Genomic DNA, 275,341 nt, shown 5'->3' with positions numbered 1-275,341 from the left:
TGGTGGCGCTCAATATCTACTTCCACAAGCCGGTGCCCTTCCGAGCCCGGTTGAGCAACGACCCGGCCATACTCATCTTGATGTGCAACCAGAACTACCGCACCGCCATGGTCTTCAACAATGTCTTCGACATGATTTTGTGTTTCCTTTGCTTCTGCTTCGCCTACATGGGGAAGGCCTTGCCAAAGAACTACAACGAAGCCAAATACATCACCTTGTGCATGACGGGCTATTTCGGCTCCTGGGTGGCCCTCTTCCTTGTCATGTCCATCTTCGAAGGGATCGCGGTGGTGGTCTTTGAATCGGCCACCGTCCTGTCCAACTTGTTCAGCATCTGCGTGGGCTACTTTGGCCCCAAATGTTACATCCTTTACTTTCACCCGGAGCGCAATACGGCCGCCTTCTTCCAGGACGCCATTCAAAGCTACACCATGAGGCAGGAGTAATTCCAGAGCCTCGTGGAATGAAATGGACACCTGTTTATTGCTGCTCGGAGAGAAGGTTCCTTCACTCTTCCTTCCTCGTCACTGCGGTTCTTTGATGAAGCTGATTCCGGATGAGCAAATGGAAAGGACTTCTTCACACAGAGCAGGGTTAAACCCACGGAACTCACTGCTGTAAGATGTAGCCATCAACTCAGGGTTATAGAATAATAGAACCATGGAATTGTAGGGACCCCAAGGGTTGTCTACTCCAATCCCCTGCAATGCAGGAAACTCAGCTGAAGCATCCATGACAGATGGAGTGGACTTTGATGCAGGAGATGCGGATGTTTGTTGTGTAGGTTTGCAAATGTATAAACTGCTTCACCGCCTGAGGCCATCAAACCAGTGAACCAACCAGATACAAAATATAACCAATATGACACCAATTCTAAAAACAATCAAATCTGTTTCTGCAAACTGTAAAAACAATAACCACATTCCCATGTGCTCCAACCGCTCCACCTCCCAAATAAAGCTATTCCTACAGATACTGCAACTAATCCAGAATGCGGCAGCTAGACTGGTGACTGGGAGCGGCTGCCGAGACCTTATAACACCAGTCCTGAAAGACCTACATTGGCTCTCAGTACGTTTCTGAGCACAATTCAAAGTGTTGGTGCTGACCTTTAAAGCCCTAAACGGCCTCGGTCCAGTATATGTGAAGGAGCGTCTCCACCCCCATCGTTCAGCCCGGACACTGAGGTCCAGCTCCGAGGGCCTTCTGGTGGTTCCTTCCCTGTGAGAAGTGAGGTTACAGGGAACCAGGCAGGGGGCTTCTCGGTAGTGGCGCCCACCCTGTGAAACACCCTCCCGTCAGATGTCAAGGAAATAAACAACTATCATACTTTTAGAAGACATCTGAAGGCATCCCTGTTTAGTGAAGTTTTTAATGACTGATGCTTTAATCTATTTTTAATAGATGGGCAGGGTATAAATAATAAATTGTTGTTGTTGTTATTATTATATACAGTTAATATTTGCTAAATGACTGGGTCGTGCCTCAGGGAAAGCCATCTGAGAGGGGGGAAAATGTCCTCAGTAGGGACCTAAACATCATGATCTTGGGTGGCTAATCTTGGCTGGTACTGTAAATTCATTTCAAAGGGAAAATCATGGAGGACTATAGCACTATCAGTGGCTACTAGCCATGATGGCTAGATCATAGCTGCCAAGTTTTCCCTTTTCTCACGAGGAAGCCTATTCAGCATAAGGGAATTTCCCTTAAAAAAAGAGAGAACTTGGCAGCTATGGGCTAGATTCGTTGTTGGAGGCAGATCGCCTCTGAATACCACTTCACCTGGGATCACAAGTGCTTTTTACCTCCCTTTGAACTTCCTTCTGGGGCACAGCAGACCCTCCACATATCCTGATTTTCCAGGGACAGTCCTGGATTTACAGAAGACGTCCCAGTTTCTGATTTGATCCCTGAATGTCCCGCTTTTCCTTAGGACTTCCCTATTTCATAGAATAAATGTTGGATGATATGGACTTATGCGACGCCGGAGACAAGGAGATAAGTGACTATACCATCTCTAGAAGACGTCTGAAGGCAGCTCTGTAGATGGAATCCTCTAAATGTTTCACTATGTTTTCATAAACGTTGGAAGACGTCCAGGGTGACTGGGACAACACACTCAGATGGGCAGGATATAGATAATAAAATTCTTATTATTAATATTAATATGGAATGTTGTTGTTTAGTCGTTTAGTCGTGTCCGACTCTTCGTGACTCCATGGACCATAGCACGCCAGGCACTCCTGTCTTGCACTGCCTCCCGCAGTTTGGTCAAACTCATGTTCGTAGCTTCGAGAACACTGTCCAACCATCTGGTCCTCTGCCGTCTCCTTCTCCTTCTCTTTCCCAACATCCAGGGAGTCTTCTCTTCTCATGAGGTGGCCAAAGTATTGGCGCCTCAACTTCAGGATCTGTCCTTCCAGTGAGCACTCAGGGCTGATTTCCTTCAGAACGGATAGGTTTGATCTTCTTGCAGTCCATGGGACTCTTGGAATAGGATGTCCCTATTTTCATCAGAGAAATGTTGGAGGGTATGTTTGGCCCCTGTGAGAGCAGGATGCTGGACCGAATGGGCCATTGGCCTGATCCAGTATCCAGTTTCTTCTCCTCTCCCTAACCACAGCACCACATCCTGCCAGGCTTTAGAATCGTGAAAACGCCACCATATACTGCTTTATTGCCAAAGCTCACGGCGAATAAAGTCCAATCGCTATGTGGAATTAGTGTCTTTTATAAAGCCGGCCTACTTACTGTTTGATTCCCATGAAAAGCTCTGATTTCTCTCTCCCCCCCCGCCAACTCCCCCCTCTCTAGGTCTCCCCTATCTTCGGACCAGTCTAAGCCAACCAGCTCAGAGACAGAGAGGCCCATAGCAAACGTTCTCAGATGCTCTTTCCATAAGTTGGGGCAGAGCATCAAGAGGTTCCCCCCCCTCCTTCTCTCTCAGCCCAAACTCTGAATTTTCATGGCTTCAGTACCTTCAAACCAGCTCTTTAATGCTATTGAAACACCTCGGGTTTTTTCTTTTTTTGAAGAAGATAAATGCAACTCTGAGTGTGCGAAAGTTGGAGGGGGAAGTTAGCGGGAGAGAAGAGGAGAGTGAAGGGATTTTGAGTGTTCCCTGCTAGCACATTGGCAAGCTTTCAACTCTCTTGCCCACCTGTTTCATTTTGTCTTGTTCAGGACAGTAGGACCACCGGAGCTGGACTTTCAGGCAAAAAGACCAGGACCCCACTCAGTAAAATGACTAAAATAAAAATGAATAAATTGGGATCCTTCTGGGGTCCTTTCTGCGCCAAGCTTTTGTAGTAGTATAGTTGCTGTTTAGCCCGGATTATTATTTTTGCGTGCTTCCACACATGCTCGTCATCATTCAACTGCTTTTCTGGAATAATGTAATGGGGCTGGGGGACAGGATATTATTTCTCCTATTGCAACCTCACCCCACCCCCCACTATTTGTGGCAGATCCAGGTTGGTTCCTAAATATTTTCATTTGTATGGGATGAGTTAGAGCGGGTGAGGGGAACCTTTGGCTCTCCAGAGGGTGCGGAACTACCTCTCCCATGAACCCCAGCAAGAAATGGCTCGGGGTGATGGGAGTTGTAGTTCAGCCACATCTAGCAGGCCACTGGTTTCCCACATCTGTGTTTAAGCATCCTTGAGGGGTTGGTTTGGAAGACAACTGCTTTGCACCGCTTCCCTGTGACCGGTGCAAACTGCCCGTTTGGACTGGGTGGTGTTCAAAGGAAAATAAAAGTGGCAGGTAAAAGTGGGATGTACGGCAGCTGTATTATTCCCCCACTCTACTTCCACCTCGGCCATGGTGAAGAGGAAGTTTGGGCCATGTGCAGAAGCTCACCTGCTTCAATCTTATTTGAGGGGGGACCTTGATTGGGTTTGACCCTTGCTCCAGATGGCAGCCTTACCTGGAAGCACCATCTCATTGCTTCTGGGTCCCACCAGAACACCCCAGCTGTAGGTGGAGGGGGGTGCCTGTCACATCTCTGGATGAGTTGCCGAGAACAGCGACTCACACAGAGACAGACGAGGGAGGACCCTTTGCCCTTTGCCCAGCTCTAGCAGTTCCCCCTTTATTTTTTGGGTGTTAAGAACAGAGTGTGCCTCCTGTTTCAGCCCAGGCAAAAGCCTCTCTCCCTCTTGTCGGGGAAACACTGAGATAACATATCAGTCCATCTGCTTTTGGTTAGCAGCTCAGTGTGAGGCTAATTGGCAAATCAAACTGTCTGACGTCCCCCCTTGTTTGATAAGTAGTTATTATTACAGGCCGGATGATGATGTGTGACACTTCTTGGACAGAACCCAAAGTTGGGGTTTCTACTTCTCCTCGCCCCCAACTCCCACAAAACTTCCGCTCTCCTGTCTGTGTTGCTCAAGGTGGTAACTCAAACCACATGGGATGCCTGCCGGAGAAAGTGGATGGATCAGCGGGTGGGTGTCCTTGATGCCAGTGTGCGTCAAAGTACCTTGAAGCTCTCAGGGTTCACAGCCGGCACTCCTGTCATGCGTTTGACACCACAGCAAGCTTTTTACAGGTGGTCCGAAGCTGAAATCGACAAATTTGCCCATTCCACTTTCCTGTCTCTCCTTCCCAAATCCTACTCAGGGGAACCTCATTGAAATCAAAGGCCCACAGCCGGGATAATTCTATGATTCTATAATTAACTTTGGTGGGTCTGCTCTTGAGTAGCATTGCATATAATCCTTAAGTTTTATTTTTTGCCTTGATACCCATTTCTCCACGAAGCTCGAGGTAGCATACACAATTCTCCCCCTCCTCATTTAATCACCACAACAACCCTGTGAGGTAGGTTAGGGAGGGAGTAACTGGACCAAGGTCATCAAGTGAGCTTTGTGGCAAAGTGGGGGATAGAAGTATGGCTATCATTGGCTACAACCTAGGGTGCTTAAACCTCTTTATTGACAATTTCGTTGCTTTTCTTGGTATACTGTTCAGAAGTTCTGTTTACAATCAAGTGGAATATAAATATAGTTAATTAAAACGAGTAAAACCAGTAGTGATGTACTGGAAGTGAGAGCTGGACCATAAAGAAGGCTGATCGCCAAAGAATTGATGCTTTTGAATTACGGTGCTGGAGGAGACTCTTGAGAGTCCCATGGACTGCAAGAAGATCAAACCTATCCATTCTGAAGGAAATCAGCCCTGAGTGCTCACTGGAAGGACAGATCCTGAAGCTGAGGCTCCAATACTTTGGCCACCTCATGAGAAGAGAAGACTCCCTGGAAAAGACCCTGATGTTGGGAAAGATGGAGGGCACAAGGAGAAGGGGACGACAGAGGATGAGATGGTTGGACAGTGTTCTCGAAGCTACGAACATGAGTTTGACCAAGCTGCGGGAGGCAGTGGAAGACAGGAGTGCCTGGCGTGCTCTGGTCCATGGGGTCACGAAGAGTTGGACACGACTAAACGACTAAACAACAACAACAACAAAATGAGTATATTATTTATGAATTATGAATACATCTCAAGGTGATCTGCAGACTTGCCGCAAACTTTTTAAAAAATAGTTTTGAAGAACAATACCCTCCCCCAGTGCAGACAGTGTGTGCCTGTCATATCTCAACTGGGAGTCTGTTTCTGGGGCAACCACACTGAAGGCCCTGATCCAAGTTTCTGGGGAGCAGGGGCTTCAGATATTTTGGGGGCATCAAGGAGAAATCCATAATACGAGAACCGGTGGCTATCCAAACAATGAATCTTCCCCTTCAATCCCTATGCTAGATGCAACATTGTCTTACATTGAACGTCACTAAGAGACTTTATGATCTAAAAGAGAGAGAGATTGCACGTTATTTTGTAATTCAAGGAAATCTTTAATAATAATAATAATAATAATAATAATAATAATAATAATAATAATAAAAGAACAGAAAAAAGAAAGGACTTATTCACAGAGCACATAGTTAAGCGATGGAACTCACTTCTGCAGAGAGGCAGAGATGGGCCACCAACTTGGATGGCTTCAGAAAGGATTCGAGAAATTCATGGAGGGCAAGGCTATCTAAACCACTGAACCTGTTGAGCTTGCTGATCAGAAGCTTGGCTGTTCGAATTCCCGCGACGGAGTGAGCTCCTGTTGCTGTCCCAGCTCCTGCCAACCTAGCAGTTCGAAAGCACACCGGTGCAAGTAGATCAATAGGTACCACTGCCATGGGAAGGTAAATGGCATTTCTGTGTGCACTGGTTTCCGTCACGGTGTCTCCTTGCCCCAGAAGCGGTTTAGTCCAGCTGGCCTCATGACCTGGCCTGAAATGAGATGAGCGCCTCTACCTCATAGTTGCCTGGGTGGCCACTGTGAGAACGGGGTGCTGGACTGGATGTCTGGGGCCAATGACCTGATCCTGCAAGCTGTTCTTAGGTTCTTATTCTCCTGCAGAACCCAGAGACCTATTGGGTATATAAAGTTTAAAGTGCTCTCTCAAATAACCTGCCCCCCCAATTGAGGCAATGCACCACCCTCACATGGCAGGAGCCCCCCTCAATCACCAAATAAATAGTCCACTGCAATTATTCATACAGTACATAGTTCAATGGGCTTTTAGATTTGTCTTACTGTGTGTTTAACTTCTGGTTGTTGTTGTTTTAATTGATTGCCTCCACTGAAGACTTTAATATTCTGTGAAATATCAGGCATGCCCCGCCCCCTCAACGAGACCCTGGAATGTGCTTGCTTTGAACACACACGCCCCAGCCTCAATCTTTCCCCTTTGCTCCAGGTGGGGGGAAAATACCCTGGCATGGAAGATTATTTTGGATGCAATGTGTAATTGCGGCCATCTGACAGTAGATGGTGCTCTTTCCACTCCTCCTCCTCCTCCAGGTTGGTTTCTAAATCTTCATTTGCTTTAGACTGAGGCTCCATTGAGGTGACTACAGGGACAAAGGATGTTTTGGGGGGTCCTCTGCAAAGAAAACCCTCTGGCTACAGAGCAACACTCAGTGCTATTTTTCTAGAACAAGAGGTGCCAGAGCTCACCGTGAATTTCTCCCTTGTTCTCTTAGAATGGCAACGGCTGAAAAGCAACACCCTAGTGACACTTAGGTATTATTAGATTATTCATAAGAGGCATCCTTCTGGCAACCATTACAACAGCCCTGCAATGTAGGACACTGCCATTATTCTTGTTTTGCAGGCGAGAGAGATAGAATCGCGTGGTTAGACCCCGCAAATGAGTTCACGTGCTGAATTCAGTGTAAAAAAGCCAAACAAAACTCCCCTCCATTTGCAGGCTGACTAATTGGGCAATTCCACGCAATATTCTCCAGAAAAAGACTAAATTCTCCAACTGTTTTGGAAAGGGCAGGGGAAAAGAGTCTCAATTCTTATTTTTATGGAATTGGTTTGACAGCTATGACCATTCTTGGATCAGGAAAGCCTGGCCACTGTAGTATTTTATTTTATTTTATTTATTATTCATTTGATTTATATACTGCCCTTCATCAAGCATAAAAGGGGGAAAGGATTGCCAGAAATAAGGTCGAGAAATAAAGAAGTAAAGATCTAGGGGAATACCAGTGAGAAAAAAAACAGTGGAAAATGGCGACGTGATTTTGCTAAGTCACTCCACACCGGAGAGTGAGATCATAGGATCTCAGGCCGATGTGCAGAATACAATGACAGTAAGAGCTGTTCGACAGTGGAACTTGCTGCCAAGGAGTGTGGTGGAGTCACCTTCTTTGGAGGTCTTTAAGCGGAGGCTTGACAGCCATCTGCCAGGAATGCTTTGATGGTGTTTCCTGCTTGGCAGGGGGTTGGACCGGATGGCCCTTGTGGTCTCTTCCAACTCTATGATTCTATTCTATGAAATAAGTTAAAGCAAAAACAATAAGTGAAACAAAACGGGCAAAACAATACCCGTCCCCCGTCCCCCAGTTCATGCACTAGATTGCTGCAGTGTGTTCTGAGTGGGGCTTCCCTTGCTGTTGACCCAGGAGATGCAGCACCCTCTCTCCCCCCCCCCCACCAATCACCCAATCTAGGAATAGTTCCCCCAGATTTCCGAAAACAAACAGGTCCGCCCTCGTACGGAATGAAGTTTGTGGGCCGGGCATGCCTGTTCACAGGGGAAAACAGTGCACATTTAAATTCGTTTGCCTACACGAAACAGGCCCCTGGGTGGGCATTTGTGGCCTTTTGGGATTTGCGGCTCCGAAACGGCCCGCCGGGTGGTCAAAGGAGACTGGCGATGATGCCAGCCATGTGTCTCCCACCCGAAGGACGATCTGAAGCTTCTCTTATCTGCTAGCATGGAGGTTGGTTTTTCTTGGGGGGGTGGGGTGGGGGAGAGAAATCTCAGTTGGTGGCTGTGAGGAGTGTGTGTTTTGTGGTGATGGTGGGGAGGGGGGGTGGGAGAAGAGGGAATGTACCTACCCCCACATTTCTCAGGGTACTCCAGGGAGGACTTGTCTGAAAGCTCGTGATTTGGAGCCAGGAAAATTTGAGAACCGCAACAGGTGAAGGGGACTGGCGCCATTCGCCCCTGGATTCCATCGCTGAGATCGCGCCTCTTATTGGTCTCTGGGGACAGCCCCCAAGAGATAAATTATTTGCGAGTGTCTGAAGCCAGCAAGGTTGGTTCACATGGCAGAAATATATATATACTTTTTTTTTCTTTTTAAAAAGGAGGAGAGGAGGCGTTTTGATAGCCAAACCGACTGTAGGAAAGTTGGCTCGGGTTTGCTTGGGATTTAAGAAGGAAATGCCATGTTGGGCAAAGCTTTGTGGTTCTCTTCCTGGACGTTTTCTGGCATGCCAGCTGCATGGTCTCCCCCCCCCTACATCGACAAAAAAGTCAGTGGGGAACTGGATTTGGAAGCCCCTTGTGTGGTTCGGGTGATACATCATCCTCGAACTCTGCCAATGCTACAAAAAGGAGGAAGCTATGCCCCTGGGCCTTTACCTCCGAGCAAGGACACTGCATTCTCGGGATGACCAAGGGATGACCCCCTTCCATGGAAAGAGGGCGACCTCAACTCAGGGACACATCTCTCCAAATGATGACCTAGAATCACAGGAGCCAACTCCTAGGGGCTGAGCACCCCCCCCCAGGAAAACATTTGAAAGGGTGAGCTCCCCCAAAAAAGTTCAAGGGCATTGCCATTCAAATGGTGTGCATGCAGGATGTCATGTGATCGATTTTGTGGGGCAGGACTTGCCTGGGCCCCTCCGATAGTTGGCACCCCTGCCCAGAATACAGAATGGAGAGCCTTTTGAGGATCATTTATTATTATTAAGGTAAAGGTAAAGGGACCCCTGACCATTAGGTCCAGTCATGACCGACTCTGGGGTTGTGCGCTCAACTCACATTATTGGCCGAGGGAGCCAGCGTATAGCTTCCAGGTCATGTGGCCAGCATGACAAAGCCGCTTCTGGCAAACCAGAGCAGCACACGGAAATGCCGTTTACCTTCCCGCTGTAGCGGTTCCTATTTATCTACTTGCACTTTGACGTGCTTTCGAACTGCTAGGTTGGCAGGAGCTGGGACCGAGCAACGGGAGCTCACCCCGTCACAGGGATTCGAACCGCTGACCTTCTGATCAGCAAGCCCTAGGCTCAGTGGTTTAACCCACAACGCCACCTGGGTCCCTATTATTATTATTATTATTATTATTATTATTATTATTATTATTACACCACGTATTATTCAGAGGAGCTAACGCTGATGTACATGAAGCTCCCTCTCCCCTCCATGCTATCTTTACAACAACCCTGTGAGGTAGGTTTGGCTGAGAGTTGGGGACTGGCCCAAAGTTGCCCGGTGAGCTTTGGGGCTGAGCGGCAGATTTGAAAGCCGCTCTCTCCTAGGTCCTATAGTCTGGCACTCTAACCCATGGGTAGGCAAACTAAGGCCCGGGGGCCGGATCCGGCCCAATCGCCTTCTAAATCCAGCCCGCGGACGGTCCAGGAATCAGCGTGTTTTTACATGAGTAGAATGTGTGCTTTTATTTAAAATGCATCTCTGGGCTATTTGTGGGGCATAGGAATTCGTTCATTTCCACCCCTTCAAAATATAGTCTTCCCCCCCCCCCCAAGGTCTGAGGGACAGTGGACCGGCCCCCTGCTGAAAAGGTTTGCTGACCCCTGTGGTCTAACCGCTACAAAAACTGCTGCTCTAACCACACAATTTGTGTTTAGGTATGGTTCACTCAATGTCCCCTTCCCCATCCCAAGAAAACTCATTGTGTGAAAAATCCCAGAACACTGGATTCTGAGGATTCAGTCCTGGCCAATTTGGGCATTATTCGTCTTGATGTCTGTCTGTCTGTCTGTCTGTCTGTCTGTCTGTCTGTCTGTCTGTCTGTCTATCTATCTATCTATCTATCTATCTATCTATCTATCTATCTATCTATCTATCATCTTATCTATCTATCTATCTATCTATCTATCTATCTATCTATCTATCTATCTATCTATCTATCTATCATCTATGGCAGGCATCCCCAAACTTCGGCCCTCCAGATGTTTTGGACTACAATTCCCATCTTCCCTGACCACTGGTCCTGTTAGCTAGGAATCATGGGAGTTGTAGGCTAAAACATCTGGAGGGCTGCAGTTTGGGGATGCCTGATCTATGGCTTTTTTTTTCAAGCCGGAACTCATTTTCTGGAAAAAATATCTCATATTTTTTTTCCTCTCTCTCTCTCTCTCTCTCTCTCTCTCTCTCTCTCTCTCTCTCTCTCTCTCTCTCTCTCTCTCTCTCTCTCTCTCCCCTCAGCAGTTTAATACTTAATACTTAATGCCATTATATGCATCAGGTCTGCGGGCCAGATGTGGCCCTCAAGACATTTTGATCTGGCCCTTGGGCCATGCCCCTTATTCCCAGTCTACACTCCAGGCTGCAATCTGTCCTTGAACTGCGAAAACACACCTTGTATACCAAGGCGGCAGATAGAGAAATGAGTATGCGGGGAATACAAAACTGTGGCTTTTATGTGGCCAGGAGGTTCATCCTGCACAAAAAGCACGAGGGATGTATCTTACCCCACACCCACTTTGGCCTGTGGCCATGCCCACCCCTGTCCCATAGCCTGCAGAATCTTGCCCAGGTAGGGATGCAGCTCACAGCCTTACATGGAGGAGGAAAGAAAGGAAGAGAGCAGCCTTTACCCAGGATTGCTTCAATTCCCCTCCCCTCCTCACTCTGTTCGTATGTGAGTATTTAAAATGTATCTGAAGTTTCATCTCTGTTACTTCCATTACCCGGAGAGATAAGACATCTCTCTGTATGTGTGTGGAAAGCGTCTGGAAAGTTATTTTGCAAAACATCCGCATTCTGTCCCCCTTCTTTTTGATATCCGATATTAATATAATCAGAGTTTTGAACCAGCTGCTTCCACGCATCTGCAGCATGCCCACATCTTCTCTCTCTCTCCTCCCTCCCCCCGCCCTTAGTTATTTTTTCACAGCATTGTGGTTTAAGATCACAAAGATGACATTTGGGTGCCTGCCTTCTGGGGCCAACTTGGTGACATCAACCCCACAATCCACTTGCTTTCTGTTTTCCCTCGGGCCCACCCAAAGCCACTTGATTGACGTGAGATCAGCTCTCCTTTTGCTTGGCGCATATGCCCACCTTGTCTTCCCCATTCCTGTTTCAAAATCCAGGCCAACAAAACTCTAAGATGGTTTCCCCCCCACCTGAATCATTTCTGTTCTACAAGTTTGTGTGTGTGTGTGTGTGTGTGTGTGTGTGTGTGTGTGTGTTGATTTTCATTTTTCTCAACTTCCAGAGGGCTGAGAGGATGGGGTCACTAGCCAGAGATCCCTATAGGAATGTACATACACGTCGATTTGGTTCCTTGTTTTATCCAATCTTAAATTTAGTCTTCCCACAACAAATTGTGTTTAAAAAGAGAGAGAAAACGCCACAAAAATCTGCCACCGTTTTAGTGTGAATTTCTCCCAATCAACATTCAAGTTGCAGGAAAGCAGATTCCGACTGAACATCAGAAAGAAATATCTGGCACTAAGAGCAGTTTGACAGCGGAATTGACTCCCTCAGAAGGTGGTGGACTCTCCTTCCTTGGAGGTTTGTAAGCAGAGGTTGGATGCCCATCTGTCAGGGATTCGTCAGCTGTGATTCCTGCTTTTCAGGGGGTTGGACTAGATGACCCTTGGGACCCTTCCAACTCTGCAGTTCCATGATTCTGTGATTCTCTATTCTTTTGTATGTGGTTTTCTCTAAACCTTTTTTTTTGCAAAGCAGCTGCTCCAACATAATGCATTCTGTATGCATTGAATGCCATTTTTGCATGATTGCATTTTCCCTACTATATGCAAATTTATGCACACTTCACCTCAGTATATGCATTTTTTCCCCCACTGGAGAACTTCATTGTGATATTTGGTGAAATGTGAATTCTGTAGGGTGGCTCTTTCGGTTCGCTTATTTTGATTTCATTTAATATCTGCATTCGGCCTTCTCACCGACAACGCCGAGCTCATGATAATTATAGTCTTAGAAATTAGAACACATTGCGAACATTACTGTAATCATATCAAAACCAATCTATCAAACAATTAATACAATTCCATGAGAACCCTTAGTGATGCAAAAAATATCAGAAAGGTCTGCTGAAGATGTCCACCAGTCATTTCCTCTTCATGGGAGAGGGTTTCCTTACATTTTCAGATTCTCAGACAGCGTTTTGAGTCTTGACTTATTTTTCATCTTCAAAGGAATCCACTGCTTCATTGTTGATTTTGGAGGACTGTCTTTGGGAAGTATGTATGTATAACTTTATACAGTACACTACTTGTTTTAAAAAACCCCATCAAAGTGCCTTGGACCCCTTGGCCTGAGGTCCCTCACTGTTAAATAGGCCATTCTCAGCAATTCTAAGGAGTCTTTCCTGAGTTTGGCTCAGTTGGTTATCACCTAATGGTCTTAAGTTATTTCCGCGAGCCATAAATGCTTCCCAGCCAATCAGCAATCCGAGCGGGTTAGCTGGTGACCACGGACCAATCACCTGCCTAGGAGACAAGCGCCATGCAAATTAGCGACAGCTTCTGCAGTGCCACCTACTGGCCCGAGCCTGCAATTAGATGGGAGCAGCCTGCCAAGGGATTTTTTTCCCTAACCCTCCCTGCATTCCTGACCTCTGAGCATATACAGAGTAGCATTCCTCTCACTCACAGCCCAAATTCATCTTGTTCATTTTATGGTATTGTGGTGGTGGTGAAGACGGCTTTCTTTTGAAAGCTGTCTTAATGGTGGCGTTTCACAAGTGCCACCCGTGAGAGTTTTCTGAGCTCTGTGGGGAGACAGAGAGGAAGGAGAGAATTTAACAGGTCCACTTCAGCCGCGATAAAATCTTAATTGGTTTTGTTCATTCATTATTGCCCATTAAAGGAGGCTGTGTAAACGCAAACGGGGGAAACATGATAAACACAGCGGTGTGAGTTTTTTTTCAAAAGCATGAATGATCTGGCACAAAATGAGAAGAACAACCAGCGAGATGAGGAAGGAAGAGTGGGTGGTGGGAGCAAGAGTTGAGAAATCACACACACACACACACACACACACACACACACACACACACACACACACACACAATATCAGGGAAGTTTTGCTAATATTCTGAGAGTGTTTTCCCTTGCATTAAAGATTTAGGAACAAAGAAAGCTGCTTTATCCTGAGTTCAAACCATTAGGTCCATCTAAACCAGGTGCCTTTTAAAAATCAAGCTCTGGTCTTTCCCCTCTGCAGCTAAAGCGCCTAGTCCTCATGATTCTGAAAGAAGGCCTGATTTCAACAGAAGCACAGGGAATATTTTGAGACCATGCTGGACAATAGGTCCCTCCAGCTTGGGGACTGAGTCTGGGACCTTCTGAACCTTTATCACAGCGCTGCAGCCATTCGCTTACGACGCATAGGAACATACAAAATGCTGTTCTACTAAATCAGGCCATTTGGTCCATCCGACAAACATTGTCTATGTCAGGCTTCCTCAACCTCGGCCCTCCAGATGTTTTTGGCCTACAACTCCCATGATCATTAGCCAGCAGGTCAGGGATGGTGGGAATTATAGTCTCAAAACATTTGGAGGGCCGAGGTTGAGGAAGCCTGGTCTATGCTGACTGGTAGCAACTTCCCAGGATTCAGGCAAGGGAGTCTTTTCCCTACCTGGAAATGCCACTGGGAACTTTACCTGGGGCATTCTGCATGCAGAGCAGGTTCTCTGCCATTGGACAGACTGTTGCCAGTGTTGATGGAACTGGACTAGGTCGTTGAGAAATCATAGAATTATGGAGTTGGAAGGGTCCGTGAGAACCATCTAGTCCAACCCCCTGCAGTGCAGGAATTTTTATCAGCTCCTGCACTTTCTCAGCTCCAGCTCTAACTGCGCTATCTTATCCAGGTGAGCCATTGGAATCTGCAGGTGTGGCTTTTGATGAGCCAGGCAGGTTCCTCATCCCAAACTGAGCACTGGATATTCAGAGTTATTATTATTTGCATGCATATCTCAGCAAAGAGCTCATGGTTTCCCTAATTTAATCCCCACAACCGCCTGGGAGGTAGATTAGGCTGGGCGACGACAGTGACTGCCCCCCCCCCCTGGTCACCCAGTGAACTCCTTGCCCAAGTGGGGATTCACACCCTGGTCTCCCTGATATTAGACCGACACTCTAACCACTACACCACACTGCCTCACAGAAGACCCAGCCTACCGCCTTCAGCCACGAAACGCGTGCATTTGGTGTTAATAGCCATTGCTCAATTAATAAACAATTTCTTCTTGCCAGCTGTTTCTTGGGGAGGCGTCGACCCCTTTGTCCCGATGGCATTTTTCTTGAGAATCTCCATTGAATGACATTATTTCCCACCCCCTGACATATTTTTTTTGGTGTGTGTGTGTCTTATTGCATCCGACAGAATGCCACGGACGGAGTTGAACCCTAGCTCGCTTCCAAGTTTCAAAGACTCGTTTCCCACTTCACAAGCGACGGGGCAAGGATTGTAAGGCTGGAATAGCTCTGTTTTAGGGAGAGGGAAAATAATAATGGAGTAAAAGTGGTGGAGCATGTCCTCAGAGGGAAGGCGATGGTGCTGAACTGACGTACGTTGCCAAAGAATGTATTCAACCCTCCCCCTTGCGGGCCATAATCCCATGGCGGTAATGAACCGTCTGGAGACAGCTGTTTGACTTCCGATCACCCCCTGACTTCACAGGCCAGCTATGAATTCCAGGAACAAGCTGTGGCAAGCACCATCCATCGATACCTACCTATCTATTATGCCCCCCTTCCTATCTATTAATACCTATCTCTCTTATCTTTTTTAGTTTTTGAAACCAAAGGTGGGGGATTATTATTATTATTATTATTTATTTATTTATTTAGTGATGTATGGAAGTGAGAGCTGGACCATAAAGAAGGCTGATCGCTGAAGAATGGATGCTTTTGAATTATGGTGCTGGAGGAGACTCTTGAGAGTCCCATGGACTGCAAGAAGATCAAACCTATCCATTCTGAAGTGCTCACTGGACTGAGTGCTCACTGGAAGGACAGATCCTGAAGCTGAGGCTCCAATACTTTGACCACCTCATGAGAAGACTTCCTGGAAAAGACCCTGATGCTGGAAAAGATGGAAGACACAAGGAGCAGGGGACGACAGAGGATGAGATGGTTGGACAGTGTTCTAGAAGCTACCAACATGAGTTTGACCAAAGTGCGGGAGGAAGTGGAAGACAGGAGTGCCTGGCTTGCTCTGGTCCATGGGGTCACGAAGAGTTGGACACGACTAAACGACTAAACAACAACAACAACAATGCCTTTTATTAGCCGGACACTTTCCAGAACTCCATTCTGGTGGCGTCCATTCTCAGAGAACAACAGAGGCATTCACGATGAATTCTGGCACTTTTTAAAAAAATATATAGAAAAATAGCACTGGAGATGGGGGCAATAGTAATGGAAATGGAAGATGCCCTTGTTAGCCCCAGAACCTATCCCAGTTTGGATGGAGGGGTAGGTACAGATAAAATGAAGCTAGCATAAAGAAAGGGACCTCCTTCACACAACACAGAGTCAAATAGGGCTGCCATACGGGTTCCCCTGGACATTACCAGGATTTCAAAGGCAGGATTGGGAATCTCCAAAAGGTTATTACTTTCTGAAATATGGCAACCCTAGTAAACTACGGAACTCACTGCCACAGGAGGGTGAATGGCTTTCTAAAAAGTTTGGAGGCAGCAGTGCTTCCTAAGGCCAGTTTCTGGAAACTGCAGGAGGGGAGAATGCTGCTTTCGCACTCAGGTCCTGCTTGCGGGTTTCCCAAAAGAGGCATCATTTGGTCAGCCACTGTGAGAATAAGATACTGGACTAGATGGTCCCCTGGCCTGATCCAGCAGACAGGCTCTCCTTATGTTCTTATGTGATGCAGGAGAAATTAGATCCAGTTGACGAACCGTGGCACTGCTGTCCTTTGAAATTCGCACTCCTCTGAATTTTGCAATGGAGGTCTCTCTTCAAGCACATACAGTCATACCTCGGTTTAAGTATGCTTCGGTTTGAGTACTTTCAGTTTAAGTACTCTGTGGACCCATCTGGAACAGATTAATCCACTTTCCATTACTTTCAATGGGAAAGTTCACTTCAGGTTAAATACGCTTCAGGTTAAGTACAGACTTCTGGAACCAATTGTGTACTTAAACCGAGGTACCACTGTATGCTGAAGTAAAGCATGCATAGAGATGCGTATATCGGCAAAAATAATATACAGTGGAACCTCGGGTTATGGACTGTCCTCCTTACGAACACTTCGGGTAATGAGCTCCACTAACCCAGAAGTAGATGCTCCTGGTTGCGAACTTTGCCCCGGGATGCGAGCGGAAGGCATGCGCTGGTGGCAAAAGCGCACCTCATGTTAAGAACGGTTTCGGGTTAAGAACGGACCTCCAGAATGAATTAAGTTGGTAACCGGAGGTACCACTGTACAACAATGCATTGCATTAGGGAAGAACATTGAAAAGATGCGTTGTATTAGGAGAAATTCACGCTAAAATCACAACTTTTCTGTCTTGTAACCTATGTGGAAATGTGGAGAACTGAACTCGATATGGCAGGGGTGCCCAAACACTTTTCAAAGAGGGCCAGATTTTATGACCAAAGTTGTTGAGTTTAGACTACCATGGCCCCCCAAGACTTCTGGGGGAAGGGGCTGTGATCTTGGGCGATCACCCAAAATGTGTGTTTTTGGGCATAGCACTTTTTTGGGGGGGGGGAGGGAATCACAGTGTGAAATCGTGGGAGATTGTGGCTCTCAAATTGGCCACCATCCTATCATGAGAAAAAAACAGGAAGGTGGTGTCCTGGAAAATGGCATCTTGGTTTGCGCCTTTGATGCGTTGGAGGGCATGCCATGCTGGTCGGGGCTGATGGGCATTGGAAGCCAACTCTGGTTAAGAACATAAGAAGATTCCTGCTGGATCAGGCCAATGGCCCAACTGCTCTAGCATCCTGTCCTCCTAGTGGCCAACCTCCTAGTGGTGCAGCTGCAAAACATCTGGCACATTTGCAAAGCTAAGCAGGCTCCAGTACAGTTTCAAATGGGATGGGAGACCGCGTGTTGAAATCCCTGCATTGCAGGGGGTCGGACTAGATGACCCCCCCGGAACCCTTCCATTTCCACAATTCTGTGATCTGTGCCCCAATGGGAATCTCTCAAGCAGTAACCAGGTCCAACAGTGCTTTCATGTCTGTTTCTATAAACACATCCTCCTGAACCCTGTTTCCGCACACCCCTTGCCTTCTTTCCCCTCCCCGTGTGCTCTCACTGCTACCAGCTTACGTGTCTCCCAACTTAGACCTCGGCGTGACTTATTTCGCTGGTATGCAGTGGGCAGGGGGCGAAACTAGGCTTCATTTGCACTTCAAGGATGCCCGGTTTGCTTTCGGCCAACTCTTTCAGCTCAGGAGGTGAGCAAGCGGGTCAGAAATCCCTCTCATCCCTTCTTGGCTCAGGCCCTCCTTTCCCATTGCAACATCTCCTCTTGTGGTCAAAAGGCTTGTTTTCTCTTTACTCCACTTAGACATCCGTTGTTGTTTTTTTTAAAAAAAGGTGTTGTTTCCTGGGAGCTAGAGGCCCCCAGGGGACGAGTGGAGGTCTTCTGATTCCCGGCGGTTCATCAGCAAACACAATCTTGCGAATTGCTGGATTTCAATTGGCTACACAGCTCAGATCCACTCATGGGCTGATGGGGACCTTGCTATACACCTCAGCTCACAAGAGTTCATGCTCCTATCGTAGGGATGACGAACCCTATGATGTGCCCCCCTCCGATGTCAGACTGCAGCTCCCATACTCCCCATAAGCCCTGGCCACTGGAGACCAACAACATTTGCAGGACTACAAGTCTGAAACCCTTACCTTGGCATGTTTATTGACATTTCTGGGTATGGGTGCATGTGTCATTGTCCGCCCCCCCCAGTCAAATAGCTTCATAGATTTTTGAAATCATATAACCCTTGCTTGGATATGCCCAAGGTGTCAGATTAGGGCCTGGGAGACCCGGGTTCAAATCCCTGCTCGGCCATGAAGCTTACTGCGTGAGCTTGGGTCGGTCCCTGCCTCTCAGCCTATCCAACCTCACAAAGTTGTTGTGAGGATTAAATCAGGAGGGGGAGATACGTGTGTGTAGGGTGTAAAGACCCAGGTGGCGCTGTGGGTTAAGCCACAGTGTCTAGGGCAGGCATCCCCAAACTTCGGCCCTCCAGATGTTTTGGACTACAATTCCCATCATCCCTGACCACTGGTCCTCTTAGCTAGAGATCATGGGAGTTGTAGGCCAAAACATCTGGAGGGCCGCAGTTTGGGGATGCCTGGTCTAGGGCTTGCTGATCAGAAGGTCGGCGGTTCGAATCCCTGCAACGGGGTGAGCTCCCGTTGCTCGGTCCCAGCTCCTGCCCACCTAGCAGTTTGAAAGCACATCAAAGTGCAAGTAGATAAATAGGGACCGCTCCGGCGGGAAGGTAAACGGCGTTTCCGTGCACTGCTCTGGTTCGCCAGAAGCAGCTTTGTCATGCTGGCCACATGACCCGGAAGCTGTCTGCGGACAAACGCCGGCTCCCTTGGCCTACAGAGCGAGATGAGCGCCGCAACCCCAGAGTCAGACACGACTGGACGTGATGGTCAGGGGCCCCTTTACCTTTACCGTTAGGGTGTAAACAACAACAACAACAACAACAACAACAACAGCAACAACGATAGCCATTATTCCAAAAGCCAGCCAGCTTGAGAGATGTATGTGTTTTGGACATGCTATCAATAACTATTACAACTACTACTACTACTACTACTACTACTACTACTACTATCGATTGCACTTCCAAAACATATCCAACTCTCAAGCTGGCTGGCTTTTGGAATAATGGCAATCCTGTTTGCCTTTAGATTTAGCAATAAAGAGAACATAAGAATATTATAAGAACGCTGCTGGATCAGGCCAAGGGGGGCTGTCTAATCGACCATCCTGTCCTCCCACAAGCAGGATTTGAGCTCAAGAGCCCTCTCCCCTCCTGGGGCTCCCGGCAGCTGTCATTCAGAAGTGTTGCTGCCTCTGACTGTGGAGGCAGAGCCTTGGCCACCACGGCTAGAAGCCATTGATAGCCCTCTCTTGCATGGACTTGTCTTATATAAGGACACTATAAGAGGAATCGCTGGTCGTCCCTCCCCTCCCCTTCCTGAGATCTACTTGTGTGCTGGATAACATTGACTTTAGATACATAAATATTTTCTCCATCAATTCGCTTGCTTCCGTGGGCCCCTCGATCGGTGGCATTTGCAAGCCAACGGTGGATTAGAGATGGAATAATAAATCCCGCGGGGGGAATAAATTGAATGCGCAGCACGGAAATGAGTTGGGAACGTCGCTGGGGCTATCGGAAGATAGGAGCTGGCTGATGAAATCAGTATACGGGAAAGGAAGAGCTCCCTTCTCATGACCTCTGTACGGTCTCCCCTGGGCCATCTACACCCCCTACCTGTCTATTTCAAGGTCATGGGCATTGAAAATCAGTCAGATTAGTTGCTCCTTCTGCTGCAGATTGTCCAGGGGCAAAATCCAGGTGGGGACCTTGATGGAACTCTGGGTCTACGGGTGGGATGTGGCCCCCACGCCTCTTATTTTGGCCCTTGGGACTTTCACCAGGCGCTCCTCTTGCCGACCCAGCTTTGCATTGTCCTCAAATGTTTTTTTGCCTGGCTGGGAGGCGTCCATGAACTCTGATAATGTCTCTTGCTTGCAATGGATGAAGGACAGAGGAGGAATCCTTGTCACAATTTGCCTCTGGCCATTGCCCATCATAGCCACGTGGCCCCTCGAACGTCGCTCAGAAGGGAAAGGCGGCCCTCGGTCTACAAAAACATTTCCCATCTCTGATCTGAGTCCATATAGTCCGATCCGTTTCCCCAAACCATTAGCATGCATGCATGCATGCATGGTGAGGGGAATAAAAAATAAACCGCTCAGATACGAAGGGAAAACTATGAACATAAGAGCTAAAGACAATCCTTTCTTTCTCCTTTAATCTGTTTTAGAATTTTAACTTTCCAGGTGTTTTAAAATATTGCATTTTTCCCTTGGTTTTATCGTTGTGTCTTTTTTGTAAACCGCTTTGAGGGCTTTTTTGTAGAATCAACTGGTGTATAAATTTTATGAAATAAAAAAAGTTTTGTTTATAAACTTTTTTAAATAAAAAATGATGCACCTGTTTTAACTTGTTTTTATATATGCCTGTGTGTGTGTGTGTGTGTGTGTGTGTGTGTGTCCGTGTCCTTGAAAATATCTCCGAGATTCCTGATAGGAAGCGATTCGTAAATGGAAATAAGCAAATAAATGTCTTACGGAGACAGATGGTTTTCTTGATGTGTTAGCCCTGATGTGAAATACTGCCTTTACTTTGTAAAGACCGTACTCCAGTTCTGCTCTCATTGTTGTTTCTATAGGTGTATGGAAAAGCAATCATATGTATATATCTACGGTATGTTTTGCCTGATGCTGCTCAGCACAAGGCACAACTTCTGCAAAGGCCTGTGTGTGTTTGCATGTGCGCGAAGCTGAGCCCAGCCACTTGACTTGTTGTGACTTTTGCCCTAGGGCAAACACCTTCTCTTCCTTCTAGAACATTCCTTCCTGGCCCGTGGGGAATTCCTGCCTCCTTTGATTCATGCCTGGGGGCTGGCGATAATTCCTTTGCGACACCTGTGCAGAGAAATCACCCAGGAGCCATTTCTCTTTCTCTGCTGCTGCTCTAAATTCCCAGCGCTCTGGATTTTTTTAATTTTCATGTGTGTGTGTGTAACTTTGGCCGCTGGACTGCTGTGTGTGTGTGTTTTGGGAGGGGGCTATGATCCTCCCCCTCTTCTGCTTTCCTGCCTCCAGTTGCCAGCATGGCTCAGCAGCTGTGCAGGACGCGGGGGGGGGGAGTTTAGGAGAGAGGTCTCCAACTTTCTCACCCAGGCTGGGCGAATCCTTTGCTAACCTCTCAACTCCCCCCCCCCCCAAAAAAACCCTTCTGTAACCTCCACCTCCTCACTTTCTGTGCAAAACATGGGGAGGGAGCTTTGGCAAGACTTCAGGCTTCTACGCCTTCACCCCGGTGGGGGCGGCAGGCAGCTGGAAAGCCTTTGCCCGGCCTGGGAAAATACTCGGCAGCTTGCATTTTTTCCCTGAGATCCTGAAATCTGAGTGGCCAGCAATCTTCTCTCTCTTTCTCCCACAAGCGCACATTTCTCTCTCTCTCTCTCTCTCTCTCTCTCTCTCTCTCTCTCTCTCTCTCTCTCTCTCTCTCTCTCTCTCACACACACACACACATATACACTCTCTTGCATGTCTCTCTCTCACACAAATGTACACGATTCTTTCTCACACAGACACAGGTTCTTTCTTCCACACACTCTCTCTCATACAAACGCACATTTATTTATTTGTGCTTTCAAACTGCTAGGTTGGCAGGAGCTGGGGCAGAGCAATGGGAGCTCACTCCGTCGTGGGGATTTGAACCGCTGACCTTCTGATCAGCAAGCCCAAGAAGCTCAGTGGTCCCACCTACATGTGGGTCACACACAGAAGTGGGTTTCCTTCTCCTTCCAAGGGTGCTATGACCTCTTTCCCCAGGGACACTCTAAACTGTAAGCTCCGTGGGACCGGGGACCTACACCAGGCAATCCTGTCAGGCACCTGTCTGACGCATATCGAAGGGGATTCTTCTCTGGCATTTTATCATTATTTATTATTTGTTATCTGTTATTATTTGCTATCTGAAGAAGAGTGCATGCACACGAAAGCTCATACCTATGACAAACTTAGTTGGTCTCTAAGGTGCTACTGGAAGGATTATTTTTTTATTATTTTCATTACTATCTATATTTCTATGCCGTCTTTCCCCCCAGACAGGAGCTCAAGGAGGGCTACACAAATTTAAACAACACAGATAAAATCCAAACAGCTATAAACATATGAAGGATAACTGTTAAAAGTAACCAAAGTCAAATAGAATTCAGACAATATATTAAGAAAAAACCAAATCGATTAAACTACAGATAATAAAAGCAGCACAACACTCTTTCCTTAAAAACACATTCAGCTCCCTGTTGGAATGAGAGAGTTTTCGCCTGCCAGTAGAAGGAAAACAAGGAGGGAGCCAGTCTAGCCTCCCTAGGAAGGGAGTTCCAAAATTGCCTTGGAGCAGCCACCACCGAGAAGGCCCTGTCCTCTGTCCCCACCAAGCATGCCTGCTGGGTGGCAGGACCAGGAAAAAGGCCTTCCCCAAAGATTCTGGAGCCTGGGGAGATAAGTTAGTCAAGATGCTTACTGTTGGTGGTGTGTGTTAGATTCTGCACAAATTCACTTTGAAGTTGGAAGGGTGTTTTGGAAGAAACACAAGAGGTCCTGATTTTCACCCTTATTTGATACAGTTTCCTTACTTTCATCTGAATCTCCTTCAACCGGGGCATGATGGAAAGGAACAGATCCCATGTGTGTGGGATCCTTGACGATGCCACCCTGGCCCCCCAAAATCCCTCCCCCCCCGCTTTCCCTCTGTCCTCTCCGAACGCCCCCACCCATTGCACATTTTCCCTGGCAAGCAAAAGTTTGCTCTGATCTAAGACTCCTCTTCTGGGAACAAAACATCTGTCTGCATGGCAGCGAAAGGCCAGGCACAGACCCTTCTCCCACACAGTCCAGCTGGCAGAACAGGCTGGGCTGGGGGGAGCAGAGTGGGGCCGCTTGGCATGTACCCACTGCGGGTGGGATTAACGAAATGCCTCCTTCCACTCCACTTCGAGCTGCAGCTGGAAATGTGCCAAGGGGGACCATCTTTGGAGAAAGTTTGTGCAATGTGCCGGACTGTTTGGCCTTTAGGAATCGACTGGGGTTGTGTGTGTGTGTGAATGAAAAGGCTTTTAACAGTGGTGTTCTGTTTTTATATTCCACATTTTAACAGATCGGGGGTTATTTACATTTTTAAAAATCCTCTTACTTTTCCAAACGATGATTTCCTATGATTTTTAGGTTTTGTTGTATTTTATCTGTGTTGTTTCAATTCGTTTTAAGCCATTGGGTTCTGGCCTAGGAAAAGGAGGGGGGGTCATAAATAAATCCATATATACATATATAAAATCATTCAATCATTTGACAATTGTTAACTATATTAGTGCTTTTTTCTGGGGGTACTCAGGAGTATGCAGCACAAGAACACCCCCCCCATGTTAAAAGTGTGGCACTTACTGTAACAACTTCATGCTGAGTACCAACACCTTTTCTTAGAATCATAGAATCATAGAGTTGGAAGAGACCATAAGGGCCATCCATGCCAAGCAGGATACACCATCAAAGCATTCCTGATAGAAGCCTCTGCTTAAAGACCTCCAAAGAAGGAGACTCCACCACACTCCTTGGCAGCAAATTCCACTGTCGAACAGCTCTTACTGTCAGGAAGATCTTCCTTATGTTTAGGTGGAATCTTCTTTCTTGTAGCTTGAATCTATTGCTCCGTGTCCGCTTCTCTGGAGCAGCAGAAAACAACCTTTCACCCTCTTCCATATGACACCCTTTTATATATTTGAACATGGCTATCATATCACCCCTTAATCTTCTCTTCTCCAGGCTAAACATACCCAGCTCCCTAAGCCGTTCCTCATAAGGCATTGTTTCCAGGCCTTTGACCATTTTGGTTGCCCTCCTCTGGACACGTTCCAGCTTGTCAGTATCCTTCTTGAACTGTGGTGCCCAGAACTGAACACAGTATTCCAGGTGAGGTCTGACCAGAGCGGAATACAGTAGTACTATTACTTCCCTTGATCTAGATGCTATACTCCTATTGATGCAGCCCAGAATTGCATTGGCTTTTTTAGCTGCTGCATCACACTGTTGACTCATGTCAAGTTTGTGCTCTACCAAGACTCCTAGATCCTTTTCGCATGTACTGCTCTCAAGCCAGGTGTCACCCATCCTGTATTTGTGCCTAAAAATCACTGACAATATTTCACAAAACCGTCTCAACATTATCATTATTTTCAGTTCAGGTAAGATTATTCTGCAAGGAAATATGACTTAACGTAAGATTATAATATTTCTTTGGAAAAATCCCTCCAAACCTACTTGGGTTTGCTTTCGCGGGAGGTAATTATTTTCCTGACGATCCTGTATAAGGTGCAGCCAGTTCGCCCACAAAAGAGCCAGTGTGGTATAGTGGTTAGAGAGCCAGACTAGGACCTTGGAGAGCAGGGTTCAAATCCCCACTCAGCCATGAAAATCACTAGGTGACTTTGGGTGCCAGTGACTGCCTCTCAGCCTCACCTACCTCACAGGGTTGTTGTGAGGATAAAATGGGGAGGTAGAGAACCGTGTATTTGAGCTCACTGGAAGAAATGTGGGGTAGAAAAGGGGCAAATAAATAAACAGATTCAAGATTCACGTGCAAATCTCGCTCTAGAATAAGGTGTTAGTTTTGACATTATATCTGAATGCCAAACTGAATGAAGCCAGTCTTTCCAAGAAGGGAGTCATGTAACTTTCCAGTTTTCAAAGCACAGCCTTCCCTCGAAAGGATAGTGGGAACTGTAGTTTCTAGAAGAACATAAAGAGGAAGATGCTGGATCCGGCCAATGGACTGTCTAGTCCAGCACCCTGTTCTCACAAGGCCAAAAAGATGCCTGTGGGAAAACTCTATCCACGACTCCACCCAAAGAATCCTGGGAACTGTAGTTTCCTCCTCACAGAGCTACAATTCCAAGCACCCTTAACAAACTACAGCTCCCAGGATTCTTTGGAAAGGGGTTGGGAGCGCTGTGCTTTAAATGTATGGTGTGTGTTCGGACTGCATCTCCCTGCTGTTTCCTCCTCAGTTAAGGAGGTGATAATTTTGTTCTGGGCTGTGGAAACCTTAGGTCTGTGACGTCAACATTACTTTCGAAAAGATTAATCATGGAGAAATGGATCCCTGTTTGTCTTCACACCTTCCCGATAATTGAATTTATACCCCACAGAACGATAAACAGTAGCAAGCGGCCTTCCTCCTGAACCCAGCGAAAGTTTCAATAAGTCGCATGGATTTTTTTTAAAAAAGTATTATGTTTCCTAGGGAGCAGGTGGTGATTGGGATGAGAGAAAAGAGGGTGAGGGAGGTGGTGTGGCGATAAAAGGTCACCAAACCTACCTTCCTGGGTTTCTTTTCTGAGCAGGGAAAGTTTTTGTTGGGCTGAGTTGCAAAGCAAAGCAAAGCAAAGCAAAGCAAAGCAAAGCAAAGCAAAGCAAAGCAAAGCAAAGCAAAGCAAAGCAAAGCAAAGCAAAGCAAAGCAAAGCAAAGCAAAGCAAAGCAAAGCAAAGCAAAGCAAAGCAAAGCAAAACAACCACCCTTAAAACAGTTTACAAAGAGACTAATTAACAGTGAAAAACAGCAAAAAAACCCACAACTCTTGGATATAATCGAAAGATAAAAATCAGCAACAAACCAAAAACAGATTAAAACATGCATCAACATTAGTTATATATATCTAAGGATGCAGGTGGTGCTATGGTCTATACCACCAAGCCTCTTGGGCTTGCCGATCAGAAGGTTGACGGTTCGAATCCCCACGATGGGGTGAGCTCCCATTGCTCTGTCCCAGCTCCTGCCAACCTAGCAGTTTGAAAGCAAGGCAGAGCAAGTAGATAAATAGGTACCGCTGCGGCAGGAAGGTAAATGGCATTTTCATGCACCCTGGTTACCGTCACGGTGTCCTGTTACACCAGATGTGGTCTAGTCCTGCTGGCCACATGACCCGGAAAGCTGTCTGTGGACAAACGCTGGCTCCCTCAGCCTGAAAGCGAGATGAGCGTCACAACCCCATAGTCACCTTTGACTGGACTTAACCGTCCAGGGGTCCTGTACCTTTACCTTATGATATATCTAATGGGTGCAAAAGCCTTTGACTGCACCTGCTAAATATTGCAATTGGATGGAGAAATGCAGAGAGTGAAACTTAAGGAGGAGAAAAAGAGAGAAGTCAAAATTGAAATATTCGCCCATCCCTAGCCAGAGATACTAAGGAAAAGGTGTAGAGAGGTGATGAGGAAATCCTTCAGACCACTTCCAACTCTGCTAAAAATTATTGTCCCATCTTCCCATCCTTCCACCCATCTTTCTTCCTTTCTTACAAGACAAATGACAATCCCCCCACCACTTTGGCAGCATCCTGTTGACTCTGGCCTGGTGGTAAATATTACCTTGCTTTTCTTTTCTTTAGCATAGGCAACCGGGAGATGGGGGGGGGGGGAGGAGGAAAGCAGAGAGTCCTCCCGTCCATGCCCCTCCCTTTCTCTGCCACGCCATCGAATTTCCAATTTTCAGCTAATATCAAGGTCGTGACAGCGAGCGCAGAGGCCCTGGTAGGACATAATGGCAGAAGAATTGTAAATGTTGCTTTTAGCGAATGCAGAATGAGGTTGGGTTAAGGAAAGGGAAATTTCCCATTCACCGCCGGCCCCCTGAATAAGCGAATACATTTTCTACCCCGAGTGTGTCGCATTAAATTTCCAGAGGTGCTGGGCGCCAGGTAGATATCATTAGTAACAGTTTTGCGTCGTAATGAATGCTTTTATTTCTCTTCCGAGCGATTCATGAATACATAAAGAAGCTGCTTTGAGTTGCATCTGGGCTTGTGGCGGCAGGAGTCTAATTTGGCGTCCTCTCTGCTGACACCCCTGGTTAGCCCAGCTGGGGTCAACTTTGAAGGAATCTGTTGCAACCAGAGGTTTGCCATTTGTCTGTCTGTCTGTCTGTCTGTCCAACCACTTCCTACTCAGAGCAGACCCATTGAAACTCATGGACCTAAGTCTGTCCTGTCCATTAATTTTAATGAGTTCCATCTAATTTCTTGGGAGAAAAGCAATGACAAACCTAGACAGCATCTTAAAAAGCAGAGACATCACCTTGCCGACAAAGGTCCCTATAGTTAAAGCTATGGTTTCCCCAGTAGTGATGTATGGAAGTGAGAGCTGGACCATAAAGAAGGCTGATCGCCGAAGAATTGATGCTTTTGAATTATGGTGCTGGAGGAGACTCTTGAGAGTCCCATGGACTGCAAGAAGATCAAACCTATCCATTCTGAAGGAAATCAGCCCTGAGTGCTCGCTGGAAGGACAGATCCTGAAGCTGAGGCTCCAATACTTTGGCCACCACATGAGAAGAGAAGACTCCCTGGAAAAGACCCTGATGTTGGGAAAGATGGAGGGCACAAGGAGAAGGGGATGACAGAGGATGAGATGGTTGGACCGTGTTCTCGAAGATACCAACATGAGTCTGACCAAACTTCGGGAGGCAGTGGAAGACAGAAGTGCCTGGCGTGCTCTGGTCCATGGGGTCATGAAGAGTCGGACACGACTAAACAATAACAACAATCTAATTTCTGCCTTTAACTCGATGGACCTAACTTAACCATGCCTATGAATTTCAAATGGTTGCTTCCGACTAACCTCTACTCAGAGTAGGCCCTTTGAAATTGATGTCCCTACTTTAGTCCTGTCCATCAATTTCAATAGGTTGCATCTAATAAAACCCACTGAAGTTGATGGAACTATATTAGTCAGTGTGTCTATTCTGAGTAGGACTAACAACGGCTACATCCCTGTTTGTCTCTTCACCCACAATATTAAAATGATTCACTGCTTCTGATTGTGGAAACGACAAAGGTAAATTGGTCATAATGTCCGATTCTGCTTTAAAAAGCTCCCCTTTTGATTTTCGCATTTTCATGTGGGCAAGACCAGCTTGGTAGCATGGGAGTGCTGCTCTTAGGGATGGGGGAAAGAAATTGGTTTGGTTGGCATTTGGGTTTAAGTGGCACATGCTAGTGAACCAAAATCATAGAACTGGAAAGGACCACGAGGGTCATCTAGTCCCAACATGGGGCTCGAACCAACAACCCTGAGATTTAGAGTCTCATGCTCTACCGACTGAGCTATCCCAGCAGCCATCCTCTGAAATGCACTTGTCATTTGAAATTTGCACCCCTCGAAATTTGGCAATGCAATTTATCCAAAGAAAAGAATTCAGCACTGGATATGTGATTAGCAGATATAGAAATGCCATTATATCAGGGAAAACTGCTTGCAGGTAGGCAAATGTTTAGTGGAAATTCATGCAAAAAAAAATATGCAGGTTTTCTTGTGAACCTTTCGAAAATGAAAAATTTGCAAATAGATGTGGAAATTGACAAGGCGAGCTAAACTTAAAAGTTGGAAAAATGAGAAATAGAGAAGACAAAGACTGATAGATTTATTCATCCCTAATCTGATCCTAATAATGATAATAATAATAATAATAATAATAATAATAAATTGTTCTCTGTTTTCTTTATGTTTGTTTTAATGCATGGGCTACTTTTATAAAAATAGTCATAAGTTTAATAAATGAATAAGAATAAATAATGATAATTAACAATGATAATTTATTTCATTTATGAATGGCTTCCAATGATGCATCCCGAAGTGATTTAAAATGTAATAACAGACACACGCAACAGTTTCATATATAACAACAGTTAAAACAATGGCTTCACACACACAAAATGTAAAGCAGCAACTGCACATACATGTTTAGGAAGGCTTTTAATGTTTAATAGATTATTTTATTTTACTTTTCTGTTGGAAGCCGCCCAGAGTGGCTGGCGAAACCCAGCCAGATGGGCGGGGTATAAATAATAAATTATTATTATTATTATTATTATTATTATTATTATTATTATTGTTATTATTAAAATCTGTTTAACAGATGCTTAGCAGCATCAACAATTCCTGGACCGGCTCTGCATCCCCAGAAGGAGACCAGAGAGGGAAATCTTACAATTCCTTTTGCTGGGGAAGGACCAGGTCCTCACCAAGATGGTGGCTCAATATCTTAATTTACTATTTTCTCGTCGTTATACTCTGCAGTCGTCTGAATTATTAGAAGCCCCATTGTCGTGAAAGCGGATAGCGGATTATTCCCTTCTCTCTCTTAACACAGCGTTTGCCACAGTGACAGTTTTAATCTGTTATTATTTTGTCTGCGAGTTGGTTTGATGCCAATAAAGGTTTTACTTACTACTTATTTACATTATTAAAATCAATTCAAATCCAAAACAGCTGCCAACCGGGATAAAGATCTTAGAAGGCTTGTTGAAAGGGTCGCGTGTGGAAATGTTTCTACCCCAAAGCAGGTCCTATTGAGTTCAACTAGGCTGCCTCCCTGCTAAGAGTGCTTAGGGTTGAAGTCATAGGGCTCTCTAGATATTACTTGACTACAACTCCCACCTGCCTCAGCCATCATGGCCAAGGGTGATGGGACTTGTAATTGATAGGAACAGCTTCCTGCCTTAGCACTTCGTGAACCTACCATAGCAGCGTAGGAATTGGTCATCTGCCAGTTAGTTGCCCAACTAAGCCAGAATTATCTACTGTGGCTGGCAGAAGCTCTCCAGGTGGCTCAGACAGAAAACAGTCCTTCCCATTACTTGCTGCCCAATCCCTTTTTAGCTGAATATGCCAGGGCTGCAATGCCAGATTTATGTTTAAGCTAAACAAGCTGTAGCTTAGGGCCCCACTCTCTTGGGGAAATTAAGGTGGTGGGGTGGGAAACTGGATGTACATTTCCAAAATATAAGATAAAAACAAATAAAATAAAACCTACATACAGCAAGAGTGTTTTGTGTTGATGTAAGTAATGGGCCCCGCTTGCTAGCCTGCTCCCTAAAATATCACTGGTTTGCTCATTTCTGTATATAGAGTTCTGCTTTTTATGATTATCAGTAGTTTGCATCATATATTTATACCTATTATTATTTCAGGTTATAGCAAGTTTCTAAAGACTAGATTATGAGTCTTTGTAAATTGTGTTTCTAAAGAAACTTTTGTTATTGCCAAATACCAATGCGTTTGCATTATTAAGTTTGTTATGAATAAAAATGATTGTAAGTTAGAGCTTAATAATTATTTCACTATTAATATAAGGTAAAGGTAAAGGGACCCCTGACCATTAGGTCCAGTCGTGACCGACTCTGGGGTTGCGCGCTCATCTCGCATTATTGGAAGAGGGAGCCAGCGTATAGCTTCCAGGTCATGTGGCCAGCATGACAAAGCCGCTTCTGGCAAACCAGAGCAGTACATGGAAACGCCGTTTACTTTCCCGCTGTAGCGGTTCCTATTTATCTACTTGCATTTTGATGTGCTTTCGAACTGCTAGGTTGGCAGGAGCTGGGACCAAGCAGCGGGAGCTCACCCCATCACAGGGATTCGAACCGCCGACCTTCTGATCAGCAAGCCCTAGACTTTGTGGTTTAACCCATAGAGCTTAATAATTATTTCACTATTAATATACTTCTTCTTAATTGTATTTCAGTTCAGCAATTACTTTGATAAAATACATATTTTGTTATGTGCAAATGGCTTTAGATACCTATTATGTCCATAAATTACTATAGAGCATATGGCAGGAAGATCTCCCACTACACCCTATAGATTTTCTCCCAAAGAAGTGTTGCATCACATGAACAGAGGAAGCTGCCTTAGAATAAGATTTAGACCCACCGAGCTCAGTATTGTCTACACTTACTGGCAGCAGCCCTCCCTGGAGTTTATGCTGGGGAGTGAAGCTGGGACCTTCTGCATGCCAAACCATGTGCTCCACCAGCTGAGCTTTGGTGGCCTCGCTTTATGAGCCACGCAAACAAAACGGAAATGTGTATTTGGCTCGAGATGACTGACTGCCCCCATTTTGCCCTGGATTTTTTTGAATGTGACGTTTGAGCTTACCTTCCAAGTCCCGGACTGCAGAATCCTGGACCGGTAGCCGTGTGACACCGGAAGTTGCGTCGACGTAACTTCCGGTGTCACTTTGCCCTTCTATGGGCACCAAAAATGGCCACCGCCGGCTTTGAAAGTCATTTGTACGCATGTCAGGAAGTGTGTCGACGCAACTTCCGGTGTCGCTCCGCTCATCTGTGGGCACCCAAAATGGCCGCCGCTGACACCGGAAGTCGCGCCTATGCACTTCCGGACATGCGTAGATGCGACTTTTGAAACCGGCGGCGGCCATTTTAGGTGCCCATAGAAGGGCAAATCGGAAAGAAAAAAAATGGCCGCCGGCAAGAGAAAATAACGGAGAAAAACGGGAGACGAAGTGATACGGGGAACCACGGGAAAAGGTAAGTAAAAACGGGGGTTTCCCGGGGGAAACAGGGTACTTGGCAGCTATGCGTTTGAGAGGCATAGAGATCTCTCGCCCGAGCTACAGTCTCAAGGCTGGTGAGGCCACACCCCGGCTGAAACCAAGGGAGACAGGATCTGGTCAGTGCTTGAATGGGCGACCGCAAGTCATTATATTGTTACATCACCTTGGGTTTATTGAAAGGAAAAAAACAACACACCACTTCCTAGAGGGTATGGCATCAACTGTGTGGCATTAAAAAGCATGACAATTAGCGCTGATGGAAAAATTAACCACTAAACTAAAAATAGCATGGGTAGGAAGAGCCTGCATCAGAAGAGTGTGCTGGATCAGGCCAATGGCACATCTAGTCCAGCATCTTCTTCTCACAGTCCCCAACCAGATGCTTTTGGGGGGACATGAACACACTGCGGGAATGTTCAGGGTGGCAGGAGAGGATATATTGTTTATTAATATCCTTCCTAACGTGCGCTAGCAAGTTTCTTTATGTAGCAGAGTTACATTCCCCTTTCTTACATGCACAGCAGATAGCTGGTTGCAGGCTTGTGTAAGCCTCTCCCTATTATACAATTCAGTCTGTGTAAGATTTAAATGTGCATTCCTGGTAAAGTCCCTTTAATCCCTCTTAAAAGAATAAAGACACGACAATCTTATTCAAAGTCAGTAAAAGAAGTTTACTCACATCAGTTCACAGTTGGATTCCTGGAGGCAGACTTAGTTACAAATATGTACATGTGGATCTACCCCATGTGGGGGAATAATCCCAGTGCTTATGCTAGCTGAGAGAGCTAGCAGGGCATTCCTAGCTAAATAGCTGGTCCAACGTAGTGAAAAGGGGGGGAGAGAGAGTGCTGCGTGACTCGCCCTTTTGTTACCTGGACAGGTAAAGTCACGCCCACCTCTAGTCACAGGCAAGGAAGGATGCTCCAGGAACAGGAAGTTTTGACTGGGTGGACCAACATCCCCCTTGCATGTCCACTCTAGGAAAACAAGGAATGTTGTATTTGACTACTCCCAGTGGATGACATCACCCCCACACAAGGCCCTGCATTGCAGGGTATTGAACTCGATGACCCTTGGGTCCCTTTCAATGCTACAATTCTATCATTCTAAGAACATTCTCCCCTCCTGTGGTTTCCAGCAACTGGGATTCAGAAGCATTGCTGCCTCCAACACAGAGACAGAGCGTAGCCATCGTGGTTGGTTGTCATTAATAGCCCCTTTCTCATTCCACCTAAGTTGGTGGCCATCACTGCTTCCTGTGGGAGTGAGTTCCACAATCTAACCATGTGCTGCGTAAATAAGCACTTCCTTTTGTTTGTCCGGAATTTCACCTGGAACCTTTTGAGCGTTCACCTCTTGCCTCCCTCAGACCTTCCAAAGTGTCCCTATTTTCCAGGGACAGTCCTGGATTTGCAGAATTTCTGATTTGATCCTGGAATGTCCCGTTTTTCCTTAGGGCGTTCCTATTTTCATAAGAGAAGTGTTGGGAGGGTATGGAGTTAGGCAGACCTTGAGCCAAAGAGATAAGTAATTACCACCTTTAGAAGACACCCAGAGGCAGCCCTGTATAGGGAAGTTTTTTTTAATAAAAAAAAAGTTCAATGTTTTATTATGTTTTTCTTATACGTCGGAAGTTGCCCAGAGTGGCTGGGGCAACCCAGTCAGATGGGCAGGGTACTAGTACTACTAGTAGTACTACTAGTAGTAAAGGAATAGGACACCCCTATTTTCATCAGATAAATGTTGGACGGTATGCTCCCTTCCACTTGGGCCGTCTTCCTCCCACCCTGTCCCCGCATTCAAGAATCGTGCCCAGGCTGCTCTTTGACCCAAGCCCTGTGGGTCAAAAGGGCTCGAGCTCCTCTCACGAGGCTGGCTCACCATTCCAAAGAGATGCTTTGCTCTCCATGCCGACTTGCTCCTTTTGCAGGCCTGTGCCCTAGAACGAATCTTGTAATTCCCTGCTCTCCGATAAGAACAGGAAGAGACTGTTAGGCTGATCTTAATCCTAAATTCCTGCTTATTTTCTCTCTCCCTGCCCCCAGGTTCCTTTAATATTATTCCCCTGGTTTTTTCCTTTTCTTTTTGGGTGTGGAGAGCCAGGAATGAAACCATAGGTGTCCCTTGAACTCATTTACCTCCTTTTGCTTGTGCTAGTAATTTATTCCATATGCTTATTTACCTCCCCCCCCCACTTTGGTGTGCAGTACCTTTTTTACCCCTCCCCATCGAATTAGTTACGGCCGAAATCGACGGGTCAGCGAGAACGGGTGAGGGTTATGCCCGAATTGCATTTGTGATGTTTGGCCCCCAGGCCCTGAGCTGGGGTAAGCATGGAATTGGGCTCGCCGGTGAACGCCGGGGTGAGGTCACGAGTCACATTCTGCGCTCGGTGACTTCCACGTCGAGAGAAAAGCCGTGTGCATGGGAACAGAAACTGCGGATCAAGTGCCGTGGTCAGAGAACGTCTATGGGAGCAAGCTGTACTCAGAGTAGACCCTAGGCCATAAATAACCAGTCACAAACAAGCCAGCCAGAAGAGGAAAGGATTGCATCCTACGACGTCAGTCCGTTTGCGTGAAGGATGTTGTGTTAATAAGGACCTTTTTCTTTTTTTAAAAAAACATATCGAGAAAAGAGGGGGGGAGCCCCAAAGAGGAGACTTAGAGGAGATATGACAGCCGTCTTCAAATATCTCAAGGGCTCTCACATGGAAGGGGGAACAAGCTTGTTTCCTCCTGCTTTGATGGGTAGGACTACCACCCGCTTGGACTACTGCAACGCGCTCTACGTGGGGCTACCTTTGAAGGTGACCCGGAAACTACAACTAATCCAGAATGCGGCAGCTAGACTGGTGACTGGGAGTGGCTGCCGAGACCACATAACACCGGTCTTGAAAGATCTACATTGGCTCCCAGTACGTTTCCGAGCACAGTTCAAAGTGTTGGTGCTGACCTTTAAAACCCTAAATGGCCTCGGTCCAGTATACCTGAAGGAGCGTCTCCACCCCCATCGTTCTGCCCAGACACTGAGGTCCAGTACCGAGGGCCTTCTGACAGTTCCCTCATTGCGAGAAGTGAGGTTACAGGGAACCAGGCAGAGGGCCTTCTCGGTGGTGGCGCCTGCCCTGTGGGATACCCTCCCATCAGATGTCAAAGAGAACAACAGCTACCAGATTTTTAGAAGACATCTGAAGGCAGCCCTGTTTAGGGAGGCTTTTAATGTTTAATAGATTATTTTATTTCATTTTTTCTGTTGGAAGCCGCCCAGAGTGGCTGGGGAAACCCAGCCAGATGGGCGGGGTATAAATAAAAAATTATATTATTATTATTATTATTATTATTATTATTAGGAAAGAATTCTAAATGTAATACAGAGACTTTGATTCTTGGTACTCCTTGAACCTCTTACGGTTTCAATCATAAGTTTATGTTTCTATATACTCTTGCAATTCATGTGCCACACACCTCTCATTCTCTCGTTTCTTATTATGGTCTTCGCCACTGACCTGTTCATATCTCATCGCAAATATCTGGATAAACAGCTTTATCATTTCTTCCTGTGAATGCAACATCCCATGCCAATTGCCAGTTCAGTTTTTACCTGTTTCTCTCATGAAGTTCTAGTTTGTTATAGGGATAAAATTCAGTAAAAATAAATTTTGGAAAATAAAAACTGGAGGCCTTTTACTGTTATCCCACCTCCTCCTTGGAGTCCCCTCCCCCCTTAAATGTTAGGAAGGCTTTATCTCTGTTGTCTTTCCAGTGCCTGTGGAAAGCCTTCGTTTTCCAATGAGACTTTTAAGTGGATATCTTTATCCCAATCTGCACCTGTATTGGCACTTTTGAACCTGTACAGGGAAGCAGAATGGGATCTGAAAAGTCAAGAACTTGCTTCTCGTCTCTTAACAGAAGCCCAGGGCCGGGTCTGCAGGAGACTTTTGCCTGCAGAAGTTGTTTGTCCAAATGCGTGCAAAATTGGAGGAAGCCCCTGCATCAGAAGGTCTCATCGTACGAGACTCGCTAGCAAAAGAGGATCAACTCTTTTCAGTTTAGTGCTTGGTCCGGATGCTACAGTATGTTCCTCGGACAATGTGGGGAACTTTTTGGGTGTGTTTGAGAGAGAAATGTCCCCGTTTTCACCTGAGGAATGTTGGAAGGTATGACTCCAGTGAGCTTCATGACCTAGTGAGGATTTGAACCCTAGCCTCCCAGATCCTAGGCTAACACTTTAACCCCTATTCCACACTGGCTCTCATCTAGTTCTTTGCCCTACTGCCATTTCCAGTTCCCCATTTTAGCCTCGCTCCATTTTAACCATTTTCAGGTTTTTACATCTGAGCTCTGCATGGTTTCCAGCTTTCACTTGTGAGCTACGCAGAGGAGATTTGGTTAAATGGGGAATGTTGCAATGCTGTAAATCCAAGAAACATAAATAACCGAGCGGCTGTTAGTGTTCTTCTATGTTGCTTGGGCTCGGCATTCTGGCTGTGGGTGCAAGGGAATCGTGCCACAACGCAATCCTATGCTTTTCATGGCAGTGCAGCTTCTCAAAACTAGCCAGGCTGGAGTGCCTCACAGCACTGAGGTGAACATCATGCCCAATCAACAGATCAAGTTGCCACTAAAGGAACAGCAGTAGGAGCCTGGGATAAAGTTGGCAACCCTCTAGGCATTGCGTGTTCTGGTCCAGGATCCTGGGAGCTGCTTCAAGAAGCTCAAAGAGACTTTCCCCCCCTACACAAGCAAACCACCCCATTGCTATTCTTTTGCCATCAAGATGGCCACTCAAGATGGCTGCCCAATCTCTCTCTCTCTCTCTCTCTCTCTCTCCCCTGTTTTCCTCCTGCCCCACTCATCAGATAATGCATATTTTTTTTCTTTCTTTAAACCGGGTGGTGGTGGGAGTTTCTTTGCCTTTCTGATTCTCGCCTAATAATCTCCCCGATTAGCCCTTGTAAACTCCAGCTTTATATGAAAAAAGAGGACATAATGGAAAAATAATTAAAAATAAAAGACTGAGGAATAAGGGGAAAAAAATAATCATTTGAAGGCGAAGGGGAGGGAGGGGATGAAGAGGCAGATCTGCGGAGCTGGTAGATAACCAACAGATGTGATTTTTGCAGATAAGCGTGGCAATTTAGATTAGATAAATCTGGAGGCATTACCAGCCTCCATTGCAAGACTCTTTTTATCGGTCTGATACATTTTTTTTCTTTCAATTTTATCTTGCAAGTTGGAGGGAGGGGAGCGAGGGGATGGCAAGAGGAATAATAATAAAAAAGCTCAATCTTCGGGTAGTTTTCTTTTTAATGTGTCCCCCTCCACCCCACCCCAGAAAGTGGAGCAATGAGGGTCTCTATTTCTCTCTCTCTCTCTCTCTCTCTCTCTCTCTCTCTCTCTCTCTCTCTCTCTCTCTCTCTCTCTCTCTCTCACACACACACACACACACACACACACACACACACACTCATACACATACACACACATCAGGACCGTGTTTTCTTTTTTCTTTATTTCTGTTTTTTCTCCCTAAAAAAGGAAGAAGAAAAAACACCATGCACAGCAGACGCGCGCGCACACACACACTGCCGTGTGCACACAGAGAAAACCAAAATATTTGAAAATGTATTTCATGGCAATTATGTCATATTTCATGGACTGATGCCACTACTGAAAGAAAGAGTGAATGCCTTAATTTGTATAGAAATTGTAATCATTTGTTCATTTCAAGGTGAAAATTGCATTTTTTAATTTAAATTGTATCCTGCGTGATAGTCTATTATCTAGTAAAATTGTCTCCTTGTCTGAGTGCCTCTTTCCACGAGGCTGGAATGCTTGTTGCAAATCCAGTTATATTCATAAAAGCTTTGTGGGCGTCTTGGGGAAATGAGAAGAGTTTTCTTGTGGCTGTCGTTCTGAGCCTCCTCCTTCCCCCCTTTCTCTCTCTCCCCCCTTCTCCTCTCCCCAGTCACCCCCCCCCCCACAAAACACCACCACCTCCTCCTCTCAGTTATTTCCTGGTTGAAATAAACCCGTATCTCCTAATGCAAGTAATTAGTTGGGATACATTTTCAAGACAATCGGAAACTGAATTAGGGGGAGGGCCGTACAATAAGTCCTTCTCTTCCATCACCCCCTCGCTTGTAAAATCTTGTTACAGGGAAAATAAAGCCAATTAGATTCGTTGTGCTATAGAGGTAGAACCGACTAGCAGAGGGAAGGATACCCAAATGGACGGGCTAAATCTCAGCTCCCTTTTGCATAAGGGTTGCCAACTGACTTGCGGGGGGGGGGGGGGGAGAGAACCCTCTTCTGCTCCTGTGCCCTTTTAACCCAGGGATGGGCGAGTTGGCTCATAGTGAGGCAGGCCATTGGTCCGTCTAGATTCGTATTGTCTACACACTGCATTGCAGGGGGTTGGACTAGATGACCCTTCCAGCTCTAGAATTCTACAATTCTGTGACGCACTGACTGGCAGCGAATCTCCAGGCAGGGGACGATCCCAGCTCTACCTGGAGAGATGGGGGTCTTCTGCCTCCAAAGCCTGCGATGGCACAATGGCCATTTCCTCTAAAGAGAAAGCAGGACTAGTTTCAGTAGGAAGCTGCCTTTGTCAGATTGTTTGTCGATCGGGCTCAGAATTTTCTACTCTGGCCAGCAGTGGCTTTCCAGGAGTTCAGGTAGCCCTCAACCTCGAACCCGAGACCCTCCTGCATGTAAAGCCAGCCTCACCTGCACATGAGCCCAAGAAGGTCTTTGAAAGTGAGGGCCACCTCTTGTCCTTACCTTCAGATCAAGCGACTGAGCAGCCTTTGCTTTTAAAAAGTCGGCAAGCTTCGGTGTGGGATGATGAGACATCTCTCTGCTGCCGTCCCGTGCTATGGTATCATTTGCAGATCCATCGCCTTGCACTCCTAGAAAGAGCCCCGAAGTAATTTACAGGGAGAATAACTTACAAAAGGTGATATACCAAAACCCATCCTGTTAAACGAAACAAATATGCGAGAAGGAATCTCAGGGTTGTGGGTTCGAGCCCCGCGTTGGCCGAAAGATTCCTGCATTGCAGGGGTTGGACTGAATGGCCCCTTCCAACTCTACAATTCTATGATAAGCAACCAAAACCGTTTGAGGTTTCCCAATACCTGGGATAATTTATTTAGCACCATGTTTAATTGCAGTTTTTATAATGAAACCACGTGGCCAAAGGCACATGGATTTAGATGAGCTGATGATCAGATGATTGACGGGACCTCAACATCTTGCCTTTTCATGTCCCACAACCCTGATGTCCTATATGACATTCACTGTTTACTGTTCCAGTAGCCTCACTTCGAAAAGCATATTGTAGAGTTGGGAACAGTTCAGAATAGGGCAGCCCAAAGTGACCAAGGCGATAGAGCACCTCCTTGTATGAAGAAAACTTGCAGTGTTTGGGACCTTTAAAATATAAATTTTATTTTTCAATTTTAGATTTTATTTTTACAAACATACAAATCTAATAACTTCACAGTAAAAATATGTATTTTGACTTCCCTCCTCCCCTTTTGCGGTTTCTTGCAATTTTGTTTTTTAATACTGCATCTCCTACAATATTCCAATTTTTAGTTACTCCCTAATTTTTCCTTAGGGACGTGGGTGGTTCTGTGGGTTAAACCGCAGAGCCTAGGGCTTGCTGGTCAGTGGTTCAGATCCCCGCGACGGGGTGAGCTCCCATTGCTTGGTCCCAGCTCCTGCTAACCTAGCAGTTCGAAAGCACGTCAAAGTGCAAGTAGATAAATAGGTACCACTACAGCGGGAAGGTAAACGGCGTTTCTGTGTGCTGCTCTGGTTCGCCGGAAGCAGCTTTGTCATGCTGGCCACATGACCTGGAAGCTGTACGTCGGCTCCCTCGGCCAATAACGCGAGATGAGTGCCAGTCACGACTGGACCTAATGGTCAGGGGTCCCTTTACCTTTATTTTCCCCTTAACATTGTGTTTAACTGCTTGTTTTATGTTAGTCCTGCTAATCAGCTTAATTGTGTACAAAAACATTTCAAATACTCCATAATTTCCCCCCATTCTTTGATAACATTTCTTTCTTCTTGGTTACTTATTGTTCCAGTAAGTTTTGCCATTTTGGCATAGTCCGTTAATTTAGTCCGCCACTCCTCCTTGGTTGGGGCAGAATCTTCTTTCGTGTTTGGGATTTTTGCGTTTAGAGAAAAAGCAAGCATGAGGCAACATGGCGGAAGTTTCTAAAATTATGTGTGGCATGGATAAAGTAGGCAGGGAATATTCTTTTTCTTCCTCTCTCATAATGCTGGAACTCTCACACATCCAACGAAGCTGGATGTTGGATGATTCAGGACAGATAAAACAAACTCTTCCTTCAAGCAGCGCAGTTAAACTGTGGAACTCTCTCCCACAGGAGGTAATGATGGCCCCCAACTTGGATAACTTCAAAAGTGGATTGGACAAATTAATGGAGCAGATGAAGGCTACCAGACCCTGCAAATGTCACTGTTTCCCAGGGAGGGACAGTCCCGGATTTACAGAAGGTGGCCCGGTTTCTGATTTGATCCCTATTTTTATTGTAGAGGGCAGGGAGCCATGCGACCCCTCGAGCCAAGGAGATAAGTAAAAGACAACCTTTAGAAGACATCAGAAGGCAGCCTGCCCTGTACGGGGAAGTTGTGTGGTTTTTTTTAAAAAAATTATTTGAAGTTTTATTATGTTTTTATACATGTCGGAAGCCACCCAGAGTGGCTGCGGCAACCCAGTCAGATGGGTGGGGCACAAATAATAAAGTGATGATGATGCAATAGGCCGTTCCTATTTTCCTTGGAGCAATGCTGGAGAGCATGACCTACTAGCCACAATGGCTATGCTCTACATCCATAAATGCTTCCGAATAAGGTAAAAGGTAAAGGACCCCTGGACAGTTAAGTCCAGTCAAAGGCGACTATGGGATGCAGCACTCATTTCGCATTCAGGCCAAGGGAGATGGCATTTGTCCACAGACAGCTTTCCGGGTCATGTGGCCAGCATGTCTAAACTGCTTCTGGCGCAACAGGACACCATGACGGAAACCAGAGTGCACGGAAATGCCGTTTACCTTCTCGCTGCAGCGGTACCTAGTTATCTACTTGCGCTGCCGTGCTTTCGAACTGCTAGGTTGCCAGGAGCTGGGACAGAGCAACGGGAGCTCATCCCGTCATGGGGATTCGAACCGCCTACCTTCTGATCGGCAAGCCCAAGAGGCTCAGTGGTTTAGACCACAGCGCCACTTCTGAATAGCAGTTGCTGGAAACCACAGGAAATGAGAGTGCTTTTGTGGTTGGATCCTGCTTTGGGGTTTCCATTGGGGCATCTGGGTTGCCCACTGTGAGAACAGGATTAAATGGGCGACAGGCCTGCTTCAGCAGAGGTCTTCTTATGTCTTGGGCAGGCTTGCCTTGAGTTCCAAACCAGTGTCTCTCCTGCGATTATTTAGTGTGAACCTGGGTGGTTGTGCTCAGTCCTACAGGCCTCTCTTCCTACGTTCTTCTGCTGTTCTTTTTTTTTTTTAAAGGAACGGGCAGCCTGATATTATTTGATGGCATAGCAAAACAACCCGAATGGTGTCTCTTTCCAGAGGTAAAAATATTATAATTAACTAAAGAACTGACCCTTTGATAACAGTATTCCAGATTTTGCTGTCTCACCTAGCCTAAATGAGGCAACGTGTCCCGTCCCCCCTCTTTCTCCCGAGCATAGGATTTTTCTAATCATACCCACAGCTAATTTTCTCCCTCCACCCCACACACCTCTGCAATGCCCTGCCTTATATTCCTTCTTATTATGCCCAAAATGTCCTTATTTTATGCAGACCCACAGCCTACGGTAATAGACTGCTTTATGCCGATACGGATAGAAAATTGATCACGGAATGCTTTAATGCTAAAGTATTCCAAGCTGGAATTGGCAGCCCAGGAGCTTCCTCTGAAAATAGTTAAAAATGAAGCTGTCCTATCCTGTGCTAACTAGACACAGGAACTGAGGGAGCTGCCTCAGTGGGAGTTGGGCCATTGGCCCATCTAAGCTCAGTATTGTCTGCACAGGCTGGCAGAAGCTCTCCAGGGTTCCAGTCTTTTCCTAGCCGTACATGGAGACACTGGCGATCGAACCTGGGGCTGTCTGCATGCAAAGCAGATGCTCCACCACTGAGCTAGGGGCCTCCCCCAAGACAGAATCTTAGATTCATAGAATTGTAGATTTGGAAAGGGGTCCCAATGGTCATCTAGACCAACCCCCTGCAATGCAGGAATCACAGGGTGATTTCTGTGCCAAGGTAGAGAACTTGTGGCCGTCTGATGCTGCTGTGCTCTGCTTCTCACCAGCCACAGCCTTTGGTCTGGGAAGCTGAGTCCAGCAACATCTAGAGGGGGATATCTTCGTTTTAATAGGTTTGTTTTTAATATTATTTTAATTCTATTATAGTTTAATTACATTTTGACGGTGACTTGTTATGTATTTTCAGCTTTCTGCATTTTATCCATACCTGAAGTACCATGTCCAGTTCCAGGCACAACAATTTAAGGAAGGATACTGTCAAGCTGGAACATGCGCAGAGGAAGGCAACCAAGATGATCAAGGATCTGGAAACCAAGCCTTATGAGGAATGGTTGAGGGAGTTGGGTATGTTTAGCCTGGGAAAGAGGAGATGACTATCATATCTCCTCTCAAATATCTCAAGGAGGAGGATGGAGCAAGCTTGTTTTCTCCTGCTCTGGAGGACAGGATCCAATGGCTTCAAGTTACAAGAAAGGAGATTCCAACTAAACATCAGGATGAACTTTCTGAAAGAGCTGTTTTGACAGCGGACTCTCCTTCCTTGGAGGTTTCTAAGCAGAGGCTGGATGGCCATCTGTCATGGATGATCTTGAGATTCCTTCATTGCAGGCGCTGGGGTCCTTGGGTCACTTCATACCTGCCAAGTCTCCCGCTGAAAAATGCGGTATCAGCAGGGGCACGGCACCAGAATTTGCGTAGAAGCAACTTCCGGGGCCGCTCTGACCATGTGTGGGCACTGGAAATAGGGCAGAGCAGCATTGGAAGTCGCTTCTAGCATGCCCGGTGGCATCTTGGTGGTGGCCGCATGGCCACCAAGATGGCCGCTGGGTATGTGTAGAAGCGACTTCGGGTGACGCTCTGCCAATTTCCGGTGCCCACACATGGGTAGAGCAGCACCCAAAATGGAGGCTCCCTGGCAGGTAGGAAATCCGGGGGGGGGGGGGTTTCCGGGATGTTTCTCCATTCGGGAGAACAGTGGGAAACAGATTAAAATCCAGGGGTTTCCCACGAAAAATGGGATACTTGGCAGCTAAGGGTCACTTCCAACTCTACAGTTCTATATTATTCAGTCCATGTTGCTTTAATTTGTGTAAGCTGCCTTGAGTCCCAGTCTGGGGAAAATGTGGATATAAATAAATATGATGGTGATGATGATGATGATAATTAAGAGATTCTCCATCCCTGGTCTAAGAGAGTCTCAGAATACATCACCCCATCCTTCCCTACCCACAAAGAGGAAAAAGAACACAGGAACTTCCTTGGATCAGCTCAGCAGTGGACCTATGGTCCTGCTCCATAGCTGTTAACTGGGATGGAGGCAGATTTGGCCCATGGGAGTCCAGTTACTGACCCCTTTGCTGCTTTGATCTACAGAGGGGCAAACCCATCAATTACCATGCTAACCATTTGTCATTCTTCCAGTCTTAAGTTCCCCCATACTTCCACATCATTTTTTTTTTAAAAAAGTCTGCATTTCAGTGTGACTTTCTCTTGATATACACTTTCATGCTACACAATTTTGTCTTGTATGCCCATTTTTGCAGAGCAACTCCTTTTAACATTATGATTTTTTTGCCTGTTTCCCCCCCACTAATATATGGATGCATATAGTACTCAGCCCAGCATTCAGTTTCCTGAAGTGTGTCCTTTTTAAAAAAGGAAAGATCACGCTTCTGTTCTTTAAGAATGGTGGACGTTGGTTCTTGAAAGTGTGTAGCAAACTCTCAATTTCAGGTTTGGTGCCAATACGCCACAACTGCCCCTGTGTCCTTTGTACGATCACCAGAAACAGCGGATGGGTGACTGGGGTGAAATTATGCACCATGAATTGTTGCCAGTTCATTAGAATGTATTAGGGATGAGCGGATCTATCACATTTGGTTTCCCATTTTTTCAATCTGTTCAGTTCTCCGCATCAGTTTACCATTTTTTAAAAAGTCGTTCCAGTCTGAATTTCTCCTTATAAACACATTTTTGAATGCAGATTCGCCTGACTCAGATTTCTTTTCAAAGCGAGTTACCCTAATATAATGCATATTGTGTGTGTGTGTGTGTGTGTGTGTGTGTGCGCGCGTGCATTTTAAGAGGGACTTTACCCCCAGTACAGTATATGCATTTTGTACCCACAACTTGGCTGCAAAACGCATAAAAGTGTAAATTTCAAAGGAGGACTGTGTTTCAGTTCCCAGATTGCTTCGGGAAGTGAGATTTACGTAGGCCTGGATGGAAAAGTAAACTGAATCAAATCTCTCCCTTAGCCCTAGAATGCATGGTTTATACAGCTTGAGGAACCCAGTTTTTTTGGAAGAGGATCTTGGGTCATGCTAGTGCAGAAGGTCATCTCGCTCTTCTAGAAGCCACAATTGATGACCTAGTAATTCTCCATCACCCTGGCTTGGAAGGGGAATAGATCTGTGAGTAGGGATGAGAATCAGTTGGTTCCCAGTCTTGGTTACTTTGGCACCAGGCTACCCAGAAGCCTGTTCTGCCCACTTCCTACATTTATCAGCAATGATCCGTCATTTTTCCCTATGGCAGGGGCCTGTAGGGGCTATGGATCCTGTTGTCATGAGCTACAGGGATGGCCACCACTGAGGCAGGACGGTGATCAAGACAAGATGTGGTGAGCAGTTTCCTGGTTGGCAAGACAAGGCACCTTAGAGGGGTTTCAGGACCTTGGACAGTACTCTAGCTACTGTGGCCAGACATCCAAGTTGTTTCAGCCTGGAGCAAATGGACTGAGTTTCATAGCAGAGCTGGGTAGACCCTGACTGGGGGGCCTCACCACTGAGTGGTGTCTCCTGGCCAATGGGTGGGTGCCTTCCCCTGACCCTTCACAGAAATTGGGTTTCTGGCTGTGGGTATCACAGGGCACTCTTGAGCCCTTGCGGAGTCTGTGGACCAGTCATCAGAGTCTGGTGGCATAGGTGTCTCCTTGTGTGGCGGATCATGGAACCACATGGACACACCTAGACATGGATCCTTCTCCTCCTCAGAGAAGACTCTCTTGCTGAGGAGTCCTGCTTTGGGGCTGATGCACATGTGAATCCACAGCTTCTCCTGACAGGCCCCAACATATTCCCAGAATGGAGAGTATACTCCCCTATCCAGAGGATGGAGCTACTCTCTTATGAAGCTTCAGATTGCAGCGCTTGGGACTTTTTAGTTTAGAGCAGGGTTTCCCAAACTTGGGTCCCCAGCTGTTTTTGGACTACAACTCCCACCATCCCTAGCGAGCAGGACCAGTGGTCAGGGATGATGGGAATGGTAGTCCAAAAACAGATGGAGACCCAAGTTTGGGAGACCCTATTTTAGAGAAAAACCGAGCAAGAGACGACGTGATAGAAGCTCATAAAATTATACATGGCATGGGGAAAGTGGACAGAGAAAAGTTTTCTTCCTTTCTCAGCAGTAGGATTCACAGACACCCAATGAAGCCGAATGTTTGAGAATTCAGGACAAACAAAAGGGAGGACTTCTTCATGCAGTCAAACCAAGGAGCTCTCACGGGAGGCAGAGATGGCCACCAACTTGGGTGGCTTCAAAAGAGGGTTGGACAAATTCATGAAGAGGGCTATCAATGGTGGCTATACTCCGCCTTCCTGGTCAAAGGCAGCAATGCTTCTGAACACCAGTTGCTGGAGACCACAGGAGGGGAGAGTGCTCTTCTGCTCTGATCCTGCTTGCGGGCTTCCCATCTGGTTGGCCACTGTGAGAACAGCATGTTGGATTCAGTGGGCCACTGGCTCTTCTCAGGTTCTTAAGTGGGACATAACTGGATGCAACCCACAGTTCAGGGACATATTCTAGCTGGGCAAAGTAGTGAGCACACGGCAGGGTTGGGTAGGGGAGCATGGGCTGGGGAGAGGTCAAAGGGCCATAGCTGCCAAGTCTCCCATTTTCCCTGGGAAACCCCCGTTTTCCCAGCTGTCCCCAGCCGAAAGAACAGTTTTTTTGTTTTTCCCCGGTTTATTCTGGCGTGACGGCCATTTTGGAACTGGGCGGAGCATGCTCAGAAGCGACTTTTGATGCTGCTTTGCCCAGTTTCAAAATGGCTGCAGCACGACTTCTGGTGCGGTGGCCATTTTGGAACTGGGCACAGCAGCATCAAAAGTCACTTCTGAGCATGCTCTGCCCAGTTCCAAAATGGCTGCCGCGTTACTTCCGGTATGCTACTTTCGGTCTGGTCCCTTATTTTTCAGAGAGGAACTTGGCAGGTATGTCAAAGGCCTGGATATAAAAAGTCTGGAGGGCCACACTTGCCTTGCAGGCCTGAGCTTCCCTACCCATGATGTGAAAGATTGCCCGGTGAGTGGAATCAAAGGAAGCAGGGAAAGAAGACACCCCAAGCAACTCTGAATTCATTTTCTTTCTTTTTTTTAATGTATAACCGTTACGCCTGAGTTACAGAAGGGAGACACCTACAGGCAGCAGGTAGTTAAAGCAAGTACCAGTTCTGTTTCTCTACTCTACTACTCCATATAGCTGAATAAATTATGAGGTGATTATATTTATATATATATATATACACACACACGCACACACTCTCTCTTTCTGTCTGTCTCGCTCTCTCGCTCACACCCACCGTCTCGCCCGCACTGACTCACACACGCACATGTACATATGGAGCAAAAATTAGCTATGACTTGAACACAGAAGCAACATATCTGCAATTACTAGGAATAAGGTATGTTCTACAGATAATATTTGTCCAGGTCTTGTGGGGTATGTGGAGTTGGTTAGGGGGGCAGGGCGGGTGACAAGTTAGAAACATTAAATACACAAAATCTCTGAGTGGTCAAATATCTATATATATTTCCCCCCAGGGGTGCAGGAACATTTGGCTGGGTTTGGGGGCAGCGGGGGAGGTGAGCAGAAAATAAAGAATATGCAAAGATGGTGTTAGAATGGTGCCTGGCAAAGGACATGTGGGGAGAGTTGACTTATTCCTGGTTTGTTTTGTTTTCTTTCTCTCTCCCCCACCCCAGTATCAGTGATAGCTCATTGCTTTCCTCCAGCCCTTTGCTTTGCAGGCTGGGGCAGGGAAGTTCTGGTAGCAAATTCTCTCCAATGAGAGAACTTTCCCCATACATTTCAACAAATCCCAGGGTGTTCTGCACATTGGATCTCTCCATGGCAATGAACAGGAGGGGCACATATGTGCATGGGGGGGGGGCACATATGGAATCTGGGCAAGGCCACCCAAGCTCGGAAAATCCCCCCCCCCCGGAATGATCAGCGAAACATGGAATGTGCCAATGCAGTTGGATTGGTTCTCAAGAGCAGCTTTGGGGAGAGGAAATTCATCACTTCGTGTCCTCACTGCAGGCCTTCAAATATTTCCAGCTGTCAAGGATTTGCTTTGAAAGCTCTCCTGGCTTCTTTGCCCTCATTTGCCCACACTGATGCCCAACCTGGTTTGCCGTGGCCCACGGTGCAACCTCGCTTACAAACTCGTTTGCTTACAAACATCTGAGGCATGTAAACGTATGATATAACATGATCACCAACAACAAATCAACAGGATTTTAAAAGCAGGGTCGGTAAACTATGGCAGGGATAGTTAGGGCAAAGTGGAAGGTAACAGCCTCAAGGAGAAAGAGCACCGAAACTCGCCAGTTTGCAGTTAAGTGTCGAAAAAGTCACCGGAAGCAAAAGCTGTTTCCCTGATGTTCGTGAAATGGGGTGCTTAAATAGGAAAATTGGGTTTGGGTACATTCCCTATGGGGCAAAAGTAATTGAATCAGGAGATGTCTGCATTTCACGTTTAAATCTCCATGGTAGTACACTAACTGTGCATGTTCCAGTTGGTCAATGCCATAGCCGGAATCCAAAGGGACTAGTTCTTCACATCAAAGGGCAGGAGGTTTGGGGCTTGTGTGTCCCAAAGAATGTTCCCCTTTCCATGATGCACATCACTTAACATTCAAAAGCAAAGGGGTTACAAAGTCTGTTTGCAGAACGGCTGGGGAGGAAGGTTACTTAAATGTGGGGGAAGTAAAAAAAATAAAAACTAATTGAGTGCAACTCAGCCCATTGGTATAGTAAAAGCGACCATTTGGTTCCTCCCTTTCAGTGAATTTTTGGGTTTCTTTTTGGGTGTTGTCTTCCACCTGCCCTTTGCTGGTTTCCTATCCCCAGAATTTTTGCTGCTCATCTAATAAATCAATTAAAACCAACATATTTTTTCTCTCCCACCAATGAATTTAAATTTCCTTCCACGAAAAAGAAACTTTCCCTCCTCCCACCCCCTAAAACAAAACTCACCCCAAACCCCCAAAGTTATTGGAATGTATTTTGAAAACATACAATACGCAAAAGGTCCTACACTGTTCTGCCTCCCAAGCCTTTATATATATATGTGTATATATATATATATTTATTTATATTTATATATGTGTATTTTTAAAAACTACCACAGCACTCACTGTGTGTTTAGTAATATAGAGAAGAGAGAGAAGAAAGAGAAATGCCAACTTTCTATAAACATAAACCACGTGACCGAGTTTCCACTTAAGGTTACGTGGGTACCACCCCCAAGAGCTGAGGAGCTTCTCCTCTTCCACATACTCTTCTAAGCTCTATATTTACAGCAGCGGCTTCGATGGCTGTGCACTTTTGTGGCAAAGGGAAGTGGCAAATAACATTGCTATTCACTAGCATCATTCCATAGCATCCGATATCCCAGGTGGGCTCGGAAGATCCAAGGAGCTGCAGGAATAATGGCTGGGGATAAGTCACAGTCTGGTGTGTGTGTGTGTGTGTGTGTGTGTGTGTGTTGCTTTATTTTATATGTACAATTGCAAAAACAGATGCAGAAACTGGGGTGAGTGGAGAACTCTCTTTTCCAAGGGCGCTACTTCCTGTTTATGTGGCATTGGTGACTTTTGGTTGAAGTAGAGTGGCTATGCATTTTGCATATGTATATGGAATTGGGAGAACTCAATGCCACCTTTGATCTACCCCTCCCCCCAAATATATATATATGCAAGAACAATCCGAGAAACATGGTTTCTGTGCAGGGCCAGATTTAGGTTTGAGGAGGCCCTAAGCTACTGAAGGTAATGGGGCCCTTTATATGTCCAGCTGTCCTTTCGTCAACAACAAATTGTTGCTGTTTCTTTGTGTTGAATATATGCTATATGGTAATTTATGGCCCTAATAGGTATCTAAAGCCATTTGCACATAACAATATATGTATTTTATCAAAGTAATTGTTTTCCTTTTTTTTTTTTAGGCCCCCGAGAGAGAGGGGCCCAAACTATAGCTTGTTTAGCTTATACGTAAAATCTGGCACTGTTTCTGTGATATGACCAAATTTGCCTTGGAGTTGTGAACTCTTGAGATGAGAATTTTTGGTAGATGGTCAAGAACTGTGGCTGGAGCTAGAGGTAAATTCTGTATCTTGGAAACTCTTAAAACCATCCAGACTAGATGGTTTGTCAAGGTGAAAGCCATAGAGAAAGAAACTGGTCACCCGTGGCTTTAAAAAAGGCTGAAAGGAATTTGAGAGGTGGAATGACTTTTCTGAACTTTAAACTACCAGCTCTTCCTGATTTCCCACCCTGCATTTTCATTATTCTTCCATTTCCTGGCTTGAAGGCTTGCCTGTCTGACATTGCACTCATGGTTCCCCTAATTCTGGAACGCAAAAATATTCGGAACCGATTAAAAACCCACCAGGTGCCCAGTGGTGGATGCTGTTGGATTTAAGGGAGTTTTAGGGGAGTGGGGACTTCGTGGACACACACAATGAGGTGCGACAGACCTTGCAACACCCACAAGGTATTCTGAACACCAGGAGAGTCTAGCCTTGCTATCTGATATGCTTTGAACTCAAAATGCAGCTGCGGAGTGAACCAGTGACCTTGGCATGCACAGCAAGCTGCTCTGCCACTGAGCCGCAGAAAGGCTAGCAATCATGCAATGGAATGCTCCCGATTTTGGTAAGCAAAATAGGAAGCTGCCTTAGGCCATTGGTCCATCTAGCTCAGTATTGTTGACACTGACCGGCAGTGGCTCTCCAAGGTTTCATGTAGGGGGTTTATTCCAACCCTATCTGCAGATGTAATTGGGGCTTTAACCTGCTCTACCCCTGAAAACCACCCGTCCTAATACGGATTGTTGGCTACAACTGCCAGTCAAGATTGTTCTGACGTCTCTTGTCCTTGAACTTTCTCATCTCTCTTTCTATCAAACGGAATATACGAGGTCATCGCTGGAATAAGTTCCTCCAGGGGTGTTGTTAGGAGGTGACCCAGATGACCTGCTCCCCCCTCCACCCCACACTTTCTAACAAGGCAACTGGAGGCACTACAGAGTAGAGTGCCCGTGAAATTCTGCCATCTTCACATGCCCAGAGGCACTTCTTTCAGTTTCAATGTGTACATAGGCAGCGGACCTCGCCAACAGGTTGCGGGGAGGTCGGAGGTCCCAATCTATTTGTGGGCCCAGAAAACCCTGCTGGTACCCCACAGCTCAAAGTGAGCCCTGACAGGCATTGACCCCCCCCCCCAACTCTGAAATCCAGCCTAAATTTGCATCTGCACTAGGAGTAAAGAATGTGGGTCCATACAGACCTTGATAGGCTTCTGAACCGCATCAGCAACAGTGACCAGCAAGGCCAATGGGCAGATTGGAAATTTGCATATGGAAATATTCTGCAAATTAGTGTCGTATGGGCCAGTTCCTGAATCTTTTAAATACCTAGTTTTAGTAGAAGCACCTCCCACAGAACACTTCCATTTGCAAGCTGGGTGCCGCTGGCTGTATAGCAGTCAAAATCCCCCAGGAGGGGGATTAAAATGAAGAGTTTTCCCCTATCTTCCTTGTCACAATGTGGTGGGTCTTGTAGATGAATAGATTCATCCAACAGGACCCAATGCAACATTGAAGCCAATGTTCAGGGTGTGTGGGATTTTTGACAGCCTAGACCACAAAGGATCCCTTGATTGCCAGAACGTGGCAATTTTAAAACGCCATAGGCGAACAAAGTGGTGGGGTGTTCATCAGTTATCCATCTTCCTCAGATTCTGTCTCATCTTCCCGCAGAATTAGTGGTCCCCAAACTGGGGAAAAAGTTACAATATACATCAAATCTCCCTCTCCCCAACACATTGAATTGAGATGCACTGTAACCTCACCCCCTTTTGCTATACCTTCTCCATTTTTGGTCCAAATATTTCCCCATTTGGTCCCAAGATCAACACTTAACAATCACCAGGATTCCTCCTCCACAGGCAATGCCGATCATGTACAAAAACTAAATGGGGCTGGGGGGCAGACAGACGAAAAGAATCTACCTATCTATCTATATATTTACGAAGAAAACAGGTTCCACAGTGACTTAAGACCAGAGGCCACATCCATTGGAAGGTCCATAAGTGTTGGTTGTTTACGGGGTTGGCTAGGAGGGCTTGAACATCAGGGGGGGAAATAAACATCGGATCACACTCATTGTCTCTGGCCTTTGAAGGGGTCAAAGTCACCATAGGCGAGCGCTTTCTTAACAGGTCTGCACAGTAAGAATTTGGATTGGTGGAAAGTTCTCCCTTCCTTCCTCAGTTCTCTTTGCCCTTCAGGTGCAGGCAAGATTTGGAAGGTTCGATGCTTAAGGTCCCAGAAGAAGAAGAAGGGCGTTGACAGAGCTGGGTCCTTGGAAGGCTGGTGGCAGAAGTGGGATTTTTTTTCTTCCATTTTTCATTTGCGTCTCACTGGCGGTAGACTATCAATGTAGGAGATTTCGTGTGGTTGCATCCATCCATCAGTAAGCTTGGCCCGTTTCAACTGGTAGGAGACCCAGCACAGCCGAATGCTCCCCAAGCTTCATTCTACGCTGTGTGGACAGGCTCACGTTCTTGGTCAGATAGTCAACTGCGGCTGGGAAAAGGAAGAGGAGGAGTAAACAACAGCGGAAAGGGGTAAAGTGTGAATAATGCTGCAGAAGAAGAAATGTTTACAGTTCTATAAAGATGGGCGAGTCCAGTCAGCCCATGTTTGTCTCATCACACACCATGGGCCTTAGCAGCTGCAGTTTTTAAAACATGGTAGTCATCTGCCATGCCTCTCTCTGATGCATTTTGCATTATTTTATTATAATTATTTTATTATAATATATTTTATTATAATATTGTGTTCTTAGCTATTGGAAGCCACCCTGAGTAATGCCTATGTATCGGAAGAGTGGGACAGAAATTCTTGCCAATTTTTTTGGGAAAAAGCAAGCAGCTAGTCCTCAATCTGACACCATACCCCACAAATTCTGAAAACCTATTATTATTATTATTATTATTATTAAAATTTGTACACCGCCCTTCATTCGAAGATCCGATGCCGGTTCACAAAAAAAAGAGAGAATACAAAATACATAACGAAACAAAAACAAACTAAACCAATAACCCCACCTCCCACGAACACGTTTGAAAAGCTATGGCGTCTGACTTTTTTTGCTTGGCACCCACCCACCCACTTATAGGTTTCCTCTTGGCTGCGCCAAAGTTTTTTTTTTTTCATTGTTAATCATCTTGGGAAAAGCTGCTTTCGAAAGTCAAAACACACGGACTCTATTAATATAGAGGCCTAGAAACTTGGTTGATTTTTTTTTTAAGAAAAAGAAAGCCAGAATCCGCCCAGCATGCGGAATCCTGTGCCTTCATCCTGCACTTCAAAATTTGGTGCCATGTCCTGAGACCTCGAGTTAGTTTGCGGGGAAAAGGATAAAAAAATAAAAGCTCGATACATTTCTTGGCTGTAAGCGGAATCGTGTGACGTGCTTTTGGCTTGACTGGAAGACCCAAAATCCACCATCCTCTGAAGACTGGCAAGTGAAAGTTCTCATATATATATATATATATATATATATATATATATATATATATGAGAGAGAGAGAGTAACTGACACTCCCGATTAGCAGTGCTTCAGTCAAACTCTGTGCCCACCCCCCTCATTCTAATGTCACAAATTAGATTAATACAAGGCTGGCAAGGAAGGCACCATTGGTGCCAATGGGTAAACAAATTTCAGCCATCAGCGTCCTGTCAGCATCCTGCCCCAAAGGGGGGTCCCTTCCAGGCGAAAATTCTTATTAGACTTGTCACATCCATTAGGAATCCTTTCACGCTTCTGCGTTCCATCAGCGGTTTCATTAGCTCAGCCTCGGCCTCTGGGAATGGCTGGGACTGCTCTGTTCTGGCTCTCCTCCATTCACCTCTCCACACCCCCCCCCCCCGGTCCCTCGCACACCTCCGCCGACACCATCCGGGATGGAGCAGGCGAGTTTCCCACTGCTTCTCTCCCCAAGATCTCAGCTTGGCTTCCCCACGAGAGGCCTGGATGGACCCGTAACACTTCCCAGTACCAGTTGCTGGAAACTGCCGTGGGGGGGGGGGGGGAGAGAGAGAGACAGTGCTCCTGTTCTCAGGGGTCCTGCTTGCGGAATTCCCCTCGGGGCATCTGGTTGGCCGCTGGGGAAACAGGATGCTGGGGGGAGATGGAACTCCCTTTGGCCTGATCCATAGATGCTTCTGAATACCATTTCTGTGGGAGCCACAGGAAGGGAGAGTTCTCCTTGCGCCTGTGCCCTCCTTGTTGGATTCCCACAGGGATCAGGTTGGTCCCTGGGAGGGCAGGATGCCGGAGTAGATTGGCACTGGCCTGAATCAGCCGTCTCTCAATCAGGGATGATTGAGCTGTGATTCCTGCATTGTAGTGGGTTAGACTAGATGACACTTGGGGGTACCTCTCAACTTTACAATTCTGTGACTCTACTAATTTGTGGGGTTCTACACCTGGCAAAGAAAATTGGGTCCTGGGGCTCTGTCGGGCCTCTAAATTAAGCTGTGTGTGTGTGTGTGTGTGTGTGTGCGTGTGCGTGTGTGTGTGTGTGTATTCAACAGGTGGTTCTCCTCCTGTGGGTTTTTTTTTGGGGGGGGAGCTTAGATTTGGGGACTCCAGTAGAAAATGGAGGCCAAACAAGATCGACTGGGGAAATTCATTCTCCTTGGGGATTAATGCATTCCAAAGTGTGGTCAGGCATTTGGTTAGCCTGATCTAGGCGTCACTTAGCAATCAGAACAGCGGTGGCTTTATTATTAAAGAGAAAAGGTGGTTGGGCTGGGGGGGGGAGGTAAGCATTTCCCCACCCCTTGCCCTCTCCCCTCTGAGAATTTCCTCTCTCTTGATTCCGGAGAGTCTCCTGCCAAGGCAAGAGGTTGCAGAACAGCAAAAACTTCATAGTCAGTACCTTTGCCTGTGTTGGCAATGTCCAAGCTCTGTGCCAAGGCACAGCACCAGATGTCGTGAGATCTCCACACACACCCCCGGGGGGAGGGGGATTGCCATGTGAAAAGTAGAAATTGGAAACTCCCAGGAGCCCAAAACAGCATACTTAGGGGGTGCCCATCGCATCTCTGCATGAGTCAGGTCTTCCCACCTTCCTGCATCACTGTCCCGCCTGTGAGTGGAGCCTTAGAGCTCCCATGCTGTCAGAAGAATCCACTCTTAGAAGAGGAGACCTGCTATGTCTCTGGATGATACACAGATCTCTGCCTCCTTCCTTCCTTCCTTCCTTCCTTCCTTCCTTCCTTCCTTCCTTCCTTCCTTCCTTCCTTCCTTCCTTCCTTCCTTCCTTCCTTCCTTCCATCCTCTAAGACAGTGTTTCCCAACCAGTGTGCCTCCAGATGTTTTGGGACTACAACTCCCATCATCCCTAGCTAGCAAGACCAGTGGTCAGGAATGATGGGAGTTGTAGTCCCAAAACATCTGGAGGCACGCTGGTTGAGAAACACTGCTCTAAGATGTCACTGGGCCAACTTCCACCAACAACCCTCAGTGTTGGTCATGCTGGTTGGAGCTGATGGTAGCTGGAGCCCAGCCTCACCCAGAAGTCTATAGCTTCCCCATCCCTGAACTAGACCATCATTTGCCCAGCTCAGCTACCTCCATCATAACAGACTTTTAATGAAGGGATTGGGAACTTGTGGCCCCCCCCCGCCAATGTTGTTCGACTGCAACTCCCATATTTCCTGACCACTGGCAATGCTGGCTGGGCTGTTGGGAGTCAGAGTCTTAAAGCAACTGGAGGGCCACAGTTCCCCCATCTCTGAACTAGGCCATCACTGCCCCTAGCTACCTGGATCACGTCTCTTAATGTAGGGAACTTGTGCTTCTGCAGATGTTGCTGGGCTCCAACTCACATCATCATTCCTGCTCAGGAGCTTTGATACCTGCCAGGGCTAGAGGCCATCACATCAGTGCCGGATTAAACCCTGTGGGGGCCCCATGGCTGTCAAAACCGTGTGTGTGTGTGTGTGTGTGTGTGTGTGTGTGTGTGTGATCCTGTGCACACGCTCTAGTGTGATACCATTGAACTATGAAAGCTTCACTGCAATTTTCTTACAAGATCAAATCAATATTATTTTGATCTGTTGTCGCATGGCCCTACTCTGCCTATTTGATAATTCAGAACTGCACCACATTGTCTACACCCCTGTCCAACACACTCTAGAAAACCAGACCCTCCAAATGTCCCTATTTGCCAGGGACAGTCCTGGATTTACAGACGCCGTCCCGGTTTCTGATTTGATTCAAGAATGCCCCTCTTTTCCTTAGGACGCCCCTTTTATTCATCAGAGAAATGTTGGAGGGTATGGAGTTATGTGACCGCCGAGCCAAGGAGATACTTAAATATATGACCTTTTGAAGACATCTGAAGGCAGACCTGTATAGTGGTGTTTTTTTTTTAATGTTAATGTTTTATTATGTTTTTAGATATGTTGGAAACCGCCCAGAGTGGCTGGGGCAACTGGGTGGTGTATACAGTAGTACCTCTACTTACGAATTTAATGCGTTTCGAACGCACATTCATAAGTCGAAAAAAATTGTAAGTCGAATCCCATAGGAATGCATTGGCAGAAAAAATTAGAAGCAACCCTATCTAAAAATTCGTAAGTAGAAAAAATCCTATCTAAACCGCATCCAAGATGGCGGACGGAGCTCCATTCGTAAGTAGAGTTATTCGTAAGTAGAGGTACCACTGTAAATAGTATAATAATAATAATAATAATAATAATAATAATAGTCCCTATTTTCATCAGAGAAATGTTGGGGGGTATGGAAAATCAGCAACCTGCATCATAATTGCCCCTTATTTCTGGGAATGACAAAAAGGGTCCCTTCATCATTTATCAGTAAGGTTTTTCGGGGGTGGCGGGGAAGGGGAATTAAGGGGAAATGCACTCCTGCCCCCTCTCCTTCATCCCCCCTCCCACTGCACCCTCTCTGCCCTTGCATTTCCTTATTTTTCACATTGCTCCTGCTCGCCCCCACCCTCACACACACACATGGGGTGTGACTAACACCTGGCCCGGGGGCATCTTTATTGGAAATACATGGTATCGGAATTTGTTTAAGATTTTTATCAATAGCACGTGTGGCTGGCCTTTGCATCCAGAAGCGAGAGGAAGGTCACGGGGTCGCAGATCAAGCGCCGTTTCCCCCCCCCACCCTCCCGCAGCAAGAGGGAAAGAACAGGGAGTGGAGGAGGAGGAGGGAAGTAAACAGCCATTCATGCCCCTCTCTGTGCACTTTTGCAGAAGGTTCTCATTTGGCCGTAGAAGTCGAAACACATTACATGGAGCAAGGGCAAGGGGGGGGGAGCGGTTGTCACGGCCGCTTGGGGAAGGGAGGTCACTCTGCAATGAGCCCTGGGCGAAAAGGGGAGGAGAGGGAGGGTGCCCCCCACTTCAAGAGTTTCAATGGGTCACAAACTTATCCTTGGCTACAAAGGGTAGCAGGTGAACAGTCTGGCTGAGAGCCTCTTGGGAGGGAGGGGGGCGTTGTGTGTGACCCCGGTGGACCAGGAGGTGAGCTGACCCTCCCACCTCCAAGGATATGAGCAAAGGCCCTTGCCCCAGGGACCTCACCACTTGCTCCAAGACCCCCTTTTTGGAGTCTTTAAATTGCCGGGGCAATTTCGAGAAAAACTAAAGAGGATTAACACACCGCAGACCCACTGAAATAAATGAACCAGATTTAGTCATTGCATTAAACTTAACGGGGTCTACACTGAGTAGGTCTAGCATTGGATGCAACCCATATATAACTGCCCTGAGACCTGCAGGTATATTTATCAATTGAATAAATAATAATAATAATAATATTTATTTATTTAGTACTTATTTATGCATTGCATTTATGTTGGTCCATGGAGTGTAGAATTGCCAACTCTGACTGGCATCCATTAATTTAGCAAATGTCTACACAGTTCTCTGTAAAATTTATCCCGATGTGGTCCTCTGTGTGGGTCCCTGCTTAGAATCATAGAATTGTAGAGCTGGAAGGGACTCCAAGGGTCATCTAGTCCAACCCCCTGCAACGCAGGAACCACAACTCCAGAGATGCAGAGGAGGTTACCCGCTGCCCCCCTGAATGAGTTTCCGCAACAATCTCGCCTCACCCCACCAACAGGCACAGCCCAGAAGCAATGGCAGGGTCTTAACCCTCCGGTAGCAGATACTTACTTTGCCCGTACTGTCCATACTGGTAGCTGGCCACCGGGTCCACACTATAGCCGGTGGTGGTGTAGGTCGGGGGGCAGTAGGACTGAGAGGTGGGGAGGCTGTCAACAGACTTGATGGAGTCGCTCCTCTGACTGCAGCTGGCCGAGATGGAGTTGGCGGTGTCCAAACTGCCATGGAGGGGCGAGATGGAGAAGTCAGCCTGGGGCTGTGGGGGGACACCACTGGGGTTGCTCAGGATGCTCATGACCTGTGGGGGGTTGAAAGATGAGACCCAAGTCAATGGGGGACAATGGCATGGAGAGAGAAAGCAGCGGCGAGCCAGATGTTTAAACAGAACTGAGTGCTTGGGAGGAACAGAATGCAAGAACGCCAGAATTTGGATCAGGCCCTCTGGTTCAGCATCCTCTTCTGTACCAATGGCCAACCAGATGCCTAGGGGGAAAAGGTAAGCAGGATCCGAGAACATCGGTGCTCATCTCATTAGTTTTTAAACTCAAGTTAAGAACCTCAGAAGAGTCTCGCCGGATCAGGCCAACGAACCAAAAACAAACCCCTGTGTTGCAATAAGAAGCAATCACAGCAATACAAACACAACGCGTAGGCTAATGGTTAGTAGAGAATAAATAACAGAATAATGATGTTCTATGATCATTATTCTATTATATATTCTCTGCTAACTTTTACCCTACGTGTTGTGTTTGTATGCGATTGGATCAGGCCAGCAGCCTGTCTAAACATAAAACACCAAACATTTAAAACTTCCCAATACAGGGCTGCCTTCAGATGCCTTCTAAAAGTTGTGTAGTTCTTTATGTCCTTGACATCTGACAGGAGCGTGTGCCACAGGGCAGGCGTCACTGTTGAGAAGTCCCTCTGCCTAGTTCCCTGTTCAATTTTCGCAGCGAGCGAACCCCCAGAAGGCCCTCAGAGCTGGACATTAGTGTCTGGGCTGAACGATGCGGGTGGAGGCGCTCCTTCAGGTATACTAGGCCGAGGCCGCTTAGAGCTTTAAAGGTCAGCACCGACACTTTGAATTGTGCTCGGAAACATACTGGGAGTCAGTGTAGATCCTTTAGGACTGGTGTTATATGGTTGCAGCTGCTCCCAGCCACCAGTCTAGCTGCCGCATTCTGCATTGGTTGTCGTTTCCGGGTCACCTTCAAAGGTAGCCTCACATAGAGCACATTGCAGCAGTCCAAGCGGGAGATAACAAGAGCATGCACCACTCTGGCGAGACAGTGCGCAGGCAGGTAGGGTCACAGCCTGCATACCAGATGGAGCTGGTAGTACAGTATCATCTTCCAATTTTAGTTATCGTTTGGCCTACTCTTAAGAATGGAAGACTGTAAGAATAGCTCTGCTAATTCAGGCCAAAGGCCTAGCTAGTCCAGCATCATGTTCTAACAGTGGCCCACCAGATTCCACCAATGGGAAACCAACCGCACTCTCATAGGAAGCTAAGAAGATCTTTTGGATCATGCCAGTGGCCCATCTAGTCCAGCCTCCTGTTCTCACCAGGAAACCAGCAAGCAGGAAACCAGCAAGCAGGAAACCAGCAAGCAGGAGCTGAGCACAAGAGCAACACTCCTCTTATGTGGTTTCCAGCAATTAGAATTTGGAGGCAGGCTGTTTCTGGAGGACCCATCTATTTCTTGTGACTAATTGCTACTACCAGTAGACTTAAGTGCATAACAGAAGCCTGGCTGATGGATCAGCCCAAAGATTTAGCCCAGCATCCTGCTCTCTCACAGTGGCCACCCAGAGGCCCCAATGGGAAGCCGGCCACACTTGCGATTCCCAGCAAAGCTACTTCCTCCTCCTTCTCTGACACAAACCTCTTTTCTGAATCTCGGACAAGTCCCTCGGCTTCCCTGGCAATGCTCTGACCACAGGAAGCTTCAGCTGCTTCACTCCTTGCTTTTTGGCAAAGCGCCGAAGTGCCAGCAGTCACCTTGGGAGGCCGTTTGCGCCGCTCAAAAGCTTTCCCTTCTTTTTATAAAGAAAAAGTGAGAGCGGGAGGGGGAGAAAGTCTGAAAATGTAGCATAATCTTATTGACCTCAATTAATGCACCAAATTGAAAATGTTTGGAGCCCGGCAAGAGGTGGAAGAAAGCTTTTTATCCCTCGCTAACCTCCTGTTGGGAGGACTTTATTCTTTCCGAATGACACGCTGCTGTTTCGGTAGAGGCTATTCCTCGCCCGGCAAATGCTCCGATGGCTCCCCTTGCCCCCAACTTCTGCCAGATATAAGCTTGAGATGCTGGGGACTGAGCCTGGGACCTTCTGCATTCAAAGCAGATGCTCTGCCACTGAGCTGGAACCCTTTTCTTATGATATAGGAAGCTGCCATCTAATTCGGTGTTTCTTCAGACAAGAGACTCTCCAAGCCCTTCACGGAAATGTTGGGGATTGAACCTGCGACCTCAGTACTCCAACACCAAGCTATGGTTTGTTCCCCCCAAATTTAGTAGGATCCTAGTCCTCATGGTTTTGAAAGACTCATTTAAACAGGGAACTGCCTTATACAGAGTCAGCTATGAGTCCAACTAGCTCACTAGAGTGTACGCCAGGGTTTCCAAAACTTGGGTCTCCAGTCATTTTGGGACTACAATTCCTATCAACCCTGACCACTGGTCCTGCTAGCAAGGGATGATGGGAGTTGTAGTCCAACAACAGCTGGAGACCCAAGTCTGGGAAACCCTGGGCTACCCTGACTAGCAGTGGCTTTCTAGGGCGTCAGGCAGGTGGGGCTGGGAAAGAGTCTCTTTCTGAAACCCTGGTGACTGTTGGGAATTCCATTCCACCCTTGCTGAAGGTATGTGGGATTGTTACTTGTCACATGTCTGTTTACATTCCAGCACAGATTGCTGGAGTCCTGTGAGTGGAACATCCGCTCTGTATTGCTTTTGTTTTCTCTCTCCGAGAAGAACGACAAGGAGAGAGGCCATGTTTTTCTTTGTCCTGATTTATGTATAATAAATGCGTAGTTTAGTATAGTATCCATGCCTCGAGCCTGATCTGTTGTGTGTTTACTCTGCTGAGTAATGTGTTCTCTTCCATGCACAGCAGCATGAGTCATGGACGCACGTCGGAGGATGACTGATGGATCTCCAGAGCGGCAAGGCTGAGAAGGGAGGCGCTCCGGCTGGGGCCAAGCCAGCTGGCTTTCCATCCCATGGTTCCGACAGTGACATCCTGCTGTGCAGTGTGGGCCAGAGACGGTGAAGCTGACTTCCGCCTTCAGATGTTGTTGGGCTACAGTTCTCATCAGCCCCAGACAGGCATGGTCAATGGTCAGAGACGATGAGACGACTGATCTAGATGGGCCAATGGCCAATGGGCCAATGGCCAATTCAGCATATCTATTTGTTTTTATTTATCCCGTTTATACCCCGCCCTTTCTCCTCCAAGGAGCTCAAGTTAGAGCACCAGGTTCTAATTCTGCCCCGGTTTATCCTCACAACAACCATGCAATGTAAGTTAGAATTGTAGAGTGGGAAGGGACCGCGAGGGTCCAATCCCCTGCAATGCAGGAAGCTTTCCCCCCAATGTGGGGCACAAACCCACAACTCCGAAATCAAGAGTCTCATGCTCCATGGACTGAGAATGAGTGGCTATGACCTGAGGTCGCCCAGTGAGCTTTATGGCTTCATGTTTTTTCCATCGGTATTTGAATAGGTCTGTGTTTTCATATTGTTTCAATTCTATTCCAGTTCAATTGATTTTTAATGATTATATTTTATATGGTTTTTTAAAGCTTTTTTCATATTTCATCTGTCTTGTTTTAATTTGTGTAAGACGCCTTGAGTCCCAGTCTGGGGGGGAAAGGCAGGATAAAAATAAATATAAAGGATTTGTCCTTTTTGTGTTGTTGAACAATGAGCACCATAATGTTATTTTTATCTTCCTGATGTACTTAAACTTTTGTATTACGTGGTTTTTTTATAATTACAAATTCCTTTGAAACATTTTCTGTAGCAAGCAATGGATAAATGCAATAATCAACCAATAATCAATTATGATTTCTGAGTCAGGATTTGAACTCTGGTCTCTCCCAGGTTTTAGTCCAATACTCTAACCACACTGGCAGCTCCCTGTGTGTGGACACTCTGGGCTAGTGGCCCTTACGCCACAGAAATTCCAACTAGTGAAGCTCTTCCATGTCTCTCCCATTTTATTAAAAAAAACCCAACAACCCCAAAACTTGCAAATCCAAACTCTAGAGGAAAGGATTATTATTACTATTTCCCCCTATCATGCTTCTCCTGCAATTGACCTTGCTTTCTCCTAATTTATTATGTCTTGGAGCATTTACCACCACTAACAAGAAATCAATAGCGCCTCCGTATCTGAAAGATATATATATATATATCACTATCAGGAAGGAAATCTGTCATGTCAATCAGGGTGATTGGCAACCTTCCTGTCCCCGCCACCCAGCTCTCCTGCTTCTTATCAATTGCTCCCTCCAAATTCCCCTCTAGGCGTTCAATCCGACGCCGGCTCAAAGTGAAGTTTCCGATCAAAGAGGCTCTGGACGTGGCAGCAAACCGGATGGGGAGAACCAGACAGATTCCTTTGGGAGGCTTAACTGCAGAGGGTGAAGGCAAGGCTCACCCCACTCCCTGATGCTCAGGGCACCCAGCATTCCAAGGTAGACTGCTTCTGAACGTGGAGGTACCACCTGCTGCTCATGTATGATAAGAACATAAAAACATAAGCAAAACCTCTTTGATCAAGCATCCTGCTCTCAGAGTAGCTGACCAGATCCCCTAATGGAAAACCTGCAAACAGAACCTGAGCAGCGTTAGGAACTGAGATATGAAAGCTAGGAGCTGAACGGCACCTTAAACCTAGGTTATGGGTGCGACAACGGAATGTCTAGGTGCGCTTTTTGAATAACAAGAATAGAAAGCTGAAAATGAATGAACTGCAGCTAAAATATTATGTTCATTTTTCACATGGTCTAGTCCAGGCATCCCCAAACTGCGGCCCTCCAGATGTTTTGGCCTACAACTCCCATGATCCCTAGCTAACAGGACCAGTGGTCGGGGAAGATGGGAACTGTAGTCCAAAACATCTGGAGGGCCGAAGTTTGGGGATGCCTGGTCTAGTCCTTCTCCTCCCCATCCCCCTAATATTCTTAAGAGCAGGGGTCAGCAAACTTTTTCAGCAGGGGGCTGGTCCACTGTCCCTCAGACCTTGTGGGGGGCCAGACTATATTTTGGAAAAAAATATGAACGAATTCCTATGCTCCACAAATAACCCAGAGTTGCATTTTAAATAAAAGGACACATTCTACTCATGTAAAAACACCAGGCAGGCCCCACAAATAACCCAGAGGTGCATTTTAAATAAAAGGACACATTCTACTCGTGTAAAAACATGCTGATTCCTGGACCGTCCGGGGGCTGGATTGAGAAGGTGATTGGGCTGCATCCGGCCCTCGGGCCTTAGTTTGGGGACCCCTGCTTAAGAGGGTCTGTCTGTCTGTCTGTCTGTCTATCTATGTGTCCTGAATCTTCCAACCTCTTGAGACCCCAGCTCCCATCCTCCCATGCTGGCTGCTGGAGTCCCTACACCCTCACACAGGTTCATGGAAGAGCCCTTTGCTACAGATGCTGATTAAGGTGTGGGGAACCTCTGGCTCTCCACTTGTTTCTGGACTACAGCTCTCACCATCCCAGGCCACTGGGCCTTGCTTGCTGGGAGTTGTAGTTCAGCAGCGTCTGAGGGCCCAAGGAATTCACCTGTGTGAATTCCTACATGGGAAAAAGAAATCGGGGGCACAAAAGAAAGGGACACTGCGTCCCAAGGTCAGCTCGTGACAATCTTGACTGTGGTGAGATCTGAGCCCATGTGGGTGTGGTTAGAGTGAACCTTTGAGACCAGGGTTCAAATCCCCGTTTGGCCGTAGTCACTCGACTGGGTGACCTTGGGCTGCCTCTCAGCTTGACAACCTCACAGGGTTGTTGTGGGGATAAGATGAGGAGGGGGAGAACCACAAATGCCACCTGGAGCTCCTTGGAGGTAGAGCTGGGAAATAAATGCAATGAAATAAAATAAATAAACTGGAAATTTTCCAAGTTACCGCACCACGCCATTTTTCAGGTGCCAGAAGCAAAGGGCCACTTTATCTCTCTGTATCTCTCTGTCCTCTTATTTTGGTGGTGGCAGTGGCAGGAACTAACGGTCCAACCCCCCCCCCCCAAAAAAACCCCTCCGTTTCTACAGAGCCCTTACACATTCCTTCCCTCTGGGATTTCATCACTCTCTCTCGCACACTTTAAAAGAAGGGGAGGGTTTTTTTTCTTTTTTTAAAATGTAATTAATTCTCTCCATTTCTGAGCTAGCCCTCAGGGCCTCTGGCCGCCAAGGCTCAAGCCGCAAAATGTGCACCCTTTACGATAAACGGAGATGGCTTCAGAGTGCAAACCACAATTAGGCAAACCAATCTCAGCCATCAATAGCTTTATTTTAGGTTCGGAGGGGGACGTGGGTGTAGGGGGTGGGCATCGGGTGAGGAAAGCCCACTGGGTCTCCGGGGCAGGTGGGTATCGGAGAGCAAGAGAGCAAAAGGCGAGCGGCACAAGGCCCAACTATTGCTGCTAGACAGGAGCGCACAAAGCTGCTGCAGACAGAATCAGACTCATATGGCTGCCTCTACCTCAACGGGCAGCAGCTCTCTAGAGTTTCTGACAAGGCGTCTCTTCCAGTCCTACCTGGAGATGCTGGGAATTGAACCTGAGCTCTTCTGCAAGCTAGCAAGATGCTCAGTGACTGACCTGTGGTCCTTTCGCTAAAGATGTTCATAGAATCACAGAGTTGGAAAAGGACCCTGAGGATCATCTATTCCACCCCCTACAATGCCAGAATATGCAGCTGTCTAATAATAATAATAATAATAATAATAATAATAATAATAATAATAATATATTATTTATACCCCACCCATCTGGCTGGGCTTCCCAAACCACTCTGGGCGGCTTCCAACAAAACATTAAAATACAGCTCCCCTGAGGGGATCGAACCTGCAACTTTGGTGTTATTAGCACCATATTCTAGTCCTCCTGCTTCCGGATAAAGGGCTCATTTAAATAGGACTCTAGGAAGCTGCCTTAGTCAGACATTGTTCCGTCTAGCTTAGTACTGGCTACACTGACTGGCAGCAGCTCTCCAGGGCTTCAGGCAGGGAATCTCTCCCAGACCTACCTGAAGATGCCGCCAGGGACTGAACTTGGGAACATCCTGCAAGGAATGTAGGGGCTAAACTCTGAGCTATGGCTCTCCCTTAAGGCAGAGCAAGAACATAGGAAGCTGCCATGCTAAGTCAGACCATTGGTCCCTCCAGTGTGTTCCCCTCCAGATGTTGCTGGACTCCAACTTTCATCAACATCATTGACCATTGGCTGCTGTTGGCTGCTGGGAGTTGTGGTCCAGGAACAACTGTAGGGCTGCAGGCTCCCCATTCCTGAACTAGACCATCACTTGCCTTTAGTGCCCCCGGCTAGCACCATGCAGAATCTGTGGGGGTCCTCCAGATACAACTAGACTACAATTCCCATCATCCCTGACCACTGACCAACAATCCCTGACAGACTGCCATTCCGCCTCTGCTTAGAAATCATATCGCCATCAGATTAGTCGTCATTTTTTTCCATCTAAGGCAAGCGCTAAAGAATGGTGGGATGGGAAGAACGCAATCCCCCCTCGACTTCGCAAGACAAGAAGAAAATCCCCTTCCCTCTTTAAATGGCCACGAGAGACCCTCCAACCTCATTTTTCAGTTTGTTCTCCCTTATCACAATATTTGAAAAGCTTGGTAGGAATTAGATTGGAAAGGGAGATGTTTCAGGTGGTGGACTGAGAGAGAGAGGGGGGGGGGGGAAGTCTGTTAGGTCATTGATACCAAAAGCTCCATCCTCTACGTGGAATCCCTTTATGAGGGATGGATCTTGGCATCATTAAGGCGGATTCTCCTGCCTCGCTCACCACTCCATTCCCTAATCCCCAGAGAGTATTCAAGGAACGCTTCTTTCAAACCTAACTTAATATTTCCCATCTCCACACTGAGATCCTTAAACCTCATTTTATCCCTCTCTCAGCTGCAAAGCAAACTCCTTCCTTCTCTCTCCCCCGATGTGTTAATACCCTATACATAATCACAGACTGATTTCCCTACAATGGGAATTGGTAAGAGCAGCTATTTTAAAAGGGACATTAAGGACTACAAAAGACCGGGTTTTTTTAAACTATTGGAAAGTTGGTGCTGCAAATGCAGAGAGGAAGAATCTATTCATTTTATATAAAGAGACCAACAGCCCATCTAGTTCACCACCCTCTTCTCATGGTGGCCAGCCAGATACCTCAATGGTAACCACCCCCTGCAGGATTCGGGCATGAGAGCACCCTCTCTTCCTGCTTCCAGCAACTGGCATTCAGAAGTATTGCTGCCTTCAGCCAGGGAGGCCAGAACATAGCCATTGTGGCTAGTAGCCACTGCCCTCCATGAATTTGTCCAATCCTCTTTTAAAGACATCCAAGTTGGTGGGCCTCATTGCCTCCTGCGGCAGCGAGTTCCAGAGTTTAGAATCACAGCATCGTACACTGTGTGAAAACACTGTGGGGCATGAAGGCTACTAAAAAGAGGTCTGTAACTCGATTAGGCTAAAGAGGGTTCTCACCATAGCCAGCCAGATGCGCCCATGGGAAGCCTGCAAGCAGTACAACAGCAAGCATAACAGCAACACTTCCCCCCACTTGTGCTTCCCTGCAAATGCTATCCAGAGGCAAACAATGTCTCTGACATGGAGGGTAGAACTTAGGCCCTGTGGCTAGTAGCCATTCATGAATTTACTGAATCTTCTAATCGTCTGACTCAGTAGAAGTTCGTAAGCAATTTGCTTGGCTGACGAGAAACCAATAACAGCAACTCTACTCACTGGTGATTCCCAGCAACTGGTAGATCATAGCCCTGTCCTCCATGAATTTGGTGGCCAACACTACATCCTATAGCTTATGAGACCTGCTGGATCAGGCCAAAGGCCCATCCGGTGCAGCTTCCTTTTCTCATAGTGCACCACCAAATTCCTGTGGGAAGCCCCCAAGTACGACCCAAACACGAGAATAACTCTCTTCTCCTGTAGTTTCCAGCAACTGGTATTTGCAGATCATAGCCATCATGGCTAGAGCCGTGAGCAGCCCTCTCCTCCACGAATACCTCTGGCTGCCTCTGCTCTCAAACCACAGTCCTGTTCCAAAGCAGGAAGGACCCGAAACAAAAACAAAACACTCTACACATTTTACTGCTTAGGGCCAAAAAGGGCCTATTAAACTATCCCCCAATTTTTTTTAAAAAAACCCCCCAAGGTTTCCTGAAAAGGAAAAAAAACAAACAAAGCACATCGTTGTGGTGTCTCCTCCTTCTCCTCTGCAGCCCCACACCGGCACAAATCAACAAAGCCGATCTGAAACACACCCCACCTTCTTCCTCTCCCCTCCTCCCTATTCCTCAGTTGAGCAGATCGGTCCCTCTGCTCCTATCGCCCACCCCCTGCGGACACCAGTAATGGAGTCAGGGTGGTGGTTCACTGCTTCCAAACAAGATTTCGCGGAGATCCTTTGAGGCTCTCCCCACATCCCCCTTCTCTGCTTCTTCCTTCCTTTTTTCCTGGGATGGCAAAAGGGAAGTATCTATAAATTGTGAAAAGAGATGTATACTACAAAGGGTTCTACCGAGTGGCATATCCCAGCCTCAGGCTAGGCTGGCTGGCTGGCTGGCTGATAGTCTTCCAATCTGCGGTGGAACTCTCCTTCTCTGTCTCTTTCTTTCTCCCCCCCCCCACTTCTCCCCACCTCTGATCAAGCGGACCGCTGCAATCAGTTAAAGTCCAGCTTAACTACAGTGTAAGATACACCAGTTAAGTCCAGCCAATGCCTCCGGGGTTCTCCATCAGGCATAGGGCTGGGGGAAAAATTGAAAGAGAAGGAGGTGGGGTGTGTGTGTGTCTGCGGGGAGATGAAATAGCCTCGATAAAGTTCACCAAACATGGTGCCAGCTAGCAAGATTCCAGGCCAAACACTGAATTTACTCCGGGATGGCAAGTGAATGGAGAAAACGTTAAACAATTGAGAAGCAATTCATTTCCACCAGCTTCCTCTCTCTGATTGTTGCTCTAGTCATATGGTTCTCAAGGAAAGGCTGCTTTAAATGGAGACACAGGAAGGTGTTTCAACCCATGTCAGACTGACTCATCCAGCTCAGCTTTGTCTACACTGGCTGGCAGTGGTTCTTCAGGGTTTCAGGCAGGGACCTTCACTAGCATTAATGGGAGATGCTGAGAGTTTGAATGAAGACCTTCTGCATACAAAGCAGATGCTCAACTGCTGGGCTCATAAAATAAACCAAGATCCCAGCCTTTGTGGTTTTGAATAAAGGGATGCTTTAAACAGGAACACAGAAAGTTGTCTTAAATTGTAAGTTCACCCAGCTCAGTATTGACTGGCAATAGTTATCTGGGGTTTTGACAGGGAATAGTCCCAGCTCCACCAGGAAATTGCAGAATCATAGGATTGTAGAATTCCAAGGCCCACCTAGGCAATGCCAAGGACCAAGCCTGAGAACTTTTGCATGCATGCTCTGCAACTGAGCTACAGATACAGGAGGCTAGGAAGCTGCCTTTGCAGAGTCAGACCCTGGGTCCAAAGCAAACAGGAGAACTCCAACTTTTCTCTCATGCATGTGCAATAACCAATAACACAAATCTCCCTAAATTGGTGCGCACAGCAAGATAGAGAAAATGTATGCAATTGCATTCCACCCCACCCCCCACCCCCAGTCAGGTCTTGAATTAGAAATGGTCCTTGCAGTGTAAAAGGAAATGGTCTGAGCTGGGTTGTACATGACACTGCCCCCTCGCATGTGGACCGGGGCCTCATAGTTCAGAGCAGGGGCTCTTAGGCCAACAGATCACACAGGGGGTGGTTCTCCTCCACACTGAGGGCACGTCAGCATTGGATACCTAAACCGGTTTAACCGCCTCCACTCCTCACGTCCCCCTTTCCAATTGAACCCCGGATATTAGGGAAATCTGCTTAAAGGAATTTGTGCATTCTCTGCTAGCACTGAAACGAATGGGCTCTCAAAGCCCAGGAGTCTGTAAATTTTGATGTGAAATCTCAATTGGTTATTCTTGGAGTAGCCACCAAAAATTTTGGTATGCAGAACACAATGCTATTGGATATTACTGAAAGCATATACTATTGCATTTTTTTCCTAACACCCCCAGTTAAGGCAATGATCCTCACCCTGTTACCAGGAAGCAAGCCCCATTGAATCAGACAGGACCTACTTCTGAGGAGTCAGGATTGCATTGTAAATTGCAAAGGAAAGAGTCTACCCAACATGTTAACAATCAGTACCACGGACAGCTCCTGTTACATTATAACTTCTTAGTAAGGCCAGATTCACAACTTACCTTTAAAGCACGGTGGTAATACTTTAAACCAGGCATCCCAAAACTGCGGCCCTTCAGATGTTTTGGCCTACAACTCCCATGACCCCTAGCTAACAGGACTAGTGGTCAGGGATGATGGGAATTGTAGTCCAAAACATCTGGAGGGCCGAAGTTTGGGGATGCCTGCTTTAAACAATCATGGCTTCTTGCAAAGAATTCTGGGAAAGTTTGTTAAAGGTGCTGAGAATTGTCAGGAGACCTGTAATTCCCTGCCAGACCCTAATCCCCAGAGGTCTAGTAATCAATCCCTCTTCATGGGAAGGGTAGCTCCGAGAGGGGAACGGGGGTCGGGGTCTCCTGATAACTCTCAGCACCTTTATCAAACTACAGCTCCCAGAATTATTTGGGGAAGCCAATATTGTTTAAAGTGGCATCATAGTGATTTAAATGTACGGCCTAAAAAGGCATCACCCAGAGGAAAGGAATACAGTATTTGGGGAGACACTGCCCCATGCCCAGCAATTCCCAATCTATGAATCCAAGTCATTGAATGCAGGCAGTTTGTTCCATGGAGAGAACCACAAGAACAAACCATGGATCGTGGCCTTACTTGCATTTCTCCCCAGTGGCCCTCCAGATGCTATTGGACTTCAAGCCCCATCAGCTCCAGCATGGGCAAAGGTCATTGATAATGGGGAGTGCAGCAACATCTGAAAATCAACAGTGTGTCCTTCACCTGCTGTCATGTGAGCCAGTCCCAGCATAAAAAGTAAGAGTCCGCTGGATCAGGCCAACAGCTCGTCCTGCTCTCCCAGTGGCCAACCAGATCTCCCAGTGGGAAACCCGCAGGCAAGATTCAAGCACAAGAACCCCCTCTCCTCCTTCCCTTCCCAGCAACTGGTATTCAGAAACAGTGCTGCCTCTGACCATGGAGCCAGAGCACAGCCATCATGGCTGGGTAGCCCTTGATGGCCCTGTCATCCATGGATTTGTCCAATCCTCTTTCAAAGCCACCCATGTTGTTGGCCATCCCTGCCTTCTGTAGGGGTGACAGGGATGAATAACAACAGCTAAAACAGTCACTGAGTTTCAACGGCGACGGCAGACAATAATGTAATCATTCCAGCAACTACAGATGGTGTTTTGTATCACCAGAGTGTCAGAAAAAAAGAGGAACACAGGAAACTACCTTGCCAGATTCATTGGTCCACCCTAGCTCAGTGCAGTCTGCACTGACTGGCAGTGTCTCTCTGGCTTTTCTTTTCCAGGCCTGCCAGGAGATGCTCTAACACTGAGCTACAGGAAGCCATCCTAGGCTGAGTGAGAATATTGCGCCATCTAGCTCAGTGTTGTCTACACTGGCAGTGGCTCCTCAGGATTCTGGACAGGGCTCTCTCCTGTCACTGAACCTGGGGCCTCCTGGATGCAAAGCTGATGCTCTACCCCCGAGCTACAGGCTTCCCCTAAAGGATCATAGGAAGATGCCTCCTCTCAAGTCCATCTAGATCAGTATTTTCTAAAGAGACTGGCTGTGGCTCTTCTGGGTTTCAGGCAGAGTCCCTCGCTTGGAGCTGGTGTTGAGGCCTGAGACAATTGGCATGCAAGAGAGATGCTCTGCCACCGAGCAACAGCCCTAGACCCTCATTCCCATCTCTGGCATCCTAGAGCTGCTGCAAGGATGTCCCGCCTAGCGGTTCAGAAGCAAGAGTTTTGGGCTCCGTCTGCTCTCCGAAGTTTGCAAGTGCAGAAGAGACGTCTGATCCTGAGATAAAGTCTAGGAAAGCAGGGATTAGAACTACTTAGTGGAGGAAAAGGGAGACGAAGGCAGGGGCTGATTATTCTGCAGATACGACTGTTTAAAGATAATGATTGCATAAATTTAATTAATGCTTTTTCATGCCACAAATGGCCGTTTTGTAATTAATGTATCTAGCCTCGCTAAGCACGGGAGATCACATCTCCCATCCTTCCCTCCCCCACCCCCTCCCGTCCTCCTCGCTTGTGTCCTCCTCCTCCTCCTCCTGTCCTCCGTCTTCCCATTTAATGAAAGACAGAAAACAGATGACAGAAACAATTTATCAACGGGTTCGGGTGTCAAACGCCTAATTGGGTGCGCCAGGTTAGCGGAAAGTGAATAGAGGGTGGTGGTGGTGGGGGTTTGAGATGTGGGGAGGGCTTGTTCCCCCTCGATCACTGTGGCTTTGGGGTGGGTGCTCCTGACAGCGGAGGTGCAGGAGGGGGGGGGAGGAGAAGGGGATAAAGTGTTCCTCGTTAATTGATGGAGATTAGGATATAGATTGGCTGTGGCAGCGACTGGGCAGTGACAAGGAAGGGACAGGCGGAGCTGATTAACATCCACGCAAACAAGCTGCCAGATCTCACAATGTGTTAAGTCCTGCTTGTGGTGACAACGCTGATCAGTCTGTACTTGTGGCAGGGGTGGGAAAGTATCAAAGCACACCGGAGATGGTGTGGTAGAGCAGCTAGTGCAGAGTTTTTCTGTACCAATGCCCTCCAGACCTTGCTAGACTCTGACTCCCATCAGTGCCCCTGGTAGTTGGCCACGGTCATCCCTGAACTAGGCCATTGCTTGCCTTCACTGCCCCTGACTACCTCCATCACCAATCTGCCTTCTTTTAATGCAGGGATAGAAGACCTATGGCCCTTCTGATGCCATCATCCTTGACCACAGGTAAGCTTGATGGGGCTGGCTGGAATCCAACAGCATTTGGAGGGCCTCAGGTTCCCTATCCTTGAACTATCGCTTGCCTTTATTGAATCTTGAACTATCACTTGCCTTTATTGACCATGGCCCTTCACTTTTTCAACAACAACAATGACGTTGAATGCAAGAAAACAAATGCATCGAACACCACAGCACCACATTGGGTAGTATCCTAATCAGTGGTAGTCGTAATCAGAGTAAATCCATAAGGATGTAGTCGATGCTAGTCTACTCAGAGTAGACCCACTGAAATTAGTGAATCTAAGATAGTCACGTTCATTAACTTCGGTGGGTTTGCTCTGTGTAGGACTAGCATTGGGCACAACCCACTGACATGAATGGACCAAATTTAACCATTTCCATTAACCTCAGTGGGTCTACTCTGAGCAAGACTAGCACTGGACACGACTTTCAAAGTCTGGCTCCGGAGACAAGATGTGGATGGTCACTGCCTATGATGGCTTTAAAAGGTAGTGGTGATATTCAAAGAAGAGGCTATATCTATTCAGGGCAGATCATTGTGCTAGATCAAAGGAACCTCCACCTTTAGAAGCAGTATACCCTTGAATACCAGTTGCAGGAGGGCTCTTGGCTTTCGACTCAGTGTAAGCTCATTAAAATGAATGGACTTTAGGTAGTCATGTCCATTAACCCCAAAGGTTCTACTCTGATTAGGACTAGCATGAATGGATTTGGCCTAAAGTAGCTCTATTCAGTTTTGCTTCTGTCCTCACCTGTCACTGACATGTGGCCCTCAGAAGGTTCATTATGTGGCCCTTGGATTGATAAAGAATTCCCAGCCCTGACTTGGTGTCTTTCACAGGGGCAGTTTAGGGACTTGGTGTCTTTCAGCTGCCAGTGTTTAGTGGATACATTGGGCCCTGCTCCTTAAATTTTCCTCCACGGTGCTCTCCCCACCCACTTGTTGAAATAGGACTAGCCTTCTTGACTTAGCTCTATGAAACCCCCCCCCAAAAAACCCCTCCCCACCATACTGGTCTGCTCACTCAAACTGACCTTCTAGATCAGCCTCTCTCAACCTCGGGTTCCCAGATGACGTCGGACTACAACTCCCGCCAACCCTAGTGAGAAGGGCCCACAGTCAGGTATGATGGAAGTGGTAGTCCAACAACATATGGGGACTTAAGGTTGAGAAAGACTGGTCTAGATCAATGTCCTTCAACTTTCAGGTCCTCCGATGTGGGTGGACTACAACTCCCATAATTCTTTAGCATAGGGCTAAGCTGGCTGTGGATGTTGGGAGTTGTAGTTCACCCACATCTGGGGACCCAAGGTTGAAGAACAACACTCTAGATATCAATGGCAGAGCCCCTGGTCTATAGTGGATCCTGCCTGTCGCAGAGTTATCACCACAATAACAATCGGTTGCACACAACATATTGGCGACGAAGGGATGAGGCTGTCACGGTTTGTTTCGCTGTCACATTGCCCGCCAACACACCCCAAACAGGCAATTGATATTTATTAGGGAACATACAATAACTGTCTCGTTAAATCAAGATTCAGGAGCGGGCTGGGAGCCTTAATTTAAAGTGTCACCGGTTGGGCAAATTATGGAAAAGAGTTAGGCCGCAAGAGGAGGCGAGAGGGACAGGGGAGGTGGTTAGTTGAGCAAGCAAGTGAGCTGGAGGACAGCTAGGCTTCCTGAATAACCAGCCGCCATCAAGATGGGAGCTTCCAGCTTCGGCTTCTAAATGGCAGGCCATGTTTCCGAGGCAGCCTCGAAAGCAAAGGTTAATGCTCGAGATTGCATTCCAATTGAAAACGCAGCAACCGGTAAATTCGGTTTGTGTTGAGTGGAAATGCTTGATCTGCTATACTGTCATTGCGGGGGTAGGTGGACAATGGTGCTGGGGGGAGGGTTATGGTAGCGTGTCCAGGCGAAGAGCGTTCAGGGGTGCTGGGAAAGGGGGGGGGGTTGAGGCGCACACACCGTGCTCTCCCAGACTCGCTCTCTCCCTCCCTCCCAGACAGAATTAAATTTTGAAGTTTAATGAGTTGCGAAGGAGACGCCTGGATGAGGACGATCCCAGACCTTGCCAAGAAATCATATACCGTACTTAGCGCTCTCTCTGTGTATACATATACATGTGAGGAAGGGGAAGGGAAGAGAGAGCGAGGGAGGCGGGAAACCCATCAGGGTACAGAGCAAGTGAAAAATGTCAGGGTAAATTGTTCTTGACAGTGTTAATGTCTGCACCTCATAGCAATAATTACATGTAGATAAATGGTGAAATAGCTCTCAGCTGGAGCCTTCAGGCTAAGTGCAGATGCTTCTAACTGCCAGCTGGGGACCTTTTACATGTTTTTTTTTGGTGTGTGTGTGCCTGTGCTGTGCCTCCCCTGCCTGCAATTTCCGTTCCTTTTGGCTGAAGACTGAGGAAATAACACTTCATTAAAAGCCATCTTCGAGCAGCACAGTCCGCACCTTTTAAACCTCTCACCACAAACCCCTTCATTACTATTTTAGTCTAGAGCCCCCTGCTGTTTCCTGCAGGCAACAGCAAATAGTTCTCGCCTCCTTGCCTGCTGACCCCATCCTAGATATGTGTAGGTCGGGTAGGGCAGAGATGGGAAATCTCAGTGTAAGGTGTGTGTCAAATGTAGCTCTCCAAGCCTCTCTATCCAGCCCTGGGGATTATCCCTAGGCCTGTTTTTCAGCCTCCTCTCCTCGAGTGCAAACGTGTCTTGGCTGGGCTGTGTCCTTGAACTCTGATAGTGCTTCCTGCTTGGAAGATAAGATGCATAAACTTGGCTGTTGGGACTTTCTGTGTACAAAGCATATTCTCTGCCCCTGGGCCCTGCAGTTTGTTCTGCAGGAGATGAAGTTGCCTTAGAAGATGGAATTGGATCATTGGCCCAACCAATCCCCAGACTCTCTACTCCAGAGGGGGCTGGTCCATTTGGATCAGCTTCCTCCTCCTTAGTGTTGCCCATTGTGGAGCTCAGAAGAGAGGAGGACATGGAGAAAAACACCGAGTGAGTTGGCTCCATTTGTCACTGGCTCTGTCTCCACCTACTTCTGGGCTCCCTGCCTTCTGCTCCAGCACTCCAAGGGGCACCAGCCCCCATTGAGCTCTTGGGTTGCATCCAATGAAGTTCTACTCAGAGTAGACCCCTTGAAAACACTAGATCTCAGTCATGGCTGTTGATTTGGATGGGTCTACTCTGAGCAGGCCCGTGGTTCCTGCATCGCAGGGGTTCAGACTATATGGCTCTTTGGCCCCTCTTCCAACTCTTCAGTTCAATGACTCTGTAGCTGAATGACTAGCTGTGCATGAAGTTGAAAATGCTGCAAGGTACATGCTCTTTTCGCTCCTGATATTTGCAACAAACTGTTCCTCTCCGTGAAGTGCCAGAGAAGAGAGGGAGGAAACACAAATACAAAACACAGTTCCATTCTTCGGAAAACAAAAAATATGTTCTTTGGAGCTTCCCAGTTGTCAGACACCTTTTTTGTTTAGCTCAACAACTAATCCACTTATCGGTGGATAAGGCTCTCGGCGCATCACCGGAACGATAAAAGGCGTATACACACAAAATAAAAAAATTAGCAAAAATTTGCCTATGGCTGCTTTACATTTAAAACAGGCGCTTGGAGAGAGAGAGATAGAAAGAGAACCGAAGACGATACACAAACAACGCTAAGGAGGGGGAAAAAAAATAACAAAATCCAACTCCCGACAAACTCTGTTTCCTCGGGAGAGATTCTGGCAGATAACAGTGCTAATGCTTTGTGTGTGTGCGTGTGCAAATTCCCCTTTCTTAGATGACACTGAATGTTGAAGCTGCAGAGCAACAGATGATGGTATCAGCAAAATAAATAAATAACGGTATTTGAATTAACAATGGATGCGGCTGATATTTTTACCCGCTGCTTTAAAACTAGATGCAGAAAGTTCCATGGCAAACTAGAGGATAAACAGCTTCCAGCTCCTCCACTAACCCCCCCCTTGCTTGCAAGATCCATTTCCATCTGGAGGAGCCCCCACCTCTAACTGTTATCATTAGTGATATTCATTGTTTAACTTTAAAAGCTGCCTAATGTGCTAGAGCAGTGGCCCTCTAGATGCTATTGGAGTCCCAACTGTCATCCCTCCTGACCATTGGCTATGTTGGCTGCTGGGGTTGATGGGAGTTGGAGTCCCAACCCCTGAACTAGTCTTTGGTGCCCCCAAGCTACCTCCATCACCACTCTGCCTTCTTTTAACGCAGGGATGAGTAACCCGTGGCCCTCCAGGTGTTGTTGGGTGCCAGTTCCCTTGACTTCCAAATTGTGGCTCTCCAGAACTTGCTGGGCTTCAACACCCATCGCCACTGACCCACTGGCAGAAGGTAGGGAGCCCAATGGTAGGTGGAGCCAGAACCAATGACAAGCAGAGCCAACTCACTCTGCTTTGCTCCCTGTCTACCTCCCTGCTGAGTTCTGTGTTGGGCTACACTGAGACTAAGAAGCAGGAAGCTGGCAGGCAGCACCCTTGGTCATGATGTCTGGGGATGATGGGAGCCACAGGTGATACACCAGCATCTGCAGAGCCACAGGTCCTCCCCCCCATCCCTGACTACAAGGATCTGAAAGAAATTCTGGGCTGCTGGCAGCTAGAGCAGGTATTACTGGGGTTGATGCTGATTGGAGTGCAGAGTGCCTGCATTGCCTGGGAGTCCAACAACAGGTGGCGCCAGAGCCAATGGCGGGCAGAGCTGATTCCAGTTTGTCCCCATCCTCCTCCCCAAGGATTCAGTGGGCCTACTCTGAGGAGCACTAGTACTGGATACCCGCCCAAGCTTATTTTTGGTAGTTCCTTCTAAAAAGGTCTTTCACGTATGATGAAATGGGTAAAACAACCAGTGTGTAAAAAGTCAGGTTCTAAAACATGAACAAAGTGCAGAGAGGCACATCATGGCAGTTATGAAATTCGGCAAAGCAGTAGAAACCCAGGCTGTAAGTGCTCAGTGCCAGAGTGACATCACAGTTCGTAGAACCCACTAGAATTGTAGAGGTGGAAGGGACCTCTAGGGTCATTTAATCCTGCCCCCTGCAATGCAAGAATCCCTGACAGATGGCCATCCAACCTCTGCTTAAAACCCTCCAATAAAGGAGAGTCCACCACTTTTCAATGTCACTTATTCCACCACCGGATAGTACCCACTGTCAGAAAGTTCTTCCTAATGTTTCGTCGGCATCCCCTTTCTTGAAATTTGAATCCACTGGTTTGGGTCCTCCTCTCTGGAGCACCAGAAAACAAGCTTGCTCCATCATCCGTGGGGCAGACCTTTTTTTTGTATAGTCGCTGCACCATTTCGGATCCATTCAGTATGCAAGCTTTTTTGGGGTGGGTACACCACCCGCATTAGGCTGCCAGAGATCGATTTGCCCAGCTTAAGGGGCACTCCACGGCTCAACGCGGATTAAATCCAGCTCCCCTTTGCAACAAGGGCACTTTCTCCTGTGACCCTACTGGACCGAGTGAATGACGGTGTGTCTTCCCCCAGCGCTAAAGCTTTCGCTTGCTCTCCACTGGGAGGGACGGTACAGGGAGCTGGGAATTAATCAAGAGGCGCACCTGTCAGGCTGGCATCTGGAACTAAATGGAAACACTTGCCAGTGAATGAACTTCCACCTCTTGCCCTCCCCACCCCATTTCCCAGACAAGGCGGTGTCTCTTGGTGGTTCTTTGACGAGGGGTCTTGGCATAGCCAGACCTGGGGTCAGGGGTGAAAAGCACAGCAAAGAGGGTGAAGCAAAGGGCAAGAGGAAAAGGGATTATTATAGATATAGTTGGATAGATAGATAGATAGATAGATAGATAGATAGATAGATAAATAAATAGATAAATAAATAAATAAATAAATAGATGATATAGATAGATAGATAGATAGATAGATAGATAGATAGATAGATAGATAGATAGATAGATAGATAGGTATCTGAAGAAGTGTGCATGCACACGAAAGCTCATACCAAAATAAAAACTTAGTTGGTCTTTAAGGTGCTACTGAAGGAATTTTTTTATTTTAGATAGATAGATAGATAGATAGATATAGATAGATGATAGATGACAGAGGACAGAGTTGGGAAGAGAGAGAGATGCACAGCAGCAAAATGCTAGTCCTACTCAGAGTAGACTCTTTAAAGCAGGCATAGGCAAACTCAGCTCTCCAGATGTTTTGGGACTACAATTCCCATCATCCCTGACCACTGGTCCTGTTAGCTAGGGATGATGGGAGTTGTAGTCCCAAAACATCTGGAGGGCTGAGTTTGCCTATGCCTGCTTTAAAGTTAATGAACTGACTCTAATCCTAACCTTAAACTATGGAAATACTTGCCGCAGGCGGCAGTGATGAGCTCCACCTTAGACCACTTTAAAAGAGGATTGGACAAATTCACAGAGGAGGGGAACGGCCTGCCCACAGGTATTCAACTTTTGGACAGTGGTTTACCAAGAAATCACAAAAATACTCAAACATCCCACTAGGATGGCATAACACTGGTCCTAAAAAAAACACCCTACATTGGCTCCCAGTACATTTCCAAGCACAGCTCAAAGTGTTGGTGTTGACCTTTAAAGCCCTAAACAGTTTCAGCCCTGTATACCTGAATAAGCATCTCCACCCCCATTGTTCAGCCCGGACACTGAGGTCCAGCTCCGAGGGCCTTCTGATGGTTCCCTCTCTGCAAGAAGTGAAATCACAGGGAACCAGGGCCTTCTTGGCAGTGGTGCCCTCCCTGTGGAATGCCCTCCCTTCAGATGTTAAGGAAACAAACAACCATCTGACTTTTAGAAGACACCTGAAGGCAGCCCTGTATAGGGAAGTTTTTTAATGTTTGATGTTTTGCTGTGCTTTGATTTGTTGGAAGCTGCCAAGTGTGGCTGGTGCAACCCCATAGCTGCCAAGTTTTCCCTTTTCTCACGAGGAAGCCTATTCAGCATAAGGGAAAATCCCTTAAAAAAAGGGATAACTTGGCAGCTATGTGCAACCCAGTCAGATGGGTGGCATTTATTATTATTATTATTATTATTATTATTATTATTATTATTATTGATGGCCACCAACTTGGATGGCTAAAAATGGACAAATTCACAGGGTGGCTAACAACAAATATAAATTACAATTAAACGTAATAGGGGGAAAAACACACCAGTTAATTAAAATACAGATTAAAATGCAGCCTCATTTTAGTAGTAGCCCATAAATCAAGACCATAAAGGGAGGAAACGTCAGATATTCACCCGAGCCAGCTACCCATGCTGGTCCTACATGGGCCAGCAAAAAAGCCAAGGGAAAATTTATACACCAAATCCCATATAAGGGGTCAGAGTGAGTCCAAGCCAAAGGCCAGGTGGAACAGCTCCGTCTTGCAGGCCCTGTGGAATGATGTCAAATCCCGCAGGGCCCTGGTCTCTTGTGACAGAGCGTTCCGCCAAGTCGGGGCCAGTGCTGAAAAGGCCCGGGCCCTAGTTGAGATCAGTCTAACCTCCTTGAGGCTTGGGACCTTCAAAATTTATGGACCAGTTGCTGGAAACCACAGGAGGGGAGAGCTTGTCCTTGGGTCCTGCTTGTGGGTTTCCCAGGGGCATCTGGTTGGCCACTGTGAGAAGAGGATGCTGAACTCAATGGGCCACGGACCCAATCCAGCAGGGGTCTTTTTACGTTCTTATGTCCTAAGCAGGCTTCCTTTGCGTTTCAAACCAGTAGCTCTCCTGTGGCTCTTTAGCAGGCTTCCTCAAACTAGGCCCTCCAGATGTTTTTTGCCTACAGCTCCCATGATCCCTAGCTAGCAGGACCAGTGGTCAGGGATGATGGGAATTGTAGTCTCAAAACATCTGGAGGGCCGAGGTTGAAGAAGCCTGCTCTTTAGCATGGACCTAGGTGGTTGCGCTCAGCTGTACAGGAAAACACTAATTAAAAGGTTCCCCAACCCTGTCTTAACCTCCTGCACAAAATTCTGGGGGAAAGCCCCCCCAACAAGTTCCTGCAATATATTCTTGACTGGGACAGCTTTTCTATCCAAAAAGTTTGATCTGGGAAAAACAACCCAACCCCAAACTCCTTCTCTCCTCACTCAGATAAATCTCTTTTCTCTCCCTCCCTCCCACTCCCTCCTTCTCTATTTTATCATCCCTCTCCCCACTGCATAGTATCATACTCTATTTTTGCCCCCCTTTCGAAAATACGAAAATACAATTTGCACCTTCTCAGCTCCCCCCCCCCTCTGGCTGGGGCCGTATCATTGGGAGGAGGCTTAGAGCCTCGTCTCCTTGGATTTAGACTGAAATTTTGATTTTCTGCCGCGCTCAGATAATGTGGAAATCTGGTTCCCCGATATTTCCCGTTTATCAGCGAAGTGCAGCGTGTTTTGGGAAGGGGAGGGGAGTGTTGAGTAGGGGATGTATTCTCTCTCCCCCCCCACTGCCCCTATGCCACCTTTTCTTCCAGTGTGTCCCTTCCCCTCCTCTCTCTCTCCCTCTCCCCCCCCGCCAATGGCATTCCACTCCACAGTGGCTGATATCACAACAGTCTAATTGTTTCAAGAGGAGGTTGAAATGTTTTAAGAAAATGATTGGATGGGGAAGGGGGCTTTCCATATCTGTTTTGCCATTGTCTCTGATTTGCAAACAGGCATACCTTACAGGGAAGAGGGAGATGGATTGAGGCAACTAGCACTGCCCCCCCCAAGTTCACCTGCACATGGGATGCCGGTGGTCACAATCTGCTGGCACGTCAAACAGAATTGTTCTTCTGAAAGGGTCAAGCAAATCACGGGAAGCTGCTTTGCACTGAGTCAGACTCTTGGTCCATTTAGTTCAGTGCTCTCGATGCTGACTAGCAGGGGCTCGATAGGTTTTAAAGCAGGGGATGTTTTTGTCATCATCTGGGGATGCTGCCAGTGATTGAACCTGGAACCTGGGCAAAGCAGGTCTACCCTTAAGCTACAGCCCTTCCCTTAAGAGAAGGGTGGCTAACTTGAGTCCTCCTCCAGTGGCAACCCCGAGGAGGAAGTGAATGAACGCCTTTGTCTGTCCCATGTGGAGCTGTGGTCATTGATATGGTCATTGATACCACATCTTCTCCCCTGAACCAGACTCCACAGACACCTCAAAGGATGAAGAGAGCTCTGAGCAGACAGCCATGCTTAGGGGTCCCTAAGTTTATGGCTGCCTAAACCTAGCTATAAAAATCTGCTAGTTGCTCCAGGACACTGCTGAGACAACTTGTACATTGTAGCTCAGCTGCATGGGTGCTAGCCATGGTGCTGAAACCAACCATGAGCTCCCTCTCCAAGGTGCTGATCCTGTCTTGCTTCACCTTCCTGCCTATCTGGGACCTGTGACCTCCTCCTTGCCTGGGTCATCAGCTATTTTTGATGGTGGGCACTCCCATAAATCAAGACAACATGGTGGGAAGATAAGTAAAACCTGGTTACTGCTGCAGTTACTATAAATAAGGCTCCCTTTCTAGAAAGGGGGTGGTGGTGGTCAGATGGGCTCCCTGCATTGTGCGAGTGGTTGGAGCCCTACTTGCTAAGTGCTATTATGTAGAATCCTATAACTGTAGAGTTGGAAAGTGGCCCCCTACAAACCAAGAATCACAGCCAAAGAATCTTCAGCAGAAGGCTATCCAACCTCTGCTTAAAAACCTCCAACGAAGAAGAGTCCGCCACTTGCCAAGGTATTGCGATCTACTGATGAACAGCTCTTAATGCCAGAAAGTTATTCCTGATATTTAGTCAGAAGCAGCTAATGTCTATGAAAGTGCCATCTGATCTGGAGAAAATCTGGTAAGGATGGGTGGGTGGAAGCAGCACTCCAAATGTCCTGAAGAAGGCTGGTTGATTTGGTCATGTGAAACTCTAAGCCAGGTGCAGGGAACCTTTTGCTGAACTACAGTCCCGATTGTCCCTGGCCATTGGCCATACTGGCTGGGGATGATGGGAGTTGTAGTTCTGTAGTTTGAAAAGGCAAGTAATCAGCTCACAGTTCTAAAGACAAGGCAGTAGCAGCAAGAGGCTATGCCAAGGATGGGGAACCTGTGGCTTTCCAGATGTTGTTGGACTACAACTCCCAGTATCCCAAGAAATTGGCCCTGCTGGGTGGGAGTGATGGGAATCGGAGTCTAATGATTTCCAGAGGGCTACAGATCCTCCATCCCTTAACTAGACCATCACTGGCCTTTACTGCCCCATGGTCCCTCTAGCACAACTCTGCCTTCTTTTAATGGAGGGACAGGGAACCTGTGGCCCTCCAGATATTGTTGGACTACAACTCCCATCATCCCTATGTTTTTATCCAGGCTCAGCTGCTCTGTATCTGATATGAGGTGGGCTATTTATATTTAAGTAAACAAAGATTATGAGTGCTAGATACACGGCATGCGGCCTGATCTGAATTTTGTGGGCAGTTTGGCTGGAAAGGTAGGAGGGCATTTCAGGGTTAAAATATATTCTCCAGGTCAGAGAGTCAATTTGGAATGAGGGCAATGCTTCATGCCATCACTCTGAATGGGAAGGGCATTTTTTTGGGGTCCCATTTTACAGGCCCTGCGAATAACTGCTGAAGTGGGAGGCAATGGCACAAACGAATTTATTTTAGTGTCCAGCTTTAAGATAATCCATGGGATTTAATTCCTAAAACTCTGAACAGAAGAGCACAAACCTCAAGATGGTGATGAGGATTCACCCAGGCCAGCAATACCGCCCAATGGGAGCAGCCAAAAATGAACATGTTCTTGCTTGCCCTCCCCTCCCCTCTGGAATAAGGCATCAATGGTGCTTTGAGAACTCAGGTTCCACTGTAGCAGGGGTGGGGAGCCTTTTGTAGCCTAAGGCAACCACTAGGTCTGTATGCCAGTGGTGGGCGGAGCCAGAGGCAAATGTGGGTGTGGCCAGATGCAAAAGGGGGTGGGGCAACAGATGCAACTGTGTATAGCAGCTGACATCCCAGCCACACAGAAGTCAGAGGTCTCTATAGACACACAAATGACCTCTGCAGCCCTCTATTTGGGCAAGAAGAATTTCAACGATACAGGAAAATGCACTTGAGAAGGGACAGTGATAGAAGAATATAATGATTATTATTATTTACTTAATGTATTTATACTCTGTGCTTCTCCCCAACTGGGATGGGGCTTATGAGGGGTGTAGGCTGGATAGGTTCCCAAGGGCCACCTAGAGAGGCACAGAGGGCCACATTTGGGCTGCAGGCCAGGTGTCTCCCCACCCCTGTCCAATACCAGACCAAATAGTAGCTAGCAAGGGCCAGTTATTGCCCACTGAAAACATAACAGGGAAGTAATAATAATGAGCGAGTTGTGTGTGTGTGTGTGTGTGTGTGTGAGAGAGAGAGAGAGAGAGAGAGAGAGAGAAAGGATTTGTTATTGTAAAATAATGTAGAGAACCCCACCTCTTCCTTTTTATTCTCTCCTGCCCCCCCTTGCTAAACTTCCTTTTCAACGCAGGTGTTTCCCTGTGGTTAGGGTCGGAGATAATAAACCCGACGCCCGTCCGGGCCACCTGCAAATTCAGGAAGGCTTTTCTTTTTAGCACATAATTAAACCGGCGCTGGGCTAACCGACAGCATCCGACACAGCGCATTAGGCGGGAGAAAGAGAATGAGGCAGGGAGGTTGGCAGTGGGGGGAGAGATATTAAAGAGAGAAAGAGAGAGAGAGAGAAATGGGAAGCAGGTGAGATGAGAGACTCCAGGCAGGCTTGCCGCCATCCTTTGCAAATAATATAAAATAAAATAAAAATAACACTTGGTTTCTCTTCTGGGTTTAAAGCGGTTATGGAAACGGAGGAGAGGTATTAAAAAAAATAAAGGGTGGTGGAGGGGGGGGGGACCCAAGACACACAGCGCTTCCTTATCGCAAGGAGACAGTTGTCAGGAATCACTTTGAGTGACTCGTTTTGTCTCGTGTTTTTCTCTCCCCCCTCCTCATCTCCCTTCTCCCTGCCGTCAAGCGGGCCTCAGGACATGGATCAAAGGAGAGGCGCCGAAACGCTCGCTGAAACTTCTGATCCCTTCTCGGTAGAGACGCGCTGGAGTGGCAGACAGCTTTCTCTTCGACATCAAATGGAGAGAGGGAGGAAGAGCCGGAGATAGTGAAGAAAAATGCACACAGAGAGAGGAAGGATCAGGTTCTGGAAGATGAGGGGGAACATGAGAACGTACGAAGAGCTGGCTGGATCCGGCCAATTGCACACCTAGTCTGGCACCCTGTTCTCACTGTGCGTGGCCCTAAGAACTTAAAAAGAGCCTGCTGGATCAGGCCAATGGCCCATCTAGTCCAGCATCATTTGCCCACAGTGGCCAGCAAGATGCCCCCCCCCGGGAAAACCACAACACGAAGCCTCGCCATTTGTGATTCCCAGCAAGTGGGATTCAGAGGCACGTTGCCTCTGACTGTGGAGTTGGAAGAACACCATAAGAGTCTGCTTGATCACACCAATCTAGTCCAGCATCCTGTTTTCACAGTGGGCCACCAGGGCATGAGAACAAAAGCACTCTGCCCCTCCTGTGGTTTCCAGCAACTGCTACTCAGAAGCATTTACCGCCTTCACACGTGGAGGAGGCCGAGCCATTGTGGCTAGTAGCCACTGACAGCCCTATCCTCCACCTTTGAAGTGCCACAAAACTCTTGGCTGTCATTTGGCCACCCCAGCCTCCTCATCAGAGGTCTCCATCTCTGAGTCAAGAGGCTCATCTCAGAAGGACATAAGTAGAGACCTCCAATGGATCAGGGCAAGAGCCCATCTCGTCCAGCCTATTGTCACAGGTGCCCCTTATGGAAACCCCAAAAGGAGGGTCTGAGCACAATAGCACTTTACCCACACTCCATGATTTCCAGCTACAGTCAGAAGCGCATTAATGCCTCTGACCGCAGAGGCAGAACATAACCATGGTTGATAGCTTCCTTGTCCACAGCTTTGGACATTTCCAGCACAGCTGAACTGGTTTCCATGGAAAAACATCAGAGGAGTCCTGGATCAGGCCCCAAAGCCAATCTAGCTCAGCACCTTGAGCCATATGCAACTATTCAGTGTAAAGGTAAAGGTAAAGGGACCCCTGACTGTTAGGTCCAGTCGCGGACGACTCTGGGGTTGCGGCGCTCATCTTGCTTTACTGGCCGAGGGAGCCGGCGTTTGTCCACTGTTTCCCCAAGTCATTGGCCAGCATGACTAAGCTGCTTCTGGTGAATCAGAGCAGCACACAGAAACACTGTTTACCTTCCCGCCGGAGCGGTACCTGTTTATCTACTTGCACTTTGACGTGCTTTCGAACTGCTAGGTGGGCAGGAGCTGGGACGGAACAACGGGAGCTCACCCTGTCACGGGGATTCGAACCGCCAACCTTCTGATCAGCAAGCCCTAGGCCCTGTGGTTTAACTCACAGCGCCACCCATGCCACCGCAGCAAAAACTGCTGAACTTGCTCCCATAAGATGCAGCAGTGGTGGCCATCAACTTGGAAAGGTTCAAAAGGAGTCCAGCTAAATCTGTGGAGGAGGGAAAGGATGTCAGTGGCTACCTGCACTATTATATGCTCCTGAATACATGGGAACCACAAGTGGAGAGAGTGTTGCTCTTGCTCTCAGGTCATACTTACAGGCTTACCATTGTGGTCCCTGGTTGGTCACAGTGCGAAGAGGATGCTGAACTTTTCTTCCCACGATCTTATGCGGCGTGAAGTAAGCGGGCAGAGGGAAAGCTTGTCTACCTCTCTTCCAATCCTAGAGCTTGGCTCATCATGCAGTGCGCCTGACCGACAGGAGCATGGGCCAAAGCAAAAAGACTCCTTTGCACCACACAAAACGAGTTTACGGAATCTGCAGCCGCAAGATGTAGCGGCGATGACCCCTGGCTTAGGGGCTAACTAGCAACACGCAGGGCTAATGCATGGCTGCCAATCAAGCTGGGAGACATATATTTGTTTATTTGATTGCGAGGACACATACAAAGGGGTGGGGGTGGGAATTCCCCCTCCCTGGACTGCTGCCCTCTTCCCTCCCCACAGCTGAGTATAATAAGAGCCTGCTGGATTGAGCAAACAGCCCTTTTACTGCAGCATCCTGCTTTCGCAGTGGCCAGCTAGATACCTGTGGGGAAATCAGCAAGTAGAACAGGAGCACAAGAGCAGAGCTCTCCCCTCCTGGAGTTTCCAGCAACTGGTCTTCAGAAGCGTTGCTGCCTCTGAAGATGGAGCTGGAACAGAGCTGTCATGGCCATCAATAGCTCTCTTCTCCATTAATTTGTCTGATCAACTTCTAAAGCCATCCAAATTGGTGACCACCATGGCCTCCTGTGGAAGGGAGTTCCATAGTTGCAATTTCCATGAACCCTCCCCCCCCCACACCCCTACATTGCAATGATTGGCAATGGGGGATTATTCCCATTGCTGACAGTGGCTTCTCTAATAGGGACTGGCACCTGTCATTTTTATTTACATTACATCATTACATCAACTGCTAGAGTGTATTTCATCCTGCATTGTGGTTCAGGTTGATGTTGTCGTTCCAGCTCCATTTAATTTATTGCAGTTATTTTATGTATGTATCTATGACACTGAACCATAAAGTTGGGAAGGGTCTCAGAGGCCATCTAGTGCATACTTTAGGCCCACATTATTTGAAGGACCGTATTATCCCATAACAACAACAACAACAACAACAACAACAACAACAACAACAACCTAACCTGCCTGGGCTCAGAGACTGTCAGGGGAGGCCCTTACCTCAGTCCTGCCATCCTCATAGGCACACTTGGTGGGGACGCAGGACAGGGCCTTCTCAGTGGCTGCCCCCAGGCGACTTGGAAACTCCTTTCCTAGAGAGGCTAGGCTGGCTCCCTCCTTGCAGGCAGGCAGGTGGGCAAAGGCCTTTGGGAACTGACTGTTTTTTTTAAGGAAAGGGCCTTAATACCACCGTGGTATTTTTATTATCTATATTCTAACAGATTTGGGTGGGTTTTTTTGCATTGTCTTAATTCGATTAGAATTTTTTAAAAAAACAATTATCGTTTATATGTTTTCTGCTTTTCGTATTTTGCCTATGGTTTGATTTGTGTAAGCTGACTTGAGTCCGTGGAAAAGGTAGCATACAAATAAATAAATAAAATAGTAGTAGTCATCATCATCATCATCAACTGACCCTATGCTCAAAACAGGAATCGTGGCACTACAGCATCACTGACACATGGTGCCTCATCTTGTACAGGAACATAGGAAACTGCTTTCTGATTAACTTTGGCCCATCTACCTAATATTGTCGACACTGACTGGCAGCAGCAGCTTCTCCAGCCCAACCAGGAGAAGACAGAAATCGAACCTGGGATCACAGGAAGCTGCCTTTTGCTGCATGAAGCCATCAGTCCATCTAGCTCAGTATCTCCTACACTGACTGTCAGGGCAACATTCCCATCAAGGGGGGGAGGGGGGCAGCTGGCAGATGCCAGTAGGGGCAGGGCCAGATGACAATGTGGGTGGAGGAACAGATATACATTTTGCCTTTGTACAGCAGACTAGTTCATCCATTCATCCATTCATTTACTGCATATATACCCCACCTCCCCCCGGATTTGACGGTGGTGTACATGGTTCTCCCCCTCCTCATTTAATCCCCACAACAACCCTGTGAGGTAGGTTTGACTGAGAGGCAGCAACTGGCTCAGGGTCACCCAGGGAGCTGCAATATTTGAACCCTGGGCTCTCCCAGGTCCTAGAGTCCGACACTCTGTCCCATTGCACCACACTGGCTCCAGTTGTTAGAGGCAGCTCTCTATCCTTCATCCTCCTCCCCGGGGCTGGACCCCAGGGCATTCTGCAGTCCAAGCAGCTGCTAATCAGTCTCGCCTATGCAGGAAAACAATTCACTCAGAGTCAGAGTGGGGGGTAGGTGGGTTGAAAACCCTGCTCATTTCCCCTTTGTCCGGTTCCCAAGAGTGCAGCAAGGATTTTCTCTCTCCCCGCCCCCCCCCGGCTGCTTAACCGAGATTAGATCGCAAGCCCTCCCTCTTTCTCTCCAAGCACCCCTATCTCTCCTGCAGCTCCCAGAGAGTCCCGTGATCCTTTTTCAGGTCCTTATTGACTGCAATGAGATACCCCTCATTTCCCGGGTGCGATAAGCTTAAAGACCAGGGCTTATCATCAAAGCTCTAGCCATGGACACCTTTGATCAATTTACTCATTTGCTGACCGCGGACCCCGCTAGGATGGCTGATCTTCTGCCTGCCTGCCTGAGCCAAAGAATCACGCGTCTGTGGGGCTGTTCTAACACGCAGAAGGGCCCTGGTTTGATTGCTGGGAACGTTCCCTGCCGGAAGCTCTGGAGAGCTACTGCCAGTCAGTGTAGAAAATACTGAGTTGAATGGACCAACAGCCTGACTTGGTAGAGGGCAGCTTCCTCGGTCCCTATTTTATTTCTTAAAATTTATGCACTGCTTGGTTGTAGGAAGAACTTTTTTTCTTTTTTTAAAAAGCCCAAATATATCACTAAAAAAAATTACAGCATTTTTTTTAAAAAAAATAAAAATAAAACAACAATAGACTGAAACAATCAAAAATTCACATCAACTTTCTAAACATCTGGGTAGGCTTGTCTAAAGGAGACTGTTTTTAACAGGAGCCAAAAAGAAGACATGGAAGGCTAGCCTGAAATCAATAGGCAGGGAGTTCCAAAGGGCAGGTTCTGCCACACTAAGCAATCGAGTTCTTACATATGTGGAATGGGTATAATGTGGCACGTGCAGCGGGCCAGTTCTGCCAATTGAAGAGGCCAAATGGGCACATATGGAGTAAGGTGATTTCACAGGAAAACTGGCCTCATGTTGTCAAGGGAGCTATATTTCCCCATAGCATCTGAATCAGGAAAGGCTGTGCAGTGCCTGGACTCAACGGTGATAGGGATGAGGAAAAGGAATTTGAGCTTGAATCCTGGCAAGACAGAGGCACTGAGCAGCTCTTGTGCCTGAGAAATTGGTCAGTTGCTTACCCTGGAAGCGGTTGCACTCTCTCTGAAGGAGCAGGTTCACAGTTTGGGGGTCCTTCTGGGTCCAGCTCTGTCCACGGAGGCTCGGGGAACCTCAGTGGCAAGAAATGCCTTTTACCGAGTCTGGCATCCGGAACAGGAAATCCTGGCCACATTAGCATCCCCTCCAACATTTCTCCGATGAAAACAGGGACATCCTATTCCGTAGCCTCATTTCTCCCATGCAAATAGGGACATCCTAGAATGGTTCATGAGTTAGGTCAGGCATCCCCAAACTTCAGCCCTCCAAATGTTTTGGACTACAATTCCCATCTTCCCCAACCACTGGTCCTGTTAGCTAGGGATCATGGGAGTTGTAGGCCAAAACATCTGGAGGGCTGCAGTTTGGGGATGCCTGAGTTAGGTTATTTCAAGACTGGATTGCTAAAATACACTCTGGGGCCTCCCTTGAGCCTGATCCAGAAGTTGCAGTTGTATATAGTGACACCTTGAAGTTGGCCCAATAGCCAGTCGGCAGATCTCTGAGCCTCACTCCTACCAGCAATCATGCAGCAGCATTCTGGACTAACTGCAGCTTCTGGGTCAAGCATAAGGGAAGCCCCACATAGAGAGCATTGCAGCAATCCCGTCTTGAAGTAACCAATGCATGAGCTACATATATCTGGCAATGTCTAATCTAATGTCCTCCTACCAGATCTTGCCCATCTGTGTTGAGCTAGATGGGCCCATGCCAGAGCACCTGCTTTGCATGCAGAACACCCCAGGTGGTTTGGCTCAGCATAAGGAAGCTTCCTTTGCACCTCTCACCAGCTCTACTTCATACGCTCCTTGAGCGCTTTTTGCCTGTCTGGAAGGTTATCCTGGGGCTCATCTTCTGAATGGTGCACTGAGTGTGTGTAGAGACCAGCCACCTCCCAAGAAACAAGGGCAAAATCCATTGCTCCACCCACCTTCATTTCTAGTCCCACCCACCCACCCACCACCCTGAAGGCTGCCACCATGGGGAATGTGGCCCTCAGCCTGGAACAGGTTCTCTGTTCCTAAAAGAGAGGGTTGCCAGCCCTTCAAAGAGAGGACTGTCCTCTGTAAAAACAGGACACCCACCCACCTTCCCTGGGATAAGGTGGCTTCCTATATACACATTCTGCATCCATCTTCCCAGATACTTGGCACAGTTGTGTCGCCTCCTTATTTGAATGGCTTCCATCCTTGGCACCTTCTTCCACAGAGGCGTCCCCTGCCCCTCCCCCCCGGTTGGGCCTCCTCTGCCCAGTGCCTCCTCCTGGCTCCCTCTTTGGGTCACTCCAGCCCGTCCAAATGGCCCTTCCGCCTCCGAATTCCAGAGGTCGCCTGGCACTGCCTCCTTGCGCTCTTCGCTCCAGCGTTAATGTGCTAATCTCTCATTTTCTCTCCCTCTATCTGGCCTGCCTGAACCCGTCTCCCAGGCTCCCTGATTAATCCACATAAAGCAGGACCAAAAAAAAAAAAAGGCATTTCAATTCTCTCTCGGCCAAGGCGGCATCGCTCAGTTGCTCTGAAGCCCCCAGGCACACAAAAAAAGACAGCGACAAAAGCCCTTCAGAAAATGCCGCAAGACGCCGTCCCAAATGTGCGCTCTGGAGGCTGATGTGGGGCTAAAATAATCAGGAACTGCTCCATTTGGCTCAGTATTGTCGACACTGACTGGAAGCAGCTCTCTGGGGTTTCAGGAGACAGGGCACCCTCTCAATTGCATGCAGACCAGGTACTCTAGCACTACGCTATGGTCCTCCCCCCCAACCCCCCCTCTAAATAGGATCCTATTCCTTATGGTTTATTCAGGTTTTGAATTAAAGGCTCATATAAAGAGGAAACTGCCTTATACAGAGTCAGCCCATCTAGCTATTGTCTACACTGAATGTCTAAAAAGATGTAGACAAGGACAGTAAAAATGATCAAGGGTGCTGGAGGAACACCAGCCGCATTAATGCATTGTTTTATACAGACAGACATATGCCAGATAGCAAAAGCATAATAAGCAATTCATTTTGGTCAGCATGACTGCAATCCTGGGATCAAGACCCATTGATCTCAGCAGTTCTTGACTTCTCACTGTGCATGGCTTCAATTTGTGACGCGTGCTGAGGTTTAACCAAAGCTCTTCAGCCAGCTGAAATGCAACCCTTTTAGCTTCTCAATTAAAGCCACAAACAACCTCATAAGGAAGTGTTACCGTTTTAAACTGCAATCACGAAGCGGGAACCCTATCAAAGAAAAGGGAAGATGTACCCAGCCTTGGCTTGATTCCTCTCCCTCACGTTCTCCAACTTCCTCTCTGCTTATGTGTTCTCTCTCTGTCTCTCTCTCTCTCTTCCTCATGAAAATTCATCAGCATTCTAGTGTTCCGTCATGCACTGGCTGGATGCAGAAGAGAGCTGGGAGGCACCAGCTAGGGAACCCCCAAGGGAAGCAGGCTCAGAGCCAGGGGATTGGTGGTGGGATGGTGATGAATGGACAGAGTGAGAAGAAGGAGCAGACTGGGAGGTGGAGGTGTTGGAAGCTGAAGAAGCAACAGGGTTTAGTGAGCAGGAAGAGGCTGTGGCAGAGAGCAGTCCAGAATCAGAGGCAGAATCAGAGGCTTAAGGGGGCGGGGCGGGGCAAGAGACAGGGATCAGGCAGGTTGCTGAAGAAGTCAGGGGGTCTCCACCTCCTGCTGTAATCAGCTCCCCTTCCTGCTGGTTTCCCAGAATCAGAAGAGGGCAGTATGAAGCAGGGACAGGCATGTTGATGGAGTCTCTGATTGCTTGGGAAGGATCAGAAGGAGGGGGAAGCTTAGGCAACTGTGGGAAGGCAAAGACCTTCAGTTCTCACAACTGCCTCATTGGGGCACGATCCTTGGGGAAGAGTCGCTGTGCTCACTAGGCCTGTCCTCCCAAGCTGCTTGTTTCTTTGAATTAAGAGTTAAGTTCCCTGGCACCATGTGAGTTAGTACTGGCCTGCACCTGGCACCCGCCCCTGACATGTACATATTTTTTGCAAAGCAAGTTTCCTGGTGATGTTTCCCGGCATGCCATTTTCATCAACATATGCAGTTATACGCAGGTTGCAGAACAGCATTGCAAAACGTCACATGGAAAATGGAGCAAGCTTGTTTTCTGCTGCTCTGGAGGGCAGGACCCGAACCAGTGTCTTCAGGTTACAAGAAGGGGGATTCTGACTAAATATTAGGAAGAACCTTCTGGTGCTAAGAACCGTTTGACAGTGGAACAGAGGTGGTGGACTCTCCTTCCTTGGAGGTTTTTAAGTGGAGGTTGGATGGCCATCTGTCAGGGATGCTTTAGTTGAGATGCCTGCATTGCAGCGGGCTGGACTAGATGACCCTTGGGGTCCCTTCCAATTCTATGATTCTATGGAAAAATGGCTGCATTTCAGCTCATGCGCTTTTCAGGATGAGCCAATCTGATAAATTAATCTTCAAATGCAAACTAAATTAAAATTCTCTTTCTCTCTCCATCCCACCCCATCCCTAGAGCCATTGAGGTGTAGCAGTTAGAGTGCTGGATGAGGACCTGGGAAACGAGGGTTCAAATCCTTACTCAGCCATGAAGCTCACTGGGGTGTGTGTGACTCACTCTCAGCCTAGCCTACCTCGCTAGGTTGTTGTAAGGATAAAATGGATAGGAGAACTATGTCTGCTACTTTGAGAGCCTCGGAAGTAGTAAGGTGGGATATATATGTAGTAATAAACAATAATAATAGCCCCAGGCATGACAAAATTGTTCCAGTCGAAAAAGCCAAATTAGTGCGGCCTTTTGCAAAATGAAAGGGGGGAGAATCAAAGTTGAAAAATAAAGATGGGACATAGTTTGTATGGTTAAGCTTACATATATGGTGACAACCAGAAAGGGCAGACAACAATTTCATTGAAAAATGCAGCCTTTTCATAATGCGCTGGAGTAAAAAGGTACAGGAGAATGTAAATCCATTTGTTGTACATGGAACTTTTGGGATATGAATTCGTTACATGTGAATTTGCAACGGAATTCTGTTCCTATATATTTGGCTCCCGATAGCTCCTTTTATTCTACTGCTATTGCATTTCATTTGTCACCTGCTATTACACTTTGTTGCATGTACAGTCACTTACGGACCCATTGTTAAAATCGTGTTTATGGAAGACAATCTTACTCGGCTACGAGTGATCGCCAAAGAAGAAGAATTTTTGTTGCATTTTATTTATAAATAAATATATACCAAAAAGAAAAAAAGAAATGGGTGGAAAGTAAAAATAAATAAATGTCCACATGCTTAGCAGGCCCTATTTATAAAATTTATCAAAAGGCTTTCAGCTTCGAAAGGAAATGATCTCTGTTACAAAGGCACCTGCAGGAACCCCTCTTTTCTCTTACAATGCACACCCCCCCATCCTTCAAATCCCAGGGAAATCCCAACTTGGAAAATAAACTTCTCTCTTTTCACATGAGAAGAAAAAAAAGCAGAAGAGAGAGATGTGTTTTTGCTCTGGTTTTTCCCACTGCCCTCAGCCCAGGAATCTAACTGACAGGAGCAGATGGCTCTTCTGGATGGGGGTGGGGGGCGGATGAAGAAAGAAAGGAAAAGTTGACTGGGAAGAAATGCCAGCTTTGTGGGATCGTTTAGGTTAAAAGTTTACGGAGCGAAGGCTGTACTGTATGTGATACTGAGCTGTCAGGATCTCAGCAAAGCTTTCTGCAAGAAGGAGGGGGGAGGCAGAGAAAAACGGGAGCCTCTGTTTCCAAATGCCTTATGGAAATAGGAAATCCATTTGATGCAAAAAACAAAACAAAACCAAATATAAAAGAAAAGGTTTGCTGGATCAGGCCAATGGCCCATGTAGCCCAGCATCCTGGTGCCACAGTGGCCAGCCAGATGACCTAATGGGAAACAGGTCTCAAGCCCAAGACCTCCTGCTGTTTCCAGAAACTGGTTTTCAGAAGCAACCCTGGCCCCAGCCTGCGAGAACAGGATGCTGAACCAAATGGGCCTGTGGCCCTGATCCAGCAGGCTCTTCTTTCACCTGCAAACATGGCCCAAGCACCCGGGTGCAGCTGTAGCCAGCAAGATGCCTCAATGGAAAGCCCCACGCAGGACCTGAGGGCAGCAGCACTCTCCCAGCCAAGGGTTTGCAAATACTGCCTCCGACAGTGGAGGCAGAACATAGCCATGGTGGCTAGCAGCCACGGACAGCATTTGGGCTTCATGGTTCTGTCTAATCCTCTGCCGAAGCCATCCACGTTGGTGGCCCCCACTGCCGCCTCCTTGGAGGGAGACTCCACTGCGGGCTTCACATTGGAGCATTTGGTAACAGGATGCTGGGCTCAATGGACCTTTGGAGTGGGGTCTCCTTATGATCTCGGCAGAGAGTTAAAGGAAGGCAGGGCGCGGGCAGGAGGCAAGAGGAGGTGGCTGCTTTGCAGGCTCAGGTTCCAGGAGAGACACCCCTAGGAAGAAAGGTTGTAGCATTTGGGACTTTTTAGCTCAGAGGAAATGTGAGTAAGAGGCAAGGTGACAGAAGTTTACAAAATGATAAATGGCATGGAGGAAACGGATGGAGAAAAGGTTTTTCCTCTGTCTCTCATAACAACTGGAAATCGAGGGCATCCAACGAAGCTGAATGTTGGAAGATTCAGGACAGATCAAAGAAAGCCCTTCGTGTGGTGCATGGTTAAACTACGGAACTCCCTGCTGCAGGAGCAGCTTTAAAAGAGGATTAGACGACTTCATGGAGGAAGAGAGGGCTATCAATGGCTCCTAACCACAGTGACCATGCCCTGCCTTCACAAGAGGAGGCAGTGATGCTTAAGAATACCAGCTGCTGGCAACCGCAGGAGGAGAGAAAGCTCTTGTGGTCAGATTCTGCCCACTGGGGCATCTGGTTGGCCACTTTGACAAAAGGATGCTGGGTTGGATGGGCCACGGGCCTGATCCAGAAGGCTCTTATGTTCCCAGATAACTCTCAAAAGGAATGTGCCTCCTCAACGGAAGTGCAAAAATGACTGTGCCAATTCTATCATTTGGGGGATGAGAAGTGCTTCTTAATATTATCCCTCCCTAGCATGTTGATGTTACCAACCTAACAACTCTCTGCCTCCAAATTCTCCCATGAGAAGATGATGCTGAACTAGGTGGGCCATTGGCCTGATCCAGCAGGCTCTTCTTATGTTCAGCCCCTCCAAGTGGGGGGGGGGAGAACCCCTCTGGAATCCTGCAGAGCCACTGCCAGTCAGTGCAGGCACCACTAAGCTAGGTGGACGAGACGAATGCCCTGTCTCTGCCTAAGGCAGCTTCCTGCGTTCCCGCCTACAGAGGGAAAAAGAGAAAGAGACGCATTGCAGGACGCCTCGCCACGCAATTGAAGGTCGGGCATTTCCCCCCGGAAAAGAACTTGTTCCTACACGGCGATAAGCCGAAGCAATGAATTCTGATCCCCGCCAGCCCGGCCTTTGCAAATTTGAGAGCGGGCAGAGTCTCTTTCAGGGGGGCAGAAAGGAAAGAAAAAAAAGAGGGAAATCCGTAATGCCTCTCCCTCTGCAACCATAATGCCAGGATGTTCCCAATCTGCTTTGAGGGATGGAAAGATTAAGAATAATAATAAAAAAATTGCAATAAAATATGTGTGAACGAGGGGGTAATTGTGGACAAATGCAGCATTCAAATTCATTTTTCCACCTCTTTTACACACCATTTCAATCTTATTTTCTGCTTATTAATGAGATCTTGTTGGCAGGGGTGGGCAGAAGCTGCCCAGTTTTGCTGGGTAATTGCACATAATTTCCTTTCTACTAGTGATTTGCATCTGATCTTCTCCCTCCCCCCACCCTAATTCTTTGCTATTTAACACCCCCTTCTACTTCTCTCCCCTCCTTCCCAAATCTCTCCCTCCTCCTCCTCTCCTTTCCATCCCTGGTCAGGCAATACAGTACTTCATTTAAATGCTTATTACACTTAAACAGACACTGAAGAAAAAAGGAGGGGAGAAGAGGAAATGAGACAGAAGCCATCCAAGTCAAGAAAAGGCCTGACGCAATCACCCTCTGCCACTCTTGCTCTCCTTTAGTGATGTAACACCCTTAAGGACCGTGGGATAACTTCGCCAAAGACCTATTCTGTACTATTTGTAATGCGGCCACTTGGGGGATACATTTAACATGTGTTAGGAAGCTGCTTATTTGGTCCAGCTTGCTCAGTATTGTCTACACTGACCAGCAGTGACTTCTTCTAATACAAGAATGGGGGTCCTCTTGTGTTCCTCCAGATATAGCTATACTGCTCAATAATTGTCTGACTGCTCCCTGACAATTGGAGACAAAAGGTCCTCCACCGCATCCATCAATAAATATTTGTCTAATAAAGGTAAAGGGACCCCTGACCATTAGGTCCAGTCATGACTGACTCTGGGGTTGCACGCTCATCTCGCATTATTGGCCGAGGGAGCCGCCGTATAGCTTCCAGGTCATGTGGCCAGCATGACAAAGCCGCTTCTGGCAAACCAGAGCAGCACACGGAAACACCGTTTACCTTCCCGCTGTAGCGGTTCCTGTTTATCTACTTGCATTTTGACGTGCTTTCGAACTGCTAGGTTGGCAAGAGCTGGGACCAAGCAACGTGAGCTCACCCCGTCACAGGGATTCAAACCGCCGACCTTCTGATCAGCAAGCCCTAGGCTCAGTGGTTTAACCACAGCGCCATCTAATAACATAATGCAATAGGAAGATGCATGGACATAGCATGTTGGTATCTACGATTTCGCCTCCCACTATTGCGGTTAGCAGAGATTACCCGGAACTATTCATTCATGGTTTTCAAACAGACGCTCCCAAAGACAACACCGGAATTCACTGGTTAATTTGTCTGTAAAGTCACACCTCAAAGCAGCTTATGGGGAAAACCTTCATGACAAATCACAAAAAAAGCAAGGTTGACCATTACATCTGGAGATCAACAACAAATCCTAAAACCAGCTGCGCCAGGAAGCCAAAGTCCTGAAGGCGTAAGAGGGCCTTTACTCAGCATCTGCATTGCAACAGAATCGGGGCTAAGCAGACATCGTGGGATGTCCTCAAATATGTGGTGGCACTTTGTTAAAGGTCCTTCCTTCCTTCCTTCCTTCCTTCCTTCCTTCCTTGAAGGCCTCCGTTTCCGTCTTTGACTGGGTGACCTGGCAACGCCACAGATCTAAAACTCAGCCACACACCTGTAGAATTATTCAACTACCTAAGAACTAGTAACTAGCTTTGCTTCTTTCCTCCACCCTTCCAATCCCCTTTCCTTTCATGTCACAGCGATCAGATTGTAAGCCTGAAGAAAATGAATCATTTTTGATATTGGTAAGCAACTCTGGGAGTCTTCTGGGGAAGAGTGTGGGGGGGAAACAATAAATGGGGAACCTGTAGCTTTCAAAGTATTGTTGGACTCCAAATTCCATCACCCAGCATAGGGTTGATGGGAGCTGTCATCCAACGCCTTCTGGATGGCTGCAGGCTCCCTATCCCGGCTTTAAGCAATAAGCAAATGAACAAAACGCTGCGGCACTCAGCTAAGGACACGTGGGACCTGCAGCTCTTCTCGGGGGCCATGCGTTTTCCCAGTTTCCTCATGCATTGCCTACAGTTTAGGCCGGAGACGATGGCAAAAGACAGGCGAGCAGCCTACCTGGGGAGAGAGGCCATTGCTGACAGGGTTCATGTGATTGGCAGGAGCTGCGGGGTTCATGAAGCTGTCAGAGTAGGTGGAGAAGCCGTGTCGGGTCCCGTAGGCGGAGCTCGAGTCTGCGGCGGCGGCAGCCAACCCTCCCTGGTGCATGGTGGATGGTGGGAGAGGCTGGGGTCTGTGCACAGTGCTGCCCCCATCTGTGGGGAAATGAAGCATCAGGTTAGAAGCAGGCTATCATCACTGACCATCACTGTGTTCCTTTGGGGAAAGGCTGGCATGGATGGGAAGGTGGAGGTGCCATCTTGACCTGCAGCCCAAATCATGTTCCCACCACCTGTTGCAGTGGAGGTCTGGTCCATTGGGGTGAATGGGGCATTGCCCCCCTGCCTACTTTCTTACAACTAGTCCAGTGGGTGGCCCTGCCTGTCACCTTCCCCCTCCTCCGCTTCCACTTGAATCATGGATTCGTCGAGTTGGAAGGGACCCCGAGGATCATCCAATCCAACCCCCTTCAGTGCAGGAATATGCACCTGCCCCTTATGGGAATCGAACCTGCAACCTTGGCATTATCAGCGGCACGCTCTAATCAACTGAGCTATCCAGTTTTCTGCTTGACCCACGCTTTCTAGGGATGAGTCTAAGCGGTTTCTCCCTTGCCCCACTCCTTTCTCAGGGAGAACCAATTTAGCACTAAACCGAAGCAAACTATCTGCTCTGAATGCTGTTAGTAACCTCCTGTTGTTTTCTCATGCCCAGCTGTGGAAAGCTGTCCCTGTTGCTAAAGTGAAGGGGGGCATGTTATAGATTTGGGTGGGACCCCCTCTAAACCCTAGAAATTAAGAAATGGTAGGATTTTGATTATTTTAGCCGTGAAGCAAGAAATACAAGCTGCAGAGGAATTCGCTAGGGCCGTTAAGAAACAGAGCCACCGAGAGCCATTGGCAATGCAAGAAGAACTCCTTCCCCCTTGCCCCGAGGTGTGAACAGAGACTGCAGATTTGGAAGGATGCCAGGGTAAAGGCTGGAAGAGACTTTTACTAGGAGATGCTGGGGATCGATCCAAATTGCTGATTGCTCCGAGTGGTTTTCTCCAGGGGAAAGCAGTGGGAACAGAGGAATTGTGGATAAGCCCTGAGTCTCACTGTTGCCCCTTGAAGAACTCAGTTATCATTGGCTCTGGCTCAGCCAATCCCTGGCTCTGGCTCTGCCCACTCTGTACCAGTCAGACTAGGACCTGGGAGGACCAGGGTTCAAATCCTTACATTCTGTCGTGAATCTCACTGGGTGATTCTGGGCCGGTCCCTGCCTCTCAGCCTAAACCTCCTCATTGGATTGTTGTGGGGGTTAAACAAGGAGGGATGCGTGGGACCCTGCGTGCCACTTTGAGCTCCTTGGAGGAAAAGTTTTGATATAAACGCCATCCATCGATCCACCTATCGAAACAACCCACTTTCCCACCCAAGCCCTCAGCACCCACCTTGGGAAAGGGTGGTGGTTGGGTAAGTTGAATCTGGCAGCTGGTAAGGAGGCAAAGTGGGCATCCCAGTCGGAGGGAAGCCCCCCGGCAACAGGTGATTGAATGCTGCCAGCTGATTGGCCCCGGCCTGCTTGCGCCACCGTGCCCGCCGGTTGCTGAACCACACCTGGGAGAAGGGAGAGAGGAAGGCAGGAAGTTATGGGGTAAGACACATGCCAAGGGTTTGAACCTGAGACCTTCTGCATGCAGAGAAGGGTCTCTGTCCCCTGAGCTATGGACCATCTCCATTTGTCATCGTCAAGAGAGCAAGTGCCACAAATGATCTGATGCTCTGGGGCCGTCACCACCTGTCGCAACCATCATCCAGCCTACTCTTGCACAGGCTCTGTGCAAAACAAAAAATGGCCACTAGGTGCCAGGACAGAGCAGGGCAGCAGACAGGAAGTCCCTCCTTTGCCGCCGCCCCCGTCTGCCAGTGGCTGACCACTGTCTTATTATCGGGTCCCGGAAATCCCAATGGATGGTCACCAGAGCCGACTCTGGCCTATCAGGGCCATTTCTGCCCTTCTGAATTATTTTCTGGCAATCCGTGCTTGCTTCGCAGTAAAACACTGCAGTAAAAGGTAGCCGACTTAAAATCATAGAGAGTTGGAAGGTAACTTACAAAGAACATATAGTCCAACCCCCTGCAAAGCAGGAATTGTGGCTAAAGAAAGAAACCCTCCATATGCTCTCCCCCTCCGTTTCCCCTCCTCATAAATCCTGGTGCACAATTATCTGAGCCAATCAAATTGTACCATATGTATTCCAGCTGCGATCTGTGTTTGGTTTTTATTTATTTATTTATATGTTTTAAAACTCATTTTTCAATTGAATCCAAAAACTCTCAGGGCTGATCCTGGTTTGAGAAGGGGACGGGGCTAAGCTTTCGAGACAGTGGAGAATGCAGCTGCCGAGTTCTCCAGGGCCTAGGGGTCTGGGAGACCTGATTGAATTTCACAGCAACAGGAGAGGGCTTGGCAGAGCAGGGGGGGGGGAAGGTGGAATTGAATAACAACACAAAAACCCTAAAAGCTGAAGGGGCGGTGGAGAAGTTGAGTTGGGGAGCCTGATCTGTGTGTTTCTAGTTAAGGTTTGGTCGACGACTCTGAGCATGTTGAGAAGGCCAAGCGGGGAAAGTTAGCTCTCTCTCTTTGGTAGTCTCACATTGATCCCCGCACCCCTTTCTAAATGAGATGTTGGGTCTGTTACAACCTAGGACCTCCTGGAGGCAAAGGAGATGCTCTTCCACTGGGATATGTCACTTCCCCATCCATAGAACCTAGGAACCTGCTTTATACAGGTGTCAGACCCTTGGTCCATTTGGCTCAGCACTGTCTACACTGACCGGCAGCTACTCCCCAGGGTGTCAGACAGGGAATCCTTCCCAGCCCTACCTAGAGATGCTGCAAAAGACTAGGAAATTCTGCATACAAAGCAGATGCTCCTCCGCCGAGTTATGGCCCCTTCTTTAAAAACGAAGCAAGGTTCTAGTCCCCATAGTTTGGAATAAAAATGTTGGTTTAAATAGGAACAGCTATCTTATTCTGAGACCACGAGTCCATTTGCTCACATTTGTCAGCACTGGCTGGTAACAATGGCTTTCCAGGGTTTCAGGTAGGGATCCTTTTTCCAGCCTTGCCTGGGGTTGCATGCTGGGATCTGAACCCGGAACCTTCCGCAATCAAAGCAAGTGCTCTGCCACTGAGCTATGGCCTGTCCCCTTGAGAAATGCCCAGCAGCGGACTGAACGTGGGAGCTTTCATGAGTACATGGAGGGGGCATAACAAAGTAGTAGAGCATCTACTTTGCACCCATATGGAAGAAACTGTAATAGGAAACTCAGGTGTCTCGGGCTAGGAGTCTCGTTCAATCTGCAGTCACTGGGTGAATGGATGAGGACTTTAATTTAAATTGCAGCTCTTTGGAGATTGAGGGCTACATTACACTCTTGCTCCATAGGGATAATTTCCACCAGCAAAACTCACACACGGATGCAGAGACGTGGACTGAGCCACATTTAATGGACCTGGCAATGCGGTCAGGGGATTTGACCTGTGTGTGTGTGCAGGTGGTTATGTGTACACTCGGAACTCAAACCCTTCCAGCTGACTCCACATCTCCATCGGAGCGGGTGTGTTAAGTTTGTGTTGCGGTTGACAAGCTAAATGCATTCCCAGCAGGTTAGGGACAAGCAAAAGAGAGAGCTTCCTTAACCCATGGACCCCAAACCTCTGGTGAGAATGGGGAGCATGGTGCCTTCCAGCTGTTGTGAAGGTAGCTAGGGGTAGCAAAGGCAAGTGATGGTCAGGGTTGTGATGGAGGTAGCTTGGGGCAATAAAGGCAAGCTATGGTCTAGTTCAGGTATGGAGAACCAGTGGTCCTCTAGCTATTGTTGGACCACAAATCCCATCACCCTTGGCCACTTGCCATGAAGTCTGATGGGTGTTGGGAGTCCAGCAACAAATGAAGGGCTGGAGGTTCTCCATCCCTGAGCTAGATTGTCATTTGGCTTCACTGCCCCCAACCGGTCTCCGTCACAACCATGCCTTCTTTTAATGTAGGGATGGGGGACCTGTGGCCATCTGGATGTTGTTGTAGTCTAACTCTCCCATCACCCTGACAGTTGACCATGCTGGCAGCTGGGACTGATGGGAGCTGAGGTCTGACAACAAATTTCTGAACTAGACCATCACTTGCCTTTACTGTCCCTAGCAAACTTCAGCAGAACTCTACTTCCTTTAAATGCAGCATTTCAGCGTTTCAGGCAGGGGTTCTCTCCCAGCTCTACCTGAAGATACCAAGAACTGAACCTGGGACCTTCTGCATTCAAAGCAGATGCTCTACCACTGAGCTACAGCCCTTCCCTAGATTCATTACACCCATTGGAAACTTTTCGGGTGATTTTCATATCATTTTGTGCCATTACGATAACTGGATTTAATACTGTTAGGATTTTCACCTTTGTTGATTAAGGACAAGGAACCACGAAACCAAGGATTGTTTCTCCAGCAGAAGCTAGCTGGATAACTCCATGAAACTGAGGCAGATATGCTATGATGCAAGAGTCCTTTGGGGGCACATCCAGCTCCTTTATTTGTTCGACTGCCACTAATCATAGAGGTTTCATGGGCTTGCCACGGCTAATATCCTTTCAAGGGACCTGTCTTCCTTCCCGCAAGAAGATTCAAAAAGACCGTACATCCCTGACATTTGCGCTGGCAATATCCCCCTCCCTCTTACCAATTCTTTTAAAGGTGGCTGGAGATACTTTTTTTCTGAAGGAAAAAGAAAGAAAGATGTGCTTATAAATCAGTTTATTGGCGGTTAAAATATACAGGATTGAGCGTCAAGAGGGAAATTGAAGACCCACATCAAAGGGAACCTGTTTCCACTCCACCACAGTGAAGGTTTTATCAGCCACTAAAAAGATTCTCTTGCCAAGGGAATCGGGTTACCCAAGAGAGAGAGAGAGAGAGAGAGAGAGAGAGAGAGAGAGAGAGAGAGAGAGAGAGAGAGAGAGAGAGAGAGAGAGAGTTAATCTCAGAGTGACCGTCAATTCCTTCAGATATCGAACTCTGAAGATGGGGGAGAGGAGTGAGGAGGCAGCCCAGAGGGATTCTGGCCCCCTTGCACCATAGGATTGTTCCTGGCTTGGGGGGGGGGCAGTGTTACCCGAAAGACCACTTCCACCAATGATGACATGGGCCATACTCACACCATAGATATAAGGCATTCATTAGGACACCCTTTTTAAATAGGCTTCTCCCAAAGAATTGTGGGAGCTGTGGTTCATTAAAGGGGCTGAGTCTGGAGACTCCTTACACAGAGCTACAATTCCCAGAGTTCCTTGGGAAGAAGTGTTGGCTATTAAACTGCTCTGGGAGGGGAAGAGGGATCTCATTCATATGAAGAGTTGGAAAGGGCCCAAATGTCATCTAGCCCAACTCCCTGCGATACAACAACTCTCAGAACCCTTAACAAACTACAACTCCTAGAATTCTTTTCTTGGGGGGCAGGGGTGAGGGGCATGACTGGTGTAGATAGGGACATAATGAGGCATCTGCCAGGGCTTTGCACCCCTACAGAGTCCCACTGATAAGAGACCGTCCCCCCCAGACCTGCTCATTCTGCTCACCATTGAAACCCACCTTTTCCCCCCACCAGCTTCTGACTCAGATAAACTTGTGGTGGTAAGGAGGAAGAGGCCATGGAGATGTCACTTCCTGCCTCACTCATTGGTTGTCTGCCTGGCGAGCCAACAGGTGGCACAGTGATGAAAGAGCAGGGATAGGGAAGCCTTTGCAACCTGAAGGCCACTTTCAACCTTCTGAAGGGCCACATAGATCTCTTAGATCCAGCGACCAGGGCTTTGTGTTTGGGGTGAGGTGCCCAATGGCATCACTCTGCTGAAGCCCCCTTGAAGTCTGACTTCAGGCTCTGTTCCCCAACACAGGTGGGTCCTCCCCCCACAAATATGATACATGGAATATGAAGACACTGACTTAAACAAACTCTTGTCCCAACCATGGAGGACAGACTCGATTCGAAAGATGCCTCCTTCCCAGCTTTTACTCTGCTCTGACTTCTGTTATTGCCATCTGCCAGAAACAGATGGCAAACTCCTCGGGTGAGGAGGTGTAAATCACTAGCTGAAGAAACTTGCCTATAAAAACACAGCCCTGTCACCTGAGTGCAAAACTCATCAACTGGGTGCGGGTGACATTGCTCCTTTTCAGAGGTTTCCTCTCCCCAAAGCCATTTCAAAGAGGATCAGACCGATTCATGGTGGAAGAGAAGGATGCCACTAGCTTCTAACCATGACAGCTATGTTTTCCCTTCCCATTTGGCCCAAGAGACCCTTAAAATTTAAGCCTATTAGGAGTCACTAAGCAAGCAGGATAGTGCCACAGGTGGCTATGTCAGCCAATGAGTTTTGGCAAAAAGACAGCTGTCACTGAGGGCAAGTGAAGTCATCTGAGAGTCAGGGCAATGGCAATGAAAAGCCCCAAAGTTCCACACAGAATTGTAGAGTTGGAAGGGACCCTGAGGACCATCTAGTCCAACCCCTGCAATGTAGGAATACACAGTTGTCCCATACGGGGGATCGAACCTGCAACCTTGGTGTTATCAGCGCCACGCTTTAGCCAACTGAGCTATCCAGGCTGTCGTAGAGTGTAGAAAGCTGGGAGGCAAATCTAAGCATTGCTGCGGACCTCCCCTGCCCTCAAATTCTCTCCTTGCTAGAAATCACAATGCACTTCAGATTTTTTTGGAGCCATTGTCAGACACTTCTCGCTTCCTGGCCCCCTTTCACAGCACCCTGTAACTGGAGGGCTTCTAACTCTCATAGCAATTTAGCAGTGTGATGCTGGAAAGCAAAACGTTACATGTGCCAATGCTCAGCGCGCACTCGGCCCAATGCAAGGGAGACCAGAGGTGTGGTCGACAGTTGTTTCCGCTCTCTCCCAACCCAGCAGCTGCACAGACACTTTCCTGCTGGGATGGGGCTGGAATAAATTAGACCGGCTCTGGGTCACCTCCCACAATTTGTCAGGCAAGGAGGGAAAAAGGTGGAGATCTTCTTGCAAGGGGGGGGGGGGTTAAGAGAAGAGAAGTCCCGTTGGGAGCCTCCTTAGCTTAATGAGGACTTGATGTTGAGGGAAGAGCGATGGGAGGGTAAGCAAGCTGGTTAAGTGGAAACAGAGAGAAGAGATTCGTCTTCCCAGAAATGATCTGTCATCTTGGTTTCTCTACATTTGGAGCAACCGGCAGGGGCTGAAGCCTTGAGCTCACCAGCCAACATGTTGGACTTTCCAACACCACAAGTTGTGGAGGGTTGAAGGTAAAGGTAAAGATAAAGATAAAGGGAATCCAGATAATTAAGTCCAGTCACGAACGAATCTGGGATTGAGGCGCTCATCTCGCTTTAAAGGCCGAGGGAGCTGGCGTTTGTCCGCTTCCGCAGACAGTTTTTCTGGGTCATGTGGCCAGCATGACTAAGCCGCTTCTGGCGAAACCAGAGCAGTGCACAGAAACGCCGTTTACCTTCCCGCCAGAGCGGTACCTATTTATCTACTTGCACTTTGACGTGCTTTCGAGCTGCTAGGTTGGCAGGAGCTGGGACCGAACAATGGGAGCTCATCCTATCGCAGGGATCTGAACCACCGACCTTTTGATCGGCAAGCCCAAGCAGCACAATGGTTTAACCCACCCATGGCACCCCCCCGCTCCCCGGAGGGTTGAAAACTCGTTGCTGATTTTGCAGCAGTGTCCCTGTCTCCAGTGTCCCAGAGCTGGTCAATCAGAATGAAAGGGGGAGCTTTTGAGCCACTGAGAAGGATGTCAATTTTGGCAGGAGCCAATCAGCGAGAAAGCTGTTGAGTAGGCCATGGAGGACTGATTCCTTGGGTCACCCTGGAGAAGGACGGCGAGGAGGATCAGTTGTTCTAATATGCTCCAAAACTGAGCATTTAGGAATACCAAAAACACGAGTTTCAAGGGAGTGGTGCAGGTTCTGTCACTATGATGGAACTTCACAGAAAACACAACTTAAGTCACTCCAATACAAGATCTTGAAGCATTGCCCAGGTATGTGTACAGATGAATAATAGAATTTAAAAAATGTAGAATTGGAAGGGAACCAAAGGGCTTCCTAAACTTGGGTCTCTAGCTGTTTCTGGACTACAATTGCCATCTTCCCTGACCACTGGTCCTGCAAGCTAGGGATGATGGGAGCTGTAGTCCAACAACAGCTGGAGACCCTAGATTGAGAAACCCTGGTCCAGCTGAAAGGCAACACCAGGAGATCTGCATTGATGGTTGCAATGCATCCCGAATTATTATTATTGCATATTCTTAGGTTGCATCATCTTGAAAGGTTGTGCAACCTTAGAACAGGGTATGGCGGTGATTATCCACTCCCCAACACCATTTTGGGGAGAGGAGAAAAAGAATTAAATTCAAGAGCTCTTATGGAACAGTCTCCCATGCGAGGTGGTGGACTCTCCTTCCTTGGAGGTTTTTAAGCAGAGGTTGGGTGGCCATCTGTCATGCATGCTTTAGTTGAGATTCCTGCATTGCAGGGGGTTGGACTAGATGACTCATGGGGTCCCTTCCAACTCTGCAATTCTGTGATTCTATGATCTGCAAATCTCTGCTCAGCCATGAAACTCACTGGGTGACCGTGAGCCAGCCGCTGTCTCTCAGTAAAACCCACCTCACAGGGTCGTTGGAAGGATAAAATGGGAAAGGAAAGGAGAAGAATTATGTACACCACATAGAGCTCCTTCGAGGAAAAATGGAATATAAATGTAACAAACAAACAAACCATAAATAAGGTTGCCAGACTTTTTCAGAAATGGAAACAGAAATGGAAAGATGAAGAAGTTCCCACTAAAAGAAGAATGGATAAGTAAAGCAATGGATTATGTTGAATCAGAAAAGATAACAGCTAAAATGAGAGAATCTCCATTTTTTAAAAATGGAAAACTTTTTTGGATGATTTAAAGAAATACCTCGACATGAAGAGTCCGCGAACAGGTTTTGAACTATGAGCAACAGAACAGTTAAAGATTATTGTGTTACGACCATGTTAAAAAAGAGGGAAGGCAGGACGCAGCAAAGGGGGAGATAAGAAAAACATCAAGGAAAATGGGATGAGAAGTCAATGATAGTATATGAATTTTATGTGGAACTTTTGGAACTTTGATAAAAATATTTGATAAAAATATTTTTTCTTCTTCCCCAAAGTTCTAAATTGCTTTTGTGGTGCTTCCCCCCCGCCCCCCGGCTTTCTCCCTCCCGTCTTCATCAAGAACTTGACGGGCTCAGAATTTGTAGCTCTCGAGAGCCAGTAAAAAGATCTGCTCAGATACGCAGAAAATTTTACAAGTGGGGGTGGTGGGGAGGGAGGGAGGGAGAGGGGCGGCTGGCTTAGAAGTGGTGGGAAGAAACCAGTCGTGCCAGCCTGACGGAATGAGAAAGCCATCAAGAATGCAAGTGGAGGAACAGCTGCTGAGAGCCTTCTGGCAAAACAGAAGTGGCCGCAGGGCCTTGGAGGTTTGGCTTGGATGGTGGTAGCCGGGGTGGGGTGGGGGTTTGCAAACTCTGCTGTCAGATAAAGAAAGGGAATTATTTTGGTATGGAGCAATTTAAGATAAAATCTGTAGTCTGGGCATTGTTCTCGAGAACCTTGGAGCATGTGACGAAAGTTACATACAGTGGTACCTCGGTTTATGAACTTAATCCATTCCGGAAGTCCGTTCTTAAACCGAAGCCATTCTTAAACCAAGGCACGCTTTCCCTAATGAGGCCTCCTGCCGCTGGTGCCCTTCCACCGTTCGGATTCCGTTCGTAGAACGAGGTAAGGTTCGCTAACCGGAACACTACTTCCGGTATTGCGGAGTTCTTATACCGAATAGTTTGTAAACAGGGCTGTTATTAAACTGAGGTACCATTGTATTCCGAATAATCCAGCAGCGGCTCTACAACCATGAAAGACAGCGCTTGTTACCTCATACTCCGAGATCCTGTTCTCCAGAGGCCTTAGGTATCACAACACCCTACAGAATCCGTGCCAAATATCTAAAGGATCTACAACTCCCCTCCCATCAAAGAGCCTTTATGACCGCGAGATTAAATGCTATCCTTTCCGCAGTGACCAAAGGCAGATTCTCACCTTGGTTTAAGAACAGTCCTGTTTACAAACGATTCGGTTTACGAACTCCGCAAAACTGGAAGTAGTGTCCCCGTTTGCGAACTTTACCTCGGTCTAAGAACGGAATCTGAACAGCGGAAGGGCACTGGCGGCGGGAGGCCTCATTAGGGAACGGTTTAAGAATGGTTTCAGTTTAAGAACGGACTTTCGGAACAGATTAAGTTTGTAAACCAAGGTACCACTTTATTCCATATCAAGCCTGATTGTGTGCCTGCAACCAAGGAGTGCCTGATTCAATGGACCACATTCTCTTAGATTGCACTTTACACAGCAGACCTCACCAACTGATGCTGAGCAAAACGTTGGACCTCTGGCCTATCAATCCGAGAAGTCGCCAAATGAGGTTTCTCCTGGCAGATCGGGACAAAGGTATCACTGCCTTAGTAGCTTCTTTTTTAGCGACAATTTCACCAGAAAGGGTTCCCAGCGAACCATCCTTTCAGGGAACAGACAGGGTGAAGCAGAATATCTATCTGCACACGATTACAGTGTGACCTTATGGTCCTCAACAGCTTCACCCTTTGTCCTTTTAATTATCCCGGTGACTTGAAATGTTTTATACTGTGAAGCCAATAAAGGTATTTGATTTGATTTGGATGCCATCTTTTCCTTCTCGCTCTCTTTCAAGAGAGGTGATTCCAACTAAATCTTAGGAAGAGCTTGCTGATGTTAAGAGTTGTTCAACTGCGGGACACACCCCTCCTCTTTTTTCTCAGTACAGCCCTGCGAGGTAGGCTGTGTCTGAGAGCAATTGACTTCCCAAAAGTTCACAGGCGAGTGAGAAATTGGGCCTGGGGGTGGTGTGGTGGGTGTTCCCCTTTTCTACAGGCTTGCCAGGATGATAGACTTGACCAGTTATACGTGCATTCAAAAAATAAGTTTGAAATAAAAATGGGAACCAAGGTGTATAATCTGAAGCCATAAAAATACAGAACGGTAGCAAAGATTCCCCCCCCCCCAAAAAATTCAGCAGGCCGGCTTGGCACTGGCTGTACAGTGGTACCTCGGTTTATGAACACAATTGGTTCCGGAAGTCTGTTCATAAACTGAAGCGTTCATAAACTGAAGCGAACTTTCCCATTGAAAGTAACGGAAAGTGAACTAATCCATTCCAGACAGGTCTGCGGCATTCGTAAACCGAAAATTCGTAAACCGAGGTGTTCATAAACCGAGGTTTCACTGTAGAGGCTAGCAAACCCTATTCTGTTCCAGCAGACACTTTGTTTCTTTAAAAAAGAAACCACAACTTTTAATCAGATCCGGCTTATTATTATTATTATTATTATTATTATTATTATTATTATTTTGTTAAAGACCCAAACCAGGCATCCCTAAACTGCGGCCCTCCAGATGTTTTGGCCTACAACTCCCATGATCCCTAGCTAACAGGACCAGTGGTCGGGGAAGATGGGAATTGTAGTCCAAAACATCTGGAGGGCTGAAGTTTGGGGATGCCTGACCCAAACCAATGGATTCCAATCACAAGAAAGGAGGTTCCAGCTTAAGCAACAAGAAGAACTTTCTGTCAGTAAGAGCTGTCTGGCAGCTGAGCAGATTTTCCTCAGAAATTGGTGGACTCTCCTTCAATGGAAGTTTTTAAGCACAGCTTGGAAGACCATCTGCCAGAGATTCTTTAGCCAGGTGGTTGGACTAGGGGATCCTTGGGGATCCTTTCCAACTCCACCATCCTACAGTTCTATGGTTCTGTCTAGCCTCGTCATCCTGACAGCCAAAACTCTTTGGGTAGAAGGAAACAGATGCCTGCCTTACCTCAAAAAATACATTGCAGAGCTGGGAATGTTTCAGAAAAGGGCGTTCAAATGAGCAAGGGGATAGAGCGACTTCCCTGAGAGGAAGCAGCGTTTGGGGCTTTTTAGTTTACAGAGGAGGTGGGGAGGAGGCCACATGATGGACGCTTATATCATGCATGGCACATACCCTCCAACTCCCAGTAAGAAAAATCTGGGATCAGCAGCAGCACGGCACTGGAAGTTGCTTCTATGCATGCCTGGAGATGCGTAGAAGCAACTTCCGGTGCCGGCAGTGCCCGATTTCTGGTGCCCAGACATGGGCACAGCGGCACCCGAAATCGGTTCTGCGCATGTCCAGACATGCGCAGAAGGAGTCTCCCTGGCAGGTAGGAAATTCAGGGGATTTACGGGATTTTTCTCTATTCGGGATAACAGCGGGAAATGGGTATAAATACGGGGGTTTCCCACAAAAAACGGGAGACTTGGCAGCTATGGCATGGCATGGAGAAAGTGGTCAGAGAGAATTCCTCTCTCTTGCATCCGATGAAGCTAAGTGTTGGAAGATTCGGGACAGATAAAATACAGTCTTTTTTCATGTCGTGCAAGTTTAACCTGTGGAACTCGCTTCCACTGGAGGCAGTGATGGCCACCAATTTAGAAGACTTTAAAGGAGGGTTAGGCAAATTCATGAACCAGAAGGCTATCGCTGGCTACTAGCATGATGTCTATGCTTCGGAGGCCGCAATGCTTCTGAATACCAGTTGCTGGAAACAGCAGGAAGGGAGCATGCTCTTGTGTTCGAATCATGTTCCTGGGTTTCCTACAGGCACCTGTGAGATCAGGATGCTGGACTAGATGGGCCATTGCCTGATCCAGCTGAAGGCTCTGCATGTTCACAACGGAAACATCACCTTTTTCATCCCGCTGCGCTTGCCTTCAATCAGTAGCACTTAGCCAGCAACAGCCAAGCTGTGTGTGGAAATATATTTCATTAAGAAATCAAAAACAAAGGAGTCTGCCTGATGCATCTCTGCATGATTTACTGATTGGGCCTGGCCTTTTTCCCAATCAGCTCATGTAGGAGGCGAGTAATCTTGTTGTCTCTCTGCGGAAGGTCTGAATGGATGCTCCAATCAGTTCCCGGTACACAGATGCTGCAGATTTACTAGGCATCAGAGGAGTGTGCCCATCTCCTCTCTGCATGAGTGTCTGCTGGAGTGCTCTCATTCCAATCAGCCTCCACTGGGGGTGGGTAATTTTGCAGTGTCTCTGCAATGTGAGTGATTGCAGCAGAAGGGCTCTCCAGAGAGCCTGCCCAATGTGTCTCTGTACAAGTTGCCGCTCAGATTTGCCTCCTTCCAGTCACCTGCGTCAGGTGGCTGATGAGGACACCTTCTTCCACATCTTTGCCTACCATGTGATGAGGTTGTTCACACAGAATTGTCTCTTTGTATGCGTTACTGCTCTGGGATTGCCTTGTTCCAATCAGGAATCATGTTTAACACAGCAACTCATTAAGGAATGGGGTAGGCGGGGTGCTTTTCGGAGGGGAGGGGGGGAAATGTGTCTTGCAAGCCAAAATCATGCGTACCAATTTTCGTGCCTATGGCTTTTTAAAAAAATGCAAACTACTGCAAAAATGGGGTGAACTGAACTGAATAAGGAGAAAAATGAGAAATAGAGAAAAAGGTCTAAAATGAACAGCTTCACCAATCCTTATGATCTCTTAAAATCAGGACACCCTCTCAGGCCTAAGGTCCTCTGGATTTTTAACTGTGCCCTCAAGGAGGGAGGCAGAGTTCGAATTTCTCCAAGGAAAAATCTAGCAACTGGTGTTTCCATTGTAGACTCTGCCCCCCCCCCCTTCCCAGAAGATTTTATTACGCTCCCTGATCTGTTCACACTTCTTAGCCTTTCTGCTGATGTGTGTTTGCACACAATGTGGAGAGGGGGGATTTATCCGCAATACATCAGGCTCCGGTTCAGGGAATCCCCTGCAGGGTTATCAAATTGCAACGGGATCACGGTGCTGCTTCAACCCCCACCGTTTGTTTTGGCTTTCGGAAAAGGTTCTCCATAAATTAGCCAAAGTCTACGCAGTGAGAGGTGGAGAAATAACGGCATCCGACAGGTGCAGTCCCAGAAAGGCCAGGAAATTTCCCCCTCCCTCGACTTGGGGAACTTTGGTCAGCTCCAACTGATCAAGCAACTTGCCGTGAATCCCAGATATTCACTTTGACATTTCTCCCCTTGCCCACACTCTGCGATGGAGACCCACGTTACCAAAAGGCATCCTCTTCTGTGGTGTTTGGATGCCTCCAGAAGGTGCCAAGTTCATTCTAACAGTGGCGCAGCAAGGTAGCTTTTAGTTTCTGGACTTAATGGTCTTATGGTAGGCCACAGCGGAAGGAGTTCCCCACATGTAGGTATAGCTGTGATACTTGCATTGCGGGGGTTGGGCTAGATGGCCCTTGGGGGTCCCTTCCGACTCTATGATTCTACAATTCTATGATTCTATAATTGCTCGTGTTCCAAAGCACACATTTAACACTTCGCTTCTCATACTGCCCCCCCCGCAACCCAGCTGGGATAGCGATTCACAACTTCCCTTATTTGCTGCAAAGAAAAGCCACTTTGTACAAAAACAAGCACATGCGACTTTTCCAATGTTTGCCCTACCCAGGGTAGATCCATTGAATTTAATTGCCATGACTAGCCGAGGGTCATTTATTTCGGGGGGGGGGGTTTCCCTGAGTGAAGATGATGATGATGATGATGATGATGATAATTTTATTGTTTATACCCCGCCCATCTGGCTGGGTTTCCCCAGCCACTCTGGGTGGCTTCCAACAAAATATAAAAAAATAATAAAAGGTCCCTGAACAGCGCTGCCTTCAGGTGTTTTCTAAAAGTTCTGGAATTCTTTATCTTCCTGACATCTGATGGGAGGGCGTTCCACAGGGAGGGTGCCACTACCAAGAAGGCCCTCTGCCTTATGATCAAGCAGTATATGAATAATGAAATAAACTAATATAAAACTAGCATCTGTAGCTGGCAGCCTCCTCCTCTCTCTCTCTCTCTCTCTCTCTCTCTCTCTCTCTCTCTCTCTCTCTCTCTCTCTCTCTTTCCCTCTCTCTCATACATGAGAAGAAGAATAGAACTGTAGAGTCAGAAGGAACCACGAGGGTCATCTAGTTCAACCCTATGTAATGCAGGAATATTTTGCCCACTGTAGGGCTTGAAGCCACAACCCTGAGAACGAAAGAAAGTTGTGACAGTTGTGCATTGCAAGGGGTTGGGCTGGATGACCCTTGGGGTACCTTCCAATTCTGCGATTCTATGACCAGCATCAACCCTGGATTTCTTTGTTGACCCAGGCTGATGGCACGCTTGGTCTAGGATGCGACTTTTCTGGTCACTTGCCAATGTTGGCAACTATTCTAGAATCTTCTGAAGTGTTCTCCTAAGCCCCTTGTTGAGGGCTCACTGGAGATGCCACCCCTGCGGGCTGCCCCCTTGGTGTTGCCCCAAGACAGGGCCTTTTCAGTGGGGGCTCCTTTGGTTGTGGAATGCCCTCCCTAGTGAAGGGCACCCGTCCCCATCATTTATTAAATTCCAGGAAGAATGCAAAAACATTCCTGTTTCTCCAGGGGTTTGGCGGATGAAGAAGACCATTTTTGGCTGCCCTGAGATCATTTGATGGAAGGATATTTCTAAGCGTCAACGCTTTTTTAGAAGTGCATATCTGCATCTGTTTGCCACCCTTGGCTTGTTGGAGAGGAAGGGAGGGATATCTATTTAGTGAACGAATGAAGGCAATATCCCTTACCTGGACTCTTGCCTCAGTGAGCTTGGTCCTCTGAGCGAGCTCCTCTCGGGTGTAGATGTCTGGGTAATGGGTCCTTTCAAAGGCTTTCTCCAGCTCCTCCAGTTGCTCCGCTGTGAAAGTGGTCCGGCTGCGACGTTGCTTGCGCTTGAGGGGCAGGTCGGGCTCCGACTCGACATCAGATCCTTCATCCAGCCGGTTGCCTGGCGGGGGACGAAAATGAGAGATGGAGGTGGATGAAAACACAGGCCAAGAAGCGATAGTGGAAACAGGGTCAGGACATGGCCAACCCTTCTGTAAGACAAGGTGCAGAAGGTGCCTCCGGTGTGGCATGTCCTGGTGTGTGGCAATATACAAACAGAATAAGAGCCTTCAGCTGGATCCGGCCAACAGCCCATCTAGTCCACCATCCTGTTCTCACAGTGGCCAACCAGATGCCCCAATGGGAAGTCCACAAGCAGGATTCAAGCACAAGAGCACTCCCCAACCCCCAACAGCAGTTTCCAGCACCTCGTATACAAAAGCATTATCGCCTCTGACCACTGCTAGCTATAATGGCTAGTCAGCATTGATAGTCTCTTCCTCCTCCATGAATTTGTCCAATCCTCTTTGAAAGCCACCCAAACTGTTGGCCATTACTGCTTCCTGCAGCAGTGAGTTCCACAGTTTAGCTATGAAGCATGACTTTCTTTTATCTGTCCCGAATCAACCCTCCCTGTTCCCCCTGAGAGGCCAAAGTTAGGGTTGCACCCAACCAAGTTGTACTCTGAGTAGAGCCATTGAAATTAATGGATCTACGTTCGGCGGGTGCAATTGGTCTACTCTGATCTAAAATGGCACTGGATACAACCCTGATCCTGCTCTCCGCAGGTGTGGCGGAGGACCAAGTCCCATCACCAATGTTGAAATAAGGGCGTGAGGAACCAGTGGCCACATGACCGAGGCGTATCATATTAGGTGGGGGATCATATTAGGTGTGTGCTTCTTCTCCCTCTCTCATACCACTAGAACTTGTGGACATCTAGTGGAGCTGAATGATAGAAGATTCGAGGCAGACAAGAGGATGGACCTCTTCACACAGCACATATTTAAACTATGGAACTCACTTCTGCAGGAAGCAGCGATGGTCACCAAGCCAGGTGGCTTTAAAAGAGGACTGGGCATATCTCAAGGGGGATATGTTATGCCTCGGAATACCTGTTAGAGAATCACAGGAAGTGAGAAGGCTCTTGTGCTCGGGTCTCGCTTCTGGACTTCCCATAATGGGCATCTGGTTGGCCCATTATGTGAGAACAGGATGCTGGGACGGGTTGGCGTGTCTTGCTGTTAACCAGAAGGTTGGCGGTTCAAGCCCACCCAGAGCAGGACTCTTGCATTGTGGGGGGGTTGGACTAGATGACCCTCGGGATCCCTTCCAACTATGATTCTATGACAAGTCTAGACAGGCCATTGGCTTGATCCAACCGAGCTTCCTGCAGGGCCTCCCTTCCTTCCTCTGCTCCCTGCGCACTAATTACGCACACATTATTATTATTTTTTAAAAAACTACCATTTCATAGCCAAACACACAAAAAGAGGAGAGATTTTCTTCCATTCTCCCCTCCCTCCGCTGGACTTCCAACACCTCCCCCCCCTCCAGCACTCCTGGGAGGCCCTTAAAGTTAAATTAATCAACAGGATTAGGTAGAAATTGGTCACACCAAGACCCTCCAGGCTCTGATGGAACTCTTGAGGCGCACCAAGGACCTGCTGTCTTGTCTCCAAGCACCCTGGTGCCGTCTGGAAGGATTCACCGTCCAGCCCAGACATGGAGGCGCATTTATTAACCTGGAGATCGGATTGCCAGTTGATTCGGAGGTGGGGGGGGAGAAGGGGTTAGCGGCAGGCAGAGAGTGTGGGTTAGGCACATCTTAAGATAATGTGTCTCCCCCACCCACTCTCCCTTTCTTCTGCTTTCCCCATCATGGTCCCATCTGGACTGCCTTAATCCCTGCACCCCTAAAGGTCTCCTCGATAGCCCACCAAATCTTTCGTGCTGTGGAACGGCAGACCTAAACAGGAAGGGATGCTCGCCAACTCTGAAGATGCAAGCCTTGGCAGCAGTTTTTTTATTTTGCAGCAGGCTGAATTCCCTACCCCAGCTTGGTTGCATGTACACCAGGTGCAAATTCTGCACGTACCCTCCCCTCCCAAGGATCCCGGGAACTGTGGTTTGCTAAGGGTGCTGGGATTTGTAGTTGGGTGGGGAGTAAACTTCAGCTCCCAGGATTTTTTAATATTTTTTTAAATTATTTTTGCAAGGGATGTGTGCTTTAATTTGACAGCGTGTACACAGCTCAAAACATCTGGAGGGCCTAGACACTACTGAGCTAAATGGATCAAGGGTTGACTTGGTATAAGACAGGCATCCCCAAACTTCGGCCCTCCAGATGTTTTGGACTACAATTCCCATCTTCCTCGACCACTGGTCCTGTTAGCTAGGGATCATGGGAGTTGTAGGCCAAAACATCTGGAGGGCCGCAGTTTGGGGCTGCCTGGTATAATACATTCCGCTATGTCTCGATGAAGACTAGATCCTTGCATTATTTTAAGGGGAAGGTCCATAGCTCAGTGGTGGAGCAACCACGTTGCTTGCAGAAGGTCCCAGATTCAACCCCTGACATTTCCAGGGAGGGCTGGGAGATCCCGCTGTCTGAAACCCTGGAAAGCCATTGCTGCCAGTCAGTGTAGCAATACTGAGCTCTATGGCCCAATGGGTCTGGCTCAGGATAAGGCAGCTCCCCATGTTGCAACGATTGCTTTCTATTCTTGCTCACCAGCTGGACCAGATCAGAACTTGTTCTCAAAGGGAGTAAATAAAGCCATCTTGCTTTGCTGGTTAAACAAAATTAATTAGTGGGCACCCCTGGCTTACCTCCCCCCTTCTTCCAGGGAGGTGGCACAACTGCCAAGTGGTTCCCACCCCCTTTGACTGCCATTCTGCTCGGACTGCCAAACCCATCAAAACGCAAATGAGAGAAGGTTGCAGAGCAACTAGGATGATCAAAAATAATTATTATTTTTGAAATGCAGTAAAAAAACAAAAAACAAAACACAACCTAGCTGTGCTTCTCATCCCCAGATACTGTTTTTCTCCAAGACTGTCTGGACAGATCACTGAACCCCAAATGATAAAAAGGGAAGGGAACCGGAAGAATTTACAGACTTCAGCTTTTGCAGAAAAACTGCACACAATCTGTGAGTTCCTAGGGTGCTAGACAATCCAGAATGCTTTTGTGTCACCTGGTGGGATTTTATTTCCTGCGCTTCAGACTTAGATGCTTAACATTCACCTTTCGCACCAACCTGGAAAACAGGGATGCATTGATATATATAACGATGCGGCATATTTTCTAAATAATGGGGGGGGGATGTTTGCTTTGTATATGGTATGATGTAATGCCCTGCTACCACACTTTTGGGTTGTTAGTAATGTTAATAAAGGGCTGTCACATGGAAGATGGAGCAAGCTTGTTTTCTTCTGTTCCAGAGGGCAGGACTCGAACCAATGGCTTCAAACAACAAGAAAGGAGGTTCCAAGTGAACATTAGGAAGAACTTCCTGACATTAACAGATTCCCGCAGGAGGTGGCAGACTCTCTTTCATTGGCTGTGTCTAAGCAGAGGTTGGGTGGCTATCTGCCATGGACACTTTAGTTGAGATTCTTGCATTGCAGGGGGTTGGACTAGATGACCCTTGGAATCCCTTCCAACTCTGCAATTCTATGATAGCTTTGCAGCAGGGCGGAGGGGGGGGGGGAGAGCAATGTGGGTGAAAGAAGATTTCTGCAGAATAAAAATGCACCCCTTCTTTCCTATACTCACACTTACCAGCCAAAATCATGTTTTTAACTCTCAAGACTAGGGCCGAGAGTTATTCCTAGGGTGGACACACCATTGCATTGTCCCCCCTGGCCCTACAAATCCAAAGAGAACCCGTCACCTACATCTGCTACTCATCTTGGCTTCCCTTTTCTCCATCTGTCGCTCCTTGCAGCAACACGCACCCTCCAAAAAACCCCCACACAAACAAACTGCCCTCCTTCATCCAATTTTGATTACAGTTTAACATAGTTTAAGGTTTGGCGGCGTGAAGCCGCACACAGAAAAACCAATCGCGTAATCGTTGATATGCGTTTTAATCTAGTAATGCAGCCCGGGCGGAATGAGAGGGCTCACGTCGGTGAGGTGGTCCGGGAATTCCAAACAGACAGGGCGGCTGGCCTCAGAAAATGGAAAAAAAAGTCATTTACAGCTCAGCTGGGGACCGGTGTGCTCAGCAACGCATTAAAGCATTGGGGGGCCTTTTTCCAGAGATATGAGGCTGCTTCTCCTCCTCCTCCTCCCAGGCACTGAACTGGTCAGCTGTAACAGAGTGGCGTTGGAAGGCAATGGAGTTGGGAGTAGTTGGAAATTTAGCTAAACAGAGGGACAGTTCTCCATGAAGAGAGCAGGGCGAGGAGATGTGGGTTTGTATGTGGTATAGGCTATATGGTAGGTGGGTTTGAAAGGGATTAGATATAAAGGATCAGGCTCTCTCAGATCATGGGGAGAGTGTGGAACCTGCCTGGATCTTGAAAAGCCCTGTTGGATCTTGCTAGTGGCCCACATCCAGAATGGTGCTGGGCAACAGCTCCCACCAGCTCTATTAGCCTGTATGGATAACGGTCAAGGAGGATGAAAGTCTTAGTCCAGCTTTATCCTTGGCCTGGGTGGCCCATTGATGCAACACAGTGGGTTCCCCCTTTGCCGTTATAGGAATTAAACCTTCCAGGTACGTAGGCAGTCTGCCACTGAATCTCAGAAACATGGGGTGGGGGGCTGCCATGTTCAATGCTGGAAGCATCTGCTAGGATCTTGGAATAGATGGACATGGGGACACTAGAATCATAGGGTTGGAAGCGGACCCTGAGGATCATCTCGTCCAACCCCCTGCAATGCAGGAATTTACAGGGATCGACTCTGCAACCTTGGCATTCTCATCAGCACCACGCTGTGAGCAACTGAGCTATCTGGCTAGTCCTGCTGCTGCATCGGGCCATTTGCCCATCTAGTCCAGCATCCTGCTCTCACAGTAGCCAACCAGATGGCCCAGTGGGAAGTCATCCCACGGCAATTCTCCTCTCCTGTAGTTTCCAGCAACTGGTATTCATTCAGAGGCATGCTACCTCCAACAGTGGAGGCAGAACAACATAGCGGTCAGGGTTGCCGAGCTTTCATCTGATCCATGGGTAGGGAGCCTCAGTCCCAGGGCACTGGCGGAGGAAGAGGAGCGCGGGGGGAGTGCACTGCCCCTGGCAGTGTTATCCCAGTGGGGTGCCATCGCAGCTGCCCCCCCTGCCCGTGCTGGGCACCATGCCCCTGCAGGCAGCGTGCCCTGCCCCAGGACGCATGCCAGCCCCACCCCCGCCTGCTCTCCGCCCCCTGGTGCCGGAGCATGAAGCTCCGCCACTGTCCCAGGGGGTGATATGTACTGCTCCAGACCCCTCTCTCTGGGCTTGGGACACTCTCGAGGTCACAACCCTCAATGGCTATGGTTCATACCTTGAGCATATTGGCAGGGATGGAACCTGTCCTTGAACTCTTGCATATCTGGATGGGGGTTTGTGAGGGGGTGTAGAAACTAGCCTGCTGCACAAAGGTAAAAATTGATATTTGTTGCACCGCCCATTTTTGCCCACGGCCCCGCCCACATGGCCCTCAGAAGGTTGCGAAGAAGGGGATGAGGCCCTCGGGATGAGAAAGGCCCACCCCCATGCCTTCTCTGATCCAGCAGGGCTCTCTTTACTTTCTTCTCTAAAATAGACCTGGTTCGTCAAAACTGGTAATGTTGTGGAGTGGCAACCTCTTGGGGCAAGAAATCGGTGCAGGAAGAAGAGATAGCTTCTACCTGGCTTAAAACTTGTGATATCTACCTTTTCAACCCTCTGAGTTTAGGGAGAAGATGAGTAAGGATTAGTGTGGGATTCTGGGAAGCTCATAAGCATGAAGATTGAAGACCGCCTACTGTTCTTTTCTCCTAGCAAGTAGGATTCAAAGGAAAGCTGCCTCAAAGGCACAGGTTCCCATCAATCGTGGCTGTGAACATAAAGAAACTCATTTCTGCAAGCACTGTCCATCCAGCTTGGCATTCTGTTCTCCCAGATGCTTACAGGAAGCCAACAAGTGGAACCTAAAGCTGGGGCGGGGGGCCTGAGGCCGTCCGAATGTTGCTGGACTCTCATCATCATAACCTATTGGCCATGGTGGTTGGGGTGCATGGGAGTTGAAGTCCAACAGCACCCAAAGGGCTACTGTTTTCCCCATCCACTAACTAGATAGTCACTGACCTTCACTTCCCCTAGCTAACTCCATCACAACTCTTTTTTCTTTTAATGCAGGGCTTGGGGGGGGGGCGGGACAGGTAGCTTTCCTTATATTGCTAGACTCCAGCTATCATCATCCATGACTATCGGCTATCCTGCTGGGGCTGATGAGAGTTGGAGGTGGAGAGCTATAGGTTCTCCATCTCTGAACTAGACTATCACTTGCCTTGGCTTCCCCTCCTTAACTCCACCAAAACTCTGCCCCCTGTGAATGCTGGGGTAGGGAAAACCTGTAGCCTTCTTTACTACTTTTCCAGCTACCGTCATCCCTGGACTAGATAAGGCTCCATTTCCTTATGATGTAGTGATGGCCACCAGCTTGGATTAAACAAATTAATGGAGGGTAGGGTTGCCAATGGTTAGGTTCTACTCCCACTATTAGAGGCAGTAAATGTCTCTGATTGCCAGTTGCTGGGAATAAACTTGACTCCCTGGTCCATGGGACCTTCCCAGTGAGTCAACCATGAATGAAAAAAGATTCAGATCAGCCCATTACTCTCATTCTCTCCCTCTCAAATTATAATCTTCCCTTGTCTTTCCTGTGACTTGGCCCCATTCTCTTACACAGAAGAAGAGTCTGCTGGATCAGGCCAATAGCCCATCGAATCCAGCATCCTGTTCTCACATTGGCCAACCAGAAGCCCACAGCCAGAATAACAAGGTGAACATGAGTCAACAGTGTGATGCAGTACCAAACATGTGAATGCTATTCTAGGCTGCATCAACAGAATTATTGGGTCCTGATCAAGGGAAGTCATAGTACTGCTCTATTCTGCCTTGGTCTGACCACATCTGGAGTCCTCTGTCCGGTTCTAGGCTGGGGAGGATATTAACAAGCTGGAAGATATGCAGAGGAGGGCAACCAAGATGATGAAGAGTGTGGAAACCAAGCCTGATGAAGAACAGTTGAGGGAGTTGGGGATGTTTAGCCTGGGAAAGAGGAGACTGAGAGGAGATAAGGTAGCCACCTGCAAATATATCAAGGGCTGTCCCCTGGAAAATGGAGGAAGCTTATTTCCTCCTTCATGAATTTGCCCGATCCTCTTTTAAAGCCATCTAGGTTGGTGATCATCTGTCTCTCCTGTAGCAGTGAGTTTCCTAGTTTAAGTATGCACTGTGTGGAGAAGGTCTTCATCTGCCTGTATCTTCCAGCAGCAACTCACTCCCCATTCTCTGGCCTCCCGGTGGGACAACCTGTTCGCCAACATCCACGATTCATAGGACCACAAGGAACCAATCAGAAAGAGGGCGTGTGAGAAGCAAGGTTCCCTCCCATTGCCTTCCATCAGCCAACAGCGAGGCATTGGGATGCCGTCAAGAACGGTTATAAGAAATCAGGCTGCCTTAAAAAAAAAATGAAAAAAAATCAAGTTATGCCTGGGATTGAACCCCCTCAGACTTGTCTCCTCCTTCCACAGAAGAAAGTGAAGGGAGAGCAGGAGAAGATAATGGAAGTGACAGAAAGAAGAATTGGGGGAAAGAATGAAAAGAGAGATATTATTGCATCGCCGGGCTCTTTATCAGCCCTGTCATCTGTTGGGAACTGAGATCTCCCTCCTCTGCATTGTCTCACCTTGGACAAAAAATAACAAAAAAACAGGGGGCATTTCCCCCCCTCTCTTTCTCTCTCTCCTTGGTGCAGATCTCTTTAGAGCTGCCTGGACGGGCACCTTAGGGGGCCATTAGCTGCTGAATGTGTGGCTGACAGGCCAAAGTGATATCAATAAACTGGGGCACGTCAACCTCCCCGGCGCAGCTTCGCAGAGAAGGTAACGGCTTGAATATTAAAACCCACTGCCTGGAAAAGAGATTCTGGATGAGGGGTGGGGGTGGGGGAAGGAGAGAAAGGGTGGCAGGGAAGAAGAAGGAGAAAAAGGAGAAGGGGTCCTCAGCCACAAAGGGTCAAGGCGATTGCTATCATCTCAAAAAAAGGGGGGAAGGGGAGCGAAGATGCAAAGCTATCCCGTCCTACCAAGTTTAACGGAAGATCCAGGATCAGAGAAGCAGGGGTGCTTTTTGGGTGCAATGATTTGGGGTGCAATGTTAAGATTACTGCATTTGAGTTGGAGCAAAAGGACATTCAATGGCAGAATTAATAGCTTAAGAATGGAGGTTTGGGGGTGTAGAATTGGCTCTGCTTTGCCTCTATGGTCAGAGGCAGGAATGCTTCTGAATACCAGTCGCTGGAAGCCACAAGAGGGGAGAGGGTTCAGTTCCTGCTTGCGGGCTTCCCATATAGTTGGCTACTGTAAGAAAAGGATGCTGTAGGTGGGCCTTGTCTTAAGTTCTTCTGTTAATTTGATCAAGGCAAAGGGATAAAGATAAATCATTCCAAAACCGCCAAGTGTCCCTATTTTCCGGGGGGGGGGGGGATCCTGAATTTACAGAAGCCATTCCGGTTTCTGATTTGAACCCAGAATGTCCTGCTTTTCCTTAGGACATCCCTATTTTCATTGGAGAAATGTTGGAGGGTATGGAGTTATGCGACCCCGCAGCCAAGGAGATAAGTAGTGACATAGCCTTTAGAAGACATCTGAAGGCAGCCCCCTATGGGGAAGTTTTAAAATGTTTAATGTTTTATTAGGTTTTATATATGTTGGAAGCCGCTCCGAGTGGCTGGGGCAAGCCAATCAGATGGGTGGGGTTTAATAATAACATTATTATTATTACTATGGACACCCTTATTTTCATGAGAGGAATATTGGAGAGTATGTCATCTACTGGGTCCATCTGGATGAATTTGTGTGAGATGGTGGATGGATCCAGGAATTCAGACGTAACTGGTGCCTCCCCCCTGCTGCCAACCTCTCATTCCATGCTCCTCCACAGTAACTTGTTCAGACTCTAAGAGTTTGCCATCTTTTGTGAAGTCTTTAGGAGTTAGAAGGTATATCCTAAAATCTTAATAAAGTACATGTTCCACCATGATTCCCACAATCTCATGGCAGCTCCACAGTCTTCAGCCTGTTGTGTACTTAAATCAGACTCATCCATTGTGCAAAGAGGAGAATTTCCTCATGCCAATGGCTATGCTAAGATTTCAAAAACTCCCAGAATGAGAAGACTCTAAATTAGGGGAATTTGTTACCCTCCAATGGAGGAAGTCATGAGCTTCATGTTGCTTCAGCAAAGAAGAAGCTTAGACTGGGAGATCATTAGGAAACCGAGGTTCCTTCCAACCAGTGCCACTACCAAGAAGGCCCTCTGCCTAGCTCTCTGTAACTTCACTTCTCACAGTGAGGGAACCAGCAGAAGGCCCTTGGAGATGCCCCAATGGAAAGCCTGCAAGCAGGACCCAAAGCAGTTTTAGACCTGCATTTTGGGGGCCCCTAAGTGTGAACTAGTATTGGGGGGAGGGGGCACCTTCACAACCAGCAATAAGCTCTGGGTAAACATTGCCACCTTCTTCAATAGAGTTGTTCCACAATGGATCACCACAAATTTTCCACGTGTTTGCGTTTTGGTATCCACTTACAGTACTTTCGTGAACTCACTGTTATTCCTGGAGGGTCTTGATCTCTGTGGAAAAGCGGGTGGGGATTCAGAACAGCCAACTTACTGCAACACTCCACTTTTGCAACATCTCTGCTACTGGCCCTCAAACTTTAGGATTGTTGAAATATATACAACAAAATAATCAAATTGAGTCATGCGACTTAAATTGGGTCTACTAGACCAGGCATCCCCAAACTTCGGCCCTCCAGATGTTTTGGACTACAATTCCCAACTTCCCCAGCCACTGGTCCTGTTAGCTAGGGATCATGGGAGTTGTAGGCCAAAACATCTGGAGGGCCGCAGTTTGGGGATGCCTGTACTAGACCCATAATTTTTAAGCAATGTAGACCAAAGTTGCTTCTGTGGCCCCTCTGGGATTAGGGGTCCTGAAGTTTAAACTTCGTTAGTTTTGTAGTAGATCCGCCCCTGACCCAAAGTGCTCTCCCTTCCTGCTGTTTCCAGCAACTGGTATTCAGAAGCATTATGGCCTCTGACTGTGGAGGCAGAGCACATTGTTGCTGTTGATAGCCTTGCTCTCCATGAGTTTGCTCACTCCTCTTTTAAGTAAAGGTACCCCTGACTGTTAGGTCCAATTGCAGACGACTCTGGGGTTGCGGCACTCATCTCGCTCTATAGGCGGAGGGAGCCGGTGTTTGTCCGCAGACAGCTTCTGGGTCATGTGGCCAGCATGACTAAGCAGCTTCTGGCGAACCAGAGCAGCGCACAGAAACGCCGTTTACCTTCCCGCCGGAGTGGTACCTATTTATCTACTTGCACTTTGACGTGCTTGCTAGGTTGGCAGGAGCTGGGACAGTCGCGGGGATTCAAACTGCCGACCTTCTGATCGGCAAGCCCTAGGCTCAGTGGTTTAGACCACAGCGCCACCCGCGTCCCTACACTCCTCTTTTAAAGCCACCCAATTTGGTGGCCATCACTGCTTCCCATGGGAGTAAATCCCATAGATTAATGATGTGCTGTGTGAAGAAGTGGTTCCTTTTATCTGTCCTGAATCTTCCAACATTCCACTTCATTGGAAGCGAGGAGGATAAGAACATCAGAAGAACTTGCTGGATCAGGCCAGTGGCCTATCTAATCCAGCATCCTGTTCTCACAGTGGCCAAGCAGATGCCCCAATGGGAAAACCATAGAATCATAGAGCTGGAAGAGACCACAAGGGCCATCCAGTCCAACCCCCTGCCAAGCAGGAAACACCATCAAAGCATTCCTGACAGATGGCGGTCAAGCCTCTGCTTAAAGACCTCCAAAGAAGGAGACTCCACCACACTCCTTGGCAGCAAATTCCACTGTCGAATAGCTCTTACTATCAGGAAGTTCTTCCTAATGTTTAGGTGGAATCTTCTTTCTTGTAGCTTGAATCCATTGCTCCGTGTCCGCTTCTCTGGAGCAGCAGAAAACAACCTTTCACCCTCTTCTATATGACATCCTTTTATATATTTGAACATGGCTATCATATCACCCCTTAACCTTATCTTCTCCAGGCTAAACATACCCAGCTCCCTAAGCCGTTCCTCATAAGGCATTGTTTCCAGGCCTTTGACCACAAGAGCCCTCTCCCCTCCTGCATTTTCCAGAAACTAGTATTCAGAAACATTACTATTTCTGATCATGAATGCAGAGCATCATGGCAAGTAGCCATCAATAGCCTTCCCCTCCAGTCCCGCTTTAATGGGACTACTCTGTGTAGGACAAACACTGAACACAACCACCTGGAGAGGAAGAGAACACTCCCCTGGTGTTCTCTCTAAGCCTTTGGGCTCTCCCTGAAATGAGCTCAACAACCACAGCAGTTCATATTATACTATTATTTTTATTGGATTCATTCCTCGTCACCCCGCACACCCGCCCCGTATCCTGCTACCACAATCCCGCTACCGTCTTTAACCTTTGCTGGCTGACGTCTCCTTGTAAGTTTGCTGTGCCTCTGCCAAGACAGCAAACAGAAGCTGGCTGGCAAGTGACGTGTTTATACTGGAAGAGAGACTATAGTCGTAAGGGAGGGGTAAGAGGAGGAAAGTGGAGCTCGGAAGCAAAGGGGTCAAAATGCAGGAGTGAGATGCGCCTACAGAGAACTGTTTCAGGGTGTGTGGGGGGGGGGGGCTGTAGCTTAGTGGTACAGCATCTGTCTCACAGGCAGAAGGTCCCAGGTTCAATCCCTAATGGCATCTTCAGTCTGGGCTGGGAATCCTGGAGATCTGCCAGAGTCAGCGTAAACAACACTGAGCAAGATGAACCAATGTCCTGTCTCAGTCATGCGGACTAGAATTCAGTGGCAGAGCACTTGCTTGGCCTGCAGAAGGTCCCAGGTCCAGACCCTACCATCTCCAGGTAGGGCTGGGGAAGTCCTCTGCCTGAAACCCTGGAGAGCTGCTGCCAGCCAGTGTAGACAATACAGAGCTAGGCGGTCCAATGGTCTGACTCAGTATAAGGAAGCTTCCTATCTCAATCAGCCTTTCGATTCAGAACCATGGGGACTAGAATCTTGCTTGAATTTTAGGGGAATGTCCATAGCTCTGGGGTAGATTACCTGCCCTGCATGCATCTCCAGGTAGGTCTGAGAATGTCTGCTGCCTGAAACCCTAGACAGCTGCTGCTATTCAGTGAAGACAATACAGAGCTAGGTGGAGCAACTGTCCTCAGTATTAGACACCTTCCCAATTTACCATTTAAACCAGCCATTTATTCAGAGGACGAGGAATTGACTGGGGCTGTTGGGCTCTGTAATCCCGAAGATCTGGGCTACGCAGCCAATTCTATCCCACTGCAGACTTTCTGGTGCTTAGACATAACAGAAGAAGCTTCCTCCTACGGAGTCAGACCACTGGTTCATGTAGCTTAGTATTGGCAACACGAACTGGTAGTGATGTCTCCCACTCCTGCTAACCCTATATTCCCACATACTTAGGGGCTAGAAACCTGCACAGCCATTTTTAGTTGTTGTTGTTGTTTTCTTTTTAAACATTGCTTACTCCCAATTAGGAATGTGTGACAGTGTCAATTTCAGTTTCTCTCTGTTTTTCATTCTTCCAAGCTTAAACCCAGTACCCCACACTTCCACATCAGATTGCATTTTTTTTAAGCTCATGAAAATTCATCAACACTTTAGTGTGAATTTCTCCTAATACACATGCTTTTTGCAAAGCCATTTCCCCTAGCGTAATGCATCTTCGAGTGTCATTTTCACTATAATTTGCATTTATTCATTTATTTGCACACATTACTAGGCTAGTGAACCACATTAAAAAAATTAAGAGACCTGCAAATCTCAAAGGACGGCTATGTTTTGGTCTGGGTGAAGTTTCGGAGAAGGCAAATTCAGGAGGTTCTGCATTAAACACGAACTGAATCAAAATTTCTCACACAAATCCCTTCTTTATGCAGAGCTTAGCTTAACTATGGAACGTGCTCCCACTGGAGCCAGTGATGACCATTGACTTGGATGGAGGAGAAGTCTATTGATGGTTACACTAGTCACGATGGCTACGCATTGCCTCTACGGTTGGAGGCTAGAATGCTTTTACACACCAGTTGCTGGGAACAACAGGAGGGGAGAGTTTGGTCTTGTGCTCGAATCCTGCTTGCGGGTTCCCCACGATGGGCATCTGGTTGGCCACTGAGAGAACAGGATGCTGGACTAGATGGGCCATTCATTGGCCTGATCCAGCAAGCCTCTCCTAATGTTCTTACCCCCAAGTAGAGAAACATAAGTGGTGTTCCAATTGGTCATCGTGGCCCCTTTCTAACTATTCAAGGGCTGAGAACAAACCTTGCTTAGTGGTCAAAGGAAGCATCTATTGCAGCCTAACTGCGGTTTCAGACAGAATTGAGAGTGATGCAAAAGAATAACAGACAGATCCACAACTGCGTGATTTCGCTTATTCCTGGAGTTGCAGAGAATGGCTTGGCCCATATGCCTCTTCCTTCCCCTCCCGTCCTTGCCCCCAATGTCCAATTGAGTCCCTCCATACAAAAGCAGCCCCCGTCACCACAGACAGCCTTTTCATGCCTGCAGTATCCTCTCTCTCTCTCTCTCTCTCTCTCTCTCTCTCTCTCTCTCTCTCTCTCTCTCTCTCTCTCTCTCTCTCTCTCTCTCTCTCTCTCTCTCTCTCTCTCTCTCTCTCTCTCTCTCTCAACGCTCGCCAACCTCCACCCCAATCAATCTCCAGCGCAACCCCACCTCCCAAGCTCCCCCCCCCCCCCCAAGCTGGCGACGGACGCTGCCGTTCCCAAAGCAGAAAGGGAGCCTCACCCTGGAAGGAGGGGGGAGGGGGGGAACGCGGACAAATTTCTGATTTGTAACACTCTGGGAATGGGTTTATGGCCATTGTTTGAGTGCAAATTTATAAATAAAGCAAAACCAAGATTCCAGGGCGAGGCCGATGAAAAGCAGAAAACGAGAAATTTTATGCCCGTAAGTAGCGTGGGCTAATGACGATTTTTGAAGCAGCCGAGCGTGGTTAGTAAACTCGGCTAAATGATTGCCGTGGAACCGGCCAGGAGACTTTATTTCTTAATTAGTGCTACATATTAAGTCGTGCTGACACATTCGTGCGGCGAGCTTTCGTGCCGCGCTCAAACTTTGCCAAACAGAAGAGGAGGGCGAGGAAAGGAGAGGGCTGGAGAGGACCGGGGGGGGGGTATTGCGGGAGGTGGTGGATTAAGAAGGAGCTTCCTCTGGGAGGACGACCCAGGACAGTCGTCCAATATCAGATCAGAGGCCCAGATAGCAACAAACAGCCTTCTGCTGAGCTAAAACAATAGACCATCTAGTTCAATACAGTACTGCTTACGCCAGGAGTAGCCAGTGCGCTGCACTCTGGGTGTCGTTGGACTCGAACTCCCAACAATCCCAGCAAGCACAGCTAATGGTCAGGGATGAAGGGAGCTGGAGTCCAGCAATATCTGTCGGGTTCTGCAGTCCTGCATTAAAGGAAGCCAGGGTTTGTGACTCTGAGGTAGCTTGGGGCGGTAAAGGAAAGTGACGATCAGAGTTGTGGTGGAGGTAGCAGACTCGCGCTTTGTTTTGGATTGCAAGCTGATATGGAAGATTGAAAGGAAAGAGAAATTGGGATGGGTTGATTTCTTATCTCTACTGCCCATCTTTAAATGGGGCAGTAGGATTACAAGCAAGCTCGTTTTGTGCTGCTCCGGAAGGACGGGCCTGGATTCAAATTACAAGAAAGGAGATTCTGGCTAAACCTTAGGAAGAACTTTCTGATGGGAAAAGCTGCTTGATGACACTGGAATGGACTCCTATGGAAGGTGATAGACTCTCCTTCCTTGGAGGTTTTTAAAACAGAGGTTGGGTGGTCATTTGCCAGGGATTCTTCAGCTGTGATTCCTGCATTGCAGGGGGTTGGACTGCCAAGATGACCCTTTGTGGTCCTTTCCAACTTTGCAGTTCTATTATTTTATCACAGTTTTCCATTCCAGTTTTACTCGTCTGGCCCAACTATTTCATTCAACACCTTTATAACCACACTGTGCAAATTGCAATTCTCTGTACATTTGCCGAGTGGGTTGGCTGACCTCCAGAAAATAAATATATATACAGCCTACCAGCTGGTGTCCCAAAACAGAAGCAGTGTATAGTTAAACCATAGCTGCCAAGTTTTCCCTTTTCTCACGAGGAAGCCTATTCAGCATAAGGGAATTTCCCTTAAAAAAAGGGATAACTTGGCAGCTATGAGTTAAACTGTGGAGCTTGCTCCTACAAGAAGGCACTGGTGTCCACCAACCCAGATAGCTCTTTAAAAGCAGATTATACTGACACAGGGAGGAGAGGGCTACCCAAAGCTACTAGCCTTGATGACTGTGTTCTGCCTCTGCAGTCGAGGCAGCAATGCTGCGGGGGGGGGGGGGAGCAGGAGGGGAAAGTGGTCTTGATCTGCTTGAGGGTTTCCAATAATGGGAATCTGGTTGGCCACTGTGAGAACAGGATGCTGAACTGGATGGGTGGTTGGCCTGATGCAGCAGTAGAGATACTATTTCCAAATGGGGAGACTAAGAGAGGGAAAAGAATGGTCTGCTTAATTTTTTTTTAAAAAAAGCCTTCTATTCCTTTCAACTCCCCCCCCCCCCGCGCTTAAAGAAAGAACAAAACCGCTTGCTTACAAGAGTTCTGGACCTGCTCCAAAATTTCCGAAGGTAGGGAACAAGCAGATCCTCAGAACCTTTGTTTGCTCCATCAGGTTCACGTTACAGGGAGGGTAGAAAATTATAAACAACTGGCTGACATTTCCATATCTAAAGGGTTCGGAGGGGGGCCCCACCCCCTAGATTACCCCACCACCACCACCACATTTAAAAGGTACATCAGCTTAAGTGGAGCCTGATGGGAAAAAGAGAGCGCCAGGTGGCTTAAGCAATAAAGAGGAGATCCTTTAAAAAAGAAAGCTCAACTCACTCTCTCTCTCTCTCTCTCTCTCTCTCCCCAGCCTCCATTCTACTCCCTATTAAGTAAGCTCCAGACTAAAGTTTTTTGGTCTCAGCAAAGGCCTCAGGGCAATAAACCCATGCCTAGTACCTTCTGTAGGGTTAGGATCAGCCCTGAGTCACATTTTGCCTGGCTGTGATGGTGGCTTGGCGTAGGGCTCTCCCCGCTTCTGCCTTGCAAACCAGCCTTGGCTCATTTGGAATTACAGTGGTACCTCAGGCTAAGAACTTAATTCGTTCTGGAGGTCCGTTCTTAACCTGAAACGGTTCTTAACCTGAGGTACCACTTTAGCTAATGGGGCCTCCCGCTGCTGCCGTGCCACAATTTCTGTTCTCATCCTGAAGCAAAGTTCTGAATCTGGGGTACTACTTCCGGGTTAGCAGAGTCTGTAACCTGAAGCGTCTGTAACCTGAGGTACCACTGTATAGGCTTCCCAGGCAGGTCACAGACTCAATTCGACAATATAATTTTAAACAAGCAAAAATGTCAACTTAGAATCATAGAGTTTGAAGGGATCTGCAATGCAGGGGTCACATCTGAAGACTCCCTGGCAGATGGACATCCAGTCTCTGTTTGAAAACTGACAACGGAGGAGGGTCCAGCAGCTTTTGATGTAGTCTGCTCTGCTGGGGGATTGTTTTCGGGTCTACTTTCCTAGCAACCCTGCTAGATAGATGAAGAGAAACTAAAGGGTTAAAAGAAGGAGACACCTGAGTGTGCCCAAAGATGGCATGTGCCACCTGACTTTGGCTGCTTAGCTATGCTAGCTTCATGGACCACGCAGGTGCAGTCAAGAAATTAACTCAGAATAAATCTTGCACGGCACAAATTTGGCAACTCTGCAGAGTGCTGCACTCAGGAATTATGAACAAGCCACGTTCCTGCTATAGACTAAGCAGCCATGTGATTCCACAACTCATTATGATTCTGTGGTCTATATTCCCTATGTCTGTACCCAAGGTTTTGCTCAGAGTAGACCCATAAAAATTAATAAATGTAAGCTAGTAGTATCTGGGGTAGGATTAACATTGGATGCAAGTATTTGAAGCAAATCTGGCATGAAGGAATCTGTCAAAATCCTGTGCTGTCTATGGGCTCATGCCTAACATTTCCTTCTGACTTTTCCTTGCAATTGCATTGCACCAGGGGTTTTGTAGTCCCATGCCTGCAGAAACTGTAGTCCACATGGTTCCACATGGTTCAGTAGACCCACTGACATAAACAGACCTAATTTAGCTATTTCTGTTAATTTCAGCGAGTCTCCTCTGAGTGGGACTAACATTAGACACACCTCGTATTGTTGGAGGAGCATTTTAGGAATTCTGTATTGCACACACTGCTCGTTATGCCCACTGAATGGATGATCCCATCTTGTGGCAGAAAGCTTGATCAGATGGCCTTCCACAATTTTGTTTCTTCCTGATTAAGTGCTTTGCGGTTTTTGAATCCCTTGATTCCTGTAGTCCCAGGGAAGCAGCCTTCATTCCATTCAGGATTTTCTCCTCCTTGCTTGCCCTGGCAGAGTTGCCTCTCCTCTTTTCCTCGACTCCTGCTAAATGTGGTCGAAGCAAAGCTTTGACAAAGCGGACAAAAATGGCGATGGCAGCCTGAGCATCAGCGAGGTGCTCCAGCTGATGCATAAGCTGAACATCAACCGACCCAAGCAAAAAGTCAAGGAAGTGTCCAAGGTAAGGCACTCCATTCACGACTGCATCTCTACAAGGGGTGGAGCAGAAGGTCCCAGGTTCCATCCCCAGCAGCATCTCCAGGTAGGGCAGGAAAAAACTCCCCTCCTGAAACACTGGAGAGCTGCTGCCAGTCGGTGTAGGCAATACTGAGCTAGACAGACCAACAGCCTGACTTGGTTATATGACATTTCACAATGAAGGGATGTATCTAAGAGTCACCAAAGCAAGTGGAAAGGAAGAAACCAAAAAAAACTCTGTTGCATCCAGAGAGCAACGCAATTCAAAAGCCTCCATTGTTTGGCAAACGTCTCCAAAACTTTTCATTTGGTTGACTGATTTAGCCTGTAGCTCTTTTCAGCAGTCTGGAAAAAAACACAAAAACAACCCTCCCCCTCCTCATCAAAGCAAAGATGGGTTATATTTAACCTGAAAAGCTTCAAAAAAACAAAACAAAAAAACCCACTGCACGACATGAAAAAAAAAAGTTATGAAGCGAAGTCTGCCCCCACTTTGAGATGGGGCTTTGCTTTGATTTCAGCTGCGAAGACTGAGAGAGAAGCCCCCACTCCTGTTTCATCATAATGTCCCCAGCTGAGTTTCAAAGTTGGAACTAGAAACACAAAGATATAAATAGCCCCAGAAACCAAGTATCGAAAATGCCACTTAACTTTCCCCCTGAGGATCTTTTGCTGGCCTCCCCACCCCCGCCGCCCCGCCATTCAGTGAGTTTAGGGTACAAAGACCCCCTTCCCAGCTAAGAGAGGGGAGGCCTCAAAAGCCCTTTGTCTTTGCAGTTAATTAATTGAGGTAATATTGGGTTGATCTCTGCCTCGAAGTCAGAAGGACCCAGCTGGGGGGTGCTTCTGGTCTGAAGAAAGGGAATAAATATATCCCAGGGGTCGGTTTCAAAAATGATACTTTGGGGTTGTTAGGCTGGCAAAAATCAATGTATGAGGGGTTTTGTTTTGTTTTTTAAGCAAACTTTAAGGACCAACACTTTTTCAAGTGATAGGATCGCTAGGGCCATCATTCTAGAATTGTAGAGTTGTGAGGGACCTGAAGGATCATCTAGTTTAGGGTTCCCAAACTTGGGTCTCCAGCTGTTTTTGGACCACAACTCCCATCATCCCTAGCTTGCAGGACCAGTGGTCAAGGATGATGGGAACTGTAGTCCAAAAGCAGCTGGAGGTTTGGGAAATGCTGATCTAATCTAACTCCCTACAATGCAGCTGTCGCATCTGGGGATCGAACTTGTGACCTTGGTGTTATCAGCACCATGCTCTAACACCAACGGAGCTATGCTGTTGCGTGTTAGCGTTATCTAAGAACATGAGAAGAGCGTGCTAGAAGAGCCCACCTACTCCAGCCTCCTATTTTTCCAGCAGCCACCCAGATGCCCCAATGCGAAGCCCACAAGGAAGACCCGAGTGTCACAGCAACTCTCTCCTTTCTGCCGTTTCCAGCAAGTGGTATTTGTTAGCGGAAGATCCCAGAGGCTATTACTGCCTCCTGTGGGAGCAAGTCTCATGCTTTAACTAGGTGCTGTGCAAAGGGCTTTCCTTTATCTGTCCTGATTCTTCCAACATTCAGCTTCTCTGGACGTTCCTGAGTTCTATTGTTATGAGAGAAGGAGGGGGAAAAACACACCTCAGTCTGCTTTTCCCATGCCATGCATCATTTTATTCACTCCTATCATGTCACCCTCTTCCTCCCCTTTTCCCCCAAACTAAAATGTTTCAAATGCTTCAACCCTTCCTCGTGGTTGCTTCACCCCCTTGATCACTTTGCTTGCCTCCCCCCCCCCAAACTGTTCCAACTCTACTCTCCCACAAACCCTCTCCCACAAACACATTTAAAAGGCCCTAGACTAGAGCGTTAATCAGCCAAATGCCTAGTTAAAGAGAAACATTTTCACTTGGATCCTAAAGGTATGTAATGAAAGTGCCAGGCCAGCCTTCCTAGAGAAAACATCCCACAAACGGGGTGCCATTGCAGAATCATAGAATTGTAGAGTTGGAAGGGACCCCAAGAGTCATTTAGTCTTGTTGTTGTTTAGTTGTTTAGTCGTGTCCGACTCTTCGTTGGTAGCTTCGAGAACACTGTCCAACCATCTCATCCTCTGTCGTCCCCTTCTCCTTGTGCCCTCCATCTTTCCCAACATCAGGGTCTTTTCCAGGGAGTCTTCTCTTCTCATGAGGTGGCCAAAGTATTGGAGCCTCAGCTTCAGGATCTGTCCTTCCAATGACCATTCAGGGCTTATTTCCTTCAGGATGGATAGGTTTGATCTTCTTGCAGTCCATGGGACTCTCAAGAGTCTCCTCCAGCACCATAATTCAAATGCACCAATTCTTCGGCGATCAGCCTTCTTTATGGTCCAGCTCTCACTTCCATTCATCACTACTGGGAAAACCATAGCATGATCCATGAAGGAGCCATCTAGTCTAACCCTCTGCAATGCAGGTCCATGCCACCGAAGCTACCTGAGCCTTAGAAGAACCCCCCGAGCTACATACCAGCTTCTTCAGAGGGAGTGCAATACCAGCATCTTGCTGACAATGTATGATGTGTATCGTCCGCATCTTGCTGATCCAAAACTCTAGATAAACCCACTGAGTTGTTTAATGCAGATGTTCAACAACACTGAACCCTGAGGAACTCCACCTTGAAGTCTCCATGGGGCCAAAGAGCACTCTCCAAGCCTCACCCTCTGGAAATGACCATCCAAGCAGGACCACTGCTAAGTGGTGCCACTCACTCCTAACTCAGACAACTGCTCCAGAATGGTCAATGGTATAGGAAGTCACCAAGAGAGGGGCTTCCGGTTCGTCGCGCTGGTGAGAAGACGCAGAGACCTCGAGCTCCGAGGTCTCTGGCATCACGGAGGGGGGGGGGGTCAAGAAGAATTAAGGGGAACACCTTTCCCCTGTCATCATACAGGACGACCCAAGCAGTTTCTATGCCAAAACTGGTGTACAGTCTTCCAAACATATATTTGTATAATGGCAATATGATATTGGCAGTTATATTTTCAGTTCCTTTCCTAATGATTCCTAGAACGGAATTTGCCTTCTTCGCAGTTGCCACACACTAGTCTGACATTTTCATTGAGCCAACTACTATGACCCCAAGGTCTTGTTCCTGGTCAGACACTGCCAGTTCAGACCCCATGAGTATATATGTGAAATCAAGATTTGTTGCCCCAACATGCATCACTTTACACTTCTCTACACTGAATTACATTTGCAATTTCATCACCAATTCACTCCCTTTGAAAGACGTCCTTTTGGAGTTCTTCACAATCTTGATTTGTTTTAATGAACCTAGACAATTTAGCGTCATCAGCAAACTCGGCCACTTCCCTGCTCACCCCAACTCTAGATGTTTTATGAGGAAGTTTAAAAGAACAGCTTCCCCCCACTGATTCTTGGGGAAATCCACTTTCTACGTACATATCTTCATTTGGAGAATGTACATTTATTCCTGCTCTCTGCTTCCTGCTATTTAACAAATTCCTGACCTCTTGTTCCATGTCTACCAGACTTTCTCAGGAGTCTTCAGTGAAGCACATTTTCAAAAGCTTTTTGAAAGTCCAAGTACACTATGTCAGCTGGACCTCCCCTATCTATATGCTTGTTGACACTCTCAAAGGACTGTAATAGGTTTGTGAGACAGGACCTTCCATAGAATCATAGAGTTGGAAGAGACCACAAGGGCCATCCAGTCCAACCCCCTGCCAAGCAGGAAACACCACCAAAGCATTCCTGACATATGGCCGTCAAACCTCTGCTTAAAGACCTCCAAAGAAGGAGACTCCACCATACTCCTTGGCAGCAAATTCCACTGCTGAACAGTTCTTACTGTCAGGAAGTTCTTCCTAATGTTTAGGTGGAATCTTCTTTCTTGTAGTTTGAATCCATTGCTCCTTTCTCCCTCCTCTATATGACATCCTCTTATATATTTGAACATGGCTATCATATCACCCCTTAACCTTCTCTTCTCCAGGCTAAACATACCCAGCTCCCTAAGCCGTTCCTCGCAGAACCATGCTGGCTTTGCTTTAGCAAGGCTTGTTCTTCTATATGCTTGGATATTTTATCTTTAACAATACTTTCCACCAGTTTTCCCAGGAGACATTAAGCTTACAAGCCTGTAATTTCCAGTTGCCATCTCTTAAGAGGTTTCCAAATGCACAGTGAACAAACAAGCCATTTTTCAGAATATATAGTGGGACATCTACTGTATTTCATTTTAAACAGATGTAGTTTGGGGCCAAATACAAGTTGAATGAGAAAGACAGAGAGTGGCTCTAAGAGAGGTTTGTTTCCCAAAGTTACGGATATGTGCATGGCTGATGCACACTCCTATTAACTGCACCATCAGCAAAACAGAGAGGTTCAATAGAGGAGGTGAGAATACGGTATAGTAATTTTATAGCAGTGCTTATGGACAGTAACTTGTATCCACCCCAGAGATTACCCTTTTGGCTCCTACCATAACCTTCATGCACTCTTAGGTCAAAAATAGTTTTCTCTCTCTTTGAAGTAACAGCACAACACTTCACACACACACACACACACACCCCGCTTCTGATGGCTCCATTTCTTCTCGTAAACAAACAAACAAACAAATGCATAAATAAATGCATGAACAAAATGACTTGAAATGTAGTGTTTCTTCACCATCATTTTCCATTGAGGGCTTGCAAAGAGCCTCAAGGGCCTTGGGCAAAATAGGAAGCTGCCCTCTACTGACCACTGGTCCATCTAGCTCAGTATTGTTTACACTGACTGTCAGAAGCTCTCTAGAGTCTCAGGCAGGGCTTCAGATCCTCCAAGTGTCCCTGTTTTCCAGGGACAGTCCTGATTTACAGAACCCACCCTGTTTTCTGATGTCCTGCAAAATGTTGGAGGATATAGTTATCCAACTCCCAAGCCATCTGAAAGCAGCCCTGTACAGTCATACCTCGGTTTAAGTACACTTCGGTTTGAGTACTTTCAGTTTAAGTACTCTGCGGACCCACCTGGAATGGATTAATCCACTTTCCATTACTTTCAATGGGAAAGTTCGCTTCAGGTTAAGTACGGACTTCCAGAACCAATTACACTCATACTTCGGGTTAAGTATGCTTCAGGTTGAGTACTCCACGGACCCGCCTGGAATGGATTAATCCACTTTCCATTACTTTCAATGGGAAAGTTCGCTTCAGGTTAAATACGCTTCAGGTTAAGTACAGACTTCCGGAACCAATTATATACTAAAAGTGAGGTACCACTGTATAGGGAATTTATATATGTATAAGATCATAAGAGATCACTCAGATTGGCAAGAGTTCCACAAAGAAAGACAAACTGCAGCTACTGAAAAAAAGGGGGGGGGATAAAAATCTGTATAGGGAAGTTGTTGTGTTTTTTTTTTTAAAAAGTATAATGGTTTATTATGTTTTTATACATGTTGGAAGCCACCCAGAGTGGTTGGGGCAACCCAGTCAGATGGGTGGGGTATAAATAGTAAAGTTGTTGTTATCAAATAGGATGTCCCTATTTTCATCAGGGAAATGTTGGCGGGTATGGGGTTTTCTCGCAGCCCTTCCTGGAGAGTCTGGGGGTTGAACTTGGGACCTTCTGCATGCAAGGCCGACGATCTACCACTGAGCTGCCCCAAAGGTTGAACCAAAACACGCCAAACAATATAAAGAAAAGCACACTGGTGTGACTTGCGTTGGTTGTTGGCAGTTGATAGGTCTGAGAGGGAGAGGACGATTGGAGGAACAGATATTGATGTCCCCACATACACACCCAAAACACAGCCAGGTACCCAGACTCTGCTTTCTGGCAAGGTGCTGCCCCTCCCTGCAAGATTATTCGCTGCTCCAGGCAGTTTGGCGCCGCCATAAGCCTGTGCTCCCTTTGACCCTTCCCGACGCACACAGGAGGCATGTTAAATGCTATTCGGGGATACCACTGGGCGAGTTAATTTGAGCTGTTGTGCCCCAAGCTGGGAATGCTTCTGGTTTTACATTCAATCTCCTTCCTTCCCTCCCCCCCTCCCTTCGCCACCACCGCTTTAAAATATATATAGCCTCCTTTTGCCCCTGCAATTTAGCCCTCGCTAAGGTCATCTCTCTGGGGGTACTTGTCGCTTTTTAAAGTGCTAAGTGCAGGTTACGAGGGTCATATGTCAAAGATCTCCCTTGAGGAACGTTCAACTTTAGTCAGCCATGAAATAGCTACTGTTCCACAGAGAAGGTTACAGAGGAGGAGGAGGAAGGGATGTGTGAATTGTCTTCCTCTTCCTCTTCCTCCTCCCCCTGCCCGCCCGATTGTCCTGGGAGAGGAGAAAGTCTCTCGTTCTGAGGTACGGCCTTCCAACTCATGAGAAAGCTGCTCCTCATCGTGGAAACAAGTGCCCTCCCAAAAACATCCTCTCGCAAATGCCCCCCCCCCCCAGTACACTTGTAAGAGTCCATTGCATAGGTGCCTCACCACGTCTCCTCAAAAGAGCTCCAGGCTGCATAAATGGGAGTTATTTCATTATTGCTACACACACCCCTGCAAGGTGGGTTAGGCTTAAAAAGGGTTTGACGTGCACAAAAAAACACCCCAGGGGGAACTCATGGCTGAGCCAAGATCCACATCCCGCTTGCCTTAACCCCAAATCCAACGGCTTTATTTATTTACAAAAATGTTTTCATACTGCTGAGTCGTGTGCGTGTGTTTTACAGCAGTAAAAAACCCAAAACCACACAATAAAACCATTAAAAAGGTTTAAATAAGACGTCATTTAACCATTGTGAAAGTGCGGTCTGCATAAGCCTAGCAGAATAGAAAAGTTTCCAGCAGGCATTTAAAAGTTAGCCCAGAAGACACCTGCTGAATCTCTCTTGGCAGAGAGAGTCCCACAAGACTGGGCCGATGACACTAAATCTCAGTTTCTTGTTACTGTCAAAGGCACAAAACTCAGGGAGCAACCAGGGACGCTCCTGCAGGCGATCTCAGTGGTTGTGTGACAAGCCAGGAGAAAACCGGAGGGCAAGTCAAGAGGCAGGATCAAGAATCAAGACAGAAGTCACCCTGGAAGGAGGGGGCCAGGAGGAGCCGGGCATCAGCGCCACAAGCCAGTGCCCCCTTTGCTTGCCCCACCAAAACATACCCTCCCTCCCACCTACCTACAAAAAGAGAACAGAAAAGAAGAGCTTGCTGGCTCAGGTCAATGGCCTCTCTAAGGCCAGCGTCCTGCTCTCACCATGGCCAGCCAGATGCCCTTGGGAAGCCTGCAAGCTGGACGTGGGCACAACAGCACGCTGCCCACCTGCAATTCCCAGCAAGTGGTCTTCAGAGGCACACCGCCTCTGACATTGGAGGCAGAGCATCGCCATCACCAACAAGGATGTCTTCAGAAGGGCATTAGACAAATGGCTGGCGGATGAGGCTTCCCACAACGATTAGCCACAATGGCTATGTTCTACCTCCCCTGTCGGAGGCAGTATACCAGGTACTGAGAATCACAACCAGGGAGAGTGCTGTTGCATTATTATATATTATTATTTGTTAATTTCGATACAGTACTGCACTTCATCCAAGGGTCGCAGGGTGGTTTACAATAGGAAAACACAAAAATACATAACATTATTGCAATTGCCTAACAACCAGTTTTCTTGCCTACATCTAATCTTGAACGCAAAAGCCTACGCAGTTTAGAATGTTGACTGAACTTGGAAAAAGAGGCTCATTCCATCTGTAGCCCACGTTTAACCATCAAGTAAATTGTCCCAGGTCACAGCAAGAATCCCAAGCACACTTCCTTGGAAGTGGAACCAATGGATGTTTCTTCTGAGAAGAGATGCAACATAGGAACACAGGGGGCTGCCTTTATCCCTTCATCCATCTAGTTCAGTAGTGTCAACACCGCAACAACTCTCCAGGATTTCAAAATAGGTTCCTTCCCTGCCCTATTCAAAAACCTGAAGGTTTTGGTTCATCTCAGTTTATCATTTTTTTTCCAATTTCAACTGTTTGCGACACCTGTTTACTTTAAAAAATAAAAAAAAGATGTACTCACAAAAAAATCACTTGCACTTCCATGTCCATTTGCACATTTCCTGCAAGCCATTTCCCCTAACATTCCTTGCATCTTATTTTCACCAATATATCCTTTTTCATGCATGCTCTCCCCTAACAGAAATTGTCCTCCTCCTTTTCGGCTTGGAAAAGAGTAGCACAAAATTCAAAAAAGTGAAAAATTCAATGGGAACAGCTGCTTTTCAGTACGGCTATTTTTCCCCGGGGAAGTGTGTGGATCCACATCCAGATCCTTACCTGACCAAATGCCTCCCTTCTTTCCTACTTCTGAGTAAACACACCCAGAACTAGCAAACTGTACACAGAGAGCAAAACAACACTTTAGAGTTTAAGGCTGCACTGACATGGGAGCTGACTCCATTTTCGTGACGTCCCCTTAACTGTTGAGCTTTCATACGATGCAAAAGCCGTAGTGGAATATAGCTCAAGTTTAGCACACATTTCCATACAATTTGCAAGTGGCTTTTTGCCTGGAAGCATAGCCCAAAAGTTTTTTCTGCAAGCATAGCACAGAAATGAGCACTAAACTCAGGTTGCCTTGGCAGAGCTGTTCATTCTGTTTCCCCGACTTTCCCCCAACTATTAATTTCCGCATTACATTTGAGCTTCCACACCAAATAAAAGCCACACAACAGAACATCATGGCCCAAGTTCGGTGCTCATTTCTGTGTGTGGTTTGTTTCAGGGCGGAGGCAGAAATGAGTAGGCCTACTGTACTCAACTTCTGCTGTATTCCACACTAGTTCCAGAAGTGACTGTCCCACCATGCGGGAGCTCAAACATTGTGTGGAACCATCAGGGGGAAATGGAACAAACTGCTGTGTGAACGCAGCCCAAAACTTCTTCAAATATCCACAAAGACACCAAATCGCCGATGGGCAACCCTCGTCCCCACCAATCTTTGATTTCTTTTTACAAACACAACACATTGAAGAAGGGTGGAATCTGTTCCGTTGGTTGGACTTTCAGGGCCTGATGGGGACCATATGGTGGAAGCTACTTTGCCTTGGGGGGGGGGGGAGAGAGCATGTTGAAGAGGGTGGAGCTGGGGGTGGAAAACACGTTGAAGGAAAATGCCGTTTATTCTCTCTTCCCTTGCAGATGTACATTAATGCAAAAAGGGCAGGGGGGACGGACGAAAGAGAGAACAGAGCTTTTGGGGTCTGGAGCGGAGCGAGGGAGAGAAAGAGGGAAAATGACACTCCCCGCTTTTAACACACTGTTGTCTGAAGCCCGCCGTCGTCACTCCAAAGAAACCCCCCATTGAAAACTAGTCAGGCATCCCCCTTTAAGCGAGACAATGGGAGCCTAGTCTATAAAACCGACAGGCCCATTGCAGCCCAGCCTTTACAGCCTTTGTCTTCGCCCCTCTTAATAAACTTTTTCGGAGAGTTAATCAATCCAGTTGAATAGCTGATGCTCTCATTGTCAGGGACGAACAGAAGGGCTGGGGGTTTTTTGGTGTCTTTTTTTTTAGTTCCCCCTTTTCTTGTTGAGGGGGGGAGAAGAGGAGGAGGACAGAGGAAAGATTTCTATAAGAAGAGATTCAGGACTTGAAAAGCCACCAAAACCCCTTTAAAAAAATGAAAAGGCGAAAGGAAGAGGTCTACTCCTAACTGAAGCGCAAACTTTTCACCATCAAAGGATGGAACCAGTGGAACCAACCTCTCTTTTTTTCCCAAATCCAAAAGGAGGTTTTAACTAAAAATAAATATATCCAATATGATTCAAAAGCAGGGGTGGGAATTGATGCAGGAAGGTGTTTTTGTTTTACAAATGCCAGGCAAAATTACTCAAGTTATCAACTTTTTCTTAACTGTCTTTCCTCAAACTCAGCCTACTCCTCTATTTTTCTTCAGGGAAAAAAAAATATAACTAAACATTTATCATTCATATATAGCCAAGGGGCGTGGGAGTCACCAACATGACTCTTATAAAAATACTGTATATATTTCTCTACTTTGCATTCTATGGCTGTTTTCGTATGCAACGTTTCAACCTTTCAAGGTATTATCTTCTCTGTAATTTGAACAAATTATATGAACAAAGCAAAGCAACAGCAATGTCTTCATAGGTCTGGTCCACTGGCATTCTCTCCCTTGGTAACGCAAGTGGAAAATTCCAGACCTATCCTCCCTCGGTGCTAAAAATAATGACTGCAAAGAAGTAAATCCTACGGATTTTGGCTAAACTCCCCAAAGAACTACTATTAGGGTCAAAGCCTTTCACGTCACTTGTGAAAACTAACAGAACGGGCAACAAAACAGCACAGATCCAATAGCCTTCGTTACATATATTTAGGCGCCAGGCAAAAACATTCCTCTTCTCTGAGGCCTTTGACTAATTAAACAATCTATTACAGCCTTTTAAAGGGTATTGTTTGTTACTATGTTGTGTATTTTTGTGTTTTCATATTGTGAAGTGCCCTGTGATCTTCAGATGAAGGGCGGTATAGAAATTTAATAAAAGCAATAAAAATAATAGCACCCCTGGAATGCACACAATTCAACTCAGTGGGGTGAAGCATGTCCTGGGCTCAGATTCTGTCCATTTCAAAGGAGGGGAGGTTCTGCAAGCTTCCTGCAAAAGTGCCGCGGCAAAGGATGGCGATGAAGCCCCTTTGCATCCTGAGCGTCAGCATGCGTGGAAGTTTAAAAGAAGGAGAGAGTCACTTTCAAAACTGAGCGTGTGTTTGAGCCAACAATGGCCTCTGCTCTCCAACTTGGCAACCAGGAAAGGATTTGTGCAGGAGGGAAACAGTCCAAGGTTTTTGAGATTTGGAGGGATCTCCGAAGGTTTGCCCCCAACCCCTGTTGCCATATCAACGACAGGAAAACTGGTCGAAATGTTCTCAGTCACTTCGCTGACCCCAGAGATGGCACCCATGCTTCTGTTAAGGCCAGAAGTTTTTCTCAGAAAACCAGAGGACTGTTTCTGCCTTCATTTGCCTGCCCACACACACCTGAAGCAGGTGGCTCCCACCTTGCTCCGTGACAGGGTCAGTGGATGGCGGATGTGGCAAACTGATCATAAATATGAACATCTCTCTCTTTTAAAAACCCCAAGCTCAAACATTGCTATTCTGTTGACTTAAGAGAGGTGTCAAGAGATATAAACACAAAGTGTTGCCTCCAGCTAAGGTTAAAGCACGGGTGTCAAACACAAGGCCCGGGGGCCAAATCCGGCCTGCCAGACCTCGTCATGTGGCCCGCCGAGCGCCCCAGCCAGCGGGACCCAGCAGTGGGACCTTGCTGCTGAAGCGCCGCACCAACAAAGCGCCGACAAACAGCTGGGGCTGGGGAAATGCTTTTTCCTTCCTTCCTTCCTCCCTCCCTCCCCTCCCTTTCCTCAGAAACATAGGATGCTGCTTCATACTTCTGGCCCTTAAACCCTGGAACCAGGAGAGCAGCTCCAGTGAGTCAACCTCAGCCAGTCCCTTTGGTGAAGGGTGGTGGCTAACTGGCAGAACATCTGTCCTGCATGCAGAAGGACCCCAGCATCTCCAGGTACTAGTAGCTCTGCAAAGGTCCTGCATGAAACCCTAGCGAGCCTCCACCACCCAGTGCAGTTACCAAAAATCATTTTTCAATAAATTGTACAATAATTGTACATTTGAATATCTACTTGCCATTATTCTAACTATGTTTCTGCTTTCACAGCTAGTTATTACTTACATTATTACAAAAAAACAGTAATAATTGAATGCAGTGACAATAATTTATGATAATAAAGAGTGCACACCTAGTCCTACAGATACAACCGGCCCTTTGAGGGTGACCAAACTGCTGATGCGGCCCCCGATGAATTTGAGTTTGACACCCCTGGGTTAAAGGATGCTCGGAATGCCCCAGCTGAATCTCCAGGTCAAGCTGGGAGAAACTCTCTGTCCAAAACCCTGGAGAGCCTCTGCCAGTCGGTACAGATAGAATTGAGCTAGATGGACCAGTGGTCCGACTATAAGCCAGCCTTTTTCTGCTCCTAAGCTTTATTCAGAATACTGTAGATCCAAGTAAATGAAAAGGCCTTAACCTAGACAGTTTTGTCCCAGGTCAGTAGGGAACCCTGACTTTAAGGAACAAGATGAAGCTGCAGTGGTGTCAGAAGTTATTTAGGTACCCTGGATTTAGAGTCGGGCAAATCTGTACAATTTACTTGTTTTCAGTTTCTCAATTTTCCAAGCCTAGGTACTGTCCTCCACTATTCATCAGTTAGCTAGCTAGTTAGTTAGTAGTTGTTTTTAATTAAACAAAGCCCCCCTGAAAATCCATCAATATTTTGCTGCAAACTTTCTAACATGCACATTTTTATTGAAATTTTGCCCTAATATGCTTCCCCCCTTTTTTTGCAAAGCAAATTTCCACAATCTAATGCGCTTTAAAAAATGCAATCTTTGCACAAATCGCCAAGCTGGAGAGCAGGGAAGTTCTCCGAATCCAGGGAAGTACATATTTCAAAGGATAGCTGTGTTTCAGTTTGGGGGAGTTGTTTCAGGAAAATTAGTTAGGTTCACCTTAAAATGTGAGCTGAGCTGAATTTCTCTCCCATCCATACTTGAAATGAATTTGCAACCTGGGGTACTCTATTTAATCAACCTTCCTCGTATCTATCATGGTCCCTTCCAACTCTACAATTCTATGATCTACTTTTAAAAACCTCCCCTTTTATCCACTGCCCATCAAACCCACATTTTTCTCTCTCATCTATGAAAAAAAAACCTCCCCTTTTAATTCACTGTCCCACCAAATCCACAGCAATTTTTATTTTTGCACTTTTTAAAAAAACCCAGATCTTCAACATTGGCCTTCCCACTTCCCGAGCTGGCCGAGCGATTCCCCCAGTGACTCTGGTTCAGCGCTTGAAGGCCCTAATGAGTGTTGACAAGTTTAATGAGTTTGTTTTAAAAGAGGAAAAAACAGAGCTGGTTGAGATTTCCGAGTCAAATCCATTAGGGTGACCCATCCAAAATACACTGACAGCTTTGCCGAAACACAGACTTAATTGAGCGTTCTATCTTGGGGTTTTGGCTGCTCGAATCCAGGCTCATCCTGGGCATGCCGGGGCGGGGGGGGGGGGGGAATGGCATCTGATTGGTGCTAGCCTCAAAACCTCAGCTCTCCCATATTTCAACTGCAGACAGAGCAAAAAGGGGTCTCCCCCTCTGTGCCTTGAAGGAGGTAATGGATCCAAGCATGGATATTATGTGCACACACACACACACACACACACACACACACACACACACAGCTACCTTTCTCCTTTTTCATTCATTTATTGCATTCATTTTTCCACCTCTTCATCCAAGCAGCTCAAGACAGCATGCGTGGTTCTCCTGGTTTAATCCCCCAAACAACCCTGTGAGGTAGGTTAGGCTGTGGCCCGCAAGGTCACCTCATGTATCTCCCAGGTCCTAGCCTGACACGCTAACCACTACACCATGCTGTCTTGCTATTGGGGGCTAATCCACACATCCATGTGCTCTTCCACAGTAGAGTGGTACCTTGGTTCTTGAAGGTAATCCGTTCCGGGAGTCCGTTCGACTCCCGAAACTGTTTAAAAACCAAGGCGTGGCTTCCGATTGGCTGCAAGAGCTTCCTGCACTCAAGCAGAAGCCGGCGCCGCGTCGGACATTCGGCTTCCGAAAAACATCCGCAAACCGGTTTGCGGCATTCGGGAGCCGATTTGTTCGGCAACTAAGCCGTTCGGAAACCAAGGTACCACTGTACAGAGAAAGTCTCCTCCCACCAGTGACACTCTCACCCCTTTCTAAGCTCTGAAAGTTCATATTGAAATGGCACTTGGGGTCAGATAATTAAAGTGACTGGAGGGGAGAATCAGTACCCATCCAAGGCGTTATGGGTGGCGGCAATTGGCCCCTGTGCAGTGAAAACTCTCATTTTGCAATGGATATTGATGGAGCAGTTGTGTCTCCTTCCAACTCTACAATTCTATGACCTTTCAGCATTTATTTGTTTAAGTTAAATCATTTAAGGTGGTCAAGTTTAAGCGGAAGGCACATGAGTAAGGGGTAAGGAACAACACCGCAGCGTGTGCATTGTTAGTTTATTTTATTTAGCTCTTTGCCATCTGGATTCCAGGACTTTAACATGGACAAATCCCTAAAATACAACACACTTTGGTAGAAACACACCATGTATTTGAAGCACATCCAGCATACATCTAAAGCACACAGCTCCACCCCCACCCCCCGCCAAGAAACCTGGGAATTGTAGGACTTCTGGGAAATGATTTATAATGAGAGGGAAAAAATGTTGAAATATACATTTGTTTAAAAACCAGAAGCCCTTCTATTGGGTATCGTGGGGACAGAAATTCACAAGAATGATAAGAAACTGTTTTTATATGCGATAACTGCAGCAAGGATACTATTAGCCCAAAGATGGAAACAAGGAGAAATACCAACTAAAGAAGAGTGGCAAGAGAAATGGATGAACTATGCTGAGGTGGCGAGACTAACAGGGAAAATTTGGAACCAGCAGGACCAGACTTTCCTAAAGGAAGGGAAGAAGTTTTCGACATATCTGGAAAGCAATTGTAATCAATTGACATCGCTTGTAGGGTTAAAATAAGTTTTGTAAGGAGTAATTTATAAATTATTGTGAAGAGAATTAAGAATACAGTGGTGCCTCGCTAGACGAATTTAATTCGTTCCACGGGTCTTTTCTTATAACGAAAAATTCGTCTAGCAAATCCAATAGGAATGCATTGAATTTTTTTTGCCCATAGGAACGCATTAATTGAATTTCAATGCATTCCTATGGGAAACCGCGATTTGCTAGACGAATTTTTCATAAAACGAATTCGTCTAGCGAGGCAATCTCTGCTAGAAAAATCCTTTCGTTAAGCGGAAATTTCGTTAAGCAGGGCATTCGTTAAGCAAGGCACCACTGTAGATGTATTGGAAATTTGAGTTTATAGCAACTATAGTAACAAAATGCATAATTGGAAAGACTTTAGAAAACCATCAGTCGAGGTTAAAGGAAGTCTCAGGCGGTGATAGCCAAAAAATTCAAAAAGATGCTTAAAAGGATGTTATGCTGGAAAATATGTGTAAAAACTAATTAAAAAATTATTTGTTTGTTTTAAAAAAACCTGGAAACTGTAGTTTCCTCCTCACAGAGGTGCGGTTCCCACTATACCCTTAAAAACTGCAGTTCCTGGGATTCTTTGGGCAGCGGGAGGTGATGGGGTGGGGTGGGGGGAATTTATGGGGTGTACATAGCTTATGTCTCAGCCAGTCGCCCAGGTGATACCCTAACAGCACTATTCCATGCAGGAATGCTCAATCCGAAGCTTCCGGGGGGGGGCTCACTCTCAAGCAGGTGTGTACAGGATTGCAGCCAACACCTGCACTTTGGAACTCCCTGCCACTTGACATTGACAAGCCCCTTCACTGTGGTCAAGATCAGGGATAAGGAACCCGTGGACCTCCAATGTCAATGGAGCCAATGGTCAGCAATGATGAATGGCATTGCAGCACATCCAGAGGGCCACTCCTGTCACCCTCCTAGAAGCTTGGGTGAGCTCGGCAAACCAAGAAACGGTGGATTGTTACGAACAAACCATGCGTTTGATGTATCCATTGCTCATGTTTATGCTGCAACAAAACTGCAAAACTTTGGCACAGGTTTGGATAGGATCCCAAATTTGGGGGTTCGTAGTGAATTTTCCTGAGATTTACTGTTTCATTCTTGTCCCGCTTGCTGGCTTCACATTGGGGCGTCAGGTTGGTTGGCCTGAGAACAGGATTCTGGACTAGATGGCCTGATCCAGCAGGCTCGTCTTATGTTCCAAAGGAAAACTCCACTAAAGAGCTTTGAGGTGGTGGTTCCCACTTACCTCCCTGAACCCTCTTTCCTTTCTCTTCAGTAAAAGTCAACGACAGTCAACAGAGGCAACATCAAGATCTTTTAAAGCCCCTTTGGTGGACTTTATGAACTTTGAGCTGTGCTGATTAGAAAGTGTGTTCGGTGTTGGCACTGGTTAGCAGCTTTTTTGGGGGGGGCGTCCCTCCATTTCCAATTTCGCTCCACTTCCTAAGGTTCCCTTATTGTTCCAGCTACAAAAATAGCAGCTGGAAGGCTAGCAGGAGTAATCTTTTGGGGGGGGCGGGGTTGGGAAGCTTTTTTTTGCAATCCTGAAGGGGGAGTGAAATAAGGGGCACCCTAGGTCTATACCGTAACGACAACAAAACATTAGGGACACAGGGGTAGAACAGCACATTTTTAATATAGGTTATTACTATTGAATTCTGCTTGATGTGCAGCCTGCCAAATAAATCTCAGCCCCGAAGCCTCAAACTCCATAGGGAGCCCACTGGAAATAAACCCCTGGATTTTGAGGTATTTCACCCCCTCCCCTCCCCACAGTGGTTTCCTACAAGCAACATGAAGTGCAGATTCCCCCTGCTCCCTAAAGGTTAAACTCTCTGATCTTGGGGGATTAAGGCCAAAAGTGAGGACTGGTGCTGGGAAGGAGAAGAAAAGAGTCTTTGGACTGTGTGAAAAATGGAAATTATAAATACCTGTTTTTGATTATATATATATATAGAGAGAGAGAGAGTAAAAAAAAGAGGGTAGTGGGCAACAAATTAGGGAAGTTTGTGACTTTTGAAGAGCCTTTTCTCCATTCTTAAATATTTATTTTAATGTTTTAAAGGACAGTTATGTTCTAGAGACCAGTGATTAATGGGGGCTGGTTAGCACAGAACTATAGAACCATAGAATTGCAGAGTTGGAAGAGATGCAAGGGGTCAGCCCCCTGCAATGCAGGTACCACAGGTGTATATGCTGCCTGTGAGCACAAGCAAAAACCTAGAGATATGAAGCAGGCCTCATCTACACCGTGGATTTAAAGCAGTATCATACCTCTTTGTACAGTCATGGCTTCCCACTAAAGAAGGTGCAGAGAGCTGTTATGCAACTCCTGTTCTGCTACCATTCCCAGAGTTCCCTGGGAAGAGGGATTGCTTGCTTGCTAAACCACTCTGGTAACTGCACCTCTGTGAGGGGGAACAGAGGTTCAATTCCCAGAGGCAACCTGAACAAACTACAGTTCCCAGAATGGGTTTAAAGTGGTGTGGTACTCCTTTAAAATCAGGTCTGAGCCACACATGCACATAGCTTGCCCATGAGAGCTCTTCTCTAGCAGCGGCTGATTAATCACCAGATCTGATTGGGTAGCCAAGGCAAGGCGTGGCCAATTTGTTCTGGAGGCTCCTCCTCCTCGAGTTCCAATTGCTCCACCCTCCTGGACATCATGGGGAAGGACATGGTGCTGATTGGCTATGCTGTTGACAGCTGTGATTGTCCAGGGGCGGAGATGGGTAGAAATGGCCCCAGGGAGACTGTGAGTGACAGGAAACAGAAGAGCCAACTTGGACCCCAGATTATGGGTGCCCAGTTTGTGTGACGTCATGACGTCACACGCATGCCCCGGCCTTGGAACCTGACTTCCGGTGCCACTGGAAGTCAGGTTCCAAGATCTTATAAGGCCTTGAACATCATCTCTGAGGCCTCAGAGGTCCTGTCCGAGATATTGTGAGACCTCGGAAGTTGCACTGGGGGGGGGGCTGTGGTTTTTGTGGGTGCTCAGGCACCCAGAGCCTGCTACAGTTGGCGTCCCTGACAGGAAATGTTTGAATATGACTGTGTGGGTGGATGCAGAGCTGCAGTTTTGGTGAGCAGAGGGCTGGGGGGTGGGACTAATACTGGCAATTCCTGCATTGTAGCGGTTTTGACTAGATGACCCTTTGGGTCCCTTCCAACTCTACAATTCTATGACTCAATGGTTGGGCTCTACTCAGGAACAGCCTCTCCTGCTTTTTCCGGTTACAAAATGGCAAAGAAATCAAAGTGACAGGGGAAAAGGCCAGTACCTGGAAGAATGTCAGGCAGAAGATGGACCCAGTCCAGAACGTAGAAGTGTAAATGGAAAGGAAGCAGATTTTGGTTGATCCCTAGAAGGAATCTACTAAGGGATGAGCTGTTAAGACAATGGGACAACACACCTCACAAGGTAGCTCGATGATGGAACACCTTCCTTACATGCAGAAGGTCCCAAGTCCAACCCCTATCTTTGTGGGATGGAACACTGGGGCAGACAAGTCACAACAGTTCCTAGAGTGTCCACTAAGAGGGAATCACCTGGGGGAACACCTGACTAAGTTCCTCCAGATATGCAGATGAGATGGATTAGCTGGCAAACAAAAGCCCCTAGCCAGCAGCCATTCTCTCTCTTAGCCTTTTCTCCTTCAACGGGAACACATCTCCAGAGAATCTCCAGTTAGGATGGTTCTCCCTCTTGGCCTGCTGCCAAGAGAGAGACCAGATGGAGCCTCACTTTACTAAGTAGACTCCAGATGTATATATTTGTAACTTTTCTATGTAAGCCTGCCTTTCTGAGATTATGCTGTTAACTCACGATGTCATGTGAGTAAACTCTATCTTATTTTAATACTATTGTGTCGTGTATTTCTTTTAAGAGGGACAAAGGGGGATTTGCCAGGAAGTATAATATTGAAGTATAATATTGTTGCAGAGGTTCTAACAAACCTAACGCTCACGTTTTGCTGCGCACAAAAGGGGAATGTCACTCTGCTGATATTGGAAGCTTGCTAACACAAGCTTGGATAGGATCTATCTAATAATATATCCTAATCCACATCCCTAACATTCCCACAATCTTCACCACCTAAGACTCAGGAAGAGGCCTTAAACCAAGTTGGACTATTGGGTCCACAAAGCTCAGTGTTGTCCACACTCACTGTGTCAGCATCTTTCCAAGGATTCAGGTGGGGAGCATTCCCAGCCTTGCCTCCGAGGTACTAAGGATTGAAACTGGGTACTTATGAAAGCAGTGCAGGTGTGCTATCACTAAGCTATGGCCTTTCTGCTAAGATGGAATTAAGATTCCAGCCCTCGTGAAGACTTAAAATTTACAGCGTGCTGTGCATTGAAAGAAAATTACATGAAAATGATGTGCCAGTGGTATTTAACACCTGTAAAACTAACTGAAGTGCATAGAACTGCTTCCAATGTTTGCTGGAAATGTAAGGCGAAAGAAGGCACATTCTGCCACATGTGGTGGATGTGCAAGATAACTAAAGCATTATGGGAAATGATTTACAATGAGTTGAAAAAAAAATGTTTAAAATAACATTTGTGGAAAAACCAGAGGCTTTTTCGTTAGGCATTTTAGGTACAGAGATTCAGAGGGCGCAGAAACGTCTATTCATGTACGCAACGACAGCAGCAAGGATACTAGTGGCCCAGAGATGGAAAGAAGACAAAGTTCCAGATTGGAATGGCTGATGAAGATGGACTATGCCGAAATGGCGAAACTGACTGGGAAAATCAGAAACCAGGAAGAGAAGAATTTTAAGAAGGAATGGGGAAAAAATTATAATGTATTTAAGAGAACTCTGTAAACAACTAAAAACTCTGGCAGGGTTTGAGTAATGCTTGTAATGCACGAAAAACTATGGAAAAAATGGATTACTATTATTGAAACAAATTAGAGAAAGTAAGATAAGCAGATGAAAAGAAAGATTGAGAATGGAAGGGCGGAGGGAAGTCAAGGGATTCAGAGAATCCTAGAGGATGTGAATGATATGTTTGAATTTAAATTTTGTTATGTAAAACTTATTAAAAATATATTTAAAAAAGAAAAAGATTCCAGCCCTCATGACTGTGAAGGGCTGATAGGATCATGGGAAGGTAGCTGATGTTGGTCCCTCTAATCAACACTGACTGGCATTGGCTCTCCAAGATGTCAGCAAGCTCTACCTGGAATTGCCAGAGCCAGCTCCTAGGACCTCCTTAGCACAAAGCACCAAGTCCAAGCTATGGCCCTTCCTGGTGGGGAGTGGGAGGGCAGCTGCCAGTCTGTGCAGGCAACACTGAGCTTGGTGGCCCAAAGCAGGTTCTCAGCGTTCCACATTCTGCTCAGCCTCCAGATTCCAAACGATCCCAGCTGAGTCGAATTCCTCTACCTTTCCGCTGCCTTTGCCGGCCTTGGGCCTCTGCAGGCTTTGATATTCTTGCAGCCTTTTGTGTCCTGCCCGCAACCCCAGGGCCCTTTATTAGTTTATTTAGGAGTTAATCCCTTCACAATCGAGCGCCTGGACCATGGCGCTCCCCCTCTCGCCTCTTGTTTACATCTAATTATGGCTCTGGAAAAATGCCATTTCCCTCCTGACCTCTCTCTCCCTCGCTCTTCCAGCTTCCATTGAACAGGTAACCTCTACCCACACAATCCCGCCATCTCCCCCCCCCACCTCCCTCCAGCCAGCCCCCCAAGTTCCTTCTCCATTTCCTCTGTGCCAAGGGAAACCATGAAAAATAATTACAGCAATGGAATGACTTCAGAAGGAACCTGGGGGTCATTCCGGCTGGCCCAGGTGGCTGGATAGGAAAGTCCGGAGGTAGAGAGGTGTGAAAGAACGGGGGAAAGATGAGACAGGTATAATTAACAACAAATAAAAAATTAATAATAAAATAAGGTCCACAATAATTAAGGGACCCTTGGATGCTTGCTACAAAATCATGGTCACTTTTTGTGGCTCAAAATCAACGCTCTTTGCTTTGATTTGCCAAAGGTTTTTAAAATGACTCTCCACCAACACATACCACAACAAAACTATATATTTAAGAGTTCAATAATTAAGGGACCCTTGGATGCTTGCTACAAAATCATGGTCACTTTTTGTGGCTCAAAATCAACGCTCTTTGCTTTGATTTGCCAAAGGTTTTTAAAATGACTCTCCACCAACACATACCACAACAAAACTATATATTTAAGAGTTGTGTCCAAATGAAATACCGATATTAACTCAAGCATTTGCAAGAGACACTTTGGAAGCTATTGGCATTCGGTAATGAAATGGCTGACTCGAGGATGTAGTTGAGCTCCGATGTCTTTGGAAAGAATAAACAATAGTAAATGAATGTATGAATGAATACTAATAATAATAATGGGCTGTAGCCAATGTTAGTCCTACTCAGAGTAATCTTGCTGAAATTGGTGGGTGTGACTAGCTTAGATCCATTAATTTCAGTGGGTCTACTCTGAGCAGCTGGATACAACCCATTTTTAATAATCATCAGCTATATATATTTTTGCCCTGCAGATACTGTTTCAAGAGAAATGTGGCAGCTTTTCCCCAAACAATATCCCTTAAACATTAAAAACACACACACACACAAATGAACACCTTTTATGGTTCAGAAATAGCAAAAAACAAAACAAAACACAAAACAACCCAACACTAAAGATTATTAGTCTTAGGCAAAGTAAACCTGTTGGAATGAAGAGGCGGCTTACTGAAGTCTATTCATTTCAATGAGTCCCAGAAGGTGGTTGGAATGTGTGGGTTTTCATCTAGGTTTGGGTACATTTGGCCATGATTTTGAATCAAGGTGGCGGATGAAATTTTGCAAAATTATGCTGATGTCAGCAACCAGTTTCAAAACTTGCACTGATTTTTTTGGGGGGGGGGCTGCTTAGATTTCGTGAGGCTGCTAGTCTAGAATGACTCCCACTATCTGTGACATTCAAATACCAATCCTTAATTTGACAACATTTTACCTGCAATATATATTTCAAGGGGGAGGAGGAGACCAAAATAGCTGAGCCAGAGGACTGAATATGCTCAGTAATCATGGAATACCAACTGTCTGGTGGAAGAAAGAAGGAATGGGGAAAAAGAATAATGGAATAGAGTCTCATGGATTGGGCGTGGCCGGCTGGCTACTGATATGTGGAAGAAGAGAAACATTTTTGATGTGCCTTGTGCTTCTAGAAATGAAATTTATCTCGTAAGTTTTAGAACTGTTTACCTCTATCCATGGCAATTCATTCGATTCATACAACACTAGATTTTGAGGAGAGGTAGAAAGATATCCAAGGATCCTAGTAATCTCCAGACTGGACAACGTATAAAGCATCCTTTTGATCAGGAACGGAGGAGCCCCTCCTCTTAGATGCCTTCTTTTCAAAGCGTGACTTTAATTCAATTTATGCCCATAAAACATCAGGAAACAAACTCAGATCAAATTTGCAGCTGAGCCTGGTGCGGCTTGACAATGGCACCTTTCTTCTGCAGAGGATGTGACTGGCCTGGGGTTTCAACTCAACCATCCTATCCCCTTATGTCATCCTACTGCGGCAAAGGGACTGACAACCTCTGCCCGCCCCCCATATGGTGTTGGACGCCCAACTCCCATCAGCCACAGCCTGGATGGCCAATAGCCAAGGGTGATAATTTTGGGGAGGGGGGGTCAGAGTCTAACAATATCTGGTTGGTCACAGATAGCCCATCCCTGCATTCAAAGAAGGCAGAAATGTGATTGAAGTAGCCAGGGGCAGTAAAGGTAAGTGACGGTTTCAATCAGCAATGGAAAACATTCAAGGCACTACTCGTATCTGGCTCCCATCAGGCTCAACAGGAAGCATGACCAGTGGTCAAGGGTGATGGGAGGTGGTGTCCAGCAACATCTGGAGGGCACCACAGGACACACACACCCCATCCCCGCATGGAAAGAAGGCAGATTTATTAAGGAGGTAGCTACGGGCAGTAAAGGCAAGTGGTGGCCCATTTCAAGGCTGGGCATCTACGTTCCTCCAGATGTCACAAGACTCCAACTCTAATCAACATCACTGACCACTGGCTTGCTGGCCAGGACTCCAGAGAACGAAGAAGTGTCATCATAGTTCAGGGACACTTTCTAGCCAAATGTAAACACTCCAGGAGGATGAGAAATGGGGCCAGTGAGAGATGTGATCTGGAGAGAATCCTTATATAGAAGTCTGGAGTACTCCTGGACAAGAAAGTTCCATCATTCTTCTTGGAAGGTGACTATTCTCATGCCAAATACAAATCTAGGGGAACAGCAGCCTTCTTCCCCACCTCCTCTCTGTGTGTCAAGAAATCAGTCTACATATGGCATTCCAATCACCATCACCATCACCACCACCATCATCATCTGCTGCCGGAATCTTGTCCTCACAGCAGCCCACCAGATGCCCACCATGAATACCAAAAGCAGGAGCTGAGCACAACTTCCCCCACTTGCGATTCCCAGCACTTAGTCTTCAGGCATAGGCAAACTCCAGCCCTCCAGATGTTTGCGACTACAATTCCCATCATCCCTGACTACTGGTCCTGTTAGCTAGGGATGATGGGAATTGTAGTCCCAAACATCTGGAGGGCCGGAGTTTGCCTATGCCTGATCTACTACCTCCAACAGTGGAGGTAGAGCATAGCTATCAATAGCCCTGTCGAATCCAAGTTGGTGGTCACTACTATTGCACCTTGTGGCATGAGCTTTGCTGGATCAGGCCAGTGGCCCATCTGGTCCAGCATCCTGTTCTCACAGTGGCCACCCAGATGCTCATTATGGGATGCTTTCAAGCCAGAGGCAGTAGATGCTCCTGAATTCCAGCTCCTGGAAGCCACAGGAGGGGAGAGGGCCGCTGTTGCGCTCAGGACCTGCGCTCAGATGTTCTCGTAATTGACATCTGGTTGGCCGCTGTGAGAACAGTAATGTTGGGCGTAGAAGCATCGGATAGCTTAGAGATGGTCTGAGTGTGGTGATGACAACGCCACGGTTGCAGGTTCGACACACCCACCCACACCCCCGGCAAGGGACAGCTGCATATTCTTGCCTTGCAGGGAGTTGGACTAGAAGATCTCCGGGGTCTCTTCCAACTCTATGATTCTATGAGATGGGCCATTGGCCTGATCCAGCAGACTCTCCTTATGTTCTAAAAGGCCAGAACCCAACCAGAGATAAACAGAAGGGAGAAATGGAAGACTAAGAGTATGGCTCTTCTTACCCAAGCCTGGCTTTCTTCCATTCTCATTCTTTCCATAACCTCCCCATCCTCCCACTCCCCCCCCCAACTTAAAGAGCCCAGAGTGTTTGCTTTTGACTTCATCCACTAAGTCAATAGTTTAAAGATGCCCTCACCCCCCACAAGAGCGGAGACCCCCCTTTCCCTGCCACCCCTCCCCCCCTGTTCTCTTCAGTAGATAATGGTGCCCCTTTTGTTGACTAATCAGCGCTCCCGAGGGAGTGGAGACAGATACAGATTCTTGACATTTGTCGGTGAAAATGAAAGGTGGATTAAGGAACGGCCACTGAACACACCATGGCAAAGCCCGACAACTATTCCCCCATTCAACAGAGCCATTCTGGTGTGGTTACTTTGGTTTTCTTTCTTAAAAGTTGTTTGTATTTCTAAAGTGGGGGCCTTTCCAGGCGCGCCTGGAGAATGGAGCAGCCGTGCCTTCAAAACTATTGCAAGGCCAGGGGGAAGGAAGAGGTTAGGGGGCAGGGAGTAAGTGAAAGGGGGGGATACTCTAATGGAGGGAAATGGTCCAAAATGTCCCCCTAATGGCGTTTTCTTAAAAAATCTATACACACACGATACATTTGTTTAGAAGAGTTTGTAGTTAAGAGCTATTGTTTGCAGTTTTGGGGGAAGTTGCAGATTCCCAAGTTATTCCAAGTCTATACTATCTGCTGTTGTTGCGGAGGCATAAACAGAATGTGGCCAGTTCCTTAGGTTCTAAATCAGGGGTTCCCAAACTAAGGCCCGGGGGCCGGATGCGGCCCAATCGCCTTCTCAATCCGGCCCGCGAATGATCCGGGAATCAGCATGTTTTTACATGAGTAGAATGTGTTCTTTTATTTAAAATGCATCTCTGTGTTATTTGTAGGGCCTGCCTGGTGTTTTTTACATGAGTAGAATGTGTCCTTTTATTTAAAATGCATCTCTGGGTTATTTGTGGGGCATAGGAATTTATTCATATCTTTTTTCAAAATATAGTCCGGCCCCGTACAAGGTCTGAGGGACAGTGGACCGGCCCCCTGCCCAAAAAGTTTGCTGATCCCCTTTGGGGGGGGGGGTCATCCTGGAAAATAGTCAACAAAACAAAACCAGGTGTCGTACACAATTGGACTGCTTCTTTTGTGGTGAGACTTACATAAGAACATAAAAAGAGCCTGCTGGATCAGGCTAATAATAATAATAATAATAATAATAATAATAATAATATTTATACCCCACCCATCCGGCTGGGTTTCCGCAGCCACTCTGGCCCATCTACTCCAAATTCCTGCATTCACAGTGGCCAACCAGGTCTACCTGCCCAGAACCCACAAGCAGGATCTGAAGCTTCCAGCAACTGGAATTCAGAAGTATCTATGGCCCCAAATTTTGAAGCGTGTCCCTCCATCATCCTATACTGGGAAGTAAGAGTTGGTGGAAACGTTTGGCTTCCTTAGACTAAAAGCATTGTAATTAATGGGACACGATGCCTAATTTACTTTCATTGGGTCTGTTCTGAGCAGGACTTAATTAAAGATAACCCCATCCCACTGTACTTCAGACCGAGCCCACCTGAAATGCAAAATTAATTTTAAATGCAAGAGGCAGTCATCATAGGGAGTGGGTTCCCTCACCCCCTCCTGTAAAAAACACCCTAATCATCAATTTACAAGATAGATTTATGGTCTTGTATAGAGTTCTCAGTTTAGCAAGGGTTCGGTTGACTCTCAGTGCTGATCCTAAACTTCAGAAGTAAATGCCACTGAGTTCAATGGGGCTGACTTCCTGGTAAGTGAGTTTAGGATTGCTACTTTCTCTCCTAAAAATCAGCTCATACTCTGCTTAAAAAATGAATACTATTAGCTCAACTGCATGCTTATAGACAGTTTGAACCATTGATCAGTTGCAAAACCCTTGCTACAGCTCGCAAATTTCTGTTATTTGTTTTTAGAGGCCCTTTAAAATTATTTGAGCAGGGAAAGGTTTGTCTAGGAGGTGTGTTTATATATATATATATATATATATATATATATATATATATATATATATATGAATAAAACAATTCCTTCACCCTCCTAGGAAGAGATAGTTGGGTGTGTTTACATCTTTTTTAAAAAAAAAAATTCCCAAAACCAAAGTAACAGACACTTTAAAGAAAAGGCGTTTCTGGCTTCCTGTGTTGAGAGTTTGAGAGATGGAAATTGAAGCATTCCTGCTGTGCATTTATTCAAGTGCAGGCAGAAGTGAAGCCTGGTGTTTGGGATGAGATTAAAAGGAAGGGGAGGGGGGAAGGATGAAGGAAACTCTGGGGAGAAAGGGGGAAATAAAAATCGAAGGCAGTAAGGCACCCTTACGAAATGTCCGCAACTTTAAAACACACACTCCAAAATGAGGATGTGAGATTTGACAATGGGGAGGAAACCTTTGCAAACCAAAGGTTGTTAAGAACCCATCAAAATTTTGATGGGGAAAATATAAAATAAAATAAAAGTGATTCTGCAAGAGGATGTGGCCATTTTCATAAGAAATGGTGAAACAGGCCCTGCTGCTTGCTGTTTTTTACACTGCTGTTAACAATCCTCCCTGAAAGGGCAAGATCCGATGGATAGGGTGATTCCACCCCAAAAATAGTGCTGCCCTCCCCTTGGAGAGCAACTCTGGGCACTGGAGGGGAGTTTCGAAAGCTCCAGACTCCCTACATCATCCTTGACTCATTGGCCATCAGTGGTTGGCTGCTGGTCATCAGGGCTGGTAGGGCGGAAGGCAGGGAGCCTCACAGTAGGTGGCGCTAGCGCCAGTGCAAGGTGGAGCGAATGAATTGCAGCTTCTCTCCATTCCTCCTCCCTGATGAATTCTACAAGGGGCAGCACTGAGATTAAGGAGAAGGAAGCTGATAGAGCCAGGGTGGCCTTCTGAACTGGTTGTCTGTAAGTAAGAAAAGCAGAGAGGTGGGGACTGGCTGAGAGTGGACTATTGGGGTGGTGGTGGATGGCCATGGGGGGGGGGCTTGGAGGCACACTTTGCAGCCACACTTCCCTCCCTTCTCAACACACACCCAGGAATGGACATGTGACAGCCTTTGAGAGAGTCCAGAAGCTCTTTAACATGGGAGGTGGAACTTTTGTAGAAGATCGGTAAGGAATCCACCACAGTCCACCCCCATGCAGGGATCATCTCCCTTCCCCATTGAACAAAAGGCAAACCTCACCTCCTTGCTACACTGTTCTACCTTTTAAGGGCCAGTGTGGTGTTGTGGTGAGAGTATCAGGCTAAGACCTGGGAGAGACCAAGGTTCGAATCCCCACTGACCTTGAGGCCAGTCACACACACACACACTCACGCTCTCACTTAACCAACCTTGCAGGGTTCTTGTGAGGATTTAAATGGGGGAGGAGAACTATGCATGCCACCTTGAGCATCTTGGAGGAAAAGGTGGGATATAAATGAAACAAACAAACAAACAAACAAACAAACAGTGTAAGAACATAAGAAGATGCTGCTGCATCGGTCCAGCGGCTCATCTAATCCAGCATTCTGTTCTCATAGTGGCCACCCAGAGCCTTAATGTGAAGCCTGCAAGTTGGATTCAAGCACCAGAAACTATCTTTCAGAATTGCCTCTAGTCGTGGCAGCAGAGCACAGCCATCGTGGCGAAGACCCTTCAATACAGCCTACTCCAATAGCCTCCTCCGCGAATTTGTCCCATCTTCTTTCTTGAAAACACAACAAAATCAGCCCCCACCATTTTGAACACCCTCCATCAAACGAAGAGGCCAAGAGTTTCACGGCTTGAATTTCTAACCATATATTCCTCCTCCAACCCTTCCCCTTCACCACCACCCCTTATAAAGGGGGCCATTCCAGGTCACTTTGATCTGCGAACTTTCAGGCCTCCAGACAAAGGCAGCAGTAAGGGCTGAGAGGCTTGACCAGCCCAGAGAAGAAGCTCTTGAAACAGGCCCTCTGTCTCCCATCCTCTGTTTCAAAGGGTCAAGCCGAGTGCTCCTTTCCAATTTTAGAAACAGGCAAAAAGGGAAGCGGGGGGAGCACAGGGTGGCGAATTGAGAAACACCCCCCTCCTCTCTCTCTTCTTTAAAAAGGATGCCCAGCCTAAGGGCAAGAGGACCAAGGAACTTAAAAGCAGCAGCTACATCTGAAAATGGTTTGCTTCCCTCCCTCCTATAACCTGCTGCTCTCCCGTAACCTCCTCTGGACACCTAATTGGGAAAGGTTAGAGGGAAAGTTGGGCCAACAGCCTTTCGTCACGCTTTTCCCCGCCTTCCTTCCTTTGCAAAATTCGAGGAAGAGAAGGCTACTCATGATGACTATACAGTATGCTCTGCCTCCATGGTCACAGGCAGCGGTGCTCCTGAATACCAGTTGCTGGAAAACACAGGAGGAGAGAGGTGCTCTTGAGTGTGAATCCTGCTTGCAGGTTTCCTACAGGCATCTGGTTGGCCACTGTGAGAACAGGAAGCTGGGCTTGATGAGCCCCATTTGGCCTGATCCAACCCAGACCCTTCTTCTTATGCATCTACTGGGAGAGGTCCGGAGGGTAGCAACATGAGAATGGGGCATTTTCTGCAGTGGCTCCCCGCTTGTGGAATGCCCTCCCAAGGGAGGCTCACCTGATGCCTTCATTAGGCACCAGGCGAAAACATCCCTCTTTCCCCAAGCTGATTAAACAATCTATGGCCTTTTAAAGTGGTGCAGGGATTGTTGTTTTCATTTGTTACTACGGTATGTATTTTTTTGTGTTTTTATATCGTAAACCACCCTGCGATCCTCGGATGGTGTGGAAATTTAATAAATAATAAAAGCAACGATATGTTCTTCCATCCTAGTCTTCAAATTCCTCACTGCTTTCACACAGCGCAGAGTTAAACCATGGAACTCACTCCCACAGGAGACAGTGATGACCACCAACATGGATGGCTTTAGAAGAGTACGCAATACACAAATTCATGGAGGAGGAGGAGGAGGAGGCTATTGACTGCGACCAACCACGATTGCTATCTTCTGCCTCCATAGTCAGAGTCAGCATTGCTTCTGAATACCAGCTGCTGGAAACCACAGGAGAAGAGAGTGGGTTTTTGTTTTTGTTTTGCTCAGATCCTGCTCGATGGCTTCCCAATGAGAGCTCGATGGCTTCCTCGATGGCTTTTATGAGAGCTGGACCATAAAGAAGGCTGATCGCCGAAGAATTGATGCTTTTGAATTATGGTGCTGGAGGAGACTCTTGAGAGTCCCATGGACTGCAAGAAGATCAAACCTATCCATTCTTAAGGAAATCAGCCCTGAGTGCTCACTGGAAGATCGTGAAGCTGAGGCTCCAATACTTTGGCCACCTCATGAGAAGAGAAGTCTCCCTGGAAAAGACCCTGATGTTGGGAAAGATCCTTGTACTAGGAGAAGGGGATGACAGACGACGAGATGGTTGGACAGTGTTCTCGAAGCTATGGACATGAGTTTGACCAAACTGCGGGAGGCAGTGGAAGACAGGAGTGCCTGGCGTGCTATGGTCCATGGGGTCACGAAGAGTCGGACACGACTAAACGACTAAACAACAAGAGTTAAACCGTGGAACTCACTCCCACAGGAGGCAGTGATGACCATCAACATGGATGGCTTTAGAAGAGTACGCAATACACAAATTCATGGAGGAGGCGGAGGAAGCTATTGACTGCGACCAACCACGATTGCTATCTTCTGCCTCCATAGTCAGAATCAGCATTGCTTCTGAATACCAGCTGCTGGAAACCACAGGAGAAGAGAGTGGGTTTTTGTTTTTGTTTTGCTTGCACGGGAGCACGAGCCTGGGGCCACCTCGCTGCGCCTGTCAGCTGTAGCCTGTAGAGCGGCTTCAGGCCACTCTCCGGAGGCATGCGCGTGACTTGGGATATCAGCCTGAAGCCACTCTACAGCTGACAGGCGCAGCGAGGTGGCCTCAGGCTCGCGCTCCCGCGTACCTCCGGAGCTTTGCGGAGGGAGCGCGAGCCTGGAGTCGCCTCCACTGCGCCTGTCAGCTGTAGAGCGGCTTCAGGCCACTCTCCGAAGGCATGCGTGTACCTCTGGAGAGCGGCCTGAAGCCGCTCAGCAGCGGGGGGCTGGCAGGCTGGCCAGCGCCCCCTCCATTCTGGCGCCCTAGGCAGCTGCCTAGGTCGCCTGAATGGACACACCGGCCCTGGGTATAATTCAGGGATGGGGAACCTGTGGCAACTCGAAACCTTTACCATCTTTTAAGGAAAGATTTTTTCACAGAATCCTCCCTTTCCTGCAACGGCAACATGGCCAGCTTCTGCACATCTCCCATGCGGGAAAGCAATGAGAGCAAGTTCTCCCCCAACCCTACCACTAAAATAATTAAATGGCCAGGCCCTTTTCATATATTCTTTGCATAGAAGTTCAGAGCAGCTTTGCAAAACTCAATTTTTTTATGTATATAGAAAAAATCCACCGGCCTGGAATTCCCACAAGACATCAAGACCAGCTGCTAATTAATAGATGCTGATTCCTGTGAGCAGGCCTGGGCCGCTGGTAATATGACGAACTTCCTTTGTAGCAGTGTCACCAGAAATGTTTCAGATAAGGGAAAACACCCAAGGATCAAAGGACTCTAAGCTTCTCAATTTCCCCTTAGAAGCCTTCACTTTCCCTTACCTTCCTCCCCCCCTCCAACCTCTGCTCATGCTCTGTGATATCACACACAAACATACACTTCAGCACATGCTTCCCCCCCCCTCTCCCCGCGTTATTAAATTGATCTGTTCTGATTCAGTGGCCCATCTTGGAGAGAAATCGTAGCTCAGCAGGGGAACACATGGATGACTTTGGCTCCAGTCTGGACTAAACTGAACAATGGAACTCATGGACATTCAATGAAGCTGAATGTTGCAAGATTCTGGACAGAGGAATCTGACAGATGAATTTTTCCAGGGACAGTCCTAGATTTACAGAATCTGTCCCGGTTTCTGATTTTATCCCAGAATGTCCCACATTTCCTTAGGAGGTCCCTATTTTCATCAGAGAAATGTTGAAGGGTATGGAGTTACGTGACCCTCGAGCAAAGGAGATAAGGAACTAAACAACCTTTAGAAGACATCTGAAGGCAGCCCTGTATAGGGGACTTTTTTAAATGTTTAATGTTTTATTATGTTTTTATATATGTTGGAAGCTACCTAGAGTGGCTGGGGCAATACAGTCAGATGGGTGGGGTATTATTTATTATTATTATTATTATTATTATTATTATTATTATTATTATTAAATAGGACTTCCCTATTTTCATCAGAGAAATGTTGGAGGGTATGACTGCATAGTTAACTATTGAACTTGCTGCCACAGCAGACCACCAACTTGGATGGCTTTGAAAGAGGATTGGACAAATTCATGGACCAGAAGGTTATCAATGTCAACTAGCCATTATTGGCTATGCTCTGCCACATTGGTTGGAAGCAGTGATGCTTCTGAATACTGATTGCTGGAAACCACAGCAGTGGAGGGTTTACTCTTGTGCTCAGATCCTGATTGCAGGTTTCATACAGGCATCTGGTTGGTCACTGTGAGAACAGGATGCTGGGTATGGTGTGGCTTCATAAGAACAACAGAAGCTGATTATACAGCTGGACCTGTGCTCCATCTAGCTCAGTTTTGCCTACACTGACAGGCAGAGACCCTTCGGGGTTTCAGCAAGGGAGGGTCTCCCAGGCCTACCTTGAGATGCTGCTGGGGATGGAACCAAGGGAGCTTCCATGTACAAAGCAGGTGCTCTAACCGCAGAGCTACTGCCTCCCACTAAAAATAAAGCAAGATTCTAGTCCTCGTTGTTCTCACAAAGGGCTGATTTAAATAGGAGCAAAGTAAGTCAACTTATACGGAGTTGGTTGAACCTGGGACCTTCTGCATGCAAAGCAGATGTTCTATCACTGACCCATGGGCCCGTCTTCTGTGGGAAAGTGTCCACAAAGCACTCTGTGATCTTAGAAAGTGCCACATTAAACTATCCATCTTTCCATATATAATAGCAATATGGGTGGAATATGGATGAGTTTCCGATGACAGCTTGGCAACTTTAGAATCTGGACTTCATTGTGTAATGGTAGGGGGGCTCTTTACATTATGAAACAACAGCAACATGATTTTGGAGGGGGTATTTCTCTCCTGTTCTCCACCCCGCCCCCCAGTTTTACCCTAATGCTCAACTTAAGTACCTTTAAGCTTAAAGGCTAAGAATTGTGTATGCTTTAAAATCCTTCCATGTAAATTCCACTGGAAAAAAGTGTGCTTTGGGGGGGGGGAAGCTTGAGGGGGGGAAAGAGGGAGTTGAAGGAGAATGGGGAGGGAGGGGGAAAGGGGAGGTTAATCCGGGTTTAATGCTCTGATGCGGTTCGAGGACCACGGCGTGGCTCGGCAGCGTTATCTCTCCTCAACATTTGGGTCTCGAGTATTTCACCCAGCCAAATAGCTGCAAGGGAAAAGTGTGGATGGCGGAAACTCCTGATGCCTCTAGGAAAATATGGGTTTTTAATATCTAAATAACTCCCCCCCTCCCACGATTCCACACACAACACTGTCTCTAAATCTCCACCAACTCCAGAGATGATGGATTCGTTTGAAGTGTTCGTCCCTCTCATCTCATCTTTTTCAATGACTCTCTCTCACCAAGCTTATTGCAAAAAAAAAGACAAGAAAAGAAAAAAGTGGGTAAATATAATTCCTTTAACCACAACAACTGGGGGATGGAGGGAAAAAAACACCCACCCACATATCTGCTTTTTCTCCTGTGCAATCGCACAAGATATCCAGAAAGAGAGACTGAAATATTCAGCCACTGGAGAGGAAGTGAGGCTCGGTTTAAAGGCTCCAGAAAAAGAGATTCCAGGAAAGTACAGTAAATAAATTGCAATGTGCTGAATCCTAAATATTTGAGATAACTGCACTGATGACAATGGTTGTTTTTTTAAATGATACATATGCACACAGGGAATCAAGCATTCAATTAGTTTTTGTTAACAAGTCCAGCATCTCTTTCTTTCCATAGATGCCCCTGTGCTTTGAACACATACAACGTGGACCAGATGATGAATGAATGCAAGAGCTTGCAGGATCAGGCCGAGGAACCATATAGTCCAGCATTCTGATCTCACAGCGGTCAACCAGATGCCCCAATAGAACAGGGCATGAGCGCAACAGCACTTGAGATCCCAACCCTCAATGAATTTGTGCCATCCAAATGGGTAACTATCACTACACAGTTGGTTAGAACATGGCGCTGATGACGCCAAGGTTGCAAGTCCGATTCCTGTATGCTGCATATTCCTGCATTACAGGGGGAGGGGGGTGCTGGATGAGACAATCCTCAGGGTCCCTTACAACTCTGCAATGTTATGATTCTATGATCTTAGATCATAAAAACAAGAGGCCTGCTGGGTCAGGCCAAGGGCCCATCTAGTCCAACATGCTCTTTTCATTGGCCAACCAGATATCCCAACAGGAAGCCCGCAAGCAGCAGCTGAGTGCAACAGAAACTTGCGATTCTCAGCCACAGCCTCCAGCAGTGGAGGTAGGACATTATCATTGTGGTTTTTTGCTGAGTGAGGCCGGTGTGCCCTGCAATGTCACCTTGCTATGGTTGAACCTGCACGGATTCTTCATACGATAAGGCAATTGGAAAGGTCCAAAATGTTAGGTGGGGGAGGGAGGACAATGAGAAAGGGGCAAAGGCAGAGCAGAAACAACCCATTCATGTAGGTCCCATTACGAGTTGCCTGTTATGCACCCCTGTTGTCAACATTCACCCCACCCACCGAACACACAATCACTTTTACCCATTATCCTACACCAGACACCAATTATTTATATACATTGCTCTTAATTCTAGAAAGGTTATTTCACCCTTCCCCCACTAGGACCAATTCAAAGCCTACCCCCAACTTTCTAGATATTGCAAACATTTGATTACAGCCACCTCTATTTCCAGCTTTGGATCAACATTTTAGAGAATGGGCGCTTTTCACTCCAGCCAAATACACACACACACAGAGAGAGAGAGAGAGAGAGAGAGAGAGAGAGAGAGAGAGAGAGAGAGAGAGAGATATGCTTTCTGGAAATAAGCAAGAGTCTTCCCTAATCTATATAAAGGGAAGGACTATTTTTTAAGAGAGAAGAGAACTTGCAATCCAAACCACAATTCTATATTTAAGCCCAGCTTCTGTGGTTTCCAATAATGAATTCACCACCTTGACCCACCCAAACACCCACCATGATTTCGCTTTCTAGAGAAATCATCTCTTTTGCTCTATAGTCTAGACCTATAAATAGTATATTGAGCCTTTTAAGACATCTAGCTCTGATGTTTCCTATACAAAACCTGTATGCAAAACCTGTAGGCAAATATTACCAAATCCCATCAAACATTTGTTTATGATTGACATGCAACTTTTCTTCTTCCTTTACTCCTTTTTAATTTTTGGGCAGCTGTTTGCTACAGACAGACATTGTGGGCAGATTTTCTGTCTTCCGCTTTCCCCTAGATAATCCGACATGCTGTCAAGCTATGCATTTCTAGAAAACCAGAATCTCACTCTAGATCAGGGGTGGGCAACCAGTTGCTGGACTACAGGCCCCATCATCCTTGACCATGCTGGCTGGGGGGGGGTGATGGGAGTTGGAGTCCAATAACATCTGGAGTGCCCCAATTTTCCCACCACTGATCTATATACAAACAGGTCAACAATGCTTGCTAGCAGTTGTTTATTGAGGGGCTATTCAGGATCGTTTAGTGCAGGCATCCCCAAACTGTGGCCCTCCAGATGTTTTGGACTACAATTCCCATCATCCCTAACCACTGGTCCTGTTAGCTAGGGATCATGGGAGTTGTAGGCCAAAACATCTGGAGGGCCACAGTTTGGGGATGCCTGGTTTAGTGCACTGCCCACGGTTTTTGCCACAGGTGCAGCAATCTACAGCCAACCAGCCCTATCTATGAAAGCCATAGATAGAATTCTGTACACAAAATCACAAACGCCTTCGGAGCAGCCTTCACGTTCCATAAAGTAACAATTTTTAAAAGTTGCTTTTTAGATAGAAAAATCTCCTTGAAACAATGGGTTATATCCAACAACAGTAGCCAACCCATTGAAATTAATGAGCACAAACTTAGGTCCATGCGTTTCAATGGATCTGCTCTGACTAGGATTTCATTTGGTTCAGCTCAATATATCTACAAGGAGTGAAATAATTTATCATCTTTCGCCAGCATGGAAATGAGATGTGGTTCCTCCAAATGGACAAATAGTTGTTCTGAACAAAAATCATCCGTGCTATGCCAGGGTTGGACTAGATGTCATTTGGGGTCCTTTACAGCTCTGCAATTCTTTAATTCATTTTGCTGTAGACAGATATATCTAGCAACACCCCCCTTTTTTTGGAGGAGCAACTCAAAATTCCATCCCAGGTAACATTCTGTGGACAAGGTCCCCATTTCACACATGGGGCGACATTCAATGTTCATTCTACACAGGGCAGAGCCCACTGAAAATGATAGACACAGCCAACTTTGGTTCATGAATTTCAGTAGGTCTACTCTGAGTAGGACATAACCGAAGACAACCCCTGCATACATACCGTAGGACTTCATCTGTTGACAACCATGGAGGACTTCTTCAATTCTACCGAGAAGCAGAATCTGTGTTCAGCCCTAACTAGAGGTAACAGAATAATAGAACTGCAGAGCTGGAAGGGATTCTGAGGGTCTTCTAGTCCAGTGGTCCTCAACCTTGGGCCTCCAGATGTTTTTGGCCTACAACTCCCATGATCCCTAGCTAGCAGGACCAGTGGTCAGGGATGATGGGAATTGTAGTCTCAAAACATCTGGAGGCCCAAGGTTGAGGACCACTGTATCTAGTCCAACCCCATGAAATGCAGGAATCACAGCTCATTGAATCACACATTAGAGCAGGCACCCCCAAACTTCGGCCCTCCAGATGTTTTGGACTACAATCCCCATCATCCCTGACCACTGGTCCTGTTAGCTAGAGATCATGGGAGTTGTAGGCCAAAACATCTGGAGGGCCACAGTGTGGGGATGCCTGCATTAGAGTCCTCCTTTGATGCCACAACTCTAAGTAACAGGGTTACCATCAAAATTGGTGTGGACACAAATCCTAGCTACAGGAGGGATGCAGGTTAGAACCCTCTCCCCTTCTTTTACATTTGCTGTGTGTACAGGTATTCTCAGGTATGGTCCTAAACATGTTGCTGCTTGCAGCAGAGTAGAAAAGTGGTGTCCCACCCTGAGTCAAGGTACACAGAAACTGAGGTCAGACAAGCTGTTTTGCCCCCCCTCCCAAAGAAAACCCCACAAGCCCTTCTCCCTCCCTACTGCCCTCAAAAATGCCATTATATTAAATCAAACAATCTGCTGCTGTCCTTCACAAAATCAAAAAAATATGCAGCCTAAGGCCATTGTCTCTTTCTTTGGAGGCTTTCAACCAAAGGTTGGATGACCACCTTTCAGGGAACCTTTAGCTGTGATTGCAAAGGAGCTTGGCTTAGAATTCTATCCCTGCTACAAAACCCTCCTGGGTTTGCATCCTGCTTTTGCCCCAGAGACCCAACGCATTTTTAAAAAGTATTTTAAGGGCACTGCAAAGAGTTGGAAAAGGAAAGTAGCAAGCTTGAGGAGCTACAAAGGATTCTTCTTCAACTGCTGCCTCTCAGGGCAACATTTTAACTGATTTGGGGGGATTGCCTTGGGGTTTGGACTCTGGAGGCACTCCTTAGCCCGAATCTGGGAAGTCTGACCCTCTCCAACCCAGGAAAGCCCCCTCTTCCCTGCCTCGTTTCCTCAACTCTCCCCCTCCAGCTTTAACTTGCATAATCTAAGCTCCCTTCCTTTCCCCCTTGTTTTAACTTTAAAAAAAAAAAGACAGAGAGCGTCAGCCATGTCTCTTGTATTAGATTATGCTAGTGCATCTCCCCACACTCCTCGTGTGTCCCCCCCCCCCGGCCCCAGAAGCCCTTATCTCTCGTTCGCTCGCTCTCGCCTCGCCGTCACAGCGGATTTGGAAAGGAGTTTTATCTTGCAAACATTCGCAGACTATGTTGATGTCTACACCGGGGTTGAGCTGAGCCCTCCCCCCTCCGCCGCCTCCGTCCCCGAAAGCCCCTGTTTGCCTTTGTAATTGTTATCGCCACTCATTGTGGTTGTACCTTATTTGTCTCAAGCCTCGTGCGCCGACGAGGCGTGGAAGCCCCGCGTGGGAGCAGGCAGGACCCCGCCCGCCTTTCCCCTGCCCTCCGCTCCGCCCAACTCTCTCCTGATTTCTCCTTTTTCTCTTTTCACTTTCCCCTCGTTGCCTCTCCTCCTCTTTACGGTTCATTTGTTTTCCTCATCCCCCTTTCCCCTTCCTTTCGCCCCCCGACCACATCTTTTTCCAGCCTTCCTTTTTCTCTTCCCCACTTTCCCCGCTTATCAAATTCTATTTTCCTCTCCTCTCTTTTCCACATCCTTTCCTTCCCTCTCCTTCCTTCCTTCCTTCCTTTCTTTCTTTCTTTCTTTCTTTCTTTCTTTCTTTCTTTCTTTCTTTCTTTCTTTCTTTCTTTCTTTCCCTTCCTTCCTTCCTTCCTTCCTTCCTTCCTTCCTTCCTTCCCGTCTTTCTTCCTCTCCCTCGTTCTTATTCTTTCTCTCCCTCTTTCTTTTTCTTTCCTTCTTTATTCCCTTCCTTCTTTCCTACTCTTCTTTCTCTCCCCTCTTTCCTTCCTCTCTCCCTCCCGCTCCCTCTTTTCCTTCCTTCCTTCCCCTCCTTCCCCCTCTCCTCAGGAATACAGCTTTATACTGAAAGCAGACCATGATCTCAGTGCTCCCTACACTGACTGGCAGCAATGGCTTTCCAGAGTTTCAGGCCGAGGTCTCTGTCCCGCCACCCCTACCTGGGCCCTTCGCGATGCAGAGCAGGTGCCACTGAGCTAAGGCCTTTCCCCTTCTCTCCCCCTCTCCATATTGTCCATTTCCTTCTCTCTCCTCTTTCCATCCTGTTCCCTTCTTCCCCTTATAACTTTCTCACTCTTGCCTCCAAATGAACCCCGTTCCTTCCCCCTCCGCCTCCCGCATCCATCTCCCCTCTTGCCCCCCAATATGCCTCTTGATCCCACTGACTCACAACCAAGCGCCAAATCCTGCCTGCTCGCTGTTTGATTAGATTGCTAACCCTTTAGGTACACCCCCCCCCAAATTTGGTGGATTCCCCCTTCTCAAACATACATTGATAGGAGGAGACAGCGGAGACCCGCGGGTGGGAGGGTGTTATTTTGGAAGTAAGGGGTATTTGGGGTTGTTGGTGTTTTTTTCAAGTGGGAGGGGAGGAGGAGGAGGGAGCTGGGGTTTGGGCATGCCCCACATCCAATCCCTCAGACCCCAAAGGGAAATTAAAAAATAAATAAAATCAGCCAGGTGTAAGGCTCCAACATTGTGCAGAGACGCCTAATCTCTCCAGGTGTGAAACTAAAAACCAGCATGGACAGAAAGAGGGAAAGAAGGAGGGGTGGGTCCACTTCCTCCGGCTCCCTTAATTAAATTAAATCAAGTCAAGCCACTTCCTTCCCCCCCCCCTCAATAAAGTCAGGTTTCCCGTAAAGGTGGGGTGCTGGGTGTGGTGTTAGGATAGGCTGGCAAATGGTTCTGTTTGTTGTTGTTGTTACTTGTACAATACACGTGTGTGTGTTTACACATACAGAAGTGGAGATCGAATTGCGTGTTTCTGCAATGAGAAACCGGGAGATCAACTGCTTGGCCGTTTTGCGCCTCGCAGAGACCATTCAAATATAAAATTGGGGGGGGGAAGCATCAGTAGGGGAATTTTAAAGTATACTTTCTCCAAAATTAGTGTTTCAGTTTTAAAATATGGATCAAATATTTTTAAAAATGATTTTTCAAACCACTTTGCATTACCTGTGTTTCAGATCAAACCTACAGCAGATCCACAACGCCAGAGACATTTAAAGCACGTTGAAGTCACATTTAAAGCACACGACTTACCCCCCAAAGAATCCTGGGAACTGGCGTTTGCTAAGGACGCTGGGAACTGTAGTGCTATGAGGGTGAAACTACAGTTCCCAGGACTCTTGGGGAGAAGTCGTGTGTTCTAAATGCGAGCTGAAAGTGCTTTAAATGCACAAAAAGGGTCGTGATCTGGAGTATACAGTATTGACTTGGAGAAAAAACATGCCGTTTTGATGAGGCTTTTCTGCTCTGCCTAAAACAAATTCATTCGCTGGAGCATTGAAATGTAAGAGCCTGGCTGTTGGACCAGGCCCATCGCCCATCTGGTCCAGCATGCTGTTCCCACAGTGGCCAAGCAGACGCGGTCTGCCTGGATAGCTCAGTTGGTTAGAGTGTGGTGCTCAGATCACCAAGGCTGCAGGTTCGATCCCGTATGGGACTGCTGCATAGTCCTGCATTGCAGGGGGTTGGACTAGAGGATCCTTCGGGTCCCTTCCGACTCCACAATTCTATGAAGCCCAAAGCAGGACCTGAGCACAATAGCAACTGCGCCCCTTGTGATTCCCATAACTGGATTTCAGAGGCATCTATGGGGAGACATTCACTACTTCTCGCCCTTAAACCCTGGAAGCGGGACGGCAGCTCCAGTGAGTCAACCTCAGCCCAGTTCCAAATCTATGCATCGGTCATCCAGAGCGCAACACACAACCATCTCCTGAAGGATCAGAAATCCCTTTGGTAAAGGGTGGTGGCTCACTGGCAGAACATCTGTCCTGCATGCAGAAGGATCCCAGCATCTCCAGGTAGCTCTGGGAAGGTCCTGCATGTACCCTAGCGAGCCTCCACCACCCAGTGCAGTTAACCCTCAGCTAGATGGATCAGAGTTATTATTTGGTATGAGGCCACGTTCTTGAGTCCACCTTACAGCGCCACCCTCTCTCCTGCTCAGTCACAGGTAGGTAGCCGTGTTGGTCTGAGTCGAAGCAAAATTGAAAAAAAATCCTTCGGTAGCACCTTAAAGACCAACTAAGTTTTTATTTTGGTATGAGCTTTCGTGTGCATGCACACTTCCTCAGATACACCAGTCGCCTCCCCAAATCCACAAGCAAAGGAAGAGAACAACCCCACAGGCACCTTTCTGGCTCTGGCTCACGAGTAAGTCCCACAGCTCCGACAGACCACGTTTAGCAAGCTTCCGAAGCTGTTTTGGGGAGTCAATATCGGGACACGTCTGCGTATATGCATACGCAAACACGTGCAAAGTTCTTTAAAATCCCCACGTTCCTTTACACTGGTCCATTGTGTTTTATTTATTCCCCATCCCCCATCCCCATCCTGTCGAGCTTTACTCACGGGTAGCACAGAACACAGGCCAAGGGTCAAGTGAAGAAAAAAAAAACCCAACAACATCTACGACTCGCATATCCTAGTCAAAGTACAGTATCTAGTCCATTTCCCCCCCCCCCCCGCTTCTCCCTCAACTTAATTGGAAATGCAAATGAATATGATTTGCAGGTTTGTTTGTTTTTAAACCAACAACCAACGATATCCTCTCCATAACTTTCCGAGGGTCTTACTCCTAGATTAACAGTACCCCGACACGCGCGCGCAATTACGCGCGGGGCAGCCAATTTCTTAACCCCTGAAACCCTCTTCATTATCTTGGATGCACCTAGAAACCAAATCACAACTCAATAATCTCCTTTTTCCCGGGGTTTACTCAGAAGTAAAACCATTGCGTGGGGGGGGTGTGTGGCAAATTTCACACCTGGGCCATGCCGGATTGCACTATAACCTTGCCTTGTCCATATCCTGGGGGCCTCTCCTTTATCCTTGACCGAGGCTGGACCCATCCTCATCCCATTTGACACCCATTTTCTCAGCCTGCAATCCCAGACCCCTTTTTCCTGGGGAGTTAAACCTCTCACAGAACTTGCTCTTGAGCAGGGACAGATGGTATAGGATGCTAGGACGAGCTCCACCACTCCCTCTCCATCCACCTGGTTTTACACCTCCAGATCTATTAAAGCTTACTCCCATTTCTGCAGGAGAGAAAAGGAGTATTACTGGATCTAAGGCGTGCAAAGGAGGCTCTCCCTCTTCCGTGCACCTCAAATCTCCCAGAAACGGTTCCAATTCTAACTTTCATGCATGGGGGCCGGCGCTGTGAGATGAGGCCCTTTGCAATCTTATTCAAATTATTGCAATATAATAATAATAATAATAATAATAATAATAATAATAATAATAATAATAATAATAATTTCAACTTCCAGGCGGGTGCCCACGCTGCAGCAAAACCACCGCCACTGGCAAATGGCTTCGGGACACCTACTTAGGAGTAAATCTATTATTGGGACGCACACAAACCCAGGTATGGTGGCATAAAGAGTTTCTGAGCCCCTAAACCGACCACACCAGAGAGGCTGGCGAGTGCTCTGCCCTGTGGTAGCCAAGTGGCCCTTCCCCGCTCCACGAACGCTTACTCTTATACCACGATAGGGGGATAAAAGTTCTTTGGAGGTGGTCTATAGGACCGCAGCCTAGCCCACTGCTTGTGGCCCCCCAGCTTCCGCGGTCTGGAGTGTCTCCCTACCCTCAGAGGCTCCGATGGCCAGAAGAATAAATTCGCTCGCCCATCCCCCCCGCCACCCTAAACAAACCGCTCCCAAATGAGAAACAGCCCAGGATTTTATTTTATTTTTATTTTTTTGAGAAGGGGAGGAAGAGAAAGAGGCGACCGGGAGAGGTGGTATTGGAAGACACCCACCTCCCTCCCTCCCTCCCTCCCATACACACACACACACACACACACACACAGAGAGAGAGAGAGAGAGAGAGAGAGAGAGAGAGAGAGAGCGCGGCTAGCCCTCATGAATATCCGCCGTGGGCCAAGCGGAGTGAGCCGTTTAAAGATGAAAGTGCGAGCGAAATAAAGACTCAATTTAATCTGTCTTAAACCCCTTCAACTTAACGTTTGTGCTGGGAACCCGAAGAGTGAGTCCCTGATTGGGGATAAATACATTTTCTTAACATGCCTCGGAGCTATTACACCCCTCTCCAACACAGCGCACTATTCAGGCGCCACAGTTTTCATTACGACCGCTAATAAGTCTTAACGTTATTAAATGCCAAGCGGATGATAGAGAGGGAGAGAAAAAAAAAACAGGCGGGCGAGGGGAGCCTTTTCTTTCACGATGCAGCCGGGAGAACTCGGATCCCTACGAAGAAAATCCAGCACAGGCCACTATAGAGGGGTTTTTTTTGGGGGGGACTGCCCCCCCAAAGACGCCTTCTCCTTTTCCATCTCCTATTATTCCTGGGAAACAATAAATCTCCCTGGGAAAAAGAAGATGACCAAGGGAGACTTACTCACGAGTATACCTGGCTGTACAACCTCTCCAGCACAGGATTCTTTTTTTTGGGGGGGGGAGGGCAAAGTCTGTCTCCTCTCTCACCCCACCTCCCATGAGGCTTTTACTTCCGAGCAAGGCGTGCGAAGGGGTACCTGGCTTTTCCAAGCTGAAATGTTCTGCGCGTTTACTTGGGGGTTAATAATAATATTAATAATCTTTGGGGGTGGGGAGGAGTCCGTGGGCTTATTTCAGACCATACCTAGGATTGGGTCGTGAGCCAGGCAAAATGCATAGAGAAAGACCCGAGGTTCCGATCCCCCACCTTAGTTGGGAGCAGCCCACCCTCATACAATTCAGAAGGAGTCACTCCCGAGTAGTGACTCCCACAAACCTCCCTCTTCTCCATCCCCGTCTCTCGCACACTTTCCTACAGAGTAAGCCCATTGGACTGCCAGGGTTTGCCATCCAAAACCACTCTGGCAAAAAATAAAAGTGCTGGGGGCGAACGGAGGAAGCGCGTTTTCTAGGAAATCAGCGCTAGCTGTTCGGTTCAGATCCTAAACAGTATTAAAAGAGGGGGGGATGCCCACAGAATGATCCCTATGAGCGCAAGATCGCTTCCAGATATTCACGGGATAGGATCCGGCTGCAATTTTAAGCGCCTTTTCTCTACAGTGTTCTGGGTTGCGGGTCTTCGGTGAATACCCAAACCCTAATTTAGCCCAATCTCCTAAAACAAAGGTGGGGCAGGTAAAAATGGGGGTTACCCCCCCCCAAAAAAATCATTCCAGTACTGCTCTAAGCAAACCCCAGTAAATTTACTCGGTCTGCCGTCTTGACTAAAAGCATGCAGAGGGTCGGAACAGGGGTTTGTTTTCTGAATATTTAGAAAAATGATTTATTTATTTTATTTTTAAAAGAAGTTTCTTACACGTCGCTTTTCTACATGGCGGCGTCCAGGGGTTTTGCAACAAAACTGGAATGTTATAAATAATTATCACCTATACTGAATAATAAAACAGTAATAATAACAAGAATAAACTAGGTAATAAGTCTTCGGTTATAGTGCTTAGGATCATACTCTGTTAGAGGCACAACCCGACCCAGGGCTCTGTTTTAACCCTAAACATTTAGACAATCGTATCCTAAAACAGTTTTCGAGGCGGTAGGAGGCGGTGGGCGAAATCAGGAATATGCAGGCTTTTCTTCCTTTAGTTCCTTCTTCCAAAGGTGGCGATTTTGGACAAGGATTCTGCGCGCTTGTATATCTACTGGAGAGTAACCCCAATGCCTGGGAGGCAGCTGAGAACTAGGAAAGGGCTATATATAGGGAGTTTTCCAACGCCTAGGTCCTGGAGGCACGTTTTCCCCAAGAATCCGTCCCACCTAACCGAGGGGCCCCGATTCAAAAGGTGCAAACCGGAGACGAGCTACGTGCTGCCCGATCCCCTCCGCACGCTTACTTGGGAGTCATTAAATCCCCACTCTCGCTTACTTCAAAGAGAATTTACTCCAGAGAAGGGTGCTTTTTGGGGGAGGGCGCGAGTGTATTTTAAAAAAAAACAAGAAGAATGCAGACCTAGAGAATTGCCCCCCCAAAAAAGGTTGGAGCTGTATGCATGGAAAAGTGTTTTACAAGTTAAGTATAGTCATTAGGAACTTTAATTAGGGCAATTAAAAGTTTGGCAGGCTTGAAAGGAGATTTATGGATTGTGGGAAGAATTTCTCGCATTCTCTGGTTTTCTTAAAATATATGAGTGATCTAAGACACGGTTGGGAAATCTGGGTTTAGGGTGTGTGGGGGAAATCAAAGCACTTTTGAGGGGGTCGAACCCTTTTCGCAAATGGATCTTCACTTTCTGAAGGCAATTTCTCTTATTCCACTCCCCCCCCCGCCAAAAACCACCCCAAAAATCAAACAAACCAACCCTCAGCCTCCTCGTGTCTCTTCACCAGGTTTCTTGAAATTGGAAGTAAATTCGTCCGGAGGGTTTTTAAAAGACGATAACACAAAAATTTCTACATGTGCTCATTTCGAAAGGACACGGATCGGAGCCTTGAATGGGGAGGGGGGCAGAACCCCCACTCCTCACCCACAGCTAGAAAGAAGCGCTTTCACGTGACAATGCGCAGGACGCGCGGGCGCGCGTTTACTCGCGAGGAGGCCCTCCTTATACCCGCCCTCCCCCCCTTCAAAAAATAAACGCATCTACTTTCAAAGACGGGGGGGGGGGATCAAACAAAACCTCTTAAAAACTCGCGATCCTGTAGGCGATATAAATTCACTTTCAAGCTAACCAAACGCGCGATAAAAAGAGGACAATTCTTAGGAATGAGTGATTCCTCCATCGGAGCCTCTACCAAACCTCATTTTCTCCCCCTCCCTCCCTCTCTTTCTTTCTCCTCTTTTTTTTTTTTTTTTTGGTGAGGGGGTCACTTTTGGAACAGTCCATTTATTTAGCTCCGCACACAAGAGCCTTTTATCTTGGCGTACCTTCCGTTTTCCTCCCTGAAAACTTTGATTTTTCTTTCTTTCCAGAAACCCCAAATTTTCTTTGAGGAAGGGAAAAAATGCGGACGTGAATTATCATGAAAAAGTCATCTCAAATGAAGAAATAAGCACCATTACACGTGCACGAAAATATTTAAACAGCCGGAAAGAAAAAGTGGAATTCAAGAAATATATAAAAACCCATTAAATCTGCTTTACGACCAAGCTCCCACGGAATGCAATTTGGAAACTTTTCGTTGGGGTGGGGGGGGGAGGGACGGGACTACCTGTCTAAGAATCTGAGCTGAGGATATTCTCTAAGGCCTAAACAAACAAACAAACAAACAAACGAAAAGTCTGCCCACTTTTTATTTTTATTTTCGATCATGACGTGGGGGGGGGGTTGAGGGGAGGCAAAACAAGCAGCGATCGCTATTCAGCGACAAAAGGCCTGACTTACAAGTGGATATTGAGCAATTTGAACCGAAGACCCCCTCCAGCCCAGAAAAAAAAGAAGAAGAAAAAAGGGGGGAGCAGCGTTTTGCTAACCTCCAACCGGCTCCCCCACCCTCCTCTTTCAACAGACGGCGAGGATAATATTACAAAACTATCGACCAGCGGGGCGCTTTGAATAAATCTATCTCCCATTCTTCTGCCCCCGTTTTGTTCCCAAACTCCGCGGCCCTGCCTTGGGAATTTTTTTGAATAAGAATAAGCCAAGGCCGACCCCCCCTCCTTTCTCTCTATTTTAATGGGAGGGGGGCGAGGAGGAGGAAAAAAGAGAGAGACACAGCTTCGTCTGTCTCCCCCCCCCTCCAACCTTCTCTTTAAAAATTGTTTGCTTTTGGGGGCCACAGAGTTCCTTTGCCGTATTTAAAAGTTTTTAATCGACTTGGAAAAGTCTTTGCAAAGCGAAGTTCATCTCCAAGGTTAACCCCGCTCCCAGCCAAAGGCAGACCCGAAAGCCAAAAAAAGCCGATTTCTCCACCTTCTGTTCAAACATTTCGAGTTCCAGCACCGAATATACATATATTTTTGACTGGTTTTTTTTTGCAAAAATAAAATAAAAATAAAAATGATAAGAAGTGGAGATTGTTATCAACCCGCTGTAATCTCAGCGTGATATATTCGGTCGGAAAACGCTGGTCACTCTTCCTATTTTTTTTAAGTTTTCGAAAAATGAATAGCAATTTTTTAAAATAATAATAATAATTCTGTTTTCTGAGAGATGAAATGCACCTCATAAGCCCACTCCAGGCGGGATCGTTATTCCAGTCCAATAAAATTAAATACAAGCAACCATTACTTGTATGCCGCCGCCTCAGCAGTGGGACTTGTTATGAGTTAAATGTGCCTGAGACCTGAGAAACGACCCCCCTCTCCCTTTTCTCTTCATCCCCTCTTTTGGGTAAATTCTCGTTGATATTTTATTTTAGGGTGGAGTTCGCCAACTGCTCCTTTCTACACCCCCCAAAATGCCCTCTATCACACACCCCTCTCAAAAAGTGTTCAGTCATAAGACCCTCCCTCCGCTGCTCATCCATGCAAAATAGTGAAGGAAGAGGCTGAAATGGACAACTACACAACTGCACAAACCCCGATATGGATGTAGGAAACAGAACTGTTCCAGCCGCCCTCTGAGCGCTCTCTGCTATTGGGTTATTAATTACAGAATAGAAGCTTTGCTCCAAGAATAGAAGCTTTGCTCCAGAACACCCACCCCCCATTTACACATCCCCACTCGCCCCCACCCCAATATACCCTAACGAAGCCCCAAACGCCAACCGACATCGCCTTCCCCTTCAATTAATTTTTTTGGGTGGGGGAGGAGTGGAGATAAAACAACAGGAAGGTATCATTATTTTAAAACCAACAAACATATATATGTTTATATATAAACCCCAAACACACACAAAACTTTGGGCGTTATCACGAATAAAAACAGTCATTCCACCCCTAACTTGGGTGGTGTTCGGTTTTTAGGAAATTCAAGATGCACACACATATTCATATATCTACGCACACATTAACCCCCCCCTCTCTCTGTACAAATAAATACTTATGTCTATATGAAAGAATCTCTTCCCCAATTTCCATGACGCCTCCCACGGCCCCCCCCCCACGACAAGATATCCAGAAACCCAACGGATAATTGAATCTGATACCCCCCATCAGTAAACTGTCAAAGGAGGTTTCAGGGGACCATTTAGAAAACAGCAGCAACCCGAAGAGAAAGTGATCTGTTTAACGAATTCATTTAGGACCCCACTCTCATTCGCCCCCCCCCCCAAGCCCGCTTTCAAGTCCTTATAAGTAACTGATGCGGAGTAACTCCGGTTTTCAAGGCAAGACGTCCATGCTGGTGTTCCGGATGGAGCTGTCGCCACCCGTTCCAAAACACCCGCACAAAAACATAAAACCACAAAAACGGGTGTATGTGTGAAAATCAAACCATCCACGGCGGACAGGTAGCACATTAACACTTCCAAGACCCCACATCCAGACCCCCTCCCCTTTTTCTCCCCTATTGTGTTTTCCAAGCCGGTCCTCTAATTTTATTAACACCACCCAACAGTTCAAGATTTGTCTTCAAAAGATCAATCAAGCTTTGAAAAGGGAAAGGGAGACTCCCTCTGGGGGGCAATCTGCGTCTGTGGCAATTATATTTTTTAATAGTAAGTGTGAAAATTGAAAGAAAGACACACTCTAGGCCCATTCTCTATACCGCCTTCCCCTTTCACTAACTTAACGAATGATATAAATAATATTTCAAATAACATTTCCTCTTTTTAAAGAAAGAAAGAAAGAAAGAAAGAAAGAAAGAAAGAAAGAAAGAAAGAAAGAAAGAAAGAAAGAAAGAAAGAGTGAGTTATCCTTAAGATTTCAGGTGCTGAAAATACAGTATGCACATTTTTCTCCTGCCTTCCCTCAGTCTAAAAGCATCTTAAACAGCATCACATCGTACTGGAGAGAAACTTTATTTTAAAAGAAAGCACACTAGGGGTTTACATGCTGAAGAATTAAACATAGCTCCCAACTCTTGCCTTGAAACACTGCAATTTGATTATCTAGTCACTGAAAGTCAAGGTGGTAGACCACATTAAGGATTTTAACAATACACCAGTGAAAAGAGGGCCACGGACATGCAACCTGTTTTTTCCACCTCTAAAAAGAGCCCTGAATAACATTATTCAATCCCGATCAAGACTGTGTTTTGAATTCAAAGCTATTCCTTAACACACAGGGGCCTCTGTAAAAAATGTGTCAAAGATGAGCTAGATGGTTTATTTAGAGGATTGTGGGCGCATGCACAGAAAAATACAAAATGTGCTAGTGGAGGCAGAAGTGTTTTTTTTTTTAAACTAATCTTAAGATTCTAGGCCTTATGGGTTTGGAAATAAAAGGGCAAAGCCTGCTATAATATCGGGGTCTTAAAACAGTAGACGGCAGAATAAGGTTTTCAGTGGCTGAAATGGAAATTTGTGCCACCGTCCCAACCCTAACAAGGAAAGTAAAATTATGCAAAATTACAGAATGTGTCAATTTGCATAGTTTATGCAGGTTCCTGATTAATAATAATAATAATGCATAAAGCACTGAAAAACCTGGTCAGAAAAAAGATAATAAATTATTCTTGAAGACCCTTATTTATTATTATTATTATTATTTAAAAATCATGTCCTCTCAGATTCTCCTGAGAGAGTTATACTTTACACTTATTAAGAACCTTTGAGTTACAAAGATTTTATAAAGTCCAACGTCCTTTTACCTACTAAGGTATTGAAATCTTTGAGAATGTATTCAAAACCAGGGGAGGAAGCAGCTTGGACTTTCTACAATATAAAAAAGGGACCCACTTTAATAGTAAAATGTTTTTTAAGGCTTTTTAGTTTTCATTTCACCCCTCTGAGAATTTCCTCTCTTTTTTAAAAAAAAAAGTAGAAAAAATAAAAATAAAACTCAATCCTTAAAACACACCCTTTCCACAAAGCCTTTTACACGACTGTTTAGCTGTGGTCTCATATGCCCTATATTTTTTAAAGCATTCCTATCCAACTTGTAACAGTCATAGCTGCCCTCAAATAATCCCCAGGGGGCTGGGAAGGAACCATAGCACTGTGAGGTCTCTCCTAACAATTCCCAGCCCCCTTGAAAAACTATAGTTTCCCAGGATTCTTTGTAGCAATCCATGGCTGGGGCATGAGAGTGATTTAAACACGTGGATGTTGTGACCAGAATCCTTTAGCTTCAGAGAGCTGGGTAACCTGGAGTCCTCTGGATGTTGCTGGACTCCATCTTCCATCATCCTTGGTCCCTAGCCATGCTGTCTGGGGCTGATGGGAGTTGGAGTCCAACATCATCCGGAATCTCACAGGTTCAGCATCCCTGAACTAGATCATCGCCTGTCTTCACTGCCCTGTCTCCCTCCATCACAACTTTGCCTTCTTTTAACTCAGAGTCCTCCAGATGTTGATAGGCCGGCACTCCCATTATCTCCACCCCTGGGCCATACTAGCTGGGCCTGATGGGAGTTTGAGTCCAAAAACACCTGATTCTTCACTCCTAGCTCTGGTGAAAGGAACTCTGGGTTTATTTTCACCTAAGTCTTGCATCTCACGGTCTGTAAGCTCCTGGGAGCAGAGGCCTGTCTTCATTCTTTCCAGTTATTGTAAAATCCTGGCCCTGCCTCTTTGCCTGACAACAGGCCTCCAAAGCAGCTCGCAATAAAACAAAGCAAACACACAAACGACTCACAATAAACTTCTAAAATGAACCAACAGGAAGCAAGACTACAAATGTGGTGGTTACCAGTTTGAGGCTAACAGTTCAGGAGGGAAGTTTCATATACTAGCAAGAGACTCATCCTCTGAGTGCCACCAAAACAAGGCCATCTGCACAAGCACAAGGAGGAACTCACTTGTGGGCTCGGAGGAATTGGCAGTAAATAGAAACAAACTAACTTGGAATGGAGTAGCCTCAAAAAGGTGTGGCTGGCTGGCTCACTCCAGGAACAGAAGCACTTAACGCTGAAACATTTTTATTTTTTTTGCAGTTCCCACTCACTTCACAATGTCAACATACAATAGGATGGAGGAAACCAGGAGAGAGGCCAACAATTATTTTTTTTAAGGGGGTGTATGGGTTTGTAATTGTCTCCCTCCCTCCCTTTCTCTCTACCTTTGTCGCCCAAAATGCCGTCAATGCTGTGCTTGGCCTTCTTCTCGCTGTCGTCCTCCTTCTTATCGCAGTCCTCCTCTTCCTCTTTCTTCCCGAACTTGATTCGGAGCACCCGGCTAATCGAACTCACTAAACCTCAGACAGTCAAAGACAGAAGAAGAAAATATAAGCTGCTTTGAAACTGGAAAGTTGAAACTGGGAGGCAAAAAAGGTATACTTCCATCAGAAATGGTGAGGATTCTCTCCATCCATGGTGGAAGGTCATCATCTATTGCTGCTCCATCACCAGCCCCAACTCATAAGGCCTGTCCACCTGGAGATTGCAACTCTCCTATTTGGATTTTGGAAACGTCCAGATTTGGAGAAGAAAATGAGTGGGGCAGCAGTAGTTGGAGGGGAAAGTGGCATAGATGAGGGGGAATTAGAGGAAGCACTAAGGGTTCACAATCCACATTAAGCTGAGGTATGGATTGGCCAACAGCCCAAAAGTCTGTTGCATCCACACCCAACAGGAACTTCTAAACCAGGGCTTAAAACAAAATAAAAGTGGTCCATGGACCATCAGTGGCCAGCAATCCTTGTTCAGGTGGACATGCCCACACCAAATCATTGTTTAAATCTTTAGCTTTAATCCTGCAAACTGCCCTGAGACCTGTGGGAATAGGGTGGTATACTAGTTTAATAAATAGTAATATTTTATTTTTCTTGCATATTGTATTGCACTGCATTACAGTGTGAATTCTCTGGAAAGCAAGTTGTAGTAATATATATGAAATGAAAGGAATAAAAACCCAGTGAGGTATCTCACTTAGGAAACTACTTCATACAGAAGGAGAGCTCACTGGTCAATCTAGCTCAATAAATAATAATAATAAATAATAATAATAATATTTATTCCCCAGCCACTCTGGGCGGATTCCAGCAAAATATTAAAATACAACAATTCATCAAATATGAAAAGCTTCCCTACTCTGATTGGCAGCTGCTCTCCAGGGTTTCCAGAAGGGAGTCTTTTCCCAGCTCTGTCTGGATGTGTCAAAGATTGAACCCAGGACTTTCTGCATGCAACTCAGATGCTCTACCACTGAGCTATGGTGCTCAGTTTTAGCAGGTGACATCTTAGATGTACTTGACACTCACAGGAGTCCTTAAATTAACAAACAGGCCAACGACTCTCTAAATACTCAGCCCAACCCCCCAAAAAAGTTATATTTAGGATAAACACACACAAATCCCATCCTTAACAAACCAACACACTGAAACTACTGTCCTCAAAACGCCTTTGGAGGGGGGTGGAGGGTTGAGGCTTGGCATAAGTGGAGGCCAAAAGACTGCGATGGGTTGCTGGTCCCAAATAAAAATCTGGTGGGATTGCAGGCATTCCCAACCTGTGGCTCTCCATATGTTTTGGCCTACAACTCCCATGATCCCTAGCTAACAGGGCCGGTGGTCAGGGATGATGGCAATTGTAGTCCAAAACATCTGGAGGGCCGAAGGTTGGGGATGCCTGGATTAGAGTGTCGGACTCTAATAGTTACAGGTAGGTAGACGTGTTGGTCTGCCATAGTCTAAACAAAATTTAAAAATTCCTTCCAGTAGCACCTTAGAGACCAACTAAGTTTGTTATTGGTATTGGTTTGTTATACCAATAACAAACTTAGTTGGTCTCTAAGGTGCTACTGGAAGGAATTTTTTGTTTGTTTGTTTAGACTAGGACATGGGAGACCAAGGGGTCAAATCCACCACTCAGCCATGAAGCTCACTGGGTGCGACCCGGGGCCAGTCACCGCCTCTCTCAGCCCAACCTACCTCACAGGGTTGTTGTGGGGATTAAATGAGATTGGGGGGGGGGAGAACCACACACACCGCCTTGAGCTCCTTGGAGGAGGAAGGCAGAATATAAATGCATGGGGAACCTTGGGTGCTGAGATCAAACCCAGCCCTCTCTGTCTGGCCCTTGGGACCTTCGCCAGATCACACCCACCCTGCTCGCCACCCTTGTTGACTGTTTTTGCCTGGCTAGAAATGTGTCCTTGAGCTCCAATCATGCCTCTTGGCTGCCTGGATGAAGGATAGGGGTGGGTGGCTGTGCCAATGTGCGGATTTGTGTAGATACCAACCCACTGTACAAAGTTAAAATTCCTATTTGTTGTTCTGCGTGCATCTGCTGCTAGCCCCGAGAGCCACCAGAAGATCACTCACAAAGGAACGGTGGTCCTGCCTGCCTTAAGCAGTTTGAGGACAACACCACCTTCCCTTATATGACCCTGTAATTTGTAAGAACTTCTATGGGGCCCCTGCCTACTTGCACAACTTCAGACAGATCATTTCAGCTAACAGGCCTTTGTGGTGGTGGCCCCTTTGGTGTTGAAGCTTCCTTCTCAATTACCTGCTCATGGTGCCCACAGTACAGGCCTTCCAATGACCCTAGAAACCTACCTTGGCTCCTGTGTCCTAACAGTATGGTCATTTGGAGACCTGAGCTGTCCTCAACTGTGTATTTCCTAACTCTTCCTGGCCTGACTTACGAAAGCCAGTGAGATGCAGTGCTGGGAGTGTTTGACGAGGACCTGGTTCAAATCCTCACTTGGCCATGAAGCTCATTGGGTGACCACAGGCTAGTTGCTGCCTCTCAGTCTAAGCTACCTCACAGGGGTGTTTTGGGAATTAAATGAGTGGGGAGAACCACGTACGCGACCTGGCGCTTCTTGGGGAAAATGTTGGGATATGAATTCAGTAAAAATGATAAAATATTAAAATAAAGTCAAAGTGTCTTTGGTGATTTGACTGCATAATGCATCTCGTCTCGTTGTACACAGCTGCCTTCTGATAATTCCAGTGTCTGCTGGTGCCCATTGAGATTGGTGGGGTGGAAGGGAGGTCAACAGTAGGTGGTGACACAGCCAATAAAAGGCAGAGTCAACTAATTCAGGTTGTGCTCCCATCCTCCTGGTTGCTGAATTCTGCAAGGTCAATGCTGAGACTAAGGAGGAGGAGGGTCACTCCCCCTGAACTGGATGCAAGTAACGTGGGTGGTGCTGTGGTCTAAACCACTGAGCCTAGGGCTTGCCAATCAGAAGGTTGGTGGTTCCAATCCCCGCAACGGGGTGAGCTCCCATTGCTCGGTCCCTGCTCCTGCCAACCTAGCAGTTCGAAAGCACATCCAAGTGCAAGTAGATAAATAAGCAAGTAGATAAATAGATAAGTAGGTACCACTCTGGTGGGAAGGTAAGTGTTTCCATGCACTGCTCTGGTTCGCCAGAAGCGGCTTAGTCATGCTGGCCACATGACCCAGAAGCTGTACGCCGGCTCCCTCGGGCAGTAATGTGAGATGAGTGCTGCAACCCCAGAGTTGGTCACGACTGGACCTAATGGTCAGGGGTCCCTTTACCTTTAAGAAGGCAGACTGGATGAGGCCCCATTTACCCCCATGGAGCAGTCTCCACTGGATCTCTCTCTCTCCTTATGCCCTCATTGCAAATGTATAGACATAGAACTTTTTCACGTTATACCTATTGAAAAATTTAGTAGAACCAGAAAACCCACAGGGCTTTATATCATGCCAACAGAATGATGTCTCTCCCCAAATGAAAGTATCAGAACTTCCTGGTTTGGGAGGAGGAGAGGAGGAGGAGGAGGAGGAGGAGGAGGATTTTAATCTAAATTACCCATCCACACCATAAACACACGGACACCCTGGAGGGCAGAGTGAAAGTGAAATTGACCGGGCCTAAACACTGTCTACTCATACTTAAGACAATATTGTTTTTCATGACTTTGGTGCTATATTTGATGTTTTCTGAATTGGGCCCTCCAAATTGTTTTTAATATTGTGCTTTAATGCTATAACCTGCCCTGGGACTTTAGGGTGAAGGGCGAGTAATACAAACATACATACATAAATTTACTTGCCAAATTAAATCTCCCTGCCTTTTAACAATGCCTGCTTCTAAGTAAATGTACCCAGAAGGGGAGCCTTATATGAAATTCTGGTATAGAATTTTACTCAGGTGGCTGAGGGCGGATATTACTAATTACATCATGCATTTGTTAAATACTCTATATCCTGCTTTTAATGCCAGTTATTAAAGTAAGTTTCAAATATGGCAACAGTAGATCCACTCTAAACTATAAGAGGAATAACACAGGAACATTAAAACAACCTGTCCTCAGATGTTAAAGTGTTCGGCAGCCAGATTTTTTTAAAAAGGAAGTTATATCCAGCTAAGTCCTAATACTCAGAGTAGATCCATTGAAATTCATGGACCTAAATTAGCTATGTCCATTTTTTAAAAAAAAGAGTTTTTCCTTTTCCACGATCAAGTGGTATATAAATTTCATGAAATAAATAAAATGCATGAATTTCAATGGGTCAGCTCTGGGTAAGGCTTGCCATTGGGTAGTAACCTGGAAAGCACAGAATGAGGCGGAGAGCCTAGGTGGCACAAAGGGACTGTACCATTACAAATTGGGTGTGGGTGTGCTTGTATCAGTTTTGGAGTCCTCTTGTATGCAAAATGGACTCTCCTCCCAGGCGACAAAGGAGCACAGAGGAAATAAAAGCTAAACACCTTCTCACTACTATTATTGCTATCAGTGGGTGGGCGCATTCCAAAGTAAGATCCCCCCCCCTCCACTTGTGGTTTGAAGTGACACTGTCCACTCCAAGACCTTTTTCTATTTTGCTGTGCAGATCAGGACTTCTTGCACCCTCCGGATCAGGCACCCCCAAACTGCGTCCCTCCAGATGTTTTGGCCTACAACTCCCATAATCCCTAGCTAAGAGGACCAGTGGTCAGGGATGATGGGAATTGTAGTCCAAAACATCTGGAGGGCCCAAGTTTGGGGATGCCTGCTCCAGATATTTTGAACTACAACTCCCATCACCCCTGATCACTGGTCATGCTGGCTAGAGCTACTGGGAGCTGTAGTTTAAATCATCTGGATGGCACCCTCCCCTCTTATCGGACATAAAGATCTGGAAAATGTTACTAGGTATATGACTTGATGGGGGCAAGGACAAGAAGAAGTGTAGGTTTTCTGTTCTAGCTCATCTCGACAAAACTCTAAACGGTTGTATTGTTGGTTCTGAATCTATAGCAACAAGAAATGAATATTTTCTTTAGTGTTTTAAGAATGTAGCATGATAGCTTTCGGGTTATATCAGACTCTCTGCCAGACTGATGCATATGGTAGCTCTGTGATACTCAGAAGGTTGCAGAAGCCAGGGAGATTGAAAATAAGTGAAATGTCGCTGGTTTGATTCTTGCAGGCTATATTTCTCAAAAAAAAAAAAAAAGAACAACACAAACCAAGCATGTATAATTGCGACCCAAAAGCAAAGGCCACACAACAGTACACCTGTGACCCAAAATCTGGGAGGCAGAGGGACAGGTGTGCAATGTTTTGAGTTTCAGGTAAGCTTTCCGTCTGCTGAAGAATGCTGTGACATCTGAAAGCTTGTGAACTCACCTTCCAACTTAACTTGATAAAGTGCTATCCATTATTGGAAAAATATGTGAGCTGCCACCTTTTGGTACAGAGTTCACACACACACACACACACACACACACACACACACACACACACACACAAGTTAAAGTTTATATGTCAATAAACTATAGCTCCAGGGGTCAATTTTATCTATTAAATGTATAACCCTTACTGTATTTGCTGCCACGCAAAATCAACAGAGAATTGAGGGTTTAGATTCCTGAGTCTCCACATTCAATGTTTAATACCTGAAATTATGCATGGTGTGGAGAAAGCGGATAGAGAAAGGGTCTTCCTCCCTCTCTCCTAACACTAGAACTCACAAATGTTTGAAGATTCAGGACAGACAGGTGAAAGTCATTATTCGCCTAGTGCAAAGTTAAACTCTGGAACTCACTCCCACAGGAAGCAGTGATAGCCACCAACCTAAATGGTCTTAAAAGAGGTTAGGGCAAATTCACAGAGGACAAGGCTACCAATGGCCACTAGCCACGATGGTTATACTCAGCTTCCACCTTTGAAGGCAGCAATGATTCTGAATACCAGTCGCTAGAACCCACAGAAAGGGAGAGCGCTCTGGTACTCAGATCCTGTTTGTGGGCTTCCCATTGGAGCAGCAGGTTGGCTGCTGTGAGAAGAGGGTGCTGGAATAGATGGGCTATTGGGCCTGATCCAGCCGAAGGCTCTTATAACACCCGCAGGTCTTCCTACATTTGCAATGGACACTTTTAGATTTAGCAACCATTCTACTACAAGGTGTCATTTTAAGTCCAGATTTGCAAATACAGTACTGTACTGGGGATCAGGGACACACACGCCCCCTCAATGATCCAGAAGCCATTTAAGCCGCCTGCAACATTTCTGCAAAGACCAGCTTCTGCTGATGGGGCAGACAGAGCCAGAAGTCAAAACTGCAAATTCAACTTGAGACTCAGGCCCTGCTCTCTCATCACACACAACTGAAGTTGTTTTCGGACTGTTACCACCTGAAACTGCAAGAGGACGGGGTTGAGGTTGGGGAGGAATTTGTGTAAAAAATTTTTTTAAAAAAATGCCAGAGTAACCTGGAGAAAGGATCAAACTCCAGCTTCATCTTTGCTTCCTGCATCCAGGGATTTGCCTATTTATTTCTTCCTGGGCCTCTCAGTCTGAAGCAGGACGCCAGAACAAAGGCTATGCAAGCTTCAGAGTGCTGCAGAACGCTTTCTTGGGGAGTCACAAAATGCACAGAACCTGGTCTGTGCTTTTGAGCGTGTGCATTGAGTTATTTCCCCGCCTCTTAGCCTGGAGGGGAAGATTTTGGTCTCAAGCTGGCCTGTTTGTAGATAAACGCATCCCTAGATTAGTTCCTCCCACCCAACCCCAATTACAGGATTTCATTCCTCCCCTCCCCCGACTTCCTTCTCCCCGTTTGGGCTTTTTCCAAGCTGCCTTCTCACCTGAAGGGACCGTGCTTCGGTCGCAGTGCCCATCCTTCAGCAGTCGGTCCCGGATCTCCCAGCTAAACATCCCGGGGTTTTCTCGTTTGTACTCTTCGATTTTCTTCTCCACGTCGGGAGTAGCGACCTGCTTTTGGGATCAATGCGGCGTCGGGAAAAGATCCGAGGTCGGGGGGGGGGGGGAAGGAAGTGGTTTGCAGTGGGTGGGGCAGAGGGAAGAGAAAGAAAAAGGATTCACTTTTAAATTTAAATTTTTTGGGAGCGGGTAAAGGTGTGCCCTCGCTTGGGCGCACGGGCCTCTCCATTCAAAGGATTCCCAACTTAACCCTACTCAGGGTCGACCCATGGAAATTCATGAAACTTAGCCAGCCAGGTCTGTTAACTTCAGTGGGTCTACTTTGAGTAGGACTATCAATGGCTACAACCCCCTCTTAAAATAAATAAAAATACATATATAAGATCCGTTAGTCTACAATTTATTCGAAGGGTGCTTGCATCAAGCCTTGGGGGGGGGGGTTTCCCAAATCCCCCCACCTCCCAAATCTAAACTACTCAGCCCCTCTCCTTAAAGGCTTCTTTTAAAAAAGCCCACCCCCTTTAACCGGAGGGTCCTTATTTTACAACTTTGGGTGGTTTCCTAGGCCAAACCCCACAAAGAGCCCAATTTTTTCAAGTCAATATTTTACTGTACAGTACCTCTCTACGCATTTACCTAGGAGTAAACCCCGTTGTACGCCGCAGGACTTGCCTTCCGAGGAATTTCTCCTACGGATCGGGGCTTCGCGCGAGGGCTTACTTGAGAGTAAGGGGACCGGTCCAATTCCACCCTGGGATCCTTACTCAGAAGTAAAGTCCCATGGATTTCAATGGAGCTTACTCCTGAGTAAGCGTGCCTGGAGTCGGACAGATTCCCCGCCCCAGCCTCTAGCTTCTAAAGATACAGTATACTGTATATACATTTTAAAAAAGAAAAAAAGAAAATGACTCCGAGTGTGAGCGATTATAAATTAGCTGCAAATATCATCCTTTATCCACTCTGCTCTGATTTATGGTTGTAAAGTGAGATCAAATGAGGATCTGACAGCTTTCGCTTTTCTCTCAGTAAACGCTTCCTATTTTGAGCTGCCTGTCGGAGATGACGGGACCCATCGCCCAGAGGCTCATCTCTTGATAAATAACCATGAATGAAAGGGTGGGGGAGGCAGGGAATGCAGCCGGAGGGCCCCGATCCGGGGCACGTCTCCCGAGAAAGAGCCCGTCCGAAAAATCCTTCCTCAACGGACCACAGCTAAGAGCCACGATACCGCGCAACTTTCATTTTCTTTTTCTTTTTTTCTTAGTCGGAAGTAAGCCCCACTTGTGAGACATAACGAGCAAACTGAAACGTTCTGTCTACTCAGATCCCGTGGGGCTTTTTAGTCCCCAGGTAAGCAAGGTTAGGGTGGCAGCTTCAGGAAAATATAGCTCCGTATTGTTTGCACTGGCAGGCAGCAGCCATGGCTCTCCTGGGAATCAGGTAGGGTTTTCTCTCAGCAGCCCTACCTGGAAAACCGGGACCTTCTGAACATGGAGTAGAAGATGCTCTAGCTTTCCCTTCGCTTTCGGGGTGCGTCCCTCCAAACCCAGTTAAGAGGTAGGGGAGAAGAGGTGAAGGCTACCCCCCCCCCCAGCGCGTGCGTGCGTGTGTGCGAGCCCGAGGTAGCCACCCCGGGGACTCCCACTCACTCACCCTGGGTTTGCTTCCACCGATGGCTCCTGGGCGGATGGAGCCGGTCTCCTGGTACCTGCAGAGGATTTTGGAGACGCAGCCGTGGGAGACGCGGAGCTGGCGGGAGATGACGCAGGGCCGGATCCCGTGGTGGGCCATTTCCACGATCTTGTGGCGGATGTGGTTGGGGAGGGGTCTCCCGTTGATGAAGACGCCGCCCAGCTGGTTGACCCGGCCTTGGCCCAGCGGGGTAGAGACTGCGAGGTAAAGGAGAGAGAGGAGGCAAAAAGTGATTTTCACCTGCGGGTTCCCTGGGGGGGGGGGGGGCAAAGCCCTTATCACACTTTAACCGAGGTAAGGCTGCCATCCTCTCTACCTACCCCACATGAATTTAACCGGATTTCGGACCAGACCCCTATCGCTGAGTAAGTCCCGACCGAACTATCAACGGGGCTTGCTTTTGAGTAGACCCGTTTATTGGCTAACAGCATAAGTGGATCTCTGGACCAGATCCAGCGCAGTCTCCCTTTGTGATGGGGAGCGGGCAACACCTACTTTTTTACTCACTTCGTTTTATCCATATATCACCCGTAGTTATAGATAACTTGCTGGATGTATAAGGAAGCACCTATATAATCTAGATACCGGTATCGCCTATTTGAATTTAGAGACAAACTTAATACCGGCAAATTTATCACTGTCTTGAGATGGGAAGAAGGTGAAACGAAGCCAATCGGTTTTTAATTTAGTACTGTACAGGCGCACTCAATGCACTCAATACAGTTACTCGGAAGTAAGGTCCCGATTCAATTCACAGCGCAGCTGGAGAAAACTAAAGAGGGCGAGGCCGTTTCTGACTGAACCCGGTTCAAGTTTAGTTCCGGACTCAAATCGTGGCTGATGTTTATTTTATTTTTTAAAGTGGGGCGCTGAAATATAAAATTCACAACATTCTGTTTCCCGATCCTAACCATGTTTGCCCGGAAGTAAGTCTCTACTATTTTTATTTATCGAACTGATATCTAAGGGGACGGGAATGAGCGGAGGATTTTACAGCAATTCGGTTAACACAGAAGCGCCCATCACCGGCGCGTTTGGTCTGGATGCGGAGGGCTCCAACCGTGGACCCACTCAGGGGCCTTATCCACAACCCCTTAACTAAAGACTTGGAGGAAAGGGACTATTTTGGGGGGTGTCCCCCCTCCCTCTTAGGAAATTGCGCCCCCCACAAAAAGTTTTATGGTCCTTACTGATGCGGATTCTGGATGAATAAAGCTCTGCATGAACCCAGGTCCAGTTAAGCAGGAATCAATTCTGGTTACAATGAAACGTTATGAAGGTGAGCCTTCCTAAAATATCTCTGTCCCGTGGTAACACCCCTCATTTCAAAAAAATCTCGCTTTTAAAAATCAAAGGGCTGTTTTATGTTCAAACGACACGCATGCACGTGAAACACCCCTCTTTCTTCTTCCGAACCCCTCCTAAGAACCATACCAAAGTCAGGGCTTTGGGATCGCGGTCCCGATCAGAATATACTTCCCTGCTTCAATTAAGAGGTCTAAACCGAGTCGAGGCCCAAATGGTCGGCACTCTGTGTATGCGTCAGAGACAGCTTACAAAGACAGGTTTGAGAACTTTCATTGAAACTGGCAAGGCCGTGTGCTGGGGCGGGTTCTTCTCACACTCCCCCCTGAAAACATATTTCCCTGCCAGCTACTGCTTTACACGCTCTTGCTCCAAGAATAAGCCGCACGGAACAAAGAGGAACCTCTCCTCCTTAGGATCGCGCTGCGCGGCAAACACCCACGCACGCAACAGCGTCCTAGGCTCCAGCTCCTCGGGAGTAAAGCCCGCTTCATTCAGCCAGCCGTGAACTCCCTCGGGATAAAACATGCCCGGAGGAGCCCTCAGAAAGGAAGGCTTTTGAGGGGCTTCCTCTCGCGTAGACATTGCTCCCAAGACTCTTTTGGAGCGAGTTCCTCCCTTTAATGTCTCTAGCGGAGATCCGAACCTCTTTTCCCTGGGAGTTTCACTGAACCCAGGAGGAGAGCGGCGCCCGGTTCCAGGGTTTTCCTCTCCCCTGGTTCATTTTAAATACAGGACGTCGGGGGACCATCGAAAGGAATGGACAGCGTTACCTTCGGGCCATCCCTTTCTGTGGGTCTTCCCTGAGTAAGTTGGAGGCAAATACCAGGCGCTTTCTCGCTTTCCCACAGATCGGTCTGCGCCAGAAAACTTCTCAAAATGCCCCTCCCCTCCCCCCTTAACCCCAATATATATTTTATAAATGGTTCCCTGGGCGCCTCTCCAGCTGAGCGCGCAGACATCTGTTTGCGTTTCCCCCTTAGCTGCCTTGATCTCTATCTGTGTAAGGTTGTCCTTTTTCGTCTTCTTCTCTAGTTTGGCCTACCCGCGCCCCCTGCAACCGCCAACGTCTTCTAACCCCCTCTCCCCAAACCACTACATTTTGATAAGCTACAAAATGTCCTTTCTCCCTCATCCTTACCCAGCTTGGAGAAAGGCGCCGTTATAGAAACCTCATTCCCCCCTTTCTGTGACTTGTTAGGCTTGAAAACAGCCAAGGTTGGGGGGGGGAGTGTGTTTGTGTTATGCATTTCTGTTCAAACATATACTGTATGGAGACACACACTCATATAAGGAATACCTGTTCATCTTTACATAAATCAATTTATATGCATATATAGAAAGGGTTCATTTCAGTATATATAAATCAGGGATTATCAGTATTTAGTGATTAACCAAATCATAAATGGGATCCAGGGTAAGCTCGCTTTTATATGATGCTGTATATGATGCTTTTAAACACATATACAGATAGTTCTCACATAAAATAAAAGTCTATTTTATACATATGCACCCTACCCGATATATATATATTAGAGTATTCCCATAACCAAATCTGAATTATGAAAAGTGCCCACCTTCCCAAGCGCTCCTTCTTAGTACTCCAACACTTGAATGAGACCCGGAGAGAACTTCCAGATATAAATATTGCTTTAAGCGGGTATTTAAAGTCACATATCCCCCAATTTTCTGGTAGTGGAAAAGTAGACATGAATTTTATTTTGAGGGGTGGTGTGAGAGAGAAGTATTCGGGTTTCTCCCCCCCCTTTTCTCCCTCCCCCCCTTCCTCTTTTTAATATTTCTTCCTCGCTTCGCGGATGGTGGCTCCCAGTCACATTTGGAAATTGGGGTGTGTGGAAAAAAAAAAAGAGACTCTGGGATGGGTGTGTGTTATATGATGGTGTCTCTCCCCCCCCCCGGACTTCCACTCTTCTTGGCAAAGAGAGGAAAGTCGATTCCAGTCCTCGCTTGGCGGTTTAATCAAGAATCACGCGCCGCTAATTCGGAGTCACTCGGCGCGCGCTGTCATTAGCCACAGCTCAGCCTCGAGTGGGCTCAGCCTGCCTGCGAGAGGCGCCTGGACCGGCCGCCCGCTCCGCCTCGTCATTATTCCCCATCACGTTGTGCAAATATTTTGGTAATCCCCCTGATCTCTTTTTCCCTTTCCAGCGCCGCTTCACTTCATTTGCTCGCAGAAAAGGAGGCCCTTCACTCCAAATCCCCGCGGCGTGTGGGTTTTTGCGCAGCCGGCGTGGGTCCCCTGCCTGCTCGCCCCCCCACCCCACTGCCAGCTCGCCCACTTGAGCACGCTCTCGGCTGAGCGAGCTTTGCTTTAATAAATGCAGAGAAGGGGACCCGGAGTTTGTTTAATTCTGGTTTGGTCGCCAATCAGGGGACCTGTGGTGGGGCGGGGGAGAGACTGAAGAAAATTGTGTGGGTTTTTTTTTTTAGGGAGAGATGTCGGAAAGCCGCTTTCTAATTACTTCTCGCTCTCATTCAAATAGAAAGAGAGGGGGTGGGTGGGAGGTTGTAGAGGCGAGAGAACGTGGGAGTAATTGACAAGAGAAAGTGACAAGTTCTTTCCGAACCTTTGGCGCGCCCAACGTTCCATCGCAGACGCGCCGGGTCGCTTTCACTCGCTTTTCGTTTTTAAACCGAAAAATATCATCGCCGGACTTTGGTATGGGGTAAGGGGCGGTGGAGGACGAACAAACATTTTCATGCAAACGGAAAGCAGGGGTAAAGGAAGGGAGCCAGCTGCGCAAAGTTCATTGAAAAGCCCCTTCCTAAACGGTCTGACTGGGACGAGTAAATAGCAAACGAAAACATCCCACATCATATAGATATAACAGGACCACAGTTTGGAAAATTGGTGTCTCTTTAGGATTTGGAGGGAAACTTATGAATGCCCAACGGCAGCGAGAAACGCCTGACTCCTTCCATCACGCGCAGCCTGGCTTGGAGAGCGAAAAAGACCCGCTTTGTCCCAAACGCGCCTACCCTCGCAAGCAGGCGGTTGTAACCGCCGCCTTTTACTCAGGAGTAAGCCCAGCAAGAGGGCTTCCTCCCCAGTAAAAGGGGACTGGGTTTAGGACGGTTTCCAAGCATGCTTTAAAGACAAAACTTCCTTTTGAACAAATGTCTTTTTCAAAATTAAGAACACGGGCTGAAAGTTTAAGAGAATAATGGCTAAAAGTTTAAAAATGAAATGAATCGGAAGGCCCCGCTAAGAAGGAAAACCAAACCCTAACATTTTTATTTTTTAATTGAATTATTTTTTAAAAAACAAAACAAAAACAAGTATCAAACCTGGGAAGGAAAAATGAGCCGCCTGCTTACCTTCTAAAGGAAATCCGGTGCGGGGATAATTCTGTCCGGGTGCTGGGCGCATCATCCTTGGTACTGTCCCAGGGAGCGCAGCCATACTCCAGACAAGGCTGCTGGGATGAACGGGTGGGTGGGAGGGAAGGAGGAAAGGGGGGGCGCTGGGATGGAAGGTTTCAAGTCGAGAAAGCCGGAGAAAAAAAGGGGAGTCCAAATCTTTGCAAGAAAAAAAGTGTCAATATAATTATTATTTTTTAAAAAAATGGGGTGCGGGGAGAGAGAACGTGGAGAGAGACAGAAGGAGAGAGGACCCCTCCTCTGGTCTGTCCCCTCTTGCAAAACCTCAGCCACTCGCCTCCCCCAAAGCCCCCCCAGTGATTTTTTTTTAAATGAAAGGGGGGTTTGAAATTGAGCAGCTGGAACTGAGCTTGCGTCCTTTAGGAATGCGCGATGAAGACTGTGGAGTGAAAGCGAGCAGAGGTTGGATTTCTTTAGAGGAGGATTGTGGAAGGTTTTCTCCCCCCCCCTCCTTTGCCTCCTTCTTCCTTCCCCCTTTCTTCCCTCACTCTTATTTTGCGTGCGTGTGTTGCTTCTTTTTGGGGGGGGGAGAAAGGGGGTGTCTGGTGATGACTGCTAGGATAGGAAGGGTTGGAAGTTGTGAAGACGGGTTGAACTTTGGCGCATCGGGGGAAATGGAAGAAAGGAGGCCGAAACAACTCTGATAGGCTGCGGAGTGGGGATTTCCTCCCCCCCTTCTCCCTTCTAAAAACCTCCTTTTTTTATTCATGAGCGCAGAGAAGGGAGATTTAACTCCGAGGCCTGGTAGCCAATCGCAAAGGGGCTGGTGTGTCCCCCGCTTCTCCCAGACGTATATCTAGAGGATTTGTTTTTTTAAAAGTGGGGTGGTGGTGGTCTCTCTAGGAGAGAAAACGGAATCTTTCCCTATATATATATATATTCTTAAGTGTTGGCATTCCGATCATTTCTTTTTAAAAAAAACTTTCCCAAAGTTTACCTGGGGAGGCGGAAGAATGACGTCTCTTCGCTTCCCCCCCCCTCCAAGAAAACAAACCACCATTTCGTCAAAAGTAGTTTTGCCACTTCCCAGGACAAATGAGGGTTTTTTTGGGGGGGAGCCAGGAAAAGGGGAGAGAGTGTGTGTGGGGGACCTCAGCACTCTTCCCCTAACTCCGGCGCCCTAACTCCTCCAGGGACCGCTTCTCTGCCCCCCAATTTATTAGAATAGAGGTTTCCTCGCAAAAATAAGCCGTCATTTCCCCGCTAAAGGGAGTCTCAGTCTAGGAGGGACATCAATTCTGTCCTAAGGAGAGGAAAGTGATAACCGGGAACCCCCTTACCTCAATCCAAGTGGAATACAGCCTTGAACTTGGGGAGAGAGACCCGTCCACATTGAATGCATCATATACAGTATGTATAATATATATTTGAGAGACAACGTCTCCAACAATAGTGTTCAGAACAGCAGGAGCAGATAAGATTCGCTCACATTTCACACGTCGGGACCCACAACTCTTCCAGTCAGTCGAGAAGGTCTTCCTGCCTTCACACCTGGCAGGTACCCGCACCCCCCCCCCGGAAAATGACTTAAGGGCAGCTGTGAGTCGAGGAAGGGACCCTCGTTTAGCTTTAAGCAGCTGGAGAACCGCTCCGCTCGGACCTCTGGGCAGGAGAGGGCTTGCTTCCGAGTAGAACTTGGAAGGCAATAGACATTTGTGCAAAAGAACAAACACATCAGTACTGTACTAGGATTTACTTCAGAGTAACAGCATGGTTAGAAGCGAGCCAGTGGGTCGCTCAGCCCCCTTTAAGTCTCTTTCTCCACCCCATATAATTTCTTGAGAGTTAGACACTCAGGTGTAAGGTCTACACTTCTCTTCCCCCACCCCCAACTTGGCGAATCGATTTTTGTCGGCTGCTGGTTTCTTGGGGTCTTGAAACGCGAAGATCGCAGCCAGGCAGCCCGGATCCTAGCCACGTGGATCTGGCATTAAGGCCCCACTCGTGTTACCTGAAAGCGCTTAAGAGGCGCAACCCGATCCTATAATTCATATATACTCCAGGGAGGGGCATGTTTCAGTGAATCTGGTGCGTTCGTGCGCGCGCGTTTCTCTCCTGCGCAACCTATCCGGCGAACAACAGCCCGGGAGCAGCCAAATTCCATGCACGTTTACTCAGAAGCGGGCTCTGTTGAGTTCGATGGGAACGGCTTCCCGGGAAGCGGAACCTAAGGATGGCAGCCCTTTCCTATGCACGTTCTCTCGGGAGTAAGTCCTAGTGGGTTTCACGGCACCTAGGATTGCAGCCCCCCATCCTATACACGTCTCAATAGGAAGCACCACCGAGTTGAACGGGGCTTATTCCCCCCCACAACCGAGAATCATTTTCTGAAATGGGAAAAAACACACACCACCCTCTCAGTCTTTTACCCAGAACTAGTTAAGGTTGCCTGCTCCAGCTTTTTCTTAATAATTATCATTGTTAACGCATATCCCTTTCCCAACCGGAGTACAATAGCTAGATCTTTGACATTAATAGCAATAGGAACAAGAACATTTGAACCATCTTTTTCTAGTCGATTTGGTTTGTTTGGGTCAATTTAGCCCAGGCGTTTTTCAAGCAGCTACGAGGTTCCTCCTCTCCTAAACAGCGATCATAATTCTCTGAGACCCAGGACAGTGGCAGGGGCGGAGAAGGAGGGGTGAATGCAGCTGGTCCCCCCTTCCTCTGAAGCTTTAAGGAGGATGACTCCATCCCTCCTTCCCAGCGGGCACCGACGCCAAAGCTCCTAAGTGTCCTTTGTTCCCCCCTTCTCTCTCTCTCTCTCTCTCTCTCTCTCTCTCTCTCTCTCTCTCTCTCTCTCTCTCTCTCTCTCTCTCTCTCTCAAAAAACAAAACAAAACCAACAACCCCTAAATCGGGGGAAAAAAACTTTTTGCAAACTACACTAAATGGAAGCCAAACACCTTTCCTTTTCCTTTAGCTCGTTGAAGCAGCTAGTCTGAAATTATATACACCCCCCCACACACATTTTCAAGCAAATGAGCAATCAAACACAAGCTTATTGTGTTAAACCTTTATCCTGATTTTATATCTGACCAGCGCCTTGGGCATCTTACTCGTTAGACTTTCCCTCCCATTAACTGACTTTGTCGATTGATGGGAACCGGAGCTCTTCCCCGAACTCAAAATGTTTTCAGAATCTTCCTGGAAATAAGCGAGAGGTTCCTTTTCCACCACCGCCAAGTGATAGGGGGAAATGAGAAGTTTGCATAAACAGGTATATTTCTTTTTGAAAGTGTGTGTGCGCGCTCGCTCGCGCGCAATATATATATATATATATATATATAAATAAAGATAAATAAATGTATACCATCCATAACTGATCCGCTTCCCTCTCCTTTGACACTTAAAAGGGTAGCTACATTATTATTATAAATACACGCCCCACTCCTCTCGACAGCAAAGGTATGTATGGACAGCCCGCTGTTTCCTCCCAGTGGACCCTTCCGCGGGAATAGGAGTGGGCTGGGGCCTCGTGGCTCCTACCGAGAGGGAAACCACTGAGGTGTATTGTGAAGGGGCGGGGGGGAAGACTCCTGTTCACACCCCCAACCCCAATTCTCTTGCACAGCCGTGGGATGAAGGAACTGATGGTTCTCTCGGAGCTTCACTGATGCAACGTCACAGTGGTATTTATTCGTTGGGGTAAGAAGGACGCTCAGCCCAGCGCTATTATCAGTGCAAAGGATTCCCAATTTAACCATAAATCGCGATATTCCACAGAACTAAAGGGGAATGCAGTTTCGATAACCTTTCTCATCTTCTCTCTCAAAAGCTCAACGAGACATTAAATTTCACCCCCACCCCCGAAGGATTTCAAAGAAGACATCGCTGGAGATAAGAGCGATAAAAATAAGATAGAAGCACAGAGTTGGAAGGCACTCTGAGGGTCATCTAGTCCAACCCAAGGCCATGCAGAAATCTCAACTAGATCACACATGACAGATGGCCGTTCAACATCTGCTTAAAAACCTCCAAAGAAGGAGAGTCCACCACCTCCCTAGGGAGTCCGCTCCGCTGTCGAACGGCTTGCACTGTCAGAAAGTTATTCCTGATGTTTAGTCGGAATCTCCTTTATTGTAACTTGAAGCCATGGGTTCGAGTCCTACCCTCCGGAGCAGGAGAAAAACAAGCTTGCTCCATCTTCCACGTGGCAGCCTTTGAGATATTTGAAGATGGCTACGATCTAGCGATAAGCTCGGTAAGGATGGCAACGGGGAGACAGGTGTTCTGCGTAGGCATCAAACGCGAGTAAAGGCTGAATTATCGATCTCGATAGAGAATAAATAAATAAATGCAAAATATTCTGATCTCATGCGGACTCAACGGTGGGGCTCGATCCAGAAAAAAAATCAATCAATTTAAAAAAAAATATTTCAACTGGTAGGATTAAAACACAGGGTTCACGCTCGCGTTGAAAGAGAGGGGGTTAGATCTGACTGGGACGTGAACTCAAGTGCAAAGACTGCGCAACTTTATAGAGGCCATCCCGGAACAAGGAGCTTGCGTGGGAAAACCCGGAATTCATGGAGAGCAGCGACGCTATCGCTTGAGGACTGAACGAGACTGTTTTGTGGCTCATCAAAGTCTGGATTGACTTACTAATGACAGGAGGACTGTGCTATCAACCCCTGTTTTGGTTTTTTTTACTTGTGACCGAAGCCATCACCCCCTGTAGATTCCTGCCTTTCCTTTCCTTCTGACGTCGCTGGTCAACCACATGCAGACTGCAGTATATTCCTGTAATTCAGGATATACTGTAACACTTATTCCCTGGGACGCGCCGGCATTCCACAAAACCTTATGCCACGATAACATTAAGTCTTTGAGGTGCCACAAGACTCCTTGTTATAAGGCCGTCTGAGGAGCTGGTCCAGAGCTGTGTGTCTCAGATCTGGTTCAGCATCCTGTTCAGGCACGGAATAACTTCTGACTGGCTAATTATCCCTGGCTGGAGGTCCCATTTGGATCCCAAACCACGCACATTCCATGGGGAGTAAATCGCAGCAGCTTTTCAGTGAAACTGTACTGGTTTCTGTACAGTTGCTTTCTGAGCCACGTGCAAAAAGTCATGGAGAATTTTGCAAAACGATTCCATCACAGCGTTACTAACCATGCATTGCTAACAAAATCATGATTATCATTTTTGTTTACTTATTGCTGCAATGATATCCCTCCTTTTTCTTCAAGAAGGCACACATGCTTCTCTTCCTCCTTCTTTCATGCCTTCCGTCCTCTTTTAGCTCGCAACAACCCTGTGAGGTAGGCTCGGCTGAGAGAGCCCCAAAGTCACCTCGAGTGAGCTTCGTGGACGAATGGGAAATTTGAACCATGGTAGTAATAACACTCCTCTCCAGATGTTTCCTTTGGGAGTCTGGCTATTAAATAAGGAGGAGAAAGGATTGAGCTTTAGGCTGCTGAATGCACAGGTGAACCCAGTCCTCTGCCTTCTCCAATATAGAGAAAGGACCGGACCCCTCGCCTCGGCAGCAATGCCTAGTGGGAAGGGTTAATAATCGCGGCTGCCACCCCTTTGGAGAGGTGGGGCTGCCTTCTTCTGCTATGACAGGTTAACGACTCCTTTATCAACTCCCCTTCCCATTCTATATTAGGAAATCGGAGAACACTAAATTTTTTTTGGGGGGGGGAGGATAAGCAATTTAGAAAACGCCACGCTTAAGGAAACTCTGTGGCAAATTGGGGAGGGGGAGAGAGGAGATAAAAAAAAGAATATCCATGCGTGTGCCCAGGGTCTCCTGGTGGCAAACAAATTTCATTTTATACATATTTTCCCCTCCCCAACAATTAAGAAGCCTGGGGCGTGTGTGAAATGGCGATTTCACAGCTGAAGCTGGCCAGAGGAGAGGGCCATGGGAGATTTGGAAGACGGGGCGAGATCCAAAGAGGGGTAAAGATGTTTTTTCTTTTTTCTTTTAAGAAAAGAAACATTTCCCCTTTTTTTGCTGGCTTCTGTTATTATAGGTTTTTGCGCAACAAACAAACAAACAAACAAACAAACAAACAAACAAACTCTTGTTTGGTGAACCGCCTGACGCTCCTGAGAGGCGGCTTAAAAGGAAACAGAGACCCTGACGGGAACTTTGCAGCCCTGAGCGCGTTTTTAATCCAGAAGCCTTTCTCTCTGCAGTGAGAGCCAGTGTGGCATAGTGGTTAGAGTGTCGGACTAGGATTTGGGAAAGATCAGGGTTCAAATCCCTCCCACTTAAGCCATGAAGCTCACTGGGTATTACCTTGGGCCAGTCACTGCTTCTCATTCTAACTATCTGACAGGGTTGTTGGGGAGATTAAAGGAAGATGAGGAGAACTTGAAGCACGTACTTTGAACTCTTTGGAGGAAAAAAAAGATACAGTATAAAGAAAAGAAAAGAATGAATGACAGGGGGTTTCCCCTAGGGATCCGTGACGCAAGGGATTGGGGCCGCAGGAACACTTGACCTTCCTGAGAGGAAGAAATGGAAAAGAAAACGGAAAATGGAGAGAGAGAACCATCTAGGCTTCTCCCAGCTCCTTGGAAGAAAGGTGCGATATAAATGAAGTTAATTGTTTTAAAGTGGTATTAATATTGTCATTTTAAACTGCTGTTAACTGGCCCTGGGAAGATACAGCGAAAGGGGTGTGTCTCATGGACTGCAAGAAGATCAAACCTATCCATTCTGAAGGAAATCACCCCTGAGTGCTCACTGGAAGGACAGATCCTGAAGCTGAAGCTCCAATACTTTGGCCACCTCATGAGAAGAGAAGACTCCCTGGAAAAGACCCTGATGTTGGGAAAGATCCTTGTACTAGGAGAAGGAGACGACAGAGGATGAGATGCTTGGACAGTGTTCTCGAAGCTACCAACATGAGTCTGACCAAACTGCGGGAGGCAGTGGAAGACAGGAGTGCCTGGCGTGCTCTGGTCCATGGGGTCACGAAGAGTCGGACATGACTAAATGACAACAACAACCCAGGTCCTTGGAAAAGGTAAAGGGTAGGGACCCCTGAATGTTAGGTCCAGTCGTGAACAACTCTGGGGTTGCGGTGCTCATCTCGCTTTACTGGCCGAGGGAGCTGGTGTACAGCTTCCTGGTCATGTGGCCAGCATGACTAAGCCGCTTCTGGCAAACCAGAGCAGTGCACGGAAACGCTGTTTACCTTCCCGCCGGAGCGGTACCTATTTATCTACTTGCACTTTGACGTGCTTTCAAACTGCTGGGTTGGCAGGAGCAGGGACCAAGCAATGGGAGTTCACCCCGTTGATCGGCAAGCCCTAGGCTCTGTGGCTTAGACCACAGCGCCACCCTAGTACAACACTCTAAACACTACGCTATACTGGCTTTCTTAGTTGTGATCATTAAAGATAAGGGATATACTCTGAGTAAATTCCCTTTGGAGGAATTTTCTGTCGTCCCACCCACCTAATCGAAAGAAAGCCCCATTGAGTTGAATACTGCTTACTCCCAGGAAAATGCGCTGCATAGGATTGTCACCAGGTCAATGCCATTCTGCTTGAACTCAGGTGGTTAAAAATCATTAAAATTCCATATTCTATATGCCCTATCCCTGATCCCAGCAAATCTCTCTCTGTGGTGTACCAAGGAATAGATTTTAGTAAAGCAAGCTTCAGTGAAAGGCAGCCCTCATATATATATATATATATATATATATATATATATATATATATATGCCATTAAAATAATGGCAAGAAATTGAGCTCAGCCCTAGACACATTGGGTTCAAGGGAGATTTACGTCTAGGTGAAATTTGCACGGGATTGGACTGCCACCGCTTGCAATCCTATTCACACGTACTGGGGGTAAGGGAGTGGAACTTACTTCTGGGTCAGCCTACATCGGATCGGGCTGGGATCCTGTCCACACTTACTCGTTGCGTTCAATGGAACTTTAATTCTGGTTAAACATGCATCAGAGGGTAGTTTTATAGATAGTAAGCTCCATTGCACATTTATTTGAGTGGGAATTACTTCTGCGTAAACTTGCACAGGAAAGGGACGTGGGTGGTGCTGGGGTCTAAAACACAGGGCTTGCCGATCAGAAGGTCGGTGATTCGAATCCCCGCGATGGGGTGAGCTCCCATTGATCGGTCCCAGCTCCTGCCAACCTAGCAGTTCGAAAGTGAGTCAAAGTGCAAGTAGATAAATAGGTACCGCTCCGGCGGGAAGGTAAACAGCGTTTCCATGCGCTGTTCTGGTTCGTCAGAAGTGGCTTAGTCATGCTGGCCACATGACCTGGAAGCTGTACGCCAGCTCCCTCGGCCAGTAAAGTGAGATGAGTGCCGCAATCCCAGAGTCGTCCATGACTGGACCTAATGGTCAGGGGTCCCTTCACCTTTACATAAACCTGCATAGGAGTGTGTGGTACGGTACATTTCACTCCTCCACTTTCTATTTTCTCTCTGCTTCCTCAGTCAGATTCTCTTCTTTCCATCACTGTCTCCCTGCTTTCTTAATCCTTATGGCATGTTTCTGGGTGATAAAGATAGCTGATTGGTCCTCTTTAAATAAACTTTACTGCTAGGATATTTTATTTTAAAGTGGAGGGGGGCACCAGGCATATTAAGACATTTAGGTGGTCAATCTCCATAACCTCTCTCCTGCACTTTCTCTATTTTTCTCCCCAAATCAAACTGCCTCATATGTGGTTTGAACTATCATGTTCCCACAGAAAAGACAATCTAGAATCGTAGAATTGCAGAGTTGGAAAGGACCTTGAAGGTCATCTAGTCCAACCCCCTGAAATGCAGGCATCTCAAACCTCCAAGGAATGAGAACCCATGGCCTTCCAAGGGAATATTTTCCACTGTTGAACAGCTCTTACTGTTTAGTTGGAATCTCCTTGTAACTGGAAGCCATTGCTTCAGGTCCTACCCTCCTGAGCAGGAGAAAACAAGCTTGCTTCATCCTCCATGTGACAGCCCTTTAGATAGTTGAAGATGGCTATCATATCTCCTCTCCATTTTCTCTTCTCCAGCTGACACTCCAATTCTCTCAACTGTTCCTCATCAGGCTTGGTTTCCAGACCCTTGATAATCTTGGTCAGCCTCCTCTGCACACGTTCTAGCTTGTCAATATCCTTCTTCAACTGTGGTGGCCAGAATTGGACACAGAACTCCAGGTGAGGGACATCCCTTGATCTGAGCACTAGTTTTCTGTTGATGCAGCCTAGAACAGTGTTAGCTTTCTTTGCTGGTGCACCACAGTGTCGACTCATGTCCAGCTTGTTGACTAGATTCCTTCACCGTCTTATATTTGTGCAACTGGTTATTAATGCCTAAATGTAGGAATTGATGCTTCATTTCCAGGGACCTGGGATCCTGATCTGTGGAGTTCTAGAAAGACAAGCATGTTCAATTTTAACACAAAATGTGAAGCCAAATAGTAGACCTACTCGGAGTAGACTCATTGAAATAAATCAGGCATAGGCAAACTCCGGCCCTCCAGATGTTTGGAACTACAATTCCCATCATCCCTAGATAATAGGACCAGTGGTCAGGGATGATGGAAATTGTAGTCCCAAACATCTGGAGGGCCAGAGTTTGCCTATGCCTGACATAAATGGACATGGTTCGCTTAGGTCCATTGATTTTCAGTGGGCCTACCCCTAGTATGACTTAGTTGGGTACCACCCTATTTAATACAGTAGTTCTTGCAATATACTGGGAGAGTTCTTATCCAGGCAACTGAATTTATATGATAGTTAGTATTTTATGGATAAATGCCCTTTGGGTACCTAGGTATTTCCGATGAAAGAGGGAAATGCTTGGGTGGCATCCAAGTGGTACTCAGAGTAGACCCATTGACATTAATGGACCTGGTCACCATGTTGGTTATTTTACCCTGTTCTCTAAGCCAGGTGCTGGGAACCTTTATCCTTCCAGATGTTGCTGAACTACAGCTCCCCTCATTTCTGGCCATTGGTTATGTTTGTTGGGGCTGATGTAAGTTGTAAAAAGGTAAAGGGACCCCTGACCATAAATTGTAGTTCCCCACAATTGGTCTGGGCCAATAGGTCGCAGACTCTGTAAGATTCATTACCACCTCTTTCACTCACTAGAGCATCTATCAGTTATCCTGGTGCTTCAGCAAATGACATTATTTCTCCTGCTTTAGGGGAACGCCCCCCCCCCAACCAACCCCTCAGAGCAGTGCTCCTCTGACTTCTAAAATGACCAATAAAATTACTCAAAAAAGTTATGATTTGTCATGGGAATCAGACCGAAGACTGGAGATGTATCACTTATTGCAATCGAGCATCACACATGTCTGATCAGATCTACCGATACAAATGGCAGCACCATTCATAATGCTCCATGGCTAAAAGATGGAGGAGATGGAAGAGTCAGAGCACCCTGAATGTAGAGATCTAGCACATCTGGGAGAAATGCTTTTTACAAGGAGTTGCCCCTGTGGGATGTAAAGCTAGGTGCAGTCAAGTCACAACAGTTCCTAGAGTGACCACATGGAGGGACACCTGACCAGGTCAGCAGCAAAACTTCCTGCCACTGATCTGGGATGGGCTTCCTCTACACATGTAATTGAGATGGGCGTTACCTGGCCAGGTAAAGTCACCGGGCAGCGGCCATTTCACTCTCTTTGAATCCCGACTTCAGAGAAGCAGCCCCCTGCCCCCCCGCCCCATCTATGGGAAAACCTGGAACCTGGACCTATAGTCTGAAGTGGTATATTCTGTCCTACCTCTTTGCAGTGGCAGGACAGAATCCCATTATGTACAACAGCAATTCTCCCCGCTTGTGATTCCCATCACGTCCAGCATCTTGCTCTCACAGTGGCAACCAGATCTCTGGCAAGCAGAATTCGAGCACAGGAACAACACTCTCCTCCTGAGGTTTCCAGCAAACTGGCATTTGGAAGCATTGCACTGACAGTCTGGTATAAACCCACCTCTACTATTGCCTCAGCAACGTGTTGCAGAATACACCCCCAAAAGCAATACACCAACTCATTCCCAGTTCGCCTGTCTGCTGCAGGAGGTGACGGGTGTACCTCCAGCGAGCCCATGGGACTCTCAATTGCGGCACCAAATCCCGAGCGCAGCCGTAATAGGATGTAAGCTTGTCCCCTTGTGCAATTACCTTATCGGAGCATAACATCTCTGGAATGAGCAAAAGCATTGTTTTCATTAAAGGCGTTCAAAACAAAACAGACTGCTGTAAGAAGATGCCCCTTGAATCTCTTATGGGCTTTGAACTTCTAAGGGGCTTTGGGCATAGCCAAGACAGATGGGGACATCTGCCCCTATCTCCAAGGATCTGGGTAGCAGCTCCCCATCAAAAGCAGATTACCCATGAGGAACAGCCTCCTCAAGTCAGGCAGATATCACCTTTGCAGCCTTGTCTCCATATACTGATTTTTAAAATCAGGATCTAAGACGGAAACCAAGGGACGCGGGTGGCGCTGTGGGTTAAACCACTGAGCCTAGGGCTTGCCGATCAGAAGGTCAGTGGTTTGAATCCCCACGACGGGGTGAGCTACCGTTGCTCAGTCCCAGCTCCTGCCAACCTAGCAGTTCAAAAGCACAGCAAAGTGCAAGTAGATAAATGGGTAATGCTCCGGTGGGAAGGTAAACGGCGTTTCCATGAGCTGCTCTGGTTCGCCAGAAGCGGCTTAGTCATGCTGGCCACATGACCCAGAAGCTGTACGCCGGCTCCCTCGGCCAGTAAAGCGAGATGAGCGCCGCAATCCCAGAGTTGTCCGTGACTGGACCTAATGGTCAGGGGTCCCTTTACCTTTACCTTTAAGAGGGAAACCACATTTTATTTATTATTTTATTTTAAAAATTGGTATACTGCCCTTAATCTGAAGATCTCAGGGCAGTTCACAAGATAAAAATACAGGATTAAAGCACAAAATAGTTGAAACGAAAACAAAACAATAACCCTCCTTCCCACCAACACATTTAAAAGACTGCAGGGAACCCCTGCAGAAAAGGGAACCACTCAGCCACCCTCCAGAGCTCTTATGAAGGAGGCACACTAAGAAGGTCCTCAGATGATGATCACAGAGTCCAGGGCAGTTCATATGGGGAAAGGCGGGTCCTTGAGGTATTGTGGTCCAGAGCAGTTTCAGGCTTTATAGGTCAAAACCAGCACTTTGAATTGGGCCCAGAAACTATTTGGTAGCCAGTGCAGTTGGTGTAATATGCTCAAACTGTCTTGTCTCAGTGAGCAACCTGGCCGCATAATTCCGCACCAGTTTTCAATTCATATTATGCTTGCATTCCTGGTGTTACAAGGGTTCCAAAAGGTACAAAAAGTTTCCAAAATGTGTGAGGCAGAGATTTGCCCCTCTTCCCAAACGGAGCTTAGTCTATCGCCATCACATGGATCAGATATGGGCTGACATGGAGCCTGTGGCTGTGTGGCATAGTGGTTAGAGTGTTGTCACATAGTGGTTAGAGCATTGTTGGCACTGGTTCCTGCCCTGCAGATCCCTTGATCTGGAACTAGATCAGGCATGGCGCCTTTCTTCATCTTCAGAGGTTCTCTTCTTAGTGTGGTTGGAAGAGGGTAAAAATAAATAAATTCTACAAACCTGACAATAGAATTTGAAGGGACCCCAAGGGTCAACTAGCCCAATACCCTGCAATGGATCACAGCTAAAAGATTTCTGACAGGTGGGATCCAAAGCAAGAAAGCCCACCACATTCTGAATAAGTCCATTGCACTGTTCCTAAAGCTCCTCCGTTCAGGGAACTGAGATTGTGTGTGTGTGTGTGTGTGTGTGTGTGTGTGTGTGTGTGTAACCTCTTTCCCACCCCCCAGCTCAGTACACCTGGGCCTCCCGTGTTGAAAAGGTGTGCAAGAATTGAATGGGAGCCTGCTTGCCTATTTGTCTAGGTGAATTAAAAACACAATCCCACTTCCCCAGAGGGATCTCTCGGTCTACATTTATGCATTTCATAGTCTTAACTTGTAAAATAGGACCCTTTTATGGTTACATAATAACTTCCCTCTCTCCCCATTTGAATATCAAGGCTTCCTGCCCTCTTTCAGATTCTGGTCTCCTACCTGAACTCAATTCTTCAATATATATATTTTTTGTTGGCCATTAATTCCTTCATCACGGAAATGAAATTCGTTTAATTCTCTATTGGGGTGGCTGAAAGAGATAAAAGTATGATGGCAATGGAAATTCTCCCCCCCCTCCCCATACTGCTCTCAAGTAGCCCCCTGCCTTTCCCTCATTCATAACAATGTTTTGCTCACCTGGGTTTTAAAAAGACACCCTACTCCAAGGAAGCGTCTTGCTTTTATTGTATTTTTTAACACCATTATCTTCACATCTTCCAAACAATTACAAATAAACAAATAATGTGTGTGTCTGTGTGATCGGAATGGGATAAGAACAGGAAAACACGGGTATTCCAGTGGGATGGGATGGAATGGAATCAGATATTTAGTCCATCCCATCTCCAGATCTTTGGAATCAGGAAAGGTATCACCAGGTAGGCCTGAAACTCTTGTCAGTCAACACTGGGAATATCTGAGCTGGGTGGAACAAGACCCATGCATTGGTAAGGTCCATGCATGGTCCATGCACTGATAACCATGGCTGGGTCTCCAGCCATTTTTTGGACTACAATTCCCATCATCCCCAACCACTGGTCCTGCTAGCTAGGGATGATGGGAGTTGTAGTCCAAAAACAGTTGGAGACCCAACTTTGGGAAATCCTGGTCTACACTGACCAGCAGTGGCTCTCCAGGGTTTCAGGCAGGAGGTATCTCCAAGCCCTATGCGGTGATGCCCTTGGAGATTGAATTTGGGACCTTCTGCATTCAAGGGTATGGCACCTTCCTACACACAGGAGCAGGTGACTGGGGAGATGCTACCCCTCTGCTGAGAGAGTTGTGGTGCTTGCAAATGGATCACAGTCTAACTTGTGTGGTTGTTGTTTGCTGGGCAGAGAACAAAAAACAAACACACACAAAAAACCAACTGTGACTCATCTTGAGCATGAGCCAGTCATCATAGCCAAGGTGCCACATGGAAGTCTCTGGCCCTGTGGATACTTCTCCCATCAAAACACAATTTAACTCTCATGGCCGCCAACCAGACCAAATCATATTATAACTGCATTAAGGGAAGCCTAAGCCTCTGCTTATTAGAAAGCGATTCCAGAGGAACATGATCAGAGAGAGAGAGAGAGTAGTTTTCAATTCATATTATGCTTGCTGGCATGGAGGCAGCATTACTGATGTTCCAGGGGCTTCCAAAAGGTACTTTTAAAAGAAAATGTGCGAGGCAGGGATTTGCCCCCCTGCCCAACAGAGCTTAGTCCTTGTTACCCGCTCCACCCCTAATACTGACCTTGGGCCCATAAGCTGGTGCTTGCTTTGCATGCAGGATCTCAGGGCCGGGGGTGAAATGAGCCTTCTCCCCGGTCTCTGTACCTAGAGAACCACTGCCCACTGGGGTGGTCAAGACAGTCCATATGGGATATGGTGCCAAATGGATGTAGACAATGGTTTGGGCAATGTGAAAACCATGAGTTGTGCAACAATGGGAATTGTGGTTTGTGCAATGTGGAAACCGTGGTTTGTACAATGTGGAAACCATGGTTTGGGCAATGGAGCCTCCATGTTCAAAAGCAGCTGTACAGCTGACCACTAGGGGGCCAATGAGAGGAGAAAGCTGCTGCTGTCAGGCCCTGTTTAGAGGCTTCCAAGGCATGCTGGGCTTCCCTCTGTTGGGAACAGGGAGTTGGACTGGATGGGCCTGCCTTTGTCTGGCCCTGCAGGGCTTCCTCCTCTAAACGTCCTCCTAATTTCATTTCATTTCATTTTGCACAATTCATTGGGGCCCCTTTGCGACTGCTGCCAGCAACTGCCGGGTCAGCTCAATTGATCCTCTTCTCTTTTCTTTGGCACTCCCCAGGCAGCTTCTAATTGCCTCAAACAGAGGAGGTCAGAAGGTGGGTAGAAAATAAAGGAGAAACACCACCTCAGTTTATGAGCTGGGATACTGAAGAAAGGATTTTTGATCTCTCCCCCCCCCCCCACCTGCCTTCCCAGTCTCCACCCGTCCCCGTTCCAAAGACCCAGGCGTCTCCCCCTCTTTTATCTAACTCTTCGGGAGATGGAAGCCAGATTGTTTTATGGAGAGTTGGGCTTTTGTGCCAAGGCAGGAGGGATGAGGCCTGCCACAACCCCTGTGGGTACCACTCTTCTGCCATTGACATTACCCCCCTGGGTCATATTTGGCCTTACTTACCTTCCAGTTCCAGAGTCAAGAAATGAAGGGGGTTGGTTTCCCTTCCCTCCTAAGGATGAAAGCCCACCACTGGCCAACCTACAAATCTATGGCGCAACCCCATTTGGAATACCGTGTCCAGTTCCGGTTGCCTCACCACAAAACGGATAGAGTTGGGGAAGTCTCAGGAAAGGGAAGCCCAAATGGAGAAGTGGTGGATGGAGAGACTCCCCTATGAAGGGAGGTTGCAGCATTTGAGGATTTCCAGTTTAGAGAGAAGGCGAGTAAGAAGCAACAGGATAGAATTTTTTTTTTAACTTGTGCACAGCATGGAGAAAGAAATGTATCTCTTCTTTTCTCGTAACGCCTGTGGACATCCAGTGGCACCGGATGTTGGAAGATTCAGGACAGATAAAGCAAAGGACTTTCATCAGAACCAAGTTAGACTGCGGAACTCACTCCCACAGGAGGCAGCGATGGATCCCAATTTGTATTAGGTAAATTCACAGAGAGAGCTATTGATGGCTGTTAGTTGGAGGCAGCAATGTTTGTGAATAGCAGCTGCTGGAAACTTGCTTGCCACTTTCCACTGGCATCTGGTTGGCCAAAGTGAGAACAGCAGGCTGGCCTGGACAAGGTGGGTTATTGGCCTGAACCAGCAGGCTCTTCTTATGTTCCTATGTGTCTCTCTTCCCTTACCCTTTCATAGTCTCATAGAATTACAGAGTTGGAAGGGACCCTGAGGATCTGCTAGTCCAACCCCCTGCAGTGCAGGAATATGCAGCTGTCCCATACAGGGACTGAACCTGCAACCTTGGCGTCATCAGCACCACGCTCCACCCGACTGAGCTATCCAGGCTGATCTGTTCCAAGAACATAAGGACACAAGAATAACCTGTTGGATCAGGCCAAAGCTATTGATTTGTAGAGCAGTCGCTGTACCATACTGGATTCAGGAATAAATGTAAACCCTGGCATAGGAATTCTGTATTGCTGTGAAAGACCTGCCTGGCTGTTTGTCGCAATCTGGCTGCACAGCAATCCATTCAACATTACCAGTTGAGGTTTACTGTTTATATAAGGGATGGGGAGCACCTTAGCTTACCAGAAGTTGTCCGCCTTCATCTTCCTTCCAGGGATGATGATGGGGTCTCAATCTCTGACAATCTCTTCCATCTGAAACTCTGCTGCTGCTAAGAATAAGAATAAGAATTTATTATTTATACCCTGCCCATCTGGCTGGGTCTATGGGCGGATCCCAACAGAATATGAAAAACACCATAAAACATCAAACATTACAAACTTCCCTAAATAGGGCTGCCTTCAGATGTCTTCTAAAAGTCAGATAGTTGTTTATTTCCTTGACATCTGATGGGAGGGTGTTCTGCAGGGCGGGTGCCACTACCGAGAAGGCCCTCTGCCTGGTTCCCTGTAACCTCGCTTCTCATAGGGAGGGAACTGCCAGAAGGCACTCAGCACTGGACCTCAGTGTCCGGGGCTGAACGATGGGGGTGGACACGCTCCTTCAGGTATACTGGGCCAAGGCCGTTTAGGGCTTTCAAGGTCAGCACCAACACTTTGAATTGTGCTCGGAAACATACTGGAAGTCAACGTAGGTCTTTCAGGACCCGTGTTATAAGGTCCTGGCGGCCACTCTTAGTCACCAGTCTAGCTGCCACATTGTTGGTCAGTGCCAACAGTACTGAGCTTGATGGACCAGTAATCTGGCTTGGAAGAAGGCAGATTCCTGCCTGACTTTGTTGCACCCTCAGTAAGAGGAAGGGAAGTTAAAAGACGTGCAGAGAATGCCAAGACGGGTGCCACCACCCTTATCATAATCCTTGGGCCAATCCCCCCCCTCATTCCACCCAACCCTCCTGGAGAGCACCTCTCCTATTCTTGGGAAGGTGCATCAATTTGTTTGAACTGGGCTGGCAGGCTCTGGGGAGTTAACGGTTCCAGCGGACTTATCACTAAATGCAGCGGCCCTAAAATGGCAAAGTGGAAATTGCTCTTTTTTTAAAAAAAATGAAGTTGGCCAGGGAATTAAATTCTCTAAAGGCTAAAAAAAAGGGAGGGAGAGAAATCTCCTCATAGGGAACATGAGCTGAGTGATTGGAGGTGCCAACACAAAGTCAAATCCCAAAGTCACTTGTGTTATAATATCCCGTGGGGCTGGTTCAAAACCCTGCCTGGCCAATGGCAAATATAGGAAGATGAATTATACTAAGTAAGAACATTGGTCCAATCTCTTCTTCTTTGGGGATCACTCATAGCTGAGTAAGATTGTCTTCCATAAATATGGTTTTTAACAATGAGTCCGTAAGTGACTGTGGAGGGCAATTCTAGATCCACACATCCTTCCACAATGGGGACATTGGTTTCCGGGCGGGAGTTGATCACCATGTGGATTTGCCAAGCGTGCCTTCCCCTTAATACATTTCTCCCTTGCGTCCTGAGTTTGAGTGTCTTCAAAGCCCATGATACCTTTGGTAAAGGCTGTTCTCCAATTGGAGCGCTTGCAGGCAAGTGTTTCCCAATTGTTTGTGTTTATACTACATTTTTTTTAAAATTTGCCTTGAGACAGTTTTTAAACCTCTTTTGTTGACATTACGCTTTCCATTTTTAAGTTGGGAATAGAGTAGTTGCTTTGGAAGACGATAATCAGGCATCCGCACAACATGACCAGTCCAACGAAGCGGATGTTGAAGAATCTTTGCTTCAACACTGGTGATCTTTGCTTCTTCCAGTACACTGGCATTAGTTCGAAAGGGAGTCTCTCTCAACCCTACCTGGAGATGCTGGATATTGAACACTTTGCATGCAGTATAGCTGCCTTAACACATAAAGTAAAGTATGAATGGATAGCTCAGTTGGTTAGAGCATGGTGGTGATAACACGAAGGTTGCAGGTACAGGACAGATGCACATTCCTGTGTTGCAGGGAGTTTGAACTAGATGCTCCTCGAGGTCCCTTCCAACTCTGAAATTCTATGATTCCACCCCAGTTCTCTTGTTTTTGAAGGGCTGGTTTAAACAGGAAGCTGCCTTGTACTGAGTCAGCTACTTGGTCAACCTAGTTCAGTATTGACTACACTAGCTTGCAGCAACTCTCCAGGAACTCAGGGTGTTCCCCAGTCCTACATGGAGATACAGAAGGTTGAGTTTGGGTGCTTCTGTGTGCAAAACAGATACTGCCCCACAGAGTCACGGTAGGAGAGCATTGGAAATGCACGGGTGGAAACACTTTTCTGAACATGGAGTTATTCCCTTTGGGAAGACAGCAAGAGAAAATGCTGCAACTTTGCTTAGGGCAGGGAGAGGGGAAATCACTGTGAACTGGGCTGAGATCTCAAGATGAGCAAAAGACAGGGAGTTAGAATCACATAATTGTAGAGTTGGAAGGGACCCAGAGGCTCATCTAATCCAACCCCACTTCTCTGGGGCTGCAGATGGTTGCAAGAGAAGTCAGACTCTCCTTTTGTGAACTTGCTTAAGTTCATATGCTCTCTCACACAGAAATTATGAATGGCCCCTTCTTTACATTTGGCTGTGATATCTTGCCCTACGGTGTGATAAGGAGGCAGAGTGTCTCCCTCCCCCCTTCACACTTTCTTTTTTGAATGGAGGCATTTATCGCCAGTAAGAGTGATGGATATCTCTGCAAAATGAACTGGACATCTCCTGGCACAATCCATGATATGTCAGGTGCCTTTCTCCTTGCCAACTTGCCAACCAGAATGTAGGTACATTAATTTCATTGGATCAACTTTTTCCTGCATTCCAGGAGGGTTGGACTAAATGACCCTTGGGGGTCTGTTCAAATTCTGCAATACAACATCGGATACAACACAGTGAACCTGACTTACCCCTTGTCACAAGTTCCTTGTCTCTGCGTTACACCAAAGCTCTTTTGGAGTTTTATGACTTCTGAGTCTTATCCAGAAAATAATTGGAAGGGAAGGGGAAAAAAAAAACCACCCAAAAACTCTCAGGCTTTTTTCTCAGTCTTGTGTTATTTCCTGAACAGGAGATCCTTTTTCTAAGAGAGCTGCTTAGAGGATCACCCTTCCCCTCTTTCTTTCCTGCTGTGTACTATTTTAGAAAGAGAGATTAAAACACACAGAGAAGTTGTCTCTTGCTCACACCCCTCTTTAGTTTTCCCTTTGAAACCTCCTGCTGTTTGGAGATTCCTTTGGCCTCCTCTTTCCTAGATAATTATACACCGAGAGATTTACTACAATATCCTCCTCTTTGCTGCCACACCTTTCCCAGATCATCCCACCTTTTGAAAAAGGGGGTGTGGCGGGTTGGGGGTGGGCAGAAGATTGGAGGGGGAGAGGGAAGGAATCTTTCAAAATTATGAGGTTTTAATTGAGATGTCCCCAAACTACTGCCCCCCTTTTCTTTCTTAATTGAAGGTCAGTTAAGCTGGCTCTAGAGCACAGCAGGCAAGCCGCCACAGAACCAGAGATCTATAATTTTTTTTTTACTTATTCAGAGCATCGAGTCTGCTGGAAAGGCTCCCAGAGCAGTTTGACAGTCCGTGAGTAGAGTTGCTTGTGATCTAAAAATGTACCCAACACCAAAGGAAAAAGGGATGGGGAGGGAAGAAGAAAACATGATCCAAGTTGAGCTGGTGGTCAGGCAAGAACTTGAAGGCCAGGGGAACAGATCACATACTTTGAATGTGAAAAGTCAAGGGTTCAATCCCCAATGGCATTTCCAGGAAGGGCTGGCAAAGACCCTTCAGGGGCAGACTTTGGTAACCTTTGGTAATATGGCCATAGCTGCCAAGTTATCCCTTTTTTAAAGGGATTTTCCCTTATGCTGAATAGGCTTCCTCACGAGAAAAGGGAAAACTTGGCAGCTATGAATATGGCGCCATGAGCAAGGTGCAAATTTGGTGCCCCCAAATGGATCTTCTCAATTTTGTGCCTCCTCGGCTCGACGCCCTATGCAGGGGAACTGCCTATACTGCTCTAAATCCATCTCTGGTCCCCTCCCTGAAACCCTGGAGAGATGTTTCCTGCCATTGTAGACAATACAGTATTCAGCTATCTGGGCCATTGCTCTGACTCAGTATAAAATAGCTTTCTATGTTCTCATCTGATGGTGTGCTATTCATTTTACTTTTATTTAAAAAAATGTGCTTCTGTGTTTAAGTTCCTTTGGGGTGGGTGAACTTTGGCCAGGTAAAAAGTGATTTGTTTATTTACTTAGAATAATAGAGTTGGAAGAGACCACAAGGGCCATCCAGTCCAACCCCCTGCCAAGCAGGAAACACCATCAAAGCATTCTTGACATATGCCTGTCAAGCCTCTGCTTAAAGACCTCCAAAGAAGGAGACTCCACCACACTCCTTGGCAGCAAATTCCACTGCCGAACAGCTCTTACTGTCAGGAAATTCTTCCTAATGTTTAGGTGGAATCTTCTTTCTTGAAGTTTGAATCCATTGCTCCGTGTCCGCTTCTCTGGAGCAGCAGAAAACAACCTTTCTCCCTCCTCTATATGACATCCTTTTATATATTTGAACATGGCTATCATATCACCCCTTAACCTTCTCTTCTCCAGGCTAAACATACCCAGCTCCCTAAGCCGTTCCTCATAAGGCATCGTTTCCAGGCCTTTGACCATTTTGGTTGCCCTCTTCTGAACACGTTCCAGCTTGTCAGTATCCTTCTTGAACTGCGGTGCCCAGAACTGGACACAGTATTCCAGGTGAGGTCTGACCAGAGCAGAATACAGTGGTACTATTACTTCCCTTGATCTAGATCAGGCATCCCCAAACATCGGCCCTCCAGATGTTTTGGACTACAATTCCCATCATCTCTAACCACTGGTCCTGTTAGCTAGGGATCATGGGAGTTGTAGGCTAAAACATCTGGAGGGCCGCAGTTTGGGGATGCCTGATCTAGATTCTATACTCCTATTGATGCAGCCCAGAATTGCATTGGCTTTTTTTAAGCTGCTGCATCATACTGTTGACTCATGTCAAGTTTGTGGTCTACCAAGACTCCTAGATCCTTTTCACGTGTACTGCTCTCAAGCCAGGTGTCTCCCATCCGGTATTTGTGCCTTTCAATTTTTTTGCCCGAGTGTAGTACTTTACATTTCTCCTTGTTAAAATTCATCTTGTTTGCTTTGGCCCAGTTGTCTAATCTGTTAAGGTCATTTTGAAGTGTGATCCTGTCCTCTGGGGTATTAGCCACCCCTCCCAATTTGGTGTCATCTGCAAACTTGCTCAGGATGCCCTCAAGCCCATCATCCAAGTCATTGATGAAGATGTTGAATAAGACTGGGCCCAAGACAGAACCCTGTGGCACCCCACTAGTCACTTCTCTCCAGGATGAAGAGGAGCCATTGATGAGCACCCTTCGGGTTCGGTCAGTCAGCCAGTTACAAATCCACTGAATGGTAGCATTGTCTAGCCCACATTTTACTAGCTTCTTTGCAAGAATATCATGGGGCACCTTGTCAAAGGCCTTGCTGAAATCAAGATAGGCTACATCCACAGTGTTACCTTCATCTACCAGGCTTGTAATTCTGTCAAAAAATGAGATCAGATTAGTCTGACATGACTTATTTTTCAGAAACCCATGCTGACTTTTAGTGATCACAGCATTTCTTTCTAGGTGCTCACAGACCGTTTGCTTAATGATCTGCTCTAGAATCTTTCCTGGTATTGATGTCAGGCTGACTGGGCGGTAATTGTTTGGGTCCTCTCTTTCCCCCTTTTTGAAAATAGGGACAATGTTTACTTGTTTAGATACTTATTTGTTTATTTACTTGAATGTTCCTCACTCAGTTTCTAGGATCTCCACCTTTGAGACTGATATTCCTAGAGAAGAAATGAGCAAGAAACAATTTCCGGGTCCCAGGTTGCAGGTTAGGGATCAACCTGTAAGATCAGGGAGAAGTGCCTAGTGTTAATTGTGACCAGTTTTATTCATATGGAAACATTAAGGCAGGTGCTGCCACCTAAAGGCCAAATCCGCAAGCAAATTTAGAGAAAGACTCAAGCAGGTTTTCAATTTTACCTAAGTATTTTCTTAGATATGTATCCCAACACAGTTATGGTAATCAAAAAGGATATTACAGAGCTGGAAAAGGTTAAGAAAAGGGTGACCAAAATTATCAAGGGGATGTTGCCTCACACTTGCAATGAAAGACTGCAACATTCAGCACTTTTAGAGTACAGTGGTACCTCGGGTTAAGAACTTAATTCATTCCGGAGGTCCGTTCTCAACCTGAAACTGTTCTTAACCTGAGGTACCACTTTAGCTAATGGGGCCTCCTGCTGCTGCTGTGTCGCCGCTGCACAATTTCTGTTCTCATCCTGAAGCAAAGTTCTTAACCTGAGGTACTATTTCTGGGTTAGCGGAGTCTGTAACCTGAAGCGCCTGTAACCTGAGGTACCACCGTAAGGACTTTTAGGTGAGTAAGAAGACATGATAGAAGTTTATAAAATAATACATTGCATGGCGAAAGTGGATCAAGTTTTTCTCCCTCTCTCCCAACACTCAACCTCATGGATGTCCAATGAAACTGAATGGGGGAGGATTTAGGACAGATAAAAGGAAGACCTTCTTCACACAGTGCTTAATTAAACTATGGAACTCACTCCTGCAGGAGGCAGTGATAACCACCAACTTGGATGGCTTTAAAAGAGGATTAGACAAATTCTTGGAAGAGAAGGCTATCAACAGCAGCCTGTAGCCAGGATGGCTATGCTCTGCCTCCACAGTTGATGGAAACCACAAGAGGAGAGTTGATGTTGTGCTCAGGTCCTGCTGCTTTTAGGATTCCCGTGTCGAACTAGATGGGCCATTGGCCTGATCCAACAGACCCTTCTCAGATCCCAGCTCCTTCCAAGGGAGTTTGTTTCAATTAAGCCACAAACTGTGTGAAACAAGGATAGCAAGCAAGGCGAGTCAAAAGGGACCAAATCATTCTGGCTCTTCTTCTGGACAATAATGAAGAACAATCCTATTCATTTGTTACATTTATTTCCCATCATCTTTCCTCCAAGGAGCTCAAGGCGGTGTACATAGTTCTCCCGCTCATTTAACCCCCAGGACAACCCTGTGAGGTAGTTAATGTGGGATATCCAGAAAGAGCAGTCAAGCCCAACATTTTCTGCTTGCTAGAGTGGACACTCGGCGGAATGTGGATCAAACAGGGAGGACTTCCTGTCAAAGCTGTGGGAGCCACTCACTCCAGGTAGAGATGGGGATAACTTACAAAAAGGGCTGGCCATCTCTCTCTCTCTCTCTCTCTCTCTCTCTCTCTCTCTCTCTCTCTCTCTCTCTCTCTCTCTCTCTCTCTCTCTCTCCTCTCTCTCTTGTCTTCATTGTGCATCTTCTACCACTGCATCTCTACAGGGATGTAGCAAGTTGTTGAGTCTGAGGTCAAAAGACTCAGACTCCATCATCCTTAGATATACAGATGTACCTGTAATTGCAACCTAAGCCTGCTCCCAGTTTGCTATTGATGTGTGCAAACTCTGTTTTATTCTAAGAAGACTGTTTTTGTGCTGTTATTGTTTTAAGGGGGTAAAAAGGGGGAAAGCCCTTTTTCCTGGATTGCTTCATCGAAAAGGCTGTAACCAGCTGAATCAATAGCTTCCCATTTTTCTGCAAAGGGATGTACTCTGGTGTACTCACAAACATGAGTAAGCAAGGATGATATCTAACTAATATATCATCTCCTCATTTCCATACACATCCCTCAGTTTAGGCTGAGAGGCAGTGACTGGCTGTCAAGGTCAGCCAGTGAACTTCATGGCCAAGTGGGTATTTGAACCCTGGCCTCTGTAAGAACATAACAAGAGCCCTGCAGGATCAGGGCCCATCTAGCCCAGCATCCTGTTCTAGCAGCGAAAACCCCCACGCAGAATCTGAGCAGAAGAGCAACTCTCCTCTCCTGTGGTTTCCAGCAACTGGTATTCGGAAGCATTGCTTGTTCCGACTGCAGAAGCCAAGCCAAGCCACAGTGGCTACTAGCCACTAGTAGCCTTGTCCACAAATTTGCCCAATCCTTTTCTAAAGCCATCCAAGTTGATGGCCGTCAAGTGGCTCCTGCAGGAGCGAGTCCCACCATTTAACAATGAATAAGTCCTCTCTTTTCTCACCCAATGCTCAACTTCATTGGATGGACATGAGTTCTAGGACTCATCCACACAGCTGCAAATAAAACACTTTAAATGTGTTGTAAAGTGCAATATACAAATGTGGCACTAGAGGGCGAGAGTGAGCTTTGCAAAATTCAATGTATTTTTCAAAACGTGTTTTTAAAAAAAGCTTTTTCACAGTGTTTTTTTATATGTGTGTAGATCCCACCCTAGTAATCAGAGGATACTCCAGATTATCCAAAAGGTATCAAAAGCCAATGAGACTTTGATAAGAATGAACAAGGACACATTTTGCCTCTCTCTCTCTCTCTCTCTCTCCCCTCTCTCTCTTGTCTTCATTGTGCATCTTCTACCACTGCATCTCTACAGGGATGTAGCAAGTTGTTGAGTCTGAGGTCAAAAGACTCAGACTCCATCATCCTTAGATATACAGATGTACCTGTAATTGCAACCTAAGCCTGCTCCCAGTTTGCTATTGATGTGTGCAAACTCTGTTTTATTCTAAGAAGACTGTTTTTGTGCTGTTATTGTTTTAAGGGGGTAAAAAGGGGGAAAGCCCTTTTTCCTGGATTGCTTCATCGAAAAGGCTGTAACCAGCTGAATCAATAGCTTCCCATTTTTCTGCAAAGGGATGTACTCTGGTGTACTCACAAACATGAGTAAGCAAGGATGATATCTAACTAATATATCATCTCCTCATTTCCATACACATCCCTCAGTTTAGGCTGAGAGGCAGTGACTGGCCGTCAAGGTCAGCCAGTGAACTTCATGGCCAAGTGGGTATTTGAACCCTGGCCTCTGTAAGAACATAACAAGAGCCCTGCAGGATCAGGGCCCATCTAGCCCAGCATCCTGTTCTAGCAGCGAAAACCCCCACGCAGAATCTGAGCAGAAGAGCAACTCTCCTCTCCTGTGGTTTCCAGCAACTGGTATTCGGAAGCATTGCTTGTTCCGACTGCAGAAGCCAAGCCAAGCCACAGTGGCTACTAGCCACTAGTAGCCTTGTCCACAAATTTGCCCAATCCTTTTCTAAAGCCATCCAAGTTGATGGCCGTCAGTGGCTCCTGCAGGAGCGAGTCCCACCATTTAACAATGAATAAGTCCTCTCTTTTCTCACCCAATGCTCAACTTCATTGGATGGACATGAGTTCTAGGACTCATCCACACAGCTGCAAATAAAACACTTTAAATGTGTTGTAAAGTGCAATATACAAATGTGGCACTAGAGGGCGAGAGTGAGCTTTGCAAAATTCAATGTATTTTTCAAAACGTGTTTTTTAAAAAAGCTTTTTCACAGTGTTTTTTTATATGTGTGTAGATCCCACCCTAGTAATCAGAGGATACTCCAGATTATCCAAAAGGTATCAAAAGCCAATGAGACTTTGATAAGAATGAACAAGGACACATTTTGCCTCTCTCTCTCTCTCTCTCTCTCTCTCTCTCTCTCTCTCTCTCTCTCTCTCTCTCTCTCTCTCTCTCCTCTCTCTCTTGTCTTCATTGTGCATCTTCTACCACTGCATCTCTACAGGGATGTAGCAAGTTGTTGAGTCTGAGGTCAAAAGACTCAGACTCCATCATCCTTAGATATACAGATGTACCTGTAATTGCAACCTAAGCCTGCTCCCAGTTTGCTATTGATGTGTGCAAACTCTGTTTTATTCTAAGAAGACTGTTTTTGTGCTGTTATTGTTTTAAGGGGGTAAAAAGGGGGAAAGCCTTTTTCCTGGATTGCTTCATCGAAAAGGCTGTAACCAGCTGAATCAATAGCTTCCCATTTTTCTGCAAAGGGATGTACTCTGGTGTACTCACAAACATGAGTAAGCAAGGATGATATATAACTAATATATCATCTCCTCATTTCCATACACATCCCTCAGTTTAGGCTGAGAGGCAGTGACTGGCCGTCAAGGTCAGCCAGTGAACTTCATGGCCAAGTGGGTATTTGAACCCTGGTCCTAGTATGGCACTCTAGCCACTACACCACACTGGCTCTCTAGAACATACCATGGAAGCTAGGACCCCATTTGAGGTTCGGCATGTGCCAGCCGGTGGAACGATCATACCCCTTGCACAACAGGTCTCCCATGCCATTGCATCAGTTTGTAAGTCAGAGTGTTCCAAGGGAATCAGAAGAGTCTGGTGCTCTTCTCTCGTGGCATGGGAAGTTATTCATTTCCTGCTCCAGGGAAAGAAACACCCGTTTGAGAAGACCCTTAAAAACCCATAAAGTTGGTCATAACCATGGCTGCATCTCCCCGCTCAGTTGGTAGAACAGGGGTGCCCAAACTAAGGCCCGGGGGCCGGATGCAGCCCAATCACCTTCTGAATCCAGCCCGCGGATGATCCGGGAATCTGGGTTATTTGTGGGGCATAGGAATTGGTTCATTTCCCCCCTCAAAATATAGTCCGGCCCCCCACAAGGTCTGAGGGACAGTGGACCGGCCCCCTGCTGAAAAAGTTTGCTGACCCCTGTGGTAGAACATGAGGCTCTTTATCTCCGGGTCGTGCGTTCGAGCCACACATTGGGCAAAAGATTCCTGCATTGCAAGGGGTTGGTCCAGAATATTCTTTGTAGTCCCTTCCAACTCTACAGTTCTATGATACTCTGAGAGAGAAGGGGCTAGTTTGCTGTGTTTATTTTTTAGACTGAAAGGACAAAATTCTTAGCAATGAAGAGCCCCCAGAAAGGAAGTCTGCTTTCTGGATTGGCTCCCAGCTAAGGCCTACTCAGAGCAGACCCCTTGAAATTAATGGACCTAACTTTGGGGTGCTGGTTAGTTTCAATTGCTGCTTCCAGTTGTGGAGGCGGAGCATAGCCATTGTGGCTAGTAGCCATTGATAGCCTTATCCTCCTCCATCAATTTGTCTAATTCTCGTTCAAAGTCAATCAAGTTGTCGGTCATCCCCGCCTCCTGCAGGAGTGAGTTCCACGGTTTAACAATGGGCTGTGTGAAGGAGTTTCCTGAATCTTTACCAATTTGCCTGGTGAAATGGTGAATGGGGTGAGTTCACCATTCTTGCTTCCTTATTTTCCCCAGGGCTTGAAACCCAGTTCTTGTTGTGTTCACACAGTTCTAGGCCACAAATATATTGCCGCCCCCCCCCCCAACCTCCATGTCTTTGAATGTTGAGGAAGACATCCCTCTCCTAGACACTTATGTGACCTTCCGAGAAAGGGGGTGGGGAAAGATATACAGGGTGAGTCCTTTAAAAGAGGCCCCGTGGATACAGAGTACACATGTTCCATCTTTTAAAAGACTCACCTTGTATATTTGCAGTTAAGGGTTAGGACTTTCTGATCATAAAGTATCAGATCTTCCCTCTCTGTGTCCTTCCCCGCCCAATCCCACTCCTTATTTTTGAATCATGGGCCACCCCTGCCTCTGAGGAGCTGACAGAATCCCAGATTAAATGTTGGCCTCCAGCCCAGCTCTCCAAACCTTGTTCATACATCTGGGGCGATAACTCAACTGCATGCAGAAGACAGGCAGGAGCAGGTGTGGGTGTTTCAAGAGGGCTGCGAGGGATGTTTTTTATGAAGTAGCCTTTCCCTTGAGGCTCTGACCAACATGGGAGAGACGGGGATACGGAATAACCCGCCCCCCCCACCGAAATGCTTCCCCTCCTTGAGGACGGCTGGGAAAGAGGCAAGGTCAATGATCTGTTGGAAGAGAGAGAGGGAAAAGCTGGCCTCGGAAGCAAGAACCGCTTGCTTCAGAAGCGAGAGTCACTCGCCATTTGGATGATCCAGTTCTCCCTCTGCCAAGCCAATGCTCTTTGTTGTTCCAGCCGTGGCTCACCACAATGCAGAGAGCCGGCCCTATTATTCAGGAGAGCAAAGCATCCACCTCAGATAGCGGTTAGCGGGTCAGACTAGGACCAGGACCTGGAGATTCTGACTGAACACCAGGAAAAGCTCCCTGACAGTAAGAGGTGTTGGAAGAGTCTCCCTCTGGAGGTTGTGGCCTCTCCTTCCTTGGAGGTTTTTAAGCAGAGGTTGGATGGTTATCTGTCCCGGATGCTTGAGTTGAGATTCCTGCATTGCAGGGAGGGGGTTGGACTAAATGACCCATGGGGTCCCTTCCAATTCTATGATTCTATGGGAGAGACCAGAGTTCAGATTCTCCCACTCAGCCATGAAACTCTCACTGGGGTGAGTTCACTGCCTCTCAGCCTAACCTGTCTCAAAGGGTTGTGGGGGTTAAATGAGGAGGGGGAAAACAATGCAGGCCACCTTGAGCTCTGGGGAGAAAAGAGGTGGGATATAAATATGGTAATCAATCAAACAAATGATTGAAACACCCTACCCCACTGTTTTACCTGAGCACCCACCCCACATTCCCTTCTGTTACTGGGAGCACCTGTGAACACACCAGACGGTGAGATAATCACAAAACCTCCAACATTTCTCTGATGGAAATAAAGGTAAAGGTAAAGGGACCCCTGACCATTAGGTCCAGTTGTGACCGACTCTGGGGTTGCGCGCTCATCTCGCATTATTGGCCGAGGGAGCCGGCGTATAGATTATTTGTATTGGGCTATATCCAACTGTACTGTGAACCCATTGAAATTGATGGGCATGACTAACATAGGCCCTTTTGTTTAATGGGTCTACTCTGAGTAGGGCTACTCCAACACTAGTCCTGCTCAGAAAATCCCATTGAAATTCATGGAACAAAGTTAGCCAAGGCCATTACTTTAAATGGGTCCACTCTGCGTAGTCTAGCATTGGAGATAATTCTATTGTTTTTTGTTGTTGTTGTTGTTTAGTCGTTTAGTCGTGTCCGACTCTTCGTGACCCCATGGACCATAGCACGCCAGGCACTCCTGTCTTGCACTGCCTCCCGTAGTTTGGTCAAACTCATGTTCGTAGCTTCGAGAACACTGTCCAACCATCTTGTCCTCTGTCGTCCCCTTCTCCTAGTGCCCTCAATCTTTCCCAACATCAGGGTCTTTTCCAAGGATTCTTCTCTTCTCATGAGGTGGCCAAAGTATTGGAGCCTCAGCTTCACGATCTGTCCTTCCAGGGAGCACTCAGGGCTGATTTCCTTAAGAATTGATAGGTTTGATCTTCTATTGTTTTTAAGTTGTTTTTTTTTAAAAAAAAATACCCTTAAATACCATCCTGATATTTTATGATATGCTGGCATAGAAATACTTTCAGAAATAAATATAAGTAAATACTACAGGGGTCAGCAAACTTTTTCAGCAGGGGGCCGGTCCACTGTCCCTCAGACCTTGTGGGGGGCTGGACTATATTTTGAAGAAGAAAAAAAATGAACCAATTCCTATGCCCCACAAATAACCCAGAGATGCATTTTAAATAAAAGGACACATTCTACTCATGGAAAAACATGCTGATTCTCAGACCGTTCGTGGGCCGGATTGAAAAGGTGATTGGGCCGCATCCGGCCCACGGGCCTTAGGTTGCCTACCCATGAAATACTACATTGTTAAATCACTTTTTAATAAGCGTTTGCAATCTTGTGAGTGTTTTTACTTGCTTATTAATGGAACTTGGAGAGATGAGCTACGAATATTTGATAAACCTCAGCTGAACCTGAAACGGGCAGAGAGAAAATGCTTCCTCCCCAGTGGATTTGGGGGCACAGTGTTTTATGCCCCACAAAATCAGATTATTGAGCACCGTCGCCTTCTGATGTCTGCACATCTAGCTACCAGAGGAACAGTTGCCAGTGCTGTCCGTTATCAACTTTAAGAAAACTCAGGGGGAAAAATCTCCTTTCCCCTCTAACATAGATATTTCCTCTGTCCAAAAACAACACACACGGTTCTTTATCACCCTCTAGTGGCTGATGGCTGTACTATGGTTTTCAGAAATAAAATCATATTCATTTATAACTTGCGACTTACCTGGAAGCTGCAAGTCAGTGCAGAATGCTGCAGCACGATTGCTGACAGGAGTGAGGCCTTGGGTTCAGAGCACCAGGGTTCAGAGATCTGCACTGGTTGCTGATCTGCTAAAAGGCCGAGGTCATAGCTGCCACTTCCATTCATCACCATAGCTGCCAAGTTTTCCCTTTTCTCGCGAGGAAGCCTATTCAGCATAAGGGAAAATCCCTTAAAAAAAGGGATAACTTGGCAGCTATGCGAGGTCAAGGTGTTGCGCTTAGTAAATAAAGGTGTTAACAACTTGAGACCAGTTTATATATGAGACATGTGCTCACTCAACTGCTTCAGTCGGTGGAACTGGCACTTTTATAGCTGCCACATAATATCTGCACAGCATCTGTAAGAACTCAATTGTTTAGTGTAGCAGCATTGGGACTTTGGAACTCCACGCCTCCTGATATCAGGAAGGCACTTTCACTGAAGACATTCTATTTTTTTTAAAATATATTTTTATTAAAGATTTCTTGGTTTACTAAAGTATGTGCAATGTCTCTTTTTTTCAAGTTGCGTTTTCTTCAGATCAGTTTCATTTGTTGTGAGACATTAGTGTTACATTAGGAAGAAAAGGGGGAAAGAGGTGGAGGGGGGAATGGTGGATGGGGTGGGGTGGCAATGCTTCTATTCTACTTAGTGTGTGTGTGTGTGTTTTGTGTCAGCGTCACTTGTGTGGGTTCTCTTTACTATTCGCTTTGGCGGTGAGAGAGGTTGGGGGGTGGCTTAGGGTGTGGTTGGTTGTCTTTGATTGGCTGTAGTGAAATTTGTTTATGTGTGTGAGTGGTGTGTGTGTGTGTGTGTGTGTGGTTTCGGATCTGGTTAGCCAGATTGATTTGTATGCTGTCAGCAGATTCTTGTCATTGTCTTGTTGGGTTGCGTATGCGATAAAGGGGAGCCATAGAGGGGTAAAAGCATCTTTTTCCATTTGTCCCCATGTCAGTTTCAGTCTGTTGGTTAGTTTTTCTAGTAAGGCTGTTTCTGAAGACATTCTAGTTGAGACAAACCTACCTAGCTGTTTAGAAAGTTTGTATGAGTTTTAATTTGCTTTAGTCTGTTTTATTGTGCTTTTATTTTCTGTATGTTTTTAAATTATGGTCGTAGGGTTGTTGTTTTTTTACTGATGATTTTACTGTTTTCTGTAAACCGCTCCGAGGGTTTTTCCTACAATCAAGCATTATATAAATGTTTAGAAGTAAAATAAATAGTAAGTAAATAAACCTAGGAGAAACAGTTTACAGGCGAAAAGCAACCCCTTCCTCCTGATTTCCACGCTCCATTTATTGTAGTGGTAACCCTAGAAAAGCAAGCATTATTGAATTAGAGACACAGAGACCATTCCATGCGTCTTTTTTCATTTCATTAAAACCATGCATTCATTGGTGCTCACGATGGTTTAGGGGTGGCTCAACGTGATCCCAATACTGTTGGCACCCATGAAAGTTGTACTGCTTCATTCCCAATCAAATGCACACATTGTAATGTCCTGTTGAAATACAGAAACTTTTCATACTACAAATCTTCTAGGGTTTGTTTGGTTTTGGCCCCAGAGTGGTTTAGCAGGTAGATTTCAGGATGCCGCTTCACTTACCGGTATACTCTACATTGTTTGTGGTTTTATACACTTCTATCATGTTGACTCCTTCTCATGTCTTCTCGAAATCCATTGACTGAAGAACGGTACACTCCTTCTATCTGGGATGGTCGTTCTCTTCCACCAAGTGTGCAGCTTCAGGTGTCAGGAATATGGGCAGGAGTCAGGCTCTGGGGCCTGTAGTGCTTTGCAGGACTGGGGCCTGCCTCAGATTGTGCTGGAGAGGCAAGGAGTGACCACTCAGGTGAGACCACTTGATATCTCACTGCACCTGGTGGCAGGAGCTGGGAGGGATAAAAGGTCAGCATTTCCCTTCAGCTCTTTGCCACAGCAACGCTATCCCTGCCTGGTTGCATCTGGCCTCTTGCTCCTTGCTCCTTGGACCCTCGCCTTTGCTAACGCCTTGATCCTCGACCCTTGGACCTCTGCCTTGCCGACACCTTGATCCTTGACCCTTGGACCTCTGCCTTACCGACACCTTGCTCCTTCACTCCCAGACCTTCGCCTCTGCCTTGCTCCTTGACCCTGTGACTGCCTGCTGCTGAACCCTCAACCCTTCACCTGTTCCTGCTTCTACACCACCATCTTGCCTCTGGTCCTGACGTCCTCAGCCAGGGCTTCAACCGCCCGCCGACCGGACCGTGACATCAGGAGGGATGCACATGGAGCGGTGAGGGAAGAAGGGGACACCCGCCTAGCCAGCCAGATCAACCCTGGCGATCAATGGGGTGACAGATATAGCAGCCAGGTTGGCCTCACATCCACCCTGTGTCCCAAACACATCATTGCACCTAGAGGCTAATCTTCCCTCGGTAGAATTACAGATTTGGCGTAGTAGGGCACTTAATTATTGGTTTCGCCTAAACCTAACCATCCCCACCCCACCGGTCTAATATCCCTTGAGATGCAAGATTGTCACAAGAGTGCCTGGACTAAAATTGTCTATCAAAAACTTATCTCTTGTGGTTGATCACCACAACAGCTCCTCACTTTGGGTTTTAGTAAAGCAAACAGTCTAATTTGTCAGGGCCTAAATGATATCGAGAACAACTTGGCCACAATAAGATTGAGATATTTGAAGATGGCTCTCATATCTCCTCTCAGTGTCCTCTTTTCCAGGTTAAACAGAACCAGCTCCAAACCCTTGATCATCTTGGTTACCCTCCTCTGCACACATTCCAACTGGTCAGTATCCTGGCAGTTTATTGCAATTACTACTACTACTACTACTACTACTACTACTACTACGCAGAGGGCCTTCTCGGTGGTGGCGCCCGCCCTGTGGAATGCCCTCCCAACAGATGTCAAAGAGGAAAACAACTACCAGACTTTTAGAAGACATCTGAAGGCAGCCCTGTTCAGGGAGGCTTTTAATGTTTAATAGATTACTGTGTTTTATTTTTCTGTTGGAAGCTGCCCAGAGTGGCTGGGGAAACCCAGACAGATGGGCGGGGTATAAATAAATTATTATTATTTATTATTATTATTATTATTATTATTATTATTATTATTATTATTACAGAACAGCTTGGCCACAATAAGGAAATTTTGTCCAGGGTATGACTATTTCCCACCTTCCCATTTCAACTCTCTGGCACCTTATCTGCATAACCTAGCAATTCTAAAATATAGACACGCTTTTACTCTCACAAGATTGAATGTATTGCCCTCGGCTGTACTTGAGGGACGATTCCAACAGATTCCACATGAAAAACACTTATGTCCCTGTGGAGATGGCAGTCCCAAATCGGTGGCGCATGCCCTTCTGGCTTGCACTCTTCATAAAGACTTGTGGAATGAGGTTATCACCCCTCTTTTATTGTCCATTCCGGGTCATTCAGCCACTGCCACAGTCTCCTTTCTCTGGGCAGATCAAGATGAGCAGGTGACAGCGAAGGTTGCAAGGTTTTTAGGTGGGGCAATTAGAATAAGATCCACTATTTGACTATTGATTCAAAACCCTAAAATGTATTTTATATAACTGACTTTTCATTTTTATTCTTTGTATACCGTACCGTTTTATTGCTATGGCTGACGCAAATAAAGATTCGTTCATTCATTAATTCATTCATTCATTCTTCTCTAAATCATAAAGCCCCAAGCACTCATGCTCAACAATTTTGAGGTATTCCTAAAAAAAGCTCATCAATTTTTTGAGTGGGGTGTCCTGGTTGTTACTTTTTTAAATATGGCAACCCTATCATGGCCATGCAGCAGCCATTTTGGGTCTGCCCATGCCCCATAGAACAGCCATTTTTGTTTCTAACCACACATCAGCAGCCATTTTAATCCAATATGTTTTTCTATGGCATTGCAAAATCTGGAGAAGCACACATTTTGAACTATGACTGCCTTTTGCTTTGCATTCTCTTTTAGGAAGTGCGAATTTAGGTAGACTGGCCTTTAAATGTGAACTGAATCAGATTGCTTCCCCATCCTTAAAGAACCCATTGATCCAGAGAAAGAAAAAGTTATACAGAGAGGTGCTTCCAAAGTGGGGCAGTGGAGGGGATGGCTCTGAGGTCTTGTATGTGGCAGGACAGGCCTTCCTGGTTGCTATCAAGCCTGACAACAACATACTGGGGACCCCAAATGCAAGATTTGTGTTCATGACAGAGAAGCACGATTTGAATGTGGATTGTGGTGAGAGAAAGGAGACATTGCACATCTTTATTTGCCTTATATAACCAACATGCTTAACTCTGGTTAATACATGAAAGGGTTAAGACCATAGAGTAAGCTATCCTGCCAGGCTTAGCTAGGTCACACCCCCTCACCTTGGGAGGAAGGGCTACCAAACCTTTGTTCTTTCACCCTCCCACCATGTGAACCCAAACAGTAATGATGTCTATGCGCGATGCTCCAAGCTTAGACATCTTTGTCTTGCAACTTTGTGTTTCTGTACAAATAATTTAGAAACATTTACCGCTTTCTGAAACTATGTTATACTGCTTTTCTTTTCTTGCTGCTGTATGGGAAAGCACATGAATCTGAACTTTGAAGAGTTTGTAAGAAGGGTGCCAGTTTCTGGGGACCAAGATACTGTGGATCCTCCCCATCTTTTTCTTTTAGGGGACCGGGTCCCCTCAATGTTCAGAGGGCCCCCCAAGTGATGTTGGGATGCTGTGCGAAATCGGGACGTCACGTCTGGCTCCCTCCAGAGTCCTCCAGAGAATGTGTGGTACCTCTGGTTTGTAAGTAAACCATTTTTAACTTACCTAATGTGTGGTCTCTTTCTATACTAAGGGAAGTGGGTAACTTATAAGGAGATGCATTAAAGGCCTAATAGCCTGTATTTCCACACTTTGCTTCATGTTTTGTGATTTTAATCCTCCGTTGAGGCTCCCTCAGCAATGAGCACCTGCCCTGAACCTGGGCATAGGCAACCCTGGAATTCCTGGAATTCTCCCCCCCCCCCCAAACCACATTACTAAAATACCAACAGATACGTCCACCATCACAGGAATACTTCTGAATATCAGATCCTGGAAGTCATGGCGCTCTGGTGCTTGCGTACTGTTTGAGGGTTTCCCTTTGGGCATCTGGGTGGCCACTGTGAGAACAGGCCTAGATGGGCCACTGGCCTGGCCTAACAGGCTCTTCTTCTGCTCTTATGAGAGCACTGTTGGACTCAGGTCTTGTATTGGGGCTTTGCATTGGGGCACCCGGTGGATCACTGTGAGTGTGACTCAACCTTAAACAGTCCTATCCCCAAAGAGACACCTCAGCCCAATCTTGTTTATTGTATCTCTATATTCAATTGGCCTCTAATGCGTGATGATAGCTCATGGAAAGAAAGAACAGAGGTGTTAGCCGAAATAATTTCAATAGCGGGGATAGAAAAGAAGAGTCTTGGGGAGCTGTCATGTTCATGCCTATACCCTCGGTGGCGTAAGGAAATTGGAGGTGTCACTGAACTGCCTTTTTTCCCTCTTAGGAAGGCTGAAAAACCTTCTGGTCTTTGCTCCCTAACTTTACAAAATGCAATGTGTCATTTAAGTGGGGTAACCACTCCCTAGGGGAAAAAAAATATCTCAATTTACATATAGACCACACCAATCCCTACAACAATGCACCAATTGTTAGACAACCAGTACCAAGTTCTCATCAAAAACGGTACTGGTCAAGTGGTCTCACACATAATGATAGAACTAGTCGGAACACAGCGCCCCCATATATAACCTACCCCAATAACATCCCCGTGCATAGGGAGAGACATAGGCGACAAGAAAAACCTCTCCCCAGAGATGACACCCTTATTCCAGCATTGCACCCAAATCCCTATGGCAGGACCTCCTACCCTAGATGGAAGAAGCCTCCACATAGGGAAGGGGAATTGACATTTAGTCATTTCCATAAGAGCCCAGCATCCTCAAGATTAAATGTCGGTGATACAGGGTCACTGTGAGAAAAGGATGCTGGACTAGATGGGCCATTGATCTGATCCAGAAAGGCTCTTCTTTCATTCTTAAGTTTGTATGTCCCACTGGCTTTGATTAGCCTAGGCTTCTCCAAGCTGTGGTTTCCAGCTCCATCTGTTGGGTCATTTTGTTTTGTCCTAATAGAAGTACTGCCCAGCTGTGAATTTGGGACCTTTAAAAGAACAATGGTCCAGAAAGCCTAGCACATCACTTTGGCTCCAAAATCGCAGGAAGCATTTAGATGAGGAGAACTTCAGAAGGCTCTCAGCAATACTCTCCATCAAATAAGCCCTTTGTCTTATCCGCCATAGGTATGACGTCCTATCTGGGCAAGACCTGATAGGCTTAGGTTGGAACATTGGTTGGTTGCATAAGTTCCATGCTGAGGTCACGAATGTTCTCAGAATTTGGTGTGATGGGGTTGGAATAATAAATCTGAGGCTCAGCTTGCCCTTTCTTCCTCCCACCCTTCACAACTTGGACTCCACTTCAGACAACGGTCACAAGATGATAATCGAATTATACCCTCTCTTCTCACTTGACCTGCCTACAAAAGTTGAATCATGAATTCCCTCCCATCACATGGACATCCCAAACAGAGCCATGCCAGGCACATAGCTCAATATGTGCTTCTGTGTCCATCAGCTGTCAAGCTATGATGCTGTTGTTCTGCCCCCCAACACACACAGGCACACACACGCACAGCTTATAAAATCATGTACATCCCGAAAAGAGGGAATAGAGAAAAGTGATTCTCTCCCTCTCATAATGCTAGAACTTGTGTACGTCCCATGAAGCCAAATGTTGGAAGATTCAGGATGGATAAAATAAAAGTACTTCTTCATGCAGTGTATAGTTAAACTGTGGAACTCCCTCCCACAGGGAGGTTTGTTTCTACTATTAGAAACAAAACAGGAGGAAAAAGAAAGATGGAAATTTTAAACCAAATAACGGAAAATGAGAAAAAGCTAATAAAAAAACCAAATGATGTTAAATTAAATCAAAATATTAAAATGTGGCAAAATCAGTTTGCAATGATTATCAATCAAGAAGTGGAGTAGAATATTAAAAGAATGAGACAAAAGAATTTTGAACATGCTAACAAATCAGGTAAATGGTTGGCGTGGTAAATAAAAAAAGAAAGAAAGCCCAAAACACAATCAATAAAATAATAGTAGAAGGAAAGGAAGTTGAGAATCTGAAAGAAATTAGAAATGGATTTATAAACTTTTGTAAACAGTTATATAAAGAAGCTGGAAAGGAAAATATAAATAGAATTGAGGAATATGTGAAACAAAAATGAAACAAATTCTGACAGAAAAGAAAGAATGACTGAACAAAATGATAGAGACTGAGGAAATTATAAAGGCAATAAGAGATTTAAAGAGTGGAAAGGCACCAGGACCGGATGGATTCACCGCAAAATACTATAAAGAAATGAAACATACCTTGCTAGTACCTTTAAAAGAAGTCATGAATAATATTTTTTTTATAAAAGGAGAGTTACCAGAAACATGGAAGGAAGCATATATTACATTAATACCTAAATCGGACTCTGATTTGTTACAAGAAGAATTATAGGCAGATCTCACTGTTGAACAATGATTATAATTTGTTTGCAAGTATTTTAGCAAATAGATTGAAGGAAATATTGAATGAAGTAATACATAAAGATCAAGCAGGGTTTCTTCCTGGTTGACAGATGAAATATAATAAAAGAAATATTATCAATATTATTGAAGATTTGACGCCCAGAAATGAAAAGCAAGCTGCAATAATCTTTGTGGACACAGAGAAGGCCTTTGATAATATCTCCTGGGAATTCATGATAAAAAATCTGGAATTGATGAATATGGGACAATCATTTATAAAAGGAATAAAAGCGAAATATTCTAATCAAAAAGCAAAATTGTTAGTACCGTAAATAATGTAATAGAAAATATTGAAATTGAGAAGGTACTAGACAAGAATGTCCATTGTCACCATTATTATTCATATCGGTACTGGAAGACTATAAGGGAAAATGAGAAAATAAAAGGAATTTTGGAATACAAAGGAATACAAAGTGAAAGTCTTTGTGGATGACTTAGTGTTAACTGTAGAAGAACTAGTATCTAGTACTGTACTAAACAAGCATTAGAAGAAATGGAACAATTCGGACAAGTAGCAGGACAAGTAGCTGCAAAGACAGACTGTAGGTAAAAAAGTGAAGTATTTAGGAATATGGTCAACGTAAAAAAATATTGATTTATTCCAAAACAATTATACACCAATGTGGAATGGAATAAAGAGAGACCTGGAAGCATGGGGAAGGATGAAACTATCCCTATGGGGTAGGGTTTCAGTTATCAAAATGAATGTGCTAGCAAAGATGTTATTTTTGTTTCAATCAATTCCAATAATCAAGGGGGCACCTATATTTAAGGAATGGCAAAAAATGATTTCAAGATATAGCTGGCAGGGGAAGAAACCAAGGATTCAATTCAAGTTATTAACATATATTAAAGAAAGAGGGGGCTTTGCCCTGCCAGACTTGAAATTATACTATGAAGCATCTTGCCTCTGTTGGTTGAAGGAATGGATACTGTTAAAAATACCGACTTGTTGGATTTGGAAGGCTTTGATAATAGATTTGGTTGGTATGCATATTTATGGTATAATAAAATAAAAGTTCATAAAGGATTTGGTAACCATATATTCCGAAGATCTCTACTTGAAGTTTGGGATAGGTATAAAAACCTATCATAAAACCCCTTGGTGGTTATCACCCTTGGAAGTTATGAGTGTAAAAAAAATTAATATGAGTAATAATTGGGTTACATATGAAAAATTAGTGAGGAAGGAAATAAGTGGAAAATAAAACCTTATGAGGAGTCAAAGAATATGTAAATGATTGGTTGTACTATCGCCAGATTAATGAAATGTATAAGGAAAATTTGAAAGAAAATGGATTTGATCATAATAAATCAAAATATGAAAGTGAATTATTAAATAGTAACTGTAAAATATTGTCAAAAATGTATAAATTGCTGTTGGAATGGCATTTGAAGGATGAAGAGGTGAAGTCGGTTATGATTCATTGGGCCAAGGATTTTGGATATAATATACAGTTCAAAGATTGGGGGAAATTGTGGAAAGAAGGGAAAAAAATTACAGCTTGCAATGCTCTGAAAGAAAATATGAAGAAAATGATGTATGGATGGTACAGTACACCAGTGAAATTAGCTAAAATGTATAAAATAAGTAACAAATGTTGGAAATGTAAGGAAAAAGAAGGATCATTTTTTCACATGTGGTGGGAATGTAAGAAAGTTAAAGGCTTTTTGGGAAATTATATATAATGAAATGAAATGAAAAAGATGTTGAAATGTGCATTTGTAACCCCCCCCCCGAAGTATTTTTGTTGGGCATTGTAGGTGAAGATATTAATAGACAGGATAACAAACTGTTTATGTACGCGATGACAGCAGCAAGAGTATTGATGGCACAGAAATGGAAGCAAGAAGAATTACTGATGAAATAAGAGTGGTAGAGGAAATTAATGGACTATGCAGAACTGGATAAGATGATGGGAAGAATTTGAAACCAACGGGACCAGAGGTTCTTAGAAGATTGGAAAAAAATTGTAAACAATTTGAAAGATAGCTGTAAACAACAGATTACGCTAGTAGGACTACAAGAATTTCTGTTAGGAGGATTACCGTATATGAAATATTGCAGGGAATATTTAGGAAGGACATTGAGTTATGGTGTATTTATAAGTAATAGTGAAGATAATGAAATGTAAGACTAAGTGATGAAGAGGGGGGAAATCTTCACGCATGGCTGAGGGAGGTAAAAAAATTGTATGTTATGAATGAATGCAATAAGATGTTTGGAAATTATATGCAAAAATAATATATATAAGAGGGAAATAAGGCCCCCCTGCAAGCCCTTCTTCTTTCACGCTATCTGTCCCTGAGATTTCTACAAGAAAGAAAATTCCACCTAAACATTAGGAAGAACTTCCTGACAGTAAGAGCTGTTCGGCAGTGGAATTTGCTGCCAAGGAGTGTGGTGGAGTCTCCTTCTTTGGAGGTCTTTAAGCAGAGGCTTGATAGCCATCTGTCAGGAATGCTTTGATGGTGTTTCCTGCTTGGCAGGGGGTTGGACTGGATGGCCCTCGTGGTCTCTTCCAACTCTATGATTCTATGATTCTATGATTCTATCCTCTGCAGAAGCATTGCTGGATGTTCCCAGAGTTGGTGAGGCTTGTTTGACAGCAACAAGAAACCAAGCCTTTGCTGTCAACAGCTCAGTCCTGTGGAACAGTCTGCCGCTAGAGATTCAGCAGGTGCATCTTCTGTGCCAACATTTAAATGCCTGCTGAAAACTTCTCTGTTCTGTCGGGCTTATGCAGGTGACAAAGAACTCATTGCCCCACAATAATTAGCCGAGTTCTGATTTCCCATATGCTTTTTATTTTATGGTTTTTATGGTTGCCAGTTTGTTTCTGGGCCCAATTCAAAGGGCTCACATTAATGTTTCAAGCCCTAAATGACTCAGGCCCCCCAATACCTGAAAGGCTGTCTCCTTCCATACAGAAGGGGCACTCTTGGTAGTTCCTCCACCCTCACAGGCTCGATGGGGCAGTGCAGGGAGAAAGGGCCTTCTCTGTGGTGGCCCCTAATCTGTGGAACTACCCCCTACAGAGGTACATCTGAGACCTTCATTTTGTAGCTTTGGAATTCCATCAGCCTGGATACAGCTCAGTTGGTTAGATTGTGGTGCTGATAGTGCCAAGGTTATAGGTTCAGTCCCCGAATTGTGGCAACTTTGTCTTCTGTGCCAACATTTAAATGCCTGCTGAAACCTTTTCTATTCTGTCAGGCTTATACAGCTGTATATTCCTGAGTTGCAGGGGGTTGGACTAGATGACCCTCAGGGTCCCTTCCAGCTCTATGATTCTATGATTTATGACACACCTCTTAACCCTAGTTTTTGACACAAGGTGTATGTTTTGAAGACCCACCTCATTTTTGTGATTGTAAGTTATTTTAAACTGTTTCAAGTATTGTTTTAATGTTGTAACCCATCCTGGGACCTTAGAGTGAAGGGTGGAAACAAACAAACTAACAATGTTATAAACCAGCGTTGCGGCCAGGCCTTGGGTCCTCCATGACTGGCCGAGGGCTGGAGACTGGTGTGCTCCCTGCGCCGTCGGCGCTGGACAGGGCCCCGCTCAAGGAGTGGGCCTCTTCAACCATTCAGCGCCAATGGGGGCGTGCCCGTGGGGAATTTAAACTCCAGCGTGATGGGGAGGCCGTCCTCTTGCACCCTCCGCCAGATCTCCCCACCCTCTTTTTCTGCATTGATACGTTACCACCTTGCTATGGACTAATTGTCGGTTGCCATATTGTTTGGACTGGGCAGGAATTTTTCCACTTGGCAAATTGACTCCATCAATTTCGCCTACCTTGTAGCAATCACCACAACTTTGTGAGGTTAGGCATTGGGTAAGCCTTTGTTTAGATCAGGGGTTAGCGAGGTTTACTTCGGCTGGGCCGGTTCACTCCTGCAGAGATCGCTCTGTGGGCCAGATCACGTCTGCGCAGACACGATTTCCAGCGCTGCGGAAGCAAGTCCCCGCTCTGCACTGTGCCGCTTTAGTACAGTGCATGGCGACTCGTCGAGTGGGCGGCTTGGTTCAGGGGCGGCTCGTGGGCTGTTTGGGGGCGGCTCATGGACCATGGACCACAGGTTGCCGAGCCCTGGTTTAGATGGAGGGGAGGTTGTAGACTCTGTCTGCCCCTCCTCCTTATGGGTATCCTGTTAAACTGATCTGGGTGTGTGGATTCTGTCTGATGCCCGGACGTGGGCTAGGGCCATGCCACTACTCCAATAGGGACCCCTCAGGGTGCTTCTACTTGATGTAAGTCTTAGGGCTCCCCCTATCGGTGGTTTAACCTTACTTGAACTCTCAGGAGACAGCCGGAGTCAAGATATAGTCTGGCTTCACCCAATGCCTAAGCCAAACCGCTCACACTGTAACCAATAAAGCTGTGGCTTATTTGAACCCATAAACCAGTGATGGCCAAACTGGGCCCTCCAGCAGTTTTGGGACGATTCCCATCATCCCTGACCACTGGTCCTGTTAGCTAGGGATGATGGGAGTTGTAGTCCCGAAACAGCTGGAGGGCCAAGTTTGGCCATCACTGCCATAAACCAAAATCTGCTTGTTTGTGTGTTTTATTTATCCACTAGGGGACCATGGGTCATGGGGCCTGGGCATGCAAGAGTACACAAATCAAAACAAAAAATCAAATCAAAATTTGTAGTTCTACGGCTTTTGTGAACCGGTTCTCCAAGCGTACCATCGTGTGCACAGATATGACCCCATTAGGAGGAAATTGCATGAAAAGCATTATATTAGGGGGAACGGCTTGCTAATCTGACTATATGAGGTGAAACAGCACATTGGCATTGCTTCCAACAAACATTTGCTCCCTCGATTGGGTGAGGATTGGAACCTTGAAGCATCAACCATGGTATGTAAAAAAGCCATTCAACTCACTTGTAGCTAAATCAGTGGTGGGGGGTGGGGGAGATGCAAGTGTTTGTTAAGAATAAAATTAAACCACTGTCATGAGGGAGTGTTGCAATATCCACAGAAAAGAGAGCCCAATGATTTCATTCTAAATCTGGGAACTCCCCATCACTTGGGAAATGCAGTTCTCATGTGCAGAACAAAATGCTTAGGGACTCCTTCTGAGCCAGACTATTAGAAGATTCAACCAATTCATGGAGGAGAAGACTATCAAAGGCTATGAGCCAAGAGGGTTGCTACCTGTCCTATATAATACAGCAGGCATGTCCAACACCCAAGAGACTGTGATTTTTTTTTAGCCTCCCCCCATAACTTTTTGTACACAATAAGGATCCCGTGATCTACCAGGATCAGCCAGGGAGCCTGTGGTTTCTTTATTTCTTTATTGTTTTCTTCTCTACATTTATGATTTGGCAATCCTCCTCTGAATGTTAGTTCAAATTATATTTGTGCAAGCGAGGAGAGAATAAATTGGATTATAAGTATGGAATATAACCAAACAGAACTGTGTGGGTAAAAAATAATAATAGGAAAAAGGGAGGGAAGCTCTATTTTGCAAAAGGTTTACCATGGAAACTTAGAGCTGACTCTTCCCCATCCTTTATTATTTACGGAGTAAACTGAATAACGCAAACGATTTGAAATTTAATTGGAAATATAATTGCACATATATCTTTAGATGGAAGGAAGAATGAAAAGAGTCTGTGAACTGCCAAGGAACTGATAAGGTTCTTTATTGAGTCATCTGCAGTTCGACAGACTGCTCTTATTCCCAGGCTAAGAGGAAAAATGCTGAAAACAGGCTATTTACTGGGACAGAGTGACTTTTGCAGCTGTTGTTAAAGTTGCAAGACAATGAAGCACGGGACGGAGCGATGGAGACATTTCTCCAACAACAATGGGATATCATCTCCATCCAAGGCATGACGGATACCGGTAACAGCAACAACCGGCGAAAAGAAAGACATAACATCTTACAAGGACAGGAAGAAACAGAATAATTGCCACATGCAGGAAGAACAAGGATATAGTTTGAGTTCCTCACTTGTAGATTTATAAATCATGTAATGTGTCAACACGAATTGAAGTTGCAGTTGTTGTATAAGGCATTATTATTATGGCTGGGATGTAATGGAAATTAATAAGATTTTGGAATGCAGAAATAAAGCAAATAATCAAGCCATCAAATCTAGCATGCACGGGGGGGGCACTTTATCTAAATTGCACAATTTGGTATTTGAATGATTGGTATTAATAATTGTATTATAAATTGGTATTGTTATAACGAGGCTATTATTGGATTGTAATTGAAAACTAGTAAAAATTACCCACCCACCCACCCACCCCACAGGTGGGTAGAGAGCTGTTGCTGAGCTCAGGTCCTGCTTGCTGGCTGCCCATCGTGGGCACCTGGTTGGCCACTATGAGAGCAGGATTCTAGACTAGATAGGCTACTGGCATGATCCAGCAGCCAGGTGCCTCCAGTGCTGTCTGGTGTCCGTACGGACTGGTGGGGCAGAAGGCAGGGGAAACCAGGCATAGGTGGAGCCAGAGCCAATAACAGGCACAGCCAACCTTTGACTGCAAGTAGGGCTGGCTGAGGACAGATTGCTGACTCTTCCTATGTTCTTATTAATCCAGCAAATAAAATGCCTTCTACCTTGGTTGGCATCTGCTCACCCTCCCTGGGGATTCCAGGCTTCTCCAGTCCTACCTAAGGACACTGGGGATCAAACCTGGGACACTTTGCATTCAGAGCATGTGCTCTACCACTGAGCCATGGCCCTTTCCCTGCCATGCTGCCTCAGTTTAAAAAAGCCTTGGCTCAGTTACATAAGAACATAAAAACTTAACCGTGGGCCAGTGGCCCATCTAGTCCAACATCCTGTTCTCACAGTGGCCACCAATGGGAAGCCTGCAAGGAGGACTTAAGCACAAGAACAACTCTCCCCTCCTGTAGTTTCCAGCCACTGGTATTCAGTAGCCACCAATAGTCCTCTCCTCTATGAATTTCTCCAATCCTCTTTGAAAGCCATCTGAGTTGGTGGCCATCGCTGCCTCCTATGGAAGCGAGATCCAGAGTTTAGCTCCGTGCCGTGTGAAGAAGTCCTTTCTTTAATCTGCCACGAATATTCCGACATTCAACTTCATGGGATGTCAATGAGCTCTAGTGTTACGAGAGAGGGAGAGAAAGTTCCCTGCCAGACTTTATAAAACAACAGGACATTTTTTGGAGGCAGGAGGGGTGGACTTGTGATGGGGAGGGAGAGATAAGTTACCACAACTTCAAAAGCCATTGAGTCAGGAGAATCTGGAGAGGGGCGGATAAACTGGTTGGGACCAGCCCGGTGTGCAGAGACTGAAAGAGCTGGTCCTATCCTCTCTTCCCTGCTCCCTCTCCACCGGGCTCCCTTTAAGTAAGCCACATCACCCTCTGGGAAGCCTCCGTTGCTAATCACCATGCTGCCCATCCAACAAACGCCCATTGTCTGGAGCTCTGATCTGGCCCATTGAGTGGCAGAGGAGCACGGAAGAGAACTGACGACCCGCCCACCCCATTAACAAGAGGGAGCTTGAAACTTCCAGTCTTCAGCTGAAGGCCAATTGATAAGTGCTGACAGCCCTCCTCGCAAATCTTCCATAGCCCCAGTCCAAGAACGGGGAACAAGCCTGCGTTTGTGCCAGGGGAGAGCACAGCTTTATTTTCAGCTCTGCTGTTGTAACTCAGCCAAAGGAAAGGCGGGGTCGGAAAGAATGTCAGTGTGTGACTTACGAACATAGGAGCAGAAGGAGAGCCTGCTGGTTGCCCCTACTAGCCCAGCATCCCAGTCTCGCCAGTAGTCAACCAGGTGCCCCAGCTGCAAGCCAACAAGCAGGACCTGAATGCAACAGTAACAATCTCCTCCATTTATGAATCCTGGCAACTGGTGTGCTCCATCCAAGGGTGGAAGTAGTAATTGATAGCCCTAACATCCAAGCATTTGCCTAATCCAATTTGGTGGCCATCACAATATCATATAATCCTATATAATAAAGTCCCTGTGTCTCTGCGTCCAGTCCCTGTGTCCCTGTGTCCGCGCTAATGCGCATGTGCCCCACGGACACAGGGACTGGACGAAGAGGCGGGATGTACACAAGCCCGCACTCTCCCCCCCTCAACCCTCTGCCTCCCGTTCCCCTGCGGTGGCGGACCAAGATGGCGGCATCGGGCTCTGGGGCCGCGGCGGCGGGAGCCCGGTCAGGCTCCCCCCGCCGCCGCGGGCCGCGGCCCCAGAGCCCGATGCCGGCATCTTGGTCTGCCGCCGCCTCCCCCTGACAACCCTACCTGGCCCGTGGGAGAAGTGGCGAGGCCGCGGCCTTCCCTCCCTCTCTGCGCTCGGCCACGGTACACGACGGGAGAGCGCTTTGTTTAATTGCGTTCCCGGCGTGCCACGCGGCCGAGCGCAGAAAGGGAGGGAAGGCTGCGGCTCCGTCGCACCTCTAGCGCCCATTTTCTTAACGGGCTGAATGAGACTAGTATAAGAATATGAGTCCTAAAGATCAGGACAAAGACTTATCTAGCCCAGCATCTGGCTCTCCGCATGCTCCAAACTTCTCTACAAGAACAACAGAAGGTTGCTGCTGGATCAGGCCAAAGGAGGCTCATCCAGTTCAGCATCTTGTGATCACAGTGGCTGACCAGATGCCCCCAGGGAAAGCCTGTAAGCAGGGCCTGAGGACAAGAGCACTCTCCCCTTGTGCAGTTTCCACAAGTGGGGTGCTGCAGGGTTCTGTCCTGGGGTCGTTGTTGTTAAATGTCTTTCTAAAGGACTTGGATGAAGCAATCAAGGGGATGCTCATCTGATTGGCAGATGACACCAAATTGGGAGGGGGAGCTAAGGTTGCAGAAGGCAGAATCGGGATACAAGATGACCTAAACAGATTGGAGAACTGGATCCAAACTAGCAAAATGAAATTAAATAGGGACAAATGTAAGGTTCTACACTTAGGAATAACACAAATGGAGGGCACCTGGCTTGGCAGCAGTACATGTGAAAAGGATCTAGGGGTCTTAGACAAGCTGAACATGAGTCAACAGTGTGTCCAGCAGCAAAAAAGGCTAATGATCTTCTAGGCTGCATCAGCAGAAGTATAGTGTCCAGATCAGGGACACTATACTAGATCAGATCACACCTGGAGCATTTTCCAAGAAATGAGATTCCAACTAAACATCGGGAAGAACTTTATTTATTATTATTATTACTATTATTACTATTATTATTATTAATAATACCCCGCCCATCTGGCTGGGCTTCCAACAAATACCAAAATACATTAAAACATCACAGATTAAAAACTTCCCTAAACAGGGCTGCCTTTAGGTGTTTTCTAAATATCAGGTAGTTGTTTATCTCCTTGACCTCTGATGGGAGGGCGTTCCACAGGACAGGCGCCACTACCGAGAAGGCCCTCTGCCTGGTTCCCTGTAGCTTTGCTTCTCGCAGTGAGGGAACCGCCAGAAGGCCCTCGGCACTGGATCTCAGTGTCCGGGCTGAGCAATGGGGGTGGAGAAGCTCCTTCAGGTATATAGGACCGAAGCCGTTTAGGGCTTTAAAGGTCAGCACCAACACTTTGAATTGTGCTCAGAAACGTACTGGGAGCCAATGTAGATCTCTTGGGACCAGTGTTATGTGGTCTCAGCGGCCGCTCCCAGTCACCAGTCTAGCTGCCGCATTCTGGATTAATTGCAGTTTCCGGGTCACCTTCAAAGGTAGCCCCACGTAGAGCGCATTGCAGTAGTCCAAGCGGGAGATAACTAGAGCATGCACCACTCTGGTGAGACAGTCTGCGGGCAGGTAGGGTCTCAGCGTACCAGATGGAGCTGGTAGGCAGCCGCCCTGGACACAGAATTAACCTGCGCCTCCATGGACAGCTGTGAGTCCAAAATGACTCCCAGGCTGCGCACCTGGTCCTTCAAGGGCACAGTTATCCCATTCAGGACCAGGGAGTCCCCCACACCCACCCGCCCCGTCCCCCCAAAACAGTACTTCTGTCTTGTCATAATTCAACCTCAATCTGTTATCGCCATCCATCCTCCAACCGCCTCCAGGCTTTCTGATGGTAAGAGCTGTTTGACAGTGGAAAGGACTCCCTCAGAAAGTGGTGGACTGCCCTTCATTTGGGTTTTTAAAGCAGAGGTTAAAAACTACAATTCTATTATCTCTCCTTTTTGAATGTTTGATAGAGAACTCAATCCCACAATGGCCACCAGCCTGAATGACATTAAAAGAGGAACCTACAAATTGGTAGAAGTGGAACACAGCTGCTGTGGCTAGCAGCCATTGACAGCCTTGTCCTTCAAGCAATTGTCAGGTTGACTTTTAAAGCCCTCCTGGTTGGTGGCCATTACATTGCCTTGTGGTGGTAGTCCTTTCAACTCTTTATCTTTCACCCTTTCCCCTCCTCCATCCTCTAACTTTGAGTTTTCACCCAAGACCAACCAATGCAACACAACTGAATTTTACCCATTATGCTTATACTCTACCTCCACTGTTGGAGGCAGTAGGCTTCTGATTACAAGTTGCTGGGAATGACCAGTGCCAGATTAAGAAACAGGCAGAGTAGGCACTGGCTTGTGGGCTCCTTGCCTTTTAGGGGGCCCGTGACAACAGATCAAAATAATATTGATTTGATCTTGAAAGAGAATTACAAACACATATTAGGAAATCATTTGTGAGCGCCCCTCCGCCTCCCCAATCTGATTGACCACTGTGGGAATAGGAGGCTGGGCTAGATGGGTCATTGTCCTGATCCAGCTGTAGGGCTCTTATACTGTCAGAAAGTTCTTCCTGATGTTTAATCGGATTCTCCTTTCTTGTAACTTGAAGCCATTGAAATTACACGGAAGCTGCCTTCCATGTAACAGCCCATTAGATACAGTGGAACCTCGGTTTATGAACACCTCGGTTTACGAATTTTCGGTTTATGAACACCCCGGACCCATCTGGAACGGATTAATTCACTTTCCATTACTTTCAATGGGAAAGTTCGCTTCAGTTTATGAACGCTTCAGTTTATGAACAGACTTCTGGAACCAATTACACCCATGATTCGGGTTAAGTACGCTTCAGGTTGAGTACTCCGCGGACCCGTCTGGAACGGATTAATCCACTTTCCATTACTTTCAATGGGAAAGTTCGCTTCAGTTTATGAACGCTTCAGTTTATGAACAGACTTCCAGAACCAATTGTGTTCATAAACCGAGGTACCACTGTATTTGAAGACGGCTCTCCTCTCTCCTCTCAGTCTTCTTTTTTTCCGCGCGAAACACATCCAACCCCTTCAACTGCTCCTCATAAGGCTTGGGTTCCAGACCCTTGATCATCTTGGTTGCCCTCCTCTGCACACATTCCAGCTTATCAATATCCTTCTTAAATTGTGGTGCCTAGAACTGGACACAGTATTCCAGGTGTGGTCTGACCAAGGCAGAAAAGAGAGGTACCGTATTATTACTTCACAACCTGGAATCTACACTTCTGTTGATGCAGTCTAGAAAATCATTAGGCTTTTTTTGCTGCTGCATCACACTGTTGATTCATGCACAGCATGTGGTCTATGAAGACTCCTAGATCCTTTTCACATGTACAGTCAGTGCAAACCCGCAGTTCCCCCAAGGGGTCCATGTAACCCACCCAGGGGGTCCATTGCATCATTCACATAACAAAAACCACTATAGAGATACCAATTTTTTCAAAGGTAGGGGATCCGTGGCTTTTGAAAAACAGGGGCCCCGTAGTACTTAGCCAATTGGGAACCACTAGTGTAGTGTAGACAGTACTGAGCTTGACGGTCCAATGGGTCCAATAGGAAGGCAGATTCCTTTGTTTTAGGGGAAGAGTCAAAACTTTTCAGCAGAGTGCATGCTGAACATGGGGAAAACTTGCAGGATCAGGCCAATGGCCCATCCAGTCCAGCATCCTGTTCTCCCAGCCAGTCACTCAGATACCCCCACAATCAGGATCCAAGCGCATTATCAATACCCCCTCCTGTGGTTTCCAGCAACTGGTATTTGGTAGTGCTGCTGCATCATAGAGGTAGAGCGTAGCCATCCTGGATAGCAGCCATTTGGTAGCCGTGTCCTTCCATAAATTTGTCTAATCCTCTTTGAAAGCCACCCAAGTCAGTAGGCATCACTGCCTCCTGCAGAAATGAGTTCCACAGTTTAACTATCCACTTGTGAAGAAGGACTTTCTTTTATCTGTCCTGGCGGCTTTGTTGGGTGCTCACACATTCCAACATTGTGAGAGAGCGAAAACAACTTTTCGCTATCCCGTATCACATTTTCTGTGCATGCAAAAGTTCCCAGGCTCAATCCCCGGCGGTGTCTCCCGGTTGGGCTGGGAGAGACTCCCTGCCTGAAACCCTGGAGTGCTGCTGCCAGTCAGGGTAGACAGTGCTGAGCCAGATGGACCAATGGGTCCGGCAGTATAAGCTAGCACCTGATGTTCCCGGCAATTCCATGGCCAGCTTGTCTAGCTAAACACTGGTTTGAGCTATTGAGGCTGAACCACCAGCAGCCCCACATTAAAAAAAGAAGTGTTAAGAAGAAGAAGGGATAAGAAAAAATAAAACCCTCAGAGATACATAACAGCTGAGCCCCCACCTCCTCCTGTCTCTCTTCCCTTACGGCAAAACATGTGACCGAGCCTACTTGCTGAGATAGACCCGTTATTGTAGGGTTTTAGTCATGGTGGAGTCTTCCAACACTGATGGGACACATGATGGAGAGATGTTAGGACAGACCTTCAAAGCTGTTCCTCCAACAGGGCACCCTTGTTTGCAGAAAAATCCCTTTGTAGAAGAGAGCATTGTCAAGCCAAGAGAGGAAGTTGTGTCTTGGTATATATATATTTTCTGCAAGGGGAGGGGGGGGGAGAACCACAAAGATAAATAGAACCGAACATAAAAAGCCCCGAGCCATGAGATAACTTGGTACACCAAAAGGAAGCAGAAAATCTCAGCCCCTTCTGAGAGGTACATCTCTCATCCCCCCCCCCCTAGGGTTCTCCATGACTGACAAGCTCGAGAGAAAGCTTCACAGTTGTAGCAAGAAGCAGGAAGAGCAGATTCAGGTGACTTCAAGTGATTTTTTTAATGCTATCCGAAGAGAATGCCAACATGGCGGAATCCCAGGGGAGCCAGAAGATAGCATCTTACATTGAGATGACTCATTTGAAAAGGAAGCGTACTTGAAAGGATTAGAAAGAGAAGGTGTGCTTAGGGGGAAGGCCCATAGTTCGATGGTAGGACACCTGCTTTGCATGCAGAAGGTCCCAGGTTCGATCGCCAATGACAACTCTTATGGGCTGGAACGACTCCTGCCTGAAGCTCTGGAGAGCCACTGCCAGTTGGTGTACTGAGCTGGATAGACAAAGAGTCTGACCCACTAGGAGGCGGATTCCTGCGTCTTAAGAGAAAGGCTATAGCTTGGTATCATATGCTTGGCATGCAGATGGTCCCAGGCTCAATCTCTGGCATCTCAAGGAAAAGGCTGAGAAATCCCAGGAGACTGAGTCAGAGAGTCTTGTGTCACTGGCTGAGTAGCTGGGCCAGGTTCTTAGCGCTTAGACTGGTGCTGGTGACTAGGGGACCACTGAAAGCTGGAATGTGGAACTAACCAGAGCTATCAACTGTGTGACTCCAAAGCGCCCTCTCCGATTGTGTGGAGCCCAGATGGCCCCGTGGTATTCCCCAGAGCTGAGGGTGATGAAACAATTGCTGAGACAGCTAGAGCATGAGTGGTGGGAAACTCACTCCAAATTGGACTGAACACGGGTTAGAGCTCAACGTTGAACCTACCAAGTGGCGATAGTGACAGCAAAGACGACCTTCTTCACTGCCCCTATTGTATCTGTTGGAAACAGCAGCAGGCCACTCTTATCAGGTGGTTTGTATTCTAACAGAACCACCTCCGCCATCAGGGTCTGGTGTGGACCCCAAGATCTCCTGCAATGATTTTGGATTGTTTTTTTTTTCTCCAGATAAGGTCACTCAGATTCGGAAAGAGGTAGTCTCCAGTGTGGTAGCCGGGCCAGGCCGGGAAAGTACCAGAGCTCTAATCAAGTTGTATGGGATCAGTTTCAACCTGTTACAGCTGAGGTTGTAGACAAGCTGCTTGGATGAGTGAAACTGACCATCTGTCTCCTTAATCCTTGCCCATCCCAGCTCATAAAAGTGAGCCAGGCAGGACTGCAAGAGGTGAAGCTACAGGGAACCAGGTAGAGGGCCTTCTTCCCAGAGGTCTCTTGCTTAACCAAGAGGGCTAGATGCTCGGGTGAATCCAGGACACCAGCTTCCACTGCCATAATTCCTGCGGTCTTGATGTTTATTTCCAGGCTTTTATTGTCGAGAATGGAATGTGGTGCCGAGATAAAATAGCTCGTATTGAGAAGTCTCCCATCTCTATCTTTGCCAAATCTGCCCTCCAAAGACCATTCAGAGCCTTCCGTGCCATGAAAGTATCTCTATTTTAGTTTAGAATCCTGCACCACATTGATTTTCTCTATTAATTTATCATTCTTCTCCCCCTTTCACCCCCCCCAATTTCCCTCTCTTCAAGCAGAAAGAAAAGGATGTTTGTGAGCTTCTCTCTTTAAAATTTCCACATATTACTTTAGCTTATCTACAAGCAAAGTTACAGGGAACCTGGCAGAAGGCCTTCTTGGTTGTGGTACCCTCCCTGTGGAATGCCCTCCCTTCAGATGTCATAGAGATAAAGAACTGCATAACTTTTAGAAGACATCTGCAAACTATCTTCAGATATCTCAAGGGCTGTCCCATGGTAGATGGAGCAAGCTTGTTTCCTCCTGCTCTGGAGGGTAGAACTCAAAACAACAGCTTCAAGTTACAGGAAAGAAGATTCTAACTCAACATCAGGAACAGCTTTCTGACAGTAAGAGCTGTTAAGACAGTAGAACGGATTCCCTCGGGATGTTGTGGACTCTCCCTACTGGGAGGTTTATAAGCAGAGATTGGAGGGCCCTCTGCCATGGATGCTTTAGATGAGATTCCTGCATTGCAGGGGGTTGGGCTAGATGACTCTTACGGTCCCTTCCAACTCTATAATTCTGATTCTAGAGATTGCAATGCACCATGTGGCCACTAAGTGTCACTAGGGACTCATGCATAGATAGCTAAAGGCCTACATTTAATAGAGACTGGGGGGAGAGAGAGAGAGAGAGAGAGAGAGAGAGAGAGAGAGAGAGAGAGAGAGAGAGAGAGAGAGAGAGAGAGAGAGAGAGAAACCCTGCAAGTGTCTTTGTTTGAGAGCAGCATGAATGGTGGCTGTAGGGCAGGCTTCCCCAGACTTCGGCCCTCCAGATGTTTTGGACTACAATTCCCATCTTCCCTAACCACTGGTCCTGTTAGCTAGGGATCATGGGAGTTGTAGGCCAAAACATCTGGAGAGCCGCAGTTTGGGGATGCCTGCTGTAGGGCCATAGCTCAGTGGCAGAGTGCCTGTCTTGCAACCTGAAGATCACAGGTGCAATCCCCAGTAGGGTTGCAACCTGTCCTGTATAATACAGGATTGACTCATACTTCAATGTAAAATGCTACATCCTGTATTGATACAGTTTTGTCCTGTATTTCAGGTCTCTTCTCTCTCTCTCTCTCTCTCTCTCTCTCTCTCTCTCTCTCTCTCTCTCTCTCTCTCTCTCTCTCTCTCTCTCTCTCTCTGCCAAGTTAGGGATCCATTCCAAATGCATGTGTCTGAAAGGGTGTGTTGAAAAGTCATGCATTTAAGCTCTGGGTAGCCAAGCACACACAGATTTACAAATTCATGTGCATGTGTGTGCATGCATGCGTGTGCAACAAATTCCTGAGGGGCCATCCTGTTAGGATGCAATAGATTGCTTTGAAGTCACTTCAGCACCAGATGGGGGGGGGGAGCCCCCCTGCAGCCCCATGCCACCACATCCTGTATTTTGCCAGAACAAAGAATTTAAAGGCAAAGGGACCCCTGACCGTTAGGTCCAGTCGCGAACGACTCTGGGGTTTTGGCGCTCATCTTGCTTTACTGGCACTAAACCCCCCAGCATCTCTAGCAGGGTTGGGAGAGACTTCAGGAGAGCCACTGCCAGTCAGACAATACTGGACAAGGCAGGAGGGACGCGGGTGGCGCTGTGGTCGAAACCACTGAGCCTCTTGGGCTTGCTGATCAGAATGTCGGCGGTTCGAATCCCTGTGATGGGGTGAGCTCCTGTTGCTCTGTCCCAGCTCCTGCCAACCTAGCAGTTCAAAAGCACGCCAGTGCAAGTAGATAAATAGGTACCACTGCAGCGGGAAGGTAAACGGCATTCTAGTTTCCACCACGGTGTCCAGTTGCACCAGAAGCGGTTTAGTCCTGCTGGTCACATGACCCCGAAAGCTGTCCCAGGACAAATGCCGGCTCCCTTGGCCTGAAAGCAAGATGAGTGCCGCAACCCATTGGACTGGACTTAATTGTCCAGGGGTCCTTTACCTTTTACTGGACAAGGCAGTTTCCTATGATCTTTTGGCAGGGTGGGGTGGGAAAGCATAACTCAAAAGTGACACTCTATTCTCAGTCTGAACCCCACTTTGCCACAGAAGCATGGAGCCTAAGAAAGCCGATGAGATTAAAGAAAATAATAGTCAATTGTAGCAAACAGTAAAACAGGGGTGAGAAACTTGTGACCCTTTGGATGTTGCTGCATCACAACTCCCCCCGTAGTCATCCCTGACCACTTTCCATGCTGGCTGCTGGGAGTTGGGAGTCCAACAGCCTCTAGGGGGGCCACTGATTCCCCAACCCTGAACAAGTAGCTCCACCACAGTTATGGTACCTCCATCAGAACTCTGCCATCTTTTAATGTGGAGAAAAAAGTTGGGATATAAATGATGACAATCTTTGTTCTTGGTCAGTTGGCAACACTGTGGAGAAGCGACGATTCCTTTTTTTTGATATGGCAGTGTTCGTTTCCCCACTCAAGGAAGCGCCGGTGTGTGGCAGGGAACGTTGTGGTTTTATGTGTTTATAAACTACCGACGACATCGTCGATCTGTGCGTGACAAATTTTATTGGCCATGAATTCACACACCAGCGGTTTTTTATGGTCTTGTTCGCCGGCAGGTGGCTGCCCCAGTTTTACAACCTCTAAAACACAGCGTTTCTTCCCAACCTGCGATGTTTGTCCTTTGATTCCTCTCCCGAGGAGGTGGGTGCCGCCGTCTTCTCAGGAGCTGTTGGCCAACTGGAATGTCCTTTCTTTGAGGCTGGAAGTCAGCGTTGAAGGCTGAATGGAAGCAGATCCCTGCCTTCAGAAGACCAGGTTCTGGGCTGGCGTGGACGTCATGGAGGTGACAATTGGTGGCTTCCCAAGTCCCTTGCCTTATGTAGCTCACAGTAGTGAGCAGCCCTCCAGAGATGGTTGGATTCAAACTCTTGTCTGCCCCCAGCAGCCAGCCTGACCAGTGGTGTTGTAGTCCAGTGATATCTGAAGGGACACAGGTCCCCCACCCTTCCTTTGGAAGGAGTCAGAGTTGTGGTGGAGGTAGCTTGGAGCAGCAGCAAAGGCAAGGAATGGTCTTGTCCAGGGGTGGAGAACCAGCATGACCCTCCAGATGTGGTTGGACCATAATAATAATAATAATAATAATAATAATAATAATAATAATAATAATAAATTTTTATTTATACCCCGCCCTCCCCAGTCAAAAACCAGGCTCAGGGCGGCTCACACCAACAGAATTACAATAAAGCATAAAAACAATTAATTAAAATACAGATTAAAATACAGTATTAAAATTTAAAGTGCAGCCTCATTTTAAGTAGTCCATAAATCCAAGCCATGAGGGAGGAAAACACAGGGGTCAGGCTGAGTCTAACCCAAAGGCCAGGCGGAATAGCTCTGTCTTGCAGGACCATAACCCCCATCTGCCCCAGACAGCATGGCCAGGGATGATGAGAGTTGGAGTTCAGCAGCTTCCGGAAGGACACAATGATACATGAGATAAAGTCAAGTAGAATCATAGAATCGTAGAGTTGGAAGAGACCACAAGGGCCATCCAGTCCAACCCCCTGCCGAGCAGGAAACACCATCAACGCATTCTTGACATATGCCTGTCAAGCCTCTGCTTAAAGACCTCCAAAGAAGGAGACTCCACCACACTCCTTGGTAGCAAATTCCACTGCCGAACAGCTCTTACTGTCAGGAAGTTCTTTCTAATGTTTAGGTGGAATCTTCTTTCTTGTAGTTTGAATCCACTGCTCCGTGTCCGCTTCTCTGGAGCAGCAGAAAACAACCTTTCTCCCTCCTCTATATGACATCCTTTTATATATTTGAACATGGCTATCATATTACCCCTTAACCTTCTCTTCTCCAGGCTAAACATACCCAGCTCCCTAAGCCGTTCCTCATAAGGCATCGTTTCCAGGCCTTTGACCATTTTGGTTGCCCTCTTCTGGACACGTTCCAGCTTGTCAGTATCCTTCTTGAACTGTGGTGCCCAGAACTGGACACAGTACTCTAGCTGAGGTCTGACCAGAGCAGAATACAGTGGTACTATTACTTCCCTTGATCTAGATGCTATACTCCTATTGATGCAGCCCAGAATTGCATTGGCTTTTTTAGCTGCTGCATCACAAGTAAGTTTCCCAAGAAGTGTGCATTCCACACTGCTGGGTCCTACCACAGAAAAGGCCCTGCTGTGCTGGCCCCCACAAAAGCTGGTGCCATTAGTTCCGTTGCCTAATCTCAGGATGTAAAGAGAATCCTATATGACCATAAGGGGCAGAAATCCCCCCCTTTTCAAATGTTAACATGGTTTATGTACGTAACAGCAGCAGCTAGGATTCATTATGCACAGAAATGGAAACAAGAGTTCCAGCCAATGAAGAATGGATGAGATAATGGACTATGCAGAACTGGGTAAAATAACAGCGAAGTTAAGAAAATCTAATGACAAGTGTTTCATGGAAGAATGGATGCCTTTCTTCGGACTGTTTAAAGCAATATTATAGTATGACGAACTTGCGAGAAGGATTTGAGCTATGAGCAACAGAAGAAATTAGATTATTGGCTATGATTTAATAGAAGATAGGGTGCAGGAGAAGGGGAGAAACAACAGCTCTATGGAAAACAGGGTGGGAAGTCGATAAACACAAGAGAAATGAAAAGGAGAATCCTTTGGAAACAGAGCTGGGGAACTTGTGCGCTCTAAATGTTGCAGGACTCCAACTCCCATCAGCCACAGCCAGCATGGCCAATGGCCAGGGATGGTGGGAGTTGCGGTCTGGCAATGTCCAGAGGGCATCACCTTGGCTACCCCTAAGATAGATAAGAAGCTACCTTATATCTGAGTCAGAACCCTGGTCCACCTAGCTCAATATTGCATGCTCTGACTGGCAGTGGCTCTCTGGAGTTTCACACAGGACCCCTCACTCCCATCCAGCCCTGGTTGGAGGTGCCTGGGAACCTCTGTATGCAAAGCAGATACTCTACCAGTCACCTGCAGTCCTTCCTCTATTCAGGGAGTCTCCTGAGATGACCTCTACATTAAGCTGTGATTCTAGGATCCACAAAGAGCGGGCAATGTTTAAATGCAGGCGGTCATTCGTAATAGTTCAAAACTGGAGGAAGAACATGTACTCTCCTTCCCTCCCTCTATTCCTCTTTTCTTCCTTAGTCAGACCCCACCTGAAGTCCTGTTCCAGTTCTGGGCGCCACAACTCAAGAAGGATATTGACAAGCCGGAATGTGTGCAGAGAAGGGCAACCAAGATGATCAAGGGTCTGGAACCCAAGCCTTATGAGGAATGGTTGGAGGAGCTGGAAAAGAGGAGACTGATAAAATATATGATATCTCAAGGGCTGTCACAGGGAAGATGGAGCAAGGTGCTCCAGAGGGTAGTACAGTACTTGGATTCAAATGACAAGGAAGGTAGGAACTTTCTATGGTAAGAGCTGTTTGACAGTGGAACAGACTCCCTTGGAAGGTGGGGGCTCTTCTTCGTTGGAGATTTTCCAGCAGAGATTGGATGGCCATTTGTTAGAGATTCTTTATCTGTGATTCCCACATTGGAGGGGATTGGCCTAAATGGCTCTCACTATCCATTTGAACAGTGTGTTTCTATGCTCTCTCTCTTTCTCTTTCTCTCTTTCTCTTTCTCTCTTTCTCTTTCTCTCTCTCTCTCTCTCTCCCCGCCTCTCTTTCCTGTCTATATACAGTATCTATCAGAACATGCCAGCAATAGCTATGAACAGGAGGTGGCGCCCCAGGCCTAGAAAAAGCAGAGTGTTATAAAATTGCAGAGTTGCAAAGGACCCCAGGGTCATTCAGTCCAACCCCATACAGAAGAGGTGGCAAGTTTTTTTTTACTATCACTATTATCTGCATAGAAATGCCTATGCATTTTTGGTTCGTTTTCCTAAAATGCTCGCTTCTTGTAGCCAACTTTGCTCAACAGATCCATTTTTGCAAGCTGTCTCCCTTACTATAATATATACGTTAATGTTCTTTTCAGAAATATTCTTATGCACACTTCCACCCAGCATACACAGTTCTGTGCATATTTTCTGGTTCCCACAAGGGACTTCAAAATAGGATTGGACAAATTCATGGAGGTTGGGGCTCTCAACAACTCCTAGTCATATTATGGCTATGCTCTGCCTCTTCAGCTGGAAGCAGCAATGCAGTTCTGGAAACTGCAGAAGGGGAAAGTCCTGCCCTACTTAGGTCCTGCTTACGGCTTCCCATTGGGAAGACCCATTAAGTGGCTCAGGACCACAACACCTCAAGGACCACCTCTGTCCCAGACCCTGCATTTATAATATGAGGCCCTTCTCCATGTGTCTCCTCCATGCGAGATCTCCGGAGGCTGGCAACACGAGAACGGGCCTTTTCTGCCGTGGCTCCCTGTTTGTGTAATGCTCTCCCCAGGGAGGTCTGCCTGGCACCTTCATTATAAATCTTTAGGCTCCAGGCAAAAACCTTCATCCAGGTCTTTGGCTGATTAGTAGCCTTTAAAATGTGTGTGTGTTATTGTTTGTTATTTTTCTTTTAACTATTTATTTGTACTTTTACCCAGTATGAACCACCCTGAGATCATCAGACGAAGGGCAGTATAAAAATCTAACGAATAAATAAAAATAAATAAATTTTAAGCATCTGAACCAGCAGCATTGCTCCCCACCTCTGGCAATGCCCCACCTCAAAAGAGCTTCACTGTGTTTGATGAGACTATATATGCTGCAGTGGCACACACGCACACACAAAACATCTCTTTCTCACCACACCACAGGGGCGCAACAGCCAGAAGCTGCAGACATTTGCTCTGGATCCGTGCCGGGCCCTCCCTGGGCCTTCTGTTTATCTGACGGGTTCCTGCAACAGGAGCTGCCTGGGACTTGCGAAATCAGCTCCCTGGCTCCGGAAACCTGAAAGCGCCAGGGCTCAGTCGGCGAGCCAGTGGCAGATGGCCTGGCGTGCGCCAACCCTTTGCGCTGGCACCGGCTGGCAGCTCTCAGCCGCAGGGCACCAGCGCTGCATGAACGGATTCCTAATTAGTCGTTACACAGTGAACGGGGGCTGGCGGGGTGAGCTGGGGAGGGGCGAGAGAGAGAGAGAGAGAGAGGGAGAGGCAGGCGGAGGGGAAACAGCAGGACCTGAACAAATGGCAGCAAGCTCAGAGTGCGGACAAAATCAGCGGGGAAGGGTGGCGGTGGGGGGGGGGGGCAGGGAGCCTGAGGTCGCAAGACGAAGAAACAGCACATTCCCCGCCATGCTCTTATTTCATACAGGCCTCCTGAAACAATCCACTGAAGTCCCCAGGTCAACTGTGAGCGTAGCGGGATCTGCGCCTGCCTGCCTGCCTGCCCACCTCCTCCCTTTTTAATGATCTATAAATCTCTACCTCCTTGGGAGGCTGACAGTGCTGGCTGAGTCCCGAGTCCTTCCAAGGCGGCTCGATTCAGTCTTTCCCTTCGACAGCTTCATTAAGCGACGCGACCTGCTGCAGAAGCCCCCGCTGTTGCTGCTGCTGGGCTGGGTTCAAGGGGAGATGTTGCGGGGTGTGTGTGTGAGTGAGAAGATGCCTTGCATGCAGAATGTACGGAGAGATGGCTTGAACAAGCTCCCTTTATCACCGGCCTCCCCTGCCTTATGCACGAACATGGCATCATAGAATTATGGAGTTGGAAAGGGAGCCCAAGGGCCATCTAGCCCAACCCCCTGCAGTACAGGATTCTCAGCTGGATCATCCATGACAGATGGCCATCCAAGCTCTGCTTATAAACCCCCAAGGAAGGAGAGACCACAACTTCTCGAGGGAGATTGTTCCACTGTCAAACAACTCCTATAATCAGAAAGTTCTTCCAGATCTTTAGTTGGAATCTCCTTTCTTGTAGCTCGATCCCTGCATTGCAGGGGGTTGGACTAGATGCCCCATGGTGTCCCTTACAATTCTGTTTTTAACCTGAAGCCATTCATTCTAGCCCAGCCTCTGGAGCAGGAGAAAGCAAGCTTAAGAAGAGCCTGCTGGATCAGGCCAATGGCCCACCGAGCCCAGAATCCTGTCCTCACAGTGGCCGACCAGCTGACCAAATGGGAGGCTCACAAGGACCCAAGCACAAGATTATGCTCCCCTCATGTGGCTTCCAGCAAGTGGTATTCAGAAGCATTAGAATCATTGGCCATGGAGGCAGAGCAGAAGCCATTGTGGCTAGCAGCCACTGGTAGCCCTCTCTTCCTCCATGAATTTCTCTCCTGTGGGAGTGAGTTCCATAGTTTAACTGCATGAACTTAACTATCCCAAATTTTCCAACTTTCAGCTTTATTGGACGGCCCCGATTTCTAGTGTTATGACATGCTCTTCTACTGAGCAATACCCCTTCCTTGAGTGCAATCGCTCTTTCCCGGAGACTGGCATTTATCTGCCTCTGATCTTAGGAGGAGGTAATATCCATCCCGATTAGTAGCCATTGGTGGCCATGAATTTGCCTCATCCAATCAGGCGCTGACCGAGTATCCTGTGGGGGAGCATAGCACCATTTCAATGGGCTTCCCCACCCGCTGTCCCTGTGTCTCATGTAATGAAGACTTATGATCTAAGGCAAATGGGGGCACCAACACCAGCCAGCCCTCACTAGACTGCCTTCTTATTGTTAGGGATTGGACTCAAGAGGGAGAGATGGCAGAGGAATGGTGGAGATGACCATTGATGCTGCAGGAGAAGAGGGATGCAGCATTGATATACAGCAGGGGTTTGAGGAAAGTCACAGCTCAGAGATAGACGAACAGAAAAGTTGGGAAGTGTTAAAAGAAGGGTGGGGGTGGGGAGAACTGTGGTAGAGCAGCTGGATGACAGGTCACTGGAGAGTATTTCTGACCCCCCTTCTCCCAGAATTTGGTGTTCATTAAGAGTGCAGGAACAAAGGAATCGGACCATGAGTGGCCACCATAACGGGAGATGCTGTTGCTAGGAAGGAGGAGCCCAGTTTGGAGCAACGCCATTGGTGGGGCTTGCTGTGTTGTCTTGTCTCTCGCTATTATGATTGAATAAACTCATTAAAAAGGACTCTACCTTGTTTCTCTGCTCTGCCTGAAGGAGCGTCTCCACCCCCATTGTTCTGCCCAGACACTGAGGTCCAGTACCGAGGGCCTTCTGGCAGTTCCCTCGTTGCAAGAAGCCAAGTTGCAGGGAACAAGGCAGAAGGCCTTCTCGGTAGTGGCACCCACCCTGTGGAATGCCCTCCCATCAGATGTCAAAGAGAAAAAACAGCTACCAGATTTTTAGAAGACATCTGAAGGCAGCCCTGTTTAGGGAGGCTTTTAATGTTTAATCAATTATTTTATTTTTCTGTTGGAAACCACCCAGAGTGGCTGGGGAAACCCAGCCAGATGGGCGGGGTACAAATAAATTATTATTATTATTATTATTATTATTATTATTATTATTATTATTATTATTATTATTCCTGCAACCAAAGGAGGAATAGCTTTCCTGAAGCCTTGACATTTACTTACAAGCAACTCAGTGGTGTGACCGTGCCTCTCAGCTTCCTCCGAATCTCAACGTTGCCCTTGTAGAACTCAGCAGGGAGGAGGATGGAGACAAAACCGGAAAGAATTGGCTCTGCCTGTCATTAGCTCTGGCTCAACTTGCTGCTGACTTCCACTGTACCACGCTCAATGGGCAGCAGCAACCACAGTGTATATATCTTCCTATATACATAAAAATGTAAGGCTTCCGTCATGCTGCAGTTTGTGTGGCTGCCAATAGCACAACCAGCTTCCTCCTCCTTAGTCCCAGTGTTGCCTCTGGTAGAGCTCAGCAGGAAGGAGGAAGATGGGGATGAAACTAGAATGAGTTGGGTTCACGTGCCATTGGCTCTGGCTCGGCCAATCATGGCCTCTGGCGCCACCTACTGTCGGGCTCCCCACCTTCCACCCCACCAGTCCAAAAGGGCACTGTTGTCACCTAAATAAAAGCAGCCCGTTATTTTCCTAAAATGGAATTTTCAAGAAATGGAGTGGAATTGCTTTCTCTTTCTAAGTTTGAGGGGAGAAAGGCAACAAAGAAAAATGAAAGTGTAAAGGCTTAAGAAAACAGCCCCAAGAGTCCATCAAGTCTATGAATGCTGGTTCCTGGGGAACTCACCTTTCCAGCTGCCTCTGGCCTGGAACCGTTGATGAGCAAATCCCAGAATGTTTCCATCATTTTAACCGTCTTCTCTGCAAAATAGTGACAGGCGCCACCAATTGGTCCGCTTGCAGCCATCTTCTGCCTGCCCCAGAAAGACAGACTGTTGTCTGAGGGAGCAAAACTGTTGGCTCTGTTGACAGGGAGAGAGAAAGTGATGGATCTCTGACTGCTGGGCCTACAGTATTTTTATTTTTTGCCAGAATGCAGGAAGGCAAGCACCTCCACCATTGCCAGCGCCAGTGACGGAGGCCTCAATGCTGTCTTTGGTGGCAATGTGGGGACAGCCAGCAGCTCGGGGTGCTGTCCCAGTTAGCTGAAGGAAAGTGTATTCTAAACTCCAAATAAAGGTAAAGGTAAAGGGACCCCTGACCATTAGGTCCAGTCGTGACCGACTCTGGGGTTGCGCGCTCATCTCGCATTATTGGCCGAGGGAGCCGGCGTATAGCTTCCAGGTCATTTGGCCAGCATGACAAAGCCGCTTCTGGCAAACCAGAGCAGCACATGGAAACGCCGTTTACCTTTCCGCTGTAGCGGTTCCTATTTATCTACTTGCATTTTGATGTGCTTTCGAACTGCTAGGTTGGCAGGAGCTGGGACCGAGCAACAGGAGCTCACCCCGTTGCAGGGATTCGAACCGCCGACCTTCTGATCAGCAAGCCCTAGACTCTGTGGTTTAACCCACAGCGCCACCTGGGTCCCTTAAACTCCAAATAGGGACAGGCAAATTGGAGTTTCCTGGCCCTAGTTGCTGGGAGAGGACTCAAACTCAGATCCCTGCTTCTGTCAAACTCTTTAATTTTCATTTATTTATTTACATTTATTTCCTACCTTTTTCCTCCAAGGAGCCTGACATGGCATGCACAGTTCTCTTCCTCCTCATTTTATCCTCACAACAACCCTGTGAGTTAGGCTACGCCCAGAGAAGCAGCAAGTGGTCCCCAAAGTTCACACCCAGTGAGCTTCATGTCTGAGCGGGGAGATTTCAAAACTGGTCTCTGCAGGATCCTAGGCCAGCACTCTCACCACTGCAGTATGTCATTATGCCATTATGGTATGGTTTCAAATTGGATTTGCCCCCACCCCCCAATGTGCTGAGATTCCAGCATTGCAGGGGGTTGGACTAGATGACTCTCGGGATCCCATCCCACTCTACAATTCTATGATTCTATGATTCTCCCTCTCTGACAACGCTAGAACCTGTGGGCATCCAAAGACACTGAATGTTGGATGATTTAGGATAGATAACAGAAAGCCCTTTTTCACGCAGCACAGTTAAACTGCGGAACTCCCTTCCACAGGAGACCTTGATGGCCACCAACCTAGATGATTTTAAAAGAGGATTAGACAAATTCATGGAGGAAGAGAAAGCTCTCAGTGGCCATTAACCACAATGGCAATGTTCTTCTTCATCATGACTAGTAAGCACTGAGAGCTGTCTCTTCCTCTTGTGCTTGGGTCCTGCTTGTGGGGTTCCTATTGCGGCATCTGATTGGCCACTGTGAGAAGAAAATGCTGGACTAGATGTGGCCCGTTTGACCTGATCCAACAGGCTCTTAGATTCTTAATGTGGTGAATGACAGGCGTTCTTGCTATGGACAAGCAAAAAGTGGACTGGACCTCTGAGGCTTGTGTGTGCTGGCATCTCTGTGTTCCTGGCAATGGAGGTACTGGCCCTGTAGGCTCCTCCCCAAAAGGAGGCTCCCTACTGATATAGGTGGCCAATTTCCACCCCTGTGGAAAACAGGCACCTTTTCAAATTCCTCCTGAAATTTGAAGGCAGGCACACCTCACCAGGGGAACAGTTCCACAATTGGGGAGCCACTACTGAAAAGGCCCTGCCATGGGGTCAGTGCCAGCTGGGCAGCCCCTAGAGGGGGCACCAGCAACAGTTAAGTGTTCTGGATGACACCAAAGGCCAGGACTTTGAGAGGGCAGGGAAACCAATGAATTATCCGATAGTGGGGAAAAATGATTTCTAATTTTTGTGTGCAGCAGAACCTAGATAATCAGGAATCCAGGTTCTAATCCTGGTTGCTATTGACAGCTTCTTGGCTGAGCCATAAATATGCAGCTGCTGGTTGCATTGTGCATGCTTTTTGAAGAGACTGCTTGCCACGCTGGACCAGAGCAAATGTCCATCCAGCCAATCAGGTCATGGCAGGGATAGACGTGGAGAAACCAATAGCCCTCAAGCTGCCAAGAAGATAAGGGACTGATGATGGCTCAGGAGAATGTTTTTATTGCCCCCATGAGTTTAAATGAACAACTGCAGAGAGGAGACCAACCCTCGCCTCTCTGGTCTAGTCTAGAGAAAGCCCACTAATGTATTCCAGGACACATAAGAATTTATTCATGACTGGGCAGGATGCAGAGAGAGGAGAGCCAGGCCTTGTTGCCTCGGTGACAGACAAGGGGTGTTTGGCACAGCAGAATGGCAACAGCAGTATAGGCCAAGCCAGGATCAAAGAGAGAGAGAGAGAGAGAAAGAGAATATGCACAAAAAAAGAGAGAGGAGCTAATATAGGAAGATACTGCTTAAGACTGAATGAGACCCATATGTCCATCCAACTCAGCATTGCCTACACTGACTGGAAGTAGCTTCTCCAGGTTTCCAGGCCCTACCTGGAGATGCTAGCGGTTGAACCCACAACCTTCTTCATACAAAGCAGGTGCTCTAACGCCAAGTTACAGCCCGTTGCTATTCCGAGGCTGGCCACTGCTCCATCTAGCTCAGTACTCTCTACCCTGACCAGCAGTGGCTCTCCAGGATTTTAGGCAGCCGTCCTTCCCAGCCATGCCTGTAGTTGGTGGAGACTGAACCCGGGACCATCTGGATGCAAAGCAGGTGCTCTGTCATGGAGCAGCAGCCCTTCCCTTACGACACAGAAGCACAACAAGCTACCTTCTACTGAATCGGAGCATTGGTCCATCTAGCCCAGTGCTGTTTACACTGACTGGCAGCAGTTCTTTAGGTTTTCAAGAAGGGATATTTCCGGTCTTACCTGGGACTAATCTATACTGGTGAGTTAAAATGTTATAAATGTGTTATAAAAATGTGACACCAGGGGGTGCTGTAAAGCAGTCAATGGAAAATTCCATTGAGAGAAACACAACGTTTTTTTCCTTAGTGTTTTTAAAGATCTGTGTAGATCCAGCCCTAGAGATGCTGCCAGGGATTTAATCTGGGACGTTCTGTGTGCAGGGCAGAAGATCCAAACCTGAGCTATGTCCCTTTCCCCTATAAATAGTTAAGTTCTTATTGCTCTGAGTAAAGTGTTCATAGAATAATGATATTGCAGAGTTGGAGGAGATCTTGAGGGTCATCTCAGGACCACCTGTAATGCAGGAATCTTTTGCCCAACGTGGGGCTTGAACCCTCGACCATGAGATTCAGAGTTTCATGCTCTACTGACTGAGTTATCCCAGGAATCTGATAGGAAAGGAGCATTGTCTACACAGACTGGCAGCAGCTCTCCAGGTTATTGGGCAGGGGACATTTGTGGTCCTATCTGGAGGCGCTGCTGAGGATTGAACCTCAGTCCTTCTGCATGCAAAAAATTAAAAATTAAAAAAAATACAGTACAGGTGCTCCACCACTTAACTAAAGTGCTGGTATGTGGCCCCTAGAAGGTGACAAAAGCAGAAAGTGGCCCCTGGGCTTGAAAAAGATCCCAATCCCTGCTCTGTATGTTTTTTTAAAAAAGCCTTTCCCCAGTGTCGCGGTGGATTTTGTTTGGGGCAGAAAAAAAGGACCACCGCTCAACAAAGCTTCTGAAGTCTGGGCCTGACTCCACAGTTCATCCGCTGCAGGAGTTCCATTCTGCTTACACAAAAAAAATTTGCAGGGGAGGAAATCCCTCCCGCCTCACCATCATGTTTTCCTCCCCTCCTCCCCCCATGTCAATAAAGCAAAAAACAAGGAACATCTTGTAAGGCCGGATGACAAGAGTGCTGAGGCAGCTTTGATTATGCGTTGATGGAGTTTGCTGGGAAAGCTCTAAGTGGAATGGAAGAAGTCGCTAATGGATGTGGACAGAGGGTGCCGAGATGACCTTTTCCGCGCCTTAAAGGATCTTCCAACGAAGCCAGCTGCCAGGTTTTGGACAGCACTGTCAAAATCCTCGTTATGTAATCCAGCCCTGCCCCGTATCCCAGTGGTCTTGAGTCCCTTGGTCTGGCTGCTATCCTGTTCTCAGGGCCTGCAGGGAAAGTGGTGGTGAGCACCAGAAGCTCTTCCAGTCCTAGGCAAAGTGAACCAGGACCCAGGCCAGGTCCCCATAGAAAGGCAAGGGAAATCAGCACCTTGGCTAGCTCCCAGTAGCAAGGCAACACCAATCAGGACCAGTGGGACCTGCTGGTTGAGCTTGAAAAAATGTTGTCACAGCAAAGGCTCCAGAGTCACCTGAAGCCATAAAAAGGCTGGCATGGGTTGATCTTCCAGTGGCTCTCCCCTGAATATTTCATGGGCCCCGTGTCTATTCTGCAGTTGTATGCAGGACATGGTTGTCCTGGCAGGACTCATTGCCAAGGTAAGTGGACCACATGTCACACTGGCCCTGGAGATGTTGTCAGTCCCAATGCTGCCCTCCTAATCCTCCTCCTGATTGTTGGAGACAGCGGGTGCGGGGAGTCACGTCCCTCCAGGGTTCTAGCCTCCTCTGTGTCGGAGGGCTGTGTGATCTCTTCTTCCATGTGTGCCTGGTATCCCATTCTTCTTGCTCTCTCATTGACCCTTCATTCCCCAGCCTCTCTTGCACCTCTTCATGTTCCATGGGGGTGTTGAGGTCTCCAGAACTGAATCCCAAGAACCTTCAGTAGCTGCTGCTGCCCTCCTCCAGGTCGTCCACATCCTGTCAGCTGTGGCGCACCTGCCACTCCATGACAATGGTGGTGGAGCAAGCTGTAGTGGAATCATCAAATTCTATTACTGGAAGGGGTTCAGGGGTCATCAAGACTTGCAATGCAGGAATCACAACTAGAGAATCCCTGAGAGCCATCTAATCTCTGTTTAAAATCCTCCAAAAAGGAGTCCTCCATCTTCCAAGGGAATGTATGCAGTCAAAACCTCCTTTCTTATAATTTGAACCCATTGGTTTAGGTCCTACCCTCTGGAGGAGCAGAAAACCAGCTTGCCCCATCTTCCAGGTGACAGCCCTTCTGATATTTGAAGGTGGCTATCCTATAACCTCTCTGTCTTCTCTGCTCCAGGCTAAGCATACCCACCTCCCTCAGCTGCCAGCGAGAGGGGTGGCATGGCTAATGTTCTGAGGGCCATATAAAGAGGCCTTTATTTGGTGGAGTCTCCTTCTTTGGAGGTCTTTAAGCAGAGGCTTGACAGGCATATGTCAAGAATGCTTTGATGGTGTTTCCTGCTTGGCAGGGGGTTGGACTGGATGGCCCTTGTGGTCTCTTCCAACTCTATGATTCTATGAATTATGTAATGCCAATTGTTGCATTCTCCTGGGGCCACCTCAACCCAGGCAGGGCAACAGCAAATGAGTTCTGCATGCTATGAAGACCCCTATCAGAATTCCCTGAAGCATCACAGAGCATTACGGAACAGCCTCTCAGCTGTCAGGAACATGCTCCCCCCCCCAAAAAAAAGCGCAGGGGAAGAGTTAGATTCAGAAATCGAACTAAGTGAATGAGGGACCGACTCTGCAGATGAGAGCTGGCTGATAGAGTCGAGAAAGGGCAGTTCGACTCCCCCCTTCCCGGGGAAGACTTTGTTAGCTCTTAAGAAGAGGAAGAGTTGGAGGGCAGCCAGAGTGTTGCTAGGCAATCAGCAGATAAGCTGAAGTCTGAGTCTGTGTTAAGTGGCAGTGGGAAGGGGGCAGGCCAACCCCTCAGTCCCCGTTCTAGGCGTCTGGGTAAGATCAGATTGCAGCGGAAGGGCAAGAGGGGAAAGGTGGGAGTTTGGCGTCCTTCCTGCTGTGGGAGGAGCAAAAATTCAGACTGATCAACTATCGTAAATGCGAGCAGGCGAGAAGCCGTGCTCTGGATGTGTCTTTTTGTAAATAAACGTACATAAAACTGCCCGGGAGTCATTACTTCTTATCGGGGCTTGCTTGCCTGCCAGAGATCATTACATCAGCCTTAACTTCACTGCTGCATTCAGCAAACCGCCTGTCCCTCTCTCTGATTGCCCTACACAGCCACCTTGTTGCTCAGCAGCCTCGTCTCTTCCTTGCCCTCAGTGATGCAAGACCGACTACAGAAGAAGCTTCTGCTTCTGGAGCCCATCTATAGCACCAAAGATCCAGACACACTGAAAATGGAGCCTGCGGGCCACTTTCTTTCCAGTGCATTTGTCAATGGGGGGGGGGGAGAGAAGCTTTTAATCCAATCAGTGAAAAGGTTAACGGAAAGACCATTGACCCGTAGCCTCAAATGATGTCTTTTGAAGCTGCAAAGCCCCCAGTGGCCGAGTGTCAAAGTTCTTTCACTTCTTGTTACAGCTGGAGGGAAGGGATCGGTATTCTTTTCTTTTCACCATAGCTGTGTGCGTGTAGCTCGCAGGTGAGATTTTCCAACAGAAAATGGGTGGGGTGGTAGAAATCGGCAGATAAGAACAGGAGAAAAAGCTGGAAAACTTCCCTGTGAGTACCAGAGGCGTGGAGTGAAATTTTCATAGGGGAACTGTAAGGGGAAGAGAATATAGGGATCCTACTCCCCTCATCAGAAGCAGCTCCTCCCCAAGCAGCGATAGCAGCGAGGAAGCTCAGGAGTCCAGTCAGGAAGTGGGGAGAGAGGGCCAGGGCTCTGGCAGCATGGGAGAGCCCCTGCTACACAGGAGGGAGGAAGAGAGGGGGGGAAAGGGGGGAGAAGGAAAACATGGAGCGTAGACCCTTTTTCCTCCGGTTCCGGAATTACGCAGGAGAAGGAGGGGAAAGAGATTTGATGTCCCAAGACTCTTATGCTGGAGGAGGTCCAGGGGCGGTCCAGTGCCGGATTCTGCGTCGGACTGAGCAGACATGTTGTACATACCCAGCTCACTGTAAATAGCCTGCACTAAATAAAAACTGCTGAAAGACAAGCATGCGGAGCGTCGTTACTCTAGAGTAGCCGCAAGAACCCCCTGACAGGAACAATTAGGGCCAAAGGCACCAGCTTGTGCAGGCAAGAACGCAACATCGCGCCTCCATCCCTAAGCCGGGCAAAAGCTTTCCAGGCTTTGGGAAGAGCGCCAGGCTTTAATACTTTAATACTCTATTTTACTGAGAACATTTAGGGGACTGGCCTAGTCCTCCGTCCACTGGCCTAGTGCCACTGAAATACAGTATAGACACAGGACAGTGTGGACCTTCCCAGAAAAATCAGCTCCCCAGAAACCTCAGTCTTCATATGTATTTGTGTGTGTATATATATATGATTTTCATTTCTCTCTCTCTCTCTGTGTATAATTTTTATTAAATGTTCTGTTTTACAATTTAAAATATTCATTTAAACATTCTTAAAATATCAATGACTTCCCTTCTTCTCTTTCCATGGTTCATTATGCATAACATAAGTCATTGCATATTTTATATAAACTAAACCATTCAGTATTCCATTATTACATCCATCAAACCCTATTTACACTGTTGAGTTTATCTTAACACTACCAACATTTTCAAATATACAGTGGTACCTCAGGTTACGGACGCTTCAGGTTACAGGCTCCGCTAACCCAGAAATAGTACCTCGAGTTAAGAACTTTGCTTCAGGATGAGAACAGAAATTGTGCAGCGGCAACACGACGGCAGTGGGAAGCCCCATTAGCTAAAGTGGTACCTCAGGTTAAGAAGAGTTTCAGGTTAAGAATGGACCTCCAGAACGAATTAAGCATGGGAATGTTCAGGGATGTGGATGAGGAGATATTGTCTAATATTTCCTATCCTAACTTGTGTTAACAAGTTTCCAAACTAGCAGAGTTTCACATTCCCATTTAAACACAGCAGAAACGGTTGTGCAGGCTTGCTAAAGCCTCTAAAATAATATATATTCCTGGTATAATCCCCCTTTTCCCCTCTTAAAAGAAAAGACACAACACAGTGCTCTTTAAAAGTATGAAAATAGTTTACTCACAGCTTTCATCCTGAGTTACGGCACAATCTCAGAAGGGCAGGCTAGCTTAGATAAATGTATTCACATGTGGAGTCCATGTCTTATGGGCCATGGATCTCTTTTGTTCTCTCTTGGCTGGAAGCCAAGAGAGGACATCCCTCACTGAAGATGTTGCTTCTTCGAAAGACGATCACAAAGGGAGAAAGATGGAGGCTCCTCCCTGGCCTTATATTACCTGAAGTCAGGTGAGGTCATACCCATTTCATGTTACATGCAAGAAGAGGACGTCTGCCCTAGAGTGAAAACAGGAAGTGTTATGTTGACCTGGTCAGATGTCCCCTCATGTGGTCACTCTAGGAAATGTTGTGACTTGACTGCTCTCGTGTTTTATATCCCACATTATGTTCTTAACCTGAGGTACCACTGTGCACCATTTCCCCCCATATATTCAATAAATGTTTTCCAATCTTCTTTAAACACATGTTCGTCTAGTTCTCTTATTCTATAGGTTAGGTCTGCACACTGCGAATATTCCAGTTGCCATTCTTCTTTGGCTGGGACCTCGCTTGTTTTCCATTTTTGGTCTAACGAAATATGGACCACAGTAGTGGCATACATACATAACCTTTCTTGACAACTGGGAATTTCAGTCTGAATTATCCCCAACAGAAAGGACTCTGTTTTTTTGTTTGGAAAAGTGCTTTAAAACATTTTTTTCAATTCATTATAAATTATTTCCCAATACTCTTTTTTACCCTTTTACAGGTCCACCCACCAGTGGCGGAGGAACCCTCTCCAGCACCCGGGGCGAGACGCCCAGCGGTGCACGCACAACATCTGTACAGACTGCTCACACGCGGCATCCCCTATGGACTGCACATGTGCGGCATCCCATATGGACTGTGCGAGCACCCTCGGCCGCTCTACAGCAGGGTGGGGGTGCATCGGGCCATCTTGTCACCCCCCGAGTGGTGCATGGGTGGACCGCCCCCTCCGCCCCCCTTCGTACGCCCCTGCCACCCACTCATTTCTGGGGTGCAAATTCAGAGTAGAAGGGTTTCGGTTTAGCCATAGGGCATCTGCTCTGCCTGCAGAAGCTCCCAGGCTCAATCCCTGACATCTCCAGGTAGGTTTGGAATCCTGAAAATGCCAGGAGGAGGCCGAGTGCTGAGCCCAGTGCAGTGCGACTTTGTCTCTCATGCTCAGGAGGAGCCAGCCGCTGAACCGCACCATGCTTGGCCTCCTCTGCCCACTCAAATATTGAGGGGGCTGGAGACCCCTCGGTCCCTGAGAGTTGGCACTCCTGGCCAGGTGGAAAGTCAGCAACGGATATTCCACATCTGCTTCATGACTTGCTTTCCTTGCAGTGTAAGTCTTTCAGGAGCAGCGAAGCCCTGTGCATTGCGAGGACCCAGCAAGACCTTTGAGTTTCTTGTACTGATTGGTGAGGATCAAATACAGCTGAAGTCTCAGCCTTTGCTCAGGCAGTGGAGAAAGACCCTCCCTGAAAACCCTGTTGCAGACACCAGCTGTTTGCTCCTTGCTGCCGGGAGGCGTGACCTAGCACAGTTCCTTGGGCTCCTTCTCTCCTCTTGCTTCCCCGTCTTGTTTAATTAGAAAAATAAGCTCCTTGGGTTGGGGGGTTATCTTTCACGAGGTGTTTTCATACTGGGCCGCAGCAGGCTTGTCATTAAACAGGAGCCCCAGGTGATTTTTTTCTTGTTAAATAGGGCTTGTTGACACAGAGTCATGTGCCCCTTCCCAAAAAGTTGAGGCTGGCAGGTGTTGGGGAGCAGGGCAGGGAGAAAAGGCATCTTCATCCTGCTCTCACAGTGGCCAATCAGATGCCCCAGAGGGAAACCTGCAAGGAGAATGTGTGCACAAAATCTAGCCTCTGGTGGCTTCTAGCAACTGGTCTTTGTGGGGTGTGAAACACAGACCAGTCAAATAGAACATTCCAAGAGTGGACATGTTTAGACATGAAGAGGGATGCTTGTCCAGCCAGTAGATAAACTTCCTGTTTCCTCCTGGGCTGGGACTAGGGTTGCCAGACTCAATAGAGGACAGGACTTCTGTGCCTTTAATTGCCCTGCTCTCTTTTGAGTCTGGAAACCTTAAAGAGAAACCAGCAGACCCTTTGCTTGGAAATTAAACAAAGGGTCTACTGTTTTCTCTTTAAGGTTTCCAGACTCAAAAGAGAGCAGGGCAATTAAAGGCACAGAAGTCCTGTCCTCTATTGAGTCTGGCAACCCTAGCTGGGACATACTTCCTTTACATGTGACCAGAGGTGGGTGTGACCTCACCTGTGCAGGTAACAAAAGCACAGGGCTGACCACCACATCTCTCTGACTTCATTCCCCGAAGAAGCAAATCTCCTTAGCCTGAGGTGCACTCTTGGCCTCTAGCCAAGAGAGGACAAAGGAACTATCTCCTTATGGGATAGATTCCAAGAGTATATATATTGTAACTGAAGTCTGCCTTCTGGGATCCATCTGTGAGCAGAATGTGTGAGTAAACTATTTTATACTTTTTATACAAGACTGTGTTGTGTCTATTCTTTTTGGGAGGGAATAAAGGGGAATTACCAGGAAACTTATTTTAGAGGCTTAAGCAAGCCTGGCAACAAGTTATCCGCTGTGTAAGTTTAAAAAGGGGAATGTTACTCTGCTAAGTTATAAACTTGCTAACACAAGTTGCGAAGGATATTATTAAACAATATATCCTCTCCTGCCTCCCACAGTCTTTGAAAGCATTGCTGCCTCTGACAGTGGAGGCAGAGGCGTATCCATTGTGGTTAGTAGACCTTTGCTCCATGAAGTTGTCTAATTCTCTTTTGAAGGCATCTAGGTTGGTGGCCGTCATGGTCTCCTGGGGAAACACATTCCATAGTTTAATTATACATGGCATGAAGGACTTTCTTTTAACTGTCCTGAATTTTCAGAGGACCTGTTTGCAGAGTGTAGAATTTGGACTTTGCGATGAAAAGAGGCAGTGGCAGACACCATCTTGGCTGGCTTTAAAAGAAGATCAGGCCAATTTATTGGGGGGGGGGATAGGGCTTTCAGTGGCTAGTAGCCAATGAATGCTGACTGTTGAGAATCACAGATGGGAAGAAAGCTGTTGTGCTCAGGTCCCGTAGGCATCTGGTTGGCCACTGTAAGACTAGGACTAGACTGGACTAGATGTGCCATTGACTTGCTCCAGCAGGGCTCATGTTCTTATGCTCTAAGATGCTGTGATGGCCTCCAACTTGGCTTAGACAAACTTGGCTATCAATGGCCCTTAGCCATGATGGCTATGTTCAACCTCCTCTTGTCAAGAAGCAGTATGCCTCCGAATGCCAGTTGCTGACAATCGCAAGTAAGGGGTGTCACTGTTGCGTTCAGATCCTGTCCGTGGGCTTCCCATGGGGTCATCTGGTTGGCCACGGTAGGAACAGGATGTTGGACTAGGGCTCTTCTGGTGTCCTTATGACGTTGTATGATCTGTCAGGGTTCCCAGAGTTGGGATCAAGGGTGGGCATGGTCAGGAGCCAATGAAAATAGGCCAAGAGAAATTTCTGCAGGAACAGGAAATGATGAGATTTTCTTCGAGCCAAGGCTTCCTATGCTGCCCGAGGTAAATCACTGGAGGAGGAAGGGGGGGTGCAGTAGGTGCGGGCCACCCTGGGTGTCATCCTTGAAGGGGGGTGACACTGCTGCCCTGCCCCCCTGGGATGCTTGCCCTGCCCCCACGGGCAGCTAGCCCCACCCCCCGGGTACACAGCATGTGCACTGCTCCCAGTGCAGGAGCAGCTAGCTCCGCCTCTGAGGTTAAATAAAGGACAAATGAAAAGAAAGTACTTCTTCACACAGTGCATGGTTAAACTATGGAACTCATTGCTGCAGGAGGCAATGATGGCCACCAACCTAGGTGGCTTTAAAAGAGGAGTAGGCAAATTCATGGAGAAGAGGGATATCAATGGCTACTAGCCGTGATGCCTGTCCTCTGCCTTTACAGTTGCAGGAGGTAAATACTTCCGAATAGCAGTTGCTAGAAACAGTGGCGTAGCATAGGAGAGGCCACAGGGGTGGTTGCCCCCGGCCACAAAATTGTTAGGGGGTGCAAAATTTCAACGCCCAGTGCTGCCTCAATACAGCTGTGTGTTTCCATCACTGGGCTATGTTGAAAACGGCTAGCAGGAAGTGACCTCTCCAGAGAACTGAATGACTCTTCTTTTCTTATCTCTGTGGCCATGATCTCCTGGCAGTTGAATGTGCATGCATACTCTGTCCATTTACCTCCCCACCTCTGCATGACCCTGGGCACTTGCAACCCACGCTATGCCACTGGCTGGAAACCCTGAGAGGATAGAGAGCTCTGGTGCTCAGGTCCTGCTTGTGGGCTGCCACTGTGAGAACAGGATGCTGGACTAGATGGGCCATTGGCCTGATCCTGCAGGTCTCTTCTTATGTCCTTATGGTGCATCTTCCAAGAGCTGCATTCTGCTGCTAGCCCACTCCTGATGTATTATCATCCCTCCTACAACCCAAACAACCAGCCATTTCTAAACCCAGATCTGTTTATTGTCCTTGGCATTCCTAGCATCACATTCTTTCGTGGTAACTGAGCCAAATGCTGATGCTGTGTCAAAAGGGAAGGTGCCAATTAGCAGGTTTTTGAGCACAGGTGTGAAATCCTTCCACTAAGCTTGCAGGACCGCCAAAGGGGCAGCTGGTGCCATGCCCCTTGCCTGCCTCCCCTCCTCCGAAGCCTCCAGCAGGCATGATGGATGCAGGGATGGAATTTGGCCTGTCCCACTTGTGACGGCTCTGGCTGTTCACTGGAAACAACTGCCTTTGCTAATTGCTCCGTTCAAAGGAGACCGAGGTGTGCAGCTGGCGTTCCATAAATCAAAACAGCACAAAAACTTAAAATTGCTCGCCGAGGGAAATGAGGGGAATGTGTGCATGAGGAGTGGGGAGGGAGAGGGCGAAGAAAGAGGTGTCCTGCTTAGAAAGTGAAGCGACTCAAGCTGGGATTCATGGCTGGCACTACTGATCCTGGGCACCAGGTCTCTCCTGCGATTTGTCTCCTCCTCGGCAGACTTTTCGTAGAGATGTTCTCCATGGGTGCATTGGCTGAGGATGAACCTGGAAAGTTTGAAGATTCAGGACAGGTAAATGAAAGCCCTTTGTCCTGCAGCGCATAGCTAAACTATGGAAATTGCTCCTGCAGGAGGCAGTGATGATCATCAATTTGTAAGGCTTTAAAAGAAAACTGGTCAAATTCATGGGGAAGACTATTGATATATACTAGCCATGATGGCTATGCTCTGCTTCCACCATTGTAAGGAACAGTTTTTCTGAATAACAGTTGCTGGGAGCCATAGGTGGGGAAGCTGCTCTTCTGGTTGAATCCTGCTTACAGGTTTCCCACGGGCCACTGTTAGAACAGGATGCCAGCAGGCTATTCTCATTTTCATATCATGGGACCATCCTGGTAGAATCTACTGATGACTCAGGTGCAGGTCAGGTATTAATTCACAGCTAAAAGCTGGGTGGAATTGTAATAAATGTTAAAGGCACCACCATTTAATTGCATTTGTGGAGATATCTGGGCCTTGAGATTCTCTAACAAGCCATCCAATGGGGACCTTATTTGTGGAGAAGAAGCTCTCCCGAATGTTGCTGAGGAAGGCTGACTTCTTTTGGGCTTCTCTGGAGGGAAAAGGGCGGGGTGAGAGACTGGGGTGCCATTTTGATGATCCCAGCAGATAGGAGACCTCGAGACTGCAATAATGCAGCGTGAGCAAGATGAAAGGGATATATCATCTCCTCTCCCTCCCCAGGTCCTGCTACAGAAGAAAGATAATGTGTGATATTTTTAGAATGTTTTAATGCACTTCTTACAGCCGCGGTGGTAAGAAAGGATTAAATGATGGTGTGGGGAGCATCAGCCAGGAGATTGGATTGACTTTGGCCATACTCCTAGAGAAGCAGGAAGTGGCGAGGCCCCTAAGTGTAGCCAAATGTCTACAGAAGCATAGGCATCTAGCTGGGCTCTTTGTCTGTCTTTGTGCGATGTGTTCTTAATCAGGAAGTGATGAGAAACTAGAGCTATCGTATTAGACTTGCACAGCATGATGCTGACTTCTGGGTCCCTTTTGATGACTTTTGTAACTTCTCTGCCCTGAGTGGAGGTGAGAGGGTCACACAGAGTACAACATGGCACAGCCTGGGAGTCATTTTGGACTCACAGCTGTCCATGGAGGCACAGGTCAATTCTGTGTCCAGGGCAGCTGTTTATCAGCTCCATCTGGTACGCAGGCTGAGTCCCTACCTGCCCGCAGACTGTCTCGCCAGAGTGGTGCATGCTCTAGTTATCTCTCGCTTAGACTATTGCAATGCGCTCTACGTGGGGCTACCTTTGAAGGTGACCCGGAAACTACAACTAACCCAGAATGTGGCAGCTAGATTGGTTACTGGGAGCGGCCGCCGAGACCACATAACACCAGTCCTGAAAGACCTACATTGGCTCCCAGTACGTTTCCGAGCACAGTTCAAAGTGTTGGTGCTGACCTTTAAAGCCCTAAACGGCCTCGGTCCAGTATACCTGAAGGAGCGTCTCCACCCCCATTGTTCTGCCCGGACACTGAGGTCCAGCGCCGAGGGCCTTCTGCCGGTTCCCTCGCTACGAGAAGCCAAGTTACAGGGAACCAGGCAGAGGGCCTTCTCGGTAGTGGCACCCACCCTGTGGAATGCCCTCCCACCAGAGGTCAAAGAGAACAACAATTACCAGACCTTTAGAAGGCATCTCAAGGCAGCCCTGTTTAGGGAAGCTTTTAATCTTTGATGGATTTCTGTATTTTAATGTTTTGTTGGAAGCCGCCCAGAGTGGCTGGGGGAACCCGGCCAGATGGGCGGGGTATAAATAATAAATTATTATTATTATTATTATTGAGCTCCAGGAATGTTTTTGCCTGGTGTTATGTAGCAAAGGTTTCAGGCAAGCCTCCCCAGGGAGAGCATTCCACAAGCAGGGAGCCCCCACAGAAAAAAACCTGTTCTTGTGTTGCCACCCTCTTATGGAAGTGGTACATGAAGAAGGGCTTCTGTTGGTGATGACAGGGTCCGGATCTGTTCATATGGGGAGAGGTGGCACTTGCGGTCCTGAACTGCTTAAGGCTTTGTAGGTCAAACCCAGTACTTGGAATTAGGCCCAGAAACTAATTGGCAACCAGAATTGGTGTAATATTCTCAAACAGTCTTGCCCCGCAAGCCACCTGGCCACTGAATTCTGCGCCAGCTGAAGTTTCCAAAGGCAGCCCCACATATAACATGCTACAGTAATCTAGCTAGAGGTTAGATTACCCCAATGAGATTAAGGTGCTTGGTTTAATTGTTGTTGTTGTTTAGTCGTGTCCAACTCTTCGTGACCCCATGGACCAGAGCACGCCAGGCACTCCTGTCTTGCACTGCCTCCCGCAGTTTGGTCAAACTCATGTTCATAGCTTCGAGAACACTGTCCAACCATCTCATCCTCTGTCGTCCCCTTCTCCTAGTGACTAATAATTATTATGTCTAATAATTTCAGTGCACCTACTTTGAGTAGGACTAACATTAGATGCAACCCATAGCTTCCATCCTTTTTTTTAATGGTTATGTGATTATCTCCCTTCATTTTAACATCACTATTTTAGCTTTGACATAACCGCAGAGTCGAATGTTTTGCCCTCCCAGCTCACAACAGCAGGAATTGTTGGCATAGCAAATTCTAGCTGTTACTATTCTATACTCCAGGGGAGAGCAGACTCCAGACTTGACAGATCGACTTTGTTTTATTTGCTAGAACCTCAAGACCCACCAAACCGGAGGACTGGAATTTATTTTTGGAACCAGAACTGACCTCCTTTCGCATATAACCCCACTTCAAGTTTCCCACCGACCTCTCCCAGCCTCCTTCAGTAGTTCAGCAACATAACTCAGAAGCAGAAAAATCCATTTTTCTTTGCCCTTGTTGAACCAGAGATGGGGAACTTCTTTCCCCCAGAGGACCGGATTCAAATGCCGCCAACCTTCCAGAGTGTGCAAAGGCAGAAGTGGGTGGGGTCAAATTGGGTGTGACCAAAGACAAAGCTAAGTGGATAAAACAGAAAGCTTATCCACATTTACCCCCCCCCCCCAATCCTGCTCTTTAGTGCTCAATCAGAGCAAACAGCAATTCAGATTTTCCGCAGACTGCCGTTTGCTCCAATTCAGCTTTAAAAAGTGGCTTTTCTTGGAGAAAGGATGATCTTGTGCCTGGAAAGAGAGGAGCAACAGGTAAATGCAGAAACATGGTGCTTGTTTCTATTTAAACCATCCTTTTAATCACAACCATGAGGACTAGCATCTTACTCCACCCTTAAATGAAGGACCATAGTTCACTGGCAAAGCACCTTCTGTCCATGTAAAAGGCACCAATTTAAACCCCTGGCATCTCCAGGTACAGCTGGGAATGACCAAGGAATGGTCGAACTCTGGACAGTACAACTTTCTGTGTTCCCATGTTCTGCGTTGTTCCTTCAAAATACTGCTGAAGTTTTGCCCCCGGAGGGAATTCAAATTGGCTTCCTGTTTCCTTTCAATCTCCCCCAAGGACCTCCATTCAAAGAGTGTAAATAAGAGGCAGTGGTGTGTAGTGGTTAGAGCACTGGGCTGGGACCTTGGTGATCAGGATTCAATACCCATACTCAGCCAAGAAGCTCACTGGATGTGACCTTGGGCCAGTCGCCCACTCTCCTCCTCACCTACTTCGCAGGGTCGTGGTTGAGGAGAAAATGGTGAGAGGGAGAACTGATGAGAGCCGTTGTGGTGCGATGGTGGACTAGGATAGTCTACAAATATTCTACCTGCCATTTGGATTGGTCGGAAGAGGAGAAAAGGAAGAGGGAAGTAGGAGAAGAAAGAAAGAAAGGAAAGAGAAAGGGGAACACATTTAATTGATAAGCCGGGTAATGATTAAAGGTAGCCCGGAGGTGGATGATGGGAGTCGAGTCACACGATCGCCCATCTAATGTGGAAATTGTCTGCTCTGATGGTCAAAGGCTCTCCATGATTTGTAATGAAGATTCCTGATCAGAGACACAATCAGAGAGGTTTTCTCTGTCACACACAGCCTCCTGCTTTGACAGAACAAAGAGTTATTCTATTCCGCCAAACTGTGCAACGAAGCCATTCATTTAACGGGGGGCGACAATAAAAAAGGGTTTTTTCCTCTCTCCCTCTCCCCGAGGGGAGGAAACAGGAAAGCAATTATATCACATCCTTTTGACAAGTGAGCACAATGGCGGGTTTAGCGGAAGGCCGCCTGCCACCCAGCTTTCGGCCGCCGCTCTTCCCGCGTTTCATTCTTCGTAGCGTGGCAGACGTGCCCTTCTGTGATCTCGGTGGCACCTGTACCGGCAGCCTTAGTCTTTCAACGTGGGATGGCTTGTGATGTGTGCCGACCACGGGCCATTAAGCAGGAAGGTTAACCCAGAGTCCCTGGCTGCATTGCCATCCATCCTGGCAAGCCTGCGGTTCCCCAAGCCACAATACCAATATTTGCGTCCCATGTAGCAGGAAATGATCTAATTTTCGCTGGGTTCCCTTTCCTCCGCCTCTTTAGGGGATGAATACAGGGGCTCCTAAGCCGGCCCTTAGGAATCTCCCCTTGCCCCATTTCTCCCTGGCCTGTTCTGCACCTGCCTCACATGCTTTTTTCCTGACTAGATTGCATCTGGAATATGGAAGTAAGAAAACATGGTTTTCCATTCTTCCCTGTATCCATGGAATCATAGAATTGCATTGCAGGAATTACAGCTACAGTATCCCTGAAAAATGGCCACATGACATCCTCTAGGGCTGGGTGATCTCTGGTTTTCAGCATTGTGATATATCACTGGCTAAACATCGCAATACACCAATACCCTGTTTCTCATATTTTAAGACATACCCATAAAATAAGCCATAGCAGGATTTTTAAGCATTCAAGGAATATAAACTATACCCCGAAAATAAGACATAGTGATAGGCGCAGCAGCAATGCCGGCCGCGGCAGGAGGAGGAGGAAAAAAATAAGACATCCC

The 275,341-nt window shown here is 46.9% G+C and overlaps 2 protein-coding genes across 3 annotated transcripts in view; one reads left to right on the top strand and one right to left on the bottom strand.

Annotated features, from left to right (window-relative positions):
* Positions 1–446, top strand: part of TAS1R2 (taste 1 receptor member 2) — an 18,667-nt gene extending 18,221 nt beyond the window's left edge. The window contains exon 8 of the mRNA XM_060276480.1: positions 1–446. This exon is cut by the window's left edge and continues 483 nt beyond it. Within this exon, the coding sequence (XP_060132463.1) occupies positions 1–446 (446 nt within the window).
* A 51,366-nt stretch (positions 447–51,812) lies between these two features.
* On the bottom strand, positions 51,813–194,658 carry PAX7 (paired box 7). 2 transcript variants are annotated; one of them, XM_035118987.2, is made up of 9 exons: positions 194,574–194,658; positions 189,891–190,126; positions 188,162–188,291; positions 181,230–181,364; positions 113,237–113,436; positions 98,899–99,064; positions 97,422–97,618; positions 57,569–57,815; positions 51,813–51,928 (listed from the first exon to the last, which is right to left on the bottom strand). In XM_035118987.2, exons 1-9 carry the CDS (start codon positions 194,656–194,658, stop codon positions 51,813–51,815), a joined length of 1,512 nt encoding a protein of 503 aa, XP_034974878.1. The 2 variants fall into 2 exon arrangements, with proteins under 2 accessions (XP_034974878.1, XP_034974881.1); XM_035118990.2 differs by having other exon boundaries at positions 181,230–181,358.
* Between the last annotated feature and the right edge of the window lie 80,683 nt (positions 194,659–275,341).

Source organism: Zootoca vivipara, chromosome 6 (assembly GCF_963506605.1).
Source record: "Zootoca vivipara chromosome 6, rZooViv1.1, whole genome shotgun sequence".
Taxonomy (NCBI): Eukaryota; Metazoa; Chordata; class Lepidosauria; order Squamata; family Lacertidae; genus Zootoca; species Zootoca vivipara.
Note: the sequence above shows the minus strand (reverse complement) of the source record. Positions and strands in the feature narration are given on the sequence as shown.

Excerpts from the sequence above, each read along its gene's own strand:
- PAX7 (XM_035118987.2), bottom strand. The coding sequence starts at position 194,658 with ATGGCTGCGCTCCCTGGGACAGTACCAAGGATGATGCGCCCAGCACCC. Across the intron at positions 99,065-113,236 it reads TCACTGAGGCAAGAGTCCAG|GTGTGGTTCAGCAACCGGCG; the intron begins GTAAGGGATATT and ends CCCTTCTCCCAG. Across the intron at positions 51,929-57,568 it reads GTATGGACAGTACGGGCAAA|CCGCAGTTGACTATCTGACC; the intron begins GTAAGTATCTGC and ends TCCTTTTCCCAG.